The sequence below is a fragment of the Orcinus orca genome, chromosome 13, assembly GCF_937001465.1.
Source record: "Orcinus orca chromosome 13, mOrcOrc1.1, whole genome shotgun sequence".
In the NCBI taxonomy this organism is placed as follows: Eukaryota; Metazoa; Chordata; class Mammalia; order Artiodactyla; family Delphinidae; genus Orcinus; species Orcinus orca.
Window position 1 is genome coordinate 66,404,535 of NC_064571.1, and position 288,358 is coordinate 66,692,892.

A 288,358-nucleotide genomic window follows, 5' to 3' on the forward strand; every position below is an offset into this window, starting at 1 on the left:
AAACTTGAATTTACCACATGGCCTGCAACTATTTACATAGCATTTACATTGTATTAGGTGTTGTAAGTAATCTAGAGATTATTTCAAGTGTATGGTAGGATGTGAGTAGGTTATATGCAAAAACTATGTCATTTTATGTAACAGGCTTGAGCATCCTGGCTTTTGGTATTGGGCGGGGGGGGGGTGGTTCCTGGAACCTACCCCGCACCCCCAGGAAACTAAGGAACAACTGTATAACATATATATAATTTAAAGAAAAATAATAAAATAAACAGCATCTATTTTAAGAAAAACTAATGTAACCAGTTCCTTGAAGCACTCTGTGAGCCCCTCCCTAATCTCAAACCCTTTTCTCCCCCTCTAGAGGAAGCCACTATCCTAAATTTTGGGGGTTTTTTTTTTGGCCACCCCCCCCCGCCCCGCCCCCGCGGCCTGCGGGATCTTAGTTCCCCGACCAGGGATCGAACCTGTAACCCTTTCAGTGGAAGTGCAGAGTCTTAACCACTGGACCTCCAGAAAATTTATCCTGAATTTTGTACTCATCATTTTTTTCTTTTCATTTTAGTTTTGTTTATACATTAACATATGTAAATATGCTGTATAGTTGCCTGGTTTTTACCTTACACAAATATAATCATACTGCATATATTCTTCTTCTTTTTTTAATTAATTAATTAATTTATTTATTTTGGCTGTGTTGGGTCTTCGCTGCTACGCACGAGCTTCTCATTGTGGTGGCTTCTCTTGTTGCAGAGCATGGGCTCTAGGCACGCAGGCTTCAGTAGTTGCAGCACATGGGCTCAGTAGTTGTGGCTCGTGGGCTCTAGGGCACAGGCTCAGTAGTTGTGGCACATGGGCTTAGTTGCCCCACAGCATGTGGGATCTTCCCGGACCAGGGCTCGAACCCGTGTCCCCTGCATTGCAAGGCAGATTCTTAACCACCGCGCCACCAGAGAAGTCCCTGCATTTATTCTTCTTAATTTGATTTTTCTGCTCAATATTAAGTGTTTGAATTTCTTCCTTGTTGATTTGTTTTCACTGCAACTGTTAAATGGGTATTTAGTTTGGTGCCAGCCTTTTTTTTGTGGTTTTTCCTTAAGTAACTAACTTTTTAACTTAGCCAAGACACTGCCCAGTAGTAGAGTGGCTCTAGAGTCCGACTAGTTGCATTCAAACCCCTGCTCCCCCACTTGCTGTGAACTTGGACTAGTGACTTGGCCTTCACATCTGTAGTTCAGCTTCCACATCTATCATCAATACATAATAACGTAGTAGTAGGCAGTGCCTGGAATGAAGTTGTGACTTGATATTTGTTGAAGAATTGTTCTCCCACATCTACATATATACTATAATCCAACAAAAAGTATTGGCAAGTTTCTGAGCACTCTTTGCTCTTTACCAAGACCACAGTTATCCTCAGGTCATTTTTCTTTCCCTTAGAATTTCTTTTCCTCCTACTCCACTGTCAAAATCCTTCAAGGCTTAACTCTAATATTATCTTCATGATAAATCCTTCCCTTATCACCTCCAGCAGAAATGACCCTATTTTTTAATTCTTACAACAATATAGTTGTGTTACTCTATGGCTCTTCTAATATATTGTCTTGTGTTATTGTTATTTAAATACTTTATCACCTCCTGATATAAATTATAAATTCATTTCAAGACAGTGGCCAAACTTTACATATTTTGACTCACTTTCTGTACCTAGCCTGATGCCTTGCTTATGGTACTCATTTAATAAATATTAATAATTTGAAAAATGATTCAAACATGGTAATTGTTGTAGATTTCTGTTGCTGTGTAATAAACCACTCAAAAACTTACTGACTTAAGATAACAGCCATTTATTTACTCACAGTTCTGTGAGTCAGCAATTTGGGTTGAGTTTGGCTGGGTGGTCCTTCTGCTGGCCTTGTCTGGGTTCATTTATGTGAATGCAGTAATCTGCTGCAGGCTTGACCAGGGCTGAGTGGCCTAGTTATCTTCATTCACATGTCCAGATGCTGGTGGTGGCTATTGGCTGGGGCATGTATCTCCAGCAGAGTATTCCAGACTTCTTTATATAGCATCTGGCTTTCAAGAGAGAATGAGTCGAAGATGCAAGGGCTCTTGAAGCCTAAACTTCAAAGTTGTACAATGTAATTTCTGCTGCATTCTTTTGTCAAAGCAAGTCACATGGCCAGCTCCAACATAAGAGATGGGAAAATAAATTCTACATCCTTATGGAGGAGTAGCAAAGTCACATTGCAAAGAGGTGTATATGTAGGGATGGAAGAAATTATTGTGGCCGTCTTTGCAAGTAATCTACCACAGTGATTATGTGCAGAATTTCCTTTTACCTCAATTTCGGATTAGAGCTTAAGATGGATTGCTCATCTAAAAAAGCATTTCCCAGTCACTTTGGTGAGTCATAAAAACATTCCTAGTTTCATTCATGAGGTAAATTAACGAAGTTTAAGGAGACAACAGCAACAATGATGATGATGATGACTACTACTACTACTAGCTAACATTTATTGAACCCATACTCCAGGCTAAGCAGGTTAACTTTTACTGTTGTAGTCAATCATCACTATTTGAGTTAAGCTTTATGGTCTCCATTTTTTTAAATAAGGAATTTGAGGCTCTAACAGTCTGTTACTTGCCCAACATCACATATTAGTTAATGACACACACTACTTTAGGGTTTTAAGGTTAAAATCTAGGCTTCCAAAGAAAAACATTTTTACATAGACTTTATATTTTATTAGTCATGAAATAAATATATCATTAGACCCTGGAACAAGAGTGGTCTTTCATTCCTGAGCATCCAGGTATTGAGTTTCTGGCCCCTGGCCTCTCACTTGCTAAGTCCCTGCTATCCAGTTGTTCTTAATATTGACTGCTTTTCTGTACCTTTGCCATTTTTTCTTTGGTAAAAATATGGGCTTAAGAGTCAGAAAGACTGGGGTTGGTATTTTGGTTCTGCCACTTATTAGTTGTGTGTTATGGAGCAAGTTCTTTAATTAACTCATCTGTAAAATGGGTGGGATAAGAATTAAATTACAAAATGAAAGAATACACCTAAAACCTCCTGCATAATACCTGCAATGTAAGAGGGCTCAATAATTTTATTTGTTTTTATCTCTTACATGTACAATGTCATTCCAGAATTCAGACTCCACTAGGATCTCAATTTTTAATAATCTCAGTCCACATCTTCTGCCTTTTGGAATTATATCCCAGTCAAATACATTTTCTAAATTAACATCTTTTGAAATTTGTCTCAAGAAAAATAGTGCCTGGATATTACACTGGCTTTATAATCTCCCTGGACTGAAGATCCTAACCTTCTCAGCCATTTAACCTACAGTGTGACAGCCTCCCAGTTTTCAGATGGCAAGAACTTGCAGAACACTTAATCTTGAAGGGAATCTGGGCCAGTTTCACCAGGACAAAAAGGAGGAGCTGAGTACTGAGCTAACTAATCCAGGACATTTGGTCACTTTATCACTTTAACCCATTAATTTATTTAGAAAGTGACTACCACTAAATAGTGTTTTTGGATATTTTAGCTCTCCTTCTTTTCTAAGGAGCTCCTCAAACCTTCAGTTGGAGAGATGCTGAATTATTTGAAGTAGCGACCAATGACACTTATTAAGGACTTCTTTTCAATTAAAAAAAAAAAGGAAAATAAAGTGGAGCACCTAGAACCAAGAGAAGAGATGACTGATTTTGAAAAAGGCAGAAAACTTAAAAGAGAGAAACAGAAGGCATGGTTGGAGGTAGGGAATGGGAAGAGTAGAGTAACAATTAGGGGATTATTATCCTATATCTATGTTAATAAGCAAAAACATCGTTGCGGACAATTAATCATTTCCCCATATTGAGTTCACATTGTGACATATATTAATCATTCATTTGTTCAACAAATAGATAGTAAGCACAGACAATGTGCCAGCTGACGAGTAAGTTGCCAGGATATAGTAGGGAATAAGAGCAAGTTTACAGTCTAATACAATGGCTAAAAAACTCAAATAACAACGAGACACAGTGGTCAGACATATAACATATATGAGTTCCATGTGTGGGTGTGGAATTCAAAAATGTATATATGATGTGAATATAAAGATTTTGAGAAATTGGAGAGTAGCCTTCCCTTATTAAATGGGACAGCTGTTACTCAGCTCCCGCTGATTTTTGCCTTTCAGAAACGTGTGGCCTCTGTTGCCAAAGTTTAAAACATATCAAGAGAAACCAGAATTCTGAACTTTTATGTGAAATTTATTGCTGAGGAGATTCTGGCTCAAAATTTTAAAACAAACAAACCAAAACAAAACTGAGGCACGAGTTTGAGATTCTCTAGTTTACAGAGGATCTGTTACTAGTGAAAGTGTAAATGAACTCATGTTTTTGAAATAGTATAACAGTATAAATTGTTACCTAATTTGCTCAGCTCAATTTTTAAAGCTGTGAGGCTATGGAAGCGTAAGCGGAGTCAGTTAATACTGGATATTAAATGAATTCCTCCATTTAATTTCTTTGTTAGTGTTTCAGTCTGTATTATGTCCCCTCCACCCCATTCCTCCCTGCTTTGCTTAAATAATTATTCTTTGTTCCAAACTGCTCCAAGGATACCTGCTTACATTTATCTCAACCCCATCTGAACTCCTTCAGAATTTGTGCTCTATATCATTCATCTTAACCTTTAGTCAGTTATCTTTTTTGTAATTTAAATGTATGACATATGTATGTCTGATCGAGCTGAACTAGGATACAAATTTATGAGGGCGGGCACTGTAATTTATATTTATCTCAAGCTCTCCAAGAGTTTCTGATCCCCAAGTTAACCCCCAGATTTTGTGATTTGCTAGGACTCACAGGACTCAGCATATAGTCATACTCACAGCTATGATTTATGACAGCAAAAGGATACAAAGCAAAATCAGCAAAGGGAAAAGGCACATGGAGCAAAGTCTGAATGAAACCCGGCATCAACTTCCATGAGTCTTCTCTCAGTGGAGTCACACAGGACACAATTCTTCCAGCATTGAGATCTGACAACATGTGTGAAATGTTGTCTACCAGGGACACTCATAAGAAATTCAGTCCTGCTGATCATGTAGGCACCCTATGCCTAATACATACTAAAAGTCCAGACTCCTAGAAGGAAAGCACGTGCTTAACATAAACCATATTTTTTGCACAAACATTTTAGGCCCAGTGAGTCACTCTCATCATTTAGGGAAAGTTTTATATCAGTGTAGGGAACTGTTTATCACTCAAATTCCTAGATACCAGCCAATCTTGCAAGCAGGACTTCCTAAGGCCAGCAGTCTCAGGCCTGCTATGTTACCTCTTTTCTGCATATGCCTCATAAATACATGGGTAAAGGGAAGAATAAACTGGAAGATTTTTCTTTTAATGCTGTCATACAACCAGTTAGACTCATTACTCATATAAATATTCTTCCCCATTATTGCCTGTGTTACAAATAATAAGGTGACATATTTTCCAATTTAAAAAATTTATCCAGGACTTCTCTGGTGGCGCAGTGGTTGAGAGTCCGCCTGCCAATGCAGGGGACCCGGGTTCGTGCCCCGGTCAGGGAAGATCCCACATGCCGTGGAGCGGCTGGGCCCGTGAGCCATGGCCACTGAGCCTGCGCGTCCGGAGCCTGTGCTCCGCAACGGGAGAGGCCACAACAGTGAGAGGCCCGCATACCGCAAAAAAAAAAAAAAAAAAAAAAAAAAAAAATTATCCAAATATTTTTGGTCTTTTTTGGGGAGGGCCATGCTGCTCGGGATCTTAGTTCCCTAACCAGGGATCGAACCCATGCCCCCAGCAGTGGAAGCACAGAGTCTTAACCACTGGACCACCAGGGAAGTCCCTGACCTTTTAATTTTAAAATAAATTCATGCTTTCGGTAAAAAAAAAAAAGTTCAAACAATGTAAAAGTTTGCAAAAAGCAAAGACTTCCCTTCCCCATTTTCCCGCTCCACAGGTAACCATATTTATAGTTTGTTGTATATCTCTCCAGGCTTTTTCCTATGCATATACTAGTATATACATGCAAGAAAAAAGAATCTCACTACACAGATTTTCCTACATGAATTTTCAGATGAAATTATGTTGTGAATGTTTTTACATGCCAGTACCTATAAATCTACCTCATTCTTTTCAATGGCTACACAGTAGTCCATTGTATTGAGATATCATAATTTAATCTATTCCCAATCTCTTTCTACTAAAAACTGTGGTACAGTAAGTATCTTTGTACCCTTGTACATTTTTGTATTTTTATGGGATTAAAAACACAGAAATAGAATTAGTGTGTCAAAGTGAACATTCCATTTTATTTTATCTCTTTTGTGGTAAGCTCATACTGAGTATGAACTCTTTACATAATACGTGATAGTGAACATTTGTTGACTCACTACTCAGAATCCATTACCTTTCTTCCCTCTTCCTAGCCATTCTAAGGTTTTCCCTTGTGAAACCCATCCTGTCCCATTGCATAGCAGTCATGCAATTCAGGTGGTATTAACTACCACCAGGTCATATCTTCATTATTGCTCAGGGAAGGCAGTAATTTAGGTCTGTGGCAATCAGCACATGGCATCTGCCTTATCGAAATAACTGGTTCAAGTTGGATAGATGAAAGAAAACTTCAGACTTTTTTCTCATGGGTAGACCCATGAGAAGTGATGCTTTCCCTCCTGAAATGTGGAAAAGAAATATAAATATAGGCTCTTATGAGAAACGGCTGAAGTAATTGACAATTTTGGGATGGGAAGTGATATTAAGGTTAGCCTTTTCCTTCATTTTTATTATTCTCATTGCTGAGATATGTCTGTATCATAAAAATCAATAATACACTTTATTCATGTCTTTTTTTTGGCCATGCCACACAGCATGTGGGATCTTAATTCCAGGACCAGGGATCAAACCCGTGTCCCCTGCAGTGGAAGCGCAGAGTCTTAACCACTGGACCATCAGGGAAGTCCCTATATTCATGTCTTGGAAAGCCCATTTGATATGTTCCTTGGGGATGGTGGTAAGTGTGCCTGGACATGGAGTTTGGTAGTGAAGACAAGGGAACTACAGATGGAGTAGTTGTCTTCCTATATTAGACAACAAAAAATACTTCCTTGGAAAGTGATTTACCAAATCTGGAATATATACTTTCATGTCTTTTTTTTCCCGTTGTGCAGCACAGGCTCCGGACGCGCAGGCCCAGCGGCCATGGCTCATGGGCCCAGCCGCTCCACGGCATGCAGGATCCTCCCAGACAGGGGCAAGAACCCATATCCCCTGCATCGGCAGGCGGACTCTCAACCACTGCGCCACCAGGGAAGCCCTTTAGGTCTTCTTGAAAGGTGGTTGGTGTCCCTCCACACGAACCGCATGCAGAGGTTCCATTTACACTCAATAACTTCTGTGTATTTCTCTGCAAACACATTTGTGTGTGTGTGTGTGTGTGTGTGTGTGTGTGTGTGTGTGTGTGTGTGTGTGCTGGATCATGTTCTTTACTTCTCTGAGCACTTTCTCTCCCACTAATTATTTAAAAGAAAAAAAAACAGATTAGAAACAACAACAATAACAGGTAGAACAATATCACAATAATGAAGTACTTAGGTTTCACTTAGATTTATATAACTTTTGTTTACAAAGCAGTTTCATCTATCTAATCTCATTTGATTCTCTCTGTGAAGAATTTTTATGCTAATTATATATGTGAAAAAAACATGAAGCTCAGAAGTGTTAAACTATTTGCTTAATTCCACATGGCAAACAAATGAAGGAACCAGGTTTTAATACTTAACTAATCCCAAATCAATTCTTTCTCTACTACACATATTGTATTATTCCTAAATAGGTATTGCCTGTCTAAATAGGTTAATATTTTATTAACAGAATTTGCATCATGTCTGTAAAAAGGGGGTCAAGAACAGTAGCAAAATTATTCTAGATTCTAGAATTCTAGTTCTAGAATCTATAACTACTATCTCCCCAAAACCCCAAGAAGGGAAGGCTAGAGACTAGTACTTTGGTGCAACTGCTTGCTTTCCTTATAAATTCACTTTTGAAAAAAATATTTATCAAATATAAGAAACAAAAAATGAAAAGATGAATATAATAAGATCTTTGCCTTTGAAGAACTAAAATATCTAATTGTATTTAACTGTAAACAAAATATAAGGCAGGATGAGGTAAGTACCATAATAAATAGACATAGTGGAAGTGGATGAGGGGAGTACTGAACAAAGTTTTGTACTACAAGTCCAGATAAGAGCTAAATGTTATTCTCATTCTTTTAATTTATCCCACTCTAGACAGTACACAAGATATAAAGCAGAAACTAACAACAAAAAAATAGTACACAATATTGCAAATTTCTGTCATAATGATGGTTTTCAGGGCCATCTTTTTATTTTAATTTTTTTATTGAAGTATAGTTGATTTACAACGTTGCATTAGTTTCAGGTGTACAGCAAAGTGATTCAGATATATGTATATACCTATGTATATATATATATATTTTTTTTCAGGTTCTTTTCTGTTACAGGTTATTACAAAATATTGAGTATAGTTCCCTGTGCTATACAATAGGTCCTTTTTGGTTATCTATTTTATATATAGTAGTGTGTATATGTTAATCTCAAACTCCTAACTTATCTCCCCCATTTTTCTTTTGGTAACCATAAGTTTGTTTTCTATGCCATACTCTTTAGAATTTTTGATTTCATATCAAAACAACATTCTGCAGTATTTTGAATTAATTTTATACTTCCTATAACTTTCTTGCTACTTTGTTTCTATCATTTCTAGCTGTTATTTATTTATTTATTTATTTTTGCTCAGCTCTCTGCTGCTATGGCTTTTTCCCTGAATCTTTCAATTAATGTTATAAATGTAAAAACTTTAGCGAAGCTTTTTTGTAAACCACACTGATAACTTTTTTTTTTGATTGAGAGAAACCTGGCCTATAGTTAATTATTCTGTGCTGTTTCCTTTAGTAATCATTTTTACATTCTGTCCTTTTTCTTCAGTAGTGTCAGTGTCTTAATTAAAATCCAGTTTTAACTGTGAATCAATTCAATATATGTTGTGTACCTATGATGTACCAGGCACCATGTGAAGCATAAAGATATATAAAACAAGTTCTCTGTCCTGAAGGAGCTCACAGTCTAGCTTCCTACTTTACTAATACTGTCAGTACTTAGAAAATGTAAATTAGCAGCTCTCAGTTACTTTCTGGAAGACTTTTTTGTTTTGTTTTTTTATTTTTTTTAATTTGGAAGTTTTTATGGCGTGCCTACTATGTATTGGGAAATGTATGGATATCTAATAACGATCCACATAACTCTCCTCTAGTTTTCCCAATCATTCTCTAGTTTTACTTTCTGTTATTTTCCATTCCTAAAAAGCATTTAATCTTAATTTGAATCAATATATGTACTAGTCAGTTTCTATATCCTGTACATAAGCATCCACAACTTTGCATCAATTCTGCATGAAAAATTCTATATCCGGTACATACGCATCCACATCTTTGCAACAGTTCTACATGAAAAAGCTGTCACCAATCACAATGCTAATCAAGCATACATTATATAAGCTGATTTTTTTTTTTTTTAAGTTTTGTCTGTGTTGGGTCCTCACTGCTGCGTGCGGGCTTTCTCTAGTTGTGGTGAGTGGGGGCTACTCTTTGTTGTGGTGCGCGGGCTTCTTATTGCGGTGGCTTCTCTTGTTTTGGAACATGGGCTCTAGGTGCGCAGGCTCCAGTAGTTGCAGCATGCAGGCTCAGTAGTTGTGGCTTTCGGACTTAGTTGTTCTGTGGCACGTGGGATCTTTCCGGACTAGGGATGGAACCTGTGTCCCCTGCATTGGCAGGCGGATTCTTAACCACTGTGCCACGCCCACAGGGAAGTCCCAATCAAATATACATTATAAAATAAAACTTTAAAAATGTATCCACAAGCCTGGCTCCTAAACAAATTTTATTTACTTTAGATTTTTAGCCATGCAGTTTTAACGGAGTAGTAAAATGACGTTGTATTCTACCTCTTCCCTGGCGGTCCAGTGGTTAAGACTCCACACTCCCAACACAGGGGGCACGGGTTTGATCCCTGGTTGGGGAACTAAGATTCCGCATGCTGCACAGCGCGGCCTTAAAAAACAAACACGTTAGTGTTATGATCACAAACATTTCTGCATTTGTAGAGTTATGGCTTTATTATAGTATATTGATATGCCATAATTAAGTCTCCAAATATTTTATATGAAGTTAAAATATTTTAATATTACAAAGTGCAACTATAAATGGGATTACTGAATCAAAGGCAGGCACTTTAATGAGTGTATCATTTATATTTACATTAAAATAAAAGGAATTTATTGGAATTACAACAACAATCCGATTTACTAGATCCTGTTTGGTATTTACAAATGTGTGTAGGAGGCAAATTGTCTTTTGTATTTTTACAAATGCAATAGTATCAATAGCATCACGGTTTGGAAAGCCAGTTGCATATTGCTAATCTTGATACAAATGTAAGGTAGCACCAACGTGGCATGTTCACATATTTAAGGGCTTGAATAAAAGCTTACTACGAAACCCTAAAACATTTCTTCTTCCCCACTTTGGCTTTAGAGTAAAACACTGACATTCTTTCGTAGACAGTTGAGTTTGGGTCTGTGATTTTCTAGTAAGAACTATCCAGCAAGTGGTTTCGGTTCCGCGAAGAGCTTCGGCAGATTTCAGGTAGCACGGAGGGCTGGCCAGGCCGAACCTCTGCCGGCTGGCCTAGTCACTGGGTCTGCAGCTGGGGTGGCGCCTGCTCTGGGTAGGCAGGTCGAGGAACGAGTCTTTGGCAGACCCCGAGGCCACAACTTCCCCAGGTCACTTCTTACCGCAAAGAGTGTCGTAGTAGAATCAGGGCCGGTCTGGATCCCTCCCAGCCCGGCCCCCGCTGGCAGTTCTGCGCAGGCGCGGCAGTCGTGCGACATCCGTCACTTACGGCGGAAGTGGTTTGTGCTGGGAGTTGGTGGCGCGGTGCAGGGCTCTTAGGAACGAACGGCTTGGGCGCGGGTAATCAGCTCCCTTTCCCCTTTTCTCTACCTCTTCTAGGTTCTTGGGAGTACGGCGGAGCTTCCGGACCTGATGCGGGCGCCCGGTCGTGGACTGTCCCACCCTGTTCCTCTACTGCTCGGGGTGCTCCGCGCCCAGGTGGGGGTGAGGGGCGGGGTCGCGGCTGGGCTGGACTCCATCCTGGTGTCTTCGTCTTGAAATCTCCCGGGTAACTCACGGTTTTTCTTGTTTTCCAAGACTGGTATCCAGGGACTGTGACTTGCAGGGTCCACCATGGAACCAGAGCAGATGCTGGAGGGACAGACGCAGGTACCAGAAAGCCCTGGATTCAGGGTGGTGGTGTGAAGCAAGGAAGAGTGGCTGATGTTTCTGTGACCGGTGTTTTGTTTTCTAGGTTGCAGAAAATCCCCACTCTGAGTACGGTCTCACAGACAACGTCGAGGTAACTTGCCCAGTTCCTATGCCGTATCTTTGCGTCTCTTATGAACTGGAGAAAACTTGGGTTTCATTTTTACTAGGTTGCTTTGCACAAGGGAAAACTTTATCGTCACGAACGAAATAGTATCAAATTATGGGAAACTTGTTTTATTAGCGGTACTAATACTTCGTGGTATGCAGACGTACACATCAGCTGAGTCGAGAGGTTGAATTTTGAAAATTATATAGAGAAACAAACATACATTACTGATGGAGACTCAGAATACTTTTGCTTGGTGGCTACTAATGCTCTGTTGGGATACTGCATTGGAAAAACTGCACATCACAATTAAGAAGCCCATTGTATTTGTAGCAGAATAGTGTGCTGGTGAAGTCAACATTTAGTAAATGTTGATATCTTTGCAGAGTTCAGTAGTAGGTGCCATTGGAAGCTATAACAGGTAGTAGACACTGTTTTTGCCTTACATGGTTGAGTCTGAATTCAGAGAGTACGTGTGAAAAAATGTGCAAAAGAAGGTATACTTTTATAGAGCTTTTTCATACAGGTACTAAGTAGTTGCTGTCTAAAAGAAGAATTTACTTTGTAAATGAATGAATAAATGCTGGAACAGTTGAATTAACCAGAGCTAGGTGGGATTGGTTAGGAAAACAGAGAGTTCCTGGAAGAGATGTGGGTGTTTTATGAGGTGGGTGGGGAGACATCATCAATAATTAAGTTTGGATAAATGAGGGCAGGAGCATTTCCAAGCAGAGTAATAATAGTAATAGCTGCTAATATTAGTCCTTTTACTATGTGCCAGGCACACTCCTAAGTAACTTCCATGTATTTTCAGTCTTGCAAGGCTCAGAGAATTTGAGTAACTTGTCTTAAGATCACTAGGAAGTAAGTGGAGAGCTGTGTGTTAAACCTAAGCAGGCTGACATTTTTGAGGTGGAATTAAATTGTATTGCTGATCTTGACCAACTACTAGAGTTCCCTGGCATGTGGAGTGACTACTCTCTGCCTATAAAATTGCTAGGAATGTTTGTTGGTTGGATTATCAGGGTTAAGAAAATCTGAGTCTTTTCATAATGCAGTTTTTAATTGAACTGCTGTGCTGAATCAGGTGAAGATACTTTATGCCACTTATCATTTAAGAGATTTCTTTTTAGGCATCAGCAGTCTTCTTGATGGTGCTTGTGTATGGAGGCAGAGCCATAATACAGTAGAGCAGTGATACCAAATGCTTTGTTTTTCAAACCCTCAGACCAATTTCCATGGTAAAGTGAGAAAAAAAATAAGGAGAGTGGAGTGAGTACTGATGATACATTATTTGGTGATTGGTTTTCTTGCTTCCATAATTTTAAAATGCCTGTTCTTTTATGAGTTATGGTGATAGTAAAATAATAATTATGCTTGTTTGTTTGTAAGTTTTTACTTGGTAAAATAGAGTTAACAACCCTATGTTAGTCCCTTCATTCACTGTATTATTTTATTTTTAATTTACTTGTTTGTGATATCTCAGAGTCTGGAAACCACTACTCTACAGCTGCTGCTGCTGCTTTTTGTCTTAGAATTCCATTTTATGTCCATTATTGACTTACAGTTTTTTTAGGTTGTTGCTTTAGGACTTATCGGACGGAAGTTTAACTTCCCACAATTTACCTTCAAGTGGTATCATATCTTTTCATGTATGGTATAAGGACCTTATAACAGTATCCTTCCATTTTCTCTCTCCTTGCCTTTATACTATTGTTATCATATATTATATTTATACATATGTTATAAACCCTGCAATTGATTATTTTTATTTAAAAAGTCAATTATCCTTTTATTTTATTAAAATTTTTTTATTGTTTACTTAACATTATAGTTACTTTATTGCTCTAGAAAATTTAGTTTTTAAAACTATCAGATTACATACATAGTGATAATGAGACTACCCCCCCCAACAATCAACTGTATATTATGAGGCTTCTCTAACTTGGTAGATAACCATTACAAAATTACAAAAATAGCTGGTTACAGTTGAGCTATCAAGTAGGTATCACATTTCTGTAGATTGAAAAGTTGAATAAAAAGAAAACTGATGTTACTGATAAGTCGCTGAGTGTATCTGAGAAATCCAAGCTACATGCACACAGAAAAAAACTGGTTACAAAAACCATTACGTTACTCTGTATTAACATTTTGCAATGTTTTAAACATTTCCAATCATGCAACAATAATAAAGATCAGAATGAATTTTATAAAGGAGTTGATGGAAGCTCAACAAACGTATTTAACATATTATACAACTAAAATCACATCATAACACATCCAGTTCTCCCAAATTTATCTATGCATTACAGCATTGAAATGCACACTATTTCCTCCACAACTCCTCCTCTGGCCCCATTTCTATTCAATAACGTTATCTATATAAACCTTTCTGTTTAATCTTTTAAATCAGATTTGATGGGTAAGTATGTATAGTCTTCAGTATTTCAGAACAGATACCAAGTTTAGTCACATGCTCAGTCTTCAGTTACATTCCTTTCAGAAAGCATCTGAACTGCTGCAATTGTCTATGAAAATTCAAGCCTAAGAAACCGAGAAAACTGGCAGTCAAGAATCTGATCTAAGTAATTGTGTAAACTACAATAATACTAAAACCTATGTGTGCACATTTCTAGAAGAAGGATTTCCTATTTGAGAAATGTTACTCAATGGGTCTCTGAAAGAAAAACTGTCTGACTACTGCTCTTTGATGTAAAATGCTTAGGTGACCACAAATATTTAACCCAATTGGCTAACAGTCTTACAGTTGGGCCTTTTAAAATATTCAAAGCCACAGAAGTAATTATGAAAATAAAATTTTGGAAGATCATAGCATAAGATACATATAGAATTCCTATTATAATGGTACATCCAAAATAAATCTGTCCTAACAAAGCAGCACAAAATCAATTTAAAAACAATTTGAAATTAAATAGTGGGAAGTGTTTTTGTTAAAATCATCAACCAAAATTACTGAATGGCAAAAGAATACTGTCTCAAAATATACTGAATTTACATGTTAATATTACCATAATGAACTCATGCCAGATATAAATTCAAGTTACTAATTAGATGAAAACGAATTTTAGAGCTATTTTTACAAGAGAAATAAACGTACTTCATGATAAAGGCACAGCAGCGTCTAAAGAATTTTTGGTACATTTATCACAAGATTTAAATTTCCTTAACTATTAACAACACATTACAATAAAGTTTCTCAGAAAGTGTTTAAAAGGCTTGATTTAACATGCCAGGAAAATGATTATTTTTCTTTTGAGATGCATTTATGTAAATTATGTAAATTGCAGTGAGGTCAGTTTTACACCTGGAATTAACCATTCCTAGCAGAAGTACCAGCAGCTAACAGTGCTTATTTATATTACACATAACTTAGCTGGATGTTAAACTATGCAACTGTTGGTGCCAGTCTGCTTATAAAGACAATGCTCTGGAGACGAAGTCTTCTCACAAACAGTGGGCAAGCAGGTTTCATTGTTAGATGTTCAACAACAATCCTCTGTTCATTAAACAAGGTCCAATAATATGGATTTCTTCTAGAGGAGTATCGAACAGTAAGCAATCTATGGTATATAAAAGGCTGGAGCAAACTTCCTTGACCCCTAAAAAGCATTAAAACTGTAGCAGGCATCAAGAATATTTCATGACAAGCAATGAATTTCAGAATATTCTGTTGATTAGCGCTGAATTTATCCGAGAGGTCTCAGCAGAGGTAAACTATTTGCACCCTTTGCATCAAGGCACCTTTTTCGTGTATGTGGCAGTATGAAGTGAAGAAAATAACAAGACTGGGAAATACTCATTGTAACGGGGTAGGAATTGAGAAAGATGAGTGAACAGTACAGGTAGTGACAGCTGTCCTCTAACAAAGCCTGGGCCAGGAATGCTCTGCTTAACTGGAAGTGTAGTAAGCTTTGGTGCAGCCTCAGAGCACTAGCCAGAGCATTTGCCAGCAAAGCACGTTGGTAAAAGCTTGCTACTTCATGCAACCCAAGAAGAGGCAGAACAAAGAGCAGTAAACTATGAACAAGCGAGAAAGCAACATTGCCGTGGCCAGTTTATTGGCCGTGATGAATTGCATTGCGCCCGCTTCTTGGGGGCCGTTCGGGGCTGTGTCCACCATGGGGGGCTTATTACACACGCGTCTGGGAGGCTGTCCGGCACACCCGAGAGCACAGCTGGGTTTCTAGAAAGACCAGAGTGAAGGCGGAGCTGCGGAGCAAGGCCCAAGACGGCCGACCTAACGCCGCCGGCTCCAGGTTATTGCTGAACCCGGAAGTGCTCCCTTGACTTCCGTCCAATTATCTTTTTAAAAGAGATTTGAACAGTACGAGAAAGGAGTGTTTCACGTTTATCCGTGTAATGGTCGTTTCTGGGTTCTCCATTCTTTTGTGTAGATCCAGCTGGTATCATTTCCCATCCTCCTGAGGGCTTTCTTTAACATTTCTTGTAGTGGAGGTTGGCTGGGAAGGAATTCTTTAAGGTTCTGAATGTCTGAAAAGGTAATTATTTTGCCTTTGCTTTTGAGGTATTTTTGCTGAGTATTTGCTCCACTGTCTTCTGGCTGACATTGTTTCTGCTGAAAAGTCTGCTATCATTCCTATCTTTGCTCCTCTGTAGTTAACGTCTTCTCTTTGTGCTTTTAAGATTTTTTACTGGTTTTAAATAATTTGATTATAATGTGTCTTGGCGTAATTTTTTTTTAATGTTTCTTGTGCTTAGGATTCATTGAGTTTCTTGGATCTTTGGGTTTAGAGTTTTCATTAAATTTGAAAAAATTTCAGCCATTATTTCTTCAAATATTTTCAAGTATTTTGTTAGCTTAATTTACTAATTCTTTCCTTAGTCTTCTTGAACATATGGAATATATTATAATAACTGGTTTAATGGCATTGCCTATGCTATCTGTAACATTTCTGTGTCTGTTTCTGTGAATTGGTTTTTCTCTTCATTATGGGTAATTTTTTCTGCTTCTTTGCCTCTCTGGTAATTTTTATTGGAGGCTGGGCATCATGAATGTTACCTTGTTGGGTACTGGTTATTTTTGTATTTCTTCATATACTCTAGGGCTTTGTTCTAGGACTCGGTTAGGTTACTTGGAAACAATTTGATCTTTTGAGGTTTGCCTTTAAGCTTTTTTAGGTGGGACCAGACCAACCTTTAGTTTAGACTTAATTTCTTCCTCTTGTGTATTCTACCCAGTGCTTCATGTGTTATGAGGTTTTCCCATCCTGGGTCACAGGAACATGAACTACTCCTGGCCTGTGTGAGCTCCAGGGTTTGTGCCTCCTGCTTCCTCCAAGTGGTTTTTTCTTCTGGCCTTGAGTAGTTCCCTCACACATTTTGTAAAACATTTTGTAAAACATTGCAAAATGTTAATACAGAGTAACGTAATGGTTTTTGTAACCATTTTTTTTTCTGTGTGCATGTAGCTTGGATTTCTCAGATACACTCAGCGACTTATCAGTAACATCAGTTTTCTTTTTATTCAACTTTTCAATCTACAGAAATGTGATACCTACTTGATAGCTCAACTGTAACCAGCTATTTTTGTAATTTTGTAATAGTTATCTACCAAGTTAGAGAAGCCTCATAATATACAGTTGATTGTTGGGGGGGGGGTAGTCTCATTATCACTATGTATGTAATCTGATAGTTTTAAAAACTAAATTTTCTAGAGCAATAAAATAACTATAATGTTAAGTAAACAATAAAAAATTTTTAATAAAATAAAAAAGATAATTGACTTTTTAAAGAAAAATAAAAATCAATTGCAGGGTTTGTAACATATGTAGAAATATAAGATAACAATAGTATAAAGGCAAGGAGAGAGGAAATGGAAGGATACTGTTATAAGGTTCTTATACCATACATGAAAAGAGGGAACTACTCAAGGCCAGAAGAAAAAACCACTTGGAAGAAGAGTTCCCTCACACTCATGCTCTGATAAATGCTCACTTGAAAACTGGAAGGCAATCTCTTAGTCTCTTTCTATGCAACTCTCTCCTCTCTGTGAAAGTTTCCTTTTCAGTACTCTTCTCTGCAAGTTCTAGTTCTCTTGGTATCCCTGAATTTTCAACTCTGTCTTCTCAACTTAGGGAGACTTCAGGGCTCTGCTTGGGGTCCTTCTCCCTGGGTTTTGTTGTATAAGTTCTCTAGGCAGGATGCAGTAAGCTGGGGCAATCATAGGATTCACCTAATTTTTTCCCATTTTTGTGATCATTGTTCTACACTCTTTTTTTTTAATTTTTTTTTTATTTTTATTTTTTGTTCTACACTCTTAAAAGCTTAATCTGTGTGTGTGTGTGTGTGTGTGTGTGTGTGTGTGTGTGTGTTGTGGTTGGATATACATTTGACCCTAGAACAACCCAGGTTTGAACTGCATGGGTCCACTTAAAAGTGGATTTTTTTTCAGTAGTAAGTACTGTAGTACTACACGATTTCCAGTTGCTTGAATCCACGGATATGGAACTGTAGATACAGAACCACAGATATGGAGGAACAGCCTGTATAAAGGGCCAACTGTAAGTTATAAGTGGATTTTTGGCTGGGCAGAGGGTCATGTTGTTCAGGCATCAACTGTATATTTTTTAGATTAATTCAGGATTTTGACTTTACTGAAAGTAAGCATAGCAATTGGCACATAGTGGATAATCAGTAAATGTTTAAATGAAATAAATGAGAGGATTTGGTCAAGGAGCTTATTATAGGATCTATCAGAGTTGCTTAGGCATTGCTGTTTCTTTTTCTTTCTTTCTTTTAAAAATTAATTTATTTGGCTGTGTTGGGTCTTCATTTCTGTGAGAGGGCTTTCTCTAGTTGTGGCGAGCGGGGGCCACTCTTCATCGCGGTGTGCGGGCCTCTCACTATCGTGGCCTCTCTTGTTGTGGAGCACAAGCTCCAGACGTGCAGGCTCAGTAGTTGTGGCTCATGGGCCTAGTTGCTCCGTGGCATGTGGGATCTTCCCAGACCAGGGCTCGAACCTGTGTCCCCTGCATTGGCAGGCAGATTCTCAACCACTGCGCCACCAGGGAAGGCCCATTGCTGTTTCTTAATGAAGGTATTGGGATGTCATGTAATTGACTAGTTTTTATCATATATGGGTATTTGTTGAAATTCACTGGTGAACTATAAGTTTCTTAATTCATGGGCAAATGAAATAACTGTTTCATACATTAAATAAGTATAGGTAATTATTTTTATTAAGTCCAAAAATTAGATTGAAAAATCACAAGCAAAACTAGACAAGTTACCTGGCATAGTTCTGGCAAGTGTTTTTGGAAAGCAAGGTATGTATGTTGTAGTTATATGCTTAAAGTTTTTTCTCAGTTTTTACAAAATAAAATTTTCTTTAAAAAAATTAAGTGTAGAATTTTTTTGTTTGTAATCGTTGACTATCCAGTTCTAGTATGATTGGAACAAATTTCATTTAAATGAAAGTGCTCTTAATAGTGTTTTGTCTTTGAGATAGCCACTTATTTCTAAATTTCTGAAATGACAGATTTTCAGAAGAAGGCAAAGTTTTCCAGTAAAGTAGTTTTTGATGCTCTGGATGTCAGGTGAATTTATATGAAAGGCCCAGATTTTGGGGGGTTCTTAGACGGAGGAAGTGTAAGTCATCATTTCCGAAACATCATTTAAATATCACATTAATGATCTTTCCCATATTAGTCATTTCTTCTATTTTTTGGCTAATTTTACTTTATATTTTTTCTTAAATTTACTCATTTTTAAAAAATCATAGATGCATTTGTTTAGAAAAGAAACAAATGGAAAAGCATTCTCATTGCTGTAGAGGGTAACCGTAAAAATGAAAACAATGAATACAAAACAGTGGTAATAAATTTTAGCTAGATTCTGTTGCCAGTTGAAGTCTCTAAGCTGAAGCCTGCTCTCTGTTAAGAAGGGAGTTTAGCAAGTGTTACAGAAGTGTTAAAGACATGTTAGTGCCAAACTGAGACATTGTCCTTGATATTATCTGTGATAAAAGAATTGAAACAGGACTAGTTTTCTCACTGTGATTCAGTGTTACTTAGTGTCATGTCCAGATTTTTTGAAGCACATTGTAAGAAGGTGTATTCTCATGAAGAAAAGAAAAGGGACTTGTATTTATTCCTAAAAAGGCAGAAAGAAAGAGAGAAAGTAAGTGTAGGATCTGGAGATACGACATTAAAAGAATGAGATATTATGGTGCCTTCAGAAAATGCTTGAATGAAATTTAGAAATGGGTCTGATTTTATTTTGGCAGAAAGATTTGCAGTTCAATCAGCTTTCTAGTCATTGATTTACATTTTCTATTAGTTTTATATTTCCATTAATTTTGGTTTAGCACTCAAAATAATCTAGTTATTTTTAAATATTCATGCATGTTTTTTGAATTCACTAGAGGATAGTAGAAAATGAGAAAATTAATGCAGAAAAGTCATCAAAACAGAAAGTGGATCTCCAGTCTTTGCCAACTCGTGCCTATCTGGATCAGACAGTTGTGCCTATCTTATTACAAGGACTTGCTGTGCTTGCAAAGGAAAGGTAAGATAATAGTGTCTGCAAATGGAGTTACCAGAAAAAGCAAAATAAAAACTTCCCTAGTTGAAATATCATGAGTTATGTATAGTTATTTTTTTACTATATAAGGAATTTATAGATACTGAAGTTTTTTAAAAACAAGTCAGCCATAATCTCAATTAAGACACTTATTTTTCTACTAGTCTTAGATCATATGCATATTTGTAATCATGGTATACATGTAATTTTATATCTCCTTTTTACTTAAAATTATAAGATAAAACTTCTTCCATATCTTTACAGAGCCTTCATGATTATAAATGAAATTATAGTATCACAGTTAACTTAGCCATTTTCTTGTTGTTGACCATTTAGGACCAATTTCCTTTGTTATTATTGATCACCAGGTAGTTTATCTGTTTTTATACCCTTTTACTTTTGTTTAATTACTTTATGATAAATACCCAAGAATTGGTTTGCTATTTCAAATGACATGACTATTTTTATAGTGTTTGACACATATCATATTTCTGTCCAAAAGTTTATCCTTAAAATTCTTCAGGTGTCATCATAGCCTCAAGTGCATGTGTGTTATAAACTTTTTTTGCCAAGTTTTTTAAATTTACATTTCTTTGTTAGCACAATTACAGTTTTTCTCTTTTCTGTACATGTTTTCTGTACAAAAGTTCTTTTTGTATAAGTAAATCCAATAAGAAAATTTTGTTGTAAGTTACATTAGTCAACATTTATTGGGTGTAAATTATCTTTTTCTCAAAGACTAATAATGAACACTGTAGTAAACTGACATAACTTGATAAGGAACTTGATGGAACATATCTGAGTTATTTAGAATAGGTGTATTACTTAGTTTTATTTTTTAATTAATTTATTTTTATTACTTAGTGTTAAGTTAAAAAATTAAATGAATAAACAATAAGTATTTGTTTTGGATTGTTATATTTATAAAATAGGATTTATTTTTGACTGCAAGATATGTCTTGGCTCTACTACTGACAATTAAAATATGGGCATCTTTTATGCATTTTTGTTCTTTCTCTAAAGAAGGCCAATATATCAGAAATTCTAAATATTACTTTAAATGCTAGAAGAAAAGAATTTGAAGAAGTTTTACGGTAACATTCTATTAGTAAATACAGTTTTTAAGTAAGCATTCTAGCAAAATAATTCATCAAATTAACTGTAAATATTATGTAACAAGTATTGTCTCTGTCTAGTTAGTTCAAAAGGTTGTTTAAAGTGCTAGGAGAATGTTTTGAGATCATTGTAAATCAATTCTAAATATGCCTTTTTTTTTTTTTAAAATATGCCTTTTTATAGTAGGGTTTAAGGTAGATGTTTCCCCCAACTTTTCATCTTTGGACCTGTTTTATCAGCAAAAGCAACATATGTAAAAGTGATAAATATGAAATAACACCTCTTTATTTTATTAAAATTTTTTTTCCAGTTTTGAGAAAAAATTTATATACGTCACTATATAAGTTTAAGGTATACAGCATAATGGTTTGATTTACATATGTTGTGAAATGATTACCACACAGGTTTAGTTAACATCCATGATCTCATATATACATATATACAATATATACATATACAATAAAAAGGAAAAAAAGAAAAAAATTTTCTTCTTGTGATGAGAACTCTTAGGATCTCCTCTTTTGACAACTTTCCTGTATATCATACAGCAGTGTCAGCTATAGTCGTCATGTCGTACTTTATACCCCTAGTACTTAGAACTGGAATTTTGTACCACCTTCCTCCAACAACCCCTCTCTCTCACCTCTTAATTTTAAAATATGTTTAAGGGACTTCCCTGGCGGTCCAGTGGTTAAGACTCCGTGCTTCCACTGCAGGGGACACAGGTTTGATCCCTGGTGGGGGAACTAAGATGCCACATGCTGCACGGTGTGGCCAAAAAAACAGAAAAAAAAAGATGTTTTCATTATGGGACAATACATTTAAATTAACACGTCTCGAATATAAATTTCTAAATTTTGGATTTCTTTTCCCTTACAGACCACCAAATCCCATTGAATTTCTAGCATCCTATCTTTTAAAAAACAAGGCACAGTTTGAAGATCGAAACTGACTTATTGGGAAGAACAGAAAAATTTGGTTTCCACTGTAGATTTACATGATTAAGAGGCAACTTTAATTGCCATGATTCCCCCCCCCCCCCCCCATTTTGGAAGTATAAGAATCATCAGGACAGCAGAACTTATTTTGGAGTTGCAGAAGAAGACATATCTCCCTTATTGATTTAATCACATACTTATTTAATGAGTGTATTCTGTGCAGTTTTTTCTCAGATTGTCTTTAACTTTGTTTTTAAAATGACCTTCAAAATAAACTGTTAAAACATCATTATCTTACAGTAGTGTTTGTTCTATATGACAAATATTTTATGTGGTTCAGTTGTTTTCATGTATTACTTATTCCTTGTGTCTTAGAATGCTGCAGAGTTTTACAACAGTGTGAAAATACACCAGAGTCAAGTAGAATATAAAAAAATCTCAGCCAGTTTTTCTAGCGTTGTTCCTGGACCTCTTGGAGGGTAGGATTTGGACATCTTCAATTTTTAACAAACATCACCAGTGATTCTAATGCACAATAAATTGGTTTTTTTCACAATAAATTTTGGAGTGCTGTTAAGCATTGCAGAGGGTGTACAATATCCTTCAATGCTATCAACCTTTATGGTATTAATATAATAATAGCTATCATTTATTGCAGTTCTACTATGTGTCAGGCACAGAACTATTTTATTTGTTATCTCTGATGTAGCAATTCTGCAAAGTAGATGTTGTTATTCCCATTTTGCAGATGAGGAAACAGATTTGGAGAGGTTAAGCGACTTGCTCAAGACCACACTGCTGGTAAGTGCTTGAACGGGCATTCAAACCCAGTTCTACCAATGTGCTGCTGATAGCTAAGTGAGAAGTACTTGTACTAGTTAACATATTGCTTCTTTTCGCAATAAAACACACCAGCTAGTCCTTTTTTTTGGGTCTGCTCACTTTGTCCTGTATGAAGAAATTGAGATAATGCACTAGCTCAGAAAAGAGAAAATTGAAGAGAGCCAGGAAGGATAAACATTCGGTGGAGCAGTGGTTTCTCAGCTGGGAGTGATTTTGTCCCCCCTTTCCCCAAGGGACATTTGGCGATGTCCAGAAGCATTTTGGTTGTCACAACTGGAGTAAGGTGGGATTCTACTGGCATCTAGTGGGTAATGGCCAGTGATGCTGCTAAATATCTTAACTATGCGCAGGACAGCCTGGGTGCCCCACCCATGTCCAAGAATCATCCAGCTCAAAATGTTAGTAGAGCTAAGGTTGAGAAACCCTGCTTTGGAAGCATATATTAAAGACATGTCCCCAAGCTAAACATGTGAAGGCAAAGTTAGAAATTTAATGCTGATGAGGTGTGTCTTATAGTTCTCTTTAATATAGGAAAAACATTTCAGTAGGAGTGACACTTTTGGGGAGGTGATATGATGGTTTTGATATACATCTGCAGATCTATAGGTTTGAATAGGAAAAACCTGGAAATATTGAGCTCTCAATATTTATGCTTATGTAGTAGTTTTCGTAACTATTAATTTCATTAAATTTATTTTGGTGATTTGACTAACTCATAAGTTAATCTGTCTATGTCTTTTAATGATATTTTAATATTCGAGTAAGTACTAACTGGGTAGTCTTTTTTTTTTTTTTTTGCGGTACGTGGGCCTCTCCCGTTGCGGTGCACAGGCTCCGGACGCTCAGGATCAGTGGCCATGGCTCACGGGCCTAGCCGCTCCGCGGCACGTGAGATCTTCCCGAACCGGGGCACGAACCCGTGTCCCCTGCATCGGCAGGCGAACTCTCAACCACTGCGCCACCAGGGAAGCCCTAACTGGGTAGTCTTTTATTAAAGCATCAATAATTTTATCTTCTTAACAGTTCTTCATCAGCGATTCACATCAGAGCCACTTGTGGAACTTTTCATATATAAATATATATAAAAATATATTAAAAATATATAAATTATATCTCTGTGTTATATATCTCTTTTATACATCTATATATCGATGCGTACCTGGATCCTGGAGAGCCTGATTCAACTGGGATAGAGCCTGGACTTCTGAATTTGACAAAAACTCTAAGGCATTCTGATACCACCTTTGGTTAATGACCACTTAGAAGTAATTCAGTACTCTGCCTAACGCTGCATGGCTTCCAGTGTTCTAATGAATTATCTTCAAGATAGGGCTTAAATTAATCGTAAAATCGATACTTTTTTCTGTAAGGGCTGAGAATAGGCATGTCTTGCTGGCAGTGCACATCCTACTTAGCACTTAACCATATGCCAGGCACCATGCTAAATACTTTACATGAATTGTCATTTAACCTCAAAACCCTGTGAGGTAGGTTTAATTTTAATACCTCACTTTTAGAGGAGGAAAGTGAGATTTGGTTAACTTGCTTAAGGCTGCAGGGGAAGTAAGTTTGAGGCAGGGATTCATACCCAGTTTAATGCTATATTACCTCCCTGCCCTGAATGCTGTAGTACTCTCTGCTCTAATGCTCTCAGATGTGCTTAAAATTTTTCTTTGGGGGAAAAATCAGTCTGCCCTTATGTGTATACAATAGAAGCCCTCTTATCTAGCTGGTAGATGAAAAATAGAAAAATAGGAGTCATAGTAAGGAAACGTAAATGACACTGTGAACAGTTTTTTTAAAAACTTAGAAAATATTAATCTATATTAACTTGGTAATATTTTGATGTCAGCCTTTGCTCTGAGTATGGGTTCTTTGATTGGAATTCTGTATCTTCCTTCCACAAACCACTCCTATAATGTATAGTTTACAAATTTCAGTTTCAGATTTTTTGACAGTAGCGTAAGATCTTAGACATTTAAGATCTTAATTCTTAAGGCATTAAGTGTATAATGATACACTTTTTCATGATTTTTTTTCTCCAGCCATCTTATCTGCCTCTAATTTGACAGTTGTTTTTATTGAGTCCAAAGCATTCCACCTAATTTTTGTACTAACACCTTTTGCATTATGTGTTTGTGTTTCATTGGTTTATGTAATATTTTATTAAATTATGTAATGGCAGTACTTTGTACATCTCGTATAAATAGGTTGGAGAACATGATTGACCCTTGTTAGTTATGCACACAAACCTGGGAGAAGAGTGCAACAGTGTGAGTTTCCTAAAAAGTGTAGTCTACCATCTCCAAGAATTCAGCTTGTGGTGGGCATGGTTCAGTGTATTTTACTATGGGGATGGACAGCATCACTTAGTCCAGTAAGTTGCTTAAATAGAAATCAGTTAAGAAAGCTTCTACTATACTTTGATGAGGTATTTCATGTGTAGCTGACAATTATACTATAGAAACAATTCCTACCCTTTGACTGCTTAGTCAGGAAGATAATGTTTAATAAACGTATACAGTAATAGAGTAAAAGGTACTGTATCCTGTAGAGTGAATTCTTGAAAAATGTGGACAAGTGGGAGGACCAATAGAGTAAATCAGGAATAGATTCCTAGAGGATATAGAGACCTTGAATTGAAAAAAACAGAAAAATAGGGAATTCCCTGGAGGTCCAGTGGTTAGGACTTAATGCTTTCACTGCCGAGGGCACGGGTTCAATCCCTGGTCGGGGAACTAAGATCCAACAAGCCGTGGCCAAAAAAGAAAGAAAAAGAAAGAACAGGGCTTCCCTGGTGGCACAGTGGTTGAGAGTCCGCCTGCCGATGCAGGGAGCGCGGGTTCGTGACCCGGTCCGGGAAGATCCCACATGCCACGGAGCGGCTGGGCCCGTGAGCCATGGCCGCTGAGCCTGCGCATCCGGAGCCTGTGCTCCGCAACGGGAGAGGCCACAACAGTGAGAGGCCCGCGTACCACCAAAAAAAAAAAAAAAAGAAAGAAAAAGAACAGAAAAATAGTTTGGATAGAAGGAAACTGTTTACCTAATTCTGATGAACCTATGGGGAGAATATTGAACCTTTGTTTAAATCTCTTTGTTTAGGAGAAGGTAAAGGAGATTTTAAGACTGGTAACTTCCCATTAGCAACATGATAGGATGGCTGTAGGGACAGCATAAAATATTGTAGCCAGGTATTTTCCTGGACTGGATTCCAGAAAGGCAGTAACAAATTGGAGGCCTGATACATATTGTCTAACTGTAGCAACAAGGGACAAAAGATGGAAGGTGTAAATGACTATCACTGAGAATCCACTTGTTTAAAATCTCTGGATTTAAAGAAGGAAAGTAATATAATAGTGGAAAATAGGTCACCAGAGCTAAAGGGGGCAATCAGTAATGAATAAGAATTTTCTTTTTAAGAAAACTCTTGTCAGCCTTTAAAAAATCTTCAAATCTTTTGACTCAGTTGTTTAATTTCTGGGAATCCTAAATAATATTAACAATAGGGAGACACAAGAGGGAAGACATATGGGAACCTATGTTTATGTATGACTGATTCACTTTGTTATAAAGCAGAAACTAACACACCATTGTAAAGCAATTATACCCCAATAAAGATGTTAAAAAAAATATTAACAATAAATTTGGAAAAAGCTCTGTGTACAAAATTTACTCCAAAAATTTGGAAATGAACAAGTTTTCATCTTGTAAGAATCATTAACTATGTAAAGTACTTAGCCTAGTGTCAGGTGCATAGTAAGTGTTTAATAAATGTTACTTATTAAGTTTGGTTTCTAAAGAAGAAAAGAGCAAAGTCAACTGATACTAGGTTAGAGTACCAGTGTTAATTGAAATTAAAAGAGCATCTTTATACTAAACTACCTTCTCTCAACCTTGACTTTTTCAAAACCTGGTGGTATCATTCTAGAATATTTTTCTGACAAAGGGCTTTTAGTAATTAGGGGGCTCCTCGAGGTGTCAGTTGTGGATAAGTAAAATCTAAAAATGGGCAATTTAATATTGCCATATAGGCTCCCAAAATCAAGCCTAATAAATTATTTAATAAATAATTATTGTTGGGTATAGGTAGTATATGTATATGGCACAAAATTCAAAAGATATACAAAGATGTACATTGGCCGTTACCAGTTTGTTTCCTTCTAGAAGTATGCCATGTATATGCAAGTGTGTGAGAATATAAGTACTTGTTTTTACACAAATGGTAGCATACTTTACACATTGTTCTGCAATTTGCCTTTTGCATTTTTTTGGGGTGGGCAGCTCTTTCCATGACAGTGATATAGCATCACCTTATTCTTTTTAATGGGTGCATATGTATGGGTATACCCTAATTTAACAAGTCTTATTGACAGACACTGTGGTTGTTTCTAGTCGTTTGCTAGTACAGACTGATGCAGTGACTATCCAACATGCTATTTCAGAAGATGTGTTATTAATGTTGGGCTCTGGGTGCCTTATTTGTTGAAGTCTGTGCTTCATAAGGACTCTCTGTTAATGAAGATTTCCTCCTTGCCTTTAACTTGGATGATGTTTATGGAGCGTCAAACCCAAATCCCTGGTGGATATAATGGAAATTTTTTTTTTTTTTTTTTTGGCCGCACCACGCGGCACGTGGGATCTTAGTTCCCTCACTAGGGATCGAACCCACGCCCCCTTCAGTGGAAGCACGGAGTCTTAACCATTGGACCACCGGGGAAGTCCCTGGAAATTGTTAATAATAACATGGGAATTGTACAGTATTGCCAAACAGGCTTCTTCTAGGATATGAAGTATTTTGCATTATATGGATCTTCCTTAATTTAGGGGATGTGGGTGAGTAGTTTCAACATTTCTTTCAAAAGCACATCCTTGAATAAGGTAGCCAGAATAAAATGGACAGGAGGAGTAATGATGGGATATGTTAAGAGCATTCTAGAAATAGAAGATCCTCTAACCTTTCACTTTGCTTGGCATTGTGGTTTTACTGAGTTTGATCAGTAAGAAAAATCCTTTGGGGAAAGAAGCCTCCAACTGAGCATTTTAATAGGGAGGAAGCTTAATTTTAGATTACATTACTAGTTTGGAATGAGACCTCGGATTGTTGCTAGGAGCAGAGGATAATGATAAAACATTTATAAAGAACAGCTTATAAATTGTTTTCATGATACTTAATGATTCTCACAGCAAGCCTGTGAGTTACACATGACTGCTGTTTGCATTTGACAGATGAGAAAACAGCATTGAAAAGGTTAAATTGCTAGATATCCATAATCACACAGCTGATGAGTGACATAGCAATCAACATTCTTACACCGTATCAACCATATCAACTATTTCCTTTTCTTGAAATTTACAATGAAAAGTTTACCATTTCATCAGGTATCACTGAGTTTTGCTTCTTCAGGAAGAGTACCAGGGAATCAGCTCCAGCCCTCCTTTTTCTGTTATCCCTAAATTGACTACTTGGCATGTCCTTTTTTTTTTTCCTGTGTAATAGCTTAATATTTGGGCAGGTTAGTGGTGAAGTGAGAGGGTCAAAAATTGAGTAAAGAACTATACAGAGTGGAGATTTTTTTTTTCCAGCTTAAAACCAGTGTATAAAAAGGTGTGAAAGTCAGAAGTGTTCCAGTAATTGACCAGGACTGGGATCTCATGCAAGATCCTTGAGCCTTAAAATTGAAAAGGTGAGAGGAGGGGTAGAAACTATATAGTACCTGAAAAAAAAAATCTATTATATGACACTAGGAAAACTTGAAAATTAAGCAGTCAGTCGTTTGTTTTGGACTCTACCGGGGATCTGTTTAGTGTGAAATTCAGATATAACAATTTTTATGATTTTAACTCCAAGTCTTTCATTGAAGGTATGCAACTTTCTCTTACTCTCTTCCCAGTTTTGGAATGGTCTACTCCATGACATTTCCTTGGAGGTCCAAGATATTCTACTTTGCTGTGATTCTTGTATAATTTTAACGTAATTCTTTGTTCCTGACACGTGGGATTTAAAAGATAATGGAGGGTTGGAAATAATGTTTGTTGTATGACTACTCTATCAGGCTCTTTACATTTATTAACTCATAATCCTAGGGACACACCTTGAGTATTGTTATACCCATTTTATAGATGAGAATAACTGAGGCTAGCTATATCACACTGTAGTCTAGTTACGGAGTTAAGACATGCAATTACATAAATATAACTTGAAACAAGATAACTGTTTACAGTGTAAGAGCCATGATTAGACGGTAAGAGTGGCCCGGTGAAGCAAAAAGTAGCATTTGCAGGACCACAGGCACACTACCACATGCCTGTTTCTACAAATGAACTTCCCATCGTGGCCACAGACTTGCGTGCCTAGTAGTGAAACCTTGGGGGCGAGCATCCACTAAGGATTCCTGTGTGTGGCGGGGAAGACAGGGGACTTTCCACGTGGAAAGCCGCACCGTCTTGCCCTGGGTGCTCTGCGTTTAAGGAAGTTGGTTGGGGGAGGGGGCTTGCCCTGCGGCTGCGTCCTACTCCCCGCGCCCTCCCCCTCCCAGCCTCTGCTGCCGCTAAACCCCGGAGAGCGGACCGCGCACGTCGAGATTCCTCGGCGGGCCTGGCAGAGGCTGCTGGGCATGCTCAGTGGGCAGGACCCGTTAGAGTGGCGAGTAAGGAAGCGTTGGCTCTTCTCCGGGTCTGCCTTCCCCGGTTCAGGCCCCGGCCCTGGGCTTTTGTGTGCGCGGAGCAGCAGCCGCCGCTGGCTCCCCGCGGGGCCGCCCGACCCCAGATGCCGTGTGGCCTGTTCGGTGTCCGCCGTTAACCTCGCCGCGCGGCCGGAGGAGGAGCGGGGCGGGGCGGGGCCGGCGGGCCGGCAGCCGGGCGGGCAGGAGGGCCCCGCCGGGGGTGGGGGTGGGTGCGGGGAGTCCCGCGGGGGGTGGGGGGAGGGGGCGGGCGCGGAGTCACGGGGGTGGGGTCACCGGCGGTGGCTCCGGGAGGCCGACCGGTAGGGGAGGGGGCCGTGGGGGTGGCTCGGCGGAACCAGCCCCGGCTGGGGAGCAGCGGCGACTTTGGGGGCCGGGGCCAGGCTTTCCGGGCTTCGGTGAGGCCGCCGCGGGCCCCGTCTTCCGGCGGCCGCCCGAGTTTGAGGTGATTGTTGCCGCCGCCGCCGCCGCCACCGCCCCGGCTGCCATCTCCTCCTCCTCCCGGGCCGCCGCCTCCTCCTCTTCCTCCTCCTCCTGGGCCGGGCTGATCCCCTCCCCGCTGCCGCCTCCTCCTGGGCTGGGCCCGCGGTGTCTCGTCCCCTCGCGGAGCCGCTCCTGCCGCCGCCGCCGCCGCCTCCTCATTCATCCTCGTGCACCATAGGCGGCACAGGCACCAAGATGTCCAACCGAGTGGTCTGCCGGGAAGCCAGTCACGCCGGGAGCTGGTACACAGCCTCAGGTAGGGCCCCAGGCCGGCCGGCCCTTCCGCCGCCGCTGCCTGGCCCCGCGCCCGGCCGGCCGAGGTCGGCGGCCCGGCCCCGCGCGGCGGCGGGAGAGACGAGGGCGCTGACGGCCGCCGGCCGCGGACCGCGTGGGGAGGGAGCGGGCCGGAGGCTGGCCTCGCCGCCTTCCCACCCGGGCGGCATCCCGCCGGTCAGCCCGGGGTCGGCCTCCCTCACGCTCTGCCGGGAGTTGGGCGAGAGGGAGAGTTGCCGCCTCGGCAGCCTGCGCCCTCCCTCAGGACCAGGCTCGAGGAAAGAATGTGCTCCCCGACCGAGCCTACTTGTCGCCTCCTCCGGCTCCCGGGAAGCGGGCGGCCGGCCGCAGCCACCCCCCGGGGGGACGGTTAGCCCTGCGCCCTAGCCCTGCTTCCTCCGTGCGGAGCCGAGCGACCCTCCGCCCTCCAGCCGCGGGAGGGAAGCGCCTTCCTCCTTTCCCCTCCCCTCCCCTCCCGTCCCCTCCCCTCCCCTCCCGTTCCTTCCCCTCCCATCTCCCCTCTTCGCCTCTCCTCCCCACGACGCTCCGAGCGGCGCCCGCGACCCGGGGACTTCTTAGTCTCCCGGGGTGCACACGGGCTCTGCTCGCCCGCCTCCTGCCAGGCAGTCTTCTCCCGCTCCCCTTGGCAGTTCAGAACGAGAGGCCGCATTTCCCCCTCACCTTTCAGGTGCTCAGCCGTCTTGAGAGGAGTGAAGGGTAGTACTTTTTGACATTGCCAGACCAGAGGCAGGGTCTGGGCATGTTAGGTCTGTGAGGGGACGCCCCTTTCTGGGGTTTGCTGCTCTGTCTGTTGGGGGTAGGGTAGAAGTATTGCTAAGCAGAGGCTTGGGGTGGCCTCCTAGCTCTTTTGTCAGTGTTTTCATTGTTACTGTCATTCACGAAAGGGGCAGCTGGAGATGGCATCAGCACTTTTTCCTGAGCAGCCTCCCCAGTCTCCAGTCGCTTAACACCAAGCAGGTGCTGGAACTACTTAACGCGTTGGGTCAGGTTTTGAGCGAGTTTAGTCTTCTATCGACACTGTCCAAAAATACTTTACAGCTCTTTAGGTGAGAGAGTGTAGGGACTTTCGCTTTAATAAAGCTCTTGTTAGAACGACTGTTTTCTGGGATTATTTTCAGGAGTCACATTTCTGATAAGTTGACAAAATTCCACTGTGATTCCTGAATTTTCAGTCATTTGGTATTGGCTTATCAATACCTAGACCCAAATCTTTAGTGTGGGTCGGATCATGTTTCCCTTTGCAAATAGTTGGGTTGGATAGAGACATGGTTTGTGAGAAAACAAAGATTTGGAAGAAAATTCATTTCTCTGAGGTTGCTAAGCTCGCTCATTAAATACATGCTCTTTACTGACTCACTGAAGATTTGCTGTGTTAAGAAGACATAAAGGATTTGCAAGCCTAACAGGTAGCTATAGTTTTGCATTAAGCAGATGACTTTTAATGGTTATAGTGGCTTCCCTCATGGTTCCAAAGTGCTTCATAAACATTTCATCAGTTCTCACAACCTTAGCATGTCAGTTAAGCCTTTCTTGTTCACCTTATGGGGATATGCCCAAGATTCTGTACAAACCAGTGGCAAAACAGGAATGGGAGTCCCTGGCTCCTGGTTTTGTCTTCCAATCAATGCATTATTACTATTCAAGTTATCAATGAATAATAGTCTTTTCAGGGTTGTGAGTCACTAAACTTTTTCTTCAATGTGTTTTGAAGAGATAAAAAGTCACAGTTTTCATTTTCATGGCCACTTTTTGGTTAATTTATTTTGTTTTCTATACCTTTCAAAAGTGTTTTAAACTTTTGCACTGAAAATGTGGCCAGATGATTCTGCAGGAATTTTTATAGATTCTTGAACATTCTTTGCATAGTAAAATTAGGCATAGTTCACACTTCAGACTTGAAAAGACTTCTTCAGTAATCTCAAATATAAGAATCCTTTAATCCAGCTGAAAACATTCTGTGATTAAAACTATTTATCAGTAGTGAACTAAAATGGACAACTTTCTTAAAATTTTAAAATATATTCTTATTTCCCTAAATTCTGAATGAAATCAGTAATGCAATTTTGGAATGTGAATTGTCATGGAGAACCTTATTGTTAAAAAAAAAAATTCAGACCATGTGTGGGGGGTGTGTGTGTGTGTGTGTGTGTGTGTGTGTGTGAGAGAGAGAGAGAGAGAGAGAGAGACTTTTAAACTTGAGTAATAATTAGGGTGAATTTAAAGCAATTTAGGGGAATTCTCTGGTGGTCCAGTGGTTAGGACTCTGTGCTTTCACTGCTGAGGGCGTGGGTTCAAATCCCTGCTCAGGGAAATGAGATCTCGCAAGCCATGCATCGCTGCCAAATTTAAAAGAAAAAAAAAGGCAATTTAGTTATAAAAGCTGATTTCATATTTTAAAAATGAATAAAAATATACGTAAGTAAATTTTGACTTGATCTAGTGACTTCTAGACCCCATTGTATCTAGATTGATAACATTGACCATTGGAAAAATTTTACTTGTATTATTATTGTTCCCTTAAACTAGGCCTAAAAACATGTAGTAGGAGAGAGACAGATGTGCTTTTGGATTGTCATTCTGTAATTCTGCAGCATTCAGATTGTGTCCATAGAATTAAAGTGCTCAATTACTGATAAAATGGTGAGATAACATTTGCTTCAGTTATATAGCTAGTTCAGAAAAAAAAAAGTGTGTATACATATATGTGTTATATATCTACATACACACCTTTGTTTTTATTTACCCCTTGTTATATGCTAGATCCTTTGATAAAAGTATCAAGTATTCCCTGCCCTCCAAGAAGATATTGGAGGATAAATTCACCCTAATTATTACTCAAGTTTAAAAGTCTCTCTCTGAAGTGTAGTAACTCAAGACAAAAAATAAATATCAGATAAATTGAGGCAGTGCTTTTAGGAGTTTGGACGAGGGTGGAATCACTTCAAAGGATTTGAATTATACTTTGAAGGAAGGGTATTTGAGTAGATTTGAAAAGGGAGAAAGTACATTGGGGAACACCACAAAGATACAGAGGCAGGTAAGCGTAAGTAGGCCAATTTAATAAGAATGGAAGGTTCTCACGGGGTGTAGTTCACGAGCCTGGTTGGAGCTAGAGTGTAGATGCCTGTGAATGCTATGCGTCATAGGGATTTAACTTATGCAGTAGGTAATCAGAACCAGTGCAGAAGTTTCTGAGTAGGGGACTGATATGCAAGTAGCATTTTAGGAAAATTAATCTCATAGGAAGGTTAATCCTTGCTTCTTTATGGGTATACAGCAGGGATCAGCAAACCCACTATGTCTGCAGTCCAAATCCAGCCTGTGGCCTTTTTTTTTTTTTTGTGGTAAAGTCCACTAACAGAATGGTTTTTAATTTTTTAAAAAATTTATTTATTTAATTTATTTTATTTTTGGCTGTGTTGGGTCTTCGCTGCTGCGAGTGGGCTTTCCCTAGTTGCGGCGAGTGGGCCTCTCATTGCAGTGGCTTCTCTTGTTGCGGAGCACAGCCTCTAGGCGTGTGGGCTTCAGTAGTTTTGGCACATGGACTTAGTTGCTCCATGGCACATGAGATCTTCCCAGACCAGGGCTTGAACCCGTGTCCCCTGCATTGGCAGGCAGATTCTTAACCACCACACCACCAGGGAAGCCCGGTTTTTAATTGTTGAAGGGTTTAAAAAACAAACAAGAACCAAGAAGTGAAATAGAGTCTGTATGTGGCCTGTAAAGTCTAAAATGTTTACTATTTATTTGGGCCTTTACAGAAAAAAATTGTCAACCCATAGTATATATTTGTGGTTCTCAAAATGTGGTCTCTAGATCAGCGGCATAATGTGTCTGTACTTTTTCCGGATTTGCTATATCTTTCATTTCATTATTTCAGCCCTTATAATCTTCTGTCTGGACAGTTATAACTGCCTCCTAACTGTCCTTCTTTCTGCCAACTTTATTCCCTTTAAGTCCATCCTCTGCATTGCTCCCTGAATAATCTATCTGACCACATAATTTCTTTGCATAAATCTCACTGACCCATCTTTCCTGTTGGATAAGGTCTAAGTCTCTTCATGACTTGGCATCTTCCTATCTCTTTGGCCACTTCCCCCAACCCCATCCCAGTTCTCCCTTTTACTACGCTTCAGCAACTGTCTAGCAGCTGTTCATTGTTTCTTTAAATACACTGTGCTGTTTCTTATCACTGTGTTTTTATTCAAGCTGTTTCCTGTGTTGGAATGCACTTTGCCAGGATAACTCCTTCTCATCTTTTAAGGACTCAGGTGTTAACACCTCCTAGAAGCCTACCCTGATGCCTTACCTACCCCTGGCTGTTCCTTTGTGTTCCCATAATATCCTGTGTGTATCTCTATATATTTACCTTGTTATCTGTGTATGTGGTCTTTTATAAGATTATGAACTCCGAGAAGACAGGGACTATGTCTTACTAATTTTTTTGTACCCCAGGTTCTCAGCAAGCACAGGTTTTGTACATAAATTTAATAAGTATCTGAACGAGTGAACATTAAAGGGCTTAGCATATAGTACTTATGGACAGAGATACTGACATTTAAATCCCTAAGAACATGGCGGGTGATATAAGACCATTGCTAGTTAAGTCTCTGAGCGTAGTATAGGTGAAGAATCTTGGTGGTAGGAAAAGATTAGAAATCATGATTCACTAGTTGGGGACCTTATTTAATGTAAGATTTTTAAAGAAGTACGACATGCATATAGAAAAGTGTACAGCTAGATGAAGTTTCACAAAATAGGCGTGTCATTGTAACTAGCACCCAGCTCAATAAACATCAGTAGTGGAATTCCCAACTCACACTGTATTCCTTGTATTCTAACACCATAGAAAAGTTTTGTCTGTTTTTGAACTCTGTATAGTGAAATCATATAGAATAACTTGTTTGAGCTTCTTTTGCTCAACATTACATTTATGAGATTAATCCATGTTATACTGTGGTTTGTTTATTCTTGTTGTTGTGTTCTGTTCTGTGAATAAACCACAGTTTTTCCATTCTACTATTAATGGACATTTTTGTTATTTACAGTTTTGCTGCTTTGAACATTTTTGTACTCTTTTTCCTGATGAATGTATATATGCATTTTTGTTCGGTATGTACCTTAAGTGGAATTATTAGGTCATGGTTATGGCTATGGTATGTTCATTTTTAGTAGATTTTGCTTAAGTTTTGCCAAGTGGTTTTACAAGCTTATACTCCCACCAGAAGTATATGAGAGAATTCCAGTTGTTCCACATGTTTGTCAACACTTGGTATTGTCAGTCTTTTTATTTTTAGTTTTTCTTGAAGGGTGTGTAGTGGTATTGCATTGTAGTTTGATTTTATTTTCCGATGACTAATGAAGTTGAGCACCTTTTCATATTAGGGGCCCCATGTTTATTAGTCATTTGGACCTCTGCTTTTGTGAAGTGTCTGTCAAGTCTTTAGCCCTTTTTATACTAGAGTATTTACTTTTTTCATATTGATTTGTAGTTCTTTATATATTCTGGATATAGTCTTTTTAGGTATATGTATTGCAGATACCTTCTACTCTGTAGCTTTTTCAGGATCTTGGTATCTTGGTGAGTCAAAGTTCTTAATTTTAAAGAAGTCCAGTTTATCAGCTGGTTAGTATTCTTCTGTTTCCGTTTATGAAATCTCTACCTACCTCAGTGTCATGAAGCTAACTTTCCTATGTTTTCTTTTAAAAGCTTTATTTTTTCACCTTTCATATTAAGATCAATAATTCATCTGGTTGATAGCTGTATCTGTATGGTTGTGGTACATTACATAAATTTATTTTGAAATAAATGTACATATAGAAAAAGTATAAATGGGTGTACAAAATGGGTGTACACTTTGATGAATATCCACAAATATACTCTGTGTAACTATCCCCTAGCTCAAGAAATAGAACGTTTTCACCATCTCAGAGGGATATATCACATTTTAATGTTTTCTGAAATTGGTATGTTTTATATCTTAAGTGTATATTTAATGTGGGAGGTTTCCCCCCCACTCCCACCCCCCCGGAAAGTGGTTGTTATACCTTATAATTACTAGTGTCATAGAAGTGAGGAAATATATCAGAGTCTAATGATTTCATAAAGCATTCTTGAACTGTTTGTATGGTATATATCTTAGTAGCAGTTTTATTTTTTAAGTTGTTTTAATTCTTTCTGTCATATTTCTAAATATATTTAATAAAATTATATCAGGGTTCTATAATTGGAAAACCACAACTTTTTTTTTTTGGCATGTACCTTGAGTTCTAGAGTGTCAAAATATATCTTGGTGTGTGAGAAATTAAAAAACTGATACAAATATTCTCCTTTGAAGAGAAAATACTATATAATATTTAGTTTTGAAATGAACTTTTTTAGGTTACTAAATATGGTTTTCTGTATGATGATGTTTGCGTCTCATCCTATTATTTAACCTTGGAGAAAGGCAAGAAGGAAAGAACAAATTTAGGTAAACTTGAGATTATTGCTTGATTACCTCTTTCTCACTTTCCTTCTTATCCTTTCACATGCAATTTCCAAGTCAAAAATCATCTTGCCTACCTCCATAGTGTAGTTTATATTATCTACTTTTGGGTTTTTGTCCATTTTAAAGAAGGTCAAGACAACAAGTAAAAATGTCATTTGTTAAGTGTATTCTGTAGTTACATTACATTTATGTCTGTATACCCTCTAATTTTCAAAAGGTTGCTACAAGGTTGGTATATTCTCCATTTATGGATGTGGAAACAATGACTCAGAGAGGTTGAGTAACTTGCTTAAGGTATAGTAAGTAAGTGGAAGAGCCAGTCTGACTCCAAAACTAGAGTTAAATGTTAGGGGCAGGGAGGTATGATGAGATATGCTGCCCCAAACACTGAACTTTTCTGTTCCATTCAGGTTTTTCCCAAACTACAATATAGACATTTATGTATCATTTATGGTTTATAAAGCATTTTCTCATACATTTTTGACTTTCACAATAATCTTATGATTAGGTACAGGATAGGTAAGGCAGGCAGGTCTTTAATCCATCCCCACCTTTCTATTTTATTGATGAGAATCTAAGACTTGAAGGAGGCTAAATTGCCTGAGTCATACTACTAGTAAATGGTAGAGCTAGAATTTGAACCTAGGACTTGTAGCTGAAGCCTAGTGTTCTATTTATAGTGATGCCAGAGTAAGTAAGAAGTTGAACTATTTGGAATCAGTAAGCACCTCTATAAGTGTCAGGTTAAATATATTATAAAATAATAAAAGCATAACTAAAAGCACTTAAGAATATTGAATATTATTCTTATGGTATAAATAGACAAAGGAATTGGTATATTTTAATTACTCTAGTCCTAGGATTTGAATTGGGCCTATCAAAACTTGACACTTCTGCAGAGGCTTTATTTAACTTTCCATCATTCAGTATTGGACAAACTCAGTTCTGTGTGAAAGGTACTGCTCTAGGGACTAGGTGCATAGCAGGAGATGAAAACAGACAAAAATCTCTAGAGTTTATATTCTAGTTGGGGGAGACAGACTATAAATACGGTAAGTAAGTAGAACACATAGTATGTTAGATAGAGGAAAATGCTATGGAGAATTATAAAGCAAATAAAGTGGAGCTGGTGCATAAGGAATGTTAAAGAATGGGAGAAATTTTATTTATTTTTATTAAAAAATATTTATTTGTTTAATTATTTATTTGGCTGCGCTGGGTCTTAGTTGTGGCATGTGGGACCTGCGTTGCGGCATGTGGGACCTTCGTTGCAGCATGCAGGATCTTCAGTTGCAGCATACGGGATCTTCATTTGCAGCATGCGAACTCTTAGTTGCGGCATGTGGGATCTAGTTCCCTGACCAGGGATCGAATCTGGGCCCCCTGCATTGGGAGCGCAGAGTCTTAGCCACTGGACCACCAGGGAAGTCCCCAAGAATGGGAGAAATTTTAAATGGCAAGGACAGGATAGATGTCACTGAACTGACATTTGAGTGAAGACTTGAAGTAGGTGAAAGAACAAGCCTTGCATTCTAGGTAATTTTAGGGGTTAGGGGCTAGATAGTTTTAGGTCGAGGGTACAGCAAGTTTAAAGGTCCTGTGGCTAGAGCAGGCCTGGAGTATTTGAGGAATGCAAGAAGGTTATTGCAACTGGAATGAAGTGACATGGGGCAGAGTAGTTCGACATGAGGTTAAGAGGAAAATAAATAGCTGGAGCAGAGGCACAAAAGTGTTGTGGTCAGATGACATTAGGTCTGGAAGACCATTGTAAGGACCTTTACTTGAGTGAGATAGCCATTGGAAAGTTTTGAGCAGTTGGTGACATGATCTATTATAGTTTAGACTTACTAGAACCACTTGACTGCCATGTTCAGAGTAGACTACAGTTGGGGAGTGGTGAAGGCAGTGGCAAGGGCTGAACCAACAGTTAAGAGGAAAGTAGCAATCCAAGTTACAGATAATGGCTTGGATTGAGTAATAGCTGTGGAAGTGGGTAAGAAGTGGTTCATTACTGGGTATATTTTGAAGGTAGAGTCCAAAGGATTTGCTGATATACTTGGAGTGGAGTGTGAGAGAAAGAGAGGAGTCATGGATATTTCTTAAGGTTTATCCCTGAGATTGCAATAATGGAGTTGCTATTATCTGAGAAAGGGAAGACTTAAGAGAAACAGGTTTGGAGGGGGAAGGTTAGGAGCTCAATTTTGGTTTGTTAAGTTTGAGATGTTTACTATATAGTTAAGTGGATACATGAGTCTGGAGTTTAGGGGAGAGGCCTAGGGTGGAGCTTTAAAATTGGGAATTATCATTATGTAGATAACATTTAAAGCCAAGTGTCTGGATGAAATCACCATAGGAATCAGAGTAGCCAGAAAAAAGGGGCTTGTGAGTGAGCCTTGGAACATTTCCAACTTGAAGAGGTTGAAGAGGTGAGGGATATCATGTAAGGAAGATAGATTAAGCTTCTCATGAGGAAAAGAACGAGATGTCCTGGGAGCCAAGTAGGGAAAATGCTTTAAGGCATCTCAACACAATTTATGTAGATTTTTCTGGGCTTTTTTTCTTTGACAAACACATTTAATCTGGTCTAAGCCACTCTGGTCTTAGCCATCTCTTATGCTGCTGCCAGAGCTTCCTAACTGGTTGCCTAGTTTCCATTCTGTTCTTTACACAGCAGCCTCAGAGCTCTTTTAAAAATGTAAATAAGATAATATTCTTTTCTCAAAATCCTATCATACTTAAAATCACACTTAAAAATCCTTGCCAAGGCTTAGAAGGTTTTATATGCTTTGACCTCTGCCTAACTTTCTGATTTCATCTTCTACCACTTGTCCTTTACCTTATGTTGTTCCAGCCATTCTGGCCCCCTTGCTGTTCCCCAAATATGTCAAGCTTATTCCTGCCTTAGGACTTTTGTGTGCACTTAATAACATTGATTAATCCTGGATTGGTAGTCAAGGAAAAGGTATATTTATTGACCCTCTTATTTCCTTAGTCACAACCAGGAGCACAATTAGGGAGAGATGTTGAGAATGAATGGGATAGGTTTTCCCAAAGTGTTCTGAGAAACAGTCCCTGGAGATGCCTTTGCAGAAAGGGTTTATGGTCAAATAAGTTTAGGAAATGTTGCATCTGTTTTTCTCCATTGGGCCCAGACAACTAACAAGAGACTTGTTTTATGGCTTATTACATGGTCTGTCTTGGTGAGTGTTCTGTGTCTGTTTGAAAATAATGTATGTTTTCTGTCATTGTGGGGTAGATTGCTCTCTAAATGTTAATTAGGTTAAATTGGGTTATTTAAATCTCTACATTCCTATTGATTTTCCTTTTTTTCCTGTCAGTTCCTGAGAGCAGTTTTGAAATTTCCAACTGTAATTCTGGATTTGTCTGTTTTTTCTTTTAGTTTTGTTGATTTGTTGTTTCAAGTTTTGTGAATTTCTGTTATTTGATATACCTGTTAGGGATTATATTTTGTTGATGAATTGACTATCACAGTGTATGTTCTTCTTTATATCTGGTAATATTTTTTGCTCTGAAGTGTTCCTTGTTTTGTATTAATGAAGCCAATCCAGCTTTCTCATGGTTAATATTTATATGGTATATTCTTTTCCATATGTGTCAGCATCACCAAGACCACCTTCAGGTTTGATGATTTGTTAGAAGGATCAGAGCTGTTATACTTACAGATGGGGTTTATTACAGAGAAAGAATACAGGTTAAAATGAGGAAAAGGTGCATACAGTACAGTGGAGTGCAGGAGAGACCAAGAGTGAGAGTCCAGTTGTTCCCTTAGTGACGCGTGACAACAAGTGTGCAGTATTGCCAACCAGGGAAGCTCAGCTAGGCCTTGGTACCCCGGGTTTTTACTGGGAGCTGGTCATGTAGGCATGGAGCAAGCTTGTGACTGACCTTAGCTACTCAGTCTCCAGCCCTCCTCTCTCCTGCAGAGGTCACAGTGTGGCCCAGGGTGGCAGGAGAACAAAAAGAGGAGTTCACCATAAATCACATTGTAGCATAAACTATTTGGCAAGGCCCCAGCTATACAAAGACACTTAAAAAAATTGTGGTAGAATATATATAACAAAATTTACTGTTTTACCAATTTCTGAATGTACACTTCTCTGGCATGAGTACATTTGTATTATTTATTGGGGTGGCCAAAAAGTTCATTTGGGTTTTTTCCGTAAGATGTTACAGAATGAACTTTTTGGCCAATCCAATACAACCGTCTCCAGCATCCATCTCTAGAGTGTTTTCATCTGTTCCAACTGAAACTTTGCACCCATTAAACACTTAACTCCCTACTGACTCCTTCCTCCAGCTTTGGCAACCACTCTTCTCCTTTCTTTATGATTTCACCTATCTTAGGTACCGCATTTAGGTGGATTCATACAATATTTGTCCTTTTATGTCTGGCTTATTTCACTTAGCATGTTTTCAGAGTTCATTTATGTTGTAGCATGTATCAGAATTCCTTTTTAAAGCTGAATAATATCCATTGTATGATATACCATAGTTTGTTTATTCGTTTATCTGTTGATAGACATTTGGGTTGTTGCTACCTTTTGACTTTTGTGAATAATAGTGCTATGAATGTTGGTGTACAAGTATCCGCTGGAGTCTTGCTTTCCGTACTTTTGGATATCTATCTAAGAGTATAATTGCTGGGTCATATAGTAATTCTGTGTTTCACTTTTTGAGAAACCACCAAACTGATTGCCACAGTAGTTGCACCATTTTACATTCCTACCAGCAATGCTTGGGGGTTCCATTTTTTTTGCAGCCTTGACAACACTTGTTATTTTCCTTTTTTTGGATAATCATCCTAATGAGTGTGAATTTGTATCGTTACGGTTTTGATTTGTATTTCTCTAATGACTAATTATGTTGAACACCTTTTCATGTGTTTATTGGCCATTTGTATATCATCTTTGGAGAAGTGTGTTTTCAGGTCCTTTGCCTATTTTTGAAAGCACAGGTTCCTAACCACTGGACCGCCAGGGAATTCCCACTACCATACTCTTGATTTCTGTAGCTTTTTTACTCCATTTTTGAAAGGTAGTTTGGTAGGTATTGAATTCAGTGGGTATGTTGACATTACTTCTTTTAGCATTTTATAAATGTTCTGTTGTATTTTGGCTTGCACAGATTCTGAGAATTATGTGATTTTTAAATATTTGTTCCTCTGAATATAGAGTGTCTTTTTTCCTCTAGTTGCTTTAAGATTTTAAAAAATTATTAACATTTTCCTGTTAGTCTATTATCATGTGCCTTTGAATAATTTTCTTTGAATTTAATCCTGTTTGGAATTTGTCAAGTTTCTCAGATGTGTGGGTTGTAGTTTGCAGCAAATTTGGAAAAGCAGTCATCATTATCATCTCAGATATTTTTCTTTTTCACTTCCTTTGTTTTCTAGACCAAATAAAAAAAAGTATGTTAGATATCTTAATATTGTCCCACAGTTCACTGAGAATTATTTTTTTCCTTTTTTTCCTCTCTGCTTCCTTTTGGATAATTTCTTTTGCTTTATATTCAGGTTCACTGATTTTTTTCTTGTGCAGTATCTAATTTTGCTTTTAATTCTGTCAATGACATCTTTTAAGTATAAAAGAATTAAAATAACTGCTGATTTCATGGTTTTACCTGAATCTTTTCTTTTTTTTTTGCCGCATTGTGTGGCTTGCGGGATCTCAGTTCCCCGACCAGGGGTTGAAACCAGACCACGGCAGTGAAAGTGCCAAATCCTAACCACTATACCACCAGGAAACTCCTAATATTTTCTTTATAATTACTTTATTCATTACTATTTTTTTTCAGATGATGGATTTATTTATAGGTTTAAAAAAACATTTCCCTCTTGTGTTTTAGAAATGAGATACTTATTCTTCTGGCATGAGTATTTAGTTGCTAGTGATACTGTTTTGCCTCGGAGCTGAAAAAAAGAGTAAAATTTTTTGTTTTTCTGAGATCAGAGCAACATAAAAATTGAAAATACATTTGAATTATGGCTTAATATTGGTTTAGGATTATGTTGTTTAAATTAAATTATAAATTAAAAAATTTTGAATACATTTCTATGTTTTAAAAATTAAAGATATTCATTGAGAAGTCTCATTCCTGTACCCTTCTGTGTATTCCATATTCCCCTTCCCTTATAGGTATTGCCTTTACTGGTTTCTTGAGTGCCTGGTGTTTCTTTATGCATATACAAGCACGTATGGACACGTCATCATTTTCTCCCTCTTTTCAGCAAATGGAAGCTGAAGTGTAATAAATGCCAATATCTCATATTTTGTCATATCCTTTGCCTTTTTGTACTTAACAAATTTAGCAATTGAAGATCTTTTCATGTTACAACAGAGAGTTATTATTCTACCTATCATACCTCCTTTTTTTCTCAGTGTTTATTCTGGTTCTTCAAAGGAGGATAGTTATGATGCATTCAGTAAGGTTATCCAGAGGTGAATAGCTAAATAAAGTATCATCAGATCTCCAGCAGTTGTTTTCAAATTTTTCAGTCTCAGAATTCTTTTATACTTTTCAAAATTACTGATAACCTCAAAGAACTTTTATGTGGATTATGTCTATTAATACCTATCAAATTAGAAACTAAAACTGAGAAACGTTAGAAGTATTTACTTTTAATTCATTTAAAATAACAGTAATAAACCCATTCCATATTAATAACATAAGCAGCATTTAAAAAATTTTTTATTGGAGTATAGTTGATTTACAGTGTTGTGTTAGCTTCTGCTGTACAGCAAAGTGAATCAGTTATACATATACATATATCAGCTCTTTTTTTTAGATTCTTTCCCCAGATAGGTCATTACAGAGTATTGAGAAGAGTTCCCTGTGCTATACAGTAGGTCCTTATTAGTTATCTATTTTATATATAGTAGTGTGTATATGTCAATCCCAATCTCCCAATTTATCCCTCCCCCCCAGTAGCATTTTTAATGAAAATAACTTTATTTTCCAAAACAGGGAATATATAAGAGATTCGCTTTTACAAAAATTATTTATTTATTTAGGCTGCATTGTGCGGCATGTGGGATCCTAGTTCCCTGACCAGGGATCGAACCCGTGCCCCCTGCAATGGAAGCGTGGAGTCTTAACCACTGGACCGCCAGGAAAGTCCAGCTTTTTTTTTTTTAATTGAATTATAGTTGATTTACAATATTATGCTAGTTTCAGGTGTAAGGAGATTGGCATTTATTAACATTTTTGCAAATATATTTAATGTCTAGCTTAATAGAAAACAGCTGAATTCTCATATCTGTAGCTGTATTCACTGTCTTGTGATATGTTATTTTACTTGAAGCATATGAGGAAATTCTGGTCTCATACAGATATGTAATTAGAAAAGGGCAGAGTATTTTAATAGACCTTTCAGATAATTGTGAATATTCTTCTTTGATGCCATACGAAAACTCAAGTGGTAGTTTCTTACTTTTTAAACTTTTACTGACATATAGTTGACATACAGTAAGTTACACATTTTTAATATACCTGTGAAGCTATCAATGAAATCAAGATGGTGTACTCCTAAAGGCAGTTTCGGAAAGATTTAATTGCAATGTGGAATTTGAAATCATAGCAATGAAATGAAGTTTTCATACTCTGTTTTCATTAAGATCAGTTGGTCTGTCCTCCACTTTGAATGTGTCTTTTATCCATGCAGGATTTCTTAACCCCATGCATTGATCATCTGGAAAATATTTGTTCCTTGGGTTATGCAGATCTTCCGAATGTTTACACATTTCATTATTCGTTGTCAAAGAATCACATTTGTTAATTTCACATTCTCATCAGAAAAGTCTTTCTGATGTAGGAAGCTTTTAAGTCCGCACTGGTAGAAATGAGTTTGCAAAATTCTGTTTTTCTCAAAGCTTGAATTTTGTAGTTAGCAATAGATGTTGACAGTTGTTTTCCTTGATGTTATAGGCTCACAGTTGATTTTCTTTTTTTTAAAAATATTTGTTTATTTTCTTTATTTTTTTGGCTGCATCGGGTCTTACTTGCAGCACACAAGATCTTCGTTGAGGCACGTGGGATCTTTTTGTTGCGCTGCACGGGTTCTTTGTTGCTGCGCGTGGGTTTCTCTAGTTGTGGTGTGTGCACTACAGGGTGCCTGGGCTTTGTGGTTTTTGTGGCATGTGGCCTCAGTAGTTGTGGTGCGCAGGCTTAGTTGCCCTGTGGCATGTGGGATCTTAGTTCCCTGACCAGGGATAGAACCTGCATCCCCTGCATTGGAAGGCGGATTCTTTATCACTGGACCTCTAGGGAAGTCCCTAGGCTCTCTGTTGATTTTCAAGGAAATATTTGCTAAATACCCAAGATTAAGTAACCATCATTTGTCTGTCAGTGATTCTTTCAAGAAAAATGATGTTCTATAGAAAAGTGGCTAGTTCAGCTTGCAGTGCAGTCGTGTAAGTGCCTGAGACAACCATTATACTTCCCATTTCAACACACAGAATATTAAAAGGTGTGTACTCAAGGGTTGAGATTTTATAAAATGTGTTAAATTTATAGCTACAGCTACATCAAAGACATTCTTGAATGAAACTGGGTTTTTTTTTTCTTTTTTAAATAGAGTGTGGTGAGTGTAGTGGCAAAGAATGTAATGACTACTAGTACAGTGTGCTGCTACTGCTAAGATACCAGCGTTTTTACCTACTGTTACTTTTGAGCCATCAATAAATGCTAATGAGTGAAATGCAATGAGTGCCAATACAGTGAAAGAAGCCAATCATGTTTTTAGTATTTTGAAAATGATTTTGATCTGATGGACCTTCTGAAAGGGTCTTGGGGATCCCAGGGATCTGTACATGCTACTTTGAGAACCTCTGGTTTGTAGAAATTCTTACTTCTTCCTTGGCAATTATAATCAACAACACCCTGCCCCCCCCCCCCCCCCCCGCCAAGAACTCTTTATTGTAGTGGTTATCAATCTTAATGTCTGTCTTCACACTCACACACACACACACACACACACAGCCCAGTACACCCTATGCCATATTACATACTCCTTCTACTAATTACAGTGGCTCGAGGAAAATGGGGACATGTAATTTATAAGTCATAAGTGGTTTTGATAAGCTTCCTCCCTCACCTCTGTTTCTCAGAAGCATGGTGAGGGACTATCATAAACTTTTGAATTAGATTTGCTGATAAGTGGGACCCAGGTGTCTTCATTTTTACCACACTGTTTTGAGTCTTTAGGAAGAAAACTGGGTTGCCCAAAGTAGAAGATGACATCACATTATCAGTTTTGTTTTTACTGTTCAGAGTGGAAGGTGACATCACCACTATCATCTTTGTATTTCTAGCACTGAGAGAAGTGTCTGACACAGAGCAGGAGCTCACTAAATGCTTTATGAGTGATTGAATGACCAATCTGACTAGGTTATTATGGTATTTGTCTGACACCAACTTGCCAAATATAAGTTAGCCTTAAATTATGTATTTCATTATATTTTGTATTGTGCTTACTTTACAAGTATATTTTTTAATTAATTTATTTTTAAAAAAATTTTATTTACTCATTTTTGGCTGCGTTGGGTCTTCGTTGCTGTGCACGGGCTTTCTCTAGTTGTCGCGAGCAGGGGCTGCTCTTCGTTGCGGTGCGCGGGCTTCTCATTGCAGTGCGCGGGCTTCTCATTGCAGTGCGCGGGCTTCTCATTGTGGTGGCTTCTCTTGTTGTGGAGCATGGGCTCTAGGCGCTCGGGCTTCAGTAGTTGCAGCACGCAGGCTCAGTAGTTGTGGCTTGCAGCCTCTAGAGCACAGGCTCAGTAGTTGTGGTGCACGGGCTTAGTTGCTCTGTGGCATGTGGGATCTTCCTGGACCAGGGCTCGAACCCGTATCCCCTGCATTGGCAGGCGAATTCTTAACCACCGCGCCACCAGAGAAGCCCTACAAGTATATTTTAGAACTTAAAAATATTTAAGTCAGATAATGTGGCTGTACTGCTTAATGATTGCTGCTTCAGTGGTTTCCTCTTGTGTGTTATGCTTCTGATTTTAGATAACCTAACATGATTTGGCTTATGCCTGCCTATCCTACCTCATCTTTTGTCAGTCTCTCCCTTTTCACTATATTTTAGGATTCATGAAACTGGTCATTCCTTTTTCCTCCTGGTTCCTTTAATATGTTAAGCTCCTTACCTTAGGACCATTGTACTTGCTGTTCTTTCTTCCCAGAAGTCTTTTCCCCCAGCTCTTTTCTTGCCTCTTTCTTCTTATTCTTCAGGTCTCAATTCAGGTGTCACATGCTTTTGAGGTGCTTTTCCTGTCTTTGTTTTTACTCCCTTTACTGCACATAAAATGTCAATGAAATAGTCTGTTTATTTCTTTCATAGCATTTATCACAATTTGAAGTTACTTTATTTGTTTACTTATTTACTGTCTGCCTCCCTCCTCTAGAATATATGCTCCATGAGAACATAGATCTGCCTGTCTTGTTTATTGTTGTCTCCACAGTACCAGAAACAGTCTTGGCATGTAATAGGCATTTTATAAGATTTATTGAATAAACAGATGAATGAATGAATGAAAAGAATGTATGGAAGAAAATTATTTGATCACTCAACAAATAACTTTAACTTAATGAATAAAGGTAATGGTTATATTTATTAATAATTAAGGACTTAACATGAATAACTTTGTTCTACTAGTTATTAAGTGTCACAGATTATGGTTTCTGGTTTATAAAATTGCCTGTGGAATAGACATTTCTCATTATAAATAAGTGTGATTTAAACAGATTTTAAAACTAATATAAGAGGGAGCAACAGTAATTTCTGATGTAAAATAAGTATGTAAATAAAATAAAGCCATTGCTATTTATAACCAAGAAGTCATTTTGGATTAAGTATATTAGGTAAATTACTGCTTTCAGCATTATAGCTTTTATTTTAGGGAGTTGGAAATAGAAAAGTACATGGCATATCTTTTTCCCCCCAGCTTTATTGAGATATAATATTTAAAAAATTTTTTTTACTTATGCTGCACCGAGTCTTAGTTGTGGCACTTGGGATCTTCGTTGTGGCATGTGGGATCTTTTAGTTGTGACATGAGGGCTTAGTTGCAGCATGTGAACTCTTAGTCGTGGCATGCATGTGAGATCTAGTTCCCCGACCAGGGATCGAACCCAGGCCCCCTGCATTGGGAGCGCAGAGTCTTACCCACTGGACCACCAGGGAAGTCCCTTGAGGTATAATTGACATATAACATCGTGTAAGGTTAAAGTGTACAGCGTGATGATTTGATGCCCTTATATATTGCGAAACGATTACCACAGAAGGGTAACACTTCCATCATCTCACATAATTACCATGTCGTTTTTTTGGTGAGAACATTTACGATCTACTCTTTCAGCAGTTTTCAAATATACGATATAGTATTGTTAACTATAGCTGTGCATTAGATCTCTGGAACTTATTTATCTTATAACTGGAAGTTTTTATCCTTTCACTGACCTCTTCCAAATTTCCCCCACCCGCTAGCCCCTGTCAACCACTATTATACTTTCTGTTTCTATGAGTTTGATTCTTTTAGATTCCACATGTAAGTGAGATCATACAGTGTCTGTTTCATTGTCTGACTTATTCACTTAGCACAGTGATCTCAAGGCCCATTCACATTGTTGGAAATGGCAGGATTTTTTCTTTCTCATGGCTGAATAATATTGCATTGTATATATACATACTACATTTTCTTTATTTGTTCATCCATCAGTGGACACTTAGGTTGTTTCCATGTCTTGCCTGTTGTGAATAATGGTACACGGGGACATGGGCCTCTCTGGTAGAATCCTGCACAGCTAGGGAAGCTGGGTGCTCACTTACATCCTTTCATTTTCCCTCATGGGAGAAATCACAGGCTGAGAAGGTTTCTTTTGGCACTGAGCTAAGTTGCCTTAGGGTATAAGTGACATGGATGAAGTCAAACTGTTTCTCTTACTGTCTCTAGTATGTCCAAACTCATATTTTTTTGCTCCAGTGGTATGCTGGAACTTCTCCACTGAACTCCTAGACTGCTACAAAATCTCTCTCATTGTGGATGATTGTCTAAGACGGTGTTCTCCAGGGGCTCGTGTGCCACACTGGAGAGAGGCTGGAGCCACTTAATGGGTCACTGATGGGTCCACAGCCAGGACTGAGGTCTGTATGCCTATTACTTGACCCATGGATGGGTAGACTCCTCCTGGGTCCCTTGGCATATTGTGCAGGATCCCACAGCTCCTACAAAGGAACTTCTGTTGATGCATGCATGCCAAATCGTTGCTGAGTGGGGATACAGGCAAGGGACTTCTTATTCGGCCATCTTACTGATGTCACTCCTCTGCTTTTTTTTTTTTTTTTAATTAATTAATTAATTTTTGGCTGCGTTGGGTCTTTGTTGCTGCATGCAGGCTTTCTCTAGTTGCAGTGAGCGGGGGCTACTCTTCGTTGCGGTGCGTGGGCTTCTCATTGTGGCGGCTTCTTTGTGGTGGAGCACGGGCTCTAGGTGCGTGGGCTTCAGTAGTTGTGGCATGCAGGCTCAGTAGTTGTGGCTCATGGGCTCCAGAGTGCAAGCTCAGTAGTTGTGGCACACGGGCTTAGTTGCTCCGTGGCATATGACAGCTTCCCGGACCAGGGCTCGAACCCATGTCCCCTGCATTGGCAGGCAGATTCTTAACCACTGCACCAACAGGGAAGTCCCATCTCCTGTTTTCTTAAACAACCAGTGACACTCAGGATTTAGTCAGGAGCCTGGTGATATTTGTCTCTACTCTCAATGTGTTTACTGCTGTCCCCAGTTTCTGTGCTATTTGTGTTGGTTTGTTATTATTATTAATAACCTTTTAACTTTGGAATAAGTTTAGATTTTCTGCAAAATTGTAAAGGTAATACAGAGTTTCTGTGTATCTCTCGCCCAGCTTCCCCTAATAGTAACATCTTAAATTACCATGTTAGGACTTCCCTGGTGGCGCAGTGGTTGAGAGTCCGCCTTCCAATGCATGTGGAAATGGGTTCAATCCCTGGTCGGGGAACTAGATCTCACATGCATGCTGCAACTAAGAGTTCACATGCCACAACTAAGGAGCCCGCCGGCCGCAACTAAGGAGCACACATGCCACAACTAAGGAGCCAGTGAGCCACAACTAAGAAGCACACATGCAGCAACTAAGGAGCACATGTGCCGCAACTAAGGAGCCTGCCTGCCACAACAAAGACCCGGTACGACCAGAAAAAAAAAAATTAAAAAAAAAGAAAAAAGATTACCATGATACATTTGTTAAAACTAAGAACAGAAATTGGTCGATACTATTAACTGAACTCTAGACTTCAATTTCACCAGTTTTTACCCAAATATCCTTTTTTTTTTTTTTTTTTTGCGGTACGCGGGCCTCTCACTGTTGTGTCCTCTCCCATTGCGGAGCACAGGCTCCGGACGTGCAGGCTCAGCGGCCATGGCTCACGGGCCCAGCCGCTCCGCGGCATGTGGGATCTTCACGGACTGGGGCACGAACCCGTGTCCCCTGCATCGGCAGGCGGACTCTCAACCACTGCGCCACCAGGGAAGCCTTCTCATTGTAGTTTTGATTTCCATTTCTCTAATGATTAGTGATGTTGAGCATCCTTTCATGTGTTTGTTGGCAATCTGTATATTTTCTTTGGAGAAATGTCTGTTTAGGTCTTCTGCCCATTTTTGGATTTGTTTGTTTGTTTTTTTGATATTGAACTGCATGAGCTGCTTGTAAATTTTGGAGATTCATCCTTTGTCTGTTGTTTCATTTGCAAATATTTTCTCCCATTCTGAGGGTTGTCTTTTTGTCTTGTTTATGGTTTCCTTTGCTGTGCAAAAGCTTTGAAGTTTCATTAGGTCCCATTTGTTTATTTTTGTTTTTAATCTCCATTTCTCTAGGAGGTGGTCAAAAAGGATCTTGCTGTGATTTATGTCATAGAGTGTTCTGCCTGTTTTCCTCTAAGGGTTTTATAGTGTCTGGCCTTACATTGAGGTCTTTCATCCATTTTGAATTTTTTTTTGTGTATGGTGTTAGGGAGTGTTCCAATTTCATTCTTTTACATGTAGCTGTCCAGTGTTCCCAGCACCACTTATTGAAGAGGCTATCTTTTCTCCATTGTATATTCTTGCCTCCTATGTCAAAAATAAGGTGACCATGTGTGCGTGGGCGTATCTCTGGGTTTTCTATCCTGTTCCATTGATCTATATATTTTATTCGTGCCAGTACCATGCTGTCTTGATTACTGTAACTTTGTAGTATAATCTGAAGTCCAGTAGCCTGATTCCTCCAGCTCCATTTTTCGTTCTCAAGATTGCTTTGACTATTTGGGGTCTTTTGTGTTTCCATACAAATTGTGAAATTTTTTGTCCTAGTTCTGTGAAAAATGCCATTGATAGTTTGATAGGGATTGCATTGAATCTGTGGATTGCTTTGAGTAGTATAGTCATTTTCACAATGTTGATTCTTCCAATCCAAGATCGTGGTATATCTCTCCATCTGTTTGTATTATCTTTAATTTCTTTCATCAGTGTCTTATAGTTTTCTGCATACAGGTCTTTTGTCCCCTTAGGTAGGTTTATTCCTAGGTATTTTATTCTTTTTGTTGCAGTAGTAAATGGGAGTGTTTCCTTAATTTCTCTTGCAGATTTTTCATCATTATCTCCACTGTAAATTTACTATCTTCCCCTTTTCATGTTTTGTTCTTTGGATGTGAGTCACTGAAGTCTAGCCCACACTTTTGGAGGGGTATGTATCTACATATAATACTTTGGGCTCTTCTCTAAGGAAGATTTGTTCCATTTTCCCATTTATTTATTCAGTCATTTGTATTAGTATGGACACATGTATATTTACTTCATACTTTGGAGGGTAATCCTGCCCCACACTAGTTTTTTGGTTGCTCACATATTTCCACCTTTGGTCATTGGGAGCACATTCAAGTTGGCTCCTGCATTCCCTTTACATGCCCCATGCTTTTGCTTTTTGAGCACTTCCTTTCTTTCTACAAGATACTCCTCGCTTATGTTGTATTTTCACTGCCCTAGTCATAGAATGTGACATTTCTGCAAGGATTCTTGCTTTCTTTTTTTATGGTAATTGTATTTAGGAGGTAAGACCTGGGCACTGGGATGTATTTACTGATACTGGGTGTTATTGCTTCTAGGTTTTGTTTTTGGATAAACTAGGAAATACATTTATTTTTACTCACTCATATACCTATATCTCTATTTTTATATCTATCCATCTCTTTCTTTATTAAGCGAAGCATGAGTTCACACTCATTTCTCCAACTCTAATTCATCATTTTTACTCTTTTCCCCTTGCTTATCTGTAACTTCCCTCTTCAATAGTGAGAAACCTGGCTCGTAACCACCATCCACCATCCGTGTACTCATTTGCTCAACCCCAGTTTATATATATATAAAGCAGGCTTAGAATTGTTAACCCATATCTCTATGTGAAACACATTTACCAACTAAAGTGTGTATGTACAGTTCCTTTTGTCTTTAGCCTTACAATTTCTAATGAAAACATCATTTTCCAAAGTTAAGTGGTTTTGGAAAGTTACTACATTTTACAGCTGCTTTTCCCCTTACCCCCTTGGGTGAGGTGGTGTCATAAATTATAAATAAATACAGTTAGATTTATTTGTCACCATTTCTGTTCCATCTTGGAATATCCTGGCATGCTGGTACATTTCTTTGTTTGTTTAATTTGCATACATTTAAGTTCATTCTTTATGATTCCAGTTCTCTGGGTTTGGCAAATGCATAAAATCTGTTTATTTAGAAAAATGTGTTTGTGTGTATGTCTCATTTCCTGTAGATGTTGTCAGGCCAATTTGTAGCAGTCAGTCTCTTTTTCCCTCTAAGTTGTTGCTTCTCATCTATCAGGTGTTTGGTATTAGCATACATTTATTAGAATTGAGTGAAATAAGTCTTGAATTCTAGGGAACTTTTCTGGGGATAAAGTGTATGAATTTCATATGTAGACTTAGATACTGGTTTTGTCAATGAAATGCTTTTGTCTTTGGTTCTCCTTTGTGTTATCAGTTGGTAAAAATATTTGAAGTTTGAGTACAAGATTCATAGATATCACAGTGATTTGGAAAATTAGACCAAATGTGGTAAGGAAGAACATCTATCTATCTGATGATTATTCTTAACATCTGGATTATTTGGTCTTCACAGGAAAAGTGGGATACTGTGTTGTTTAGGTTATAAGCCAGAGATATTGTTTTCAATTACCTTAAATGATGGAGATTTATTATGGGAAAGTAAAGGACACAGAAATCTCAGCTGTTGCATGGCAAGGTATAAGTAAGACTGAGAGTGGCTGAGGGAATGAGCAGTCATTTAGGAAACCAGGGAGCTCTCGGTTATTTTGTTGCCCTCTTAGCAACAAGTGTCCTTGGCTCAGTCCCTGCTACAGAGGTTCTCAACCAGAGGTTGTATATAAGAATTGTCCGTGCTGCCCTATACCAGATCTGTTGAGTCAGTTAGACTCTTCTAGGAATGAGGATTCTGGCTTTGTTTATTATTATTATTATTTTTTAAAAAAGCTTTACAGGTGATTCTGATGAATACTTTTGCTCTAGTGCTTTGCTGTTAGGTAAGTCAGGGTCTGTTTCTTCTGAATTAATGCTATTTGACTTATTTGTTTTATTTATTTATATTTTTTGGCTGTGCCACACGGCTTGCGGGATCTCAGTTCCCTGACCAGGGATTGAACCTGGACCATGGCAGTGAAAGCCTGGAATTCCACTAGGCCACCAGGGAGCTCCCTCTGATTAATTTAAACCGTGAGAACATTGGGGTGCATGTATCTTTTCAAATTAGAGTTTTTGTCTTTTCCAGGTATGTGTGCAGGAGTGGGATTGCTGTATTGTATGGTAGATCAATTTTTAATTTTAAGTAACTTCCATACTGTTTTCCGTAGTGGCTGCACCAATTTACACTCCCACCAACAGTGTAGGAGGGTTCCCTTTTCTCCACACCCTCTCTAGCATTTATTATTTGTAGACTTCTGTGGCCTCTCCCGTTGCGCAGCACAGGCTCCGGATGCGCAGGCTCAGCGGCCATGGCTCACAGGCCCAGCCGCTCCGCGGCATGTGGGATCCTCGCAGACAGGGGCATGAGCCCGTGTCCCCTGCATCGGCAGGCGGACTCTCAACCACTACGCCACCAGGGAAGCCCTATTTGTAGACTTTTTGATGGTAGCCATTCTGACTATCTGATAGCTATTCTGACCTGGTGTGAGGTGATACCTTATTGTAGTTTTGATTTGCATTTCTCTAAATAATTAGCGGTATGAGCATCTTTTCATGTGCCTGTTGGCCATCTGTATGTCTGCTTTGGAGAAATGTCTGTTTAGGTCTTCTGCCCATTTCTTGATTGGGTTGTTTGTTTTTTTGATATTGAGTTGTATGAGCTCTTTGTATATTTTGGAAATTAAGCCCTTGTTGGGCCCTTCGTTTGCAAATACTTTTTCTCATTTCATAGGTTGTCTTGATGTTTTGTTGATGGTTTCCTTTGCAGTGCAAAAGCTTTTAAGTTTGATTAGGTCCCATTTGTTTAGTTTTGCTTTTATTTCTTTTGCCTTGAGAGACTGATCTAATAAAATATTGCTGCGATTTATGTCCAAGAATGTTTTGCTTACGAGTTTTATGGTGTTAACTATAATTCGAAAAGATACATGCACCCCAATGTTTATAGCAGCACTAGTTACAGTAGCTAAGACATGTAAACAACTCAAATGCCCGTGTGTCTGTGTGTGTGTGTGTGTGTGTGTGTGTGTGTGTGTGTAAGATGGAATATATTACTCAGCCATAAAAAAGAATGAAGTATTGCAGTTTGCAGCAACATGGATGGACCTAGAGAATGTTATTCTAAGTGAAGTCAGACATAGAAAGACAAATTTATATGATGTCATTTATATGTGGAACCTAAAAAGTAATACAAATGAATCTATATACAAAGCAGGCAGACTCACAGACGTAAAAAACAAACTTATTACCAAAGGAGAAGTGGGGGAAGGGATAAATTAGGAGTATGGGATTAACAGATACAAACTACTATACATAAAGTAGACAAGCGACAAGGATTTACTGTAAAATACAGGGAACAATATTCAATATCTTATAGTAACCTATAATGGAAAATAATCTGAAAAAAAGTATAACTGAATCACTTTGCTGCATACCTGAAACTAACACAATATTTTAAATCATCTATACTTCAATGCTAAATAAATAAACAAACAAACAAACTATAAGAAGTAGAAGCCAAGGAACTGACTGTTTAGTTACCTGGTCTCCATGTCTGCTTTGTGTAGAATTCTTTGACCCCTGAGGCTACTTTCTCAGCTGTTGGCCAGCCTATAAATGGGCTCTTCTTGGGTTTAGACCCCCATTCCTGTTCTAGTCAGCTGTGACCAGATTGGAAGGGTTATTTAATATTATGCCTTATATAACCGTACTTGGTACTACTTGTCTCTGCATTTGACTGTGGTGAAGCGGTAATACAGAAGTAAGTAGGGGAGGGGGCTTCCCTGGTGGCGCAGTGGTTGGGAGTCCGCCTGCCGATGCAGGGGACACGGGTTCGTGCCTCGGTCAGGGAGGATCCCACGTGCTGCGGAACGGCTGGGCCCGTGAGCCATGGCTGTTGAGCCTGCGCGTCCGGAGCCTGTGCTCCGCAATGGGAGAGGCCATGACAGTGAGAGGCCCACATACTGCAAAAAAAAAAAAAAAAAAAAGAAGTGAGTAGGGGAGAAATAACTATGGATGGGGATTAGAAGAGACCTTTCTGTAGAGGTAGAAGTAAGCTGAAGTGCAGAATGCTGTGAAGTTCTTGGGGAGAGAGATTTCTAGTTAGAGAGAATACATGGCTGAAAATATAGTAGAGAACGTTGGAGAAGGAGGCTAGGGTTACATCATATAGACTCTTGGAGGGCTGGTAAAATGGTTTGGGTTTTATTTTAATTATAGTGGGAATACATGTGAAATGGCAGAGAGAACTCAAAAAATATTGACCAAAAATTAAAATGTTTGTAATAAACATTGAATGAAGAGCCATGATTTAAATTTATTTATTTGTTTTTGGCTGCATTGGGTCTTTGTTGCTGCATGCGGGCTTTCTCTAGTTGTGGGGAGCGGGGTTCAGTAGTTGTGGCTTGCAGGCTTTTGAGCGCAGGCTCAGTAGTTGTGGCGCACGGGCTTAGTTGCTCAGCGGCATGTGGGATCTTCCCGGACCAGGGCTCGAACCCGTGTCCCTTGCATTGGCAGGTGGATTCTTAACCACTGCGCCACCAGGGAAGTCCCTCCCAGCATTTTTCCTTCTTCAGAACTCTTTAATCCCTCATTAGGCATTGTGTATATCCTCCTTGTTTTGTTTAGCTGTTTTCCCAACTAGATAAGCCTCTAGATGCAAGTGGCTGTCACCGATACCTTTTTGTAGTGTCTTATACACACAGGGAGCTCAATAATTGCTTGCTAGTGAAAAACAGGATAAAAAGCTATATATGGCAATATCAGTAATGTTTTTTTAATAAATGTTTACATTTTATCCTTTCTCATTATAAATCTTAAGTTTACAATCTGAAAATTTATATTCTTGTGGAATATTTTGGTGTTTAATTTCATCAGGAAATGAAAGGTTGGAACTCTGAAAGGAAAAAAAGATTATTTTGTGTTGGTTTGTATAAATAGCAAGAATATGATCATAGGAATTAATATTGTGAATATTTAGAAATGGGTATTTGATATATTTAATTATTTATACTTCAAAACGGTTTCTCGAATACCTTATATTAATTTTAAATATATAGCCTTTATAGGTTTGAGTTATACTTTCTAAATCTGGAATGTACTTGAGGAAAGCTTTGACTTCAGCTTGTTTGCACTGTTCATTAATGTTTTTTCTACTTTGAACCCTTATATAAAATTTTTAAAGCAAATTGAGAATTTGTTTCCTCAGTTGCCACTTTATCATTCTCCTATTTAGTGTTTAGTTGAGGGAGCACTAATCTTAGGAGAAATATTTATTAAAAGTAATTGAAATTATCTATATTAAGAGTCTACATGGAGGGAGTTACCTGGTAGTCCAGTGGTTATTGGTTGGGACTCAGTGCTTTCACTGCTGTGGCCCCGGGTTCAATCCCTGGTTGGGGAACTAAGATGCTGTGTGGTGTGGCCAAAAAAAAAGAACAAAAGAGAAAGGAAAAAAAAAGAGTCCAGATGGTAGTTAAACTTAACCTTGTTCTCAATTTATGGGCCACTTAAAGAGAATGTGGTTTGCATGCACAATTCAACTTTTTGGACGCTGTGGGTTCTTTTTTTAAATTGTCTCTTCATAATTTTAGTATGTGAGTATATATGTTTAGTAATTTTTAGAAATGTGACCACTAATGCTAGGTCATTATAATGTATTTGTTTGACATTATTTTCAGCATCTTTAATTTCTGTTACATTTAAATGTGTTTTGGAGTATAGACTCGTTTCTCAGCTCATCATTGCATTGTACTTGCTTCCTTTCCTTTTCTTTCAGTCTCTCTAGAGACAGTTTGTTTCTAGAGACAGTTTGTTTATAGGCAAAACCACTCTGTTTTTTAGTACTCAGCCCACATAGGGGGTGGGGAAGAAATGGAACTAGGGCACTATTGCCTTTTTCTAGATAACCAATAAAGGATGTGTAAGCTAAGTGTTCTTTAAATCTAGGTGGCATCTCCTGTGTGTCTACGTGGTAGGGCATGGGTTTAGGTGTTTCGGCTTTCCCTGAACTGACCCGATAAAACCCTATTGTATATGCATTAACTGCTGACTCCTCTCTCTGTCACACAGATCTGGACACGAGAATTTTCCTCAAACACCAGCTTTGTCTGGTTAAAGGAGCGTTGTCCCAGGGGAATGCATAATTTAGGAGTCATTATACTTGCCAAATGTGTTGGTGTTTATTTTTTTACATTAGTTTTACTTTCCTACTGCAGACTGTTTAAATGGGAGAAACCTTATGTTTTTATGGTGTTCCTATTCTGGCTTAAGAAAAATCAATGTACCCCTTGGTACTTTTATGATTTCACTACCTACTTCTATTACTCATGACCATTGTTTTATTTTTCTCTGTGGCATGTGGTTATAAACACAAGATTGAGTTGATTTAGATTTTGGTATTCTGTATCTGTCCATAGATTTTTTTTATAAGTTTGCTGGTGTTTTGTAGTTTGAAATGCTGGATTTCTAGAGATGTTGAAGCCATGAGAAAACAAACGTGTATGCATGTGCATGTGTTTTAACTTTTACTTAGAAGCCAATTTGAGTCATTAGAAAGGTACATAACACTTTTAATATCCATTACACAAATTATCTTGTTAGGTACATGTCATTTTTTTTTAACAATCATGTTTTGAATATGAAAACTGAAAGTATGGTTTTCTAACCAATATTATGTTAATTGAAATTAATTTTCACATAGTTAAATTGTTAACTGCAGATGATGTGGTACACTGACCTTGCTTCTTTGTTGAGTGTCAGGTAAAAACTTGGTGAGTAGGGGCTTTCCTGGCAGTCCAGTGGTTAAGACTTCACGCTTCCACTCTTGGGGGGCATGGGTTCAATCCCTGGTCAGGGAACGAAGATCCTGCATGACGTGCGGTACGGCAGACAAACAAAAACCAACGAAGTGAGTAAATAAATTGCCCTTATTTAGTGTTACGGAGCAAGGTAGTATATTTTATGGCTCTCCATGATATTAAGCAGGTACAAAAGATTGGAGGTAGAGGTAGAGAATAATTGGCACTTTCTGATTTACTGACTTTTCATTTTTATCATACTATGAATGAAGATTTGTCTAAATTGTCTTTGTTTTATTGAGGTAAAGTTCAGATAATATAAAATTAACCATTTTAAAATGTATATTTCATTGGCATTTAATGCATTCATGATGTTGTGCAACTATCACCTATATCGAGTTCCAGAACATCCTCGTAATCCCAAAAGAAAATGCCATACCTATTAAGCAATTACTCCCATTCCTGCCTACCTTCAATCACTGTCAGCCACCAATCTGCTCTCTGTCTCTATCTCTTTGGGGTATTTCATATAAATTGAACCATACAATTTGTGACCTTTTGTGTCTGGTGTTTTCATGGTTCATCCACTCTATAGCATGTATTGGTACATGATTCTTTTTTATGGTGAAATAATATTCTATTGTACGTATATCACACCTTGCTTATCCATTCATTCATTGATAGACATTTGAATTGTTTCCATCTTTTGGCATTTGTGAATAGTGCTGCTATGACCATTTATGCACAGCTATTTGTTTGAATACCTGTTTACAGTGCTTTTGCGTTTTTACCTAGGAGTGGAATTGCTGGGTCATATGGTAGATCTATGTTTAATTTCTTTAGGAAATGGCAAAATGCTTTCCACAGTGGCTGCACCATTTTACAGCCCCAACAACATATGAAGATTCTAGTTTCTCCACATCTTCTTTGATCACTTGTTATTTTCTTCTTTTTATTTTATTCATTTTTAAAAATAAATTTATTTATTTTTGGCAGCCTTGGGTCTTCGTTGCTGCGCGCGGGCTTTCTCTAGTTGCAGCGATGGGGAGCTACTCTTCATTGTGGCCTGCGGGCTTCTCATTGCAGTGGCTTCTCTTGTTGCGGAGCACGGGCTCTAGGTGCACGGGCTTCAGTAGTTGTGGCTCGCGGGCTCTAGAGCGCAGGCTCAGTAGTTGTGGCACACGAGCTTAGTTGCTCTGTGGCATGTGAGATCTTCCCGGACTAGGACTCCAACCCGTGTCCCCTGCATTGGCAGGCAGATTCTTAACCACTGTGCCACCAGGGAAGTCCCCTTCTAATTTTTTTAAATAGCCATTTTAATGAGTGTGAAGTGGTATCTCACTGTGGTTTGACTTATGTTTCCAGATCACAAATGATGTTGAGCATCTTTTTATGTGCTTATTGGCCATTTGTATATCGTCTTTGGAGAAATGTTTTTTCAGGTCTTGCATGTTTTCAAAATTGGGTTGTTTGTCTTTTTATTGTTGAATTCTTTATGTATTTTAGCTATTAATTCTTTGTCAGATACACGAGTTGCAAATATTTTCTCCCATTCTGTAGGTTGTATTTTCACATTCTTGACAATATCTTTTCATGTACATAAGTTTTTAAAAATTTATTTATTTATTTATTTGGTTGTGTTGGGTCTTAGTTGCAGTATGCGAACTTCTAGTTGTGGTATGTGGGATCTAGTTCCCTGACCAGGGATCGAACCCAGTCCTCCTGCATTGGGAGCGTGGAGTCTTAGCCACTGGACCACCAGGGAAGTCCCCCCCCAAAGTTTTTAATTTTGATAAATTCATGATAAAGAATCCACATTAAAACCATCAGGGCTAATAAAGGATACAAGAGCAAGAAGCAAAAAGCAACCTGCAACTAACACAACATTGTTAATGAACTATACTGCAATATAAAATAAAAATTAAAAAAAAGAAACAGCAAACAGTTGTATTTCTATTTATTAACAATGAACAATCCAAAAAGGAAATTAAGAAAACAATTTCATTCATGATAGAATCAAAATGAATACTTAGCAGTAATTTTTTAAATTGAAGTATAGTTGATTTACAATGTTGTGTTAATTTCTGATGTACAGCAGAGTGATTCAGTTATGCATATATATATTCTTTTTCATATTCTTTTCCATTGTGGTTTATCACAGGATATTGAATATAGTTCCCTGTGCTACACAGTAGGACCTTGTTGTTTATCTGTTCTATATATAATAGTTTGCATCTGCTAATGCAAACTCCCAATCCATCCTTTTCCCACCCCGTCTGTTCTCTGTGTCTGTGAGTCTGTTTCTGTTTCATAGATAAGTTTGTGTCATATTTTAGATTCCACATATAAGTGATATATGTGCTATTTGTCTTTCTCTGTCTGATTTACTTCACTTAGTATGCTAATCTTCAGGTCCATTCATGTTGCTGCAAATGGCATTATTTCATTCTTTTTTATGGCTGAGTAGTATTCCATTGTATATATGTACCACATCTTCTTTATCCATTCATCTGTTGATGGACATTTAGGTTGTTTCCATGTTTTGGTTATTGTGAATAGTGCTGCAGTGAACATTGGGGTGCATGTAATTAAGAAGCGTTTGGTTGTGCGTCTACAGTGTTTTTTTTACTTGATCCTGATAAGCATGATAGCACATTCTGAGTGTGACTGAGGATTATACTATTTGGTCAAGAAGGGTGTTAACAGACAGATTCCCTAAGACTCATTAGGAAACCAGGCTATATAACAGTGTCTGGCATTGAGTGGGTATTTAATAAATGTTTGGTTAAATGGATGAATCAGTAAAAACAAACTTAACTATAAAACTGCTTGAGCAGTGGTCTAAAATATGAAAGAGGCTGGGATCAGCTAAAGTAATGTTAACTCTTTAAAACAAACTACATTTTCAAGTACAGTAATAGGACTAATATACTGAATGTAAAAATGTTGTGAGGGCCCAGGAAGAGAATTGTTCCTTCTGTTGAAAATTATGAAAAAGAAAAACAAACTTGTATTATTTTTATTACAAAGGGAATTCAGGTATGTTAAAGAAAATTAAGAAAATATAAATATGAAGCAGAAGTAAATAACCTGTCATCCTAAAAGAACCTTTCTTAGCTTTTTTATGCCTGTATATAAAAATGGGATCATTTAAGTTTTTATATATATATAAATTTTATATATATTTCATATATATATATATATATATATATGGCTTTGTATCCTGCTGTATTCCCTTAACCATAAGTCTAACATGTACAAAACTTTCTGTTGAAATATTGGGTATTAGGAATCCTGCCAGAAAGTTTCCTGTGTAATTAGTACAGTTTTAAATGGCTAACTGGATGTAATAACTAGCTTTTCCATATATAAAAGATAGATGGTATTGAATTGTTTATAACATTTATGTAAAGTAAACATTATTAGTAAATATTAATAAAAGTATGTCATGTATGTAAGAGCAAATCAAATTGTTCAGTATTTTACATTTTTTAGTACTTTATGAACCCGTATTTTTCCATTTTTTTTAGTTTAAAATTTAAAATTTTGTTATTATGAATATACTGTACTAAACTGAACCAGGACTCTAGTATATTCTAGATTATGAGAAAGGGTTAAAAACTTGGAATGGAAATGTCCTGTTTAGGGAGAAAATGTATTTACTATCTAAAATTCTATCTATTATGGACAGTGACAATAAAATTAGGATGAAAACAAAAAGCACAAATAGAGATTAAATTATGAAACAAAACAGTTTATATGTCAGTAATTTGGGGGGAAGCATGGAGTTTGGAATGTAAGAATATGAAGTTGAGGGTAGTTTTGTAATCAAGAAGATAAAAAGTGAAAGAGGAGGAGGCCTCCTTTGTAATTAATCTGAGGCACTTGGAGGATTTATCATGCTACGATTGGTCCCTAACAGAGCAGAAACAAATAACTGGAAGGTTTGCTACCAGAAGATGGAAATCTGCTGATACCGATAGGGTAGCAGGCAGTGCAAGATTCAGAGACTTCCAGGTCAGGAGATCAGCATGAGAGTTCCTGAGCAGAGTTGGTGATCCCAGGGTAGAAGCTGTATGCAGTCAGCCCTGCTTGGGTGTAGGCAGCCCTGGGACCCTTGGTGTTAACTGAAGTCAGGCAGAGCTCAGGTCTGCAGATGCATCCTATTGCCAAGTGAGGCAGAATCAGGTACTTCACAAGATGAGATACCTGGAACTGTTTAAATGAGGTGAGATGGTTTCATGGGTTGGCTGGGGGGGGGAAGATATTTAAGGATTATAGGAAGAAATAGAATAATCTTCAATGAAGTGCTTTTATTTGCCAGATTTAGGCTTGTTACTTTCCTGTATACTCTGATTCAGTCTTTTTGAGTTAGGCTTTGTTGTGCGGGGTGTCTGAATTTTTATTAAGTACATCAGCAGTTCTCTTGAATGTGGCTCTTGGACCAGAGATTGAGACACAGAGGCAGGAGTCTTGACTGTTGACTGGCACTTGTGAGTTTGATTCCTATTACCTTATCATCCTGGTCAATCCCTCATTGTTCTGAGGCCTCAGATGGCTCTCCAAGATAATACTTGAGAACAGAGGTCAGAACAGTAATTTCATAATAACTGTTTTCAGAACATACATAAACAGCAAATCAAAAATTTAAAACCCTCTGCTAAACATTAACAGATTAAAAACCCATTAAGTTTTATTAAGAAATTATATTTTTATTAGAAATAATTACTATTGATTGCCAAATGATTGGGACCTGTTATATTAACATTTTAAAAAATATTTATTTCTTTTTGTTTTTGACTGCATTGGGTCTTCATTGCTGCACGTGGGCTTTCTGTAGTTGCTGTGAGCAGGGGCTACTCTTTGTTGCGGTGTGCGGGCTTCTCATTGTGGTGGCTTCTCTTGTTGTGGAGCATGGGCTCTAGGCATGAGGACTTCAGTAGCTGTGGCATGCGGGCTCAGTAGTTGTGGCTCGTGAGCTCTAGAGTGCAGACTCAGTGTGGCTCATGGCTTAGTTGCTCCGCGGCATGTGGAATCTTCCCGGACCAGGGCTCGAACCTGTGTCCCCTACATTGGCAGGTGGATTCTTAACCACTGCGCCACCAGGGAAACCCATATTAATATTTTTTACGTAGCAGTTTCATTTAATGAAATCATGCTGATAACTATAAAACAATTTAGTATTCATTATTTTTCTTCTTCCTTTATAGAATGAAGTCCTGCATTATCCTATATTTATACAAAGCTTTTTTCCAATTATAAAAATACTTAGTTACTGAAGAAAAAGGTACTTCCCTGGTGGCGTAGTGGTTAGGAATCTGCCTGCCAATGAAGCGTACACGGGTTTGATCCCTGTCTGGGAAGATCCCACATGCTGTGGAGCAACTAAGCCCATGTGCCCCAACTACTGAGCCTGTGCTCTAGAGCCCGCGAGCCACAGTTACAGAGCCCGTGTGCCACAACTACTGAAGTCCACGCACCTAGAGCCAGTGCTTTGCAACAAGAGAAGCCACCACAGTGAGAAGCCCGCAAATCGCAACGAAGAGTAGCCCCCACTGGCTGCAACTAGAGAAAGCCCATGCCCAGCAACGAAGACCCAACGCAGCCAAAAAATAAATAAATTCCTCACTTAAAAGAAAATAAAGTTTAAAAAAAGAACCAAACCTTTAAAAAAGAAAAAGTTAGAATGTATAGAGATGACCAAAGTAAGTAACCATAATTTGACACCCAGAAATAACTGCTGACAGAATATTGGTTTTATAGCATTTACATGTGGCAGCATTTACTAAGTTAGGTTGTTTTGCATAAATGTAATATTCTTTCCAAAGATTTTTAACTTAAATCTTTAATAAATTTTAGCTAAAACAATATAAGTGAGATTCTTGAAATGCATGTAGAGCTAGCAACAAGTGGTTTAGCTTTCTTTGGGACATGAATATTAGGCCTAGTTGTTGCTGCTGCTGCTGTTGTTGGATTTTTTAAAAGTTGAAGTGTAGTTGATTTACAATATTGTGTTAGTTTTAATGGCAAACAGTTATGAGAGAAGAAGGTTGTAAATATCATCCATTATTCAAAAGAAGGGTGTTTGTTTTGAACTCTAAAGATAATCACCAAATAACCAGTAGCAGTAACTATCACTGTCTGGTGACCAGCAAGTTTGTATTAAAATAAGTCTGCATTTAAGCAAGAAGGTACACAGAGCATAGATACTCTGTATAAACTGGGAATGAAGGGATGGTATTAGGAAAGAGGAGTTAACTGCATGTGGAGTTTGGAGATTTTCTTTATTTTCTCACTTTTTAAATAAGATTGGGCCAGTTGAGCTAGTGTTTGTTTAGTACTTTAGGAAAGGGTTAAAAGAGTTGGTTTTAAGGAAACATATGTTTTTATATGTGTTATTCCAGTTAATTTTAAACCACCCCATGTAAGGCAAGTGTTTTATCCTCATTTTTATGGAAGAGGAAACAAGGGAAATCCCTGGCGGTACAGTGGTTAGGACTCCGCACTTCCACTGCAGGGGGCACGGGTTCCATCCCTGGTTGGGGAACTAAGATCTCGCATGTGTGCAGCGTGGCTGATTAAAGAAAAAAAAAAAAGTGGAAACAAAGTCAGAAAGTTTTTTGTTCAAGTCACACACTCAGGTATTTCTGGCTTTGTCTCCATTTCTTTCCCTCATGTTTATGGTGTTCTGATTTCTAAAGTTCTTTCCAACTCTAAAAATCTGTGACTTTAATGAAGTGGAGAGAACAGTATAATGAATTTCCATTTACCTAACATGGAACTACAAAATTATTAGCCCATTACCTGTGTGTTTCGTCTATACCATTTATGGTTGCCCCCACATCGTATTCCCCCCACATTACTTTAACACACGTCCCAGCATAACATTTCATATGCACACATTTCAGTATATACCTCTAAAAGAGAGAAACTATTTTTAAAAAATTTAAAACATCACCATAGTAATATTATCACTGTTAAAAAACCATTAATTCCCTCATTTCCAGTTAATGCTCACATTTTCCTGATTGTCATAATTTCTTTTAAAACTGTTTTTAAGGTGGGATTTAAGTAAGGGCTATGTACATTGCAATTGGTTGATATGTCTCATTAAAAATTATTATTTTATTGTTATTTTAAAAATAGATTTTGTTTTGAACAGTTTTATCTTCGTAGCAGAATTGAGCAGAAGGCACAGAGCTTTACGATATAACTCCTGGATGTCCACTTGTTCCACCACCATTTGTTGAAAAGATTATCTTTTCTTCACTGTATTGCCTCTGTTCTTTTGTTGAAGATCAGGTGACTGTACTTATGTGGATTCTTTCCTGGGTTCTCCATTCTATTCCATTACTTGATTTGTCTGTTCTTTCACCAATACCACACTTGATTATTGCAACTTTATATTAACTCTTGAAGTTGGGTAGTGTCAGTTCTTAGTCCTCCAACTTTGTTCTTTTCCTTCAGTATTGTACTGGCTCTTCTGTGTCTTTTGCCTCTTCATATAATCTTCAGAATCAGTTTGTTGATATCCACAAAATAACTTGCTGGAATTTTGATTGGGATTGCATTGAATCTATAGGTCAAGTTGGGAAAAACTGACATCTTGACAATATTGAGTCTTCTTATCAGTTTTGTAGTTTTTCTCATATAGATCTTATACATATTTTGCTGGATATATACCTAAGTATTTCTTTTTGTGGGGTGGTACTGTAAATAGTATTGTGTTTTAATTTCAGATTCCACTTGTTCATTGCTGGTATGTAGAAAAGCAATTGACTTTTTAATTTTAGCCTGTCCTGCAGCCTTGCTATAATCGTTTTTTATTTTTATTTATTTATTTATTACTTTTTAAAATTAATTAATTTATTGGCTGTGTTGGGTCTTCGTTGCTTCACGCGGACTTTCTCTAGTTTTGGTGAGTGGGGTCTACTCTTCGTTGTGGTGCGCAGGCTTCTCATTGCAGTGGCTTCTCTTGTTGTGGAGCACGGGTTCTAGGTGCGTGGGCTTCAGTAGTTGTGGCGTGTGCGCTCAGTAGTTGTAGCTCACAGACTCTAGAGTGCAGGCTCAGTAGTTGTGGCGCACAGGCTTAGTTGCCCTGTGGCATGTGGGATATTCCTGGCCCAGGGCTTGAACCTATGTTCCCTGTGTTGGCAGGTGGATTCTTCACCACTGAGCCACCAGGGAAGTCCCCCGCTTTTTAATTTCAGGAATTTTTTGGTTGACTCTTGGATTTTCTCCATAGGTGATCATGTCATTTGCTTAGAAGAACAATTTTTATTCTTTCTTCCCAATCTGTATACTTTTATTTCCTTTTCTTGTCTTAATGTATTAGGTAAAATTTCTTGTACTGTGTTGAAAAGCAGTGATGAGAGAGGGGCATCCTTGTCATGTTCCTGACATTGTCTTTTTAAATCTACATATTCCTCCTCTATCTTACTCATTCTTTCTTTCCCCCTCCTTGCAGTTTTGCTACTGTGTTGTTGAAGAAACTGGATATTGTGATTTTTAGTAATTCCCATAGACTGGATTTTGGTAATTGCATCTCCGTGGTGGTGTTCAACATATATTTCTCTCCCAGTATTATATAAATTTTGGTAATTAGATCTAGAGCAACACTGTCCAATATAAATATAATGAAAGCCATAAATTTTAGCCACATATCGGTTATTTGAAATTTTTATGGTATACACTTCAAAAAAAAGTAAAAAAAAGAAACAGGTGAAATTGGTTTTAACATATTTTTTTAATCCATTATATCCAAAATGTTATCATTTCAATGCATAGCCTATTTAATTATTGAGATATTTCACATTGTTTTGGTATTAAATCTTAGAAATCTGGTTTGTATTTTACACTTATATCACATCTCAATCAGGATTAGCCACCTTGCAAGTACGCGATAGCCACATGTGGCTAGTGACTCCTGTATTGAGTAGCACAGATCTAGAGACTTCATCAGGTTTAGACTTTTTTTTTTTGGTCAGGAAATAAGGCATGTCTGGTTGTCTGTTTTGGTGATGTTGGTAGTCATTCATGATCATTGTTTAGATCTATTAATTCGTTAAGGCTTATAAAGTGGTGATATTTTTATTATTCTACCTTCATTTATTATCTGTAATACTTCTTTAAAGGGATATTTTCTATCCTCAGTTGTTTTGGCTACCCAAAGGAAAAATTAGTATAGAAAAAGTGAGATGAGTAATGCTTGATTCTTTTTCTTTATTTACCAGTTATCAAAATAATGAGTTGGATCCCTAGCAGTATCCAAAGGTAACCAGCAAATTTCTTTCTTCAAGTGTCATTGTAAACTCATAGAATTAAAAGATTCTCGGGACTTCCCTGATGGCCCAGTGGTTGAGAATTTGCCTGCCAATGCAGGGGACACAGGTTCAATCCCTGGTCCGGGAAGATTCCACATGCTGTGGAGCAACTGAGCCCTTGAGCCACAACTACTGAATCCCACGTGCCACAACTGCTGAAGCCAGCGCACCTAGAGCCTGTGTTCCACAACAAGAGAAACCACCACAGTGAAAAGCCTGCACACCGCAAGGAAGACCCAACACAGCCAAAAAAATAAAAAAATAAATAAATAAAAAAATAGAAGATACTCAGATTGTCTCACCTTTAGCCAGTGGGAGCCTCATTAAGCTGGCTCTTATGTCCTTTTGACATGGCCCTAATAGTCTTTGACGGCTTTCTTGCTTTCTGGTGTATTAGTCTGTATTCTCCAGAGAAACGCAACCAGTAGGACATAGGATATATGTATCTGTATCTATATATATTTATATACATATGTAAATATATATAAAGAGACTTATTATAATGAATTTGTTTATGCAGTTTTGGAGGCTGACAAGTCCCAAGATCTGCAGTTGGCAAGCTGGAGGCCCAGGAAGGATGATGATGTAGTTCCAGTCAAGAATCCAGTAAGCTTGAGACCCAAGGGGAGCAATTGTTTTAGTTTGAGTCTGAAGGGAGGGGAAAAACCAGGGTGCAGCTTGAAGGCTTTATGCAGAATTCCCTCTTACTTGTGGGAGGGTCAGCCTTTATCTTTTATTCAGGCCTTCAACTGTTTGAGGAAGGCAATCTGCTTTACTTGTTTCTTTCTTTTTTTTTTTTAATGAATTTATTTATTTATTTATGGCTGTGTTGGGTCTTCGTTGCTGCCGCGGGCTTTCTCTAGTTGGGGCGAGCAGGGGCTACTCTTCGTTGCAGTGCTTCTCATCGTGGTGGCTTCTCTCGTTGCGGAGCACGGCCTCTAGGCGTGCGGGCTCAGTAGTTGAGGCTTGCGGGCTCCAGAGCACAGGCTTAGTAGTTGTGGTATGGGGCCTTAGTTGCTCCGTGACATGTGGGATCTTCCTGGACCAGGGCTCGAACCTGTGTCCCCTGCATTGGCAGGCGGATTCTTAACCACTGCGCCACCAGTAAAGTCCTGCTTTACTTGTTTACAGATTCAAATGTTAATCTCATCTAGAAAAACCCTCTGGGTGCACCCAGAATAATGTTTGACCAAACGTCTGGCACCCCATGATTCAGTCAAGTTGACATATTAAATTAACCACTGCAACTGGTATAACATGTTCCAGGCTTAATTTTACATTTCCTTCCCCAGATGTGGAATCCACCATTTTCCTGAGGAGCCCAGATCTTTACTCTCTTAAACAAAATCAGAGTAGCAAAATCTTCTAAATAATGTTGGCAGTTAGTAAGTGCCATCTAATGGTTCTTTTTTTCTTTTATTGGAGTATAATTGCTTTGCAATGTTGTGTTAGTTTCTGCTGTACAATGAAGTGAATCAGCTCTATGTATGTATAATCCCCTCCCTCTTGGACCTCCCTCCCCACCACATCCCACCCATCTAGGTCATCACAGAGCACCGAGCTGAGCTCCCTGTGCTATACAGCAGGTTCCCACTAGCTACCTATTTTACACATGCTAGTATAGTTATGTCAAACCTAATCTCCCCATTCATCCCACCCTCCCCTTCCCCCACTGTGCCCACACATCCATTCTCTACGTCTGTGTCTCTATTCCTGCCCTGCAGATAGGTTCATCTGTACCATTTTTCTAGATTACACATATATTTGTTTTTCTCTTTCTGACTTACTTCAACCTGTATGACAGACTCTGGGTCCATCCACATCACTACAGATGACCCAATTTTGTTCCTTTTTATGGCTGAGTAATATTCCGTGATATATATGTACCATATCTTCTTTATCCATTTATCTGTTGATGGACATTTAGATTGTTTCCGTGTCCTGGCTATTGTAAATAGTGCTGCAGTGAACATTGGGGTACATGTGACTTTTTGAATTATTGTTTTCTCAGGGTATATGCTCAGTAGTGGGATTGCTGGGTCATATGATAGTTCTATCTTTAGATTTTTAGGGAATCTCCATACTGTTGTCTACGGTGGCTGTATCAATTTACATTCCCACCAGCAGTACAAGAGTGTCCCTTTTCTCCATACCCTCTCCAGCATTTATTGTTTGTAGATTTTTTGATGATGGCCATTCTGACTGGTGTGAGATGATATCTCATTGTAGTTTTGATTTGCATTTCTGTAATAATTAGTGATGTTGAGTATCTTTTCATGTGTTTTTTGGCCATCTGTATGTCTTCTTTGGAGAAATGTCTATTTAGGTCTTCTGCCCATTTTTTGATTGGGTTGTTTGTTTTTTTGATATTGAGCTGCATGAGCTATTTGTATATTTTGGAAATTAATCCTTTGTCCATTGCTTTGCTTGCAAATATTTTCTCCCATTCTGAGGGTTGTTTTTTCATCTTGTTTATGGTTTCCTTTCCAGTGCAAAATCTTTTAAGTTTAATTAGGTCCCATTTGCTTATTTTTCTTTTCATTACTCTAGGAGGTGGGTTAAAAAAGATCTTGCTGTGATTTATGTTAAAGAGTGTTTTTCCCATGTTTTTCTCTAAGAGCTTTATAGTTTTCTCTAAGAGCTTTATAAAAAAAATACATTTAGGTCTTTAATCCATTTTGAGTTTATTTTTGTGTATGGTGTTAGTGTTCTAACTTCATTCTTTTACATGTAGCTGTCCAGTTTTCCCAGCACCACTTATTGAAGAGGCTGTCTTTTCTCCATTGTATATTCTTGCCTCCTTTGTCATAGATTAGGTGATCATAGGTACGTGGGTTTATATCTGGGCTTTCTGTTCTGTACCATTGATCTATATTTGTTTTTGTGCCAGTACCATACTGTCTCGATTACTGTAGCTTTGTAGTGTAGTCTGAAGTTGGGGAGCCTGATTCCTCCGGCTCCATTTTTCTTTCTCAAGATTGCTTTGGCTATTTGGGGTCTTTTGTATTTCCATACAAATTGTAAAGTTTTTTGTTTTAATTCTTTGAAGAATGCCATTGGTAATTTGATAGGGATTGCATTGAATCTGTAGATTGCTTTGGGAAGTATAGTCATTCTCACAATATTGATTCTTCCAATCCAAAAACATGGTGTATCTCTCCATCTGTTTGTGTCATCCTTGATTTCTTTTATCAGTGTTTTATAGTTTTCTGAGTACAGATCTTTTGCCTCCTTAGGTAGGTTTATTCCTAAGTATTTTATTCTTTTTATTGCAATGGTAAATGGGATTGTTTCCTTAATTTCTCTTTCTGATCTTTCGTTGTTAGTGTATAGGAAGTCCTAGCCATGGCAATCAGAGAAGAAAAAGAAAAGGAATACAAATTGGAAAAGAAGAAGTTAAACTGTCACTGTTTGCAGATGACATGATGCTATACAGAGAAAATCCTAAAGATGCCGCCAGAAAACTACTAGAACTAATCAATGAGTTTGTTAAAGTTGATGATTCTTTTAATGATGAAAGTACATTGAGATTCATACTTCGCAAAGCTTTACTTTAAAAGGCTTTGTTGGGAATTCCCTGGTGTTCCAGTGGTTAGGACTCGGCGCTTTCACTGTGGTGGCCTGGGTTCAGTCCCTTGTCAGGGAACTAAGATCCCACAATCTGCGCAGCCAAAAAAAAAAAAAAAAAGTCTCTGTTTCAGGATTTTTATCAAGAAAGGTGTACTTTCTTAAGAGTAATTAAATTCTCTTATATGTTACTTAATTTTGTTCTTTTCTCACTTTTGGGAAAGAGGTTCTTGATGTCTGCTCAGTCATTCCTACCTTGATCTTTCTTAGTTTCTGATATAACATTTGAGGAAAGTGTAGAATGAAACTGATGGCATGGAGTCATACCTAGTAAAATGCATATAAAATGATTGATAATTATCTTCTTTAAGCATCAACCTAAACAATTCTACCTCTTAGTATGTTACAGTAACCTGGAATTACAGACATAATTGAGTTTACCCTCTTCATTTTACAGGAAAGGAAGTTGAGGCCTGGATCTGTAGGAAAGCTAGTATTGTCACCTGGATCACTTGCATCTCAGAGTTGGCATTGTGCTGTGAAGTAGCACAACCTCACAGTTCAGAGACAGACCGATATGGCTCAGAGATCTTGACATTGCCGTTTATTAGCTGTATGAACTTGAGGAAAGTTTGTTTTTTTTTTTTTGGCTGCGCCACGTGGTGTGCAGGTTTTTCGTTCCCCAACCAGGAATCGAACCCGTGCCCCCTGCGGTGGAAGTGTGGAGTCTTAATCCCTGGACCACCAGGGAATTCCCAAGGAAACTTTGTTTTTTAAATGTATTTGTAAGCTAGAGATAATAACTATGTCATATGATTACTATGACAGTTAATCAAGAGTAACATTTTAAGGAACCCGGTACTATGCCTGTCACATTGCAGGTACACTATAAATTCTGTTTTTTTCCTGTCCCTCTTGTTTGCAGTTTCTTTTCTTGCCTCCTGTTTGAACTGAACATCAGATATACCTAAAGTAGCTGAAAACAGCATGCTTTTGTTGCATGTATTACCTTGTTCATGGTATTTACTTAACAAATTTTTTCTTTATTGGAATAAAAAATTTGGTCTGCTCCTTTTCTGAACTTTCTGGATGACAGTTACTGAAGTTCAAATTGAGAAGATTTACTTTTATTCTGAAGTACTTTAAAATAATTTTGGTTGTTATATCCCCATTTATTGTAATTATTGACTATTAATCAAAAATATTTTAACTTATATTTTATGTGTCATCAGGGTAAACTGTAATCATGTTCATGCTTGTATTCTGCTCCAGGAAACAGGATTGTTAGAAAGGCCATTATTAATAGATACTGAAAGGTTGCTTTTATGTCCTTAGTTGAAATCTATACTACCAATACCAAATGCTAATATTTTTAATTATCACTCTCCTTTTTAACACGAAATGTTGGCTTACATTTCTGTAGAACTAGCTACAGCATTGTTAACCTATAATACCTGTTTATTTTTATTTATTTATTTTTAAAATAAATTTATTTATTTATTAATTTTAAAATATTTGGCTGCATTGGGTCTTCATTTTTGCACACGGGCTTTCTCTACTTTTGGTAAGCGGGGGCTACTCTTTGTTGCGGTGTACAGGCTTCTCATTGCTGTGGCTTCTCTTGTTGCGGAACATGGGCTCTAGGCGCATGGGCTTCAGTAGTTGTGACGCACGGGCTCAGTAGTTGTGGCTTGCGGGCTCTAGAGCACAGGCTCAGTTGTCGTGGTGCATAGGCTTAGTTGCTCCGCGGCATGTGGGATCTTCCTGGACCAGGGCTCGAACCCGCGTTCCCTGCATTGGCAGGCGGATTCTTAACCTCTGCGCCACCAGGGAAGCCCAGCAGGCAGATTCTTAACCACTGCACCACCAGGGAAGTCCCTGTAATACATGTTTAAATGTGAATGTGTAGAGAAAATCTTAGAAGGTGTTTATCTTCCAATAAATACACTCTCAGATTCAGGTTGTTTGCTACCTATTTGGATAAAATTCCAAAAGCATACCCGAATGTTGATTTTCCCATGGCATTAATAGATGGCTTTCTTTATTGAGAGGTATAAAAATATGATTACTAATGCCTAAGGTTATATTTCATAAAGTGAGTAAATTGATGTATTTGAAGTGTTGGAGACCTCAGATTGGGAGGCCTAGAGGTGATGAAAAAGAAGGCAATGATAATTGCTTTCAATTCTTCTTGGATTGGTTTTCATTTGATGACTCCATTTTCTTGTAACTCATCTTGTCTGTAACTACTTGTAAATGCAAGTTTTACCCCCAGCCACTGAACACTAATTGCTCCAAGGTTACTGATTTCTCATAATCAGCAAATACTACATTGATTGGCATTTTTTCTGTTCTCATCATGCTCATTCATTAGAGACCATTGGATTCTGCTAATCTTCCTGAAGATCTTACCTCTTTGCTTTCCTTGTACTGTATTTTCCCTCTATTTCTTGTGCTGCACCTCTTTCCCCTCCTTCACTGGCTCAACTTCTTACTCATATCTGTATCCTAAGCCTCAGATTTTTAACATTTGTGTTGTCAACATCAATCTGTACACATTTAGGCAGTTCCTATCCATTCTTGTCTTTCACCTCCTTAATTAAATGACTCTGAATTCTTTGTTTCTGTCCTTGATCCTTTATTTTTCTGTACTTAAGACTCTTATTCTTTACCAATTGCATATCTTTACCTGGTTGCCTTATTGTCTGCTAAAACTTTCAGTGTGTCTAAGTCAAAGTCTTCATCTTGGAACAAACTTCCTGGTCTTCAGTCTGTCACTGATAGTGGTACTGTCACTTATCCAGCTCCCAAGTTTAGTCATCATTGATTCTTTCACTCACCCCTTTCCAATTTATTCAGGCACAAAATTCTATATTCTCATTTTGCTAACACAATTTGGGAAATGTTGGCTTATAGAATTAAGATTGGTTGTGTAGTTATCTATATTTCTTTTGAATTGGCATAAGTGTAGAGGAGTTTGGGAGGGAGTTTTTATTTCTTTAATAGAATTTTTGTGGTGGCTCTGGTTTAAAAGAAAGTGCCAGTGGTATTGTCTAAGGCCTCTTAAAGGTGCTAGTGCCTGAGTATGGCTGAGCCTGTCAAAACTTTTCTGGTATGATCTGGGAATGGGAGAGGTGCCACTTGGGTTTAAACCCAGGTATTCTTCAATCTGGGCAGCTTTTACATTAACACATTTGTTTCAGTGTTAGACAGTTTGATGAAAACAGTACAAAGGGGCTTCCCTGGTGGCGCAGCGGTTGAGAGTCTGCCTGCTGATGCAGGGGACATGGGTTCGTGCCCTGGTCTGGGAAGATCCCACATGCCGCGGAGTGGCTGGGCCCGTGAGCCATGGCCGCTGAGCCTGCGCGTCCGGAGCCCGTGCTCCGCAACAGGAGAGGCCACAACAGTGAGAGGCCCACGTACCGCAAAAAAAAAAAAACAACAAAAAACAGTACAAAGGATATGGAAAGGGTTTGGCAGAGTGGATGCACATGCACATACCTCAACTTCCGTGTTGAACCATATCCTTTTGTTTCCAAACTTAATTTTCTCCCTAAATCATCAATCTCAGAACTTGGAAATCCTTTTATCTTGATGGCTGTTATGACCGACTATCTTTTTCTTTTCTGCATATCTGATACCTGGTATGCCCATCTCTCAGTCCACATTAGGCATGTTTTCTTGGCTAGTTATCAAGTAAAAACTTGCTGAGATTCTTTTTGTTTGCATCTTATGGTTGCAAAATCAGAAACATAATTCTTTAGATGGATGAGCTGGCATATGCAGTACCAACGCTTAGTGAAAGAAGGAAACAGGCCTCAAACATGCCACAAGAGTACAAAAACAAAACTTGCATTAGATTATAGTTAATTACTTCAAAAAGTAATTTGACTTTTCTAGATTATCTGGTACATGATTGCTGAGGAACTCAGAGTGGAGAATAACTCTAGTCCTTGATAGACAAATTAAAAAAAAAAAAAACTGTTGAAAGCATTGCGTTTTCAATGGAGAAGAATTATAAAGAAAGATATTAATAATCAACTATACTTCAATAAAAATAAATAAACTAAAATAATATTAATAATGTGTTTAATGTTATCTTTTCTGGACCATTCTTTTCTAGAATGTTTCTGTATTCACTGATTCTATCTACCAGAAATTTGGTGATGAATGTCAAACCTAGGGAAGTGAAGTAAAAGGGGAAATCCCTTCTTGGTAACAGGGAAGTCTTGTCAGATTGGTCCATATGTATTCCAGTACTCTGATACATATTTTATTGATCAAATAGCAATTCTCAACCGTTTGGCTTTATTTATTTTAACCTAGATTATTAAGTAGGTATTGTCTTAGGTCTAACAATGATTTGTTGTTAGTTGGGTTTAGTTTTGTTTTTTTTTTTAATGTTTATTTATTTATTTGGCTACGCCAGGTCTTTAGTTGCAGCACTTGGGATTGTCGTTGCTGTGTGCAGGATCTTCGTTGTGGTGTGCGGGCTTTGTAGTGGCAGTATGTGAACTCTTAGTTGTGGCACGTGGGATCTAGTTCCCTGACCAGGGATCGAACCTGGGCCCCCTGCATTGGGAGCATGAAGTCTTAGCCACTGGACCACCAGGGAAGTCCCTGGGTTTAGTGTTTATAAGTTTTTTTCCATGTCAGTAAACATGTGTCTGCAGCATCATTATTTAATGTTATATGACTGCACTGTCTTTTTTTTATACTTAATTTTTGGGTAGGTAGTATATGTGTATAGTGCAAAATACAAGAGATAGAAAAAGGTATACAGTGAAAAGTAAAGTTTCCCTGTACTCTTGGTCCTCTTCTCAGGATTCAGTCATTGTTATCCATTTCTTTTGTATTTGCCTAGAGGAATTCCACATGAATAAAAACCAGTACATAATCATGTATGGTATATATGCACACACAAAAATGGCAGCATAGGGCTTCCCTGGTGGCACCGTGGTTGAGAGTCCGCCTGCCGATGCAGGGGACGCGGGTTCGTGCCCCGGTCCGGGAAGATCCCACGTGCCGCGGAGCGGCTGGGCCCGTGAGCCATGGCCACTGAGCCTGCGCGTCCGGAGCCTGGCTCTGCAACGGGAGAGGCCACAACAGTGAGAGGCCCGTGTACCGCAAAAAAAAAAAAAGGCAGCATATTGTATCCTTCTGTACCATGCTTCTTTTTACCCTCAATTAAAAGATCTTTCATAGAGGTTCATAAAATTTGCCTCTTTGTTTTCCAGTTGCTGAATATTCTATTTTATGGATCTACCATGATTAGTTTAACTAATTTCTTTTTTGGTAGGTGCTTAGATTGTTTCAGATCTTTTGTTATAGCAGTTTACACATGTGCAGTCTTATTATAAGTTAGATTTGGTCTAGTCCACTGGGCCTGATACACTTTTTCTGATCAAACTCTGTAAGTGAAAACTCTTAGAGAAGAAAATCTGTATTACACTGAATAGGGTGAGAATGTGATAATATCTACAGATCTGTTTTGTGGTAGAAATATATGAAAAGTGAAAATTCTAATTTTTCCTTTTACCTTAAGAAACTTTTATTTTTTAGCAATTGCCTGAGAATTGTTTCCTTGTGTGGGAAGTGTTATCCTATTCCTGATTCTTTCCGCTAAAGCAGACTTGTTTTATTTTTCCATAAATTATGTTTTTGCATTTGGGACCGAATTATCCGGATTCACTAGTATCAACTGGCTGGTTGTAACCTAAAGAAACATTTAAAAAAAAAAGTTGCAATTGGAAGAAAATAATGATTCCTGGTTAGATATGCATTGAGGAAGTATTGTGGACCCAACTTTAAGCATTTGTACCACTTCAGCTCATTTAGCTTGTTGCTTTTTATGATCCAGTTTCGTGTTTCCTAACTAGAGTACTTGACCCTGTGTTAGAGGATAAATGTGGTGTATCTTCTTGAAGCCTCCATTTAAATTGCAGATAGGAGCATGGGAATTTTGAAATTACTATGGATATTGTCATTTAGTTTATTACATTCACATGAATTTTTTAAAAAATTTATTTATTTTATTTTTGGCTGCATTGCGTCTTCGTTGCTGTGCGCGGGCTTTCTCTAGTTGCGGAGAGCAGGGGCTACTCTGTTGGGGTGCGCGGGCTTCTCATTGCGGGGGCTTCTCGTTGCAGAGCATGGGCTCTAGAGTGCAGGCTCAGTAGTTGTGGCACATGGGCTTAGTTGATCCGTGGCATGTGGGATCTTCCTGGACCAGTGCTCGAACCCACGTCCCTTGCATTGGCAGGCGGATTCTTAACCACTACGCCACCAGAGAAGCCCCTCACATGAATTTTTGAACTAAAACAAGATTTAAAAGAATTTGTTTGCATATCACCCAGTTTCTGTGAATCTGAGTTTATTTTCCTTTCTCATTTGTTATTTGAGTGGAAAAGCTGGAGAGGCATTGATTGAAGTGAGAGGCTAGAAACACTATTAAAAATAAACTTATGTAAATTTTAAGAAACAGTGGATCACTTATGGATTCAAAGTAGTTTAGAGGTAAAACTTCATGCATTTATATATTGCTAACTTAAAGATTATGTGATTTATTTATGTAATGAAAACCGTTTATAACTAATATAAACTGTCCAAGAGTCTGTTAGCTGCATTCATTCATGTATTCATTCATATAGCATGTGTACATGAATGCCCTTATGGTAGGGCCCCCACATTTTAGTGTGTTTCACAGCCACCTGAGAGCTTGTTAAAAGCTTGTTAAAAACTCCAGATAACCATCCCCAGAGATTGTGATGACATAGTGATCTCTTTTTCAAATAAACACATTATTGGATGATTCTCGTCTGTAGACCACTTTTTGACTATTATAAGAGAAAGAATTATCGTAACTAAAAGGTTAAAAAAATACCCCATTACTTAAAAAGATTTAATGGCAGGAGAATATAAAAGTCTTAAGGATTGTGAGCGATTTAAAACAGTAGCATAATGCAGCATAATAGGCTTGGTTTTGAATTTGACCTGCCTACTGTAAAGGCCAATAGATAGTAGTTGTTTGCTAAACATTAGTAATGGATAACTTGTGACTGGCAGCAACAGTTATGTTGCTATTTCATGGTCCAAGTAGAAAATACATATCTTAAGAGTCAAAATGTATTTTTTCTAGGCATTTAAATTACTTTGAAGAAATAAATTAATTTATTCTGAAATGTCAAATATAATTGAGGTCAGGCATTAAATTTTTATCAGATAAGGGATGAGTTAAATTAATCTTTTAAAATGCTGTTTTGAGGAGAATGGTGAGGGTATGGTGAAACAGGTATTGTTCATGCATGTTGCATGATTATGAATGGATGCAATTTTGGATAACATTTTGAATATATGTATTGAAATCTTAAGACTCATTGATTTACATAGTAATTCCATTCTGAGAATCTCAAAAGGAGATAATTTAAAATATGGAAATAGAGATACATATAACAGAATTGTTTATAATAGCACAAAAAATTGGAAAGGAAGAACCTAAACATCTTATATTAATGTTTAAGGAAACAGTGATCCATTTACACAAAGAAATCTTATTTAGCCATAAAATGTCTATAAAGAGTTCATAATACAGGGAAATACCTATGTATAATGTTATGTAAATAAAATCAGGTTACAGAATTGTATATCATTTTAAAGACTAGAAGGAAATTTGGAAAATATTAATTTTGGTGGGTTTTTTAAAATAATTATGGGATTTTTGTTTTTCCCCCTTCTTAATATGTATTCCCCACAATTTCCATACTGAACATATATATATATATGTATATATATTTTATAATGAAGAAATAGCAGACAAAAATCAATATCCTGATCTTAAAAAGGAGTTTAGGTAAGATACTATAACCAGGCACTCTCAAGGAGCTTAGTGGCATCATTTGATAGGGATAGGAAATTTGTTTATAAACAGAATAAGAGTAAGAATAGGGAGTCCAAATTAATAGACTGTTAAAGGGATCAGTGCTGAACCTATTTTCAGATTATGGTTTTGTAAATTACCTCAAGGGAGAAATGCACTGTGATCCTTCAAATCTGAAGCCCTTTTACATATGAAATGCCAGTGGAATTGGTATTAACTATATGAAAATTTTGAGAGACTGTATATGAGTGGGCAGAAAAGTGGTAAGTGATGTCCACTTGGCCAGATATGGGTTAGTTGGTATGCACTAAAGATTGTTCATTTGGATAGTTATTTGCCGCTATGGATTCTATTCTGAACTACAGAGTTTAGCAAAAAATATAAACAGATTCTTAAAATGTTTATAATTTTAGTGGGGAATAAGGAATCCAACATATGTGGTTAGATTTGGTCTAACCCTTTGAGGTTTGTATCAAGGAGAACAATAGTGTTCTTCATAGCAAGGTTTTTTTTATTTTTGTGTTTTTGGTTTGATACAGTACTGCTCTGGATGGGTTTTGGGTCAGATTCAGTGAGACAATTCTTGTGTTGTACTCCTAAGGGCATATTCTTTTCTATATGAGAAGTCCTGTCATACGATACATAAAAACAAACAGCATCCCTTGCAATGTATCTAAAAATAGGATACTTAGTTTTGTAAATAGCATAGCAATAAATTATAAGTATATGGTCACAGTAAGACATCAATAATGAGGGAAAGGATTTAGGGAGAACTGCTGAAATGTTATTTTTTTAATTAAATGAGGTCATTATAGTCAGTAAGCCTTCTGAGAAATACTTTTCATTGTAGTGAGAAGTGGTTCCCAAATGCTGTTTTTCGATGAATTTTTTCACTGTTTTGCATTGAAATAAAAAAAATGGGAGAACATTGTGGAGAGTGTGGTTTTCATAGTGCTACTATATTTCATTGATTTTAAGATGTACGTTTTCCCACATTTTAACGTTTCTGAAATTGAGATGTGTTTTACAATCAATGGCATCTTTACATCATTGTCAGTTGTGAAATAGTTGTCACTGCCTACATATACTCGAACTCAATAATTAATCCTGTTGGTATGACTAGACAACTGCAACCCATTGGTGTTTCTGGTAACAAGGACCATTTATGAAAGAGATGAACATGCCTGGGTTGTCTTCTGAAACCTGTTGGTTGCACCTTCTGGTGATACATTTTGGTAAGATCGGAAAAGATATAGCATCAAGACTTGGACAATGTATGTCAGTTTCTTGGACTAGAGTCCCGAGGCAGTAGAGGAACATTTTTAAAAGGAATATCACATCACTAATTCCTTTGGTACAGAGGATGATATTATGGACAAACAGGGTCACTGATGACTGAGTTAAAAAGCAATTTAGGTATTAGATTTTGAATGTGAAGAAAATTTTAAGAGTATCTGGAATTCATTTTGCTTTTCTTTTTTACATAAACTTGTGTTATGAGAATTCATATCTAAATAAGTTTAAGAACTTTTCCAATAAATATAAAAATTCAAAGTGATAAGAAACCGTCTTATTTTAATTGGAAGGTTTTTTATTTTCTTTCTTAGTGATACATAAAACACAGGTGCACCTTCTTGGAATCAATGAACTGTGGTTATTCAGTTTAAAGGACTGAGGTTATCTTAAAATTGTGCATTTATTACTTTTTGGTGTTACAGTATTTATTTTAAGAAATCATGGTGATCATAGATAAATGGTTGATGTGTTTTAAATGTCCTTTCTTGAGAAAATAAAAAATTTGCACAGCCACTATGGAAAACAGTATGGAGGCTTCTTAAAAAACTAAAAATAGAGTTACAGTAGCAGTCCCACTCCTGGCCATGTATCTGGAAAAGATGAAAACTCTTAATTTGAAAAGACACATGCACCACAGTGTTCGCAGCAGCACTATTTACAATAGCCAAGACATGGAAGCAACCAAAGTGTCCATCGACAGATGAATGGATAAAGAAGATATGGTATATGTACAATATATAGTGGGATATTACTCAACCACAAAAAAGAATTAAATGATGCCATTTGCAGCAACATGGATGAACCTAGAGATTATCATACTAAATAAAGTCAGACAGAGAAAGACAAATATCATATGGTATCACTTATATGTGGAATCTAAAAAAATGATACAAATGAACTTATTTAGAAAACAGAAATAGACTCACAGACATCGAAAACAAACTTATGGTTACCAAAAGGAAAAGGCAGGAGCTAGGGATAAATTAGGAATTTGAGATTAACAGATAGACACTACTATATATAAAATAGAGAAAAAACAAGGACTTACTGTATAGCACGGGAAATTATATTCACTATCTTGTTATAACCGATAATGGAAAAGAATCTCAAAAAGAATATATATATATATATATATATCTGAATCACTTTGCTGTACACCTGAAACTAACACAACATTGTGAATCAACTGTATTTCAATTAAAAAATTTTAATTGATAGGGCTTCCCTGGTGGCTCAGTGGTTGAGAGTCCGCCTGCCAACACAGGGGGCACAGGTTCATGCCCCGGTCCGGGAAGATCCCACATGGCCCGTGAGCCATGGCCGCTGAGCCTGCGTGTCCGGAGCCTATCCTCCGCAACGGGAGAGGCCACAACAGTGAGAGGCCCGCGTACTGCAAAAAAAAAAAAAAAAAAAAAATTTAATTGATAATGTATCATCTCATTTTACCTGCATAATATATTGATAGTGAAGTAACATGACATTATTATTGGGATGGAAATTAGACCATCTATAATGACAAAATCTGTTTTGAGATGAGAGCTCATGTTTTTGACATTTTGGACTTCTCATTACTTTAATCTTCTTTTTAATATAAAATATATAATTAGAATAGCACTAAATATGGAAAACCAGGATCCATCTTGCTACAAATTTTATAATCATGATAATTATCATTGTACAACCAGTACTGTGATGGAAAATGTTCACATTCATCTTTCTCATATACAAAATACGTCAAGGCAACATTACATTGTTTTGAATAAGTTTACTGTCAGTACTTCAAATAAAGTTGACATGTGCAAAAAAAAAAAAAAATTGCAACCCTATGTTGGTCCCTTAAATTTCTACTGAAATTTTATTGGCCTGTAACATTCATTGATCCAGGAGCCACTGTCATTAAAAGTCTAGCATGTTAATCTTTATTTATCTTCGTGTTTTGGCCACGCTGCGCGGCATGCGGGATGGTTCCCCAACCAGGGATTGAACCTGGGCCTCCGTAGTGAGAGCGCCAAATCCTAACCACTAGGCCACCTAGGAACTCCCTAACATATTAATCTTATTATTTGTAGACTTTCCATCACAGGTTAGAGTTTATTTCTTAGCTTGGTTTTAACAGATTTAACAGATTTAGAGTGATTAAGAAGAAAATACTAGGTGGTGACAACCTACTTTTTTGGCTTTGTATTTTTTACTTCTGCTTTGTCTCTTGTTACTTTGGTTTTTTGGGGGTTTTTTACATTTAAAAAATTTTTCATTTTATTTATTTATTTTTGGCTGTGTTGGTTTTTCGTTGCTGCACGTGGGCTTTCTCTAGTTGCGGCGAGCGGGCGCTGCTCTTCATTGCGGTGCGCAGGCTTCTCATTGCAGTGGCTTCTCTTGTTGCGGAGCACGGTCTCTAGGCACGTGAGCTTCAGTAGTTGTGGCTCATGGGCTCTAGAGTGCAGGCTTAGTAGTTGTGGCGCACGGGCTTAGTTGCTCCGTGGCATGTGGGATCTTCCCGGACCAGGGCTCGAACCCGTGTCCCCTGCATTGGCAAGACGATTCTTAACCACTGCACCACCAGGGAAGCCTGGTTACTTTGTTTTAACCAGTCCTGTAGAATTATATTTACTATGCTGGTACCAATTAAAAGAGAATGTTAAAAAAATTGTGATAGTTGATCATTCTTTACCTTATGTATGTGGAATACTTTGATTAGTACTGGAAGGCTTCTCTCCTAACCAAAATTGTCTTTCCTATTAGCTTGTCCTGGTGTCTGAATTTATCATCTTTCTGCCATTCTTTGGATGTAAGACATTGACACTTATAAAGTGTCACGAAGGCAGGTATCTTTCCTGTCTTTTTTTTTTTTTAAGTTAAAAAAATATTTATTATTTATCTTTGGCTGCATCGGGTCTTAGTTGCAGCACGCGGGATCTTCGTTGAGGCATGTGGGATCTTGCCATTGCGGTGCACGGGCTTCTCTCTAAGTTGTGGCGTGCGGGTTTTCTCTTCTCTATTTGTGGTGCACAGACTCCAGGGCTGGTGGGCTCTGTAGCTCTGGCATGGGTTCCAGAGTGCATGGGCTCTGTAGTTTGCGGCACGCAGGCTCTCTAGTTGAGGCGGGCAAGCTCAATAGTTGTGGTGCATGGGCTTAGTTGCCCCACAGCATGTGGGATCTTAGTTCCCTGACCAGGGATTGAACCCACATCCCCTGCATTGCAAGGAGGATTCTTTACCACTGGACCACGAGGGAAGTCCCATCTCCTGTCTTGTTTTTATTGCTATAACTCCAGCATTCATCCCACTTCCTGGCACATAAATAGATGCTCCATAAATATTTATTCAGTTAACAAATGAAAGCAAATTATAACATGATTGATCATAGTTAACCTTATGATGTAATAGTTTATTAAATAACTAGTGGAACATAAAGCTGTGTGGTGACTGAAACATAATACAGAAAAAATTCTAGGAAAGGTAAGTGATAGGACTAGAATGGTCCTCAGGCTTTATTTATTTATTTAAAAAAAGTTTAATTTTATTTTGGTACTCGGGGTTTTTGAGGTGTATTCTACCTTCCTCTTTTTTTTTTCCTGAATTTAATTTAATTTATTCTTTTACCCAGCAGGTTCTTATTACTCATCCATTTTATACATATTAGTATATATATATGTCAATCCCAATCTCCCAGTTCATCCCACCGCCTCCCGCCCCCGCCACTTTCCCTGATTGGTGTCCATACATTTGTCCTCTACATCTGTGTCTCTGTTTCTGCCCTGCACAAAAGTTCATCTGTACCATTTTTCTAGGTTCCACATATATGCGTTAATATACGATATTTGTTTTTCTCTTTCTGACTTACTTCACTCTGTATGACAGTCTCTAGATCCATCCACATCTCTGCAAATGACCCAGTTTTTCCTTTTTATGGCTGAGTAATATTCCATTGTATATATGTACCACATCTTCTTTATCCATTCGGCTGTCGATGGCCACTTAGGTTGCTTCCATGACCTGGCTATTGTAAATAGTACTGCAGTGAACACTGGGGTGCATGTGTCTTTTTGAATTATGGTTTCCTCTGGGTATATGCCCAGTAGTGGGATTGCTGGGTGATATGGTAATTCTATTTTTAGTTTTTTTTTTTTTTTTTGCGGTATGCAGACCCCTCACTGTTGTGGCCTCTCCCATTGTGGAGCACAGACTCTGGACGCGCAGGCTCAGTGGCCATGGCTCATGGGCCCAGCTGCTCCGCGGCATGTGGTATCTTCCAGGACTGGGGCACGAACCCGTGTCCCCTGCATCAGCAGGTGGACTCTCAACCACTGCGCCACCAGGGAAGCCCTATTTTTAGTTTTTTAAGGAACCTCCATACTGTTCTCCGTAGTGGCTGTACCAATTTACATACCCAGCAGCAGTGCAAGAGGGTTCCCTTTTCTCCACACCCTCTCCAGCATTTGTTGTTTGTAGATTTTCTGATGAAGTCTATTCTAACTGGTGTGGGTGATACCTCACTGTAGTTTTGATTTGCATTTCTCTAATAATTAGTGATGTTGAACAGCTTTTCATGTACTTCTTGGACATCTGTATGCCTTCTTTGGAGAAATGTCTATTTAGGTCTTCTGCCCATTTTGGGATTGGGTTGTTTGTTTTCTTAATATTGAGCTGCGTGAGCTGTTAATATATTTTGGAAATTAATCCTTTGTCTGTTGATTTGTTTGCAAATATTTTCTCCCATTCTGAGGGTTTTCTTTTCGTCTTGTTTGTAGTTTCCTCAGCTTTGCTAAAGCTTTTAAGTTTGACTAGGTCCCATTTGTTTACTTTTGTTTTTATTTCCATTACTCAAGGAGGTGGATCGAAAAAGTTCTTGCTGTGATATATGTCAAAGAGTGTTCTTCCTATGTTTTCCTCTAAGAGTTTTATACTGTCTGGTCTTAACATTTAGGTCTCTAATCCATTTTGAGTTTTTTTTGTGTATGGTGTTAGGGAGTATTCTAATTTCATTCTTTTATAGGTAGCTGTCCAGTTTTGTTAGCACCAGTTATTGAAGCGACTGTCTTTTCTCCATTGTATATTCTTGCCTCCTTTGTCATAGATTAGTTGACCATAGGTGCGTGGGTTTATCTCTTGGCTTTCTGTCTTGTTCCATTGATCTATATTTCTGTTGTTGTGCCAGTACCATATTGTCTTGATTACTGTAGCTTTGTAGTATCGTCTGAAGTCAGGGAGTCTCATTCTTCCAGCTCCGTTTTTTTCCCTCAAGACTGCTTTGGCTATTTGGGATCTTTGGTGTCTCCATAGAAACTTGAAGATTTTTTGTTCTAGTTCTGTAAAAAATGCCATTGGTAATTTGATAGGGATTGCGTTGAATCTGTAGATTGCTTTGGGTAGTATAGTCATTTTCATAATATTCATCCTTCCAATCCAAGAACATGGCATATCTCTCCTTCTGTTTGTGTCATCTTTGATTTCTTTCACCAGTGCCTTACAGTTTTCTAAGTACAGGTCTTTTACCTCCTTAGGTAGGTTTATTCCTTTGTATTTTATTATTTTTGTTGCAATTGTGAATAAGATTGTTTCTCCTTAATTTCTTTCTGATATTTTGTTGTTAGTGCATAGGAATGCAAGAGATTTCTGTGCATTAATTTTGTATCCTGCAACTTTACCAAATTCATTAATTAGCTCTGGTAGTTTTCTGGTGGCATCTTTTGGATTATCTATGTATAGTATCAAGGCATCTGCAAACAGTGACAGTTTTACTTCTTCTTTTCTGATTTGGATTCCTTTTATTTCTTTTTCTTCTCTGACCGCCGTGGCCAGGATTTCCAAAACTTCGTTGAATAATAGTGGCGAGAGCGGACATCCTTGTCTTCTTCCTGATCTTAGAGGAAATGCTTTCAGTTTTTCACCATTGAGAATTATGTTTGCTGTGGGTTTGTTGTATATGGCCTTTATTATGTTGAGGTAGGTTCCCTCTGTGCCCACTTTCTGGAGAGTTTTTATCATAAGTGGGTGTGGAATTTTGTCAAAAGCTTTTTCTGCATCTATTCAGATGATCGTTTGGTTTTTATTCTTCGATTTGTTAATATGGTGTATCACATTGATTGATTTGCATATATTGAAGAATCGTTGCATCCCTGGGATAAATCCCACTTGATCATGGTGTATGATCCTTTTAATCATACACCATGTTGTTGTTGGATTCTGTTTGCTAGTACTTCGTTCAGGATTTTTGCATCTATCTTCATCGGTGATATTGGTCTGTAATTTTCTGTCTTTGTATCATCTTTGTCCGGTTTGGGTATCAGGGTGATGGTGGCCTCGTAGAATGAGATTGGGAGTGTTCCATCCTCTGTGATATTTTGGAAGAGTTTGAGAAGGATGGGCATTAGCTCTTCTCTAAACGTTTGATAGAATTCACCTGTGAAGCCATCTGGTCCTGGACTTTTGTTTCTTGGAAGATTTTTTTTTTTTCATAATCACAATGATGCCTTTATTACTGCTTGGAAGATTTTTAATCACAGTTTCAATTTCATTACTTGTGATTGGTCTGTTCATATTTTCTGTTTCTTCCTGCTTCAGTCTTGGAAGCTTATACCTTTCCAAGAATTTGTCCATTTCTTCCAAGTTGTCCATTTTATTGGCATACATTTGCTTGTAGTAGTCTCTTCGTATGCTTTGTACTTCTGCAGTGTCTGTTTTAACTTCTCGTTTTTCATTTCTAATTTTATTGATTTGAGTCTTCTCTCTCTTTTTCTTGGTAAGTCTGGCTAAAGGTTTATCAATTTTGTTTATCTTCTCAAAGAACCAGGCTTTAGTTTTATTATCTTTGCTACTGCTTTGTTTCTATTTCATTTATTTTTGCTCTGATCTTTATGTTTTCTTTCCTTCTACTAACTTTGGGTTTTGTTTGTTCTTCTTTTTCTGGTTCCTTTAGGTGTAAGTTTAGATTGTTTATTTGAGATTTTTCTTGTTTCTTGAGGTAGGATTTTATTGCTATAAACTTCCCTCTTCGAACTGCTTTTGCTGCATTGCATAGGTTTTGGATTGTCATGTTTTCGTTGTCATTTGTCTCTAGGTATTTTTTTATTTTCTCCTTGATTTCTTCAGTGATCTCTTGGTTATTTAGTAACATTTTGTTTAGCCTCCATGTGTTTGTCTTTTTTACGTTTTTTCCCCTGTAGTTTATTTCTAATCTCATAGCATTGTGGTCGGAAAAGATGCTTGATATGATTTCAGTTTTCTAAAATTTTCCAAGGCTTTATTTGTGACCCAAGGTGTGATCTATCCTGTAGAATGTTTTGTGCGCACTTGAGAAGAAAGTGTCATCTGCTGTTTTTGGATGGAATGTCCTATAAATATCAATTAAATCTATCTGGTCTGTTGTGTCATTTAAAGCTTGTGTTTCCTTATTAATTTTCTGTCTGGATGATCTGTTCACTGGTGTAAGTGAGGTGTTAAAAGTCCCCCACTATTATTGTGTTACTGTCTATTTCCTCTTTTATAGCTGTTAGCAGTTGCCCTATGTATTGAGGTGGTCCTGTGTTGGGTGAATATACGTTTATAACTTATATCTTTTTCTTGGATTGATCCCTTGATCATTATGTCATGTCCTTCCTTGTCTCTTGTTACATTCTTTAATTTAAAGTTTATTTTATCTGATATGAGTATTGCTACTCCAGCTTTCTTTTGATTTCCATTTGCATGGAATATCTTTCGCCATCCCCTCACTTTCAGTGTGTATGTGTCCGTAGGTCTGAAGTGGGTCTCTTGTAGACAGCATATATGTGGGTCTTGTTTTTGTATCCATTCAGCCAGCCTGTGTCTTTTGGTTGGAGCATTTAATCCATTCACAGTTAAGGTGATTATCGATATGTATGTTCCTATGACCATTTTCTTAATTGTTTTGGCTTTGTTTTTGTGGGTCCTTTTCTTCTCTTGTGTTTTATACTTAGAGAAGTTCCTTTAGCATTTGTTGTAGCTTTAGAGCTGGTTTGGTGCTGCTGAATTCTCTTAGCTTTTGCTTGTCTGTAAAGCTTTTGATTTCTCTGTTGAAACTGAATGAGATCCTTGCTGGGTAGGGTAATCTTGGTCGTAGGTTCTTCCCTATCATCACTTTAAATATATTATGCCACTCCCTTCTGGCTTGTAGAGTTTCTGCTGAGAAATGAGCTCTTAACGTTATGGGAGTTCCCTTTTATGTTATTGATCATTTTTCCCTTGTTGCTTTCAATAATTTTTCTTTGTCTTTAATTTTCGTCAGTTTGATTACTATGTTTCTTGGCGTTTCTCCTTGGGTTTATCCTGCCTGGAACTCTCTGTGCTTCCTGGACATGGATGGCTATTTTCTTTCCCATGTTAGGGAAGTTTTCGACTATAATCTCTTCAAATATTTTCTTGGGTCATTTCTTTCTCTTCTCCTTCTGGGACCCCTATAATGTGAATATTGTTGAGTTTCATGTTGTTCCAGAGGTCTCTTAGGCTGTCTTCATTTCTTTTCATACTTTTTTCTTTATTCTGTTCCTTGGCAGTAATTTCCACCCTTTTGTTTTCCAGGTCACTTATCCTTTCTTCTGCCTCAGTTATTCTGCTATTGATTCCTTCTAGTGTATTTTCCATCTCAGTTATTGTATTGTTCTTCTCTGTTTGTTTGTTCTTTAATTCTTCTAGGTGTTTGTTCTTGAATTCTTCTAGGTCTTTCTTAAACATTTCTTGCATCTTCTCGATCTTTCCCTCCATTCTTTTTCAAGGTCCTGGATCATGTTCACTATCAGTATTCTGAATTCTGTTTCTGGAAGGTTGCCTGTCTCCACTTCAATTAGTTGTTTTTCTGGGGTTTTATCTTGTTCTTCATCTGGTACATAGCCCTCTGCCTTTCATCTTGTCTGTCTTTCTGTGAATGTGGCTTTCGTTCCACAGGCTGCAGGATTGTAGTTCTTCTCTACTTTCCTCTTTTTAAGGAACCTACTTCATGTTAGAAAGTATGGAATTTCCTAGAGGACAGTAATTATTCTTTACTATCTCTTGATTGACAAAATAGATGATTTTAAAAAGGTAAAAGAAGTTTCATTACCACTGTTAAATGAATATGTATTTCTTAATCTGTAAGTGATAGATCTTACATTTATCTAGAGATTTATTTTATCTTTAGGTAAAACTTGTTATGCATATAGTTTTGTGGAGTCTTTGTGGTCCAAGTCCCTTTTTTGGTTGGCCACCGTTGATCTAGACTTGCTATTGGAGTGTGGCCTATAGGCCAGCAAACGTTGCTGTTACTTGCAGAGTATATTAGAAATGAAGGATCTCAGGCCCCACTCCAGACCTACAGAATCATAATTCGTATTTTTTTTTTTTTTTTTTTTGGCGGTATGCAAGCCTCTCACTGTTGTGGCCTCTGCCACTGCGGCATGTGGGATCTTCCTGGACTGGGGCACGAACCCATGTTCCCTGCATCAGCAGGCAGACTCTCAACCACTGCGCCACCAGAGAAGCCCCCCATAGTTAGTATTTTAATGAGATCCTCAGGTGGTTCCATTGGCACATTTTTTGAGAACAGTTTATAGAACACATGATTTTTTTCAGAGTCAGGAGGCTGTTGAATTTTTTTTCTCTCCGAAGAGGAATAGGAGGAGCAGACTAAAGAGAGTTAAAAATCAATTTGGCTTGGTTAATTACCGTATTTTAGAATGGTTCTGTTAATTGGTTGCATAGGAATTCCTGAAAATGTGTGTGTGTGTTTAGTATCTTTGTGGTTTTGTCACTATGCAAATAAACTTTTTTGTGAAATATTGTTTGATTTAATTGGGACTCAAACAGAAGTGTACTGACTTGCCGACAGCACATTATTTATTGTCTGTTTCTTAAGGAAATACCTTAGCATTGATCCTTTGGGAACCTACTTTTACTGTTTATCCAAAGGTGTACATGCCCATTTATTCCTCTCAGGGCAAGGTCACACAGCCATGAAGTAGTTTTGCTAGGATTTTTCCTTTTGATTGATTTTTTCCATTCATCAGTGTGCCTTCAAATTCAGTGATATTTGAGAAAGAAAGCACGCATTCTGCATCACCTTCATGTATTAAGGATGCCATATTGCCAAGTATCAGCTTCTGTGGAAGAATGCAAATTTATTTTTTATTTGACACTTTACAGATCAACAGTTAAGCAGCCATTTGTAATAAATAGATACACTCAGTTATCTTACTTAAAAATAATTGAGAAACTTGGAGTTTGACTTTTACCTTAGGATCCTTATGAAGAAACTGGTTATTTTACAGAAGGACTGTTAAGAAAGCTTGGTTTAGTGCTTAAAACCAGTGAAGTTGGTGGCAGTAGGGTTGCTGAATTGGGAGATATTGTTTTCTTTGTTTTATTTCGTTTGAAATTTGTTTTGTAAACTTCCTGTGACATGGAAATACTTATTTTAAGTTAACATGAAATTTATTAGGAAGCGAAAATTTTAATTTACTTTGAAATTAGGAACCATTTTTCCTTGAATTAGTAATGAAATTATTTAATATAAGTTTTTTGGTAACTGTTCTTAAATCTAAGTTTTGAAAATAAAGTACATCATTTGATTGCTGAATCGGACCTTTTTTGTACTTTGGCAGTTTATAGATGGGCTAGCCATTTATAAACTTGACTTGTTTTTGTATATAGTCCTAAACACAGAATTTCCAAATCTGTAAATGCTTCATCTCAATGGATATTTGGCAAGTACAAATTAGAAGAAACAAAGGGGTACGATTTCATACCCATATCAAATTGGCAAAAATGAAAAATTCTGACAGTATCAGACGTTGGTAAGGATGTAGGGAAATGGGAATTTTGAGACATTGCTGATGTTGGAGAAATATAATTTAAACCAAAACCTCCTGCCATCTCAGAAAACTTCTCTTCAAAGGTAGAAGAGAAAGAAAATTTTATTTTTGACTAAGCATTAAGCTACCATATGATGCACGTCACCGGCTATCTGCTAACAGATTGCAAAGATGTGAAGAGTGCTCATCCTTTTATTTAGCTAAGCAGATAAAATCCATTATATGCATATTCTCAAGATAAATTATGAGTAGTGTTCAAGTAAGAGGACTTGATAGAAACATTTGTCACACGTAGTTCATCCTAAATTCACTTGGTAATTGAGGTGACCGTATGTATTAGCTAATTGCTTTATCCAAAGGAAAACTAAACTTACATATTTTTATGACAGGAGGTAATTTTGCACCTTGGGGCTAGGTGGCCCTCTGAAGTTAGTTCCTATCCCACAGAAACTGGCAGAAAGGGGCACTATCTCCCTTGATTATCACATTTCAAAGAGATGGCTTTTGGGTCCTTGAGAAAGATGGTCCTGAGTTGCTGATTAGAGGCTTATTTAGCTTTTTTTTAAATTTACATTTTTAGAAAGTTTTTATTTTTAATAAATGTATTTATTTATTTATGGCTGCATTGGGTCCTTGTTGCATCATGTGGGCTTTCTCCAGTTGCAGTGAGCGGGGGCCACTCATCATTGTGGTGCACGGACTTCTCACTGCGGTGGCTTCTCTTGTTGTGGAGCACCGGCTGTAGGCACGTGGGCGTCAGCAGTTGTGGCACGTGGACTCAGTAGTTGTGGCTCACGGGCTCAGTAGTTGTGACTCGTGGGCTCTAGAGCACAGGTTCAATAGTTGTGGCGCACGGGCTTAGTTGCTCCGTGGCATGTGGGATCTTCCAGGACCAGGGCTTGAACCTGTGTCCCCTGCATTGGCAGGCAGATTCTTAACCACTGTGCCACCAGGAAAGTCCCTTTAATTTTTTATTTATTTATTTTTTTGCTGTATGCGGACCTCTCACTGTTGTGGCCTCTCCCGTTGCAACGGAGCACAGGCTCCGGACGCGCAGGCTCAGCGGCCGTGGCTCACGGGCCCAGCCGCTCCGCGGCACGTGGGATCTTCCCGGACCGGGGCATGAACCCATGTCCCCTGCATCGGCAGGCAGACTCTCAACCTCTGCACCACCAGGGAAGCCCTCCTTTAATTTTTATTTTAGTTTTTATTTTATTTTTAAAACAATTTTTGGGACTTCCCTGGCGCATGGGCTTCTCATTGCGGTGGCTTCTCTTGTTGCAGAGCATGGGCTCTAGGCATGTGGGCTCAGTAGTTGTGACTCGCGGGCTCTAGAGCGTGGGCTTAGTAGTTGTGGCGCACAGGCTTAGTTGCTCCGTGGAATACGGGATCTTCCCGGACCAGGGATTGAACCTGTGTCCCCTGCACTGGCAGGCAGATTCTTAACCACTGGACCACTAGGGAAGTCCAGTATTTTATTTCTTAATAAAAGAAGATCTTAAGTAAATAAGATAGAATGTTAAGGTTTAATTTATTTGGGCTGTCAATCCATGAGTGTTTGTTATATTATTATCTAGGTTCTTTTGTAATGTTTGAATATTTTTTTATTAAAAGTTTAAAAAGAGAGAGCCAGAGAAAAAGGGGGCAGTAGTTGGGGGAAATCAATTTGCTAGTATTGCATATTTGCATGGTAATGATAATGATCTAGTAAAAAGGGAAAAGTTAGTGCGGGAGACAAGGACAGTTGTAAGAGCAGAGTCCTTGAGTATGAAAAACAAAGTGAGATCCAGTGCAGAAGTAATTTGTTTGGCTTTTGATAGGAGCAAGGACAATTTGTTGAAACAGTAGGGAAAGCAGAATAAATGGTGGGAAGAGGAAGTAGTTCTCTTCTGAATTTAGGGCGAATAACATTCAGGTTTGCCTGAGACTGGGAGGTTTCCCAGGATGCAGGACTTCCAGTGCTAAAACTGGCAAAGTCCTGAGCAACCAGGATGGTTGGTTATTCTGCTTGTTTTTCCTTAACGAAATGAAAAGTTTGATCATCTGTTGGGAATGGGAATGGGAAGGGGATGATGGTTTAAGGTAAAAAGAGAAGCTATATGAAGTAACTCTCTATCTTAAAGATAGGTGAGCAAATTCACTAGGTTGTCGTGGTATGATTTCTGAGCTTTGTTTGCTAAGGATCTGCTGTAATTTATGAGTATAATTTCAAAGTTCATATGGTTGTGTTTCTTTACAGTCTCATTCAGCTGTTCAGATGGAGGTGCTTTGTTAAGTGGAAGGTTGGTTTTAACTATGATTTGACTACACTGGAGAAAGAGAGGAGCAAAGGAGGGAGGCCACAGGCAAGGGAGTGGTTACAGTGATGGATCATCAAATCTCAGGATGGGTATAAAAAGTGAAGAAGAGAGGATGAAGGACAGTTGGAAAAGTGACTCCAAAAGATTTCTAGACGTGAACTGGAATGATAGGAAGTGAAGAGAGTGGGATGCTTGAAATTGAGATTTTTGAGGTGGTGTAGTTACACTGGTTATTGATATGGTGATGGGAATAGGGAGCTGGAGTGGATGGCAGGAAAGATCATTGAGTGTGGTAATGATCACTCCATGGATGTGATTTTAGTGATTAAGGCAGGTTTTGGTACTCTAAAATATATTCAGTTATTTTCTTTTCATATACTATATTTTTCTCTTTCTTGTTTCATTTTGTTTGATCATTGCCTCAAATTGTAGATTGTATTGTTCTTGAATGAAGATGGTTGTAAATAAATAAGTGGATGGATAAAAGCAAATTTTGTTGAATCAGTGCTTGTCTTTATCACATGGCTTGCTACTAGAAACTTTGTAGTTGGTTAAGTTTCAAACATTAACATCCAAAATGATGATCCACTGCCCATTAAGCTATTTTAGTTCCAAATAGGTTCAGTGAGGACTTTGTGTCATGTATGGTTATTAGTACTGTATTGCTTTGCTCACTCCTGTTTCTCTCTTTCTCTTTTTATAGGACCGCAACTGAATGCACAGCTAGAAGGTTGGCTTTCACAAGTACAGTCCACGAAAAGACCTGCTAGAGCCATTATTGCACCGTAAGTTTTAAGGGTCTTTACCCAGAATCTTTCATATGTTAATTATTAATAAAGAATGGGTATCTACGGATTGAATTAAAAATTAAAAATCAAATGCTGTGTTGAACTGAAGAAGTTATATTCACTAACTTTCATGATTTCTGTGGCTTTCACTTTAACTCAAGGATAAAGGAATTGGCTACTTTATTTTCTCAGATGCAGAAATATCAAAATTTACTTTTGGTAATAAAACTGACTTTTAAAACAGAGAGTTGTTTACATTAGATAAACTTGGTGATTTCAGTAGTATTTGGTACAAATGAATAAGTTCTGTTTTAAACATTGAAAAGATCTACTTTAATCACATAATTTTAAACTTATAATAAAAAATGGATTAAACATGGTGCAGTATGGAGTAGCAGCCACATTTTTAGGGGAGGGGTAGATTTTTTTTTTTTTTTAATGAAGAAAATCTGTGACTATTTTGTCTGTGTTAGAGGGCTTTTTGAGAACTACAGGCTAGCAAACATACAGTTAACTATGTGTCTGTGTATGATGTGAATTCAGTTAATTTTGATTTGGTAAATGTTGGAGTTTGTACTATTTCTGTCACAGCAGCATCTTTTATGTGACTTCTGTTGAGTTCAGGTTGGTACCTTGATAAATAGTAAATAGTAAAAATAATAGCAACCACTTATTAAAGAATATGAGAATTAAATGAGTAAATACACATAAAAAGCTTACATTAATGTTTGGCACATAATAAGTATTCCATAAATGTTATGTATTTTTTGTGCCACACTTTTTGTTAAATAGTCCATTTGTATGATCTAACTTCATCTCGTTTAAAAGATTCAGGAAGCTGACTATACTACTTACCAACTGTGACATATAAGTTATTTAATCTCTTGTGCCTTTGTCTCCTTGGTAAAATTGGAATAATAATATTACTTTCATATAGTTTTTCCGAAGATTAAGTGAGCCAATCTTTATAAAACTTTTAGCATAATGACTTGCTATTACTTATTTTGTTATTCAGCAAATATCTACCAGACTAAATGCCAGATACTCTTCTTTGTGCTGCTCTTTGAATAAAACAAAATCACTACTCTCGTAGTGCTTGCCTTTTAGTATTTGGGGAAGACAGACAGTAAATAAATAATTATATTCTGTGTCAGGTGCTGATGGGTGCTAAGAAAAATAAAGCAGATAAGAAGATTGAGAGTGACAGTATGGGTAGGGAGTTGCTAGTTTAGATAGGATAGTAAGAAAAGGTCTTCCTCATAAGGTAACAGTTGAGTCTAAATGATGTGAGAGAGAAGTTATGCAGATGCCCAGGGAAAAAGGGTTTCAGGTTGAGGACAAAGCAAGGACAAAGGCTCTGGGGCAGGATACGCTTAAGGTGTTTGAGGAAAAGCAAGGCCAGTGTAGCTGGAGTGGCGTGTGTGTGGAGAAGAGTAGTGGATGAGGTAGGCTGCGGGGGCTAGATTGTAGGGAGGCTTTGTAGGAGAACATAAAAACTTTGGTTTTTGCTTCTTTTTTTTTTTTTTTTTTTGCGGTACGCGGGCCTCTACTGTTGTGGCCTCTCCTGTTGCGGGGCCCGCTCCGTGGCATGTGGGATCTTCCCGGACCGGGGCATGATCCCGTGTCCCCTGCATCGGCAGGCGGACTCTCAACCACTGCGCCACCAGGGAAGCCCCAAACTTTGGTTTTTATTCCAAGTGATATGGCAAGTAATGAGAAGTTTTGAGCAGCAAAGTGACATGATCTGACTTAGGTTTGAAAAGGATTATTCTTGCTGCTGTATGAACTTTCTGTTTTGTGGGGGCAAGGAGTCCAATTTCAGAGGCTTATTACTATAGTACAGAAAAGAGATGACATAATGCCTTTGGCTGGGAGCTAGAGGTGGAGGTGATGAGAAACTGTATATTCTGGGTATTTGGAAGGCAGGACCAATAAAATAGAAGAAGTCAAGGATGACTCTTAAGTTTGGGCTTGTGAAATTGGAAGGATGGAATTGGGGTTTGTACTAATTAAAGGAGAAAACAAGGGTGGAGGTGGGGAGTGGAATTTGAAGTGTTTATATAAAATCTAAATTTTATTCTGCCTGTGTTAATGTTGAGATACCTATTAGGTATCCAAGTGAGGCAGCTAGGTATATGAATCTGGAGTACAGGGAAGAAGGCCAAGGCTGTGTTGGCATATCACACTTAACACAGCTAAGTGTGTAACTTTAATCAGACATGGTTGCCTCGGGAGTAAAATAGAGAAGAGGTTCAAAGACTAAGGCCTTAGGCAAGCCAGCTTAATTTAGAGGTCACGATGAAGATGAGTATTTGCAAAGGAGATTTTGAAGGAGGACCAGTGGGGAAGGAGGAAAACCAAGAGTGAGTGAAGTCTCTGGGAGGCAAAAGGATGAAAATGTGTCAGGGAGGAAAAGATGATCAGGTGTGTCAAATTCTGCCAAGAGGTCAAATAAGATGAGGATTGATAATTGGATACTATGGAGATTGCTGGTTATTTTAGTAAGAACAGTTTCTGTGGGGCGGTGGGGATGAAAGCACAGTTGGAGTGGGTTCAAGAAAGAATCAAGGAGGGAAATGAAGACAGTGAGTATAGATAGTTTTTTTGAGAAATTTTGCTATAAATCAAGGAAGTAGGGCAATGGGAATATGGTGTTGGGGAGAATTTTTATTGAAGGTGGGAGATATTAAAGTGTTTATAATGTTGATGACATGATCTAGTAGAGAAAGAAAAATTGATGCAAGGATAAGTTGGGAAGTTTGTATAAGTGAGATCCTTGGTTGGGTGAGAAACAGTGGATTAGTAATCATCTCTTTATAACATCTCATGAGGTATGTTCTATTGTCATTCCCATTACTTTGCTGGTATTTGACTATTATGGTATACTACCTTCCTAGTTAAAACTTACTCTAAATGTGGGAGCTGAACTGAATCAACATAAAATTAAAATGAGGTTAGTTATTCATGAAAAAGTAACTAGACTTGTTTGCTTCTTGTAGTTAGTTTTAAATTGAAATGTTTGGAAATGCCCTTGGAAATGAAATGTTTGAGTCTACGTTACAAATATATTAATTTGTAAAAGATTTCCAAGTTACCTTAGGTTTTAAAATGAATATTTGAAAATAGTTTTGGCTTTGGTGTGCATGTTTCTGCTATATAGTGACTTTGTAGTTATGTTTATGTATATATAGGCAATTTCTACTTTGTTAATATATGAAAACTTTAAATATAGTCAAGTTCATCTTATTATATTTTCCTTTCCAGAGTTGCTGTTTTTTTTTTGCGGTAAGCGGGCCTCTCACTGTTGTGGCCTCTCCCGCCGTGGAGCACAGGCTCCGGATGCTCAGCGGCCATGGCTCACGGGCCCAGCCGCTCCGCGGCATGTGGGATCTTCCCAGACGGGGCATGAACCCGTGTCCCCTGCATTGGCAGGCGGACTCTCAACCACTGCGCCACCAGGGAAGCCCTCCTTTTTTTTTTTTTTTTTTTTTTTAAGGTAGAAAAGCAACAACAAATATTTTCTTGTTATATAGGCACAAAAGTGTCTTTGTAAGAACGAGCTTATATAGTAATTAGACAACTTAAAATTTTAAGATTTCTACTTTTATTTCAAATCAAAAACATACTTTTAAAATTTTATAAATTCTAGCTCTCTGGGACCACCTTTTCTTAGATTTTGCCTTCATAGGAATAAATCATATGAGGGCAACCTTAAAAAAACAAACTCAGAACCTAGATAGCACACTTTTGAAAATGTTTAAACAGTTTGCTTATTTTTATATGGATGTAGATTAAATAGAATAATGTCATTTATTGTTGATGTTATTAAAAGATTAAATATTGACCCATAAACCAACTGTTGATCAATTTTAATGAATTCTAATCTATATAACATAACCAGGCACATTTGGGAGAGGGATTCAAAAGAATTTAATTTGACTAAAAAATATCCTTTGGTTGCATTTGGAACTATCTTACTTATATTGAGGCACAGGAGACAGTATGTGGCCCTGGGATATATATTGAAATGATCTCATGAACTAGGAGTTCCAGAAGCCTTCTTACCATGACTGCCAGTTACCTTGATGCCAAAATTGTTGTTTATCTTGCAGTATTCAGCAATAACTCAGCAACCCTTAGAATGGAGCTGTACAGGTATACATCACTTAAGAAACATCTTATTGAATATAAAAATATAAGCAGATAATTGTGGAAGGGGCTTAATTTACATGATGAAATTATTTTTTACTGTCAAGCACAGACAATGAATATTGAAGGCCATACATTTAAAGCAGAATTTGATTTCTTAGTAGTTAACCAAGTAGGAATAGTATGGAATAAAGGATACTTTCACTTTTCGTTGCGTACCTTTTATTACGGTTTGACTTTTTTTTACTGTGTACATTATACCTTTAGTATAAAAACCTGTTTGAAAAATTTAAAAACTAAGAAACATTTATATAGAAGACCAGGTTGTATATAGTGAAGCATACCTGTAGAGCTCTACCAGTACATGTCATGAGACAATCTTCATAAATTATCTAGTTAACTTAAGTTACTGGAGATTTGCAGTCCTTGTTAATGTTAACAAACAATCTTCTAAACAGTCTCATAGTGCGTTCTGTGTTGTGTTGTGTGCTTGTCTGGCTTGGTTTTGGTTTTGTCTCACTTCCTTTCACATAGTGAAAGCAGATGTGCCCTGTGTGAATGATAGGCCAGAAGACAGGCTCCCTGCATTAGCATAGAGTTCGAGCTAAATCTGGTAGAAACCATCAAGACTTTCCCAGTCTTGTTAATAGTAAGAAGAACTGGTAGGTTATTCATGGCAATATCTCAAATCATATATACTCTAGCAGTAAAAAAAAACCCCTCAATATGTAACATTGTGGTTAGTTTATTCTTACTTGACTTTTTAGCTCATAATATTGTTTGTTTAATGTTTGTGAGATTCCATTTGTAAAAATAAAATATTCTAAATAATGACTGTTTTACCTGAATATTTCTTGGATATAATCATTTGCTGATTTTTTTATCGAAGCAGGAATCTTTAGGGCCGTTGAGCATTGCCTGTGAAGGAAAAGAATAAAAGGCTACGTGCAGCAAAATAAAACCGAGGTGGAGGTTGCTGCTTCTGGAAACTGTTTGGGGCCAGTTGTCATTCAGGTTGATCCTGTACGTTTACAGGTGTTTTTAAATTTAGTTTCTAGGTTTGTAGATCATATCTTAACTTAAGGTTGCAAACTTTGCTTATTGTTGGAGGAGATCTCATTTCATCTGGTCCAATCTTCTCATTTCATCTAGGGCAGTCTTTTATTTTGCATTTTTCCTGCTATTCAGTAGAATTAGGACTACGGAAATCTGACTTTGTTGAATTCAAGTAAGTGTTTATTATTCCCTATATCCACTTTGATGAAAAGCCTCTCATAGAATGTTTAGTAGACTCTTGGCATTCATAGTTGATATAAGTGAAAGTCCATGTGATGTAGTGATTAGTAATTTTCCTGAGGTAGGAATTTAAATTATACCACACTGCAAGGTTGCTGTATGGGAAACTGTCACTTAACTAGTGAATGATTGTGGACAGTGTGACCTTGCATCCTCATTTAATTGCAGCTCTCTGAGGGGCAGAGAAATTCTGGTAGGTTAGGAGCTGAAGCTGCTGATGCAAAGGATCTGCTGTGTAGGTGTAAAGGGAGAAGCAAAAGTACTCTATGTTAAAAGAAAGATCAGTTTTTAGAGGTATGGTTTTAGCCTAATGACAAATTATAGATATAATAATATATATATAATATATAATAATAGTATAATTTTGTATTTATTTTCATGAGAAGTTACATTGAGAATCAGAGTTACCTGTAACACCTAGCAGGGATGACTTTGTATTAAAGGTTTTAAGAACTCTGGAAAGACTGACTTAGACACACTTTTATGATGCATATTCAAATATCTGTAGAGCTCAAATTTTCATTGCTTTTCTGGCTGTTATGCTGAACGACTAAAGAAAAAAACGTAGCCGTTCCCTTAGCGAAGGCTCCTTTATTGTGAGTGATTCCTTACTGGAACCTGTTGCCACATACATGTAGAGTTATAGATTCTGTTAGCAAGAGAAGGGTGTAGGAACAGGATTAATGGTGAGAGTTGATGATTATTACTCTGGCTTTATTCATTACCATATATCTGGGCCAGGGTAAAGGAAAGTATTACAAATTCTCTTCTTTGAATGTGACCTTGATCCTTTCATGAAGTAGAGTGAGTTCCTCACTATGGGATAAGTGAGTATGGGGTATATATACTTAATGATCAAAAAATAGATACACTGCAGTGTATTCTCTATCTAAGTTAAGAATCTCCCTGTCCTTGGGAGATGGGTTCAAGATGGCGGGGTAGAAGGATGTGTGCTCACTCCCTCTTGCAAGAGCACAGGAATCACAACTAACTGCTGAACAGTCATCGACAGGAAGACGCTGGAACTCACCAAAAAAGATACCCCACATCCAAAGACAAAGGAGAAGCCACAATGAGACAGGAGGGGCGCAATCACAATAAAATCAAATCCCATAACTGCTGAGTGGATGACTCACAAACTGGAGAACACTTATACCACAGAAGTCCACCCACTGGAGTGAAGGTTCTGACTCCCAGGTCAGGCTTCCTAACCTGGGGGTCTGGCAACGGGAGGAGGAATTCCTAGAGACTCAGACTTTGAAGGCTAGTGGGATTTGATTGCAGGACTTTGACAGGACTGGGGGAAGCAGAGACTCCACTCTTGGAGGGCACACACAAAGTAGTGTGCGTATCAGGACCCGGGGGAAGGAGCAGTGACCCCATAGGAGACTGAACCAGACCTACCTGCTAGTGTTGGAGGGTTTCCTGAAGAGGCAGGGGGCAGCTGTGGCTCACCGTGGGGACAAGGACACTGGCAGCAGAAGTTCTGGGAAGTATTCCTTGGCATGAGGCCTCCCAGAGTTCACCATTAGCCCCACCAAGAGCCTGTTGGCTCCAGTGCTGGGTCGCCTCAGGCCAAACAACCAACAGGGAGGAAACTCAGCCCCACCCATCAGCAGACAAGCAGACAAGCATTAAAGTTTTACTGAGCTCTGCCCACCAGAGCAACACCCAGCTCTACCCACCACCAGTCCCTCCCATCAGGAAGCTTGCACAACTGCTTACATAGCCTTATCCAAGGGCAGACAGCAGAAGCAAGAACTGTAATCCTGCAGCCTGTGGAATGAAAACCACATTCACAGAAAGATAGACAAAATGAAAAGGCAGAGGACTATGTACCAGATGAAGAAACAAGATAAAACTCCAGAAGAACAACGAACTGAAGTGGAGATAGGCAACCTTACAGAAAAAGAATTCAGAATAATGATAGTGAAGATGATCCAGGACTTTGGAAAAAGAATGGAGGCAAAGATGGAGAAGATGCAAGAAATGTTTAACAAAGACCTAGAAGATTTAAACAGAGGTGAACAATGTAATAACTGAAGTGAAAAATACACTAGAAGGAATCAATAGCAGAATAACTGAGGCAGAAGAACGGATAAGTGACCTGGAAGACAGAATGGTGGAAATCACTGCCACAGGACAGAATAAAGAAAAAAGAATGAAAAGCAATGAAGAAAGCCTAAGGGACCTCTGGGACAACATTAAACATACCAACATTTGCATTATAGGGGTCCCAGAAGGAGAAGAGAGAGAGAAAGGACCCGAGAAAATATTTGAAGAGATTATAGTTGAAAACTTTCCTAACATGGGAAAGGAAATAGCCACCCATGTCCAGGAAGCACACAGAGTTCCAGTTGGGATAAACCCAAGGGGAAGCACGCTGAGACACATAGTAATCAAATTGTAAAAATTAAAGACAAAGAAAAATTATTGAAAGCAACAAGGGAAGAACAACACATAACATAAAAGGGAATTCCCATAAGGGTAACAACTGATTTCTCAGCAGAAACTGTGCAAGCCAGAAGGGAGTAGCATGATATATTTAAAGTGATGAAAGGGAAGAACCTAAAACCAAGATTACTCTACCGAGCAAGGATCTCATTCTTTTTTTTTTTTGTGGTACGCGGGCCTCTCACTGCTGCAGCCTCTCCCGTTGTGGAGCACAGGCTCCAGACGCGCAGGCCCAGCAGCCATGGCTCACGGGCCCAGCTGCTCCACGGCACATTGGGATACTCCCGGATTGGGGCACGAACGCGTGTCCCCTGCATTGGCAGGTGGACTCTCAACCACTGCGCCACTAGGGAAGCCCTCTCATTCAGTTTTGACACAGAAATCAAAAGCTTTACAGACAAGCAAAAGCTAAGAGAATTCAGCACCACCAAACCAGCTCTACAACAAACGCTAAAGGAACTTCTCTAAGTGGGAAACACAAGAGAAGAAATGGACCTACAAAAACAAAACCAAAACAATTAAGATAATGGTCATAGGAACATACATATCAATAATTACCTTAAATGTGAATGGATTAAATGCTCCAACCAAAAGACACAGTCTGGCTGAATGGATACAAAAACAAGACCCATATATATGCTGTCTATAAGAGACCCACTTCAGACATAGGGACACATACACACTGAAAGTGAGGGGATGGTGAAAGATATTCCATGCAAATGGAAATCAAAAGAAAGCTGGAGTAGCAATACTCATATCAGATAAAATAAACTTTAAAGAATGTTACAAGAGACAAGGAAGGACACAACATAATGATCAAGGGATCAATCCAAGAAGAAGGTATAACTGTTATAAATATATATTCACCCAACATAGGACCACCTCAATACATAAGGCAACTGCTAACAGCTATAAATGAGGAAATAGACAGTAACACAATAACAGTGGGGGACTTTAACACCTCACTTACACCAGTGAACAGATCATCCAGACAGAAAACTAATAAGGAAACACAAGCTTTAAATGACACAACAGACCAGATAGATTTAATTGATATTTATAGGACATTCCATCCAAAAACAGCAGATGACACTTTCTTCTCAAGTGCATACAGAACATTCTCCAGGATAGATCACATCTTGGATCACAAATAAAGCCTTGGAAAATTTAAGAAAATTGAAATCATATCGAGATCTTTTCTGACCACACGCTATGAGATTAGAAATAAATTACAGGGAAAAAAACGTAAAAAAGACAAACACATGGAGGCTAAACAAAATGTTACTAAATACCCAAGAGATCACTGACGAAATCAAGGAGAAAATAAAAAAATTCCTAGAGACAAATGATAACGAAAACATGACAATCCAAAACCTATGGGATGCAGCAAAACAGTTCGAAGAGGGAAGTTTATAGCAATACAATCCTACCTCAAGACACAACAAAATCTCAGATAAACAATTAACCTTACACCTAAAGGAACTAGAGAAAGAAGAACAAACAAAACCCAAAGTTAGTAGAAGGAAAGAAAACATAAAGATCAGAGCAAAAATAAATGAAATGGAAACAAAGCAGTAGCAAAGATAATAAAACTAAAGCCTGGTTCTTTGAGAAGATAAACAAAATTAATAAACCTTTAGCCAGACTCATCAAGAAAAAGAGGGAGAGGACTCAAATCAATAAAATTAGAAATGAAAAACGAGACGTTACAACAGACACTGCAGAAATACAAAGCATCCTAAGAGATTACTACAAGCAAATGTAAGCCAATAAAATGGAGAACTTGGAAGAAATGGACAAATTCTTAGAAAGGTATAACCTTCCAAGACTGAACCAGGAAGAAACAGAAAATATGAACAGACCAATCACAAGTAATGAAATTGAAACTGTGATTAAAAATCTTCCAAGAAACAAAAGTCCAGGACCAGATGGCTTCACAGGTGAATTCTATCAAACGTTTAGAGAAGAGCTAATGCCCATCCTTCTCAAACTCTTCCAAAATATCACAGAGGATGGAACACTCCCAATCTCATTCTACGAGGCCACCATCACCCTGATACCCAAACCGGACAAAGATGATACAAAGACAGAAAATTACAGACCAATATCACAGATGAAGATAGATGCAAAAATCCTGAACGAAGCACTAGCAAACAGAATCCAACAACACCATGGTGTATGATTAAAAGGATCATACACCATGATCAAGTGGGATTTACCCCAGGGATGCAACGATTCTTCAATATACGCAAATCAATCAGTGTGATACACCATATTAACAAATTGAAGAATAAAAACCAAACGATCATCTGAATAGATGTAGAAAAAGCTTTTGACAAAATTCCACACCCATTTATGATAAAAACTCCAGAAAGTGGGCATAGTGGGAACCTACCTCAACATAATAAAGGCCATATACAACAAACCCACAGCAAACATCATTCTCAATGGTGAAAAACTGAAAGCATTTCCTCTAAGATCAGGAAGAAGACAAGGATGTCCACTCTCGCCACTATTATTCAACGTAGTTTTGGAAATCCTAGCCGCGGCAGAGAAGAAAAAGAAATAAAAGGAATCCAAATCAGGAAAGAAGAAGTAGAACTGTCATTTTTTGCAGATGACATGATACTATACATAGATAATCCAAAAGATGCCACCAGAAAACTTCTAGAGTTAATCAATGAATTTGGTAAAGTTGCAGGATACAAAATTAATGCACAGAAATCTCTTGCATTTCTATGCACTAACAACAAAATATCAGAAAGAAATTAAGGAGAAACAATCTCATTCACCATTGCAACAAAAATAATAAAATACAAGGGAATAAACCTACCTAAGGAGGTAAAAGAACTGTACTCAGAAAACTATAAGACACTGGTGAAAGAAATCAAAGATGACACAAACAGGAGGAGATATGTGCCATGTTCTTGGATTGGAAGGATGAATATTATGAAAATGACTGTACTACCCAAAGCAATCTACAGATTCAATGCAATCCCTATCAAATTACCAATGGCATTTTTTACAGAACTAGAACAAAAAATCTTAAAGTTTCTATGGAGACACCAAAGACCCCAAATAGCCAAAGCAGTCTTGACGGGAAAAAAGGGAGCTGGAAGAATGAGACTCCCTGACTTCAGACTATACTACAAAGCTACAGTAATCAAGACAGTATGGTACTGGCACAACAACAGAAATATAGATCAATGGAACAGGATAGAAAGCCCAGAGATAAACCCACGCACCTATGGTCAAATAATGTATGACAAAGGAGGCAAGAGTATACAATGGAGAAAAGATAGCTTGTTTAGTAAGTGATGCTAGGAAAACTGGACAGCTACCTATAAAGGAGTGAAATTAGAACACTGTCTAACACCATACACAAAAATAAAGTCAAAATAGATTAGAGACCTAAGACCGGACACTGTAAAACTCTTAGAAGAAAACATAGGAAGAACACTCTTTGACATAAATCACAGCAAGATATTTTTTGATCCACCTCCTAGAATAATGGAAATAAAAACAAAAATAAACATATGAGACCTAATGAAACTTAAAATCTTTTGCAAAGCAAAGGAAAGTATAAACAAGACGAAAAGACAACCCTCAGAATGGGAGAAAATATTTGCAAACAAATCAACGGACAAAGGATTAATCTCAAAAATATATAAACAGCTCATGCAGCTCAATATTAAAAAAATGAACAACCCAATCCCAAAATGGGCAGAAGACCTAAATAGACATATTTCCATAGAAGACATACAGATGACCAAGAGGCACATGAAAAGCTGCTCAACATCACTAATTATTAGAGAAATGGAAATCAAAACTACAGTGAGGTATCACCTCACACTGGTTAGAATGGGCATCCCTCAGAAAATCTACAAACAACAAATGCCGGAGAGGCTGTGGAGAAGAGGGAACCCTCTTGCACTGTTGGTGGGTATGTAAGTTGATACAGCCACTATGGAGAACAGTATGGAGGTTCCTTAAAAAAGTAAAAATAGAATTACCATATGACCCAGCAATCCCACTACTGGGCATATACCCAGAGAAAACCATAATTCTAAAAGACACATGCACCCCAATGTTCATTGCAGCACTATTTACAATAACCAAGTCATTGGGAGCAACCTAAATGCGTATCGACAGCCGAATTGATAAAGAAGAAGTGGTACATATATAAAATGGAATATTACTCAGCCATATAAAGGAACAAAATTGGGTCATTTGTAGAAACGTGGATGGACCTAGATACTGTCATACAGAGTGAAGTCAGAAAGAGAAAAAGAAATATAGTATATTAATGCATATTTGTGGAATATAGAAAAATGGTATAGATGAACTGGTTTGCAAGGCAGAAATAGAGACAGAGATGTAGAGAACAGATGTATGGAAACCATGGGTGGAAAGCGGGGGTGGGGTGGTGGTGGTGGTGGGATGAATTGGGAGATTGGGGTTGACATATATACACTGAGATGTATAAAATAGATAGCTAATAAGAACCTGCTGTATAAAATAAATAAATAAAATTTTAAAAAAGATAAAAGAATCTTCCTTTCTTTTTGCCACTATGTTGTCTTTAGGTCAAGGAAACTTAACCCTTCAGCTTCAAAAAGGACTGAAACCATGAAATCTCAGTTCTTATTAAACAAGTTTACCTTAGTTAATCGTGTTTTCGAAACTATCATCCTTCCTTGTAGTCTTACAGGATCTATGATTCTTTAAGTGTTCTTCCAGTTGTTAGGCTTGTTGCTTTTCCTACTCCATGGACTCCTTCCCTTCTTCCTTGAACTATGTAAAGGTCTCTTAACGGTGCGTAAGAATGGGTTCTGGAACTCTACTGCCTGGCTTTATATCCTGGAGTGCCATTTACTATCTGTATGACCTTGAGCAAGTTTCTTAACCTTTCTGCTTCAGTTTTTTTCATCTATCAAATGAGAAGAATAATAATTCCTATTTCATAGAGTTGTTAGGATTAAAAGTAATGCTTTGAGTTACGTAGAAGAGTGCCTGAGATGCAGTAAGCACTCAATTATCACCATCATCATAACTGTCCTCTTCTTCTTCCTCCTACTTGGTCACTAAGATATGTCACTGTTTCTTTCTAGACCCTAGAGCATTGATTTTTCATTTCTCACTGACACTGACACCATTCTAGACCTAGACCGTGATATTACTACCTCATGCCACAGTTTCCAAGAGAGCTTCATGTAACTCATCTTGCCTCTAACACGTCCTTTGTGCTTGTGTTTTTCAGTACATGATAACAGTTTCATATTATCACTCCCTGTTCCAAGAGCACACAGCAGTTTTTCAGTAACTTGTTTTATCAAGCCCAGACTCTTCTGTCTGACTCTGGCTTAACATTACTGTCTTGTTCCATTCAGGCCAATTTCATATTTTCTCATTTACATCATACACTTGGACATTTGCTCATGTTTTTCCTTCAGGCTTTATTCCCTTCATGCCCTCACCCTTCTACCTACTATTTCTTTCCTGCCTATACTTCAAGAATCTAACGTTTCTAAGAAGCCTTTCTGGCATTTAAGAACTGAGCTTGGGTAGGAACAGCATTGGTAAAACTGGGAGAGACTTAGAGTACAAAGACAGGTTGATTTAGAGATCGGAGTATAGATTGGGGTTCAGGGCCTTTAAATTCAAGAAGAGTAAGGATTGAGAAGTGGAGGGATGTGAAGTGAGGGACAACTGAGAGCAAAGCAGTGTTGAAAATCTGAATGTCATTCAGGTTTGTGACAGACCAGGGAGGATCCAGATGGATCAGATGGTTTTTAAGGTCTGCATGGCCAGGCAAGATAGTGCATATCTGAACTGACAGGAGCCAGTGATGTTCAGATGAGGAACAGGTATTAAGTATCTGAAGTAGTTGGTATTGGTGTCTTGGGGACTGGAAGATTGGGGACATAACCGGTTAAAATAGAGCCCCTGGTTAGCCTAGAATATCAAGATCAGTGCAGGATGACAGCAAAACTGAATCTGCTGAGCCACAGAACAACTTATATTACCTTCTGGCTAAGATTAGAACTGGGTTGTGAGAATACTGCTATATTCAGGCAACTTGATAGGCTCCCTTGACAGAGGTGTAAGGATGGAGTGACTACCATTAATCTGACCAATAAAGCCTCAGTGATTTCAATGTGCTTAGCATATGTCCCATATTACTTTACTCCTAATTAAGGACGCTACTATCTTGTATGGTTGTGATTGACTTATGTGAATCTCTTTTTCTGTGTCTATATCAGATGAGTATCATTTTTGTGTTTTTTTTTTTTGCGTTACGCGGGCCTCTCACTGTTGTGGCCTCTCCAGTTGCGGAGCACAGGCTCCGGACGCGCAGGCTCAGCGGCCATGGCTCACGGGCCCAGCCGCTCCGCGGCATGTGGGATTTTCCTGGACCGGGGCAAGAACCTGTGTCCCCTACATCGGCAGGCGGACTCTCAACCACTGCGCCACCAGGGAAGCCCTCATTTTTAAAATAGAGCTTTACTGGGGTATGATTAACATTCAACTGCATATAAAGTATGCAGTTTGATAAGTTTGAAATATGTATACACCTGTGAAATCATTACCACGATTAAGATAATGAACATATTCTTCATCTTCAGAAGTTTCCTTGTGCCCTTCTTTCCCTCTCTGCCCTTCTCCCACCCTCCCACATCCACTGATTTACTTTGTCACTATAGATTAGTTCTTATTTTCTAGAATTATTTATTTTTATTTTTAATTGAAGAAGAGTTGATTTACAGTGTTGTGCCAGTCTCTCCTGTACAGCAAGTGACTCAGTTTTATACATACATATTCTTTTAAAAAAATTTTTATTGTAGAAGTATTTAAATGGGATCATATAGCATGAACTCTTTTTTGTCTGGCTTCTCTCACTCAGCATATTTATTTTTTTACTATAATTATTTTGAGTGTGTCAGTAGTTCATTCCTTTCTATTGCTGAAGAGTTATTTCATTGTATGGATATACTTCAATTTGTTTATCCATTCACCTTTTGAGGGACGTTTGGCTGTTTCCGTTTTTGGCTCTTGCAAATAAAAATGGGATGAATATTTGTGTACAAATCTTTGTGTGCACATAATGCTTAAATATATATATATATATTTAGGAGTGGAATCGCTGGCAGGAGTTTTATGGCAGAAGTATGTTTAGCTTTCTTTTTTTTTTTTTAAGAAATTGCCAAACCATTTTCCAAAGTAGTTGTACCGTTTTACGTTTCCTACAGACTGAGTTTCAGTTCTACATCCTTGCCACATTTGGTATGGTCACTCATTTTAATTTTAGCTTATTCTAGTGGGTGTTCAGTGGTAGCTCACTGTAGTTTTAATTTGCCTCTCCTCAAAGACTAACTGATGTAGAGCCTTCTTTTGTGTGCTTTTTGCCATCCTGGTGTTTTTTTTTTTTTTTGCGGTACGCGGGCCTCTCACTACTGTGGCCTCTCCCGTTGCGGAACACAGGCTCCGGACGCGCAGGCCCAGCGGCCATGGCTCACGGGCCCAGCTGCTCCGCTGCATGTGGGATCTTCCCGGACTGAGGCTCGAACCCGTGTCCCCTGCATCGGCAGGCGGACTCTCAACCACTGCGCCACCAGGGAAGCCCCCGGTGTATTTTTTGGTGAAAGTATCTGTTCACATCTTTTCCTATTTAACAATTAAAAAAAAATTGTAGTAACATAAAATCTACTATCTTAACTACTTTTAACCATTTATATAGTAGTGTTAAGTGCATTCACTTTGTTGTGCAACCAATCTTCAGAATTCTTTTTGTCTTGTAAAACAGTTACCTATATTTTTTAAAGTATTAGGTTGTTTTGAAATTTCTTTATATATTCAGATATAAATGCTTTATCAGATATATGCTTTTTCTTTATATATTTAGATATAAATCCTCTGTCAGATATATGCTTTACAAATATTTTCTCCCAGTCTGTGTTTTGTGTTTTCAGTTTACTCTGCATCTTGAAATTGTCCATGATGGGAATGATTTAATCCACATTAATAGACAGATTGCTATAAATCAGGACTTTATTTTTTGTTGATTGTCTGTACTCAAGAAAAGTAATGGGGAAAGGTTAATAAGGCAGATGAAACTTAAAATTATGTTATGTCTGTAACCTTTACACTGTGACAAGCACGAAAAAATGAGGAAAGAAATATGCTTTCCAGTATTTGAAAAACTATTGTCTAATAAGCAAAGAAGTCATTCAAGTCATTGTTGAATGAGTGAAATTCAGACATATGTCTTCATTATTTCACTCTTGTCATTTGCAGCCATTGCTTGGCTGTGGGTCAAAGAGTTCAGCTACCATCAGTGAAAGCATTCTGGGACAATCAGTTGCCTAAGCTGAATTTGCAGTAAAGAGTATTTTATATTTTTTCATTGTTTGTCAGTTGTGTGATACGTCTTTCTTTATTTCAGTAAAATTTATAATAAGCTTATGTACATATGTATACAGTTTTTTCCTACAGAGCCATTTGTTAAACATTTACTGGCTGTACACTAAATAGTAAGCATTAAGGGAAATATTTCTAGACTCACATAGCTTGAGTCAAGAAAGAAAAATGAAGTTATGAAACCAAGTCATTGTATGGGTGATCAGAGAACCAATGTAAAGCTGAGACCAGAGGACGAAAAGGATGGAATGAGTAGTAGGGAGAGAAAATGAAAGGCATAATACACAGAAGGTCAGGTCAATTCTCTTACCACTAAAGACACAGAGGGACGTGAGTTGTTTCTTGTAGATTATTTGTTTTGCTCTGATTTGACTTGGTCTTATCATTTTTATGTATGTAATAGTCTGTTTATGGTATTGAAGAGGAATGTTAAGAGCTCACATATTATTAATGTTACATTAGCAACTTCAAATAAGCCTTGAATATTTCCAAATATAATTTTCCTTCAGACCAAATACTTTTTAACATTTAAAATTGGAACACAGGGGGACTTCCCTGGCGGTCCAGTGGTTAAGACTCCGTGCTTCCACTGCAGGGGGCACGGGTTTGATCTCTGGTTGGTGAACTAAGATCCTGCATGCTGTGCAGCATGGCCCCCCAACAAAATAAATAAATAAATAAATAAAAATAACAGTGGAACACAGAACAATGATGTGTTCCCTGTTATCTTCTATAAGTTGCATCATTATCTATCAATACATTGCTTTTTAATCTGTACACATAATGCTTACCATAATTATTAGATTTCTTTCAAAAGTTTTTTTTTCCCAGAATAACTTGATTTTGAATCTGATGATTAAGTTAAACATTTTTTTGTTTTGTAGCCATGCAGGGTATACGTACTGTGGGTCTTGTGCTGCTCATGCTTACAAACAAGTGGATCCATCTATTACGTAAGTAATATAGTTAGATACCTTTTTGATTAGGTGGTTGGGAATTATAATTGCTTTGTCACTGAAGTAATTTGTTTTACATACTTATATACTTGATTTCATTAAGAATTTGACTTTATGAATTTGATTATACCTTATATAGGTTATGAAAAGCTTTAATACTATTTTTCATTATCTGAACATTTAGCTTCTACCTTCCCTTTGTTTGGTAAAATGTTTAGTTCTGGAAGTGTTAGAAGGTTAATACAGTATTGTGATTTATACGAAATATGTATTTGGTCATTTAGATGACCAAAATATATTTCACATATATATTCAGTCTTTTTCCACAGTTACTGGCTCACAGCTCCCAAAACCCTTGGAATTTCCTAAGTGGTGAGAATGGCAAAGGTTTTTCTTGTATGTTAATAAGGTGACTTTCGGACCCCACCTAAGCATGGGGCTGCCAGGTTGCCAGGATAACCAACCTTGTGTTTAGAGGGTTGGAATTTTCATTCCCAATCCCTGACCTCCCCTGGGGAGGGGAGAGAGCCTGGAGGTTGAATCAGTCGCCATCATGACTATGTAATAAAGCCCCCATAAAAACCCAAAGGGACAGGGTTCGGAGAGCTTCCAGGTTGGTGAACACGTGGAGATTTGGGGAGAGTGGCCTGCCTGGAGAGGGCATGGAAGGTCCTGGCTCTTTCCCCTTGCCTTGTCCTATGCACCTCTTCCATCTGGCTGTTGCTAAGTTATATCTTTTTATAATAAACCGGTGACCTAGTAAGTGAAGTATTTCTCTGAGTTTTGTGAGCTGCTCTAGCAAATTAAACCTCTGATTTATAACCGGTCTGTCAGAAGTATAGGTAACAACCTGGACTTATGATTGGCCTCTGAATTGAAATTCAAGGAGGTGGTTGTTGGAATCGCCAATCTGTAACTGGTTGGTCAGAAGCACAAGTGACAACCTGGGCTTGTGACTGGCATCTGAGATGGGGGATGGGTGTGGGTGTGGGGACGTTTTTGTAGGACTGAACCCGTAACCTGTGGAATCTGATGCTATCTCAAGGTAGATAGTGTCAGAATTGAGTGTGCCCCCTCTTCCACTCACGTGAACGCACACAGTGGAATTGGGTCCAGGAACATTAACAGTTAAATATTTTGGTTTTTAAAATTTTCTTTGAAAACCTGGAGATGAATACTTTTAAGAAAAATTCAAAGCCCTTTGTTCTATTTTAATCACTTTATAATTGAAAATTCTTTATTGCACGTGTTAGGTTGTGTTTAATGAATGAAGAATAATTTCTCATTGACAGGATAAGGTACCTGAGTTATTTTAGAATCTGACAATGAATTTAATATGGTTTTTGAAGTATATTAGCTCTTAATAATTTAATGACAGCTCTGAAATTAGCTTAAAAAAATCTTTCTGTCAAATTGAGACTGAGTCGTATACTACTCTCTAAAATGAGCAATTTGTGAACTTTAAAAGCTTAGTATACCACTCTCTAAAATAAGAAACTTGTGAAATTTCAAAAGTTTCTGCTGGAATTAGCCACCCAAATTACTTAATTTGCTGACCAACATTTTATTTAAATAGTTAATTCACTACATGTGAACCAGTGTCAGGTTCTAGTCTATATTGCCAGTTGTACATACACTGTGTGAATAGGTGAAACTGATCATTTTAATTCTGTCAAATGTTGTTAGGTTAGACCCGTACTAGTAGAGATGAAGTATAATCATTCAGAAGTAACTCACAATAGCCCTGAGTTTAAAAAGAAAATCTCACCCACAGCCTACTCCTTTATGAGCAATTAGTTCAAATTGTCAAAGCAAAAAAGCTGCTCTCTTTTGTTTTTATGTAGTATGCTCTGCACATTTTATCAGGCCTTTATTGAAAATTATTTTTTAGTAAGTTTTTAATAATAAATAAAATGATAATATTGCCAGATTGAGGAGGTTTTGGTTAGCTCCACCTCCTTTATGATGTTTTGATGCATATCTTTAACAAATAATTCATAATACATATTTAATGTATAATTTTAACTTGTTTCATGAATAAGAGTAAAATAGAAATTAGATTGTAAAGCTTTTCAGAAGCTTCCTTTATTTGACCCTGGGCCTATAAACCAACATAATCAAGGCTAGTTTATATAACAGCCTTTTCCAAACCTTTTTCTATTTGGCAGAACTTTTATTGATGATGATATGTGCTAAAAGGGTACCCCTGAATTAAATTTGGCCTAGGAATATATAGAGAGCCTATATTGATATAAGTGGAAATTGTGTGTTAAATAAGTTGATGGACAGTGAGAATGGAAAGGAAAAAAATAATAAGGGAAGAGAGTCAAGGACTAAGAAGGTGACAATAAAGGAGATCAGTAAAAAGAAATGCGAATGATGGATGATGATGTGATCAGTTTATTTTTATAACTAGTATATAGTAATTGAATTCTGAATAAATAAGTGTGAAGGTCTCAGTGTTAAAAATAATCATGGACAGTCTTGTTGTATTCTCTTGGAAGTGGCCCTCCCTGAGATTTACAATATCTTCATAGTTCTTTAAGAAAATAGAGAAAACATCCTTTTGGGAATAATAAGTATAGAGAAAAAATAACAGTCCAAGAGAGAAGGATAAATTTGATACCACTAGCTTCTATTCTTCTTTCCCGTTCCCATTCTCTACGTGTCAACCAGGATCAGCTTTTGTCCTTAAAATTTGAATGGATCTTTTACCTTTGCATGATTTTGTAACATCTTGCATGAACATTTGGAAAATATTTGTTCATTGAGTCATGCAGATCTTTCAAATGTTGACATTTCATCATACGATGTAAAAAAAAATCACATTTGTTAATAGCACCATCAATTTCATGAGAAAAAATTTTAATTATTGGGAAGCTTTTTGCAAAAGTCTAATTTTCACTTAAAAGTTTCAATTTTATCATTGGCAACAAATACGTCAAATATTTTCTTTGAAGTGTCAGGCTCATTTTGTTCATTTTCTAAAAAATTTCTGCTGGATACCTAAATTGGAATAACCACAATTTGTCTACAGTCATTTTTTTGAAGTAAAAATTGTGTTCTGTGGAAAAAAGTCTACTTCAGCTCATAACTCAAAATCACACAGATGCTTTTTCCTTGAGACATACTTCTGTATGCAGTAGAAGTGCTTTATGTGTTTATCACCACAAATTGAATGCATTTTGTCATACAGAATATTTTTATAAAACTGTACTCGAAGTTCAAAATTTAATGAAATTAAATGAAACTGGCTTAAAAAAAAATACAGCATGGGTGAAGGTGAAGAATACATGACTACTAGTACATTTTGATTCCGTTATCTTGGTTGTAGCCAGCAGTATACCCAGTCTTACTTTTGTACTACAAGTGCAAATGTTAACATGTTGAAAAGGCAAATAACTTCTTTGTATTAGTATGAAAATAGTTTTGATTTTGTGGACTCCTTGAAAGGTTCTTGTGAATTCACAGTTCACACTTTGCGAACTGCTGTGATTCAGGGTGATTGGATTTATATTGTGGATAAGGTATTGGAGAAGGCATCTCTGGGGAAATGATTTTTAAGCCAAGCAAAAGAAACAATTACACGTGAAGAAGTTTTGAAATAGGCAAAGATATTCTTGTTATCAAGGAACTGCAAGACCAGTGTGCATAAAGTACTGAGATCCAGCGGGGGAAGAATAATAACACAAGAAGGGGCCAGTTGATATGAGACTTTAGAACCCATTTTAAGGATTTTTGTATTTTATCCTCTGACCAAGAAAAGCCATTGAAAGACTTTTTAAGCAGGGAAGTGATATGATCTGATTCATGTTTTAGAAAGAATACTCAGGCTGTTTAAGGAATTTTAAAAATTATACATTTAATTAAGTTCTTTCCCATATTTAGAGTTGCAGAGTCTTTTCCTATTACTAAAACTTTAATTAAAAACCGGAACTCAGGATGTTACTTAGATAGTAACTTGATTTTGATTCATATCTTTCAGAAAACCTTGCAGGGCAGAAAAAGAATGCCAAAAGGAATCTTCTTTGGGGCCACATGACATTTTATTCTTTAGTTAAAATATCTCCACTTAACCAGGAAACACTTTAAAAAAATTACGTGTGTTCCATTATTTAGTATAAGTAGTTGAATATTTATGAGAACAGACACTCAGGTAACTCATGTGTTAGGTGTACAGACTGCACTCCTCATAGTAAGTAACTCCACAAATGTGGATTCTCTGGAGGTATTATTATATGTGAAATACATTTATTTCTGAAAGAATGCCTACTGATTTTTTTCTATTTTTTTATATTAAAGGTTTCTTTTACGTGTATGGCAACAGTGATTATATGCCAATATTTAAAAGTTACTCTTTTAAGACAAAGAACTTTGTAATTAATTGAAGGGAGAGAAAGTGGCATTACTTTCAATGCCTGTATTACATTTCTCTCCAAAATATTTGTATGGTCTTGGTGTTTATGGATCTAGCAATCTAGGGGGAAAAATGCATTATCTTTTATTTACACTATTAATTGTCTTATAGCATATAGCTAACACAGAGACTCATTCTGAGATTACTACTTGTTCAATATCCAGTTTCTTTTTTCTTCTCTCAATGAAAAGAAGTCTTTTTTGGTTTGTTTTTGGGTATATCACTTTTAAGGGTTTTATATTGATGGGACCTAAATCTCTTTTTTCCTATTATCTCTCTTAACTAAATGTGGAACTTCACTATGTTGCTTTTGGATGAGTTTCAACCTTTGGGTACACAGTTGGATAATTCAGACTGATGGGACCCCTTTTCCCCACCAGACTTTATCTTTTCATCTAGGTTGGGTCTGACAAAAAGGCAAGCAATTGAATAGTCACGTATTAGAGGAGGCAGTTAGGCTTTCGAAGCTGACCTCGGGTCTTTATTTCTGGAGTAACGCTCATCTTTTAGCCACTGTTAGAAGAACCTTGTTATACTTACCTATGAAATATATCTATGCCTAGATTGATTTTTAAAAGTCATTTCATATTTTAATTATATATTCTGAATTTCCCAGGAGTGTTCTGATTTTAAATATTCTATCCCTCTCTCTTTTCATAGAAATACATTCCTCAATCATAAAAATACTTTTTTTCTTACTTGATTCTTGATTCATATAATACCTATCCTTAAGCAAGTTTCCTAAGCACTCAGATTTACCATTTTCTATGTCCCTCATTAAACTTTAATTTTAAAAATGTGGTGATATTTTTGTGCTGTTAAGATACAAGAACATAGTGGTATCTTTTGTTCATTTAGGAATCTATAGATCTGATTTTTTTTTTCTGAAATGGTTATTGAGTTGATCATAGAGATGGTGACAAGAAGTGGGTATTAGCAGGGGAGGCGAGGAAAGGGATTATGTTTCTGACTAGAAATGGCCTGTGAGTGAAGTCTTACATGTGGGCTCTGAGTGACATCTTGAGGATTGCAACATCTTGAGGAGATTTTGGGACTAAACTGAGAATTACCTTTTCCTTATCCACATCTTTCTTATCCACCCCTGCCCCCCAACACCCCATATAGCAAGTAAGATATAGCTGACAGTAGGTTAATTTTCTTAGCTGTAATAGAATTCTGTCAAAATAAATATATTGCTAAAGCACACATTCCTTGGCCTGCAAGTTTTTGATGTGAAAGAGATATAGCTCTGTGATTCAGTCTTTGTGTTTTTGTCCATTAGATGAGCAATGAGTAGCACTTAATTTTCTAGGTATATAGCTTACATATATTCCTTTTTTTCTTATAGTTTTGGTTCTTTTGTGTCTGTAACTTTGTGTGTGTGTGTTGTGGGGAAAATTTTGTTCATATGAATCTGGGAGAAACAACGAAAAATGGAGAGTTTGGAATTTAGATTGTAGAGATATTTGAGATAAAATGGAGAATAAGTTAATTTTACTCTTGATGTTAAGATAAAAGGATTGTAAAGATTTAATCTACAGTTTAGCCTAGTTCTTTTCTTTAGCCTACAGTGCAAATAACACATAATTTTCTTTGTTTTTGAGAATGACTTCTACTTGAATGGGAACTGAGAAAGCTTATTACACAGAGTTCTCAACAAGATGCCTTTTTTCTCTGCCATGGAAGAAATGTAGAAATAGCTTTAACAGAATGCTTCTTTGTAATGATATTTTGGATTTTTAGAATTTATACTTTTATGAATTTTTATTAATGTTGTAGGCAAGTTTAGAATTTGTTATTTTGAGATTTTAATAGATGAAATGTTTAAAATTCAATTAATACAGCTATTGAAAACCTTTTGTAGCCTAGCCATTGTGAATACAGAGGTGATTTTAAGCATAGTCGGTTGGTTTACTGTAGATAATCAGTAACTAGTATTCCCAGGTGTTAAACATGGTTCTTTTAAAGACCTTCCAACAAAAAGATAGAGATAAGTAATTGAACTTAATTAACTGAGGAGCAAGTCATTGGTAGGAACATTAGTTTGCTAGTGCTGCCATAACAAACTACCATCAACTAGGGGACTGAAACAACAGAAATTTATTTTCTCACAGTTCTAGATGCTGGAAAAGTCCAAGATGGTTTGGCAGGGTTGGTTTCTTCTTAGGTTTCTTCCTTGGCTTACAGATGACTGTCTTCCTGATGCCTCTTCACATGGTCAATCACCTCTCTGTGCATGTGCACCCCTGGTGTCTCTTCCTTTTCTTATAAGGACACCAATCATATTGAATTCAGGCCTCACGGTAATGACCTCATTTTAACTTAATCACCTCTTTAAAGACCTTATCTCCAAATAGGTTCCATTTTGAGGTACAGGGGTTGAGACTTCAACGTATGATTTCAAGAGAACACAGTTTAGCATATAGCAGTAGGTAATGAACTCAATCAAGGAAAACAATATTACATGTAATTTTTAAAAATTACTTGTTTTTTCCTTTTTATTTAATAAAGTTTTTGTAGAAGTGCAATTGTTCTGTGTTTTTTATTGTATATCTCCTAGCCGGAGAATTTTCATCCTTGGGCCTTCTCATCATGTGCCCCTTTCTCGATGTGCACTTTCCAGTGTGGATATATATAGGACACCTCTGTATGACCTTCGTATTGACCAAAAGAGTAAGTATATAGAAATTTTATAGTTTGTAAACAGCTGAAGTTTTTACAAATAGGAACTATAAGTTAATTTACAGTTAAAAGTATTAGTATCATAGTAATATTTGAATTGTAAAAATAAAATTTGTTATAACTAATCTGCAAAAAAGAAAAACTAAGAAAGAAAATCTTCCATATGCCTAAAAGACAACTATAGTTTTTCTGCCAGCCGCAAAAATCTGTCAGATCCGCTAGTCTTTGGAGTGTAGTGGTTACATTTATAATCAGGGAAGTACCATGTACTTGTTGTACAGTGAGACAAGAAATTGGTACCCATAACAACTTGTTGAAACATTTTGGGCATGTTTGTCTTCCTCTGTGTATAACAGTTCCCTCACCGTAAATGGATAATGGTGATAATGACTTTATATCCTCATATATAATTTTTATGGGAAAAAAATTGAGACCGTAGTTGTGAAACTCTGCAAGAAGGGTGCCACATAAATCTTAAGTGCATTTTATTTTTAAAACATATCTATTATTTTGATTTTTAAATAGAATTCTAGAAATCACAGTTTTTATTTAATCATGTCTCATTTTGTACATAATTTAAAAAATACCAAACAATACAGAGACTACTATAACAAATACTCATGTACTTATCATCCACACTTGACTCAGAATTTCCCCTCATCTGAACTCAATTTGATTTCCCCAAAGTAACCACATTCATGAACTTGGTGTGTATCCTTCCAGTTCATCAAATTATATTTTAAGTACGTTGAGTGTTTTTATTGTTTCAAGAAATTTTGCAACAAATTCTTCTGTAGAATGAAGAAAGCCATTTGCAGAGGAAATGATCACCTCTTTTTCTTTAATTTTTAGGCCTAAATTTTCATAATTTGGGGTTTTAAGTATTATAGAGTATTAGCAATTTGTTGTTAGGATATAGGTTATTAATGAAACTAGCCTTACTCCCTGGAATGGTTTTAGGGTACACATTTTTCAAATATTTAAAATGCTTTTAAAATTTTTATTTTTTTCTTCCAGTTCTATTGAGATATAGTTGACATACAACACTACATAGGTTTAAGTTATACAATATGGTGATTTGACTTTACATACATCATGAAATGATAAGTTTAGCGAATATCCATCATCTCATATAGATACAAAATTAAAGAAATAGAAAAAAATATTTTTTTCCCTTGTGATATGAACTCTTAGGATTTACTCTCAACAACTTGTATATAACATACAGCAGTGTTTATTATATTTATCATGTTGTACATTACATCCCTAGTACTTATCTTATTACTGGAAGTTTGTACCTTTTTACGACCTTCATTCCAATTCCCCTTTCCTCTGGGACACGCTTTATTTTTAAAACCTTGTTGGGGCATTCAGAAAATTTTGGTTTTGGATAGACTGACAATGAGGAATGGAGGATTTTTAATCAGGTATAATTTTATAGAAAAAAAAGTCATACCGTCATTTGTTCGTTTCTTTGTTATTGGTAAACCCATTTATGGATGTAGTTATAAAAATGCTGGTTTTGTTCAATGATAAAATAAAAATATTCTTATATCTTTTTTTACATATTTCATCATTTTCTTGCTATATATTGATAATATTTAGTTTTAAGTGTAATTCATCAGAAGGATTTGAATTACTAAATCATTTTAAAATTTTAAGATTATTTAAGGCATGGTACTGTGGTAAATTTATATTCCAGTCTATACCACGAGCTTAATTTTTAATGTTGAGGAAAATAGCATTCTCAGAAGGAATTTTCTTTTCTTATCTTAGTATGACAGGAACCTGAGGTGTAAAATAATAAGTCTGTACATTGTATTAAAAAACAAAACAAAACTCAAAAACTATATTATTAACCTCATGAGTAAGTAGACCAGGGGATTTTTCCATATTTCAGTAAGATTTCTAATCAACTGTTCTTGTTAATATCTACAGATTGAATAAGGTCAAGGATAAGCTTAGACTCAGAGGTGATTTTAGATATAATGAAAGGAATTGATGAAAAATTAAAATTACTATTTTTTATGTAACTATGTAACATATGAAAGTGCTGAATAAATCATTACATGTCTTACTGTTTTGTCTGGTATGTAAGAAGCTAGTTGTTTTTTCCTTTTTTTAAACTAAAAATGGAGAATATTATGTGGTGCTTTTTGTCTCTTGCCAAAGCATGTAGTTTTGTGTTACTGGATAGAGTCTCACAGGGTAAGGATATACATTAATATATTTGTTTTACTATATTTTGAAATCTCTAGTTTACGGAGAACTGTGGAAGACAGGAATGTTTGAACGAATGTCTCTGCAGACAGATGAAGATGAACACAGTATTGAAATGCATTTGCCTTATACAGCTAAAGCCATGGAAAGGTATATTAATTAATATAAGAAATCCCAGAGAAATCATGGATATTAATTTCTTTGGAATTATTTTAACTAGGGTGAGATAATCATTAGGGTAAAGAGTTTTAAAATTTTTGTTGAAATGAAATAAAAATTTGGGATTGGATTTTCTGAATATGGATTGAAGTTGGTTTTGAGTAGTTTGCCTATGAAGGCTTAACGTGTAAAGTGACGTGGTTGTCTTATTAGGTAGAAATATTAAAAGAAAAAAACAACAACCCGTGTGTGTGTGTTTGTGTGTATTGATTTGCCTGTTATCTTATTCATTATACATTCATTTATCTCAGAGTAACAATTACATTCTTTCATGTTATAGTGCTATAAGTAAGTAATCATAAAATTTTAGATTTGGAAGTAACTTTGGAGGTAATTTATTTCAGCCTTAATCAAAGTACATGAATCTGAGATTATCTAAATATAATATAGATCTGTTATAAAAGAGATCTCTTTTATAAAAAGTGCTTGACAGATTCTTATTTGGTACCTGCTAAAAGGTCTTCTAGTGATAGGGTGTTCACTAGACTATAAGTAGAGTGAAGACAGGGACAGTATCTATTTTGTTTTCCACTTATACCCCAGTGCCTAGCACAACGCCTGTCACGTAGTAGTCAATTTATTTTGGTAAAATGAAAGAATTGTTTTAAGAGCTTTCTTTCTTCTTTTAGGGCAATATTCAAATTAGGAAGTTTTCCTTTTATAGGTCACATTTCTCTAATTTTTTCAACCATTTCCTTTATATGGACTTAATATTCCATATGTAGTTTGACTAGTTCTAAATATGGTGAGATTATTCCTTCTCTGGTCCTCATTACTGTATTCTCTTAGGAAAATAAGTAGTGCATTATAGGTTTTCAGTAAATATTTGTCAATTAAATGCATTAATGAAGTCTGAGATTATCTAAGCAGTTATTATGCTGATATGGCTTACCTTACTATTGTCTGATATACTTGTGGTCAGCTGAAACCCCAAGGCTTTTTTATACTGTTAAGCTGGATTATTTCTCCTCTTGTACTTTTGTGCTTGATTTCTTTTTAACCCTAAATGTGTTTGTCTCTTCAGTTATTTCTGTTTAATTTTTCCATGTTGCTTTTATTCCATTATTGCAGTTTTGGGGGTTATTTCCACTCTTAATTCTGTTATCAAAGTATTATTTACTTCTCTCAGTCTTATGTTATCCACATCTTTTCACAATGATAACTATGAGGAATTAACATAAACCTGAAGAAGTTTCCAAAAATAGTGTGATATTAAATTATAAGCAGTATAATTTTAGGTTAATTGTTTTAATACATTCTAATTCTTTAGAAGTTATTAAACCAATATAGGCTGTTTAAGTTTTGGAATCCTAGTGTAATCAGAACATCCCATTCTTCAACTACATAGGACAGTAGAAAACTTTTGTTATTTGCTGAAATGTTTGCATATTTTGTCATAAGAAAATATATTTTAGACTTAATAAATTTCAATACAATAGGACCAGTAAACTGCCAACAGTATCCTTAAGGAAGCTTTAATAAAATAACATTTTTGTTGTTATTTCAAAAGTAAAACAGGCATAATGTGGAAATTTAGGAAAATAGAAATTTGAAACCAGTGAACAAAATTTTTGTTCATAATTTCCTATTAAATAGTGTTAAATAACCACTTTTAAGTATATCACTTCTCAAGAAAACCTTCCCTACATCTCAGATTACATTAGGATTCCTAATACTGACTCTTAGAAAGTACCTAGTACTTTTCCTTTGTAGTCTTTGCTGCGCTCACTACCTGTATCAGTCTTTCATTACTGAGTAACAAATTGCCTCAACGCTTAGTGACTTAAAATCATAACTATTTTATTGCTCACAATTTTTGGATCAGGAGTTTGAGTAGGGAATACCTTGCTCTGGTCCACAAGATACTGACTGAGATGGCTGGAGTGGGCCTTGAGGATCCAAGATGGCCTTAGTGCTGGCTTTTACTTGAGACACCTCATCTGTTCTCTAGATGGCCTGTTTGTTTACCAACCAGGGCTTTTCTATATTCTTGGTTTCTCTGTAGAAGGATAGTCTGGATTTCTTTACATGGTGATTCTGGATAACAAGAGAACAAAACCAGAAGTTTCTTGGCCCATTAAGGCCTAGGCCTGAAACTACATAGTATCATTTCAACTGCATTTTGTTTTTCAAAGGAGAAATAGATGCCACCTCTTGACAGGAGGAGTAGCATATGTGTACAGGAGTAGGAGGTATTGTTGGCAGCCATCTTTGCAGATGGCTACCACAATTCTTCCTCTGGTGGACAATTCACATTTCTCCAACATGGAGGGCACCCCCAGCTCTCCTAAGATGCCCAGAAATCTCATCCAGTTATGACCTCAGGTTCGAAGTCCATTATCTTATGATCTGCATTAGGTTGGGATATGGATGAGGCTCCTTGGGTGTAGCTCTTTTTGATTTGGATACCTGTGCACTAAGAAGGCAAGTCTCCCCCTCCCCCTCCCAATACACTCAGTATACAGTTTTGAGACAAGGACAGTAAAGCACAATAGTTACTTCCGTTGCAGAGTGAAAGAATGGGAAGCATGTAGTAGTCTCTGGTCCAAAGCAATTCTGAACTCTAACCAGGAAATAGAAAATATCCTTGATTATGGCTTGGTTCTGTCTTCTGGTAGTGGCTTCATAATTCATTACAGATGGTTCCTGACTTATGATGATTCCACTTAAGATTTTTTGGCTTTTTGATGGTGTGAAAGTGATACATATTAAGTAGAAACTGTACTTCGAATTTTGATCTTTTCCCAGGCTAGCAATGTGTGTGCTTACTCTCTCATGTTTCTGGGCAGTGGCAGTGAGTCGCAGCACCCAGGCAGCCTCATGATCAGAAGGGTGAACAACTTAAAATCCTCTGAACCAAGACAACCATTCTGTTTTTCATTTTCAGTACAGTATTCAATAAATTACATGAGAGATTCAACACTTTATTATGAAAAAGGCTTCGTGTTAGATGATTTGCCCAACTGTAGACTAATGTAAATGTTCTAAGCACATTTAATGTAGGCTAGGCTAAGCTATGATGTTTAGTAGGTTAGGTGTATTAAATGTATTTTCGACTTACAGTGGGTTTATTGAGACTTAACCCCATTTAAGTTGAAGAAGACCTGTATTATTCTTAGCTCTTGACTGGATCCTTTCGGCTTTTGGCTCTCCTCTCTGAGTCATTTTTACTTTTCCATAAGAAATGGGCCTTGTTTGCATCTAAGTAGCAGTTTTAGTCTGCTTCATGTATGTGACAGTTTAAGAGCCTAAAGGCCTCTTTTTATTTGGAACAGTGTTTTGTTTTGTTTTTTAGTACAAACTGATTGAACTCCATTAAACACTTTGTGGGTTTTCTGTACATCAGATTATAAGTGCATTCCATTAGACAAAAGTCACATCCACAGTTCTTTCTGAGACAGGCTTCTTTCTACTTTGGATCTCAAGTTAGGGGCCTGGAGTTTCTTAGAAGCCCTTTTACCTGCCTGAGAGAGTATACAAGCACTGTCTTAAGTCTTCCTGAGGTCCTAATACATTTTACAGATGCGTTTTGATTTGATGCCTCTGAGCCCATGTTCTTGGTAGCACTGTGGATTTGATCTTTGTCCTTATGTTGTTTCTTTGACAGTTTTCTGCTATCTGTAGAGGCTAGCGATGAGAAAGTTATTTTCCAACCAAGCAACTCCTGGTTGGAAATATTTCTTTTAAATTCTGCTTATAATTCTTTAGCTCATGTTTTTCTTCTTGTACCTTCTCATTCTTGGCTGTAAAGAAGCCATTGACACTTTGAATATTTTGTCTGGAAATCTTCTTAGCTATTTTTAATCTTTAAGTGTATTTTTAATCTACTAAGTTACGTTATGCTAATTGTTCTCCCAGTAAATAATATGGATAACCCTATTTCTAGCCTCCTATAGCAGTGTCCTTACTGCTCATCCAGTTTCCAGGCTCCTTGTTGCCCTTTCAACTTCCACCTATCTCTGTGTCCACAAAGCCAATATTATATTTTTTAGGTTTCTCTTACAGTAATACGCTTTCCAGGTACTATTTTTTGGTCTCAGTTATCTATTGCAGCATGGCATATCACCTTAAAGTACGTTTTTTTTTTTGTTTATGATTCTTTGGGCTAGAAATTTGGTCAGGGATGAGTGGCAACCAGTCATCTCTGTTTTATCTGCTGCCAGTTGAGACAGGTTGACTTAGGCTAGATGTTCCAAGGTGCTCTCACTTTCTGTTTGGGGCTATGATGCAGGTTGTCTGCTGGGCACCCTAGTTCTCATCTTGGTGCTATCTCCACTTGTTGTTACTCTTCCTTCAGGGCCTGTCTCTTACACATGGTTTCCCTTTCCTGCTGGACTATCCTGAAGTACATGGCAGTTCAGGGTAACAAGAAAACAAGTAGAAACTTCTAGGCCTCTTAATATTTAGGCTTGGAACTGGCACAGTATCACTTATGTTGCATTCTACTTGGCAAAGTAAGTTGGAAGGCTAGGTTCAAAGGGAAGGAGAAATTGGCTCTATACCTAATGGGAGGGGTGGCATGAGCATTCAGAAGTGGGAGGAATTTTGGTGATTATATTTGTAGACAACCTACCACAGTAGCACTGCAGTTAAATAGCTCTTTATCTCCCTTCTCTGGTACTTCCCTAACCTATTCCCTACTCCAGGGCAGCTAGTCTACCCTGTATCTTCTGTACCCGTCTCAGTACCTGGTACACAAAAGGATCTCAATAATTAATTGTTGAATAAATTAATAACAATCTATTTTTAATACTTTTATTAAATATTTTTTCCAAAAATGAGATCAGTTTTTTTTATTAACTGCTTTTCATATCATGAACCTATTTCCATGTCATTTTTTAAACTCCTTTTTATTGGGTATACATAGGACTTTCTAGTATATGTCTCTGTAATACTTCAATTGATCATTTAATTTTAAAACTTTTCCCTCATTTTTCACTACTATAAAAACAGGTTTAACAATTAAATATCTATTATTTATAATTTTCTTATTTTAAACGGATTTAAAAATGATATTCATTAGAGGTTATAGAGGAGAAAACATAAAATGACCCATAATCCCCTTGCTCAGTTAATTCTGTTGACATTTAAAAAATGGATGTACATGGTTTAAAAGTGTAAACAACATCAAGAAGTACAAAATGAGCAGTGAAAGCCGCTTTGCTTCTCCTCAACCAGTGTTTACTGACAGTAAAAATTATTATAGATATGCTAACATATATGTATGAATATATGTTTGTGTATATACAATATATGTATAAGATTTATACATACACATGTTTTTGTGAAAATTAAAACATGTGAATAGGAGATTATATCTTAAGTATTTTATTCTGATCCTTTTTTTCCATATATTATCTTTACGATTGAAATTCATAGTATTTTTTTGTTTTTGTTTTTGTTTTTGCGGTACGCGGCCTCTCACTGTCGTGGCCTCTCCCGTTCCGGAGCACAGGCTCCGGACGCGCAGGCTCAGCGGCCATGGCTCACGGGCCCAGCCGCTCTGCGGCATGTGAGATCTTCCCAGACCGGGGCACGAACCCATGTCCCCTGCATCGGCAGGCGGACTCTCAACCACTGCGCCACCAGGGAAGTCCAGAAATTCATAGTTTTTAATATTGCATATAATTACATTTGAGAGAGTTAAGTTTGGATATGTAGAAATCGTATATCTTGAAAAAAACTGTTCACTCTTAACAACATGATCCCACCTCTTCTTTTTCTTTGCATTTTACTCTGTTCAGTTATCTTTCGCCCCTTTTATTCCTTTCTCTATATCATTCCCATTTACTCTATTTACAGTTTAAATTTTTAATTGATTTCTGAGGTAATTTACATACTGTAAAATATGCTCTTTATGGCATAGAAGTCTGTGAATATTGATAAATGCAGAGTTGTAAATATTCACCACCGTCAAGATATAGAACAATTCCTTTGCCCTAATTTCAGTGCTTTTCTTTTTTGTTCAGAAAAATGTGCAAAGTAAATAGAGTTCTTTAGTAACTTTCAAAGTGTTTGAGAAATATGACCCTATAAAAATGTTCATGTTGGGGCTTCCCTGGTGGCGCAGTGGTTGGGAGTCCGCCTGCAGATGCAGGGGACGTGGATTCGTGCCCCGGTCCGGGAGGGTCCCACATGCCATGGAGAGGCTGGGCCCGTGAGCCATGGCCGCTGGGCCTGCGCGTCCGGAGCCTGTGCTCCGCAGTGGGAGAGGCCACGGCAGTGGGAGGCCCGCGTACCGCAAAAAAAAAAAAAAAAAAAAAAAAGTTCATGTTCACTGTAAAAATATCATTATTATCTTTTTAGCCATATAATGCTTTTTGTTACTAATATTTTGGAACATGGGCAACTTGAAAACACAGTACCGTGTATTTAAATCTGTTTCATCTTATGTTTCAGGTTCTAGCCAATCTTAGAAATTCACCATGGTTAGGATTTGGTAACTTAGTACTTATACCATTATATATATCTAGAAAATCTTGATTTTGTATAGTTTAATCCAAATTGTTAAACCTAATTCTTGTAATTCTTGTGTTTATTTGTATTAATTATATTTTTGAGTTCCCTAAGTGAGAATGTCAGATGCCTTGTATGGTATTAATTACTATTAACTGAACATTTTTTCTATTTGTAACATCTTATACTAGTATAATACATTTGTGATAATTGATGAACCAATATTGATACATGATTATTAACTGAAGTTCATAGTTTAATTAGGGTTCACTCTTTGTGTTATATAGTTTATGGGTTTTGCGAAGTGCCTCATGTCATGTATCTACCATTATAGTACCCTGTAAAATAGTTTTACTGCCCTAAAAATCCCCTGTGCTTTACCTATTCGTCTTCTCCCCCCTCTCTACCTCCATCCAACCCCTGGTAACTGCTGATCTTTTTACTGTCTTCATAGTCATACAGTTTCTAGAATATCATGTAGTTGGAATCATGCAGTATGTAGCCTTTTCAGGTTGGCTTCTTTAACTTGGTAATATATTTTCAAGATTCCTTCATGTCTTTTTATGGCTTGGTAGCTTATTTTTCTTTATGTTGAATAATAGTCCATTTTATGGGTGTATCACAGTGTATCCATTTACCTATTAAGAGATTATTGATATACTTGGATTAATATCTGTTATATTTGTTACCATTTTCTGTTCATTGCCCTTGTTCTTTATTTCTTTTTTGTCTTCCCCTCTTTTTCTTCTTGCTCAGGTTTTAATTGAGCATTTAATATGAATTCATTTTCTTTCCTCTCTTTGTATATTGATTATACTTCTTTTTACTTTGTTTAGTGGTTGCTTTAAAGTTTGCAACATACATTTGCAACTGATGCAAGTGTACTTTCAAGTAACACGGTACTGATTCATGTAGTGCAAGTATCTTATAACAGAGTATTCCTGATTTCTCCTTCCTGTCCCTTATAACATTGTTATCATTCATAAGCTATAATTACCAAACACATTATTGCTATAATTATTTTGAACAATTGTTATCTGTTGGATCAATTAAGAATAAGAAAAATAAAATGAAATAAACGAAAGATGTTATTTTACATTCTTTTATCCCTCTCTAATGTGCTTCCTTTCTTTTATGTTGATATGAGTTTATGACCTATATCATTTTCCTTGTCTCAGAAGGACTTTTTGGCAGTTTATAGCTCTGATTTTATTTTATTTATTTTAAAATATTTATTTATTTGGCTGTATTGGGTCTTAGTAGTGGCGTGCGGGTTCTTCTCTAGATGTGGCGCACAGGCTCCAGAGCACATGGGCTCAGTAGTGCGGCCCTCAGGTTTAGTTGCCCCGCAGCATGTAGGATCTTAGTTACCCAACCAGGGATCAAACCCGCTTCCCCTGCATTGGAAGGCAGATTCTTAACCACTGGACCACCAGGGAAGTTCCTGATTTTATTATTTAAAACTTGTTATTTTGGGTTGGAGAAAGGATTTCTTTTCCTTTACCTTTGTCACCTTCTCAGGAATACACAAGAGACTCCTTTTCCAATGTTGCTGTTAATCACAGATTAAGAATAATGTATTTTATTCATGGGGAGTAATTAAGTAGGCTAGTAAACAAAACTCATTTTGGCCCATAATCGTAATTCCCCCTGCCTTCAGTTTTACTAGTTATTGATGTAAATATTTAATTTTTTTTTTTTTTTTTTGCGGTACTCGGGCCTCTCACTGTTGTGACCTCTCCCGTTGTGGAGCACAGGCTCCAGACACGCGTAGGCTCAGTGGCCATGGCTCATGGGCCCAGCCGCTCCGTGGCATGTGGGATCTTCCCGAACCGGGGCACGAACCCGTGTCCCCTGCATCAGCAGGCGGACTCTCAACCACTGCGCCACCAGGGAAGCCCTGATTGTTTTTAAGATGACATTTACTCTCAAAATTTAAAAATTTTGGTTAATCTGAATTTTTCCGGTATTAGTAGAGTTGCCTAATTGTGCAAGGAATGACAGGTGATAAAAAATAAGTAAATATTTTGTGTTTCCTCAGCATATAGTCTAGTAGGAGAGATATCTATATAAATAAATGTAATATAATTCAAAATGTAATAAGTACGATTGAAGAGTTTATAGGAACAGAAAAGGGGGGGTGTAGGTGATAACTGAGTTAGGGGAGCACAGAAGGCTTTGTGAGAAGGTGATATTTGAGTGGACTTTGAGGATGGCTATAATTTTCACAGAATGGGGCAGAATTTTTTGAGGGAAAGGGAGTACTGTAAATACAAAGTATAGGAGTAAGAAAGCCCAGGGCTTATTTTAAGAACAGAAAATTAATCGACTTAGCTTGCAGGAGTTACAGAAGGCTGAACTAGTAACTGAGGTCTGTCTGTAGATGTTTTTTGGCCTGCATAGTTAGAAAAAGTTTTTTCACAGATATGAATGTTTTTAGTTGGATATTGGTCCTGCCACTTCCTGTTATCTTATACCTTATCTGACTTTTCACACATATATGATACCAACGTGGGACTGGAGACATTTGAATAGGTAACTTTGTAGAGGTGTAGAGTAAGAGGGCCAAGATTAGAAAGTTGGAAAGTAGGTTGGGACAGGATTATGAAGGGCATTGAAAGTCATTTTAAGATATTTGTATTTCATTCCATGATTGGCATAGAGCTAGTAAAAGTTCCTCAACAAAAGAGGGAGATGATTAGAACTTGACTATAAGAGTATTACTCTTTGATGGCGTGATGGTACTGTGAAGGATGGATTAGAATTGGAAGAGGTTGGTAGAAATAGTTTAGAAATCACGGGGGCTTTGAACTAACGTGGTGGATAGGGTAGCAGACTGAGCAGATTATGGGAGACATTTAAAGGTTAGAATGAGCAAAACTTGGTAAATATTTCTATGTGGTAGAGTAAGATAATTTTAAGATAAGTTTAAGGCCTAAGAGTATACAATTATCAGAGATGGTAAAGCTGTTAAGTTTTAGGTGTAAACCCGGGTGTAATTTTAGGAGAGCATAGGGCATGGAAATAAATGTTGACTTGTTTCTCTCAAAATACTAGAATGTCTCTATAATTCTGACAGCAGACTTGGGCCAATTTATCATAGGACTCTTGCTTCAAATGGTTGTTTCCAAAACACAGTTTAGTACGATTCTCTGGTACCTGAAATATGCCTGCTCTTGTAAAACCTTTCTAATAAGTACTCCTACTGGAATGGAAATTCAGAAAGATAAAACCTTTGAAATTAGTTTTGATAATCTCATTAGATTCACTTACCTGATCCAACAGTAAAGATTTATAATGACTTAATGGTAATTTTAGTTGTCATTGACAGCTAGTTTACCTTCTCCCTTTTCCCTTTTCTTTCCCTTCCCCAGTTTCCCTTTTTCATGAACATAGAAGTTTCCTTTTGAGTATTACCTGTATCCGGAAGAGAGCATTTTTTAGAATTATAGATAGAACATGGAGACTCTCTGGAATAATAAGTACAAATTCTCTGTTGGTCGTAATGGAATAATTTTAGTTTCTATGACCATGAAAAGGATGAGCAAGAGGTAGCATAAGACATTTGAGAAGATTGGGATGTATTTTATTTTTATCAGAGTAAAGATTTTTTTATATTTACATATGTTTTGTCCTCTTTTTTCCCTATGAATATTTTCTGTCTAAAAGAGGAGAGGAGAGTAAATTATATAGTGATATTATTGTGGCAACAGCCTCAGCACCTTAGGGATAAGAATAATTTTTCTTCTGACTGGCTTAGTTATTATTTATTTGGTTGCACTGGGTCTTACTTGCGGCAGGCAGGCTCCTTAGTTGTGGCTTGCCAGCTCCTTAGTTGTGGCATGCAGACTCTTAGTTGCAGCATGCATGTGAGATCTAGTTCCCCAACCAGGGATCGAACCCGGGCCCCCTGTATTGGGAACACGGAGTCTTAACCACTGTGCCACCAGGGAAGTACCTATGATTTTTTTTTTAAATTCTCACCTGAGTAGCTCTGGACTGCTTCTAAAATCTTTGGGAAGTTGGAACTTGTATAGAAAAGAAATTTCTCATGTTCATCAGTTTTGTTCAGGGGAGAAATATTCAGATTAATGCCATAGAAAGAATAAGCAAATAACTATTTGTATACAGTATTTCATCTAGTTTAAAATGTCATCAATTTTAAGATTTCAGTTACTTATATATCACTAATTAAGTAAAAACACTGTCATTTAAATTGTTTTCTTATCACTTAGAATATTCATATTAGAGTTCACATTTTTTCCTTCTGATGAGGACTTTTAAGATCTACTCTTAGCAAGTTTCGAATATTCAATAGTGTTATTAACTGTAGCATTAACTGTAGAATTATGTTAGCTACAAATTCACATTTTTATATTAGAATTTTTACATTAGAATTTAGACTTTTTGTGCTCTGTACCATTAAGAGCATTGGTGATACGGTGATATTGTTTTTTAAAAAATATTTGTTTATTTATTTATTTGGCTGCGCTGGGTCTTAGTTGCGGCATGTAGGATCTTTGTTCTAGCACGTGGGATCTTAGTTGCGGCACGCGGGACCTTTTAGTTGTGGCATGCGGGATCTTTAGTTGCGGCATGTGGGATCTAGTTCCCTGACCAGCGATCAAACCCGGGCACCCTGCGTTGGGTGTGCAGAGTCTTAGCCACTGGACCACCAGGGAAGTCCCAATATTGTTTGTTTGGTTTTTTTAAATTTTTATTTATTTATGGCTGCATTGGGTCTTCGTTGCTGCGCGCGGGCCTTCTCTAGTTCTCTGTTGTTGCAGGGCACAGGCTCTAGGTGCGTGGGTTTCAGTGGTTGAGACGTGTTGGCTTCAGTGGTTGAGGCATGTGGGCTCAGTAGTTGGCAGGCAGATTCTTAACCACTGCACCACAACGGAAGCCTATATTGTTTGTTTTTAAAGAGAGTGCTTCACTATTGGTTCTGGGATTTCAATTATCGTTTGTTACACATCTTGGATATAGTAATTTTCTGCAGCACGGGTTAAAGTATAGGACAGAAAAAGGGATAAAACTTTCATCTACATTACTAAAGTGCTCACAAGAGTTTTGCAAGGTACATTTTATTAACTCTGTTTTTACTGATGACAGTTGAGGCTTAGGGTAGGTTAAGTAACCTGGTGCAAGTAGCACAGTTTGCAAGTGGCAAAGATGGATTTTCTTTCTTTCTTCTTTTTCTTTTTTTAACAGTTTTATTGAAGTTTGAAATATGAGTGATATCTTGTAAAATTCATCCACATAAGATTATAGCTCACTGATTTCTGGTAAATTTATAGATTTGTGCAGACATCTCACAATCTAGTTTTAAAACAACATTTTTATCACCCAAAAAAGAAACCTTGTGTCCATTTGAGGGCAATTCTTGCTCCCATTCTCAACCTCAGGCAACCATTTACCTTCTTTCTTTCTCTATAGATTTGTAGTTTTTGGAAATTTTAAATAAATGGAATCATACAAAATATAGTCTTTTGTGTCTGTCCTTTTTCACTTAGCATACTGTTTTTGAGATTCATCCATGTTGCGGTATGTACCCATGGTTCATTCTTTTTATTGCCAAGTAGTTATTCCGTTGTATGAATATGCCACATTTTGTTTAACCATTCACCAGTTAATGGACATTTGGATCATTTTCATTTTTGGCTATTAGGAATAATGATATAAACATTCTTGTACAAATCTTTATGTGAACACATGTTTTCATTTCTCTTGAATAGTTACTTGGAAATGGAATTGCTGAGTCATATGATAAGTCTGTGTTTTAACTCTTTTAGAAACTGCCAAACTGTTTTTCAAAGTGATGACACTGTTTTATATTCCAGGAACAATGCATGAGGGTTTTGTTTCTCCACATTCTGGCCAGTACCTGTTATTGTCGGTCTTTTTTTTACAACCATTCTGATAGATGTGTAGTGTAACCTCACTGTGGTGTTAATTTGCATCTCTCCAGTGACTTATGAAGTTGAGCACGTTTTCATATGATTATTAGTCATTCGTGTATCTTCTTTTGTCAAATGCCTATTCATATATTTTGCCCTAGTTTTAATTTGATAATTCATCTTTTTACTGAGTTACAAGATTTTATATATTCTGGACACAGGTTTTTTTATTCATATATATGATATCCAAAGATTTCCTCCCATTGTATGGCTTGTCTGTTTGTTTTCTTAATGGTGTCTGTTGAAGAGCAAACATTCTTGATGAATTTTTATCTTTTTTTTTTCTTGTATGGATTCTGCTTTTGAATCCAGGGCCACATAGATTTTCTCTTCTTGAATGTGTTCTGCAGACCATATCTGGCCCACAGCTTGTTATTGTAATGTTTTATCGGAACATAGTCACACCCATTCATTTACCTAATGACTATGGCTGCTTTCTCTTTACAGTGACAGTTGAGTAGTTTCTACAGATATTGTATGGCCCAGAAAACCTACAGTATGGCCCATTTCAAAAGATGTTTGCTGAACCCAGTTCTAGATGTCTTACGGTTTTAGATTATAGTTGTGGCTATTAACCAGTTTGTGTATGGTATGAGGTAAAGGTCTGAGTTCACTTTTTTCCTATGGATACGCAATTATCCCAGTACCATTTGTTGAAAAGTCTATCCTGTAAGTAATGAGTCATTTTCTTTTTGCTGCTTTCAAGATTTTCTCTTTGTCTTTGATTTTCATCAGTTTCATTATGGTGTACCTAGGTTGGGAATCTCTTTATACTTACCTACTTTGGGTTGTTTAGTTTTTTTTGATCTGAAGATTAATGTTTTTCATGAAATTTGGAAAGTTTTCAGCCATTATTTTTTTCTAATACTTTTACTGTAACTTTTCTGGGATTCCCATTGTGTGCATCCTCGTATGTTTGATATTGTATATATCAAGCATAGTTTCCTTTATTTCTTTGAACATATTTTTAATAACTTTTAAAATCTTTGTCTGCTAAATCTAATATCTGGTCCCATTTGAATACAGCTTCTACTTCCACTCCCACCCCCACCCTACGCCCAAGAGTGGGTCACAGGTTCCTTTTTCTTTGGCTCACAATTTTTTTCTTGAAACTGGACTTTTTACATTCTGGGTTGGCCAAAAAGTTTGTTTGTGTTTTTCCATAAGATCTTACAGAAAAACCGGAACGAACCTTTTAGCCAACCCAATAGTATATTATAGCAACTTTATTCTTTTTTTTTAAACTTTTTATTTTATATTATAGTCAGTTAACAATGTTGTGATAGTTTCAGGTGTACAGCAGAGTGATTCAGTTATACATATACATGTATCTATTCTTTTTCAAATACTTTTCCCATTTAGGTTGTTACATAATATTGAGCAGAGTTCCCTGTGCTATACAGTAGGTCCTTGTTGGTTATCCATTTTAAATATAGCAGTGTGTAGTGTCAGTCCCAAACTCCCTAGCTATCCCTCCCCTCTGCCCTTCCCCCCTGGTAATCATAAGTTTGTTCTCTAAGTCTGTGAGTCTGTTTCTGTTTTGTAAATAAGTTCATTTGTACCTTTTTTTTTTTTTTTTTTTGCGGTACGAGGGCCTCTCACTGTTGTGGCCTCTCCCGTTGCGGAGCACAGGCTCCGGACGCACAGGCTCAGCGGCCATGGCTCACGGGCCCAGCCGCTCCGCGGCTTGTAGGATCTTCCCGGACCAGGGCACGAACCCGTGTCCCCTGCATTGGCAGGCGGACTCTCAACCACTGCGCCACCAGGGAAGCCCCCGTTAATTTTTTTAAAAGTAACTTTCGTGGACTCTGTGTGGAATTTGTCTCTCTCACAGTATTTGGCTACTGATGTATCTCCTTAGCTTTTAAAAAATTCTTATTTATATTTTTTACCCTGGCTTTCTAGAGTTCACCCCTGTATCTGCACTGCTTAGTGCTTAGCTACTGTTTGTTTGGAGGTTGTGCTTAAACATGTTGAACCTGTATACCTTTCACCCTCTGCTGCTGGATTGTGTATGTTTTGGGGAGCACATATGAAATTTTCAAGTTTGCCTCCTTTGCTTTCTGTTGGATCTTCTCTGGTCTCCCTGTGCATGTGTGGAGGTTTCCAGTCAGCCAGGGATGTGTAAGAGCTTGGTGTCTCTCAGGTCTCCACTTACCCTTGTGCTTGCTCTCATCCTCCCAATTACCTGGCATTTGGCAAGAGCTTAGGGCCTTATGGACCTCCCCTGTACACATGTGCTGCCTCCTGTTCAGCCAGGTCACCATCAGGGCATCTCTTCAGAATATATGAATTTATTCAGTCCCTATATGGGTCTCTCCTTTCCCAGACCTCCCTGTTAGATTTCTAGGTAGTCCTCAGGTTTGTGGCTTGCCTCAAATGATATGGTAATTTCAGGCAACAAAAGCTGCAGGATTTTCTGTTTCCTGCTGGGTGTGGGTATTCTGCTCTCTACTCCAAATCAAAGTCAGCTTCCTTCAGCGGTGAAGCTGCTGGTTTTCACAGGCAATCTCACCTTGCTTTCCCCATAATGTTGGTGGAGCAGGGAAGGGAGATAGAGTCAGTTCCTGGTAAGATGCCAGACTTCCACTGTTCTTCCCAAGAAATCAGTTTATTTTTCATGAATAAACTCTTCTCATTGTGTTTTTCGCCCTTGGTTGATTTCCAAAGCACAAAATGGTTGGTTTTTTTGACAGCTTTATCCAGTTTTTATAATTGTTATTTGAGGGCGAGATTTTATACTCCTTCACTAGGGAAGTCCAACTTCACAACTTGGATTCTAAAACCTAGGAATATTACATTTCAAAGCCAAATGCTCTTTTCTCTAAGTCATGCTTTGTGGGGATAGAGAACAACAAGCAATTTTTTAAAAAGAGAAATAACAAAGAGGTGGATGGATGAATCTTGATTCAGAGCTTAGATTTCTAAGTAGTATTAGACTTTTACCTCTGTGTAGATAGTTCAGACAGGTTAATTGAATAGTTTGGTGGCTGTTATGGAGAAGGAGACGTGTTTGCTCAGAGTGAAGCAACTATTGTTGACAAAGTACTTTTCTTGTAGTATTCCTTACTTCATAACAGTTTTATGAAAAGGGTATTGTAATTATGATCATTTTACAAATAATATAAATTTTTAGGTTGGTAACTTACCTATGCTCTCAACATTTATTTGTATGTGATAGAGATAGTACTTGAGTCCATTTCTTCTGACTTCTTGTTTTTTATACTCTATATAACTGCTTCCCTACTATGTCATAATTACTTGCAGACTCTTTAATGATCTTAGTGTATTTATTTATGTAGGTAGTACTTGAAGTTAGAACAATTCATAACAATCTTCTTGAATTTTTACTAGCGCTCAAATTCTTTTCTTTCATATGATAATCACTCTTAACTTACTGAAGAGCCCCTATTCGTTCATGCAGTTGTTAAGCAAAGTGGTAAGAATCAGAGAAAGAGATATCCCATGGCAGCTTCCTCTGCCAGCTTCCTCTTTTTTTCTTACTCCATAGATGCAGATTCTGCCCAAGAAGCCCCTGCATTGCAGAGGGATTGGAGATCTGTATGATCTGTTTATTTCGCAATTGACAAGGGTAAGGGGGCCTTTTTGGGGGAGGCGCTTGGGTGCCCTGAATTTAGCTTTATGAAGCTGAGCTAACATTTATTTTGGTAATACTTAAACCTAGTGTTTTTACAGACCCTTTTATGAATTCTGTTTGTCCAACATCAATTAAGTGCCGGATTATATTAAAAAGCATTTATTACAATGATTTTTTTAAAAGTCCTGTTTAGAACAAGTCAGACAAACATGATTCATGCTTCTAAAATTCCAAATCTGGGATCCTTTAGAATATAAATAATATTGAATATATGTAAACAAAATTTCACTACAATGAAAAATTTAAAAGGTCTGTTTCTGTAGCCCGTCACAGTTATTCTTAATTAATCTGCTCTGTTCCTTTTCCATAAATCTTTCAATCTATAGAGTGAAAAAGGGACTTGTGGATATGCCATAAACATTGTGGATGGGCGTGGCGTCTTTTTCTTGTTGCTAGAAATTAATATCTATTTCCTTGAATTCTATGTCCACCCTAGATGCCAGTGAAATTTGAGTTGTATCTTCAGACTGTCCTGTATCTGTTTATTAGTATAGGAGTAAGGTGCATTTGGTGAATCTTACGGGAGCCAAGATAAGTTTTGTAGGTCTCACTTGGCAGGTTTATAGAACAAGTGCCAGAAATGGTGGTATTTATAATCGGATAGAATTAAAATAAGTGAGGAAGAATTTAATACTCTTTTAAAATTACAGAAGCATTGGGCAGAGATGACTGTAGTTTTTATGGATAGTTGAGAAGACTTGACTTGGTGATGGTTTGATGGGCTTCTTTTTACATTCGAAGATATTATTAGTAGTAAAATAGCTTTGTTTACCTAAAGAAGTATTGTACATTTCTGTAATTTAAATAGATATTTTTAGTATTCTGTACCTCATATTTTTAAATGGTTTTCTTTAAACATTAATTTATAGATTTTAAGAATTCAGCAATATTATGTATATTATCCATTCCACTATTAATAAATGTTCCACTTTTTAGTGCCAACACATTGGAAAACTATTTTTATTCTTATATTTCTTAAATGACTTTTTTTTTTTTTTTTTTTTCTGTTTTCTGTTTTCTTTAAGCCATAAGGATGAGTTTACCATTATTCCTGTATTGGTTGGAGCTCTGAGTGAGTCAAAAGAACAGGAATTCGGAAAACTCTTCAGTAAATATCTAGCGGATCCTAGTAATCTCTTTGTGGTTTCTTCTGATTTCTGCCATTGGGGTAAGTTCTAGATTTTAACATTTCATGGTAGATATTATGTACTTGTGGTTAAAGGTATCTTTTCATTCTAAGCTCTGATTTTCAGTTCTTTATCACTTTCCGTGGAAAGTTTTACTTTTAGCAACAGTGTTTAAAGGTGAATAAAAAAGTCTTTTGGTCATTTAAAAAGGATGAGATTGTAATAGGGGATTATGGATACATTTCCAAAGGCGACTGGTATAATTGGATTCACACTGTGAGGGCATCCTTGCTTAGACACTTAGGTTAGTGGGAGTTAAGATTTTTTAACCCCATTTCCAGGTAGAGTTGTGCGATAGATTCTCTGAAGTTAAATTTTTGGTAGATAAAACAAATGTTCTTTAGACCGTAGAAGAGCACTGTGTGCTATGCAAGTCCTTTTCCACATTTCCTTTTTTGTAATTAGTCTTTTCTTCTTTCTTTTTTTTCCTTTGGTGCTTAATTTTTGCCCATAGTTGCCAGTTTAGAACTACCCTCCAATGGTTGTTACATGTTAGCTATTAGCACTGTGGTCTAAATTGGTAATGGTTCATAAGGGTAAGGACTCCTAAGAGATTTTTGTTATTATTGTGAATTAAAAGAATAAGGAAGCTTCACAGTGAATAGATCATAAAGGAAGTGAGACATTTATGGATGCCTTGTTTAGTAAATTTTGTGTTTTGAATTCTTTGGATACAATTTGTTCTCATTTATCCATTACTGTTGTAGAATATTTCTGAATCCTATTCCTTTTAGGACATCTCTTTGACTCATTTATTTCAATGGTTTAAGGATGCCATTATCTGTTCATTCTTTAGTTATTTCTTTGATTATAGTAAAGACATAAGGCACAACACCATAAATTTTCAGATACAGAATGGCCAGAAAAACATCCTTAATGAGATATAGGGAGCCCTGGCTTTTACATGTCTTATCATTGATTGCTGGAGTTTATTCAACATTTATCAGGCCTGGATAGGCTGGTTTCTTCTTCTCTTACCTCATGCTGCACTATGCATGGCCTTGAGATTTCGGTTCAAGAGAACCATCCTCCCTAATGGTCTAGATAAGTATTTCTGTTTAAGGCACTGATTTCTCAGCTGGGGCTGACTGTCCCCCCAGGAGACATTTGGAAATGCCTAGAGACATTTTTGGTCATCACAGCTGGGGTGGGGAAGGAGGTGGGGATGCTATTGGCATCTAAAGAGTAGAGTCCAGGAAAGCTGTTAAATAAACATCCTACAATGCACAGGACAGCCCCCCACATCAAAGCATTATCCTGCCCCAAATGTTGATAGTGCTCAGGTTGGAAGCCCTGGATTAGGGTATGCATGTAGCTCTGCTACCTTGTCAAACTCATTAAGAGGCTCTCAGGGTTCTTTAATAATGAATTCTATTTGCTAGTTGGTTTGCTACCTTTGGCAGAAGTTATTTTTTATGGATATAAGTATATTACTTAGATCTGAGTAGGTAGATGCTTGAAAGAGTTCTTTTCTTGGGAACTTTGAAGTTTAGTAATAAAACTAGGGAGTATCATTATTGAAAAAAAGGCTATTTTACTTAGTGTTATGAATTTGTGTTGATAATAAAGCATGTTTTAGAAATTAAAAGCTCCTGAAGCATGTGTTCCCTCCCTCTTCACTTTTAATTAAGGCTCTTATGAATCATTTAAAATCACTTTTATGATTTGAATAATTCACTCCCCTGATAGTGTTCTTCAGGGCCCTCCCTCAAGTTTGGCAGCACGTACAACCACAGCATAAATCCACATAAAACATGAGTAGATGTTTTAATATTGCTCTTTTATGTGGACTCATCCTTTTTACCTCACTGATGATTATAAAGCAAATCCTAAGCCACTACTATATTTAAGTAGAATGTTGAGAGAGAAAGATGAATTTTGTCTTATATTCTATCTAGGTCCTCAGAAAATTATTTAGGCCATTTGATCTCCTGATTTCTTGAAAATTTTGGAATTTAAATTGCAAGATAGAATTTTTTGGTGATAATCACAAAAAAGAACTCAAAATTTCCAGAGGTTGATAAATGTTAGCTATGGGAATCATCTAGAGACTAGAACATATTTATATTTACATTTGGTGATTAAGTAATGGAACTTTTTCAAGTGTTTATTTTTTCAGTATCACTATCACTAACAATACTCATTAAGTGCTTACTTTGTACTTATGGAAAGCACTGTACTAATTCTTGTTAGGAAATTTGATGGAGGTTTGGGAGTAAGTGGAAAGAGTTACATGGACACTATTCCAAAATTGGTAGACTTCTTTCTACAATAGTAATAGTAACTGTCATTCTTGTAAAATAAGCTTCATTTTCTATTTTATATGCCTGTTGAAATAATATGAATCATTGGCTAGTTATGGGTTAAACTGTGGTTACTTAGAAATTGTTTCATATTTTTCAAATTCATGCTTTAGTGGCATTGGTCATCTTTCCTAAATTAATGAGGGGTATATTTCCATCTCAAAACTCTAGCTTTTTCTCATGACAATAATACTTAGTAGTTTCTTCTTGTTTTAAAGATGCTGTGCAGATTGATCTTACCATACTAAATAATGATGACACTGAATTCTAAGTCATTTCACAGGAAGGATTCATTTCCTCAAGTACTCAGAGATCTTAGAAGTTTCATTGAGTTATGCTCTTAACACACTCCACATTTCTGAATAGCTGGTTTTTGAAGAAAAATCACTTAATTGATTATGGTACAGTTGATCAATTACTCACATATATACAGTGGAATTTTTTTGTTTTTGTTGAACAATAGAGTACTGGCAGTGACGACATCTTTCATCTCCAGTGGTCATTTCTCTTTATATAATATAATGTCCAGCTTCTGTGGAAAATAAAATGAGAAACTTGATGATAGAGACAGTTAGGAGACCTATATGTGTGTAACTGGAAGGATTTTGCCTTTGTCAACCTTATTTGTTAGCCAATGTCCATTATAAGAATGACTTTTTTTTTAAGGGTATTTTACTTTAAAGATGTTCATCTTTCACATACCATTTAGCTCTTATTTAGACTTGAAAGAGATATTAGAGAAAAAATAGAAAGATTAAAATACTCTCAATTTTTCTTTTTGGGTGAGAGAAGCAAAGGGAGAGTTGGGAACCTAGATTCTATTGTGCCCTGTCTTTCTATCCCCTCACTTGAATCACCCTGCCAACTCCCTGCGTTTCAATTCCTGCGTTTTATTTGATCATTAGGGAGTCCAATAGGATGATGTTTCCCTGGTAATGTTTTAATGATCCCACCTCTTTTCACCTTTCCTACTACTACCAGGAAGAGTGGGATACACTTGCTGCTAGTATTTGACTTTTACCATGGTGAAGTAATATTGTCCCCATACTTTGTGTACTTACCAAGTTCCACATCCTAGAGGATGGCTCCGTGTAAGAGGATTTTGTCTGGGCCTATTTTAGTTTTTCTAGTTAGTAGAATTTTTATTCTATTTTCCTGAGTTTCATTTTTGCTCTTTTCTGTATGTACTGTTAATATTTGTGTTTTCCTCATCACCCTGAACTTTATACTTCCAAATTTAGATTACTGACAACTTTCATTAACATAACTTTCAGTTAACTTCTAAGAAGTTTCTGAATGAAACTGGACCTAACAGAAATTGATTCTTTAAAAGTGGGTTCATGCTTCTATTTAATTTTCTTTCTAAATGGTAGTTTTAAGTTCAAATCAGTTTCAGTAAATTTATTTGGTAGATGTTAATGATAAATTATATTATTTTGTTAAAATATGAATAGAGTTTACACTACAGTCACTTCAGCAGTTTTGGATTTTTATCTATAAACTTATATTTGTCTAGGTTTACGTAATTTCTTTTTTATAAATATGTGCCACTTATTAAAATTGGCATTCTCCTTCAATGTTTATGAAATTTATATCTTTATTCAGAATTCTAGTTTAATATATATTAACACGTGATTATTCATGCATACTCTTCTTCCTTTCTGTTGTTAGTCTCTTGGGTCTGAGGGTATTACTATTTTCTAAATATTTAAATTGGTTTGAGTGTAAGCTAGCTAATTCCTGAAATATATCTTATTCAGGCTTTCACATTTGTCTTCTCAAATACTGGTACATACTGATTTCACATATTTAGGGTTTTAATCTTTTACAAGTTTGAGATAAAGCCAATAATTTTACATTATAACTAAGACTTCAGAATGAAAGGACTATAGTATTTTGCTTATGAAAATGATTACCTTATTTGAGATACTTAGATAATATTTTCTTTGTGAAGTACATTTTTTCTTTGGTAGTGACGTCAATTATGAGTGTCCCCAGTTTAGATCCTTAGTGTACTGTGGTTTAATAGTCTATCTCACAGGTTGTTGTGAGGTTTAACTCAAATATTTGAAAACGTTTTAACATATAAACATAAAGTGATTAAGTAAATGTATAACAGTACAGTTTTTACTGGACATAAGTCTGGTAGTCTGTCTTACTGACTGATCTTTTGGGGGCTTTATTGAACAACTTTCCAAGCTCATGTTTGTTTCTGCAATCTAGTGTATAGCTTAATGTTGAGGTATTTAATATTTTTTTTAGTTTTTGTTTTGAGGTAATTCAAACGTAGTGTTGGTTCTTGTACCATTCATTGTTATGTTTGTCCTCATTAGTTGATTGTTGTGTGTTAAACAGACATCCCTGGAGCTTATTCTCCACACTCTGTGAATCCACTCATTAATCACCAGTCACCTTTGGAGATGGGAAAATTACTTACCTGTATTTCTTTTTCTCAGAAAGCGTGCTCTGGAATGGATTCACAAATGAGCTACCCTCCTTCCCTCAAAGAGTAAGGTTTCTGCTTTACAGGATTTTTTTCTTGGGTTATTTTTCCTCTCATCTTTTGAATTTGAAAAGAACTGAGGGAAGGCACCTGAAGAAACTACTGACATACTCACTAGGGGAGTTCCAAAGCTTGTGCTGCCCCTAGGGGCAGTGTCAATGGCTCTTAAAGCTAGAAAGCTCATACTTGGAGTTGAAACAGGGGCTCAAAGAATCCATTTTCCCAGTGTACCTTCTGAAAGGATAAGTTTCAGGTAAGTAATTTTCTCTTACTATGTGATATGCTTTATTCATACTTAATATAAAAGTTCACAAGTCCAGTTCTCCAGGCACATAGGCAACTATATTTGTTCAGTTTAGATGCATAAACTTAACTGAATGTTAGAAATATTGTAAAACAAAACTCATGAGGTACATGAAATCATAATATATTTTAAATGAACAATAAATACTTAAAATTGCATTTATGATCAGTGTATTGCACTAGGATTGTCTTTTTTTATTTCTTGTTAAATAAAATTTTGACAAACTTTTTTTTTAATAATTAGAAACAAAAAAATCTTTTGAACTCAAATTCCAAGTAGTATTTAACTGAACTTGTATGTGTGTGTACTCATGTGCACACACATATATTCATACATATGTATGTATATACATTTAGGCTAGGATGATGGCAACTATTTACTTCAAATTAGATGCTTTCTTTAAGTATATTGACCAGAATGTAGTAATTTTGAAAAGTAATTTTGAAATGTTTGTATAATTAAAAACAATGATCGTAAGACAATTTGAGCTATCATAAGTAGGATACTTTTTTCAGTGTAGTAGCTTAGTGGTGTAAATTTAGCTTCTTAACTGATAAATCCTTTAACACTTATCAAATATTTCTACTCAGTTCTTCAGCTACTAAATGGGAGGTGGCTACTAAAGAGTAGCAAAAAGTAGATAGCAAAATATTAAACATTTGCTCATTGATTTTCTGTGTATATTTTCATTCTTATTAAATCACATGTTGATTTAGTATTTTAACTTATTTTAAACATTCTATGTACTTCTCTCTTACTTCAGAAGTAGTTTTTAAGTGAAAGTTACATTGAAAATGGTCCATATGAACAAGACCGAGTTTTAAAATATAGTTACACTTCTGACTTATGATTAAGGCAGGTTTGACCAACTTCAGCGTTTGAAACAGCGGCTCTGAACTTGGAAATAAATAGAAAGGACTTTCGAATAGTAAATGTCACAAAGTACATGCATTTTTCTTTGCACCTGAGAGTAGCAGTCTTGAGATAAGACAATTATGTCCCAGTCACAGGGATTATTGACAACTAAAACTGACAGCACCAGAAGCAAGAAAAAGAGAATGTGTTAGTATAAACCTGAAGCAGCTCGGGTTCAAAGAATATTCATCTTGATTTCATCCAAGGATATTACTCTTATTACAGTGACAGTGAGTTAGAATTTTCTTGTCTAAGATTATTCTTTTGTTTATTCATTTCACAGAAGATTTGGGGCAGCTTCATCAAAAGAACTTTGAAACAGAAGTAGAAATTTAGTACCAATGAATTGAATCACTAAGTTATTATGACAGACATTATATTTGGCTTTGAATCTTCTGGCAGCCAGCTGACGAATAGGAAAAATAGGGTGAATTATATAGTTCCTGTTGTTAGCTAGGAGGAAGTACATATATTCTTTAAAGAAAAACAAAGCTATACTTAACTCTAAATTTTGTAAGAAATGTCTGATGAATTATTTAATATAGGGGTACTCAGTGATAGAATTGTCACTGTTTAAGAATTTTTTCAGTGCAAGGACTGTAATGAATCTGATAGTTATAGCAACATGCAGTAATCTCCAGTGTTTACCAGAAAAGGTTGTTATATTCAGAATGCAGGTAATTGTCTCAGAACCCTATTGCTTGATTATAGGATATCATGAATTTTAAGATGAAATATTTATTTAATAGTGGCGCTGGGCAGGGGGTGCAGGGAAATAAGAACTGCCACATTGAGTAGCTGTGCATGTTAATGTATGTGAAAAGTTAATATGTGAAAGTTAAGGAAATATGGTATATTGTAGAAAGGTGACCATCAGAGATGATTAGCATCAACAAGTTAATGAAATGTTAAGAACTGTGATGTGTAGTTTCTCTAAAAAAGGACATCAAAAGGGTGTTATAATTTTACATGTCGCATTATTTATAAGGTGATTTTTTTAGTGAGATAAACAGAAAACTTAAAAATCATAATTATCCAGCCAAAGAAACCCGCCTCCTCAGATGGGAGGATAATAATTGGATATGTGAACTTCGCTGTAAAATTGAAGCACAAGATGCATAGTATGTGTGTGTATGATTAGTGTACTCTGATACCTTCAAAACTGCGTTTTGGTGAATCTTTAAAAATAAAGAATATAAAAGTAATGAGTTCTTGGAAATAAAGGCATTGCTGAAAAATAGGTTTAGATATATCTGAAATACAACATAATCAGTTGAATAATAATATGTAATTAATTATGAATATGTTTAACTTTTGGCTTTTCTTTGACTATAGTAGGAAGCAAATTTTATTTCCTGAGCCTTTTGTTTTCTACCTTCTTTTTAAACTTCTTCCATTTTACCCTCTCTGTTCTTTGGAGAATAGCTAAACATTGAATGTCCTGTGCTTGTACCTTTGTTGAGATTTTATTGTCAGAGTAGGACTATTTGTTATATTTATACTTCTGTGTATCCTACTTAAAGGCACTTGTATTGATCCTTTTCCAAGTAGAAAATTTTGCAAAAATGAGATAAATTTTTAAAATCTAGGTTATAAAAATTATACAAGCCACATATATCTCTGACCTACTTTTTTTCTTTCTTTTCTGTAGTAGAGATTAAATCTTTGCATTTGTACAACAAAAGCTAAGCTTTCATTGATTTGTTAAATTGAGATAGTTTCCTTAAGCCAAATTTTCTTGAATCATATTCTTGGCGTTTACTTTCCATTATAGACCGATATAATATGTTTAACAATGCTTCTAACTTTTAAACTGTTTGTTTCCATAGTCTTTTGTATTGCTCGTGACTTTAAGGTTTTACAGTTTGAAATAGTTTTTAACATCATGAAACACTGGTGATATATCATTTCTTTATTACCTTCCCAAATATGCCTTTTATTTTTATGTACAAGGGCTCTTGGGAATGATTCTCTCAGAGGCTTAAGCTGTGCTTTGCCTTCCATGAGAACTGAAATTATTTGGTAAGCGCTTGCTTTCTTTTTAGCTTCTAATTTTTCCCTATTTTATTTTGTACATGATATTTGTTTCAAGGTCAAAGGTTCCGTTACAGTTACTATGATGAATCCCAGGGGGAGATTTATAGATCCATTGAACATCTAGATAAAATGGTAAGTCCTTCAGGTGTGGGGTTTTACTGCTCTAAGATTTTTTCTTTAATTTCAGATTAGTGATTCAAGACTTAATATGTTAAAATATACAATGGGCTAATAATTCTTTCCCTATCTTTAACTAAATGTGCAATATATATTTTGTAGTCATGTGATATTGATTATAAAAATAATCCCTGTTCTATTAGTAGAAATTTCCTTCATCTTAATTTTATTTGATTAATTACACCTTGAATAATTAGATACAGATTTTTAGATACTATTTGGGGAATGTCTTAGTTTTAGGGACAATGGGATACTAATTCCATTACTTACTGTTAAGCAGAAACAACCATAGCAAATTCTAAGTTTATTTTATTATTTAGTTATATTTTTTGGCCATTTGGGTTTTTCTTAAATGGAATTTTAATTTGTTTTAAATTAGAATTTTAAAGCATTATTGTATTCTTAACTAGTCCAGGAGTTGAATCTAGCAGATATATCACTAATTCTCTCTGACCTTCAATAGATCGTTTCAATTTTCTAGTCTTCAATTTGTCATCTCTAAGATGAGAGACTTGGAGAGGCTTGGTCTCTAAATTGTCTTTAAACTCCACCAGCCTTTAAGTCTGTAATCTGTTAAAGTTAAAGTCAACTTTACCAGTGTGTGAAAAGCTTTATGTATATGTTTTAGTATAAAAATATTTAGTCTAAAGTAGATAAAACATTTTACTAAGGAATCTGGATCTGAAACTATAAGTAGATTATATTGAGTAGTATTATTTTATTAAAAGTCAAATGGAATGAATGCAGTTACTTAGGAGATTTTATCATACAAAATAGTTACTTAGGAGATTTTATCATATTTAAATTTATTCTGTTACTTTAAATCCAATTATGGCCTAATGCTTTTACCTTTGGAATTTTGTTTGGATTTTAATTCACTGACTTTTGTTTTTTTTTTTGGCTTTATTATGTTGCCATTTCAGTCAGTTAATTCTTTTCTGGCTATTATTCTAATCTTATTTTTCTGAGGTTTAGTTCTTAGTTGCCTCAGAAAACTTTCTGGTTCTATATCATTTATTTTCTTCATATAGCAAATGGTTAATGAGTATCCACTGTGTGTCTGGTACTATGTGAAGTATTGAAGATACTAATAAGAGAAAACATGATCTCCCACTTAATGGATCTTACAGTCTAATCATCGAACAGATTTAGAAAGAAGCTGTTACAATATAGAGATATAAGATATTTATGAGGCAGTGTGGAAACACTGGTCTCCTTACTATTTCTTGATAATGCCATATGTGTGCCTAGCTTAGGGCTTTTGCCCTCTTTGCACTGGACTGTCTCACTTACTTTATGGCTTTGCTCCGTTTTCACCTTCCCAATGAGGCCTACTGACCACCGTATTTTTTTTTTTTTGCTGTACGCGGGCCTCTCACTGTTGTGGCCTCTCCTGTTGCGGAGCACAGGCTCCGGATGCACAGGCTCAGCGGCCATGGCTCACGGGCCCAGCCGCTCCGCGGCATGTGGGATCTTCCCAGACCGGGGCACGAACCCGTGTCCCCTGAATCGTCAGGCGGACTCTCAACCACTACGCCACCAGGGAAGCCCTGACCACCGTATTTAATTTGACATCTTACACTCCACCCTTTTAGCATTCCCAGTCCACCTTACCGAGTTCCACTTTTTCTTCTAAGAAACCGAATATTTTACTTATTTATTACATAAGGATATTTGTTTTGTTCACTAATGTATCCAAGTGCTTAGAATAGCAATTGGAACATAAGTAGGTGCTCAACAAATACTTTTCAAATGAATGAATTGGTGACTATAATCTTCCTATATACATAATTGAGTTAAATGAATACCCTAAGTGTACTCTGAGAAAGAAATAAAAGGAAAGTAATTTATAATATATTAATATATATTTAATAATGTAAATGCTCAGGCACCAACTGTACTAAAAGAGACAATGAAGTAGTTAGATGCTTACACATAGTATCTTTAATATAACAGCCACATACAAACAGTTGTTTATATTTGTCTTACGTTTACCAAGTTACGTTGGTGGGTGACTTGATTTTCCAAAATGGTGAACATTTCTTAGCAAAACTGTAAACTAAACAAAGTACAGTCTTCCCTCACTTTGTATGATAGTTTGTTCCTGGGAAATCTATTGTATATTAAAATCATGCAAAACTTCTTTGTGTTTGTATGTAAAATGGCGTTAGAGTGTAGATAATTATAAGCAGGTTTTTCGCATACATGGACATGTGAAAGTGTTATAGGATGAGAACAGTTCTTTCTGTGTGGGACTGTCCTGTATTGCAGGACAGTCAGCATCCCTGGATTCCATCTACCAAATCCCCTGACAGTATCTTCTAGTTATTGGCACAACCCAGAAATGTGCCCACAATTTTCCATTATGCCCCTGTGGTGAACAGTTATTCTGTGACCTTACCCTGCTTTATTTTTCTTCTTAGTACTTATTACTGTGTGACTTATTATTTGTTGATGAAAACTTGCCCTATTAGATTATAAGCTTCGTGAGATCAGGATCTTTGTCCATTTTGTATCAGCCTGTTTGTGGTACTCAGTATATGTATTTGTTAAATTAATGGATGAGTGGATGGGAGAGTAGTGAGAAATTAGGCTAGAGAATCTAGAACAGGCTGTTCAAAGGATATCTAATAGGAAAGTGATAAAATCAGATTGTATGTGAATAGATCGTATAGTTGCAGTGCAGCAGATGGGTTGGAGGGATGCCAGAGGAGAAATGAGTAGACTAGTTTGATAATCCAAGTGAGACATGGTAATTTAGACAGTGGATGGGTTGGTGATGGTGGAAGAGAGGGACAGAGTGGATGTATCCAGTATATTTTAGAGACAAATTGATGATAGAACTTGGAGATCAATTGAACTTGGAGGGGAAGGAAGTATCAAGGATAATTCCTTCTAAAAACTACAACAAACTAGTGAATATAACAAAAAAGAAGCAGACTCACAGATTTAGAGAACAAACTAGTGGTTACCAGTGGGGAGGGGGGGAGGGGCAACATGGAGGTGAGGGAGTGGGAGGTACAAACTATTGAGTGTAAGATAGGCTACAAGGATGTGTCATACAACATGGGGAGTAAAGCCAGTATTTTGTAATAATTGTAAATGGAATGTAACCTTTAACAATTTATAAAAATTAAAAAAGTAAAAAGGATGTTTCCTAAATATCTGGCTTATGCTGCTGGTTAAGTCTTGGTTCTGTTCTCTTAAGTCGGAAGCACAAGAAGATAGGACTAGATTTTTTACGAGGTAGGGTGATCATAAATTGTATTAGGATATGTTATATTTGCTATTGCTTTTAAGGCATCCAAGTGGAGATGTCAACCAAGTAGGCATTTGGATTTTCTTTTCACCAGTTTTTTTTTTTTTTTTTTGCGGTACGCGGGCCTCTTTCTGTTGTGGCCTCTCCCGTTGCAGAGCGCAGGCTCCGGACGCGCAGGCTCAGCGGCCATGGCTCACGGGCCCAGCTGCTCCGCGGCACGTGGGATCTTCCCAGACCGGGGCACGAACCCGTGTCCCCTGCATCGGCAGGCGGACTCTCAACCACTGCGCCACCAGGGAAGCCCTCACCAGTTATTTTTGAGTGCATTTACAGTTCTAGGCACTGGTGGAGATATGGCAGTAAACAAGCCAACTTGTTCTCACGGACATTTTATTCTAACGGGAGGAGATACATTTTTTTTTTTTAAGTTAAGGATATTGTATATAAGTTAGTTTCTAATAGTGATGTGTGCTATGCAGAAAATATTAAAAGGGTTTTTAAACAGTATATAATTCTAGGCTGCTTTAGATTGAATGATTGGAGAAGGACTTCCTGAGAAGGAATATTAAATTGAGATATAAATAAGAAGGAGCAAACCAAGTGAAGTAGAGGGAAGAGCATTCTAGACAGAACTGCCATTGCAAAAACTTTATGATGGGAAAGAGGCTAGTGTGTTAGAAGAATGGGAAAAAGGTCAGGGTTGTAGGAATATAGTAGATAGGGGTTAGAGCTCTGGTAAGAGAGGTGGGCAGGGATCAGATAATGTAGGGCTTTATAGTCCAGGGTAAGAAATTTATGTGAATACAGTGGGAAGTGAAATGATGTAGTAATGAAATAATTATTTTAAAAGTCGGTCTGGCGGTTGTGTAGAGAATAGATTCTACAAGAGGGTCAGGGATAGTAACAGTGGGCATTGGCAGGAGTTTAGGGGAGAGAAGATAGTAATTTGGACTGGGGTGGTAGTAGTGGAGATAGAAAGAAGTTCATAGATTTGAGTTCTTGTATTCAACAGGGCTTTGCTAATGGATTGACTATATTGGTTTGGAGCTCAGAGAAGAGGTCTGGAGTAAGTTTGGGCATTCTCAACATGTAGATGGTAATCAAAGCCAGGGCAGAGATAAGGTTGTCTACTATAGTAATCCTCAACCCCATCTTTACAACTGAAATCACTTGTGGAACTTTTTCAAAATAGACCTGCCCATACCCACCCCTGGATATCCACTTTCAGTAATATGGAGAGAGTCCCAACAACTTTATTCCAGAATAGCTTCGTAGGTGAGTTTGAGCTAGCCTATTATGGCCCCTGATCTGTTGAAGTAGAAGAAAATTTCCTATTCATCTTCTTTCCCTTTGTTTTCTACTCAGCTCTTTAAATCATTTGTAAACTTTAATCAGGCAACATTTAATTTTGCAAATTTGTAAATCAGTGAATTATTGAGTATTTGCTTCATATTAATATGCTTGAATTTAGTATTTGATGTAACATTTGACTTGAACTTGATTTTTGTGGTCCGTTTATTGAAACATTTCTATTTATATATAGAATTTTTTTATAATATATAGAATTTTTAAAGGGGTCTAAAATGGTCTGTTCTTTTATTAGCATGCTATTAATTCAAGTTATAAGTCCATTCTGGGAGTTAGAATAAATGGATTAAAATAATAAGCATGGTTAGGTCTGTACATATACTCATGTATATATGGTTTTATACATGTATGAGTATATGTACACTCACTATTAGGCAGACTCTTATACAATGTGTTTTCTTAATTGGTTTATATAACCAAATGGTGAATATCCCACTGTATATTGCTTTTCACAAGTGTCATTTTATGTTGTAAATAATTTCTTTCATTTCAGAATTAATATGTTAGTTGGCTATATACAATCTTTTCAGAGCAAAATATAGTAGGATGCTTCTCTGTACAAGTATTGCAAAAATGTTAGCAATTCTGAATTGTAATTATACGTTTGGAAAGTTTGATAGAGTGAAAAGATTATTTTTAAGTATAAAATTTTAGATTTAATTTTTAAATATTATTATGTTAATTAAGTTTTGGTCCCTTTTTTGTTATCAGAAAAGTCTTATTAAATATAGTTATTAAAATGCTAGAAAATAATTGAAAGTTTTTAGTTTCCAAAAGAAAAACTGCTAATTCTTTTTTTTTTTTTTTGGCAAAAATTTTATGTCCAGCATTTGAATATCTTGGAAGTTAATTATGTGAAGAAAACGCATAAGGAAGGAAGAATGAATTGGAAAACAAACAATCTTCCAAATGTTGTATTTGGGAGAAAATAACTAGTTATAAGAGATATAGATTCTGAAAGTCTTAGAATATTACTGACTACTGACCATGTTTTTTGGAAATTAGTACTTTGCAATTTCAGTAATTATAGTGACCAAAGCAGAACATATTTTAAGATGTTGATTTTTGTGAACCTTTTAGATCACATACTGGAAACATTAGCCACATTTATACATATTTTATATATATTACATGACCACAGGTTATTTTTTCCGTACTACTTTTGATATAGACCAGTGTTTCCTTATGGCTATTGGCATACTATTTATGATTTGGCAGAGAGAATCTGAAAATGTCATTGTAGTCAGCTTTGTAACTTCTTTTCCTTCCAAATTTACTAGTAGTCACTTTGTTTACTTTGAACTTCAACTTCTTTTCTTCCTTTTACTCTTCTGAAAGTGAAATTGTTCATGTTTGTCCACTCGTACTTCTTTCTCTTGAACTTAGGCCAGTAGTTTAGTTTCTTTAGTAGTCTTTAGTCGGTTTTACAGCATCATCTTTAAGGTAGCTATTTATTAGTACACTGGTTCTTAGCGCTGCTATATTTAGGGTGATTTCTTTTTTCCATAGAATTTCTTTCTAATGAAGATTTTATCTTGATACCTCTTAAAGAAACTAGAATATTTCCTTTTCCTACCTCATCTTCCTAAATGTGTACCCATCTCTTCAACATAAATGTGTATCCTTATTTTAAAAAATAAGGCCACAGTCCTAATGATTTGATAATATGGTTTTAATTATCTGTTAATAATTGATAGACATGATTCTAGTTCTTATTTCTCAAAGACTTCTAAAAATGTTTTGCTACTCTTTTGTGTGTGTTACTTTAGATTACATCTAGGTGATAGTATTTAAAATTAAATAAAATTTAAATTAAATAATTCGTTATATATAGATAAACTTTTAAAAAGGGAAGACCTTTGTTATCGAGTCTTGAATTTGCAGCTCTGTTAAATAGGCAGTTAAAACTGCCTATTAGGTTTGGGATTACCATTTAGGATTTGACAATACAAGCTTTCACTCATTACTTGGAGAGAGTCAGCACAATGATAGATTCCCTCCGCCCTTCTTCCCCTCAAGGTAGGGAGTTAGCTTTCAGTCTGAGAATTTCTTGCTGAAACTGTTAAAATTCCTCAGAAACCCGTACTGTGATGGATAGGCTCTTGGTGTTTATAATGTCTGTTTGTATCTTAGAGCTGAATGGGTAGTGACCCACTTCACTGCTTCATATTAGATTAAGTTCATATGAACAAACTCTCAATATACCAGGCCCTAGGCAAGCTTTCTATCACCTGGACTTTAGATTTACTGATCATATCTTCCAGTATGTTAAGAAATCAAAAAGTTCTTTAGGTGTATTTGGGAAGCATTTTTGTTTTTCATCTTTTTGGAATTTGTGCAGTAGTATCAAACTAGCATTTTTATCTTCTTGGAATTTTGGTAATAGTAATTTCAAAATTGTTTGCATCAAAACATAAATATATACAAAAGCGCTTGTCAGTGTTCTGTGTTAGTTAATGGGTGTCCCAGTTTGCAGTTTTACTAATCATTTTTGCTGTTGTTTGCAAACTTCATGAATTTTCCACTTGGAGAGGTTCACTCATGAGAAGTGCCTTAATTTTTCTCTCTATCCCTCCTTTATAAAAAGGCATCTCTTTTTTTTTATATAAATTTTTTTTTTTACTTTTGGCTGCATTGGGTCTTTGTTGCGGTGCGCGGGCTTCTCATTGCAGTGGTTTCTCTTGTTGAGGAGCATGGGCTTTAGGTGCGTGGGCTTCAGTAGTTGTGGCACGTGGGCTCAGTAGTTGTGGCTCGCGGGCTCTAGAGTGCAGGCTCAGTAGTTGTGGCACACGGGCTTAGTTGCTCCGCGGCATGTGGGATCTTCCCGGACCAGGGCTCGAACCTGTGTCCCCTGCATTAGCAGGCGGATTCTTAACCACTGCACCACCAGGGAAGTCCCAAAAAGGCATACCTCTTAACTGTCATATTTGTCAGAGAATTGAGTATAATGGAATTGATTCTTGCCCTGGTAGGTACATAGCACACTTCAGGAAATTAAAATTTTAAATGTAATACCTTAACTTCCATCACCTGAATTTTTTACTTTCTGTGTTGTAATTTAACCATTATATCTTCATTTTTAACACTTTATTTATTTACACTTCTCTACATTTATAATTCTATATTTTCTGTGTGAAATTTCTTGGCCAGTTACTTTTAATTCTTTCTCTTCTACAAATGTGATCATTAGTTCTCTTCTCTTTGAATTACTCATGTTAATATATATAAATGTGATGTTTGTTCACAATGTGCTTTGAGATTTTAGTATTAAAATATACATTTGAACTTCAGTGTTACATGATTTATTAACAAGTGGAATTCTATTTAAGGTAAGCTGTCCTAGACTTCACCCAGGAGCATTGAAAGTTCTTTTATAATATGTATACCAATTGTACCTATGTGAGAGTATTAAAGAATTGTTGGTATGTCTCTTGTTATTCTATATGAAGCAGAGTAAGTCAATGAGAAGCCTAGGATTAGAAATCCAATAGCCTAGGATTAGAAATTTGAGACAAGCTTTTAACCTTTTTTATGCCTTAGTTTCTTCATCTTTAGGGAGTTCTACCTTGATTATGCATATTTATGGAAGAGATTTGTAACCCCATCTCTGCATTACTACTTGGTTTAGAAATATGAGTGATTTTCTACGTACCAGAATTATAATACTAATTGTTTATCTTAGGTTTAACTTTTAAATTAGTTCATATTTCACTCGGTTTGCACCAAATGTCAGTGGAGAATGGTGACCTGTAAGCCTCCTAGTTGACAGGGGAAAACCAACTTAGCCTTAAACACTGGTTGTGGATAAATCTGAGAGTGGCTAATTGATGTGGAAGCAATTGAAAGTTGACTATACACACATACGCTTATCTTTCAGATATATTTGTAGAAAAATATGATAATGTTTATGAAAGACTTGGATATTCTGAAGAAAGATTCTTTATAAAATTAAAATTTGATTTACATACCGCCATTGCAATATTTGTACTGTGTTACCTACTGATGGCTATCATTTTTCAGTTGAGTGTTCATCTGATTACTCTAGGTGATTTTACACTGTGCTTGTTAAAACATGTTGAAATATAATTAAAAAAACACAAAAATGTATCAGTTAATTCCTGAGTTAAACCACCATTTACATTTTTCCCAGAGGATATTAAGCCAGTTTATTAAACACAAATGTAAAGTATTTCACCTGAATAAGAAAACAAGGTAAGGTAGTTGGTGAATGGATGAGTTAGAATCATTGATTTATTTGCTTGATTCAGATGAGTTAAAGTTGCTCTGTATTGATGTATTTTGAGCACATTATTTTGAATGCATTTGCAGAATACAGAATTAAGTATAAACAAGTGTCCAAATGATAGTTATTGTTTCAATAGTAGTCTAAAAATTTTGATTCTCAATTAAAATCTTGAAAGCAAAGCATTCTAGTTTAAGAGATAAAGAACTTTTATTTTTTCCACTTATTTTTAAAGACCCATTTTGCTTAAGCTTTTATCAGTCTTTTATGAGCTTTAAATTGATTAAAATACATTAACTATTTTCTTAGTTCGTGGACTCTTTTTATCACATACCTAAATACTGATAATTCAAAATGCCTTACACACTGTTGATGTTTAAGTATATGTTATGGAAAAAGATAAATTATAATCAGCTCTTGATTATTTATACCAGTGGTATGAGAAGTATAATGGACATTGGAAAAACAGCCATATATCAAATTTAATTTTAGATTTTGTGTGAAAATTTTCACAACATGTTTACTTGTGTAAATATTATATATGAAAAACATAAAATCATGAAATGTTTGAGGATTTGTGAGCTGAGTGACAACTGGGGAAGGTGGTGTAGAAACATACCAGGAGGTCAGAGGAAACTGGAGATTAAACGTTTCAGTATGTTTAATATACATACTTAATAAAGTATGTGTATTATTGAGAGTTGACTATAATGAGATTATCTTGGATGAATGAATTTGATATTTCACAGAGTTTAATGTTTAATGTATTTTCTTTACTTCTCCTTAATTGAAAAATTATGATTGTTAGCTCTAAGTAACAGTTTTAAAATATAATTAGGAAATAATAAATTGTCTTATTTTCTTTTTCTTTCATTCTTTTTTTTCTCTTCTTCTTTTTTTTTAGGGTATGAGTATTATAGAACAATTAGACCCTGTATCTTTTAGCAATTACTTGAAGAAATACCATAATACTATATGTGGAAGACATCCCATTGGGGTGTTATTAAATGTGAGTATCCTTAGGAAGCCTTGATTTTTTAAAATTTGATCCTATTATGTTTCAAAATGTCTTAATTGTTATCATCTGTCATACCTTATTAGCTTTGATTTTAGATATATAGTCAATTTTCTTTCTAGTTCCTTTAAGATAATTTAAATTTCCATTGTTTTGGTTACTTAAATAAAATTATACATCACTGTATGACAGGTCAATACTTTCTTTTAAATACAGAAAGTTATTTAGAAGAGAAACCCATTTTTTTCTCTTGACTCTGAGCCAATTCCGATATGCTCTTTACAAATATAAACCAAAGTAACGTCTCAAGAAATATGGTCTTACTAATTTTTTGGTTTTATTTAGTGTTCTTGACTTTATAAAAAATAAATGGAAGATTCTGCTCTTGAGTTTTAGATATTCATAATTTAATAAAGCAAGGCAGATGACATGTATATGTTTTTCTGCTTATAACAAAAACAATATTTCATTTAAAGACTGGTAAAGAGGCAGAAGTTTTGGTTAGCTGGATTTTCTAAAGAGATAATAACATTAATTTTTTTCCTAATAAAACTGAAATTGAAAGAAAATGAGAGACTCAAAAAGAAGACAGTGTACACTCAGGAATGGTTAGAGGAAGTAATAATGGGCTCATTGTTTGGAGAGGCAGAGAAATACTGGAGTTGGTAATGTAGTCTAGAATAGTCTAGGGTAGGAACCAAAAGGTCTAGTATTACTGTGATTTGAAAAATAGTACATTGTGGATTTTTAGGAAAGGTCTTCTCTTAAGCAGTGTTGATTGACTGGGAGAAAAGCCTGTTAAGGGCTTAAATTGATTTATGAAATTTAAACTAGAATAAGCTATACTAATTTACCAAAGTTTGAATTGGGTCAAATAAAACTTTAGTAAAATAAATGATGAGCCAATTCACAATTAAAGTAAAAACCCTGGTATACCTCTTAGATTTGGTAGTCAATTTATATACATTTAAAATTTCAGACAAAGAAAAGACTCCAACATTTCAAGACGAAAGTGGCCAAGGTTTGGTTTAGAGAATAGAAAGAAAGATACTGTGATTTTTAAAATTTTTTATTTATTTATTTTTTAAAGTGCCTTATTAAATACAAGGAGAGGTAGAGTGGAAGATGACTGATATTTATCAAGAAGCTAGATTAGGAGAAGTTCTTTGAGAGAATGAAATAAGGAGTTCTTTCTTTTTCCTATTTAATATGGGGTGACGAGAAATTCAAGAAACTAAGAGTGAGAGAGAGATCTAGGCTTCAAAGTTAAGCTACCAGCACATTCAAAGAGTGCTCACTTTTTTGTGTGATGTCTGTCATAACCAAATTTTTCTTTTTCTAGGCTATCACAGAGCTGCAGAAGAATGGAATGAATATGAGCTTTTCCTTTTTGAATTATGCCCAGTCAAGCCAGTGTCGAAACTGGCAAGACAGTTCAGTGAGTTATGCAGCTGGAGCACTCACGGTTCACTGAAGCTCTGAATCCTCAGGGATGCCACCTGCACATACTCATACTCTGTCCAGGGTCCCAGCCTAACCCTTACCAAGATACTGGTCCTGGTTTGGGGGGATTCTGAAACCTCAAACTAATGGAACTTTCTTCTCTTCTTTTCTAGTAGGTGTAGTCCTTCCTTAATTTCAACTCATTAAAAAAATGCTTTATAGTTTAGAGCAGTGGAAGGAAGGCTGGCATCAAAATATTTTGATCAAAAAAAAAAAAAGGCAATGTAAAGGCACAGTTGTGGCAGTCAGTTTTTTGAAAGTTAACTTGTAAAGCATTTACCATATCCTAAATTTGCACTCTTTGCAGACTTGTGCACATATACTCCGCTTTCAGAATAGTTTTGCAAATTGTACACAAACAAACGAAAAGGGTGGAAGCTTTTTAATAAAGAAATTGCATTTATAAATGATCTGTATTAGAATATAAAAATCTCCAGTTATAGTCAATTACTACCCGTGTTGTACAACAGATACCTTCTATTTTAGTTGCTAATAAAGGGCTACACAACTCAAAATAGTCTGATTTAAACTTATTGCTCTGTGGTACATATGAAAATTGTTTTTTATTAATTCCATTTCAGAATTTTTATGTTAAAAGTGGTAAACTTTAGCTCTTATGTAAAAATATGTTAGGATGTATTTTTATATTTTACATATTTATGTGATTTTTTTATCACAGATATTAGAATCATATTTTAAAGTTAGCTTTTAAAATTACATACAGTTTGCCTTTTTATGTGTGACATCACTTTGTGTCATTACTGTATTATAACGCAATATAAATTCAAGATTGGTAAAGAACATAGGTGTAGTCCTGTAATTCAGAGATAGTGCTTGATAGGCAGTAGTCTGCAAATGAGGAAATACTGAAGAATGTTCTTAGTGGTTTTCAAATCATTGCAGACCATACACTGCTGCTATGCTTTTTTAGTGCTTCAAGCAATTTGACTCTCTTACTTGAATTTTTAGCAAGAAGTCATTAACAGTAACAAAAAACCACTGGATTTTCTTACAGTTCTACAATTTTTTTTGTCATGATTTTTGGTGCGGCTCTTCCAACTAAAATAATGGTATGGTGTTGTATTTCTTCCTTTAGCATAGACCAATCGTAGTCACTTTGGCAAAAAAAAAAAAAGTTAATTCAATTAGTTAATATGGGCCATCATGTATGTACTAGATTATACCTATTTTAATATAACAGTGGGTATTATTACATTGGAGAGCATTTATATCTTCAGTGTTATGCCAGAATAGCACAATTTTTAGATGCCTTGCACCAATTTTACTTAAAGATTTGCATTTCTTACTAAATACCAACTTTCTATACTCAAGAACTGAGATAAAATACTGTAATCTTTTGGATTCAAAATTACCCACCAATCCATATGTGGAAATTATATTCTTACATATTAGTGATTTATTTCCCATCATTCAGATATACTTTTGAGTACTGTAAATATTTATTCCTTATTTATTATAGAGACTATAAAAATTTCAAAATTGACTACAGAGTACATTTTTAATGTTTTCTGGGTATAAAACTAATTACATGATTATTACAGAAAATTTAGAAAATGCTGATAGCTATAAAGAAGAGAAAAAAAATTACCTGCAATCTCACTATTCAGAGATATACACTGTTAATATTTTTTGTATTTCCTTTCGGTCTTTGTCTATGCTATTTATATGTATGAGTGTGTATATGTGTTTGTGTGTGTGCGTAATAACAAAATTGAGATTATGCTGATCATATAGTTGTATATCCTACTTTTTATAACTGACCATCATAAGTACTTCCCCATGTCTTTGAAAATGTGATTTTTAGAAATGGCTGCCTACTATTCTATTGTATGAATACAACATGATTTAACCAGTTCTCTCTTTGGATATTAGATTGTTTCTAATGTTTGACAACTATAAATAATAGTGGGATGGACATCTTTGTATGTGAAATTTGAATTCTATATTAGACTAGTTCTTTAGGATATATTCATGGGAATGGGATAATTGGTTTAGATGGTGAGAACTTTTTAAGCTCTTTAAAATATGACCAAGTTATCCTTCAGAAAGATTGTACCAAATTAGCAGTTTATGAGTACTCATCATACTGCCGCTTTTCCACTATTATTTTTTCTAATCGTTGACAATTTGTTAAGCAAATAATTGGTTGTTCTTTTGATCATTCTATTAAGAGTGGCTTTATAATGAATTATTTTTTTCCCTTCTGTAATTTTATAGTTAATTGATTAATAAAAAACACAAGAGGGTTGGTAGGTTGAGTGGGCTATAGCCCTCTGAGTATGTTTACTGTACATTTAAATCTCCAAAGTACTTCAACATCACTTTACTTTATCCTGGAATATGAGCTATCTTTCTTAGTCATAAAGTAGAAAGAGTTCCAAACTGATAGTTAAGTGTTGGGTTCTGGATCTGCCTCTGCCACTAATTATTTGTCTCACCATAAATATTTCATGTTGTATCAAAACTTTAACTGTAAAATGTAGAGGTGATCTTTTAAGCACTTTCCGGTTTCAAAGTACTTTGATCTTGTGATTTTGCTCTTTAGAGATTCTAATGTCATTTATGTTTAAAAAACTACATGGTTGAATTGGATTAGAAGTATTATCTTTTGATTTCAACTCTACATACATGAAAACGAAAGTCCTTTTTTTAATACAAAAGGGAAATTAATTTGCATTACTTAATGCAGTTAATAGTACCTAAATTGTTGAACTTAAGCTTTCCTGCTTTAAGTGCCTTTAAAAGTATTTTTATTTGAAATATAAAATGTAAAGGAAATTTTATGTAGTTCTATACAGTTTCTTTTTTTTGATATACTTTTGAGTTATTAGCAGCAACTTTTTTTTAAACCTTAGATTGCACAGAGCAGTATATTCATGGATTCTTCATTATTCGGGTAATGAGTCCTTGAGAAATGTATGTTAAAGATTAGCTCAGTGAGCAGGTAAGTAAATGCTCTCTGTCTTGGGTGGGCAACAAATCTTTTATACAGAGTAGGGATAAAGGATTATTCAGATTCCAGTGTTTAGATATTCCAATGGAGATAGTAGGTGTCCTGAGTTAGTTAATGGTTATTATTGCAGATCTCAAATTTTTCTTTGGTAGCAAATAGTTCATTATCGTAGATTAGAGGTTGGTAAATGTTTTGTGTGAAGGGCCACATAATAAATATTTTAGGTTTTTCAGGCCATCTAGTCGCTCCACCGCTATTCACTTTTGCCATTGTAACACAAATGCAGCCATAGACAATGTGTAAATGAGTCATTGTGGCTGTGCTTCACTCACACTTTATTTACACAAAAAGATGGTGAGCTGGATTTGGTCCATAGGCTGTAGTTTGCTGTCCTAGATGGTATAGTTCACTTGTAGTTCAAATTACTGGCTAGTAATTTAAACTGCAACAAATGGTTGTGAGTTTCTGTCATTCCAGCCCTCTCTTAATTTGATGTAGTCTGGCTGGCTGGGTTTGAATGTTATTTAGGATTATAAAGGTAAGTGGGAAGTGGGTATGGGAAACTAGAAACTATTAGGGAAAAAAGCACTTTGAAGCCCTTTTATTTGCTAGAGCCCATTAGAGTTTTGCTTTGCTGCCATAGTTAATCAAAAGAGTGATGAGTGGAGGTTGTGATTGGTGGTTGCAGATTATATAAATTATTCTTAAGCACTTGGCTACCTAGATGATAGTAGAGGGTGGAACAGATAAGAGAAATTGTGAAATGTGACTTTATTTTGCCATATAAAGAAAGACTGTTGGAAAAATAACTACCATCTTCCATCACCATCACTTTGTTTAAGACCCCCTCAAATTCCTCCCATATTTAGGAAGGACATAAACTTAGGATAAAAGAGAGTTATTTAAGTTGAATGACTTTAAGTTGATGGAAAAATTGCTCCACCTGTTCTTTTCTCATCTACTCTGTATCACTGAAAATTTCATCAAGGAGTAGTATCAGTCCACAGACTGGCAGTTGGAAAGTGCTGTGATACAGTTGCTGAAAGATCTAATGTAGTTATAAAATTATTATTGATAAGGAGATGTAGTAAACCACATGTACTCTGATATTCAGACTAAAACTTTTATATTATTGTGTTAAATTGTAAGTGCCACATATCAAAAGTGACATTGTGAAGTATAGTGTTCATAAGGAGGCAGACTGAAAATTGTAAGCGCCACATACCAAAAATGACATTGTGAAGTATAGTGTTCATAAGGAGGCAGACTGAATGTTGAAAGTCTTGAGTGGGATGCAAAGAAATTGGTGATACTTATTTTGGAGAAAATAAGTTTAAAGAGAGGGAGTTTTCTTCAGATATTTGAGTGACTGCCATGTGTAAGAAGGAATAGAATTGTTCTGTCTTGTTCTAGGTGGAAAAATTAATTATAAGAAATGGAAGTTTCTGGTTCCACATTTAAGGAGAATTATGTGTATGAGAATTTCTACATGAAAATCAGCTCTGTCCTCATAAAATCATTGGAAGTATTCGCACAAAAGCTAGATCAGTGGTTCTCAAAGTAGGAGCCCTATACTATCAGCATCAGCACCACCACTGGGGTATATTACCTGTGTAGACCTGAAATTATGGATCACCAAGCTGAAAAAAAGCTAATGGAATTAGTATAAATAAAATGGAACTTATTTCATTTGTATAAAACTGTTAAGGGAAATCATTTTTAAATAAAAACTGATTTTGATCATTTAACACTAACTTTCAACAGAGATTATAAATTGATGATTGTTACTTAATTGTTAGTGAAAGTGACTTAGCTTTCCTAAATCTAAAACAGAGCTATATCAGTATCAGAAAAGGGTATTGAGGGAGCTTGCTCTTTTTATATTATATTATTTTAATGTCAAAATATTGGGAGGGGAACCAAGAGCAGCTGGCAGATAAGTTTTCTCTGCGCTTTTCCTCTTTTCCTATGCTGTAAATATGACCGAGTGGCATGTCACAGTATTACATTGACCATGCTATATACATTTGGTAAAAGTAATGCTGGTAACTGGAACTTCTGCCTTTGTAACGTAATTGTTGTGTATGGAGTTTGTTTGCCTATCCTAAGTTAATTGACATGTTCTGTTTTTTGGGTCCTCTGTGAAGAACCGTAGAGTTTTACATTTGTCATTTGTTCGAGGGTTCTCCAGTGGTCACAGAGTGGTTTGTACCCAGGGCTTATCACATTTACAGTGTTTGTATTTAATTCTAATGCAAGGTTTTGGCCATCACCCTAGAAAAATAATGGAAAAAATTTAAAGCCAGTTCTCCTAATTTTGAAAGCCATATAATGCAATTGGTTTTTAAATTGTACACTATATTGAAATGTATATTTCATACTGTATAAAGTGAGGTTTGTAATTTTACTAGATACAGTCCTATTTTTTTCCTATCAGCCTAATAAGGAAACCAAAGAGAATGTTATTAACTTATTCAAGGCCAAGTGTATTCAGCTATGAGTAAGACCTTAGTTCTGGTCTTTAAGTCTGCCAATGTAAACTTTGGAAAATATTTTAATTTTTGTGACCACAGTATTCTCTGAATTACTTACTGAATGTGATATTATATACATTTAAGTAAAAAATATTAAAGCAAGATGAAAACTAAGAAAATTAGAATGACATGTGAATGACATCATATAAATGACAAGACTGAGTTTTGTGAGTTTTAAAATTAAATACCTAGACTGTTGAACTAGATTTAATAAAATATTTTTACCTTAACAATTTTATAAATGGAAATTCTTTTCTAAGAAGTTTTTTTTTCCATTTAAAATTTACCCATTTAAATCTAGCACATAAGAGACTTCAGTTGGTATTGGTTCAACTTTGATGAATTGAATTTTAAAGCAAGGAGAACAAAAGGCAATCTTTATATGAAGTGTTTTCTAAAGGACAGGAAAACAAACCTTTTAACTGGAAGCAATTTTTAATTGGCTTTTTCCATGTTCAGTTTTTGATTGTGGAAACCAGCTTCCTTATTAATTTTAAAAGATGGTAGAATTTAATATTCCTAGACTCTATGTAATGCCAAATGAATGATAATATAAGTGATCTGGTAAATTTGAAACCATTGGCCCATGATTCTTAGCTTATATTTTATAATATCCTATGGTGTTTACTGTTATTTAAAAGTGTTACAGAGTTTTTAAAACAGCTAATTAAACTGTGTTTTAGCTGTTTGTCCAATGACATGTCTAGCCAACTCTCAAGTAAAAAGATGTTTTGAGGTGCTAGAAGCTTTGCACTGGAATCCATTTTCAGCTTTGCCAGTGAGTTGCTACTGATTTGCTGGAACAAATCATTGGTCTTTCCTAGAGCAGAGTTTATCTCTTTATTAATGTGTGTTAGAAGTGAATAGTATGACTCCTAAGGGCCTTTCCACCTTTGACTTTTTATGATGATAATAAAAATACCTTATTATTTAATATATTGTACTTTTAACATATTGTAATTTAAAAAAATATGTTTCACACCTTTTTCTTTTCTCTTAGTCTCAACAATAAGTAGGCCAGACGTTACTGTATTTTTACTGATAGAGACTCCGAGGCCCATACAAATAACATGACTTATATAAGTTTGCATGGCTAGTTAGTATGAAGAGCTAGCAAGAATTCAGCTCTTCTAATTTTTAGTCTTGTGTGTTACAAATGCTATACCATATTATTATTCTATGTTTTGTTTTTGGTGCTGGCTCTTTGAGATATCATATTGAATTCAAATAGTAATGGGTTTGTGCAACTTTAGTGAAAATGGGAATGATTCATGTAAACATCTACTTTGATTAATTCAGGCAAAAATAGATTTTTTTTGGTGGATTAAAATACTCCTAATAACTGCAGACTTCTGTTCTCTTTGCTGGGAGGTTTACTTTTAGACCTCAAAATTCTGTGCTATTGCTTGCATCGTTAAAAATGCACTTCTTCTTTGTAATGCGACTGTGACAAAAAATGAATTTAAGTTTTGTGATTTCTGATGGTGAGACTTTGCAGCAGACACTCTCACCATTCCAGTTCATGCATTAACGTGTCCTGCAAGCACCTGCGACTCTGCCTTGGATTTTCTCACCTGCACACAGGGCAGACTGGAAGTGCTAGGAAGATAATCTTCTGGGAGCATCCCTCAGCCAGTGATAGATGGGAATCGGAGAATAATTATTCCAGCTTCCTTGCCCTTCTGGTAATACTTTGAGGCGTGTTTCATGTTGTTTCCTAGAGTTTCCAGTGGGGCTGGACCTCATTGCCCACAACAGGAGACTGTTAAATATGCATTCTTTATTTTCTTCCTCTTCTTCTCTGTCTCACTTCTCATTCCTTTAACAATGTTTTCTGACATTACCTCCCAAATGAGATTCTTGTCTTTGAATCCTGTCTCAGAGTCTGTTTCTGGGGTAAACTAAAACATGTTTGATTTGGGAAATAAGTTATTACTAGTGTTCTTGTTAGATATGAAAGATTTTTTTTTAAGGCAATTATTTTGAACAAGATCTAAAACAAGTATTTTAATATTCTGATTCTTTAATTAGTCTCATAATCACATCCATGTTCAAATTAATTTCCTTAGCTTCATTTCCTAACAAAGGAAAGATTCAAGGTAAAACTCTTAAGTAGAAGTTCAGGGTAAATATCTTATGTGGAAATCTTTCTACCATATCTTTTTGTCCTTCTAAAAAAAGTTATGGCCTGATTTTCCAAATGCTTTATAAGGACACACTGGGTTATCTATTTTGGTAGAAATTGAATTAACATGGAATTTGGTTCAGCCAACATTATAGATTATTTTCTACTTGAATCCAGCCTTCTCATCTCTTACCAGGACCTGCTTATTCACAATCCGTGACCAGGATTAGCCTTGCTGAACGTTGATTGTAAGGATAAATTTAGTTCCTGGCTAATTTCCCCAAAGATTGCTCTGTGGTCCTTGTTAACTCAAAACTTTTTCTGATTTATTAAAGATTAAGAATATGGAGTTTTAAAGTTGAATAAGCGCTATGTTAAATTCAGTGTATTGTAAGTACATCTTTTGTAGTTCTTGGATACCTTTTTTTTGAACTAGAAATAATGATTTTTATATGTTTTTAAAAAAATTGATGTGGGAGATTTGTATTCCTTTTAGGTATATGTTAGTTATCAGTCTTCTTTTTTCCATGTAAAAATTGTGTTTGTATGTCTGAAATGTATTCTCTATTGATTTGGTTTATGCGATGGAACATGCATGAATTTAACCAAGTTTATAGTTCTATTTATAGGGCCATCCTAAGATTAGCACGCACAGATATTTTTCCATAGGAAAAAACAAAACATTTAAAGAATGTATTTTAATTAGTTATCCTTTTTGTAAAGTAACATCTTTAAACATTTGTATTTTTTTTAAGCAAAAATACCAGAGAGTGTATACAGAGTATTTTCCCTCAATGCAGTTGCCTTGTGGTAACTTCACATTCTGCCATGTTCTTTTGAATATATGACAGGGCGTTTATTGACCTTTGAGGTTACATTTGTCTGTTAGAAATGTTCAAAGGTCAGCTGGGTGATTAAATTGGATAATATGGTCTAGGGGGAAAATAGTTACAAAGGAGTAAGTCTGACTTTCTCCTGGGACCCATCAAACTGGTCTAAAGTGGAAACTGTCTCCTCAGAATCTCTGCAGTGGCATATTGGAAAAAGCTTGTAGTCTATTAAAGTAACTATTCATTTGTAAATATAAGTTCTGTTATTTCAAAAACATTAATCTTGTTATTTTTTAGACATGTTACTTCCCAACAACTAACTAATTTATTATCAAATCCAGTCAAGGCTTTTGGCATTTCAAATATCTCAATATGATAGATTGAAAATTTGGAGTAAGAACCGGAGATGATTTTTAAAATGTGTCAAGAAGGCTGTCCCCTTTCCTGAACACTAAATATTTTGTGTAAGGAATGTTAGATCAAAAATGTGAAATATCTTTTTACAGTCTTTACTGGAAGCTGATTCTTTGTGCTAAATGTGAACAATCTCATGATAACTTGATGTAAAACAAGCTTGAAAAATTGTCTCTTTTCAAAAGTTCACATATTTTCCATCACCAGTAGGCCCTTATGCAATACCTCTGTACTAAGTATTCAAGTACAACCTGGACTTTTTAAGGTTTAAAAAGTGCTCCCTGCCTACATTAATGTTAAGTACTTGTATTTAACAATGTTATATTTCTGAGTGTTTGTTAATTTGATGAATCTTACAGTGTTAGTCTGTTCCTGAAAGTTCTACTTGGTACAGTTGTCAGAGAAAATTAACTTGGATGAAACAATGATGCATGTTTTAATAGTTAAAATATTTTAAAATTTCTATTTAAAAAGTAGATCTCCATAATTGACACAGATAATTTTGTAATTTCTGGTTCTTACTGTTTTTGTGTTAGGAAAATATTGTACCTTGCAGTGCTTGATTTACATTTTTTGCTGTTTGAAAAATCTTCACATTTATTGTCTCAACAAATAATTTTTAACTAAATGTTTACATTATTGAATGAGGGAAGTTGAACCAATTGTTATTACTAAAACTGGTCTAAATTTAGGTCTAGTGTTTTGCATTAGGTTTGTGATTGAATATCTGAAGGATATCAGTTTCCACTCAGGTATTTACATTAGAATTGATATTGGATTCAAAATTGCTTGATTGTAATTTACATTTTAAGTGTAATGTAGAGGTTTTGCATTATTAGTGTTGTTTTAAATTTCTACCTTCATTTAGGCTTGTTTATAAAATGCAGATTAAAAAAATTTTTAGCTAATAGAAATTTAGGTAAATGTACAGTATTTAAATCATTAGTAATTTATTACTTGAACTTTTGTTCCTTTCGTTCAGTGTGTGATAACAGCTTTTATGTGGTACAACTACATTTCCTTTTTTTTTCATTGAAATTTTACCTCTTTAACTGAAGTTATATCTGTCTATAATAGCTTCAGGTTTCTGTAACCAACTCGTAGATGATTGAAGTTACTCTTGATATAAAATGAATTATAAAAATTATTTTTAGCAAAATTTTATAGTAATTTCAATACCACATGGTAGCAAAAAGCTATCTGGTTAGAATCTTTAGCTTTTCTTGTTAGTTTCTATCCTATTATTTTCCCCTCCTTAAAAAAAAAAAGTCTACATTGCCAGTACCTTCTCTACAATTTAAGGAAAACTACATATTTGAAAGTGGAGTTATTTTCACTGAATTTTAGTCTTTCTGCCCAAGATGAGCAGCACTGTGATAGGGAGCTATACTTCTCTCTCTTATAACAGAGTTTGCAGCACTTAATATTCTTAAAAAATAAACCTTTACCAAATTTTGTACTTATTTGCAGATCAGCCTAGGAACACCCTCAAGAAAGCAACAGTGGATTGTGTAGCAAAATAGAGATGCTGAGATTACTGAGCTTGGGGATTTTATCATGTTCACTGAAGAATAATAGTCTTTCAAATAAAGATAATGAGGTTTATATAATAAATGGAAAATAATATGAATAGTCAAAATATTGTTTAAAAAATTTAAACCCTTTTTAAGGCAAACTAAATTGGTTATTCCTAGGAGTATCTGTCTTTCATCTGTTATTCCTAGGAGTATTTGGGAACTAAAGCAGTAAATGCCAAGTTTTATCTGTTTCTCTCCCCACTTTTAGTTAATTGATACAAGTAATTCAACAGTAGTATTACTGGTTTAATTCTATAATACTTGTTATCCCCTAACGTTTAAAAAGACATTGCCTCAGTCCCTAAAGTAATCTACAGATTCAACACAATCACTATCACAATCCCAGCTGCCCTTTTTTGTAGATTTTGACAAGTTGATGCTAAAACTTATATGGAAAGGCAAGGGACCTAAAATAGCCAAAACAATCTTGAAAAAGAACAAAACTGGAAGACTCACATTTCCTGATTTCAAAACTTACTACAAAGCTACAGTAGTCAAGACAGGGAGGTACTGGCATGAAGATAGACATATAGATCAATGGAATAGAACTGAGGGTCTAAAAATAAATCCTCATGTATGATCAATTGATTTTCAAGAGTGTAAAGATAATTCAATGGGGAGAGAATAGTCTTTTCAACAAGTGGTGCTGGGACAACTAGATATCCACATGGAACAAACGGAAAAAAAAGACAAACTGGACTTCATCAAAATTTAAAACTTTTTTACATCAAAGGACATCATCAAGAAAATAAAAGAACCCAGAGAATCGGAGAAAATTTTGCAATCACACATCTGGAAAGGGACTTGTATTTTATATATATATAAATAACTCACAACTCAAAATGAAACTCAATTTAAAAACGGGCAAAGGATCTGAATAGACATTTCTCCAAGGAAGTTGTACAAATGGCCAATAAGCAAAGATGCTTACCATCATTAGACATCAGGGAAATAAATGCAAATCAAAACCACAATGAGATACTATTTCACACTGGGCTGGCTATAATAAAAAAGATAGATAACATGTGAGCAAAGATGTGGAGAAATTGGAGGCTTTGTGCATTGCTGGTGGGAATATAAAATGGTGCAGCCCCTTTGGAAGATAGTCTGGCAGTCCCTTAAAAAGCTAAGCAGAGAGGTATCTTATGATTGACCCAGCAGTGCTACTCCTACCTACATACCTAAGAGAAATGAAAACGTGCCTGCACAAAAAGTTTTACATGAATGTCCATAGCAGTATTATTCATATAAAACCCAAAAAGTAGAAATCAACTGCTGAATGGATAAAATGTAGTATATTCATAGCAATGGAAAGGAATGAAAGACTGATACACTCTACAACATGGATGAACCTTGAAGACATCATGCTAAGTGAAAAAAGCCAATTATAAAAGACCAATTACATGACTCCATTTATATTAAATGTCCAGAATAGGCAAATCTTTAGAGACAGAGAGACGAAGGAGATGATAACTAAAGAGCACAGGTGGCACTTCCCTGGTGGCGCAGTGGTTAAGAATCTGCCTGCCAATGCAGGAGACATGGGTTTGAGCCCTGGTCTGGGAAGATCTCACATGCCGTGGAGCAACTGAGCCTGTGCGGTAGAGCCTGTGAGCCACAGCTACTGAGCCCACATGCTGCAACTACTGAAGCCTGTGCACCTAGAGCCTGTGCTCCACAACAAAAGAAGCCACCCCAATGAGAAGCCCACACACCACAATGAAGAGTAGCCCCCACTAGACGAACTAGAGAAAGCCCACATGCAACAATGAAGACCCAATGCAGCACCCCCCCAAAAAATAAAAAGCACAGGTGTTCTTTTATGGGGTGATAAAATTGATTTTGGTGATGGTTGCTTAAGTCTGTGAATATACTAAAAACCATTGAACTGTTTGATTTAAATTGATGATCTGTATGGTATGCGAATGAAGCTGCTAATGTTAATAAAGCTGTTGGAAAAAAAAAAGATTACCTCTAAGATAAAACATGGTGATGTGAAGAAAGATACTGATCTGTATCCGTTCTTCTTTTCTCTTTATTGTATTTTTGTTTTCCTGTATATTGAAAACAACGACGACAGCCTACTTTTGTAGTCCTGAAGAGGCTGCTTTAACCTGGGAGAAACTTTTTCAAGATAGCTCACAACCTGTGGCTTCTGGCAGTAGGTAATCTATTCATTCTCTTGTATCCTTAGGCTTGACTTTTGGTTTTTTTTTCGTTTTTCCCTACAATTCATTTTTTTTAAAACATCTTTATTGGAGTATAATTGCTTTACAGTGGTGTGTTAGTTTCTGCTTTGTAACAGTGCATCAGCTATACATATACATATATCCCCATATCTCTTCCCTCTTGCGTCTCCCACCCTCCCTATCCCACCCCTCTAGGTGGTCACAAAGCACTGAGCTGTTCTCCCTGTGCTATGCAGCTGCTTCCCACTAGCTATCGGTTTTACATTTGGTAGTGTGTATATGTCCATGCCACTATCTCACTTTGTCCCAGCTTACCCTTCCCCCTGCCTGTGTCCTCAAGTCCATTCTCTAGTAGGTTTGCATCTTTATTACTGTCCTGCCCCTAGGTTCTTCATGACCTTTTTTTTTAGATTCCATATATATGTGTTAGCATACGGTATTTGTTTTTCTCTTTCTGACTTACTTCACTCTGGTATGACAGTCTCTAGGTCTATCCACCTCACTACAGATAACTCCCTTTCGTTTCTTTTTATGGCTGAGTAATACTCCATTGTATATATGTGCCACATCTTCTTTATCCATTCATCTGTCGATGGATACTTAGGTTGCTTCCATGTCCTGGTTTTTAATGGAGAGTGGAACTCAGGAGATAATACCCAGCAGCCCCATGTTTGTGTGCAGGAATGGTGTTAGGCATGTTCTCTAACTGTACTTGTGGTCTCAGATGCTTTTTTGTGGTCCCCTCCAAGGACCTTTCCATCCCTCCCACCCCCCAAAAAAGACCCCACCAGCAACGACCCCCTTCTTGCCCCTTTTCCCTCACTCCTTTACTGTTTCTCCCTCTTCCTTCAATGAAACACATCAAGGAAAATAGGACCTTATAAGTATGCGATTGCTGTATTTCATATTCTTAATTAGCACGCATAAATTTAGCATTATCTCCTAACAGGCATTCTTACCATTAGTCATGCTCCTTTAGTTCATTGTCCTTCTAAATATTAGTGTTAGTTTGGGTAGCCTTGAAGTGTATTTAATATAAGGAAAAGGGTGAAGGGAAGAAATAACCATTTATAAAGTTACTGGATTTCATTGCTAGTGGTAAATAATGTTTTAATCTTTTGCCAAATGAACAACACCTTTTAAAAGGAAAGGAAAAAAATTTTATGCAAATGTTTGTAAACATGTATGTAAATATGTTGTTTTCTTACAAAAATCATTAATAAAAATGGATTTTTAGTTTCTTCTTGAATGGGGTTCCTTTGTGTGTAATAGGGCAAATTTTGCAAGCCTAAAACAACACTTAAATCTCAGTTTCTTTCATCATATGACATCAGAAGGGATACAGCTTTCTCTATTTTGTCATTTTTTTATCCTGTGTCTCTTTTTCTCCCTTTATCTAAGAAAGAATGTCATTTTTTTCTTCTTTTTTGGGTTGAGGCATAATTGGCATAAAGTATATTAGTATATATTGGAAAATGGTCTCCACAATAAGTCTAGTTAACATGTCACCATAGAGTTATACAATGTTTTTTCTTGTGATGAGGTCATTTGAGGTCTACTCTCTTAGCAACTTTCAAATATGTAATGCAGTACTATTAACTATGGTCACCATGCTATACATTATATCCCTATAATTTATGTATTTTATAGCTGAAAGTTGGTACCGTTTGACCCATTTCACCCACTCATCATTGCCTGCCTCTAATAAGCACCAATCTGTTTTCTGTATCAGTGAGCTCGGTTTTGTTTTTGTTGTTTTTTTAGATTCCACATGTAAGTGAGATCTTATGGTATTTGTCTTTCTCTGACTTATTTCACTTAGAATAATCTCCTCAAGGTCCATCCATGTTGTTGCAAATGGCAGGATTTTATACTTTTAAAATGACTGAATAATAAATATTGTGTATTGGTATGTGATCACCATGGTTTCTTTATCCATGCATTGATGGACACTTAGATTGATTTCATATCTTGGCTACTGTAAATGCTGCAGTGAACATGGTGGTGCATATATCTTTTTGAGTTAGTGTTTTCATTTTCTTTAGATAAATACCCAGAAGTGAAATTGCTAGCTCATATGGTAGTTCTATTTTTAATTTTTTGAGGAACCTCCATGCAGTTTTCCATAGCGACTGCACCAATTTACATTCCCACCAATAGTGTACATGGGTTCCCTTTTCTCCAAGTCCTTTCCAACACTTGTTATTTATTGTCTATTTGGTAATAACCCTTCTAACAGGTTTGAGGTGATATCACATTGTGGTTTTGATTTGCATCTCCCTGATGATTAGTGATGTTCAGCAGCTTTTCATGTAGCTGTTGGCCATGTGTATGTATTCTTTGGAAAAATATCTATTCACATTCCCTGCCCATTTTTAAATTGGATTTTTTTTTCCTATTGAGGTGTATGAGTTCTTTATATATTTTGGATATTAACCCTTTATCAGATATGTGGTTTGCAAATATTTTCTCCCATTCAGTATGTTATCTTTTCATTTTGTTGTTTTCCTTTGCTGTGCAGAAGCTTTCTAGTTTGATATAGTCCCACTTGTTTATTTTTGCTCTTGTTGCCTTTGCTTTTGGAATCAGATCCAAAAAATCATTGCTAAGACTGATGTCAAGGAACTTACCACCTATGTTTTCTTCTAGGAGTTTTATGGTTTGAGGTCTTACATTCAAGTTTTTAATGCATTTTGAGTTAATTTTTGTGTATGGTGTAAGATAGTGGTCCAGTTTCATCTCTCTGCTCGTTTCTGTGCATTAGATTAAAAACCACCTCTTCCAGTCTTGAAGGGGTAGCCTTGTTTAGGAGATGAAACTTATCATTCAACCTTGCCCTAGCTGTTGGTTGTATCTGAAGGCTTTATGATTGTTCATGTAGCCTGTTTTATCTTTAATAATTTCCAGTAGTTGAGGGTGTGTCAAGACCTGTCATTGTCCAAGTATCTTAGTCAGCGCCTAGATTCAGGCTGATTGGGAGCCAAACCCTTAGGCTGCAGCTTTTGAAGCATGCAAACTTATACAGTGGGACCAGTGGGACCAGTGGGACCGCAAGCATAAGCCCTGTTGGCCACTAGAGCTGGGCGATCTGGAGGTGTTCCCTAGGCAACAGGTGCACAAATCTGTGCTCCAGATGAGTGTATAAGCTCCTTTCTGGAAAATATCCGAGAGCTGTTGTGAGGCAGATGGAGAGTGCAAAGATGGCATCCTGTTCCCTGAGAGCACCTCTGTAGTCTCCAGGTGTGTGCCAAACCAGAAGGCTGCCCCTCAGGCTGAAGTTCCAGGACAAGCAAATAGGCCTCTTTTCCAGAAAGACGGGGGTGTATTTCAGTCTGCTGTCCTCGCAGTGCCGTGGGGGTGGTAGTCTACTAAGAACTGCCTCTCTGTTTCAGTTTCAAGGGACCCAGGAATGCAAGCCTTCCCATTGAGTTTTCAAAAAGAGAAAAAATAACTCTTCTGGAAATACAAACTTTGCTTATTGCCATCCACTTATAATATGGCATCATAGGTACGATGGGAGAAAAATGGCCATCCTAACGGTGTTTTGCAGAGTCCTTACACATCGTTTAAACATTTGTAAGAGTTTTATGCTTGATTTTGGACTCCACACATGAAAAAAGGAGAAAAAAAGTTCAGAGTAAGTGGCACATGTGATTTGAGGAAATAGGATTTGGAGGAAGATTTAAGAAAAATGTGTGGAATAGTAAAGAGGAGAGGTCAGGATTGATTTTATCTTTAGGAACATGTTCTGGGTGATAATGAGCTGTTTTTATTTCAGTCAATAGCTAGTTTTTTGGTTTTTTTTTTTTTTTTTTTTGCTGTACGCGGGCCTCTCACTGTTGTGGCCTCTCCCGTTGCGGAGCACAGGCTCCGGACACACAGGCTCAGTGGCCATGGCTCACGGGCCTAGCCGCTCCGCTGCATGTGGGATCTTCCCGGACCGGGGCACGAACCTGTGTTCCCTGCATCGGCAGGCGGACTCTCAACCTATGCGCCACCAGGGAAGCCCAATAGCTAGTTTTAAATAGTCATAAATCAGACCAGACCCTGGGAAACACTTGTGCAGCTGTAGGAGCATAACAGAGCACACAGTCATAGGACGGTTTGGTGAAGAAGAGGGGACGTAGCTTCATCAAGAATGGTTTAGGTAAGGCTCTGCCCAGGAGGAGTTTCAAAGATTAAGTGAAATTTCTCTTAGTTCAAGGTGAGATTGTAGAATTCATTATGAAGCCTAATGCCACAGCCCTTTTGTGTGTTGTCTGTTGTGGGTGTGTGGGAGGGGAGGGAAGCAAGAAAGAATACACCTCAAAAGTTTTCAAATCATTGCTTTACCTTAAATTCACTTCTGTGAGCAGGATAGTCAAGATTTTAACTTGATGGACAGCCTTTAGGCCATGTAACATAATTGAAATTACTTAAATACTTAGAGGTTATGTATGTGAAACTCCTAGACATTTCAGTGAAAATTGATAACTGGTATAAAAATGCAGTTTTTGAAAATGCAAAAGTTTAAAGTTTTTTTGTTTGTTAACAATTAGAATTCCTTAGAACCACTGTGAAATTTGGGGAAATCTCAGTGATTTTGATATAGAAAAATCTTAACTTTTACTTCGTTAAAATTTAAAAGAGATGTTTGTATTGAAGTCCTTCAGTTTTACTTTTTGGTAACGAATTAATGTTCTTTAATCTGGCACAGGAATTAAGGCATCTACAGCTGTGATTCTCAGGGAAGTAATGTCATTTTAAAACTGTTAGCTGTGCTTTTAAAACAGCAGTGTTCTTAAACAGTTTTTCTTTCTTAGCGATTCTCATAAAATTTCTTTTAAAATGTCACATTTTAAAAAAATATTTTTTTTTGGTAAAAGCATTTGATGAGCATTATGATTATATTATATACCTAGTAATTGAAAATGATATGTAACTTTGTAATATTCAGCCAATTTGAGGCTATATTACAGGTTAAATCTCATTATAGAAAGTACTGTTTAAAATAAAATCTGCATAACAACAAAATTTAAACAATATACAAACAGTAGACTTTCAGGAAAAGAGGATTTGGATACTATGTGATGATCCCCTTGAATAAGATATGCCTATCAACTGAAGAGACCTTTGTCTTCTACCAACTTATCCGAATTCATGTACACAGACAGCTGCTGTCCTTGTGGCAATATCTGTGGGTAGCTGACCACTTATCAGCACTTTGGCACTTTCTATAACTATCTTCACAACTTGCAATATACTCTTTTTGATTCTTCTCAATGATCACCTTAAGCCTTAAGAAGGACAGGAAACAGGTTGGAACATTTAAGAAATTAGTTGAGGTTTTTGTCAGACTACCTGCGCCTATGAAATTTAATTTTAATTTTTTAAAAATAGACTTCTTAAGAGCAGTTTTAGGTTCACAGAAAGACTGAGCAGAAAGTACAGAGTTCACATATATCCCCTTCCCTGACATGTACACAGCCATTCCCACTATCATGGCCTGAACCAGAGTGGTATATTTGTTAAAATTCATGAACCTGCACTGACACATAATCACTCAAAGTCCACAGTTTACAACATCACATATTGTACCGTCTGTGGGTTTTGACAGATGTGTAATGACATGTATCCACCGTTATAGTATCATACAGAATAGTTTCATTGCTCAAAATCTTACATGCTCCTGCCTATTCATTCCACCAACCTCCATACTCCTGGCCATCACTGTTCTTTTTACTGTCTCCATAATTTTATCTTTTCCAGAATGTCATATATTTGGGATCATAGGCTATTGTAACCTTTTTAGATTGGCATCTTTTACTTACTAATGTGCATTTCAGTTTCCTTCAGGTCATTTTATGGCTTTTTAACTCACTTCTTTTTTTGCACTAACTAATATTCCATTGTCTGGATGTACCACAGTTGATTCATCCATTCACCAGCTGAAGGACATCTTGGTTGTTTCCAAGTTTCAGCAGTTATGAATAATGCTACTATAAACATCTTTGTGCAGGTTTTGTGTGGATGTAAATTTTCAGCTCATTTGGGTAAGTACCAAGTAGTGCGCTTGCTGGATTGTATGGTAAGAGTGCGTTTAGTTTTGTAAGAGATTGCCAAACCGTTTTCCAGAGTGACTGTAGTATTGTTATCACATTTTCAGCAGCAGTGAATGAGAGTTCGTGTTGCTTCATATCCTCTCCAGCATTTGGTGTTGTCAGTGTTTTGGATTTTTGCTACTTAACTAGTTTCAGGGTTTGTCACAAAGGGAATTTATCCATGAATTGTTGTTGAATTGATGTGTTTGTTGGGGGAAGGCTTCCTATTTTGTCATCTCGCTGACATCATTCCTATGGCGCGCTTTTATATCAAGACCTTAACCAAAGGGGTAACTGGCCAGAAAAAAAATTTTTTTAAAAACCTTGTAAAGTTATTTTCCTTTGTTCATCTACTTAGAACTCTGAAGAATTAAAGTCTTCTGTGTGAGGCATATCTGGAATGAAACTGTTACCTGGAATCAGACTGTAAAAAACTAAAGAACCCAACTTCACTATAGTTTTTTTTTCCATATTTTCTTTTTCTTTTCTTAAGGCCTCTCCTAAACAGTGAAACAAGTTCTGGTTCTTCAGACTCTGGATGCAGTGGTTTGATTTGAGAAAAGCTGTCTTTTAAAGGTACCTGGGGGATTTAGTGCAGTTACGTGGTTAATGTGGTAATGATCTGTTGGTATCCTAGCACAGTAAAGGGTTGAGTGATGACCATCTATTCACAAGTTTCCTTTCTGGCAGAGTTAACTTGCAGGTGATAAGGAAGATTTTCTTTTGATATTTAAATTTATATTAAATCTATATACAGTATTTGTTGCGTTTTCTAAGATAGTTACAGCTGTCTAGACAACCAAAGATTATAGCAGCAGTAATCAGAGTAGTAGTTAATACTCCTATGGATAGGCATGACTACATTTGCTAACCCATACTCTCTAGACTAGTATCGGGACACATGGCTGTACTTGTTCAGTGCTGCTTCCCATATTTTTGCCAAGTCAGAATATTAAAACTTGTGATGTCATTGTTTTGTGGTGTTTTGAATTGATGTGTAGATTCCAGAAGCACAGAGCTTGACTGGGTTATGGAGAATAACCTGTTCTTTCTTCCTTTCAAATCTCTAGGGGGAAATTTTATAACTTTACCTAACCGTACATATGTATTCATTTATCCCTTATGTACTTGAAATCATTTTCAACTTCTTTACCTATCAACCCAGATTACTCTTCCCTGGCCTAATTCATTCTTGTCCTTGAATCTTTCTTCACTGTCTGCTTTCTTTTAATCATCTTCAGTGTTTTTTTCTGGGTTGTTTATCATCTTTTTTTTTGCGGTACGCGGGCCTCTCACTGTTGTGGCCTCTCCTGCTGCGGAGCACAGGCTCCGGACGCACAGGCTCAGCGGCCGTGGGTCACGGGCCCAGCCGCTCCATGGCATGTGCGATCTTCCCAGACTGGGGCACGAACCTGTGTCCCCTGCATTGGCAGGCAGACTCTCAACCACTGCGCCACCAGGGAAGCCCTATCATCTTTTGATAATAGGAACATGATGTTATAATGAAGTCCTGGGCCAGGCTGTTTACATCTTTTATCTCCTAAAATAAGGCCACTTTATCAGGTTGCCATGACAGTAACAGTTTTCTTCCCAAGAGAATGCTAGAGTATTCTGGCTTATAGTCAGTTGCTTTTTTGGGGGAAAAACATTGGCTCAATTGAATGTTCTACAACCATTGTGTTTGTCCAAGGTAATCCTACTAGTATGTATTGGTTACCTATTGCTGCATAGCAAACTACAACAAAAGTAATAGTTTAAAGCTACACCTATTTATTATCTCACAGTTTCTGTGGGTTAGGAATCTGGGCACAGCTTAGCTGGTTGGTCATCTGCCTCATGGCTGTCTCATATGGATTCAAAGTGTCAACCAGGGCTGGAGTCTCATCTGAAGGCTTGACTGAAGAAAGGTCTGCTTCCAAGCTCACTTACGTGGTTTTTGGCAGGATTGAGTTCTTTTGGGGTTGTTGGACTAAGGCCTCAGATGTGTATCTGGCCGCAGGCCAGAAGTTCCTTGTCATCTAGGCTTCCCAAACATGACAACTTCATCAGAGCAAGGGAGAAAGTCTACTAGCAAGACAGAAGTCAGAATCTTTTGTAGTCTAATTATGGAAGTGACACCCTCTCAAAGTTGGGTAGAAGCAAGTTACTCAAGGGGAAGGGACTATACAACATCATAAGGATGCCTTGCACACAGCATTTAAGGTGCATCCTTTTATAACCTCTAAATTCACAGTGGGCTGAGAGAACTTAGACCATCCCATGTGTTTGGCCCTGAATGTCTTAAAAAGTATAGGGATGATTCTTGGTAGGAATGGGGCTTGAGGTCAATTTTACCAGTCTTAAATTTCTGGAAATGCACCTTTTACTACTTTTGAAAAAGTGAAGAATATTTACCAATTTTTGGTCTTTTGTCATCTTTATTGCTGTCTGATTCTTCAGAAATAGTATGAACACTCAGATCTTATGCACAGTTCACCTTCTGGATATAATAAGCATTTGTTTACTACTTATGTTTTCAAAACACTTTCACATATATTCTCATTTGATCATCTCACAGTACTCTAAGTGATATAGGCAAAGCAGATATCATTGTCCACATTTTATAGATAAGACTCTTGTGGTTAGTCTTCCCACCTCGAGTCTTCTACTGTCCCTAATCTCTCATTTACACCAGCACCAGAGTTCTCTAATAGGAAAATATGATTGTGCTTTTTCTGTGTTTAAATTTTTGAATGCCATTTCATTATCCATGGGATAAAGTCGAAATTCTTTTATAAGGCTCTTAAAGAGCTTTCTTCTTCAACCTCATCTATGACCTCTTCCATCCTCTTCTTTAACCATCCAAAATTACGCTTCAGCACTTCTATGGCTTTACATCTGCTATTTATGATGCCTGGAAAACCCTCTTCACACCTGTCTACATGTTCCTTGCCTTGTCCATCTCGGCTCAGAGGCATTCCAGATGAAGAATGGTGTTGCAAGGACAGGGTCTGATAGCATGTCATTTTTTTTTCTTTTCACCAAAACTACCCACAATAAAGCAGCAAGATGTTTTCTTGTAATTAAAAAAATTTTTCAGTGTCTTTTCTATTGTTATAATGTTTGGTGTACCCTTTAGTTTGAACAGCATTCTTTTGAGAAAAAGAGTCCTGGGCAGTTAGAAAGGATATATGTAGATAGAGAAATAGATAGATAGGTATAGATATATAGATAGGGGTGTGTGTGTGTGTGTGTGTGTGTGTATGCATTTACTTTCTAAATTAAATAGTACATATATAACAGTACATCTAAATATATAAATTATAACTATATAAATATATGACATTACATTATGTATACTATTGGGTTGGCCAAAAGTTCCTTCAGTTTTTAAGTAAAAATAAAAGACATATTTTTCATTTTCAGCAAGAACTTTATTGAACAACGTATTCACCATTCCACGACCTATTGCCATTTTCCAGGCAACTTCATAATTCCATCTTCCCAAAACTTCTTATCTTTTGGAGCAAAGAACTGTTCCAGGTGCCTTTTACAGTCTTCCAGGGAGTTGAATTTTTTTCCATTAAGAGAATTCTATAAAGACCAAAATAAATGGAAATCCGAAGGTGCAATGTCTGGTGAATATGGCAGATGAATCAGAACTTCCCAGTCAAGCTGTAACAGTTCTTACCTGGTCATCAAAGAAACATGTGGTCTTGCATTATCCTGATGGAAGATTATGCGTTTTCTGTTGACTAATTCTGATGCTTTCGTCAAGTGCTGCTTTCAGTTGGTCTAACTGAGAGCAGTACTTGTTGGAATTAATCGTTTGGTTTTCCAGAAGGGGCTCATAATAGAGGACTCCCTTCCAATCCCACCATATACACAATATCACCTTCTTTGGATGAAGGCCAGCCTTTGGTGGCCTTCATTATCATAAGGACTTACTCTGGAATCTTTTAGCCAGATTGAGTGTTGTCTTACACTGGAGACTTTGAAATAATGCTCCACGTGGCCAAGAAGGCAGAAGAAAACAGCATGGGTAGAAGTGGGAGATATAAAAAAGACCAAACTGGAACTTCTAGAAATGAAAAATACAGTAGCTGAAGTGAAAAATACACTAAATGGGATTACCAGATTAGACACTAAACCAAAGACAGGATTATCCATAATGAAAAAAAAAAGAGGGGAAGAGGAAATAAACAATGCACTAGTGATCTATGGGATAGTATTAAGCAGTTTAATATAGGTGTAATTGGCATCCCAGTGGGGGAAAAAAAGGAGGGGGGTGGTTGGGGAAGGGACAGAAAAAGTATTTGAAGAAATAATGTCCAGAATTTCCCCAAATTTCATAAAAACTGGACACATAGATTCAAGAAGCAAATTGAACAAAGAATAAATGCTAAGAAACCACAGCAAGGCGTATTATAAACAAGTTGCTGAAAACCTTTGATGCAGAGAAAATCTGAAACCAGAGGGGAAAAAGACATGGTAAGACACAGAGAAACAAAGATAAAAATGACAACTGACTTACCAGGAACTATGCAGGCTGTAACAATGGATGCCTTTAAAGCACTGAAACAAACAGCAACAACAAAAAACTAAACCTAGGGCTTCCCTGGTGGTGCAGTGGTTGAGAGTCCACCTGCCGATGCATGGGACACGGGTTCGTGGCCCGGTCTGGGAAGATCCCACATGCCATGGAGCAGCTGGACCCATGAGCCATGGCCACTGAGCCTGCGTGTCCGGAGCCTGTGCTCCGCAACAGGAGAGGCCACAACAGTGAGAGGCCCGCGTACCGCAAAAAAAAAAAAAAAACCTAAACCTACAAATTTGACCCAAGAAAACACTTCCTAAAATGGAAGTTGAAATAAACACTTTTTTAGACAAAAGACGAGATAATAAATTGACAGTAGACCAATACTAAAAGACAAGTAAGTTTTCCTAGCAAGAAAAAAACAAAACCAAGAACAACCAGATATTTGGACACATATATGTGAGTAAATAAAAAAGATTAATTTTTCTAATTGTTAAATCTTATGGAATAATCTATTATGTAGAGCAAAAATATTTACAGTGCATTTGGGGTGGATAGCATATGTAGAAGTAAAATGTCTAAAAATAATATCACAGTGTGCAAATGGGGAATGGGAAGCATGCATTAGTAAGGTTCTTATAGTATGTGTGAAGTGGTGTAATGTTATTTGAAGATTGACTGTATATTGTAAACTCTAGCAATTACTAAGACAAAATAACAAAACAAAGAGGTATTTAAAAATATTTGAATTATTTAAGAAACAAAAACCAACCTCAGCAAACACAAAAGAAGTTAGGAAAAGAGGAAAGGAACAAAGACCACATGAGACAAATAGAAAAAACTGTGAAAAGGGTAGATTTAAACCCAACCATATGAATAATTATATTAAATTATATTAAATGAAAATGGTCTAAACACCAGAATTAAAAGATGATATTGTCACACTGGATGAAAAAGCAAGACCCAGTTATATGCAAACAGTAATCCAAAGTTGGAGTGGCTGTGTTAGTCAAATAAAGTATACTTCAGATCGAAAAATATTACTATGGATAATAAAGGATATTGTATTATGACAGCCTGGTTAACTGATCAAGAGGAAATGAGAATATCTTAACTCTGATGCACCTAATAATAAAGTTTCAAAATACACAAATCGCAAGCTGATAGACTGGAAAGGGGAACTAGATAAATCCACAATCATAGTTGACTACTTCAGAACACCTTTCTCATAACTGATAGAATGAGTTGAGAGAAAAATCAGTAAGGATATAGAAGACTTGGACAATACTATTAACTAACTTAACCTAACTGACATCTATAGATCACTCCACCTAACAGTAGCAGGATATATTTTCTTTGAAGCTCACATGGAACATTCACCAAGATGTACCATATACTAGGCCATAAAACAAATCTCAATAAATCACAGTAAGTTCAAAAAAATTTTTTCCGATCACAGTAGAATTAAACTAAAATTAATAACAAACTTGTCTGAACAAACTTCAAATATATGAAGATTAAAAAACATACTTTTAAATAATGAGTCAAAATATTTTGGACTGAATGAAAATTAAAATGTATGGGATTTAGGTAAAGTAGTGCTTAGAGAAAAATTTAATTGCTTTTTTTTAGAAAATAGAAAAGATTTCAAGTTAATAATCTAACCTTCCAGTTTCAGAAACTAGAAAAGGAAGAGCAAAGTAACCGTAAGTATAAAGATGGAAATCAAAGATAAGAGAGGAACTCAGTGATACAGAAAACAAACAAAAATAAATGGAATCAAAACTGATTTTGTGAAAGATCAATATAACTGATAAATTTCTATCCAAGTAGGTCAAAAAAGAGTGAAGACACAACTAATAACAAGAATGAAAGAGGGGACATCACTACAGATCATACAGATATCAAAATAAAGAAATTAGTAGTTTCATGCCAATAAATTTGACAACTTAGGTGAAATGGATAGTTCTTTGAAAGACACAACTTGACCAACCAAAGCTCACTGAAGAAACTAGATAACTGGAAAAATAGGCATACCTTTTAAAGGAGTTAAATACTTCTCACAAATAAAATTTCTGGCTTAGATGACTTCACTGGTAAATTCTACCAAGCATTTAAGAAAGAAACAATACTAATTTTGCACAAACTCATTAAAAATAGGACAGTAGGGAACATTTCCCAAGTTATGCGTCCAACATTATCCTGATACCAAACTAAACCAAAACACAACCAAACAAAAATTCAGAAAAACTCATTAAAAGAAAAATGACAAACCAATATCCCTCATGAACACTGATGGCCTTTTTTGACCCACCTTCTAGAGTGATGAAAATAAAACCAAAAATAAACAAATGGGACCTAATTAAACTTGAAAGCTTTTGCACAGCAAAGGAAGCCATAAACAAGATGGAAAGACAACCCTCAGAATGGGAGAAAATATTTGCAAATGAAGCAACTGACAAAGGATCAATCTCCAAAATTTACAAGTAACACATGCAGCTCAATATCAAAAAAAGAAACAACCCAATCCAAAAATGGGCAGAAGACCTAAATAGACATTTCTCCAGAGAATATATACAGATTGCTGACAAACACATCAAAGAATGCTCAACATCTCTAATCATTAGAGAAATGCAAGTCAAAACTACCATGAGGTATCACCTCCCACCGGTCAGAATGGCCATCTTAAAAAAATCTACAAACAATAAAAGCTGGAGAGGGTGTGGAGAAAAGGGAACCCTCTTGCACTGTTGGTGGGAATGTAAGTTGATACAGCCACTATGGAGAACAGTATGGAGGTTCCTTAAAATACTAAAAATAGAACTACCATATGACCCAGCAAACCCACACCTGGGCATATAGCCAGAGAAAAACATGGTTCGAAAGGATACATGCACCCCAGTTTCATTGCAGCACTGTTTACAGTAGCCAAGACATGGAAGCAACCTAAATGTCCATCAACAGATGAATGGATAAAGAAGATATGTTACTTATATATGACAGAATATTACTCAGCCATTAAAAAGAATGAAATAATGCCATTTGCAGCAACATGGATGGACCTGGAGATTATCATACTAAGTGAAGTAAGTCAGAGAAAGACAAATATGATATCAATTATATGCAGAATGTAAAAAAAATTGATAAAAATGAACTTATAAAACAGAAACATACTCACTGACTTAGAGAATGAACTAATCATTACCGGGGGGAAGGGTGCGGGGTAGGGATAGATTGAGAGTTTGGGATTGACATGTACACACTGCTGTACTTAAAATAGATAACCAACAAGGACCTACTGTATAGCACAGGGAACTCTGCTCAATACTCTGTAATAACCTAAGTGGGAAAAGAATTTGAAAAAGAATGGAAACATGTATATGTATAAGTGAATTACATTGTTGTACACCTGAAACTAACCCACCATTGTTAATCAACAATACTTCAATATAAAATAAAAATTTTTTAAAAGGTGTACTATAAATGTAAAATACATACTATGTTTCAAAGACTTGGTGCAAAAAAACGTAAAATAACCCAATAGTTTTAATATTGATTACATGTTGAAATGATAACACTTTGCATATACTGACATAATAAATATGTCATGAAAATTTTAAAAAAAGGAATTAGCTTAGTTGTTTATTATATAGGCTCCAAACAAGAGCCATTAATTAGAATTCTCTGAGAATAGCCTAGGAACCCCAACTCTTAGCAGTCTTCCCAACAGAATTTACACATTGAAGTTTGAGAACTACTGAAGTGATTGTAAAATGTGTATAATTGGGAGTGTGAGGAAATTAATGTTATTCTATCAGATGTTCAATATCTTTAATACCTACAATTTTGAGACGAATATACTTTCCTGAAACAAACTGTAAGTCAGTGATAGAAATGAATCTGATTTTATGGAAAAGGAGGTAGTATTGCTGAATATGGATTTGTCCAACTTTTGTAGAAATAATATGGTATTAAAACAACTCTAAATTTCTACTTCACCTAAAAGGCCTGTACCTCAAGTGAACAAGTCATTAATCACATACATTTTAATTTTAATGAATTTATTACAGAGTTTCCCAAAAAAGGCGTTGTGGGATGTTCTGCATCCAGAGGCTATTTTTGAGTAGAGTTAAAAGGTCATCACTACTTTTTTCAGACAGACGTTTGGAGAACAGTTTCGAACTGAAGTCCAGGCCTGACAGGAACGTCTTGCCTTTTTCATCCAAAAGGGGCAAAAGAAAGCTCAGTTCTGGACTTGGGATTCATAGCTGTAAAGTGTTGGGTTTTAAGTCAAATATTAATCTGGAACCTGACCTTGGATGAATTACTTAATTTCTTTTATTGTGTTTCCTAATCTGTAAAATTGAAACAATAATAATAGTTTTTTTTCTAGTATTGTGAACTGAGATAATGTGTGTGCTGTGTTAAGCAATGAACTTGCATGTGCCAAGTATTTGATCAATGTTAGCTTTTAATATTTTCTCTATTACTAAACTCTCCTTGAGAATCCATTGTATACTAGACACTGGAAATGAAGAATAAAATCTAGTCTAGAAGAATTAGGCTAGAAGTATTTTGACATGTTCTTTTCAGGTTTAATTACAAAGATTTAAACACAAAGATTTAGTGACAGGCTGATCCAAGGAAGTTGAAAGGGAAGTCCTGGAAGCAGCCAAGTTATGCTTGCTCAAACTAACTGGAAAGCCTGACACTGCGTGTTACTTAGCCTCTCTAACCACTTTATTCCCATTGCATTAGAACAGTTGATGCATCTTAGTATCAGAACTGTCAGGCGAGGAGAAGGCAAAGGGAAATAAAATTCTTGAAAGAGCCTTTGGATGGAGACGCTGTCAAGCCCTAGGGACCCTGTTTTCTCAGAGAGAAGCTAAGCTACTCACTTGGAGATTGTACTCACAGTTACAGTCTTACACCAAGCACCAAGCAACTGAACTCAAAGAACTGCATATTCTAAATAAAACGTGCAAAGAAATAACAGATTCTCAGCCTTCCATTAATGTATTTAGTACATTATTACTGAGTACCCACTATATGCCAAGTTTTCTGCCTTTGAAAATGAGAAAGGCATACATTCTGGCTTCTTGCAGCATTCAGTCTAGAAGAAACAAGTTAACCTAAGGAAAGGTAGGCTCTCCCTACAAGAAACTACACTATAATGTATATTGTTCACGGGATAACTGCTCTTCTTTTTGAAAAGCCAGAGGTAACCAGAACCTGCCTAGAAGACTCTGTGAGTCTTCTTATGCCCTCAGAGGGAGAATGAAAGGGCAAAGAGCCTGGATGAGCCTAGGGCTGACGTCCTGTCATAGAGAGACAATTAAATCAAGAGGAGGGCTGGCTCAAAGTTGCAGACCTAATATTTGTCATATTTTCTGCCTTAACTCTTATGAATAGTCTTATGAATAGTCTCTGTTGTAAACAGGTACTCCACGTGAATAACACGTAAACTGACTTAGCCATCAAATCAAACTATTTTTTAAAAGCCTTTAAAAATAGTGATTGAGTGCATACCTAAGCTCCAGAGTCAGACATCTGCATTTGAATCCTAACTTTTGCAGTCATAAAATTTAAACTTTTAACCTCTCCCACCCCCCCTTTTCTTTTAATGAAATGGGGATGATGATAAAGAATTGTTTGTAGTTGATGAAGATAAATATTTTAAAATGCTTTGCACAATGCTTGATATGCTGTTAAGTTCTTAATAAATGTTTGCTATTATTAAATTGTATCCTAGGGAATTCCCTGGCAGTCCAGCCGTTGGGACTCCTCACTTCCACTGTGGGGGGCCAGGGTTCCATCCCTGGTCAGGGAACTAGGATCCCGCAAGTCGTGTGGTGTGAAAAAAAAAACAAACACAACTATATCCTAGTAGCCATTTTTGGAGGGAGGGACGGAGGAAGGAAGGGAAGGAGGTAGGGAGGGAGGAAGGAAGGAAGGAAGGAAGGAAGGAAGGGATGAAAGAAAAGGAAAGTAGAAAGAATGAAAGAAAAAAAATCAGTCAATACACTAGGTGTCAGCGTTGTGCTTCAAATAGTCATGTACACGAAATGTCTACTCTGATTTTATTTAGAGGGTATCCAAGCTGAACTGGCTTGGAATAGGAAGATACTTAAGCAGATCTGGGAGACTTCCCTGGTGGTCCAGTGGTTAAGAATCCGTCTTCCAATGCAGGTTTGAGCCCTGGTCGAGAAACTAAGATCCCACATGCTGCAAGGCAAATAAGCCCATGTGCTACAAATACAGAGCCTGCCCGCCACAACTAGAGAGAAGCCCACACGCCGCGATGAAAGATTCCGCGTGCCGCAACTAAGATCCGACAACCCGACACAGCCAAAAAAAAAAAAGCAGATCTGGGAAATTCAGATCTAAAACCGGAAAAGGATATAACAATGTACTAGCTTAGGCTACTATGCACCAATAATCTTTCAGATTGGCAAGCTGTTGAAAGTGAGAGAGCTGCCTATCTCATTTGACTCCTCCTCCCTCCATAAACTCAGCATATCAGAAATTTAGAGCCATCTCCTCTTTGTCTAGGATGCTAACATTTTCTTATCTCTAGGCTTTAATACTACTTATTAGCTATGTAGATAATGATAATCTCTGTCTTACCTACTACACAGGGTCATCAGAATGACGTGTGAAATATAAATATTTTAAAAAGAGCTTTACTGAAGTTTAAGAAATTCTTAGTATTCTGTATATTTTGAAAATGTTAAGAGGCAAGTGGAAGTAGACATGGTGGAAGACTTGACCTAAAATTCTTTTTTAAAAAATTGAGATATAATTGACATTGTATAAGTTTAAGGTTGAATTGAACATGTTGAATTGATACAATTATATATTGCAATATGATCATCACCATAGTGTTAGCTTATACTTCCATCACATTACATAATTATCTTTGTGTGTGTGTGTGCATGTGTGATAAGAAGATTTAAGATCTAGTTTCTCAGCAACTTTGAAGTGTATAGTACAGTATTATTATTATTAGTTTTTAAAAATTTATTTATTTATTTTTGGCTGCGTTGGGTCTTCGTTGCTGCGCGCGGGCTTTCTGTAGTTGTGGCGAGCGGGGGCTACTCGTCCTTGTGGTACGCAGGCTTCTCATTGCGGTGGCTTCTCTTATTGCGGAGCGCGGGCTTTAGGCATGGGGGCTTCAGTAGTTGTGGCTCACGGGCTCTAGAGCGCAGGCTCAGTAGCTGTGGCGCCTGGGCTTAGTTGCTCCGTGGCATGTGGGATCTTCCCGGACCAGGGCTTGAACCCCTATCCCCTGCATTGGCAGGCGGATTCTCAACCACTGCATCACCAGGGAAGCCCTAGTACAGTATTGACTATAATCACAGTGCTGTGCATAAGATCTCCAGAACTTTCTCATCTTCGAACTGCAAGTTTGTACCTTTTGACCAATTCCCCCACCCCCCAAGCCACTGTCAACCACTAATTTACTCTGTTTCTATGAGTGTGTGTTTTTTTGTTTTTTTTTTTACAGTCCACATATAGGTGGTATCATACATTATTTGTCTTTCTCTGTCTGGCTTATTTCACTTAGCATAATGTCCTCAAGATATGCCATATCTCCTTTATCCATTCACCCATTGATGGAGACTTAACGTTGTTTCCATGTCTTGGCTATTGTGAATAATGATGCAATAAACACGGGTGTGCAGATATCTTTTCAATATCACTGTTTTCCTTTTGCTATATACCTAGAACTGGAATTGCTGGAATTCATACTCTTTTCCATAATGGCTAACCAATTTATATTCCCAACAGCAGTACACAAAGATTCCTTTTACCCCACATCCTCACCAGCACTTAGTATCTCATCTTTTTGATGATAGCTATTCAAATAGGTGTGAGGTGATATCTCATTGTGGTTTTGATTGTATTTCCCTGATGATTAGTGATGTTGAGTAACTTTTCATGTATCTACTGTTTGTATGTCTTTAGAGAAATGTCTATTCGGTTCCTCTGCCCATTTTTTAATCCGATTGTTTGTTTTTTTCTATTGAGTTGTATGAGTTCTTTGTATATTTTGGATATTAGCCCCTTATCAGATGTGTGATTTGCAAACATTTTCTCCCATTCAATAGGTTGCCTTTCTCCCATTCAGTAGGTTCATTTTGTTGATGATTTCTTCTGCTGTGCAAAAGCTTTTAAGTTTGATATAGTCTCACTTGTTTATTTTTGCTTTTTTTGCCTTTGCTTTTGGAGTCAGATCAAAAAGTCATCACGAAGACTGATGTCAAGGAGCTAACAGACTATGTTTTCTTCTGGGAGTTCATGGTTTCAGGTCTTATTTTAAGTCTTTAATGCATTTTGAGTTAATTTTTGTGAGGGGTGTAAGATATGGGTCCAGTTTCATTTTTCTACATGTGGTCTTCCAGTTTCCCCGTACCATTTATTAAAGAGATGATATTTTCCCCATTGAATACTCTTGGCTCCCTTGTTGGCTCCAAATATTAGTTGACCATATATGCAGGGGTTTGTTTATTTTGGGGTCCTCTATTCTGTTCTGTTGGTCTAATGTGTATTTTTTTTTGCCAGTACCACACTATTTTGATTAGTATAGCTTTGTAGTACAGTTTAGAAGCAGGAAGTGTGATACCTCCAACTTTGTTCTTCCTTCTCAAGATTTTTTTGGTTATTCGGGGTCTTTTATGGTTCCCTATGAATTTTAGGATTTCAATTTCTGTGAAAAATGTCATTGGAATTTTGATAGAGCTTAGATGTAATCTACTGATGGCTTTGGCAGTATGAATATTTAAACAATATTAATTCTTCTGATCCATGAACATGAGATATATATCTTGCCACTCCCTTCTGGCCTATAACATTTCTGCTGAAAAATCTGACAGTCTTATGGAGATTCCCTTGTATATAACAAGTTGTTTTTCTCTTGCTCCTCTAAAAATTCTCTCCTTTAACTGTTGACTTTTAAATTGTAAAGTATCTTGACGTGGGTCTCTTTGGGCTCATCTTATTTGGAACTCTCTGGTCTTCCTGGATCTGGATGTCTGTTTCCTTTCCCAAGTTAGGGACGTTTTCAGTCATTATTTCGTCATGTAAGTTTTCTGCCCCTTTCTCTCTCTCTCTTCTTCTCGAGCCCCTATAATGCAAATGTTTGTTACCTTGGTGTTGTCTCTTTAAGTTCCTTAAGCTATCTTCACTTTATTTATTTATTATTATTATTATTTTTACTTTTGTTGCTCCTCTGATTTGGTGATTTCCACTGCCTTGTCTTTGAGTTTACTGATCATTTCTTCTGCTTCATCTAGCATGCTGTTGAACCTCTCTAGTGTATGTTTCAGTTTGGTTATTGTATCTATCTATCTATATATATATCTGTGACTTCTATTTGGTATTTTCATATATTTTCTGTTTCTTTGTTGAAGTTCTCACTGCAATTATCATTCCTGAGTTTGGTTAGCATTTTTTTTTAACATCTTTATTGGAGTATAATTGCTTTACAATGGTGTGTTAGTTTCTGCTTTATAACAAAGTGAATCAGTTATACATATGTTCCTATATCTCTTCCCTCTTGCATTGGTTAGCATCTTAATGGCTATTATTTTTTAACTCTTTATCAGGTAAATCTCTTATCTTCATTTCATTAAGGACTTTATTTTTTTTCCTGATGTTTTGTCTGTCCTTTATTTGGAACATAATCCCCTGCTGCTTCTTTTTCCTTGACTCTGTTAGTTTCTATTCATTAGATAAAACAGCCACCTCTTCCAGTCTTGATGGAATGGCCTTGTGTAGATGAACCTTATTGTTCAACCCTGCCCTAACTCTTTATTATCTCTCAAACCTTTGTGATTATCCATGCAGCCCATTTTTAGTGGATCCCCGTATCTGAGGGTGTGCCAAGGCCTGTCAGTGTCCTAAAGGGAAGGTTCTCTGTCAGCACCTAGATTCAGTCTGATTGGGAGCCAAGCCCTCAGGCTGCAGCTTTTAAAGTATGCAAATATATACAGTCCTGTGGACCACAAGTATAAGTCCCACTGGCCACCAGAGCCAGGTGATATAGAGGTGTCCCTTGGACTGCAATCACAAAAATCAAGGTTCCAGTTCAGTTTACAAATTTCTTTCCAGGTTATACCAGCAACCTGCTCAATGTGGCTTCTTTCTTGTTTCCCTGATATGTAGGTGTTGCTCAGCTGGCTTTTAGGTTTTTTTCCCCCCCCAGTGGAAATTGCTCCATATATATAATAGTTATAGATTCAGAGTGTCCATGGGAGGAAGTGGGTTCAGGATCTTTCCACATCACCATCTTGGACCAAAACTGCCTATAATCCTGTTTATTGCTGTAGAATTTGTAGTAATGTCGCTACTTTCATTTGTTTTTTAGTAGTTTGAGTCTTTCCTCTTTATCTTAGTCTATGCAGCTAAAGGTTTGTCAGTTTTATTGATCTTTTTGAAGAACCAATTTTTGTTTTTATTGATTTTCTCTGTCGTTTTACTATTCTAAATTTTCTTTATCTCTGCTCTAATCTGTTATTTCCTTCCTTCTGCTAGCTTTGGGTTTTGTTTGTTGTTCTTGTTCTTTAAGTTGTAAAGTTAGTTTGATTAGAGATCTTTCTTATTTTTTAATGTAAGTGGTTAGCGCTTTAAATTTCTCCCTTAGCTCCACTTTTGATGCATCCCATAAGTTTGGTATGTTGTGGGTTTTTTTCACTTGTCTCTAGTTATTTTTAAACAATGTTAATTTGCATGATCTCTTTTTTGGGCTGTCATAATTTCATTGAATTTATGAAAATCTCTTGAGCAAGGACAAGCCCAGACCTCTGTAGACAGCTAAGACTACCTTCACTACTTATCTCCTAGTTTAAAATTTCGCACTTGGAAGACTTTACTAAAGACAGGAATGATGACTTAGAAGCTTTGTATTTCAGGGCTGAAATTGGAAGGCTGTTCCAGCTTTTCTGCAGGATAAGTATGATTCTAGTATTGTTATTCCTGTCTTTTCAATGTACTCTCATTCTTCTTTCAGCTCAGCCATGAATTATGTATATTCCAGCTTTTTAAAAAAATGTTCAGTACAAAGAGGAATTTTTCTGACCTTCATTGGTACCATAGGGCTGGAAACAGAACTCAATTGATAAGTATTTAACATTTCACCGTTAGTTTTATTCAGTTTATTTCTAACTTTTCCAAGTTACTCCTATTCACCTAACTTTACAGTTTGTACAAGAACACATATTTGGATATCTGTCTATCTATCATTTATCTGTCACAAACTCTTGATTGTCCTCTATTAATAAAAATGTGTTAAAAATATTCATAGGCGATCGGAAGATGGCAGAAGAGTAAGACGAGGAGATCACCTTCCTCCCCACAGGTACACCAGAAATACATCTACACGTGGAACAACTCCTACAGAACACCTACTGAACGCTGGCAGAAGACCTCAGACATCCCAAAAGGCAAGAAAGTCCCCACGTACCTGGGTAGGGCAAAAGAAAAAAGAATAAACAGAGACAAAAGAATAGGGACGGGACCTGCACCAGTGGGTGGGAGCTGTGAAGGAAGAAAGGTTTCCACACACTAGGAAGCCCCTTTGCGGGCGGAGACTGCGGGTGGCGGAGGGGGAAGCTTCGGAGCTGTGGAGGAGAGCACAGCAATAGGGGTTGAGGGGCCAAAGCGGAGAGATTCCCGCACAGAGGATCGGTGCCGACCGGCACTCACCAGCCGGAGAAGCTTGTCTAGTCAACCGCTGGGGCGGGCGGGGCTGGGAGCTGAGGCTCCGGCTTCGGTCGGAGTGCAGGGAGAGGACTGGCGGCGTGAACACAACCTGCAGGGGGTTAGTGCGCCACGGCTAGCCGGGAGGGAGTCCGGGGAAAAGTCTGGACCTGCCGAAGAGGCAAGAGACATTTTCTTCCCTCTTGTGTTTCCTGGTGCGCGAGGAGAGGGGATTAAGAGCGCTGCTTAAAGGAGCTCCAGAGACGGGCGCGAGCCGCGGCTATCAGCACGCACCCCAGAGACGGGCATGAGACGCTAAGGCTGCTGCTGCAGCCACCAAGAAGCCTGTGTGCGAGCACAGGTCACTATCCACACCCCCCTTCCGGGAGCCTGTGCAGCCTGCCACTGCCGGGGTTCCGGGATCCACGGACAACTTCCCCAGGAGAACGCACGGCCCGCCTCAGGCTGTTGCAATATCACGCCGGCCTCTGCCGCCCCAGGCCCACCCCGCACTCTGTTCCCCTACCTACCCCCGGCCTGACTGTGCCAGAGTCCCTGAATCAGCTGCTCCTTTAACCCCATTGTATCCGAGCAAAGAACAGATGCCCTCAGGCGACCTACACACAGAGGCAGGGCCAAATCTAAAGCTGAGCCCCAGGAGCTGTGCGAACAAAGAAGAGAATGGGAAATCTCCCAGCAGCCTCAGGAGCAGCGGATTAAATCTCCACAATCAACTTGATGTACCCTGCATCTGTGGAATTCATGAATAGACAACGAATCATCCCAAATTAAGGAGGTGGACTTTGAGAGCAAGATTTATGATTTTTTCCCCTTTTCCTCTTTTTGTGAGTGTGTATGTGTATGCTTCTGTGTGAGACTTGGTCTGTATAGCTTTGCTTCCACCATTTGTCCTAGGGTTCTATCCGTCTGTTTTTTTTTTTTTTCTTAATAATTACTTTTTATTTTAATAACTTTATTTTATTTTACTTTATTTTCATTCTTTCTTTCCTTCCTTCCCTCCTTTAGACAACGAATCATCCCAAATTGAGGAGGTGGACTTTGGGAACAACGGTATATATATATATATATATATATATATATATATATATTTTTTTTTTTTTTTTTTCCCTTTTTCTCTTTTTGGGAGTGTGTATGTGTATGCTTCTGTGGGTGATACTGTCTGTATAGCTTTGCTTTTACCATTTGTCTTAGGGTTGTGTACTTTTTTTTTTTTAGTATAGTTTTTAGCACTTGTTATCATTGGTGGATTTGTGTTTTGGTTTGGTTGCTCCCTTCTTTCTTTCTTTCCTTTTTTTTATTACTTTAAATTTTTTTTTATTAATTTTTACTTTTTATTTTAATAACTTTATTTTATCTTCTTTCTTTCTTTCTCCCTTTTATTCTGAGCTGTGTGGATGACAGGCTCTTGGTGCTCCAGCCAGGCATCAGGGCTGTGCCTCTGAGGTGGGAGAGCCAGGTTCAGGACATTAGTCCACCAGAGACCTCCTAGCTCCATGTAATATCAAACGGCAAAAATCTCCCAGAGATGTCCACCTCAACGCCAAGACCCAGCTCCACTCAATGACCAGCAAGCTACAGTGCTGGACACCCTATGCCAAACAACTAGCAAGGCAGGAACACAACCCCACCCATTAGCAGAGAGGCTGCCTAAAATCCTAATAAGGTCACAGACACTCCAAAACACACCACCAGATGTGGACCTGCCCACCAGAAAGACAAGATCCAGCCTCATCCACCAGAACAGAGGTACTAGTCCCCTCCACCAGGAAGCCTACACAAACCACTGAACCAACTATAGCCACTGGGGGTAGACACCAAAAACAACATGAACTATGAACCTGCAGCCTGCAAAAAGGAGACTGCAAACACAGTAAGTTAAGCAAAATGAGAAGACAGAGAAACACACAGCAGATGAAGGAGCAAGGTAACCCACCAGATCAAACAAATGAAGAGGAAATAGGCAGTCTACCTGAAAAAGAATTCAGAGTAATGGTAGTAAAGATGATCCAAAATCTTGGAAATAGAATGGAGAAAATACAAGAAATGTTTAACAAGGACCTAGAAGAACTAAAGAGAAAACAAACAGTGATGAACAACACAATCAATGAAATTAAAAATTCTCTAGGGCTTCCCTGGTGGCACAGTGGTTGAGAGTCCGCCTGCTGATGCAGGGGACACGGGTTCGTGCCTCAGTCCGGGAAGATCCCACATGCTGTGGAGCGGCTGGGCCCGTGAGCCATGGCCGCTGAGCCTGCGCGTCCGGAGCCTGTGCTCCGCAACGGGAGAGGCCACAACAGTGAGAGGCCCGCGTACCACAAACAAACAAACAAACAAAAAAAACTCGACTTCACAAAGTTATAATTTGTAACTTAATCTATAAATTTAATGCAATTCCAGTGAAAAATTCCAAAATTATTTTTAAAAGCCAGACAAACTAATTCTAATATTTAGAGGGAAAGGGAGACATGTAAAAATAGCCAGAAAAAGTTCTAAAATTTTAATGTTATTTTTCAGTTATACTTCAATTCAAAAAATTTTTAAATTTGAAAACTGTCTTTTTCTACAAGGGTAGGGGAGAAGGTGCTGGGAATCAATAGGTTCTTCACTAGGCATAACTTGCATTACTATGGAAAATATCATCTACATTGCTATTAGTTATTTACAATTTACAGAGTTGTGAAATAGCTCAAAGACATGGAAAGGCTGAGGTAACCTGGTGAGCTAGGCAAAATACCCTCTAATCTTTTTCTGTTCATTTCCAAGTTTTGACAAAATTTTCTGGTAGTTCCCCCACCTTGTGATCATAATAATCTTGAAAAAAAAAAAGAGAAAAAAGTTATCACATAATAAATCTGACTCATTAGATTTGGCTTTATTATTTATCATAGGTGAAGCAAGAATGTTAATTTACTATACAGGCCTCCTTAAATTTGCTTTGCCAAATCAAGAGTCATACAGTATTGAAGAGTTAAAAAATTAATTTTTATTTGGAAATTTTCAAAAGGAATCTTAGATTGGACTTTTAAAGGCATCTATTATTTGGGAACCTTGAAGCTAGGAAACCAAAGCCAATGAACTCCATCAGATTCCACCTGCAGTGTCTATAAGTTTGGGTGAATTCTTCCCTTCTTGAGGTAGCTCAAATAGCCTGAGACTCCTGGCCTTATTTATCTCTTGTGTAATTAATCAGAACAGAGCTCCTTTATGAGATTTCATGATCTAATCTATTAATACCCTTGGAAGTTAGGAAAACATTACACACCCACAAAGAGAGGTAGAAGCATTTCTGAATTATAGACATAGACATACAGATGGAGAGCTTAATGCTTCAGTTCTATAATTTCAGCCACCAGTCAAGAGTTGGCACAGAAATAGCAAAACACTCTGGTCTAGATATCAAAGAACAGTTCTCCTTCCCAGTGAGCACAAATTCTTGACTGGCTTGAGCTCAAAATAAACAAATAGATGAACCAAACAAACAAATTCTCTGTCTTCTCTAACGCAACAACGACATAAAAAGATCTCTACAGTCTATTAATGCAGTTTTGGAGATTGCCAAAATGGTCATAGCATTCAAACCAAATTCCTAATCTTTGCTGACACCGATGGGGAATAATTGATCAGTCATAAATGAAATATACACATACAAAATTAGTGGAAATTTTTAAAAAAACGAACTAGAGAAGTGGAGAGTCAGCAAAGTTCAAGATAAATTGCTGTTTGGCATTCATCTGTGGGAGCAAAGATAATATGTGTCTGGCCTCAAGCTATCCATTGGGTGCACTTTCCTGGCAATGCAGTTTACTCAGTTGTGTCAGGTGAATTCACTGAGCATCTTGGTGGAGGACCTCCAGAAAGATCATTAATTGAAAAAAAAAAAGGTAAAATCATGATTCCAATACAAATGTAAAATAAATGTGTCAAGATTTTATTTAACCCATTTATTAGTGAAAGATCCAGTAAGATATCATTACCAGTTCCTCATCCCCAGTAATTAAGAAAAAACACCCCAAACTCAGAATGGAGTCTCATTGGTCTGGGTAAGTCATTTATGCCCACATGTGAACTGATCACTATGGCCAGGGAAATGGAATTCTCTGATTGTCCATGTTTAGGTCTATACCCACAGATGGACTGAGGATGGGGGTGGGCTGGCTCCTCAACAAAAAATTGGGGTATTGTTATTGACAGTAAGAAAGGAGGGTGAATGCTCGGCAGACAAAAACAACAGCGGTCCACTCTGTCAACCCAGTATTTGGCTGGGTAAGAGCAGGAAGACTATAGACTTGAGAGCCTAGTTTGTTTACTATGTATAGGTCATATAAAAATGGAGTGTCTGATTAAGAAAGATATTGTGGATGTACACTTGACCAAACTTGGCAAAAGGATTCATATGGGAGTGAAATATGTCAGTCTTGAAGCCTGTGGGTCTAGGATGATGATGGAAGTCAGAATAAAAATGGAGAACACAAAGAAAGAGCAGATATGGGGATAAGATGAAGAGCACAGTCTAAACACCTTAAGATGTATTGGGATTTTGGTATATCTCCAGGCTGAGTCAAAGAAACCAGTAGTGCAGGGAAGGGTGAGATAAAAAAGAAGGGATGATGGATTGGGCAAGAGCTCAGCAGAGATGGGATTAAATGGAAGGGTTGTTATTGCAAATAGGTTGGTATGCTTTTCCTCCAGAAACAGAAGGGAATGGTCAGAGGATAGCTAAAGATATGGACACATTTTGAAAAAGAAGGGAGAGGAACTGAGGAAGTTTATGTAGGATGACTTCAAATCCCTTAAGAGACAGAGGTAGATTTACCATGAATCTAATGAAACTTAAAGCTTCAGAACCCCTTACTTTCATGGGCCCCTCCCTTTTCTAGCAATGTGTTCACATGTTTTTATAAGATTTGCAAAAGTACAATATTTAAACTGCGTTTGGTTAAGATTGCTGTCTCTTTCCACTCCAGCTTCCTATTTGTCACACTTTTCCCTCATGTGGATTGACATTGGAGTGTGGAGGACATTCTAAGGATCTGGCTACAGGGAAGTAAGTTGGGGATATATTTAATTAGGTTTAGTGGGGTGTATTTATTTAGTTCTCAGTCACTTCTGTGTATAGTTAAGTCATTCATAGCAATCCCGGTGTAGAAATGACATCCAGGAATACTCTACAGCCCACTGAGCTGACTTAACCTGGCATCATGACATGAAGGTGTGCAGCCAAAGGTCATAACCCCAAACGAACATTTTCTACAGTGCTAGGCATCAGGAGTGTGTGGATAGTGGAGGAGAAACAAAGTTTGAAAAATAAGGAGTCATAAACTAATCTATGGGAATTTCTTCCATATCTTATAGCTTATATATGAAAGAAACTTAATAGAGGTTTTCCTAAATTTGACAATGATCCTAAAAATTTGCTTCACATCACCAGTAACAGAATTGGGAAATTGAAAGAAACTCTCCTAAAATATCAATTTAAAAAACCCATGCTAAGGGAAAGATAATGACCTTTCTGTTCTCTCTATAAAAAATTATATTATAAAGCCATTGTCATATGAAGAGATGATCACAGAGTTTGCAGGCAAAAAATTGTAATAAAAATATAGAGATATGTCAGGCAGTTAATTACTAAAAACATTATGTATTTTTTATATATATTATGATGTGGTATTTTCCACATTTAAAAAAGTTGTGCTTTGCATTATTTCTTTATTGTATTCATCATTTTGCATTCTTTTCCTTAAAGAACCCCTTTCCCCAAATTGTATAAGCTTCAGGCTTCACAAAACCTCCTAGGAGGCTAGGTCATCTGTGCATTTGGACGTGGAGTGTGGGAGTATGGTGTGAGTTTCTATTTGAGGGATTAAAGAGAGTGGAAAAAGTATGGAGTGATGATTGTAAAACTGGGCTTAAGAGTCAGTCAGTGAAGAGAGTGGCCCTGGGGCACCAGCTGAGGCTACATATCATATCTTCATTTTTTGATACAGATAATACTGGACAGGAATCCCTGGTAAGACAGCATAGCACCATTATAGATTTTGAGTGAGCAGTGATCAGTGTCAGATTTAAGATTTTAAAAATGGATTTGTTAGCTGATAGAATAAATATAGCTAACTCCTCTGGTAGAATCCTATCAATCCTTTGATGATTCACTAACATATGATCCTGAGATGATCTCGCTTTTCATTGTGTTTTGCCTCTCCATTACTGATTTATCTCTTGTGTCATACCTGCACTTACAGTATTGGGATTCAGTTTGGGAGTCATTCACCATTGTGGTTCCTCTGACACACCTCCGTGCATAGCCTCCTCCATGGGGACAGGTCTCTTGTCTCTCTTGGTATTATCTGAAGGCAGGCATGTGGTCTGACCTCAATTAGTGAAAGTGAGTGTGTGGTTGTGAATAGGAAACAGTAGTAGATGTGAAAAAGAATAAGTGGTGATCACTGGGATGGAACAACAGGTGTCACTTCTGGTGACAGTTTGAAACTACATTGCAAGTAATTGGTGCTACTAATAACTTGTTCTTACTAATTATGGAATGTTTGTGAATGACTGACATGAAGATAAATTAGAGCTGATTTAATATCGCTCTTACCTGAATTTTGCTATGCTTCTCTTTAAGTGAGAGACAAAGTACTGGAATTACAGATGGGTGATCCTATGCTGATGAGGTGATCCCAGGTGTACATGAACTATCGTGGGAGTGAGATAAAAAGGAGGTAAGAATCATTAGACTGAAGATGCTATACATGGAATGATGCTGCAGCTCTTGTGTATGTTACTCTCAAATTTGCCCTCCTTTGGTTCCCAGGCTCTTTGAGTAGAGGTGGGGGAATGTTTATACTGGGGAGCAATCTTCTGTGTAGAAGGTAGTTTGGCCCATGCACAGGGCAGGAACAAAACTAGACATGGTGGTCAGAAGTGACCAGGTCAAAGCTGTTGCTCACTAAGCCATATGGCCCTGAACAAGTCATTTAGCTTTTCCCAGCTTTAGTTCCCCATCTGGAAAATGGGGTTGCAATGTGTGGAATACCTACTTCACAGGCTTTTTGTGAGAACCAAAGAGATTGTGACTTTAGCTGTGATTAGTATTTTGAGTGATCTGGTAGCAAGAAAGACCTTTAGTTTCTGTGGACTAAAGGTCTTGGAAATAGGCATCCTAACAACTCTTCACTCCTAAGTCTTTTCCTCCATTCCTCCCACAAACAGACACACACACTCTCAGTGAACCCTTCACCCGTCCCCTGCTCAAGTCTCTGCTTCCCAAGTGCTCCAACGCACCACGTTTTAAACAAAAACTATTAGGAAAACTTTTAGATGAGTTGAGACCCCTGACAAGATTGGGCCCCATTTTTGGTAACATGTTGACAGGATGTTTGTGAATTAGTTCTGAAACTCATTACTTTTCCCCTAAATGGAATTTTTCCTGGAAGGCCATAAAAATAGAAGGGATTAAAATTTTTACTAGGTTGATCAGGTTGCACACATCCTCTGGCCTGATACATCACAAATGAGAAAATAATAAAAGGAATTCAAACAGAGACTTTTTGCCAGAGGTCTTCTCAGCACGTCATAAAACATTAGGAGATGATATGTAAGAGACTGGAATCAGCCGTGCCTATAAACTAGCACTCACTCACAGCCTGTGCATTCAGGGTGGGAGAAAACTTGAAGGGCATGAGGGGTTGCATAAACAGGCCTTGTGAGCCAGCGAGAATGTACTCTTGGACTGGCTTCTCCCCTCATCCTGTTTGGCTGTTCCAGTGCCTTCCTACCAAGGAAAATTGGAGCCTAGTTTGCTCGTGGCTGCTCTGACCAGCAGCTTCAGGCTCCATCTTGTCCTGATACTGAGGGCATCCAAAATGCTGGGCATGACATGTTACCCTGTGCCTAAAGCTTTTAAAATTCATTTTTTAAAAAGACAAGGCTAGAAGAATGATTTTATCAATAAAAATGGCGATTTCCTTTGGAGGAAGTTGAGCAGTTCAGACAGTGACAACATCTCAGACATCATTCAGTTTACATTTCTCGACCCATATTCACAGTCCATCCCCTGTAACTGGTTGGGGAGCTAGAATAGAGAGTGATCCTGCCTCACACCCCCACTTAAAACTCTGCTTGGCCCGTGTTTATCACAGCATTTACCACTGACTTGTCTCCCCCATCTAGATTGTAAATCTATTGAGTGCCTGATATATTAGGCTTCAGTAAATGTTTGCCTTTATGTTCTCCTCCTGACTAGGCTTATTAATTCATCTAGATTTAAAAATCATCTTTTCATTGATATAAGTTCATTCCAAATTATATAATCTTTCCTTGGCAACTATCTTCTTACGTATTCATGAATTTCTCACAGAAATCTCAAAGTCAAAATGTAACAAATGTCAGCAGAAGTCTGTTCCCCACCAACCTGCCCTTCCCCACACCTGTTCTCAAGTTTTCTCTGTAAGTGTTACCACACCAACTCAGTTATTCAAACTGGAAACTGAGAAGTCACTTTTTTTGTTTTTGGCTGTTAGGTATTTTTATTATTTTTAAATTTATTTTTTATTCAGGTAACATTAGTTTATAACATTATATGTTTCACGTGTGCAACATTATATTTTTACTTCTGTATACACTACAGTGTGTTCACCACCAAAAATAGTTTCCATCCATCACCACACAGTTGACCCCCTTTACCCATTTCACCCTCCTCCCTACTCCTTTCCCTCTGTTAACCACTATTCTGCTCTCTGTATTGGTGTGTTTGCTTTTGTTTGGTTTGGTTTGTTCATTTTTTTTATTACGCATATAAGTAAAATTATGCAGTACCTGTCTTTCTTCATCTGACTTATTTCACTTAGCATGATATCCTCAAGTTTATCCAGGCTGTTGCAAATGGCAAGATTTCATCTTTTTTATGCCTGAGTAGTATTCCATTGTGTGTGTGTGTGTGTGTGTGTGTGTGTGTGTGTGTATGTGTGTGTGTATATATATCTCACATCTTCTTTATCCATTCATCTGTTGGTGGGCACTTAGGTTGTTTCCATATCTTGGCTATTGTAAGTAATGTTGTGATAAACATAGGGATACATATATCTTTTAGAATTAGTGTTTTCGTATTCTTTGGATAAATACCCAGAAGTGGGATAGCTGGATCATTTGGTAGTTTGGTAGTTATAGTCTTAATTTTTTTGAAGAATCTCCATGCTGTTCTCCATAGTGGCTGCACCAGTTTACATTCCCACCAACAATATATGAGGGTTCCCTTAAGAAGTGACCTTTGGTTCTTCCCTTTCCCTGATCCAGACATTCAATTTACAATCAAGGCCACCTTCAAATAATAAAAAATTTCCACGTTGCTTCATTGACTTAGTCTGGGTCACCATCATCTCTCACCTGGACACAACAGTAGGCTCCCAAATGGTCTCCTTTTCTGCATTCTTGTTGTTACCAACCCATTCTCCTATTCTCCACACAGTCTTCTTTTTTTCCCCTGCTTCCACACCCCCATCCACTTCTTACTTTCCTGTGTTAGTTTTAAACAACTCTCGGACATCTTAATATTTGTGTTACTGAACCAAACTTGGGTCCACTTGCCCATGCACAGTAAAGCCAATCTACTGACACTGGGTTGTGGTGAAGGATCTTGCAGCATTTATTGCAGGTGCCAAGCAAGGAGTCTGGGCAGCTAGTGTTTAAAAGGCCCGAGCTCCTTGCTTGGTGCCTTGCAATAAATGCTGCACTTTCCTTCACCACAAGCCGGTGTCAGTAGATTGGCTTTACTGCATACCAGCAAGTGGACTCAAATTTGGTTCAGTAACATTTGCACTTATAACTTCTATACTATATATGTGTGTATAGTATAATATACACATATTATGTATGTACGTATGTACATATACATTTGTATGTACACACACACATACAAACACACTTCTTTTTGCTAAACATAATCACAATAGTATTAGCATACTTTAAAATGTAATAATATTTAAAGATGTTATCAAATAATTTTGATTCAGTATTCAAATTCTCAGTTGTATCATAAATTTCATAGTTTCAATAGTTTTTAAAATATCAGAATCCAAATAAGATCTGTGCAATGTGACTCTTTCATATGTCTCATAAATCTATTTTAATCTCTAAGTCCCCCAATCCTCTTTTTTTCTCATGCAATTTATTTGTTAAAGAAACCAAGCTATTTTTCATGAGTGTCTCACAATCTGGATTTTGCCTATTACATCTTTATGTTACACTTTAATATGCCCCTTCATCCTTAGTATTTCTTGTAGATAGATTTGTAGATGGATTTAGAGGCTTGATTAAATTTAGGTGTGATTTTTTGTGTGTGTGAGATTACTACTTCATAGTGGCATTGTGTTTTTCTATTAGGAGGCTTGCAATGTCTGATTGTCCCTCTTCTTGTGATCTTAGCAGCTAGTAATTCAATACTTAGATTCATTACTTCACTAGGTTTATAAAACAATGATATTCAAAATTTGTCATTCTTTCTTCAATAATTAGTTGGGCTTCATCTATAAAGAGAAATATCCTCTTCTATTTGGAGAGCAAACTTACTAAGATGAAAAGGAATTTTCTGGATTTGGTAATAACATTTCCTCTGAAGACAACTAAAAATGCTGGACAGAAAAAGAAGTCTTAAAAGTAATAGTGAGGAAGAATGATAGTGAATAATTATGAGGTTGTGATCAGCTTGAGAAAGATAGTTCAGAGAGATAAGCCTCAGCTGCTTCTGCCCTGGAGGTGTTCATTGATTGGGACAAAGCTACACTTTTGGTGGGTTAGTGTAGGAGGGATTTGGAATCAGGAGGTTGAGACTCCCGCACCATTCAAAATGAAAGTTGCACCATTCAAAAATGTTTTTATCCTGGGGGCATATGCTCATTTCAGGGAAAAGAATGAAATGTAGATCTATACTCTATTTTGGCAGAGGTAAGGATTGGAGTCCAGCACAGTCCAAGGGTGGAAAAAGCGTTGAAACACTCACTGCTCAGGACTGAGACCTCAACAAGATGTGCCTTGGGAATAAGGATATGACTATACTTTGGTAGGTCATCTTGGCAACTCAGAAAACCTTGGTTCCCAACAGCAAGGGGGCCCGTAGGTACCTGGCAGAAGGGGAAAAAAAATTTCCTCTGAAGGAAGATAACACCATTTAAGGCCTCAAATTACTTCTGCAAGTAATTAAAAATGAAAATGGCTTCAAAACAATGAGATACACTAAGAGATAAAAGAGTATAAGCCAGAACTAGCAGAAAAAGTAGCTCCACAGAGACATAAGATACTGGAATTATTAGATATGGACTGTAGAACTACTATGCTTACTAACTTCATAGAGATAAATTTGGAGCTTAAAAATTTCATCAGGGAACTAGGTACATAAAGAGTGACACTGGGGACTTCCCTGGTGGTACAGTGGATAAGACTCCGTGCTCCCAATGCAGGGGACCTGGGTTTGATCCCTGTTCAGGGAAGTAGATCCCACATGCAAGCCACAGCTAAGAGTTTGCATGCCACAACTAAGGAGCCCGCATGCTGCAACTAAGACCTGGAACAACCAAATAAATAAATAAATATTAAAAAAAAAAAAAGGAGTGACACTGAATGTTTTCCCCTTAACATCAGGAACAAGAAAAGGTTATTTGCTCTTGTCACTTCTATTTATCATTGTACTGAAGGTTCTAGCAAGGACACCTGGGGAAAATAAATAAATAAATAAATGCCATACAGCTTGGAGAGGAAGAAATAAAACCATCTCTAGTCACAGATGACATGATCTTGTGTAGAGAACATCCTAAAAAATCCACTAAAAAAACTATTAGGACTAGTAAATTCAGCAAAGTTACAGGATATAAGATCAACACACAAAGAAAAGTTGCATTTTTCTACACTTAACAATGAACGTTCTGAAAATGAAATTAAGAAAACAATGCAATTTACAATGGCATAAAAAATAATAAAATACTTAGATATAAATTTAACAAAAGAAATGCAAGACTTGTACACTGAAAACTACAAAACATTGGTGGAAGAAATGAAAGAAAATCTAAATAAATGGAAAAATATGCATGCTCCTGGATTGGAATACTTAGTGTTGTCAAGCTGGCAATATTCCCCCAATTTATCTACAAATTCAACACAGTCCCTATCAGAATCCTGGCTGATTTTCTCCCAGAAAGGGACAGGTTGATATTAAAATTCATATGAGAATGCAAGGCAGAACAATCTTGAAAAACAACAAAACTGTAGGACTCACATTTTCCTATTTCAAAATTTACTACAAAGATATAGTAATAAAGACAGTGTGGTACCGACAGAAGGATAGACATATAGATAAATGGGGTAGAATTGAAAATACAGAAATAATACCTTATATTATGGTAAACTGACTTTTGATAAGAATGCCAAGACAATTCAATGGTAAAAGAACAGTCTTTTCAAAAAGTACTGCTGGCCACATAGCATAGGGAGATCAGCTTGGTGCTTTGTGACCACCTAGAAGGGTGGAATAGGGAGGGTGGGAGGAAGACGCAAGAAGGAGGAGATATGGCGATATATGTATATCTATAGCTGATTCACTTTGTTATAAAGCAGAAACTAACACACCATTGTAAAGCAATTTTACTCCAATAAAGATGTTAAAAAAATTATTGCCAGGACAATTGTATATCCACATGCAAAAGAATAAACTTGAACCCGTAACTCACAGTATACACAAAAATTAGCTCAAAGTAGATCATAAACCTCACTGTGAGAGCTAAAGCTATAAAACTCTTAGAAATAATAGGAGTAAATCTTAGTTGCCTTGATTAAGCAATGGTTTCTTAGATGTGAAACCAAAAGCACAAGCAACAAGAGAAAAAATAGATAAATTTGACCTCATTAAAATTAAAAACTTTTATGCTAAAAACAATCCCATCACAAAAGTGAAAAGATAATCCACAAAGTGGGAGAAAACATATGCAGTTTGTATATCTGATAAGGGATTGGTATCCAGAATATATAAAGAACTCATTCAACTCAATAATAAAAAGATAAATAACCCAATTTAAAAATGGGCTAAGAATTTGAGTAGACATTTCTCTAAAGAAGATATACAGATGAACAATAAACACATGAAAAGATGCTCACTATCATTAGTCATTAGGGAAATGCAAATCAAAAGCATTATGAGATTTCACTTCACACCCACTAGGGTGGTTATAATTAAAAAGATGGATGGTAAGTCTTGGGGAGGACGTGGAGAAATTGGAACCCTCATACACTGCTGATGGAAATATAAAATTCCTGCCAACAGACACACACTAAAGAAAAATTTAACGGATATTGTTCACTAAGAAGGAAAATGATGCCAGATGGAAGCTCTGTGATGTAGAAAGGAAAGGAGAGCAAAGAAAGTGGTAAATATGTAGGTGAATCTAAATGACCATTAACTATATAAAGCAACAATAATAATAATAACATGTGGGGTTTTGAAACTATATGCAATCAAAACACATAATACTACATATGATTTTTTGGAGGCGAAGAAGACATAGTTAAGGTACTCCAAGTTTCTTGCATTTTTTCAGGGGGAGGGTAAAAGTAAAGATTAGCATCAGACTTTGATATTTCAAAGATGCACTGGGATAATCATGAAGAGAGTGCAAAATGTATGTGCAACATCCAAACTCATAGATGGAAAAGGCAGAATGATAAAAAACAGTCAATCTAAAGGAAGGCATGAAAGGAGGGGAAAAGGAACATAGAACAAGTGGCTCAAATAGATGAAAATAATGATAGATTTAAATTCAAATTTATCAGTAATTTCATTAAATATAAATGAACCAAGTACTCTAGTTAAAAGATAAAGATTTTTTTAAGATGGAATTTAAGAAATACACATTATAGACTGTTTATCAGAAAAAGATTTAAAACATAATGTTTCCAAAAGGTTGAAAATAAAGAATGAGAAAAGATACCATGGAAAAAACTAACTAAAAGAAAACTGGTATGGTTATTGTCAGACAAGTAAACTTTAAGGTAGAAAGCATTATTAGAGCGGCTCAGTTCATGATAAAAGGTTCAAACAACTAGAAAGTTTTAATAATTCTAAAATTTTAGTTCCTAAGCTTTTACAAATTTATAATTTGTGTGATATCTTTTCTCATTCTAAATAAACTTAGTTTTGTACCTAATATTGTATTCAAAATTCTGTATTATTTTTCTGAAAGAATTTTCCTCACTGTCTAGTTCCCTGGTTGTATGTCTCCCCCCCTTACTCACTGTGCTTCAGTCTCTCTGGCCTCCTTTCAATTCCTTGAGTGCATAAATTCTCAGGGCCTTTGCACATAGCTGGAATTCTGGCTCCTCCTCATCCTTTAGGTCTCAACTCAAGTGACACCTCCCCAGAGCACCTTCTTTGACTATTCTGATTCCCCACATAGATTGCAAAAACCCTCCATAATTTTACATCCCAGCCCTGTTTTTCTTGCTAGTACTTATCATGATTTTAAATTATTTTGTTTTAATTATTTGTTTACTTGTTTTGAAGCGTTAGTGGGAAGGGCCTGCCTTCAATTCCAGCATGTAAGCCCTATGAGGGCACCAACGATGTCTTGCTTACTATTGTATTTCCAGGACTTATAAAACCTTGAATGAATGAATGTGAAGGAGTGACTGAAGGAGAATGGAGAAAGGGATATTGTGGAGCTAGCATGCATCTGCTCAGGGCAGGTCTAAGCGGAGGGGATGAGTCTGGGGTCAGAATAAAAGGCCTGGGCTTAGGTAAGAGAATACTCCAGGCAAGGGAACAGGGAAGCTACAGAGATCCAGGTGAAGAAGATTTCATCCACGCGCAGGGCAGATCCTGGGCTGCACAGACCAGACAAGAAAGAGAAGCAGGATGAGCCCCACCCAGGGGCCAGATGCAACTCTGCCTAAGGCTGTTGCTGTTCTCCATCAGTGGATGTTTCCATTCTTGGCCTTTAAAGTAATGAGAGACACATTCTAAGAACTCTGACTAAAAGCAGTCTCCCCATTTTCTCCAGCACCAGCATTCACCTGGTCATCATCTGTAAAACACACTACTTGGAGGAGATAATCTGCAAGGAATTTTCCAGGTTTAAGAGTTTATTTTCTCTGCCTCCCCCCTCTCTTTTTTTCCCCTCAGACCCTCACCCTCCCAGTCACATAAGCTGGAAATCTTTAATTCACTCTTGATGTTTACCCCTCTCCCATCGTCTTTCTCAAGTTTTAATGATGAATCAGTCTGCTTCCTCTTTTTGATTTCTTTTATAGTCTCCCCAGCCCAGACATCATCACTTCCTACTTTCTAACTAGTCTGTCTGGTTCCAGTGCATTCCCCTGACATTCCTTGGTGTCTGGTTTATCTTTCAAAATCACCATCTTTTTCAAGTCATCCTAATATTAAAACACTTTTAAGAGCACCCCAATGTTGCAGGATAGTCTGAACTCTGATATTTAAGGGCTTCCAGATTTTGACCCCAACCTACTATTCGAGCCTTATCTTCTACTACTTCCCTGAAAGAAATTTCTGCTCCCTCCAAACTGGTTTGGTTACTGTTTTCCCCAACATATCATGTTCCTTTTGATTGCCATAATTTTGCTGATTCCCTCATTCCTCCTTGGAATGCTCTCTTCATACTCTTCCCTTAGAGATCTGGTTAAGTCCTACCTTCTTAAATAATACTTGTTTTACTCCATACTGATGTGACACTGGTTATTTATATGGTCCTTGATACAGGTTACCTTCTTGCATTTTCACCTCTCTAACCTTGAGTTCCTCTTCTATAAAATAAACCAGTTAGAGTGTCTCCTCATGTCTCCATGACCAGTGGTAAAAGTTAATGGCATACTATAGCGACCCAATACAGGCTAGTGATTCAGACTTTTCAGGAATGAAATTTTGAATTACCCTATTAGATCAAGAGACATTTCTAGATGAGGGGATGACTGAGGGCAATGGAACATGGAATGGGTAGTGGAAGAAGGAAGTTATAGATATCTATGATGGACCAGTTGTAGAAACAAGGATTGTAGAAGCTATGGATATTTTCTTCTGAAGAACCTCCAAAGTAGCTTCCATATTAGTTTCATTTTACAGATTAAAGAAACCAAGGTAAATAGAAGTTAAGTAACTTGCTTAAATTCACACAGCTGTCAAGTGGCAGGGCCAAGCTGAAACCAGTTCTATCAGACTTCAAAGCTCATGTTTCTTCAATTATACTCCAAAGAAGACAAAGCAGGAATGTAATTTAAAATAAGGTAGATAGGGCTTCCCTGGTGGTGGTGGTTGAGAGTCCGCCTGCTGATGTAGAGGACACGGGTTCGTGCCCTGGTCTGGGAGGATCCCACGTGCTGCGGAGCAGCTGGGCCCGTGAGCCATAGGCCGCTGAGCCTGCGCGTCCGGAGCCTGTGCTCTGCAATGGGAGAGGCCACAACAGTAAGAGGCCCGCGTACCAAAAAAAAAAAAAAAGGTAGATAAATGATTGGTATAAGGAAATGATGGTATAAGGAAAATAGTTCATGTAGAGTTTCAGTTACCTAAAAAAACAAACAAACTCAGTAGGATAATTTTGCCATAATTTCAAATCCTGTGGCAGTGAGCACAGAAGGACTGCATGGAAAGGAGACTTTTAGTCAAGGAGCCTTCTGGTGTGAAGGGCAAGTGCACCCCTGCCCCCCCAAGCAAACCATTTTTGTGCTTGTGATGATTAGGGAGATAATGCCGTCATCAAGCCCAGGACTAAATGCACAGAAAAATAAAGCCATGTGTCTTTCATGCACTTTGCAATTCTTAAGTGCCATGCCATTGCTAAGTGAGTGGGAGGCTAAGTGCTTACTTAGGACATTGTGGGGCAAGACTTCAAGAGAATCTGTTAGGCTAAATTTTGAATTCTCTTCAATCTGGGATGGTGCTCGAAAGGATCCAAGACCACAAAGAGCATTTTTGGGTCTCAGCCCGCTATTGTTTGGAATCTGGGGCTACTCCTGGAGTTCTGGAGGATCTGGAGGGCACATCTGGAGGGTTGCCTAGACTGTTCAAAGTGCCCAAGAAAGCTTTTCCATTTCATCTTCTCATTGTGCTGCAGAAGGATTTCCCAAGCTTATGTGTGAATGGAGTGTTAATTCCAACCTTTATCCCTTTGGGACAGCAGAAATCTTGAAACACTCTTTAAAAGCACAGCATTCAGAGTGGAGGAACAGAAAAGTTTAAAAAAGGGGCAGGGGAAGTCCTCGCAAAAAGTTTCTTTTGGAATGGGAGATGCTGCTTAGTAACAGTACTGAGATGACCTCGTCAGACTCCTCTTGCTCTGTGCAAGTGTAAAAGGGAAAGCTCTGAGCTGGAAGAGAGTGGCACCACTGCTGTCTCCAGCTCTTCTGCGGTTTGCCTTACAAATTGCTCCTGGGTTTTCAACTGGGCAGGGGAGATGCCACCACTAAATATAGCAATCATTAGGGCAGGGTTCCTTCAGGGTTTTCTTGGATGACCTGCATTAGGGTCATTTGGAGCGACACTAAAAATGCAGATTCCTCATATCTAACCCAGAATCCCCTGACATCTGTATTTAGAGGAGATTTCGTTAGTGATTCTTACATACTGAAGTTGAGACCCACTTCTGCAGGAGCTTCTTCTTGTTACCCAGTGGTAACATCTACTGAATTCTAGTTATGTACCAGGCATTATTCTAAGAGCTTTATCTCTATTGTTTCATTTAATCTTGACACTATTCCCTGAAGTAAGAACTATTATTATCTCCAGAATTTTTACAGAAGCTGGACCTGAGGCACAGGGGAAAATGTATAACTTGTTCTAGGTCACAGAATAATTAGTAGAGCTAGGATTTGAGCTCAGGTAGTCTAACTACAGAAAGCATGTTCTTAGTCACTATGTTATACCCTGTGAATTTATCCTTCTTTTTCTTACTTTGGCCAAGACAAAAGAATTTATCCTAAGAGATGAAAGGAAATTACGTTTTCAGAGGAGAATTGCTTTAACCCTACATCACAAGATGTCTGGGCATGGTTGGTTCGGTTGGCATAGCTTCCCCGGAACAAAGTCCTCATCCTCTTCCTGTCTCTAACTTGTAAGGAGTCACGTTGCCCTGACTCTGCTCCAACCTGCATTCCAACCCTACTTTCTGCTCCCTGTCAGGAGCCTGGCTCCTTGTTGGCAGATCTATGTACTTCCTCATACCTACATCTTGGCCCAGTGTGGATACTCTGGTCTTCTCCCCTGGTGAAGGACAAATGTAGTCTTATACAGTCTTAAAGACCAGCCAGCTCAAATCCTCCTTTCTCAGAAACTACCAGGAAACCCACCAAGAACCTTCTCCTGCAAGGTCTCAGGCTTACTTTTCAGCCCTGGGTCAGCTTTCTGCGTTCTTTTCTTTCCTGTAGCAGGTGGCAGTACTGAGCTACCTCTCCTCTTGAAGCGTCTCTAACTGGAGGGGTTATGTTCTATTCATGACAAATGGAGTGTGGAACCCACTTACCTCATTGTTCTAAAGGGAGATATACAGCCTTTTTCATCTGAAGGGTTTTGATGCCGTTCATTATGCAAGCATGGCAAATTAAGCAATTTAAGGAACTTTATTTTGTTGTGCCTGGTGCACAGCTCTTTTTTCTTTAATTTAATTTCATTTTTAAAACATTTTTAAACATCTTGATTGGAGTATAACTGCTTTACAATGGTGTGTTAGTTTCAGCTTAATAACAAACTGAATCAGTTATACATATATCCCCATATCTCTTCCCTCTTGCATCTCCCTCCCTGCCACCCTCCCTATCCCACCCCTCTAGGTGGTCACAAAGCACCGAGCTGATCTCCCTGTGCTATGCGGCTGCTTCCCACTAGCTATCTATTTTATATTTGGTAGTGTATATATGTCCATGCCACTCTCTCACTTCATCCCAGCTTACCCTTCCCCCTCCCTGTGTCCTAAAGTCCATTCTCTACGTCTGCATCTTTGTTCCTATCCTGCCCCTAAGTTCATCAGAACCATTTATTTTTTTAGATTCCATATATATGTGTTAGCATATGGTATTTGTTTTTCTCTTTCTGACTTACTTCACTCTGTATGACAGACTCTAGGTCCATCCACCTCACTACAAATAACTCAATTTCGTTCCTTTTTATGGCTGAGTAATATTCCATTGTATATATGTGCCACATCTTTTTTATCCATTCATCTGTCGATGGACGCTTAGGTTGCTTCCATGTCCTGACTATTGTAAATAGTGCTGCAGTGAACATTGTGGTACATCTCTTTTTGAATTATGGTTTTCTCAGGGTATATGTCCAGTAGTGAGATTGCTGGGTCATATGATAGTTCTATTTTTAGTTTTCACAGAACTAGAACAAAAAATTTTACAGTTTGTATGGAAACACAAAAGACCCCAAATAGCCAAAGCAATCTTGAGAAAGAAAAACGGAGCTGGAGAAATCAGGCTCCCTGACTTCAGACTATACTACAAAGCTACAGTAATCAAGACAGTATGGTACTGGCACAAAAACAGAAATATAGATCAATGGAACAGGATAGAAAGCCCAGAGATAAACCCACACACATATGGTCACCTTATCTTTGATAAAGGAGGCAAGAATATACAATGGTGAAAAGACACCCTCTTCAATAAGTGGTGTTGGGGAAACTGGACAGCTACATGTAAAAGAATGAAATTAGACAATTTAAAACTAAAATCTAATAGCTAGATTAAGACTTTTGACTTGAAATGGAAAACTGAAAGTTATGTGTGATATCAGGGAGGTTTTCCCAGTCATCTATAACTGTTTCATTGAATGCTTGAAGAAATTTTCCATTTTACTGAGTATTTATTTAAGAATTTACAAGCTAAATTCACAATATTATGTTTTATGGTTTCAAGTTCAGAAGACAATAGGAAAACTTTAGTGAGGAGAGAAAGTGGCAACAAAAAATTGGAACAAGATACCTGGAAAAATGTGAGTTCTTGAAAAGTGAGAGTTCCAGAAAGAAGAGTGCCATTAGCAAAGGAGACATTAAATGCCTGCCACATGTATTGTGAACTTACTGAAACCTGGGCAAGCTTTAGATTTTAGCTGTGGTCTTTGAAAATCAACATTAAAATTTAAACACCAGAAAAATGACTCTAGGCATGCTTTGCAAATTTGAAAATCTTGATGAATGAGGTAGCCAATTTTATCATTTAGGGACACAGACATGTTTTTCAGAGTGATCCTGAGAACAATAGTAAGGTGAAGTGAGGTTCTACTTCAGAGAATCTCCTCTCCAAGCTCAGTATGGAGAGTTGATCCCATGAGGAAACTCGACTTTGGATCTTCTGAGGATACTTGGTCTAAACTCAATAAAGCTTAGTTGGTGTGTAGTCTCAAACTCAAGGTTTCCAAACGTCATTTTCATCTTCCAGTTTTTTCCTCAATTTTTTTATTGAGTAAAATACATAACAAAATTTACTACCTTAACCATTTTTAAGCATGTAGTTCAGTGGTATTAAGTACATTCATATTGTTGTGCAACAATTACCACCACCCATCACCAGACCTCTTCTCATCTTGCAAAACTGAAACTCTGGACCCATTAAACAACACCTCCTCATTCCCTCCTCCTCCCAGCCCCTGGCAACCACCTTTCAACTTTCTGTCTCTGTGATTTTGACTACTCTAAGTAACTCATATAAGTGGAATCATACAGTACTTTTCTTTGTGTGTCATCTTCCATTTTTAAAGCAGAGAAATTTTCTCTTATACTTTCTCTCTCTTGGGCTTTCCCCCTTATCTCTCCCTATTTCTCTATCTATATAAATATATATCATGCCCTCATGTACCCTTTGTCTTACTACTCTTCTCTTTCCCCACATGCAAAACTTTTCAGAATGTTAATGCAAAAGACAGATTAAACACATTTTTGTTCTCATGAAACTGTCAGGGATTGTAAATCTTAGTGCATATTTCTTAGTGGGGTGTTAATATTTTAACAGAAGCAAATTCTTAGCAAAGAAGTAAATCTCAGACATCAGTGAGTAAATGAAAGATATTTATATTGGGTGGAGAGGTATGAATAGAAGCTTTGCATGTCCTTTTCCCTCTTGTCCCATGTCCTGCCTCTCCCCTCAAAAGTGAAAATGAATCTAGATTTTGATTTATCATGTTAATTAAATCTTTTCTGGTGTGGAAAATAACACTACTACAGAAATATGCATATATATAAGTGTACAACTTAAAAACTTATTGTAAAATAAATGTCTATGTGATCACCACATGGGCCAAGAAATAGAATATTGGAAGAACCTCAGAAACATTCCTCTGCCCCTTCTTGGTCATATTCCTCTCTCTCCCCTAATGATAGCTATTAAATTTTATGGTAATCACCTTTTTTCTTGTTGGTTTTACCACCACAGTATGCATCCTTAAATACCATAATGTAATTTGTCTGTTTATGAAACTTATGAAAAGCAATCATAAAGTATGTACCTTTTGGTCTGGCTTCTTTTTCACCACAGATTGTTTATTTTCATTGCTGTATGGTATAACATTGTATATAATTGTTGATGGACATTTGGTTTGTGTCTCATTTTTGGATATTACATAAAATGTGGCTAGGAAACACATGGCACACATGGGCAACTAATCCTTTATTGTGTGTAATCAAGAGTAGAATTGCTCAGTCATAAGGTGGACATATCTTCAACTTGAATAAATAATGATAAAGATTTCCAAAGCAGTGAAACAAATTTAATCTCCCATTAGGAGTGTTCGAGAGTCCCATCTGCCCACAAACTTGCCAACATTTGATATTGTCACATCTTTTAATTTTATCCACTTTGAAATAATAGAAAATGTATATATCAGTCTCTGCTTCTGGTTCCTGGCACAGAGATGCTAAAACCCTTGTAATTTCCTAAATGATAATAACCCTAGAAGCATCTTTTGTTCTAATATTTGGTCTTTGACCCTGGTTACTGACACAATGCTCCTAAATCTCTTGAAATTTCCTGGGCGATAGGATTGTCTTTTGCTCTAAGCAGGTGACTCTTGGTTGGCTCCCGAATAGCTTCATGATAGGGGCTGTCCACCAGAAAGGAAGCCATGATTAGAAACTTGGAACTTTCAGCCCCATTCCTCATCTTCTGGGAAGCAGGGGAAGGGCTAGAAGTGGAGTTAATGATTGACCCTGACTATATGTTGAAGCCTCCACAGAAATCCCCAAAGTATGTGGTTTGAAGAGCTTCTGGGTTGGTCAGCACATCTACATCCAGGGAGGGTGGAATAACCCAACTTCATGGGGACAAAACCTTTCTATGCATGTGACCTCTTTGGACCTCACCCTACATATGTTTTCATCTGGCTTTTCACTCATATCCTTTAATATATCCTTTATAATAAACTGGTAAATATAAGTAAGTGTTTCCTTGAGTTCTGTAAGTCATTCTAGTAAATTATCAAAGCCAAAGAGGGGGTCATTGATTTGTAACTGGTTGGTCAGAAGTACAGGTGACAATTCAGAACTTGTGATTGATGTCTGAAATCGGGATGGTCTTGTGGGACTGAGCCCTGAACCTGTGGGATATGACACTAACTCTGGATAGGTAGTGTCAGATCTGAACTGAATTATAGGACACTCAGCTGGTGTCAGAGAATTGCTTAATGTATGGAAAATCCAAACATTTGGTCTAAGAAGTATTGTGTGGTAATGGTGTGAGAATGAAGGAGAAACACAGGAGTGCTTTTCTTAGACAACCACTATGTTTTATGTGTACTGGGATCTCACAGTCTTAATTTCCCTGATTACTTAGGACATTTAGCACATTTTCATATGTTGATTGGTCATTTACATTTCCCTTTTTGTGGAGTGCCTGGTCAGGTCCCTTGCACAATTTTGTAATGGATGAGCTGCCTTTTTGTCATTGATTGGTAAAAATATTTTATATGTTCTTGTTAGAAGACCTTTGTTAGTTATATGCTACTGATGTCTAAGTTCATAAATAAGACTGGCTGGGAAATTTTTCTCATACCATCTTTGTTAAATTATGGTATCAATATGATAGCCTCATAAAATAAATTTGTGAACATACCCTCTGTTTTGATTCTCTGGAAGAGTTTGTGTAACACTGAAATTTTTTCTTCCTTAAAAGTATTGAAGAACTTGCCAGTGAAACCATCTGAATCTGAATTTCTTGTGTGTGTGTGTGTGTGTGTGTATGTTTCTTTCTTTTTCTTTTTAACATCTTTATTTGAGTATAATTGCTTTACAATGGTGTGTTAGTTCTGCTTTATAACAAAGTGAATCAGCTATACATACACATATATCCCCATATCTCCTCCTTCTTGCGTCTCCCTCCCACCCTCCCTATCCCACCCCTCTGGGTGGACACAAAGCACTGAGCTGATCTCCCTGTGCTATGCGGCTGCTTCCCACTAGCTATCTATTTTACATTTGGTAGTATGTATAAGTCCATGCCACTCTCTCACTTTGTCCCAGCTTACCCTTCCCCCTCCCCATGTCCTCAAGTCCATTCTCTATGTTTGCGTCTTTATTCCTGTCCTGCCCCTAGTTCTTCAGAACCTTTTTTTTTTCAGATTCCATATGTATGTGTTAGCATACAGTATTTGTTTTTCTCTTTCTGACTTACTTCACTCTGTATGACAGACTCTAGGTCCATCCACCTCACTACAAATAACTCAATTTCATTTCCTTTTATGGCTGAGTAATATTCCATTGTATATATGTGCCACATCTTCTTTATCCATTCATCTGTTGATGGACACTTAGGTTGTTTCCATGTCCTGGCTATTGTAAATAGAGCTGCAATGAACATTGTGGTACATGACTCTTTTTGAATTATGGTTTTCTCAGGGTATATGCCCAGTAGTGGGATTGCTGGGTCATATGGTAGTTCTATTTTTAGTATTTTAAGGAACCTCCATACTGTTCTCCATAGTGGCTGTATCAACTTACATTCCCACCAACAGTGCAAGAGGTTTCCCTTTTCTCCACACCCTCTCCAGCTTTTATTGTTTGTAGATTTTTTTAAGATGGCCATTATGACCGGTGGGAGGTGATACCTCATGGTAGTTTTGACTTGCATTTCTCTAATGATTAGAGATGTTGAGCATTCTTTGATGTGTTTGTCGGCAATCTGTATATATTCTCTGGAGAAATGTCTATTTAGGTCTTCTGCCCATTTTTGGATTGGGTTGGGTTTTTTTGATATTGAGCTGCATGTGTTACTTGTAAATTTTGGAGATTGATCCTTTGTCAGTTGCTTCATTTGCAAATATTTTCTCCCATTCTGAGGGCTGTCTTTTGGTCTTGTTTATGGTTTCCTTTGCTGTGCAAAAGCTTTGAAGTTTCATTATGTCCCATTTGTTTATTTTTGTTTTTATTTCCATTTCTCTAGGAGGTGGGTCAAAAAGGATCTTGCTGTGATTTATGTCATAGAGTGTTCTACCTATATTTTCCTCTAAGAGTTTTATAGTGTCCAGTCTTACATTTAGGTCTTAATGCATTTTGAGTTTATTTTTGTGTATGGTGTTAGGGAGTGTTCTAATTTCATTCTTTTACATGTAGCTGTCCAGTTTTCCCAGCATCACTTATCAAAGAGGCTGTGTTTTCTCCACTGTGTATTCTTGCTTACTTTGTCAAAGATAAGGTGACCATATGTTCGTGGGTTTATCTCTGGGCTTTCTATCCTGTTCCATTGATCTATATTACTGTTTTTGTGCCAGTACCATACTGTCTTGATTACTGTAGCTTTGTAGTATAGTCTGAAGTCTGGGAGCCTGATTCCTTCAGTTCCGTTTTTCTTTCTCAAGATTGCTTTGGTTATTTGTGGTCTTTTGTGTTTCCATACAAATTGTGAAATTGTTTGTTCTATTTTTATTAAAAATGCCATTGGTAGTTTGATAGGGATTGCATTGAATCTGTAGATTGCTTTGGGTAGTATAGTCATTTTCACAATGTTGATTCTTCCAATCCAAGAACATGGTATATCTCTCCATCTGTTTTTATCACCTTTAATTTCTTTCATCAGTGTCTTATAGTTTTCCATATACAGACCTTTTGTCTCCTTGGGTAGGTTTATTCCTAGATATTTTATTCTTTTTGTTGCAATGTAAATGGGAGTGTTTACTTAATTTCTATTTCAGATTTTTCATTGTTAGTGTATGGGAATGCAAGAGATTTCTGTGCATAAATTTTGTATCCTGCTACTTTACCAAATTCATTGATTAGCTCTAGTAGTTTTCTGGTAGCATCTTTAGGATTCTCTATTTATAGTATCATGTCATCTGCAAACAGTGACAGCTTTACTTCTTCTTTTCCAATTTGTATTCCTTTTATTTCATTTTCTTCTCTGATTGCTGTGGTTAACACTTCCAAAACTATGTTGCATAATAGTGGTGAGAGTGGACAACCTTGCCTTGTTCCTGATCCTAGTGGAAATGTTTTCAGTTTTTCACCATTGAGAACGATGTTGGCTGTGAGTTTGTCATATATGGCCTTTATTATGTTGAGGTAAGTTCCTTTTATGCCTACTTTCTGGAGGGTTTTTATCATAAATGGGAGTTGAATTTTGTCAAAAGCTTTTTCTGCATCTTTTGAGATGATCATATGGTTCTTATTCTTCAATTTGTTAATATGATGTATCACATTGATTGATTTGCATATATTGAAGAATCCTTGCATTCCTGGGATAAACTCCAGTTGATCATGGTGTATGATCCTTTTAATGTGCTGTTGGATTGTGTTTGCTAATATTTTGTTGAGGATATTTGCATCTATGTTCATCAGTGTATTGGCCTGTAATTTTTTTTCTTTGTGACATCTTTGTCTGGTTTTCATATGAGGGTGATGGTGGCCTTGTAGAGTGAGTTTGGGAGTGTTCCTCCCTCTGCTATATTTTGGAAGAGTTTGAGAAGGATAAGTGTTAGCTCTTCTCTAAATGTTTGATAGAGTTCGCCTGTGAAGCCATCTGGTCCTAGGCTTTAGTTTGTTGGAAGATTTTTCGTCACAGTCTCAGTTTCAGTGCTTTTTATTGGTCTGTTTATATTTTCTGTTTCTTCCTGGTTCAGTCTCAGAAGATTGTGATTTTCTAAGAATTTGTCCATTTCTTCCAGGTTGTCCATTTTAGTGGCATAGAGTTGCTTGTAGTAATCTCTCATGATTTGTTGTATTTCTGCAGTGTCAGTTGTTACTTCTCCTTTTTCATTTCTAATTCTATTGATTTGAGTCTTCTCCCTTTTTTTCTTGATGAGTCTGGCTAATGTTTATCAATTTTATTTTCTCAAAGAACCAGCTTTTAGTTTTATTGATGTTTGCTATTGTTTCCTTCATTTCTTTTTCATTTATTTCTGATCTGATGTTTATGACTCCTTTCCTTCTGCTAACGTTGGGGTGTTTTTGTTCTTTCGCTAATTGCTTTAGCTGTAAGGTTAGATTGCGTATTTGAGATGTTTCTGGTTTCTTGAGGTAGGAGTGTATTGCTATAAACTTCCCTCTTAGAACTGCTTTTGCTGCATCCCATAGGTTTTGGGTTGTTGTGTTTTCATTATCATTTGTTTCTAGGTATTTTTTGATTTCCTCTTTGATTTCTTCAGTGATCTCTTTGTTATTAAGTAGTGCATTGTTTAGCCTCCATGTGTTTGTATTTTTTACAGTTTTTTTTTTTACTGTCATTGATATCTAGTGTCATAGCATTGTGGTCGGAAAAGATACTTGATATGATTTCAATTTTCTTAAATTTACCAAGGCTTGATTTGTGACCCAAGATATGATCTGTCCTGGAGAATGTTCCATGAGCACTTGGGAAGAAAGTGTATTCTGTTGTTTTTGGTGGAATGTTCCATAAATATCATTTAAGTCCACGTTGTTTAATGTATCATTTAAAGCTTGTGTTTCCTTACTCATTTTCATTTTGGATGATCTGTCCATTGGTCAAAGTGGGGTGTTAAAGTCCCCTACTATGATTGTGTTACTGTCGATTTCCCCTTTTATGGCTGTTAACATTTGCCTTATATATTGAGGTGCTTCTCTGTTGGGTGCATAAATATTTACAATTGTTATATCTTCTTCTTGGATTGATCCCTTGATCATTATGTAGTGTCCTTCTTTGTCCCTTGTAACAGTCTTTATTTTAAAGTCTATTTTGTCTGATATGAGAATTGTTACTCCAGCTTTCTTTTGATTTCCATTTGCATGGAATATCTTTTTCCATCCCCTTACTTTCAGTCTGTATGTATCCCTAGGTCTGAAGTGGGTCTCCTGTAGACAGCATACATATGGGATCTTATTGTTGTATCCATTCGGCTAGTCTATGTCTTTTGGTGGGAGCATTTAATCCATTTGCATTTAAGGTAATTATCAATATGTATATTCCTATTACCATTTTCTTAATTGTTTTGTGTTTTGTTATTATAGGCCTTTCCTTTCTTTTGTGTTTCCTGCCTAGAGAAGTTCCTTTAGCATTTGTTGTAAAGCTGGTTTGGTGGTGCTGAATTCTCTTAGCTTTTGCTTGTCTGTAAAGGTTTTAATTTCTCTGTCGAATCTGAATGAGATCTTTGCTGGGTAAAGTAATCCTGGCTGTAGCTTTTTCCCTTTCATGACTTTAAGTATGTTCTGCCACTCCCTTCTGGCTTGCAGAATTCCTGCTGAAAGATCAGCTGTTAACCTTATGGGGATTCTCTTGTGTGTTATGTTTTGTTTTTCCCTTGCTGCTTTTAATATTTTTCTTTCTATTTAATTTTTGATAGTTTGATTAATATGTGTCCTGGCGTGTTTCTCCTTGGATTTATCCTGTATGGGACTCTCTGCTCTTCCTGGACTTGATTAACTATTTCCTTTCCCATATTAGGGAAGTTTTCAACTATAATCTCTTCAAATATTTTCTCAATCCCTTTCTTTTCCTCTTCTTCTTCTGGGACCGCAATAATTCGAATATTGGTGTGTTTAATGTCATTCCACGGGTCTCTGAGACTGTCCTCAACTCTTTTCATTTTTTTTTCTTTATTCTGCTCTGCAGTAGTTATTTCCACTATTTTGTCCTCCTGGTCACTTATCCGTTCTTCTGCCTCATTTATTTCTGCTATTGATTCCTTCTAGAGAATTTTTAATTTCTTTTATTTTGTTGTTCATCACTGTTTGTTTGGTCTTTAGTTCTTCTAGGTCCTTGCTAAAGGTTTCTTGTATTTTCTCCATTCTATTTCCAAGATTTTGGATATCATACTATCATTACTCTGAATTCTTTTTTGGGTAGACTGCCTATTTCCTCTTCATTTCTTTGCTCTGGTGGGTTTTTACCTTGCTCCTTCATCTGCTGTGTGTTTCTTTGTCTTCTCATTTTGCTTAACTTACTGTGTTTGGGGTTTCCTTTGTGCAGGCTGCAGGTTCGTAGTTCCTGTTGTTTTTGGTGTCTACCCCCAGTGGCTAAGGTTGGTTCAGTGTGTTGTGTAGGCTTCCTGGTGTAGGGGACTAGTGCCTGTGTTCTGGTGGATGAAGCTGAATCTTGTCTTTCTTGTGGGCAGGACCACATCCGCTGGTGTGTTTTGGGGTGTCTGTGACCTTGTTATGAATTTAGGCAGCCTCTCTGCTAATGGGTGGGGTTGTGTTCCTGTCTTGCTAGTTGTTTGGCATAGGGTGTCCAGCACTGTAGCTTGCTGGTTGTTGAGTGGAGCTGGGTCTTAGCGTTGAGATGGAGATCTCTGGGAGAGCTTTCCCCATTTGATATTACATGGAGCTGGGAGGTCTCTGGTAGACCAATGTCCTGAACCTGGCTCTCCCGCCTCAGAGGCACAGGCCTGACACCCGGAGCACCAAAACCCTTTTGGAAAATCTCTGGGCTTCTGCCTACATTCAGTAGGTGTTCTGTAGGGGTTGTCTGCATGTAGATGTATTTCTGATGTAATTGTGGGGAGGAAGGTGATCTCATGTCTTACTCCTCTGCCATCTTGAAGATCTCCCCCTGGACTGTGTGTGTTTATGATTATCAATTTAATTTCTTGTGCAATTATAGGAATATTCAGGTTTTCTATTTCTTCTTGGTTCATTTTATTTAAGCTGTATATTTTTAAAATATTTGTTCCTTTTATTTAAAATTTCAAGCTCTTGGTGGAAAATTGTTCATAATATCTTATCTTTTAATTGTCTACACCATTTCTGACATTTTTATTTGCTCTTTCAATTTTTTTCTATCAGTCTTGTCAGAAGTTATGGCTTTTATTAGTTTTTTCTTTTTAATTAACTTTTATTTTAAATATCTATTTTCTAACTTTCTAATTTATTTGGTGTATTTTGCTGTTTCTGTTTTTGTTTCTTGACATAAATGCGTAGCTCATTATTTTAGGACTTTCTTTTTTAAATATATGTGTTTAAGATTATACATTTTTTCTACTGTTTTAGCTGCACTGTGCAAATTTTAATATGTAGTATTTTTATCATTCAAATGAAAATTATTTTGATTACTTATACTTTTACCTCTTAATTGTTTTTTTCTTTGACCCATGGCTAATTAGAAGTATATTTCTTAGTTTCCAAACATATAGGGATTTTAGTATCTTTTTGTTTTTGATTCAGAACCCAATTTCATGGTCATCAGATAACAGAATTCATATAGTTTCAATATTTAAACTTTTTTTAGATTTTCCTTTTGGCTTAGTGTGCTTGAAATAATGTGTATTCTGAAGTATTCCATATGTGTTTATTAAGAACATATTCATATCTTCTTTACAGAATTTTGTCTGCTTATTCTAACAATGACTGAAATACTGAGAGAAGTGTTAAAGTAGGTCTTTGTGATCTGAATATATTGTTTTCTCCTTGTACTATGGTCAAATATATATATATATATATATATTTGGATTTGTTATATCTTCTTGGTGAATTCAACTTTCACCATTATGAGGTGATTCTTCTGATATCTAATAATCATTGTAATATTAGAGTCTTTTTTCTCAAACAGGAAAACAGCAATGTCAGTTTCATTTTGCTCTGTATTTGCAAGGTATATATTTTCTAATCATTTTGCTTTCAATCATTCTATATCCTTACGTTTAAATGTGGCTCTTTTAAAATCATGTAATTGAGTTTTAAAACCCAGTCTGACAATTTTTGTTTTTGGAACACTTTGTCCAATTACATATTATATGATTCCTGGTATATTTTGCTAAAATTGTCTTCTAAGTTTTTATTTGTACTGATTGTTCTACACCTTTTTTTTTTTTTTTTTTTTTGCGGTACGTGGGTCTCTCACAGTTGTGGCCTCTCCCGTTGCAGAGCACAGGCTCCAGATGCGTAGGCTCAGCGGCCATGGCTCACGGGCCTAGCCGCTCCACGGCATGTGGGATCTTTCCGGACCAGGGCACAAACCCGTGTCCCCTGCATTGGCAGGCGGACTCTCAACCACTGTGCCACCAGGGAAGCCCCAGTCCTCACTCTTTATGTTCTTGGATTCTGATATTTTTCCTCCACTCTTTTTTTTTTCTTGGCCATGTGGCATGTGGGATCTTAGTTCCCTGACCAGGGATCAAACCCATGCCCCTACAGTGGAAGCGCAGAGTCTTAACTACTGGACTGCCAGGGAAGTCCCTGTACTCTACTCTTTAAAGTCTTCTCCAAAGCATGATTACATCTTTCACGTATCACTTCCAGATTGATAAATGTTCCCAGGATGAAAGCAGCGTGAGTTGCAGACCTCACTTTCCTGGGTTTGTTTTCTTCCTAGATCTTGGTCCGGTAATTTTTCTACCATCTTGTTAGCTCTCTGATACCTAAAGAAAAATTAAAAAAATAATTCACCACTTCTTTTTATCTGTCTTCAGTGGGAGGGATGGTCTGAATAACCTAGTCCATAATTCAAAAGCTGAAGTCCCAGTTTGCTTTTCTTTATGTTTTACCACACGGGTTTGTATTTTAAATGATATATTACGTTCCTTTTAAAGTTCCATATAAAAACTTTTCATGTGGTATGTATTGTTCTGAAACTTGCTTTTTCACTCAACATTATGTTTCTTGGTATCATCCATGTTGATGTGCATAGCTCTGGTTTACTCATTTCCACCCAGATATAGAATTTCATTGTATGAATATATAATTCTTTATTAGTTCTCCTGTCAATGAATATTTGGGTCATTTTCAATTTTTGCTATTATGAACAGCATTATAATTAAATTTATCATATTTAATGAAAATATTTGAAAGAAGATATAAGTAAATGAAGAGATATACCATGTTTACGGATGAGTCTCCATATTGCAAACATGTCAGTTTTCCCTGAAATGATTTATAGAATCAGTTTACATCTAAAAAAAAAAAAAACCAAATACCTCAACAGATTGCATTCCAGTGAAATAAATTTTGCATTTAGTCAAAGATTATTGGTGGATAAAAAACCACTACATGAAAGTTGTTTAGTAACAGGATATTTACACAGTGCTAAGGTATCATGCCACAGCTTACTTACTAATTGCAAAGAAAAATATGTACTTTTACAATGGAGAGAACTGGCAGTCACTCTCTTAACCAGGGAGCAAACTCAGATTCATAATGATGGAATGATTTGTCATGATGTGACTTGTGATGTGACACAGTATAAAGTACCCACCATTAACTATGAAGTATTTGTGCCCAAAGTATTTAACCTGAATTTAGCCAAGTTTTCAAGCCAAATTTCCTATTTATAGGAAATACAAGAGATTGAGGATAATGTTAAGTAACGCTATCCAGAAGTAATCAGACAAATCCAGAATTTGTGGGACAGTGTATAGGACACCTAACCTGATAGCTACAAAAAGTCATGTCATGAAAAAAAACTGGTGAGGAGCCTCTTCTAGAATACAAAAGACTTAAGAGTTGTAACAATCAAATAGGATGTGTGCATCTTGATTTGACCCTGGTACAAAAAATACTAATGTATAAACACATTTTTGGATAATTGTGGAAATTTAGGTGTGGACTGAATATGAGATGATTACAGGGAATTGTTAATTTTCTTAGATATGATAATGGCATTATAGTTATGGAGGAGGAGGCTCTTATTTTTAGAAAATTAACACAAATATTTAAGAGTAAAATGCATAATGCCTATTATGTTTAAATGTTTAGAAATCAAGTAGCCTTTACAAATATATCCACATATTTAAGTAAAGCAAATATAGCACATATTAAAAAGTACTTAACCTGGGTTGTGATTGTACAGGTGATCATTATACTATTTTTCCTGTATACTTGAAAATTTCACAAAAATCACAGCAAAATACATCAAATTAGATTATGAAAATTCTAGTGGTATTTCATAGAATTTATCAAAATTTATATGGAAGGAATGGCCAAAAAAAAGTCTTTTTCTTGGAAAAGGGCCACGAATAGTCAAAACTGTGTTGAGGTAGAACTAGGTGGGGGCATTTATTACGAGATATGGTAACTGGAACAGTTTGGTGTCAGCGAGTGACAGAAAAACAAACCAAAGATAAGTTTAGGGAGCACAGAATGTGGTCCTTACATTGATATAAACTTCAGATATGACAAAGATGGCACTGCAGATCAATGCACAAAGGGTAAGCTTCAATAAATGGTCTGGGACAATTGGATACCTATATGGAGGGAAACGAAATTAGATCTCTACATCACATTACTCATACAAATCAATTCCAGATAGATTAAAAGTTTAAATGTGAAGGTCAAGCTTATAACAGGGTACAGGATGATATATGACTTCAGGATAGGAAGGGCTTTCTTTAAAAAGATACAAAATCATTAACAAAAACAAAAGACTGAAATATGACTGTGTTATTTAGTAATCTCTGTACATAAAAAATCATTTAAAAATGAAGAGACAAAACATAAAGTGGGAGAACTTATTTCCATACATATAACAAAATTAAAAGACAACAAAAACAAAAATTTTTAAATTCTAAAAATCAATAAGAAGAAGTTCAACAATGCAACAAAAAGCAGGTGAAAGATGTGACTATTTGATAGAGAGATTGAAAGAGGTTGAATGATCATTTATTTATTCCACAAATTTTTATTGAGTATCTCTGTTTGGAGCCAACTATGAGGTTGTAGTAGTAAACAAAACAGACAAATAGCCTTGCCCTTGAGTGACTAACATTTTAGTGGGTAGCACTGGTAAAGAGAAATAAGAATTCACGACTGCAAAAGAAACTGTGAGTCAGTATAGTCCGGTGGAATGGAGCGCAGGTTCTGTAGTTCAACTCCTGAATACTATACCAGCTTTTCCTCCAACTAACTCTGGCGCCTTGGGCACGTTCTTCAATTCTCTAAGCTTCTATTTCCTCTTCTGGAAAATGGGAATAACAATAGTATCACCCCATATGGTTGCTGAAAAAATCTAATGATGATGATACATGTAAAGCACTTAGCATGATGCCTGATAAAAAGGAAAAAAAAAAAACAACTCAGTTTTTTTCTTTCTATGGAGGGAAAATCGCAGTTCTTCCCTGTGTTTCTCTCCTGTGTGTCTCCTTTATTTTTACATAGAACACTTCATTTCTGGTCACCAAATGTGTGGAAGTTTTTCTCCACATCAAGCAATTCTCTGTGACACCAGCTGGGTGTCCTGCAATTTAGCTCGATTCTGACACTATCTACCTGGAGACAGCATCAGATCCCACAGGTTAAGGCCTCATTCCCACAAGACTGCCCTCCCCCCAAACCCTGCAAGCTCAGGTTATCACCTGAGTTGATTCACTGGCTATAGAACCTTTCCTCAGGTTTGATTAATTCGCTAGAGTGACTCACAGAAGTCAGGGAAACACTTACTTACATTAACCAGTTGATTAAAGGATATGGTAAGGACACAGATGGACAGTCATATAAAGACATACATAGGGTGAAGTCTGGGTGGGTCCTGAGCACAGGAGATTCTGTCCCCATGGAGTTGAAGTGCATCCCTCTCGTGGTGTGGACGTGTTCCCAGCCTGGAAGCTCTCTGAACCCACTACTATTGGGATTTTATAGAGGCTTCCTCACGTGGGCACGATCAATTATTGACTCTCATTCCAGCCCCTCTCCCCTCTTTTGAGAGGTGGGGTGGAACTGAAAATTCCAAGCTTCTAATCATGGCTTGGTCTCTCTGGTGACCAGCCCCCATCCAGGAGCCATCCAAGAGCCTACCCAAGTCACCTCATTAGAGCAAAAGATGCTTCTAGTGCTCTTATCATTTTGAAATTTAGAAGGGTTTCAGGAGCCTTGTGTCAGGGATGGGGTGAAAGACAGATATTCGAGCAATAGATGCTCCTGGTGTTCTTATCACTTAGGAAATTACAAAGATTTTAAGAGCTCTGTGCCAGCAATTCGGGGGTCAGGCAGGGACCAATATATATATTTTATTTCACACCTGGTATATAATAATCCCTCAATACATATTAGATCTCCTTCTTTTTGTTTGTTTGTTTGTTTTTTTTTGTGGTGCGCGGGCCTCTCACTGTTGTGGCCTCTCCCGTTTTGGAGCACAGGCTCTGGACGCGCAGGCTCAGCGGTCATGGCTCATGGGCCCAGCCGCTCCGCGGCATGTGGGATCTTCCCGGACCGGGGCGTGAACCCGTGTCCCCTGCATCGGCAGGCGGACTCTCAGCCACTGCGCCACCAGGGAAGCCCTAGATCTCCTTCTTAATCTTCTATTATTATTAATAATCCACATAATGAGTAAAACTCAGTTTAATTATGAAGCCACCACCGCTTCAGAACATTGGATCACACTTTGTACCACCAGTGCTGGCTACTCTGGACTCTGGATCCTGCCTCTGCTCTGACTGTCCCTGGAAATTCAACTGGTGCAATGTCAATTTCAGTTACTTGGGAAAAAAGCCAAACATCTACTGAAAGAGAAGGAAATTGATGAGCTCACTAGTGAGGACATATAGAATGAGAAGAAAACGTAGAGGAAAACATGTCTCCAAGAACGTCAGGGATGAACAGAGGCAGTGAATCCCACAGAAGACATTGAAAAAGAGCAGCAAAGAGCTGGGGAGACAACTAATAGTGTAATGATTTGGAAAGTAAGGAAGAAAGAGCTTCAAGGAGGGGGTGGTTAACTGTGCCCTGTACTGCTGAGAGTTGAAGTAGGACACACACATGTCTTCTGGGTTTAGCAAGAAGGAGGTTGTTGGTGACGCTGCTGAAAATAGTTTGCAAGGTTGAGATGAGGGAAGAAGGGGAACAGAAGCCAAGATTACCATGGGCTGTGGAATTGGTGGGAGGCAGGATGGAGGCAATGAGTGTAGACAACTCTCTCTACAACGATGGTCTGGAGGGGAAAGAGAACCAGAAGGACGTGGACTCAAGATGCCCAGGAATTTTATTTTCCTTTGCTTAAAGACAGGAGAGATTGGAGGATATTTAAATGCAGATGTGAAAGAACCTGAAGTAATGGAAAAGTTGAGGAATGGGTGCAAGAGAAGTTACTAAGAAAGAGGATGGAATGTTTATGGAGAATCTACTGCACTTTAGGCACCTAGAGACACTCCAAAAAAGAATAGTCCCTGATGTCCACAAAATATCAAGTCAAAGCAATTTGTTTTCTCTCCCTCTCTCTCTTTATCTTCCACTCTCTCCTCTTTGCCCAAAGTAGTAACTTTTTGCAATTGGAAAAAATAGAACTGAATTTAATAAATGTTTTCAACTCAAAGCAGGTGTTATGCTATGAAGTATCAAGTATTAAGAGTGTTCTAAATGTTCTAAATCTTGAACACTTTCATCTGAGAATTACATTCCCAATGGTAGCAAACAGTCATGAACAGAGTTAGGGAGGGGCACACAGGAGACCACAAAGCTTATAAGATTGCTGTTTTTCTGACAGTGGATGATAGGCGCAGAGAAGCTAGTTGTATCATTTTTCATTATAGTTATTCTACTGTATGTGCCCAATATTTAATGAAAGCAGTTTAAAAAACTGCTTTGTAATAGAGCAGAAGATGTGTCCAGCAGATTACATTGCAGTTCTTAGGTTGGGTGGTGGGCTCATGAGTGTCTGTTTTATATGCATACACATTACACACACATCTATACTTTCCTATGTATCAAATCTTACAAAATACATCATTTAAAAAGAACAGAGAAGGGCATGTCTTCTGTAAACTTGGTAAAGATTATCAATCTGGAAATCTTAATCAGGAAATTCCTTGTCCTGTGTGGGGGTGGCTTTAGGGAGATCAGAAAGAACGAGTGGGAGGAGGTATTTGCTTCTGAGTCAGAGTTAAGCAGCCTTTTCACTGGCCTTTGTGCTTCACCCTTGGTTGCCACAGGTGAGGCCATGTAAGCCTTGGGTCAAGTGCTCAGGGCTTCTGTGTCCAGATGACAGGTGGGGTCAAAGGTTGATGTCACTTACATGGTTCTTACCAGGTCTCTCTCCTTGTTGTGCCCATTACCTCCCAGGAAACTTCAAGGCCCTTTTAGGCCCCAGGGCTGCTTTTCAGATGCCACCTACCTGCTCAGAGGCCCCTAGTCTTTCTTCCTGCAGACCTGGGAGACCAGCCTACTTTCTTCTTCTCTTACACAGCTCCCACATTTTCTGTTCCTTGATGTACCCTGCCCTGAAGATGGACTATGAAATGGGATGGGTTTCTCCAACTTCTTCCAAGATAACTTCCAAGTTCCCTTTTATTTTCAGCCTTTTCTTTCCTAATCACTACAGGCAAACAGGCAGGGGAGAGCCCAAATTCCAAGAATGGGAAGCAGAGAATCTCAAAATCCTGCAGCCTTCTTTTAGAGCTGGCTCCTGGTCTGTAGTTCTTGAATTCCCTCCGAAATGCTCTGTTTTCTATCTTAAGTTGAGATATGGTAGGTGGGGTTGATCTCCCACATCTTGATTCTCCATGAAGGCCCAGGTAGCTGCCATAAAAATGGCATGCGCAGATCCCCTCCTGGAGCATAACTGACTGAAGGCCCCGGCTGTTGGCCCTTAGGCCTATCACTGCTGCAGAGCTCATGTTTCCTGCAGCCTCCTCTCTGTCGATGACTGGTTCATGGTGGAGTTACTAAGGCCAGCCCATTCTGGGGAGATGAGGCTCCATTCATGACTCCGGTTCAAGGATTTCCCACTGACTTTGCCAAACCTTTCTTGGAACTGCTCTGTGGTCTGAAACTCTTCCTACCCAGCCCTCCTCCCTTGCCTTTGTCCTTCCATGGGTGTCAGACTTGCATCTCAGCCTGAGGCTCTCCTCACCTCCTTGTGCTCCTTCCTCCCCTTACTCTCTTGCATTTCTAATACCATCTTGATGTCTGATTCTTGGCAAACATGAATGAATGAATTAATGCAACCCTCTTTTGTAGCACAGAGGCCTATAGGATCAAGGTATTTCCTCTAAAATTTTAGGTCTCTGAGATGCTTCAGTGTGGGGCATACCTGTCCCCATGAGCTCAGGTGGTGATACCCTACCCTGGGGACTTTATCATACCTCTCTATGTATCTAGGCCTTAAAACTATCCCTCAACACTACCGCTCAGGGACCTTGAGACTAGAGGCTGGTGCTGGAAGTGGCACCATGGGCAGGTGTGGGAAGAAGCCCAGGCAGGTGTAGCTCCATCTCTGGGGAAGCTGGGGCATGGAGATCTGCCCAGAGAGAGGTTGACAGACAGAGGAATTCAGCAACTAAGCAGTATGCAGAGGTCTGGGCTGGTAGAAGATGGCTGAAGTGAGGGGTGTAACACACTGTGACCTCACCCTAGGGGATGGGGTCAAACCCAAGACTTGAATCTCTAAAGCCAGAGACAGGGTCTGTCCCTGGTCCCAGAGGACCTGGACCATAACTGGAAGAAACAGGACAGGCTGGAGCAGGATGCTGCTTGTGGTGCCTCACTGGCCTTGCTGCACTAAGGCAGGGCTCCTCGCATCTCCTGACTTGGACAGATGAAATCAGAGCCTAGGGTAGAAGGGAACCTGAGAGTGGGGTCAGGTGGGGAAGGGAGGGTGGGCCCCAGGACCAGAGGGTCACTACAGGAGCAGAGAGGGTGGCCGGCTGGTTAGGTACCTGGCTGTGCTGTGAGCCATGTGAGAGGCTATAGCAGGGCCATGTACCGTGTTCATGGGGGCCACAGTGGGAGTCACTGGGCAGGCTTAATCCGGGGTATGTGCTACTTCTTGACAGTCACCCACATAAGGTCTGTGTTTGACAGGTGTGACAGGCATATGAACATTTTCCAAAGTGCAACGATTGGTTCAATCAGCCCTCTAGCAGTATTGTGAGCTGGAGAAGATTGAAGGGCCTCTGACAGTTGTTGAAATTCCCTGGTAATGGTATTAATGGAAAATGAGGAGATTTGATAACTGATTGTGCAACAGAGAAGAACAAACCTGACTCCATATTGGATCTATTCCTTTCGCTCTAACCTTGGTGCTCTGTTGCCTGTGCTCTGTACCTTTGTAAAAGAATGTTGCCTATACCCTGAAATATACATCATAGCCCGTTCTCAAGGCTCTGCCTCCCAGACTTGACCTTTACAGGTATAACATTTTCCCATTCATATAGAAATAAAAAGATGCATAACAGAGAATAACATTTGTCTTGCTGGAGGAGTATAGGAGCATCATGACCAGACCTATGTGGACAGCTGCAAGAACAAAGGATTATCACATCCTCTCTGGAATCTGGCCAGCACCAAGCAGTGTGCAACAACCAGCCACACCCCCTCCCCTTTTAGTATAAAAGAAGCCTGAATTCTAACTTGGGGAAGATGGTTCTTTGGGAAAGTAGCCCACCATCTTCTCAATCTGCTGGCTTTCCAAATAAGGTCACTATTCCTTGCCCCAACACCTTGTCTCTTGATTTATTGGCCTGTCAAGCAGCGAGCAGTGTGAGCTTGAACCTGGTACCAATTGCTTTCCTTAGCCTTTAATTCCAGTCTCCTTTCCAAATCCATCTTCAACCCAAAGTGCTACAAATGGGAAACTGACACGCTGAGCTTCTTCCTGGACTCAGGCTTCACAAAGGCACACACAGTCAGAAGTCTCTAGAGGGGATGAAGGAGTAGCCACATCTTCATAATACAGATGCTGCAATGTCAATCCCCAAGTATACAGAGCTGGCTGAGAAGCAGCAGAATTGATATAGGAACTGAGAAAATTCCAGGCAGCACACAGGTGCCAGGGGCAGGCAGCACAGCCAGCAGCCACATCAGACCAGAGAACGAAGAAATAGGTGGCTGGGAGTTCAAGAGGAACTGTATCAAGTGCTGTTTCTCAGATTTGCCTCTTTGGAATAACCACTCCTCCAGGGTTTGGAGATGTATGTGCTAGTTAAATATTCAGATCCCCGTGTCTCTCTCCAGACTTGCTGCTTTATAATTTCCAGATGATGACTTAGGTGTTTTGAACAAGCATGTTTAGGAAGCGTGCACAGAGGAAGGTGCATCCTAAATCAGGGAATTTGGCCCGTTAACCTAATCCTCTATTGGCCCTCTGCTGAAAATGTTTGCTTTGATTTGTGTCTGGTGATTTCCATCCATGCTATGATTGCAGACTCTTTGGTAACATGTGGAGACCTTGCTTTGGTGGAAACATAGAACATTATAACACAAAAGGACCCTTTCAAGAGTCAGGAAACAGGGCATCAAATACCAACTATTTTCTAGATATTGTGCTGGGCATTTTTACATGCATTATCTCATTGATTTCCTCAGAGCAACCTTAGGTAGGTAATTTTTATTCCTTTTCCATAGGAGAAAAATAAGCTCGCATAGGTCAAGTAATTTGTCCCAAATTATGCATTTAAAAAGGGGCAGAGCTAAGGTTTACTTGAACACTCTTTGGTTGACACAAAAACCCTAAACTTTCCTCGAGAAAAGAAAGGTTATATTGCCTTTGGGATCAGCAAGACACTTCATTTTGAGGAGGAGGAGGCTGAAGCACAGAGGCATAAAGTGACTTGTTGAAAGTCACAAGGAGAGTTATGGATGGGCTCCCAGGCCCCCTAGGTTCTGTTCTGCGGCCCTTTCTATGAAGCCACGCAGGTGCTTGACGGTGGTCAGAAACCCCGATCCTCTGAGACCCACCAAGGTCTCCAGCACAGAGTTCAGGCTGGCAGAAGTGCCCCTTGTGGAGTTTGCACCCTGGACTGTGTTATGCACTTCTGGGCCTGCTTCACTGACCAAACTCAAGCCTGTGTCTCCAGGATCTCAGACCTTTATATTATCTGTCTCTCATTTGCTATTTCCCATATATGAGAATAACTAAGAAAACAACATCAAAGCAAATGTTAAGAGTCAGCTCTTTTAGATGAGCTTTTAAGAAAAGCTTCCCTTGAAATAGAAGGCAGGCTTTTCGTTTTAATGGTTGCCTGGGAAAACTTACCTTGTACTCATTAATAAAGCAAAAGAGGAAGGTTGCCAGATGGGGGCAGAGAATGTGGAGGGGTGACCACAGGTGACAAATGACTCAGTGGGCAGCAGGCTGTGTTCTTTGACCTGGTAAACAAGAGAGACTCCCTCTGGGTCATGGTTTGTGCTCAGCAGCCACAGGACACAGGGGCAGGGGGCCGGGTAGCATGGACCTGCACAGTCCTCCCCCCTCCTCCTCACTCCCATTCCACAGCCTCTCAATGTTCCGGAAATATGCTCTAAGCATTCTTCTTTCCACATCTTCTCTCATGAAGTTCCCTCTATCTGGGACGCTCTTCTTTTTTTTTTTTTTTTTGCGGTACGCGGGCCTCTCACTGTTGTGGCCTCTCCCCCTGCGGAGCACAGGCTCCGGATGCGCAGGCTCAGCGGCCATGGCTCACGTGCCCAGCTGCTCCGCGGCATGTGGGATCCTCCCGGACTGGGGCACGAACCCGTGTCCCCTGCTTCGGCAGGCGGACTCTCAACCACTGCGCCACCAGGGAAGCCCTGGCAGATGGATTCTTAACCACTGTGCCACCAGGGAAGTCCTGGGATGCTCTTCTTGATTTTCTCTCTGATCAATTCCTATTCCTTCTCTAGAGCCAAGTTCAAATTCTGTCTCCTTCATAAAGTTTCTCATTCCTCACATAAAGATAACTGCTCTCCCACTTCAGACCTTTCAGTGCTTGCCGTCTCATACTGTTCCACTAAATGTTGCCCTGTTTTGCACTGACTTCCATTTCTGTCTTAGCTGCAAGATCCTTAAGGGCAGGGAATCCTGTCTTTCTCATCTTGCTCTCCTTCAGTGCCTTGCAAACTGCCTTCCAGGACAACATCAACGATTAAGGAACACCATACAGAACGCTCACAAACTGGATCTCCAAGCATAGGGCCAACAGACACACACCTGGATGGGCTTCCACCACCTAATTTCTGAGAGCCTTCTACCTGAAGAATCTTACAGTTACCTTTCTCACAGCCCTCAGCTTCTTCCCTTCTTTCTGTGGCTCTGCTTGGGGGAGAACCCTTTCAGCTAGTGGTCAGTTTAGAACACATGGCTGCGTGTTGGGGTATAAAGAAATCCCATTTCTTTCTTGGTTAAGATCCGTCTGGAATCCTGAAAGAGTATCTCCTCTCCTCTGTTGACTTCACTACGGACTTGGATTTCACTGGGGTTGAAAAATACTGTGTATTTCTGTGTCTGAAGCTGGGGAACTGGCCAACTTGAAGGGGAAGCAAAGGTACTAGAAGGAAGCCCCAGGGAGAGGGGAAAGGGAGGGTCCCTGGGAGGAAGGCTAGGTGCTTCCGCAGCTCTCCTCCCCTGAGGACATCAGATGCCTTAATGGAGTCTTTGGGGATTAGCAGTCAGAGATTTGATAATTTTTAGAGTGGAAAGTGGTGCAACCACTGAGCTTGCCTTCGAAGAGAGTCACTGAGACCCAGGCAGAAAAAGCTTGACTTTCCGAGAGACAGAGAGGACTAATGAGAACATTTTGGCTTTGGACTGGAGGGTGACCTGGAAATGGGAAGTGCCACATAAGGTTATAACCCTGAACTCTGAATTTACCTAATTCAAGGTAGTTTTTACACCGGTAATTTCCTAACAAAGCTGTAAAGTAACTTGTAGACCGCACAGTTGATTGCTGGAAAGAGCATGATGAAGGTAGAACTGAGGGAGATAAACACCCTGCAACTCTCACTGATGCAGACAGAATGTCACCCACACAGGAGGTGAAGTGACTTCAGGGCTATCTGCATCTCGTCTCTGGGTGGGCAGCGTCAGGGCCAGAGCCAGCTGTGCTGGAATGAGATGAGCTCTTGAGGATCTGAACTGGAACTGTCACCGACCTTCCCCAATAAGGGTCCTTCTGCCCAGTGTCGTTAGAGCCAAAAGAAAGAGACGAGTATTTCGGAAGCAAAGGAGTTTTATTCTTCCATCAAAGAATGGAGACGTGCCAGCAGATGCTCTGGAGTACAGGCTCTTTGGCGGGGTGGGGGTGGGGCGGGGGGCGGGGCGGGGGCGGGGCCGGGGTGGGCGGGGCTGGGGTGGGCGCAGACGCACTGCTCACAGCTCCAGATCCCAGAGCCTGGCGTAGCGTCTCTGTACACGTCCGGCCGCCGCCATCTTGAAAGTAGGTGCCGTTCGGGGCGCTTCTGCCCCGCGGAGCTCAGGTGTCGGTGCTGCAATTTTGCACTAGGAGGACTGGTCTGAAGTGTGGGTGCGAGGCCTCTGCACACGGTTCCCTGTGAGCAAGTGATGCTAGACTAAGCACGAAGGAAAAGGAAAAAAAAAGGTTAGACTTTATTTTATTACCCAGAATCTATTTTTATTTCCCATGAATTGTTAATGGGCTTTGCCGGTGACAGAACCATCTAGTTGTGTTGTGGCCCGCACCATCCTCTTTCCCACCTTTGTCCCTGAAAATCACCTGAAATTGTCAATGGAGTTTGAAGATCAGGATAAAGGTATTTATTAGAGCTTTTTCCATGGTTTTGAGTGGATGGACCCCGCCTGTGCTTTCTTTCCCCAGCAGCGCCTGATTGAGCCCAGCACTTGTCCGGGACCCCACGGGTGCTCTGTGTGGGACCCCTCAGCCCAGGTTACGGTCAGATTAGACCCGTGGCCTTCCACAGCCTTCTGGAAGGAGGAAAGAGGGAAGCACAGTTACCCCTGTGAGTGAGGAGTGAAAACTAGAGGTAATGGTGGAGGTGGGGCGTAGATGAGATTGTCTTTTTCATGTGTTGAAATGCTGATAGGTGTGCTTATGAAAAGTTAGCCCTAAAGCAAACTTTTGGAATTGGAAATATTTTCCTGTTAATTTTCATAATTAAACGGAAATTTTTTTTAAACAGGAAAATTTAATCCTAAAATGGTTCAAATTGCGTTTTCTAAAAATAACCCCTTAAAAAAATCAGACACGAGAAGGGAAAATATGTTTTGTTTTTTTAAATTAATTAATTAATTAATTTTTGTCTGCGTTGGGTCTTTGTTGCTGCGGGCGGACTTTCTCTAGTTGTGGCGAGCGGGGACCACTCCTCGCTGCGGTGCGTGGGCTCCTCACTGCGGTGGCTTCTCCTGCTGCAGAGTAGGCGAGTGGGCCTCAGTAGTTGTGGTGCACGGGCCCAGCCGCTCCGCGACATGTGGGACCTTCCCGGACCAGGGCTTGAACCCGTGTCCCCTGCACTGGCAGGCTGATTCCCAACCACTGCGCCACCAGGGAAGTACCGGGAAAATATGTTTTGATAAGCTATCAATGATAATTGGAAGTCAAAACCTATGCATCTGATGATGAATGGAACTTGTAGTTTTAGACTGGTCGCCAGACTCCCCAGTGATCTCATAGTGCCTTTCTTGGCATCCTGGAGAACGGAGTGAAAAGAAGGACTAATTGGGCCTGTGTGATCTAAGGAAACTTAACTGACCCGGGTGTGCTAGTATAGCATGCCACCCTCTGTGGAGTTTTCTCCTTTCTTCTTTTCAGTACAATTATAATATACAGGCACTTCTCACTGTGCATGGTTCCGGTATGCACGAATTTCCATGAACATCATTTAGTTAAATAACAGCAGCCTCCAAACACGAGTTCAAATTTCAGTTTGTATAGTCATTGAGAGTAATTATATAAAATACAAACTTCAGGCTAAGTCTACAGTCCACAGATCATTTCATAAAAAGCAAATTCACATCAGGAGCACTGACCAATTACATCACTTCTTTCAAGTGGATGATTGGTCACTGAGCACCTGTCACTCAGGTTATGCAAGGACAAGAGAGTATTCTGTAATTGTTCCCAGTAATAAACCCATCTGCCATTATTTTTTTTTAAATGAAAAATATTAACAATTGGAATGAACTTCAGTGAAAATTGAAAGACAGAATTGCCCAACAAAGATGAAAGTGCCAAAAAGAATCACGAAGTGTTAAAACTGGAAGTGAAATTTGAATTGCATATAAATGGGGTTCTAGAAGAAATAGCGGACTGTTGTTGACACTTCCACTGTTCTGGAGCCTCTAGATATGAGTCATGCCTTCACCAAGGCATAGAAAAGAATCTTGCTCTGTATCAAAGTCATACAACAAGAAGGCAAGCACTGTTTGAACTACACTTGATAATGTTTTTTTTAAACAAAGAAAGCACTTCTCAATGTTTCTAATGTGTTAAATTAGAGTGTACTAAATAAATATTAGCGTTACTGCATTTCATTTCCTTATACATTTATAACCAACAGTAAGAGTATTTAATGTTTTGACAACATTTTTAAAGCTCATAGAACAATTGCAATTTTCCCATTGATTATTAGAATCATTTTGCATGGTTTCAGCTTGCATAGTAATTTTTAAGGTCCTATACTACTGGGCAAAGTGAGGACTGCTCATTCACATACACACAGACACACAGACACACACAGACACACACACACACACGGTTGACTTTGATTTGCTAATATTTTGGGGGGGATTTTTTTGCATTTATGTATTTACATGAGAGATTGGCTTATAGGTTTTGTTGTTTTAATGACCTTATTAGGTTTTATAACTCACAAGTTGGAAAATGTCTCCCCTTTTCTATTTTCTGGAAGCGATTGTGTATAAGATTGGTATTGTTTCTGAGATATTTGGAAGAATTTACCAGTGAGGCCATCTTGTCCTAGAGATTTCTTTGTGGGGAGGTTTGGAATTAACAGTTGAATTTCCTTAAGAGATACCAGATTTTCTTTTTCTTCTTGTTTCAATTGTAGTAAGTTTTGCTTTTCTAGGAGTTTTTCATGTCATCTAAAAATGTAAATTTATTGACATAAGCTTATTTATAATATCCTCTTACTATTATTTTGATATTTGTAAGAACTCCAGAGGTATCTCCTTTTATATTCATGATACTGGTAACTGTGCCTTTTTTTTTTTTTTCGTTAAGTGCTGCTAGAGGTCTATCAATTTTATTAAATTTCTCCAAAAAATTTTTGACTTTATTCTTTTCCTTTGTAGGACTGTATTATATTTCATTAATGTCTAATCTTATCTTTGGAAATTTCTTTTTATTCTTTTGGTTTAAATTTGCTCTGTTTTGCTAATTTATTGAGTTTGATACTTTAATAATTTATTTTCAGCTCTTCTCCTTAAGTAACATATACATTTAATGTTATAGAGCCTCATTAAGCACTGCTTTAGCTGTGTTTGCACGTTTTGATGGTACTATGTAGCTCAAAATAATTTCTAATTTCATTTGTGTTTTCTGCTTTCACCCATGGGTCATTAGAAATATTACTGCTTAAATTTCAAGCATGTGGAGGTTTTCTAGCTTAATTTCGCTATAGTTAGTGTGCTGAGTAATTTCTCTCCTTTCAAATTTGTTGAGACTTGCTGTTATGGGTTGAATTGTGCCTCCCAAAAGATTTTGAAGTCCTAATCCTCAGTATCTATGAATGTGACCTTATTTTGGAAATTTTAGCAGATTGCCAAGTTAAGATGAAGTCAGTTGGGGGGGGCCCTAATCCAAAATGACTGTGTCCTTATAAAAAGGGGAAATTTGGATACAGAAACAGAAACATACCAGGACAATGCCATGTGAAGATGAAGGCGGAGATTGGGGTAATGCATCTTTATGCCAAGGGACACCAAAAATTGCCAACAAACCACCAGATGGTAGGAGAGAGGAATGGAACAAATTCTCCCTTACAGACCACATAAGGAATCAATCCTGCCAACACCTTGATCTCAGACTTCTAACCTCCACAACTGTGAGGTAATAAGTTTCTATTGTTTAAGTCATCCAGTTTATGATACTTTGTTATGGCAGCCCTAGAAAACTATATGCTTGCTTCACAATTCAGCAAGTGTTCAACTTTGCCAAATGTTCCACGTATACTTGAAAAGTTGAGTTTAATGCCATTTTTGGCTGTAATATTCTATATACTAATGAGGTTAAATTTGTTAATTGTGTTCTGTGAGTCTTCTATAACCTTACTGATTTCTTGTATGCTTGTTTTGTCAGTTAGCAAGAGACGTATGTTAAAGTATCTCTTTATGATTTTAGATCTGTCTGCTTCTGTTTTTCTGTAAATTTTTGCCTTATATATTTTCAGCTATATTATTGGGTACCTATATACTTAAGATTGTTATATCTTCTCAGTGGATATGTTCTCAGTGAATTGGTCTCCTTGTCATTATGAAATGTTCCTTTTTTCCCTAGTAATGTTTTTTGTCTTCCAGTATATTGCATCTGATGTTAGCACTGTTACACCAACATTTTGGGGGTGTTTGCATAGTATATCTTTTTCCAACCTGCCACTTTCAATCTTTCTGTGACCCTATAGTTAAGAAATATGTCTTACAAGTAGTTATAGGTTTCAAAAAAATCCAGTGTGATTTTTGTCTTTTAATTGGAGATTTAGTCAATTTACAGATAATGGAATTATGGGCAAATTTGGGTTTATGTCTACCATCTCACTATTTGTTTTCTATTTGACCTACTTGTTTTCATGTTCTTTATTTCCTTTCTTGTCTTTTGGATTAATCACAAAAAATTTATTATTTCACCCCCATCCTCTTTATTAATTTGTTAGTTATGTGTTATTTTACTATTCTTTTAGTGGTTACCATAGAGATTACAACATGCATCCTTGACTTATTACACTCTAATAAATGATTACTTTTACCATTTTCTCAAAAAAAAAGTCTTGAAATACTTAATTTGATGTAACCCCTTCCTGCTTTTGCATTGTTGTTGTCATATACCTTATTTCTCTATATATTTTAAACCTCACAAGTTCAAATCTTAGTTAGTAACGACTTTGTTCACTTTAGCTCCAGAAATTCTACTTTGAGAATTAAAATTTAGCAAGGATATAGGTGTCATTTCCTTGATTTGGTACACCTCCATTGTCCTGAAAACTGGCATATAATTTTAAAATAAAGCGCTTATCAGAGACAGCAGTTGCTGGAACAGAAATGTAGTATAAGCAGTCCAATGCTGTGAGTGCTTCTTTATACTTCTCCTTACTGATCATCACAAAAGTTAAGGAGTTGGAGGGCCTGGGCCACTATTTTGTTCTTGAATCACTTTCCTGAGGGATGTCCTAGCTTCTGCCCATATCACAGAAGGGCCCATATCATTGAAGGGTTTTGCTATTCTGAAATATCAAGAATTTCTCTAATCCCCTAAAATTTGGGGGGATTAACCAATTTACAAAAGTAGAGATTTTTCAAGGCCTGTGCTTATCCCATATTATAATACTGTACATCTAATATATTTTATTGAGGGCTGAAGGATTGTCTTTAGTCAAGGAATAATTTCCAGCCTGGTTTTCCAGATGATCCCAAAATTTGAGGAGCTGCTATTTCTGCTTCTTCAGGGTCTCCCCAAATACAGCTCTGTCATCCAGATAAACTAGTACCATTAGGTAATTTGTGAATCTGTCATTTCTTTCATTAGCTGCTCGGATGTTATGAGCTCACAACATGCCTAAGGACATCTGTTCAAATTGGTACAACCACACCAGACAGATAAAATATGTTTCCTGTTTTAGCCAAAGGAATTTGATTGTGTGCTCTCTCAAATCCAGGGTTAAAGACACCTGGTATTCCACTAGGCATCCTGTGCACAGACATGTAGTGTTGGTTTAGTTTAGTTCATCTATTTAGAATCAAGAATTCCATGAATTTCAATTTTTTAGACTTTTTTTTCATTATAAAAAAGAGGAAGCATGTGGGCTATGGGATTCAGAGATCATGCCATTGACAAACAGTTCTTTGATGTCTCCTATTAAATCATTAATCTTGTTCAGGGAATCTTAGACTACTTTCTGAATGACTTGGGACCTATGGATGTTTCTGATGCTGCTCCCCACACTTGGAGGGTGAAGACTTTACTCCATGGTTACATTGCCTGTCCATCCTCCTCTCCCACTCTTTTGGAGAATCTCCAAAATTAAACTTTAAACTCAGATTCTCCCACAGCATTCTCAGGTTGAGGGAATGGGGCTCAGGGTTTTCCCCCTTTCCTCTCTGACTCTGTCTTCTTGAGACATTATGATATATGTAGAGATATTGTGTGATTTATCATCAAAACCAATTTTGAGAGTTAAAAGAAGTCCTCTCACTCATTAATCCAGGACAGTAAGTGTAAACTGGGGATTTATTAGCATTTGGCCTCCCCAGGCACAAGGCATATGTCAGGTGAATAGCTTGAGTAACCATCTCAAGCTTCTGTGCCAAAACCTGAAAGGGGCCAGACTTATTCCTAATAAAAACCAATATTCCTGACATGCCTGTACGGTGAGGAAAGGCCCCATGTGGTATCCACTTCCTCCTAATATCCCTCAGCAACCATAGGGGCCCCAAATCTACCATAACAAACCCAAACTATGGCTAGAGTAAGCTTTGTTATCAAAACCACAGTGATCCAACCCTGTTAAATTTTTCAGGGGATATGTATCAGATTTTAAAAAATTTGAAAATTACAGTAATTTGGTACTTACTGTTCAGAACCACAGAATATGGTCTATTATTTTGATTACACATTTTATTGAGGCTCTATTTATCACCAGATAGGGGATTTTAAGATGATGGTTAATTCTTATCCTCCCAGGAAATGGGTTGATGATTTTATTTTATTTATTTATTTATTTATTTATTTATTTATTTATTTATGGCTGCATTGGGTCTTCATTGCTGCGTGCGGGCCTTCTCCAGTCACAGTGAGCAAGGGCTTCTCTTCGTTGCGGTGCTTGGGCTTCTCATTGCAATGGCGTCTCTCATTGTGGAGCATGGGCTCTAAGCATATGGGCTTCAGCAGTTGTGGCACGTGGGCTCAGTAGTTGTGGCTCGCGGGCTCCAGAGCGCAGGCTCAGTAGTTGTGGTACATGGGCTTAGCCGCTCCGTGGCATGTGGGATCCTCCTGGACCGGGCTTGAACCTGTGTCCCCTGCATTGGCAGGTGGATTCCTAACCACTGCACCACCAGGGAAATCCCGGGTTGAATATTTCATAGTCTCAGAGCTGTTGCTTTTTCCCAGCCTGACTGTAGGGCTAAACCCTGGTCACCAGAGAATGATTTCCCCAGCAGCTACACGTGGCCCCAAGTTCACAAGGTAATTTTTTGTTAGTTTGCAAAAGTAACATTTATACCACTAGCTCCCTGACCAATTATTTCACTCTTGGAAGATTATCTCCTATCCCACAAGAGCCAAAAGGTGTAATCTCTGGAAAAATTGAATCAGAGAGTCTCTCAACTTGAAGATGTGAAGCAAAGTGGAAATTCCAAATAGAAAGAAGGATGAGGAATGAGTATCTGATTCCTAAATGGTGAGACTAACATTCCTTTTTTTTTTTTTTAAGTTGGCTCACAGAAAGCACCCCCCAGCAAGAGTTTTGAAGATACCTCTCTGGAAATACTAATATTTTCAGAGGCAATATCTACCAATACTGACATACTGACACATGAAAATTTGCAGTGAAAAAGTGGGCTAATTACATGATCATTTCACAGGCAGGGAAGAATTCCAACAGTCATGTCTGCTCACGCACACAAGAACTCTTATTTACATTTTCTACTGTGCCTGTCTTATGTGTAAATGGAAATAAAAGAATCACCAGACATTAAAAAAAAGAACTTAATATGAAGGAGAGCAAAACAAGAAAGTAACAACAAAAATAATGAACAGAAAAAGGATCTAGAGGAAAAGCGATAATGCAAGGAGCAAAGTCAAAATTCAAAGAAACTATAATAAATATTATTAAAGAGATACCAGAAGGTGTTGCAATAATAAGCAAGAACAGGATGCTACGTAAAAGCCTAATCAGAGATCAAGAAGAGCTGCTGGAAGATAAAAATTGGATAACTAAAATAAAACATTCAATGAAAAGGTTGGAGGATGAAGTTGAGGAACTATCACAGAGATAGAACAATGAGACAAAGATAAGGAAAACATGACAGAAAAGCTAAGTAAATTAGAGGATTAAATTATGAGGTCCAATATCTGATATAGGAGTTGTAGAAAATGAACCTCTAAGTTGAGGGAGAAGAAATTATTAAAAAATGTGGGAAAGAATTTCATAATTGAAGAATATGTGTCCAGATTTAAATGACTGAATGGCCCTACAAGCAATAAAAAATGTTGGAACACGAGAAACATCATTATGAAATTTCAGAGTATTAGTCTAGGTGATGGTTCTAAAAACTTCCAGAGAAAGTAAAGTCACATGCAGGAGATAATGAATAAGAATAGCATCTTATTCTTAACCTCTTAGTCTGTTTCTTAGCCTCAACATTTGCCAGCTAGATGACAGTGGAAAAGTGCAATTCTGAATGAAAATGTTTTTTTAACCTAGAATTTTCTGTTTGATCAAAGTGTGAAACTAGACTGAAGTTAAATTTTTTTTAATTTAATTTTATATGCAAGTTCTCAAAAATTTCACCTACCATGTACATTTTATCAGTAACTTACCAGAGAATGTGCTCCACCAAAACAAAGGAACTAAACCAAGAAAAAGGGAGATATAGTATCCAGGAACAAGAGGATCCAATTTAGAATGGCACTATTGGGAAGTCCCCAAAAGATAACTGTGCAGCAGTCCTAGAAAAGCAGCCTCTGCAGAGAGAAAAGAGTTTGGGAGGCTCTGGAAGGGCTGGGTGTCCTGGAGAGAGAGTGATATATTTATAAGAAAGGCAAAGAAGAAAAACCAAACTTGAAGCAGAACTAATAAGTAAAAATTATAATTCAAGAAAAATCTTCTGAAATAAAAGAAAACACATTTACATATTGAAAGGAACACCATGACTTTGGGAAAGTTTTCCCACTATAGTTATCTCTAGACATGTCCTAATAAAACTATTGTATTTTAAAAATAAAGAAAAAAAAATCCTCTGAGCCTCCAGGTAAAAAAACCAAGTCACTTATTCAATACAAAGGGAAGAATACTGGAGCTTCATCAGACTTTCCAATAACCACATTTAATGTAGAAAGTTGTTGAGTAACTTCTACAGGATACATAAAGAGAAAGTAAGCCAATGATTTTATATCGATCCATTTTATTCAAGTAGTGAGGGTACATAAAAGCTGTTTCGAATGTGCAAGTATTTGTTAGCTTATCCTTTGCAATCTACTAGAAGATAAGCTTCAGCCAACCAAGAGATGATTGGAGAGACTTAGGCCAAAGAACGAATGGCGAGCATTGGATGCATTCAAATGTAGACCTAAGACTAAATCAAAGCAGAAAGTAAGTGTGGAAGAATAATATCTAAATGTAATGTATATGATAAAGTATAAAAAAATCAAAACTATAGGGACTTCCCTGGTGGTCCAGTGGGTAAGGCTCTGTGCTCCCAATGCAGGGGGCCCAGGTTTGATCCTTGGTCAGGAAAGTAGATCCTGAATGCATGCTGCAACTAAGAGTCTGCATGCTGCAACTAAAGATCCCACATTGCTGCAGCGAAGATCCTGTGTGCCGCAACTAAGACCTGGCGCAGCCAAAATAAATAAATCAAAACAAAAACAAAACTAACAGCCTTTGCTCCTAAAAAAAAAATTAAAACTATAAAAATAAAGGGGAAAGGAGGAAGAAAATACAACAAGTTAAATGATTGCCACATAGGTGGAATTAAAGGATATAATGTAAAGCTGACAAATCCAGTAGTAAAAGCCAAAAAAAAGTTAAACATGCTAAGATATGTACCAAAAATATTATTTAATGACATCCTAGTAGCAGAGTACCCTTAGTGGCCAGATTTTGGTTTATGAATACCATTTCTTACAGAGAGGAACAGGACATCTAAAACTGTGGGTTAAATCTATTTCACCTGCCTTCACTAATCAAGGTCGTTTTAAGACTTGTATGTCCTCCAAGTGTGACATAGCCTAAACAATAAGATGTTTGCCCGTGTTGTTTTCTAGAAAAACATGAGTCAGCTGTGTCTATTCAGCTGAGCTGGTTAAGACTGGATGGGACCACCAACTCGTCAACTGGGCATGTGTGAGTGTCTGTCGGTGACCCTTTGAATGTTCAGAGGTTACACCTGCACAGAATCATGATTAGTGCACCTTTTCCCAGTCACCTTTCCTGACACTCCCCATGCCTCAGACCACTCTGCTTATTTGTAATCCCATAAATACCCCAAGCCCTCTGCCTTTGGAGAGGCGGATTTGAGATTCATTGTCCTGTGTACTCACTTGGCAGCCTTGCAAATGAATCCTTTCCTTGCTGCAAACCTTGGTGTCTCAGTGTCTTGGCTTGCTGTGTATTGGGCAAAATGAACCTGGTTAGGTAACACACGTTGGGGAAATGGCTGGTTTCAAGTCTGGGGAACAGGATGTATAAGATGAGCCTGGAATAACTTGTTTTGTAGAAGGCAAGTAAGCACTCAAAGAGGAGTGGGATCATGTCAGAAGGACACAGGAACCAGCTTGGAGGGCTCACACTGAGCAGAGTTGGGACAACCTGAGGATCAAAAAGAACAATGACTAGAGATGATTAAAACATATTAAACATATGAAAGTTAGTTAATCTCTAATGATATTGAGAAAAATCCTAAACAGAGCCAAACCTTGTTTACTAAATATTGAAGGTGACTACTACAGCAGCTTCTTACTCTTGATATTAGTAATTAAAGGGAAAGAATCAAACACACAGTAGGGACTTACATCAAGACAACTGCATTGTTTCGGTTTTTAGGCAAAAGCTCTTCTTTACTGAAGAATGCCCGCTAAAAACAAAAAAGAGGGGCTTCCCTGGTGGCGCAGTGGTTGAGAATCTGCCTGCTAATGCAGGGGACAGGGGTTCGAGCCCTGGTCTGGGAGGATCCCACATGCCGCGGAGCAACTAGGCCTGTGAGCCACAACTACTAAGCCTGCGCGTCTGGAGCCTGTGCTCCGCAATAAGAGAGGCCACAATAGTGAGAAGCCCGCGCACCGCGATGAAGAGTGGCCCCCGTTTGCCACAACTAGAGAAAGCCCTCGCACAGAAACGAAGATGCAACACAGCAAAAATAAATAAATAAATTAAAAAAAATGAAAAAAATAAAAACAAAAAAGAGTTGGGAACTGGATAGTCACAAAATATCAATGCCCAGACCCAGAGTTGGTCCCAAGGGGAAAGATAAGAATTTACAGTGGAGAGATCTGATAATCACCACCTTACCCCAATAATCAAATCAATATCCCAGTGGTGGGATAACGAGATGCCAAGTGCTGTCTCCAGATTGGATGCAGGGTGACACAAACAGCATCACCTACGAGGTATTCTTGCTTAAAATGTTTAACCAGAATCTAATTAAGCCTTTAGATATAACTTCAGTTTGTAAGAAATACAGAGGACACAGGAAAAAATTAAAACCACAAGGAAACAAATAGACATACCCAGAATGTGGCTGTTCTATAAGACAGTTACTTTGGTCTCTTCAGTAAGAGGGGGAAAAAAAGGAGTGTGTGGCTGTTCTCACTTAAAAGAGACTTCAGAGACACATTCGCCAAATATAGAGTATGGTACTCAATCAGACATTGGTTTGAATAAACCAGTTATAAAAGGTATCTTGGGGAAGGGGATAACTAGGAAATTTGAATATAGACTAGGTAGTAGGTGATATTAGAAGATTCTTATGAATTTTGTTAGGTGTGAAAAATGCTATTGTGATCATGTAGAAACAGGTCCTTACTTTTCAGAAGTGCAAACTAAAATATATAGGGGTGAGATATTGTAAAGTCTGATATTTACTCTAGAATACTTTAGCAGAAGAAAACTAAAAGAAGCAAATATGGCAAAATATTAACAATTTTAAAACCTAGGTGATGGATATGAGTGTTCATGATACCATTTTTCCTGCTCTTCTATAGGTTTGAAAGTTTCAATAGTAAAAAATTTTATTTTTTATTTATTTTTTTACCATATTATTTTTTTTAAACATCTTTATTGGAGTATAATTGCTTTACAATGTTGTGTTAGTTTCTGCTGTATAACAAAGTGAATCAGCTATATGTATACATATATCCTCATATCCCCTCCCTCCTGTGCCTCCTTGAGGACACGGGGAGGGGGAAGGGTAAGCTGGGACAAAATGAGAGAGTAGCATTGATATATATACACTACCAAATGTAAAACAGATATCTAGTGGGAGGCAGCCGCATAGCACAGGGAGATTAGCTTGGTGCTCTGTGACTACCTAGAGGGGTGGGATAGGGAGGGTGGGAGGGAGGCTCAATAATAAAAAATTTTAAAACGTTCTAAAGATGTCTGACAAATGAAACATCTGGCTGCCTGAGTGTGCTGCTGGTTAATCTTTGAGGGAGCTGGAAGTTATTGGCTACAGTGATAGGATTGTTCCATCACTGGTTGTGTGCTTTGAGGCCCTTAGTCACAAGGTTGGAAAGTGGCCAACAGGACAACTGGCCAGGACACAGATCACAGGGTGTGACTGTGTGTCTGGGGCCTTCTTCCTCAGTTCTATCCTGCCCTGAGGCTTTGAGTTCTGTCTTACTTGGGGTCAAACTGTCGTGGATAGTCCTTTAAGCATTGGAGCAGTCATTCAGATGGACTTACTATGACCTTGTGGCCACCCCTATGACCCATTAGGGAGGTTCAGCTGGGCTCAATTATTTGTCTCTTACCTCCATCTCTGAGAATCATTTATCCATACATACTTGTGCCTCTGGCCCAGTAGAAACTTGGGGCTAAGGAGAAAGCATGAAGCTCCTCTCAGACCTAAATCATTCTATCTTTTGCTGAAAACACCAGATTTCAGGGAAATAGAGACTTTGGTATTTAAATAGTTGATATTCTAGTTTTTAACCTCAGTGGATTAAATACAGATTCACTGTAGTATATACCTAAAAATTCTAGGTGATTCTAATGAGGTTCAGGCAAAGTACTGAGTTTGCCTAACACCCTACAGTTTGTTAGTGGTAGAACTGGGACTAGAGCCCAGGTCTCATCATTCCGAGCTCATATTCTTTTCTTTTTACTTTTGTTATTTAATTTAATTTATTTTTTAATTTGATAAATTTGACATGTTATATTTTGTACATTTAAGGTGTACAGTGTGTTACTTTGATATATTTAGATATTATAATATGATTGCCATTGAAGCAATATCACATCATTATAGAATAATGTTATTGTCTATATTCATTATACTGTGCTATGGTTTATTTACTATTTGTTACAAGTTTGTACCCTTAAACACCATCAATCTTATCCCCCACACCCCCATCCCCAGGTAACCACCATTTTACTCTGGTTTTTTTTGACAGGTTTGATAGTGATACCAAACAGTACTTGTCTGTCTCTGTCTGACTTATCTCACTTAGCATAATGTGCTCAAGTCCATGTATGTTGTTGCAAATGGCAGAATATTCTCCTTTGCGATGACTGAATAATATTTCATTATATATATAATCTATAATCTATTTTATCTATTCATCCATTGATGGACATTTGGGTTATTTCCATATCTTGGCTATTGTGAATAATGCTGCTATGAACATGGATGTGTATACATATCTCGTCGAAATCCTGTTTTCATTTCCTTTGGATGTATACCCAGAAGTGGAATTTCTGGATTGTGTGTTACATCTATTTATAATTTTTTGAGGAGTCTCTATTGTTTTCCATAGTGGTTGAACTAATTTATATTCCCATCAACAGTGTATAAGTGTTCCCTTTTCACCATATCCTCACCTTGTTTCTTATTTTCTTGCTGATAGCCATTCTAATAGGTGTGAGGTGATACCTCATTGTGGTTTTGATTTGCATTTTCATGACGATTAGTGATGTTGAGCATCTTTTCATGTGCCTGTTGGCCATTTTGACGTCCTCTTTGGAGAAATGTCTATTTAATTCTTCTGCCCACTTTTTAATTGGATTGTTTGTTTTTTGCTGTTGTGTTCTTTGTATATGTTGGATATTAACCCTTTATCTAATATATGATTTGCAAAAATGGTCTTTCATTCTGTAGGCTGCCATTTCGTTTTGCTGATTGCTTCTTTTGCTATGCAGAGCTTTTGTGTTTGATGTAGTTCCATTTGTTGATTTCTGCTTTTGTTGTTTGTGCTTTTAGCACCATGTCCAAAAAGTCCTTGCCAAGACCGATATCAATGAGCTTCTTCCCTCTGTTTCTTTCTAGGAATTTTATGGTATCTAGTCTTATGTTTAAGTCTTTGATCTATTTCATAAACTCTATTTTAACTTATCATACTTCCTATTCAGTTGCTACAAATTCTTTGCCTCTATCCAGACCCTCCCCTGGTGCAACGATAAATTTTTTAGATGTCCCTACTCTATGCATACTCTATGCACTGTGCAACCTACTTCAATTAAAGGACCAGTTTGTGCTTTACTTGGAAAGTCAGGGTTGTTACAGCACTAAACAGTAACACAGGACAGCATATGCAGAGAGCAAATGGTCATGACTGCTGATATGAGAGGATGCTTCTGGAAAAAGACGAGGCTGGTTGAGCCTTCAGGTAGTGTTTTGGTGGGATCCTCAAATTGTAGTCAGTATTCTGGTGCAAGAAACTGGTTTTGTCTGTGTTTCCAGAGAGCACAAGACTTTCTAGGCCCAATCCACCCAAGTGAAATTCACAAGAGATTTCTATGTAAACCAGAAAGCCAATTTTTTTAGTTTTAGAGGAGGACATGCTTGTCCGGAGGCCTAAATATTTGTGTCTGTATTGAGGGCATGCTCTTCCTGAGGGACAGAGAATCAAAACCATCCCAGCATTTTGCCTGGTGAATTTTGAATCAGAGCAAAGGTTGTTGGGTATGGGAGGGAAGATTACCTTAACGTGACCAAAGCATCAACCCATCCATTTCAGTGTCTTCACTCTATCTCCTTTGGACCAGGTGGGATTAACATTTGCCAAAGCTTGTTCTTTGATTCCTTTTATTCACGTATGTTATTACAATCAATTAGATAACAGGTTTTTTTCCCCCTTAAGTTTATTCATACCTTGATTTGATTCCTAGGTCATTCTTCCTACTTTGATCAAGCAATCATCATGCCCCTTTAGGTAGAGATATCATTCATTTCATGAGACTTTTCCTAGTTCAACTTCTAGATGGTAACTTTGTTTGAAGTCCCAAGGGCATTCCACTGTAGTTACCAGCTGGGAGCCAAACAAATGGGAAGGGCTCTAGGCCAGTGGTTCCTAGACAGGGAACCCAACTGGAGCTATAACTGTAAGAAAGTTTTCCCTGGTCAGAAGTCACATAGGAAGCTCTGCTTAAGGCTATGATAGCTCTGTCAGTCATTTCTCCATAGCATTTCCAGTGCCTCTATCTCTGAAAGACCATTTTGAATAGGATTCCCATGTCACCCATCATCTTGGTGTTGTCTTCTTTCTAGGAGACTATGTGGAGTAAAACATCCATAAAAGGCACATATAATGGCATGCACACTTGGAGCAATCACTACACCACAAGTGGGCTTCTAGGGTTATTACTTCTGTCTCCCAGACAGCAAACTTGAGGCACATGATGTGAGGTGGGGTGAGATGATGGGAGGCGATAATACCCCAATATATCACAAATCAGTGGAAGAGCTTATACTAGAATTTAGAAACATATGCTAGCAGGTTTTCAGCTCCAAATCACATTCCCAGAAGCTGGAAATAGGTTAGAACTTCTTATGATTATGTTATATTCAGGACAACCAAGTTGAGGGCCAAAGGAGACCCATGTGAACTCAACTAAATAAACACCTGGGGAAGAGGTAAAACACCTTGACTGTGGCTCTACAATGGGTCCCCCTTGTCTTTCCCATCCTGGTGCCCAGTACCATGGTCCACCTGGCCTCTCAGAGGTATGCTGAAACCTCTGTTGGCCTGACCGGCTCTCAGGCAGGTACAATGACATGCCTAAGTGTGTTTGAAACCCAGCAACAGCTTGTGGCCTCCATAGATGCTCTCCCTGACTTGTCTCTCCCACCAGTCCACTGGCTACAGTTTGAAATCTTGTTTCCTGAGAGAAATACTCACACTATGAAACAGTAGCTGCCTTTGTGCTTTGTACATACATTTCCCCTGGGTCTAAGCCAGGCTCTTTGGGGATAGGAGGAGAGTGTGAGTTACTTTCTAGGTAAGAACCATCTGATGTCAAGCCCTTCTCTGTCAGGTTCTGCTTGAGGTTTGAACTCACCTTGGCACCACAAGTTCTGATTAACATCAAAGGTAGGAGGGAGGTTTAAGGAAAGGTTTATTAGAGAAACAATGAGGCTCACTGTTGAGGTCCAAAATAGCCACAGGCTTTTGTTGAAAGAGTCATAAAGACCTCATCTGATGAGAAAGCTCATCCAGATTTCCTATGTCTAACATGGCCCTGGGGCAGTGAGCCCAGAGTTGAACTTGGTTCTGGAACAGAGGTTCCAGCTGCTCACTCCCAGGACTGTGCTGCCAGCCATGGCAATGTTTTCACTGGGGTTCATGCGGTGTCAGTGTCAGGTCATCAACTGTTCTTTACAGAATGGAAAAGACTCGCTTTTATTCTGTAATTATATTTTTCTACTATTTTGATATCAAAATATTTTCTTGTATGAAATTAATATAATGGCACATACTGGTTTAAAAAATTGTATTCAATCAGCAAAGTAAAAGGTTGGCAGTTCTTGGGTCCCAGTTTTTAGAAATTAAGTGTAGTCTGTGAAATTTCAAAGTGTAGGAACCACTGTTTTCGGTGTTCCAAGGAAAAATAGGTTTCCCAGAGGCATGGGACTGGGAAGGAGTATTTTTTTAGAATAGGTGTGTTTAAAGCTCCTTGCTTCTAGATTCATTCAGCTCCTACTCCCTACATGCACTGTTCCTTTTTAGACCTCATCTGCCCTTAGATTGACCCAGTTTTCTCCTTATGTGGACCTGCTTCTCCAAGAACACAGTGAACTTGGCCCAGCAGAGCTGTGGTCTGTGTCCATCCTCATAGCTTATGTCCTTTGATATTTGCACTTCCTCCAGACTAATGGCCTGTCCATTCTCCTTCAAGACACAGAAGGGATATCTCCTGTTCTTCCTAATGATATTTTTGGCTGAGTAGTAGGGAAAAGGATCAGATTTATACATGAAGTATCCTGTGGAACAGATTCTAATTTGGTGATGTGATTCAACAACACTGTGCAACACTCAGATATCTTCCAGAAGGACCTACAACTATCCTTTAAAAATCCTCAGTAAGTCATTATTAAGGGGTTTTCCAGAAAAAAATTTAGTCAAGGCTTGGTATCACCTGGGAATGGTAGCACACTGGCATAGTTTAATAGAGCTGAATGGCCCACTATCATAAAAGAATTTATTTGCTCATATCTTTCTTATCTCGTCAAGCATATCACAGGATCCTGAGGGAATGGGACAGGGGCAGGTAGTTTTTGATGTAGGAATGAAATGGAATGTGCATTACAGTGTTCCTTTCTAGCTAGCTTAGGTTTCCATTCTGGGTAGAGGAGGTTGCTGAAAAAAACATGGTGTGTGTGTGTGTGTGTGTGTGTGTGTGTGTCTAAGCACAGGAAGGTAATGATGATTTATGAATAAAAGGACAGGAGCTAACGTAAGATATTATGTGTGCCAAAATGTATGTATTAAAGGCATTAGCTACAAAATCTGCCTGCTTCACAGTTCTGTCCAGGGCCAGCTCTTAGGATGTGGAGCAGGTCTACTCCAAACATTTATGGGGCTGGGTAAGAGTCAAATTGAAGCCCCAATTCCATATGTCTAAATATTTAAAAGTTATAAAATCAAGCCAATGAAGTATTAAATAAAATATGTTTTATCTTTCTAACTTGACTAATATATACTTGATCCTCATTATTTGTGGATTCTGTATTTTCAAATTTGCCTTTTCACTAAAATTTATTTGTAACACCCAAATCCGTACTTGTAGCACTGTCATAGTTATTCACAAATATGTACATAGTGGTGAAAAATTCAAATTGCCCAAAGTGCATGTTCCCAGCTGAGGTTGAATAAGGTAACCCTCTACATTCCTTTTAAAAAAATTGAGATATAATTGTTATGCAACAGTTTATTTATATGAAACAATTTCAGGTGTACAGCATAAGGATTCAGTATATTTGTATGTATTGTGAAATGATCAACGCAATAAGTCTAGTTAATATTCATCACCACATATAGTTACAATTTTTTTCTTGAGATGAGAGATTTTGAGTTCTACTCTCTTAGCAACTTTCATATATATAATACGGTATTAACTATAGTCACCATGCTGAACATTACATTCTCAGGATTTATTTATAACTGGAAGTTTGGGCCTTTTGACCCCTTCACCCATTTTGCCAACCCCACACCCCTAGCTTTTGGCAATCACCAATCTATTCTCTGTATCCATGAATTCTTTTTTTTTTTAATTCCGTATATAGTGAGATTATATGGTATTTGTCTTTCTCTGTTTGACTTATTTCACTTAGCATTATGCTTTCAAGGTTCATCCATGTTATTGCAAGATTTCCTTCTTTTTATGGCTGCATAATATTCCATTGTATATGTATACCACATTTTCTTTACCCATTCATCTATCAGTGGACATTTAGGTTGTTTCCATATCTTGGCTGTTTTAAATAATACTGCAGTGAACATCCAGTGCACATATCTTTTCAAGTTAGTGCTTTAGTTTTCTTCAGATAAATACCCAGAAGGAGAATTGCTGGATCCTATGGTAGTTCTATTTTTGATTTTTTGAGGAACCTTTGTTCTGTTTTCCGTAGTGGCTGCACAGTTTACATTCCTACCAGCAGTGCACAAGCGTTCCCTTTTTTCTACACCTCTCTAGCCCTTGTTACTTCTTGTCTTTCTTTTTTTTAAAATAATTGTTCTAACTGATGTGAGGTGATAATTTCATTGTGGTTTTAATTTGCATTTTCCGGATGATTAGTGATGTTGAGTACATTTTCACGTAACTGCTGATCATCTGTATGTCTTCTTCAGAAATATCTCTGTTCAGATCCTCTGCCCATTTTTTGTTTTGTTTTGTTTTGTTTTTGCCCTTAAGTTGTATGAGTTCTTTATGTATTTTGGATATTAGCCCCTTATCAGTTATATGATTTGCAAATATTTTCTCTCACTTGGTTGGTTACCTTTTCATTTTGTTGATGATTTCCTTTGCTGTGCAGAAGCTTTTTTTTTGATGTAGCCCTACTTGGTTATTTTTGCTTTTGTTGCCTTTGCTTTTGGTGTCAAACCCAAAAAGTCATTACCAGCAAGATTGTCAAGGAGCTTACTGGCTATGTTTTATTCTAGGAGTTTTATGGTTTCAGATCTTACATTCAAGTCTTAAACTCATTTTGAGTTAGTTTTGGGTATGATGTGAGAGAGTGGACCAGTTTCATTCTTTTCCATGTGGCTGTCCAGTTTTCCCAACACCATTTATTGAAGAAACCGTCCTTTCCTCTATTGTATATTCTTTGCTTCTTTGTCATAAATTAACTGACCATATATGCATGGGTTTACTTCTGGGCCTCCTGTTCTGTTCCACTGACCTGTGTGTCTGTTTTTATGCTGATACCATAGCTTTGTAACATAGTTTGAAATCAGGAAGTGTGATGCCTCTAGTTTGTTCCTTTATCTCAAGATTGCTTTGGCTATGTGGCGTCTTTTGTAGGTCCATACAAATTTCAGTTTTTTTTGTATTTCTGTGAAAAATGCTATTCGAATTTTAATGGGGATTACATTGAACTGCACATTGTGTTGACCTAAAACAAATAGACTGCCAGTTATTTTTCCAGCAAAAAAAAAAAAAAAAAAAAAAGGTTTAGTTGGGATCAGCAGAGAATTGAGATTTGGGATCTGCAACCATGGCAAACCGTGTACAAGTTCCTGCAGAACAAAGGAAGGAGAATTCTTTTATAGAGAGGCAAAGGAAGTTGGGGAGGGCTACCATAAATAAAGAATCCATGGAATCCATGGCTTTACATTGGCTGAATTGTTGCCAGGAAAGAAGTGGAGTCTTTTTTCTTCTTGTTGGGCTCTGCTGTCATCTTAGGTATGAGAGCTACCACTTCTGGTCCCCTGACTCTATTTAATTGAGGATTCTGTTTATTAATTTTTACAGTTGCTTTCATAAATATAGACACTTTAACAATATTAATTCTTCCAAACTATGAGCATGGACTATCTTACCATTTATTTGTATCTTCTTCAGTTTCTTTCATCAGTGTCTTATAGTTTTCAGTGTGCAGGTCTTTTACTTCTTTGGTCAAATTTATTCCTAGGTATTTTATTCCTTTGTATGCAACTGTAAATGGGATTGTTTTCTTAAATTTCTCTTCCTGATAGTTTGTTAGTAGTGTATATGATTGCAACATATTTCTGTATATTGATTTTGTATTTTGTAATTTTACTGAATTTATCAGCTCTAACATTTTTTTTTTTTTGGCGGAGTCTCTAAGATTTTCTATGTACAAGATCATGTCATCTGCAAACAGAGGTAATTTAATTTTTTCCTTTCCTGTTTGGATGTTTTTTATTTCTTTTTATTTCCTGATTGCTGTGGCTAGGACATCCAACACTATGTTGAATAAAAGTAGTAAGAGTGGGCATCCTTATCTTGTTCCTGATCTTAGAGGAAAAGCTTTCAGCTTTTCATCATTGAGTATATTAGCTGCTTGCTTGTAATATATGGCCTTTATTATATTGTGGTACATTTCCTCTATATCCACTTTATTGAAAGTTTTTATCATAAATGGATGTTGAATTTTTGTCAAATGCTTTTTCTGTGTCTATTGAGATGCTCATATGATTTTAATCCTTTATTTTATGAATATGGTGTATCACTTGATTTGTGAGTGTTGAATCATCCTTGCATCCCTGGAATAAATCCCCCTGGATCATGGTGTATGATCCTTTTAATGTGTTGTTGAATTCGGTTTGCTGGTATTTTGTTGAGGATTTTTGCATCCATGTTCATCAGGGATATTGATGTGTAATTTTCTTTTCTTGTGGCATTATTGTTGGGTTTTGGTATCAAGGTAACGCTGGCCTTGTAAAATGAATTTGGGAGTGTTTTCTCCTTTTCTGTTTTTTGAGAATTAGAGAAGTATTGGCATTAATTCTTTAAATGTTTGGTAGAATTCACCAGTGAAGCTGCCTGGTCTTGGACTTTTGTTTGTTGGGATTACTAGATTACTGATTCAGTATCCTTGCTAGTAATTGGTCTGTCCAGATTTTCTATTTTTTCATGATTCAGCCTTGGTAGGTTATATGTCTCTAGGAATTTATCCATTTCTTCTAGGTTGTCAAATTTGTTGGCATCTAATTATTCATAGTAGTCTCTTATAATTCTTTGTATTTCTGTGGTATCAGTTCTAGTCTCTCTTCTTTCAATTCTGATTTTATTTATTTGAGTTCTCTTTTTCCTGGTGAGTCTAGCTAAAGGTTTGTCAATCTGTTTATCTTTTCAAAGATCCAACTCTTAGTTTCATTGATCTTTTCTACTGTCTTTTTAGTCTCTATTTGTTTCTGCTTTGATTTTTGCTATTTCCTTCCTTCTACTAACTTTGGGCTTCATTTGTTCTTTTTTTCTAGTTCCTTGAAGTGTAAATACAGGTTCCTTGTTTGAAATATTTCTTGGTTCTTGATGTAGGTACTTATCACTATAAAATTCACTTTTAGAACTGCTTTTGCTGCATCCCATAAATTTTGGTATGTTGTATTTCTGTTTTTATTTGTCTCAAGGTGTTTGTAAATTTCTATTTTGATTTATTCTTTGACCCATTAGTTGTTCAGGAACGTTTTGTTTAGTCTCTATATATTTGTGAATTTTCTAGTTTTATTTTGTAATTTCTAGTTTCATACCATCGTGGTCAGAAAAATTGCTTTATATGATTTCAGTCTTCTTAAATTTATTAAGACTTGTGTTGTGGCCTAAAATGTGATCTATCCTGGAACTGGGTGCTGGAATGTGATTCCCCCGAAGGTTGACAGCAGGCCAGCCTCAGCTGGTGCGAGTACATCAAGAACTAGAATTTCCTTTTGTTGTTGTTGTTGTTGTTTTCCCCTCTTCTTTCCCCTTGCTGCCCCTGCAATGAAGGAACATCTGTCAATGAGACGAATAAAAATATGGTAATGTTAAAAAAAAAAAAAGAAACTAAAAATAGAGCTACCATATGATCCAGCAATCCTACTCCTGGGCATATATCCAGAGAAAAACATGGTTGGAAAGGATACACACACCCCAGTGTTCATTGCAGTGCTGTTAACAGTAACCAAGACATGGAAGCAACCTAAATGTCCATTGACAGAGGAATGGATAAAGAAGATGTGGTACAATGGAATATTACTCAGCCATAAAAAAGAATGAAATAATGCCATTTGCAGCAACATGGATGCAACTAAAGATTATCATACTAAGTGAAGTAAGAAAGAGAAAGACAAATATATGGTATCGCTTATATGAGGAATCTAAAAAAAATGGTGCAAATGTATTTATTTAAAATCAGAAATAGAGTCACAGATGTAGAAAACAAACTATAGTTACTAGGGGGGAAAGGGGGGAAGGGATAAATTGGGAGATGTGGATTGACATATACACACTACTATGTATAAGATAAATAACTAATAAGGACCTACTGTATAGCACAGGGAACTCTAGTCAGTACTCTGTAATGACCTATATGGGAAAAGAATCTAAGAAAGAGTGGATATATGTATATATATAACTGATTCACTTTGCTGTACAGCGGAAACTAACAACATTACAAATCAGCTATACTCTAATAAAAATTTTAAAAAGAAGAAAGGGAAGGGATAGAAAAAATATTTCAAGCATATGGTAACCAAAAGAGAGCAGAGGTGGCTATAAGTATATCAGACAAAGTAGACTTCAAGTCAGTTTGTGACAAAGAAAATCATTATATAATAATAAGTGGATTAATTCATCAAGAAGATATAACAATTGTAAATGTATATGCACCCCACATAGGAGCATAGAAATATATAGAGCAAATATGCAAATATATTTTATTTATAAAAATATAAATTTCCCTATAAAAATTTAGAAAAATGAGGGAGGTAAAGTTGACATCAGAACTTGAAGTGCTAAGAGATTTTAGCATGTGTAGTGGAAGGAAACTAATGAAGTAGGTAACATTGAAATGGATGCAAGATGGGGCCCTCATGCAGGAATATATCCTATGGTAAAGAAGGCCTCCTCTGTGTGTGTGTGTGTGTGTGTGTGTGTGTGTGTGTGTAGTCATATGTGTATGTTCTGTGTGTACATGAATTTTGTATGTTATTCATATACCCATAGACACACAGACACACACCTCCACCCCTTAATGAAGTGTGCATTTGCTCTTTCATTCAGTACCTATTTTATCTCATATACTGGATGAGTGCTGGTAATATAAAGATAAAAAACTAGTGTTTATTGAAAATTTATATTAATGAAACACTATGTTGAGAGATACTCATCTCATTAAATCCTCCCAAGAACACTTATGGGAAGATACTTGTAGGAAATATTTATAACTTTTTAAAGGAGAGCATGAAAATAAATTTTTATTTTTCTTTGTCATCCATGAATAAAAAGATAGTTATGCTTATAGTTTTATCTCTTGACATAATTGAACTAAAACGTCTAATTTAATCTATCAGAAAAATAGCAAAGGGATGACCTTTTAATGTACAGATTTGCCTTCAAAACTTGTGACATAAAGCTCAAAATATTTTTCTATGTGTTAATAGGAAAAAAGTGTAATGACAGAGTTAGGGTGACAGCTGGCACTTAAAAGTTATAGCTGTTTCCTGAATTGGTGATATTTGTAGGCATGCCACTTGTTTCTTTAGAAAAGAGTAAGTTGCTAAAGACTAAATACAGTAACACTTGCAATCTTGAGAAAAATTAACAATCCTGCCTTAAATATAAATGTGAAAATACTATCTATGGATATTATATCTTTCTTAAACCATTTTAGATAAAGATGGAGACATCACAGTCCTTTGTTTTTAATACTTTAGTATGTATTCCTAGTAACAAGCATGTTGGTTTGTGGTTATATATATGGTTATTTTAAGTCAATGATCTCTTAAGTTCGAATGCTTTTTAACAACCCTGTGTTTTCACTACAACCCCACACGTTTATTGTTTTTGACATCATATTTTACATCTTTTTGTTTTGTGTATTCCTTAACTACCTATTGTGGTTATAGATGATTTTGCTACTTTTGTCTTTTAACCTTATTACTAGCTTTATAAGTGGTTGATCTGCTACAAGTAAGATTTTTCCTTTTATAATTTTCATATTTCTAGTTGTGGCCTTTTATTTTCCACTTAGAGGAGTCCCTTTATGATTTCATGTAAAACCAGTTTCATGGTGCTGAACTCTTTTACCTTTTGTTTGTCTGTAAAACTTTTGATCTGTCCTTCAACTCTGAATTATAGACTTGTCAGGTAGAGTATTCTCAGTTGTAGGTTTTTTCCTTTTGTCAATTTAAATATTTTGTGCCACTCTCTTCTGGACTTCAGAGTTTATGCTGAAAAGTCAACTGTTAGTCTCATGGGAGTTCCCTTGGAAGTAACTAGGTGCTTTTCCCTCGCTGTTTTTAATATTTTCTCTTTATCTTTAACTTTTGCCACTTTAATTACAGTGCATCTTTGCGTGGACTTCTTTGGGTTCTTCTTGTTTTGAACTCTTTGTGATTCCTGGAAATGGATGTCTGTTTTCTTTCCTAGGTTAAGGAAGTTTTCAGCTACTTTGTCTTCAAATATGTTCTCCATCCCTTTATCTCTCTTTCCTCCTTCTGGGACTTCTATAATACCAATGTTAGTATGCTTGATGTTGTCTCAGGGGTCTCTTAAACTATCCTCATTTAAAATTTTTTTTTTTTTTCTGTTCAGCTTGATTGATTTTCACTACCCTGTCTTCCAGTTTGCTGATCTGTTCCTCTGCATCATCTTATCTACTCTTGATTTCTTCTAGTATATTTTTTATATCAGTTATTGTATTCTTCAGCTCTGTTTGGTTCTTCTTTATATTTTCTAACTCTTTTTTAGACTTCTCACCGTGTTCATCCATTTTTATCCTGAGTTCATTGAGCATCTTTGTGATCATTACTTGAACTCTTTACTAGGTAGATTGTTTATCTCCATTTCACTTTGTTCTTCTGGGCTTTTGTCTTATTTCTTTATTTGGAACTGTCAGCCCATTTTGCATAATTCTCTGTTTTTATTTCTATGTATTAGGAAGGTCAGTTATATTTCGTCATCTTGGTGACATGGCCTTATGTAGGAGACATCCTCCGGGCCCAGCAGCACACTCCCTTCTGGTCACCAGAGCTATATGCTCTAGGAGTGCCCTCTATGTTGTCTGCCTTTCTGTTGTGGTGAGCTGACTACTGTTGGTGTGCTGGTAGGTGTAACAGGACCCTGGCCTGGTTGGTTGCCAGGCCCTGCCTAGTGCAGAGGCTGCCAGTCACTGGTGGGCAGATCTGGGTTCTGGAGTGGCTGGCTGCATGGCTGGGAGGTCAGTATCTTGGTGCTGCTTGCTGGTGGGTAGGGCCAGGTAGTGGAGGTGGCTGGCTTCACGTGCCAGGGTCCTGGGGCTGGTGCCAACCTGCTGGTGGACAGATTTAGTCCTGAGGTGGCTGTCTGTGGAGCTGTGAGGGTCCCATGGCTGGTTTGGCCTGATAGTGGGGGAGGCTGGGATGGGTGGGGTTTCCAGGCTGGTGCTAGTCTGCTGGTGGGCGGAACTGGGTTTTTGCGTCACTGGCTGTGGGGCTTAGGGGTCCTGGGGCTGGTCCCCTCCCCTGGGAACAGGCCTAGGGTTCCCAGGGCTGGTGCTGGCCAGCTGGTGGATGGTCCAGGTCCAGACAGGGCTAACTGAGGTGCCATGGTAGTCCCAGGGCTGGTATTGGCCTGCTGGTGGACACAACCACAACTGGGATGGCTGGCTGTGAAGCTGGGGGGTCCTGGAGCTGGTGCCTGCTTACTAGTTTGTGAAACCAGGTCCTGTAGCTAATGCTGGTACACTGTTGGGTGGAGCTGAGTCCCTGGGTCTTTAGTTGCAGGCTCAGGGGTCTCCAATTTGATGTCATCTTGCTGGTGGGCTGGGCTGTGTCCTTGGGCCTCTGGTGCGTGGGGCCAGGTCCCAGGGCAACTGGGGGGTTCAGGGGGGTCTATGGCAGCCAGCCTGATGGTGGGTGGGGCTGTGTCCCTTCTTGGGTAGCTCTTGTCCCTGCTTGGGGAGCTCCTGAGTCCTAGGACTGGTGCCAGGCACCTGGTGAATGAGGTCATGTCCTGGCAGTAATAAGCTAGAGGGAGGACTCCAAAATTGTGCTTGCCCACACCAGTGTCCTTCCTTGTGGTAAAATGAGCTCCCCAAAATGGCTGCTTCCAGCATCTGTGTTCCAGTTGCCTTCTGCCTCTCCTGGAGGCTCTCCAAGATCAGCAAGTAGGTCCAACCCAGGCTCCTTCAAATTACTGCTTCTACCCTGGATCTTGGACTGTGTGAGATTTTGTGTACATCCCTTAAGAGCAGAGTCTCTGTTTCCTCAGCCCTTTTGCTCTGCTGGCCTTCAAAGCCAGATGTGCTGGGGGCTCTTATTCCTGGCGCAGGTCCGCCAGGCTGGGGAGCCTGTTGTGGACTTGAACCCCTCACTCCTTGGGGAAGAATCTCTGCAATTGTGATTATCCTCCCATTTTGGGCTTGACTGGGGGTGTGGGTCTTCACAATACTGTTTCCAACCCTCCGACCTATCTCACTGGTATTCCTTATCTATATCTTTAGTTGTAGGTGATCTTTTCTGCTAGTCTTCAGGTCATTTTCATCAATAGTTGTTCTGTAAATAGTTCTAATTTTGGTGTGCCCATGGGAGAAGGTGAGCTCAGCGTCCTCCTTCTCTGCCATCTTGGTCACTCCTCTTGATTCTATGTGTTTTGATTGTTGAATTTAGTCTTTTACATTTACAGTATTTATTGATAGGTATGTACTTATTGGCATTTTGTTAATTTTTCTCTGGCTGTTTTTGTAGTTCTTCTCTGTTCCTTTCTTGTGCTCTTTCTCTCTTCCATTGCGTTATGGTGGTTTTCTTTAGTGTTATGTTTAGACTCCTTTCTCATTTTCTTTTGTGTATTTACTATAAATTTTTCCTTGTGGTTACATGAAGTTCACTTATGACATCCTGTTTAAGTAGTAGTTTGTTTTAAATTGGTAGAAACTTAAATTTGAACACATTCCAAAGCTTTATCTTTTTATGCCACCTCCCTTTTGATGGCAAGTTTATGTCTGTATATTATGTATCCCTTAGTTAATTATTATAATTTTAGTTACTTGTACTAGTGTTCTCTTTTATCTTTATACTTGCTTTATAAGGGACTGATCCACTGCCTTTATCATATCTTTACTTTTTCCAGTGAGATTTTTAGTTTTGTATGTTTTCTTATTATTAGTGCCATTTCTTTTCAGCTTAAAGAAGTCTTTTTACTGGTTCTTGTAGGGCTGGTTTAGTGGTGGTGAACTCCTTAAGCTTTTACTTACCTGGGAAATTCTTTATCTTCCTTCACTTTTGAATGATAACCTTGCTGGGTAGAGAATTCTTGGTTGGAAGTTTATTCCTTTCAGCACTTTGACTATGTCATGCCACTCTCTTCTGTCCTATAACATTTCTTCTAAAAACATCTACTAATAGCCTTATGGCATTTCCCCTGTATGTAACTGGTTTGTTTTTCTCTTGCTGCTTTTAGGATTCTCTCTTTATCCTTAACTTTTACCATTTTAAATATAACATGTCTTGGTGTATGTCTTTTTGGGTTCATCTTTTTCTGAACTCTCTAGGCTTCCTGGACCTGGATGTTTGTTTTCTTCCCTAGATTAGGGAGATTTTTCAGCCACTATTTCTTCAATTTTTCTGGTGCCCTTTCTCTATCACCTCCTTCTGGGACCCCTATAATGTGAATGTTATTCCACTTGATTTTGTCCCCAGAGTCCCATAAAATATCCTCACTTAAATTTTTTTTCATTTTGTTGCTTTGTCTGGGTGAGTTCCTTTGTTTTGTTTTCCACCTCACTGATTCATTCTTCTACATCAACTGGTCTGCTGTTAAACCCTTCTGGGGTATTTTTCAGTTCACTTATAAGCTCTGATTAGTATTTATTATATTTTCTATCTCTTTATTGAAATTATCACAATGTTCATCAATTCTTCTTTAGAGTACAGTGAGTAGTTTTATGACCATTACTTTGAACCCTTTATCAGGTAGATTTCTTATCTCCATTTCATTTACCCCTTTTTCTGAGGTTTTGTCTTATTCTTTTTAATGGAACGTATGTCTCTGTATACTCATTTTGTCAGATTCTCTGTGTTTGTTTCTGTGTATTAGGTATATCAGCTTTTCTCTCGGTCTTAAAGCAGTAGCCTTATTTAGGAGATGTATTGTGGGGCTCAGAGGTGCAATCCCGCCTGGCCACCAGAGCCAGGTGCTCAAGGAGTGTTCCTTACATGTGCTGCATGTGCCCTTATGTTGTGTTGGGGCGTGGCTGCTGCTGTGGTGCATTGGTGGGGCTGTTCCCAGGATGGCTGTTGGGGCTCACAGTCACAGCTGCTGTGGTGTACTGGTGGGTGGAGCTCTCCCCTGGGCCAGGTGCAGGACTTGGTCATGGCTGCTGCACTGTGCTGGTGGGTGGGGCTGGCCCCTGGACTAGCTGTGGGGCCTGTGCTTGAGTGCTGTGTGTGCTGGTGGGCCTATCAATTGGCTTGCTGTGACGTACAAACAAGGCCCAGATGTAGGCAGGGCTCTCAGTGGGGTGCACCCACTCACACTGACAGGTTAGAGGGAGAATGACTGTTCTATTGTTAGCAAAATAGCCTGAGATTGCAAACATGGCTCCTGTCAGTGTCTCAGTCTCCAAGGATCATTTCAACTGATTTCTACCACCCTGGCTGATGTTTCAAGATTACTAAGTGGGTGACCTTTACCTGTGGTCCATGTGCTTTTCAATCAGGTGTTATTGCACTGGTTTTGGGGTTGAGTGAGTTTGCATATGAGCCATTTAAGAGCGGGCTTTTCCATTCCCTGCAATTTTCTAATTTTCCTGGGTGTATTCCCCATTGGTTTTCCAAGCCAGGTGTTTTGGGGGCTTGTCTCTCCTGTGCATGCTATAGAGGTTAGGGTGCATGATGTGGAGCTTGAATCCCTTACTCCTCAGGGAAGAGATCCATACCTTTGTGTTCACTTTGATTGTCAATAACCGCAGCTGGGGTAAGCCTTTTCCTTAGTGAGACCATCCCTTTGCTTCTCCTACCTGTCTCAGTTCTTTCCTTTTACATTTTGTGGTGGAAGCTCTCTGTTCGTCCAGTTTTCACATCTATTTCCAAGGGAATTATTCCATATGTAGTTGTAGATTGGTTGTGTCCATGGAAGGAGGTGAGTTCAGGATCTTCCTACATTGCCATCTTGAGCCCTCCCCTTAGTGATTCTTTTCTTGGAAATATCCAGTCTAATTATAAGCCTGTCAAAACAATTCTTCATTTCTATTTTCATGTGTTTTATTTCTAGCATTTCCATTTAACTTTCTTGTAGTTTTTATCTCTTTTCTGATATTTCCCTATTCATGCATATTGTTCACCTTTTCCACTACAGTTGTTTGTATATTAATTATAGTTGTTAAATTCCTTGCCTGTTCCTTCCAACATCCGAGTCATCTCTGGGTCTGTTTCTGTTGATTGCTCTATCTCTTGTCATGTGTTGTTTATATCTCGCTTTTTTGTGTCTCACATTTTTGAATCAGTGTTTGACATTGTATATAGAATAGTAGAAACTGAGGTAAATAGTATTTATTTCTGGAAATGAGAATATATCTTATTCTGGTTGACTGTTCATGTGTATGGCATTGAGGCATCTAGTCAAAAATTGAGATTCCTTTAGTGCATTACTATTTTCAATTTCCTCTGTGTTATCCTGTTTTGGGTGAAGGCTAGGATGTGAGCAAGTTTATTTCAGTATTTCTGGTCCAGTCTCAGCTTTTGGACTTTCCCATATACTTGTACCACAGAGGGTATTTCTTTATACACTCGTGCCCTTTCTCCATTAGTAGACTGCTATTTCTTATTTTTCAGTGTTTGCTAGATTGGTGTTGGCAGCAATGTTGTTTTCTACTGTCCTGCCCCAGCATCAGTCTAGCTTAAAGTTTCACAGTATGGTTTTTAATTTGATTTTAAACTGGAAGTGGAATATCACACATTTAAGAACTGTATATAATTTAAAATTTGAGACTAATATTATTTAATACTAATAAATCCCTTGTTATGTGTCAAGCCCAGTTCTAAGTGCTTTACATGTGTTAATTCATTTAATTCTTAATGTGATCCTATGAGTCTAAGGTGCTTCTCTCAATGCAAGTAAATTTACTGAAATTATGTACTTTAGATTTTTCAAGTATAGACTTACCTTACATAAGGACTGTTCAGTTAAGGACTTTGGGACATAACTGTTGAAAAACTGTATCACTTTTTGGACATTTTTTGGTATAGCTTTTCACCATGAAAGAAATTAAATAAATGCCACAAAGAAGTAATACTTCAACATTATGATTTTAGGCAAAGACTCATCAATTTACTTGACAGAACAGTTTTTAATCAGAAAATAGCACATGGAACAGATTTGAACTGTACAGTATGTTTGGATGAGCCTCAAATATTTTGCTTTGTGTACATATACTAAGCAAGAGTAGCAAGAAGAAGTAACATGATTCTTTCCTCTGATGTATGTGTGCGTGATTCCATATGTTTCAAAATGTTCTTATACTGAGCTTCTATTTTGTTCCAATTATTTTTTTATTTTCACTGTTGAGTGCATTTTGAATGTAAGATAGCCACAATCCACCAAAATGTTGAAATACTTATGAACATAATGGTGCAGAAAGAAAACCGTGCCTTTCAAACTACACCAACTACCAGCTACACCAACTGCCACGTATTATCATTTTTTCTTTCTCTTCTTTAGTGAGTACAATAAACTTTCTTTAAATTACATTGTAAGTACAAATTTTATTTATTTGTTCTTTTAAAAATTGCTATAGGGCTTCCCTTGTGGCACAGTGGTTAAGAATCCACCTGCCAATGCAGGAGACATAGGTTTGAGCCCTGGTCTGGGAAGGTCCCACATGCTGCGGAGCAACTAAGCCTGTGCGCCATAACTACTGAGCCTGCACTCTAAGCCCATGAGCCACAACTACTGAGCCCACATGCCACAACTACTGAAGCCCGTGCACCTAGAGCCTGTGTTCCGCAACAAAGAGAAACTACCACAATGAGAAGCACGTGCACCGCAATGAAGAGTAGCCCCTACTCGCCACAACTAGAGAAAGCCTGTGCACAGCAATGAAGACCCAATGCAGCCAAAAATAAATAAATAAATAAATTTTTAAAATTGCTATATATTATGTATATGAAATTATTTCAGTGTTAATTGACACTTTTTTGTAAAATTGGGTATTTTGAAATTCATCTTGATTTTTCTTATTGAACTTAATGGAATGTCTACCCATTTAACATTTTTTCACTTAGCAGGTTTTTGAGGAATGAATTAAAGTTATTAGGTCCCCAGTGTTCATTGCAGCACTATTTACAATAACCAGGTCATGGAAGCAACCTAAGTGTCCATCGACAGATGAATGGATAAAGAAGATATGGTACATATAAACAATGGAGTATTAATCAGCCATAAAAAGGAATGAAATTGGATCATTTGTAGAGACGTGGATGGATCTAGAGACTGTCATACAGAGTGAAGTAAGTCAGAAAGAGAAGAACAAATATTGTATATTAACGCACATATGTGGAATCTAGAAAAATGGTACAGATGAACCGGTTTGCAAGGCAGAAATAGAGACACAGATGTAGAGAACAAATGTGTGGACACCAAGGGGGGAAAGTTGGTGGGGGGGGTGGTGGTGGGATGAATTGGGAGACTGGGATTGACATATATACACTAATGTGTATTAAATAGATAACTAACAAGAACCTACTGTATAAAAAATAAAAATAAATAAAGTTGTTAGGTGACAGATAGATACTGTATAACAATAATCATGGGAACTAAGAAGCGAACTCGTCCCTCGACCTGTAAATACTTAAAGAAGTTAGAATGACACGTGGAAAAAATTGGTAGTTATGAATTATATGTCAGTTGGTTCAGTGTAAAACTGCAAAATGTGTATTAAAATAGATATTTAAAACCAGTTGTCTGATTTGTTAGTTTTGGTTGCCAGTGTTCAGTATTGTTTGTTGGTGGTCAACATCCAAATCCCTCCCTGCTATGATCTCCTTGCATTCCCAGGACTAGCCTGAATAAACACTCCCTTGCAGTTAGGGTTCTGGACATGATTTAGGTTCTGCCAGTGAGATGCACTCCCTTGAGGCTTAGAATGTGAAAGGGAGATGGAGGCCAGCCTACTTGGCCTTGTGGTGGCTATGTGAGGGCTCTGCAAAAGTGAGCTTCAGCAACTGCCAGAGCCTACTTTCCACTGTGTGTTTACCAGCTTCATGGGGCATATTAAAATGCTGACAGCAGTTTCTAGACTTCTACATCTCAATTGCAGTGGTATGACTATGAAGTCAATAGTGAGGTGATTTTGAAGCCCAGCAGCAGTGTCTTGACTTTAAGTACTCCAGCCCCTTTGGTAATTCCCTGCGTGACAAACCTTTCTGCTCAAAATAGTTTGAGTAGTTCCTATTTTTTGCACTAAACTGTGACTAACTTCCATCCCTGTGTGTGCATACACATACACACACCCCATGAGAATTTAAAGTTTTATGGGATTATCAATGAAAACTTCCTGGCCACAGGATAGGTACATGAGGTACCCCATGAAGGGTACATGATGTACCTTTGGACAGTGTTTCTTCCAGGAATATGACTTAATCAGGGATAGAGTTCTTTTAGGAGAATGATATTTTCATAGAGGAATCTACTTCTTAGATTGCAAGAACTAAGGCCTGGCTAAACCTGGAGCTGCTGGAATACACTGCCTGAGGATGAAGCAGAAGAAAGCACAGTTATTAGATGATGAGTGGGAGAGTCTAGTGATGATGGTTGAACCCCTGGATCCAGCTTTGCGTTGAAGCCACCTTTTGGGCTTCCCAACATGAATGAATACATACATACATATATATATATATATAATGTATATATATCTTTGCTTAAGCTAGTTTGAGATTGGTTTCTATCCCTTATATCGTAAAAACTACTGCCCATTACAGTATTATCATATCCATTTTACTGATGTAGAAAATCAGGCTCAGAAATGTTATCACATGTTCAAGGTCATACAGCTATTAATAGTAGGGGAGAGAACCAATGTTTAGCTGCAAGCCTATTATTTTTTTTAACATCTTTATTGCAGTATAATTACTTTACAATGGTGTGTTAGTTTCTGCTTTATAACACAGTGAATCAGTTATACATATACATATATCTCCATATCTCCTCCCTCTTGCGTCTCCCAACCACCCTCCCTATCCCACCCCTCTAGGTGGTCACAAAGCACCGAGCTGATCTCCCTGTGCTATGCGGCTGCTTCCCACTAGCTATCTACCTTTCATTTGGTAGTGTGTATAAGTCCATGCCACTCTCTCTCTTCATCCCAGCTTACCCTTCCCCCTCCCCATATCCTCAAGTCCATTCTCTAGTAGGTCTGTGTCCTTATTCCCGTCTTACTCCTAGGTTCTTCATGACCTTTTTTCTTTTTTCCCTTAGATTCCATATATATGTGTTAGCATATGGTATTTGTTTTTCTCTTTCTGACTGACTTCACTTTGTATGACGGACTCTAGGTCCATCCACCTCACTACAAATAACTCAATTTCGTTTCTTTTTATGGCTGAGTGATATTCCATTGTATATATGTGCCACATCTTCTTTATCCACTCATCCAATGATGGACACTAAGTTTGCTTCCATCTCCAGGCTATTGTAAATAGAGCTGCATTGAACATTTTGGTACATGACTCTTTTAATTATGGTTTACTCAGGGTATATACCCAGTAGTGGGATTGCTGGGTCGTATGGTAGTTCTATTTGTAGTTTTTTAAGGAACCTCCATACTGTTTTCCATAGTGGCTGTATCAATTTACATTCCCAACAGCAGTGCAAGAGTGTTCCCTTTTCTCCACACCCTCTCCAGCATTTATTGTTTCTAGATTTTTTGATGATGGCCATTCTGACCGGAGTGAGATGACATCTCATTGTAGTTTTGATTTCCGTTTCTCTAATGATTAATGATGTTGAGCATTCTTTCATGTGTTTTTTGGCAATCTGTATATCTTCTTTGGAGAAATGTCTATTTAGGTCTTCTGCCCATTTTTGGATTGGGTTGTTTGTTTTTTTGATATTGAGCTGCATGAGCTGCTTGTAAATTTTGGAGATTAATCCATTGTCTGTTGCTTCATTTGCAAATATTTTCTCCCATTCTGAGGGTTGTCTTTTGGTCTTGTTTATGGTTTCCTTTGCTGTGCAAAAGCTTTGAAGTTTCATTAGGTCCCATTTGTTTATTTTTGTTTTTATTTCCATTTCTCTAGGAGGTGGGTCAAAAAGGATCTTGCTGTCATTTATGTCATAGAGTGTTCTGCCTATGTTTTCCTCTAAGAGTTTGATAGTTTCTGGCCTTATATTTAGACCTTTAATCCATTTTGAGCTTATTTTTGTGTATGGTGTTAGGGAGTGTTCTAATCTCATACTTTTACATGTAGCTGTCCAGTTTCCCCAACACCACTTATTGAAGAGGCTGTCTTTTCTCCACTGTATATTCTTGCCTCCTTTATCAAAGATAAGGTGAGCATAGGTGCGTGGGTTTATCTCTGGGCTTTCTATCCTGTTCCATTGATCTATATTTCTGTTTTTGTGCCAGTACCATACTGTCTTGATTACTGTAGCTTTGCAGTATAGTCTGAAGTCTGGGAACCTGATTCCTCCAGCTCCACTTTTCGTTCTCAAGATTGCTTTGGCTATTCAGGGTCTTTTGTGTTTCCATACAAATTGTGAAATTTTTTGTTCTAGTTCTGTGAAAAATGCCAGTGGTAGTTCGATAGGGATTGCATTGAATCTGTAGATTGCTTTGGGAAGTGTAGTCATTTTCACAATGTTGATTCTTCCAATCCAAGAACATGGTATCTCTTTCCATCAGTTTGTATCATCTTAAATTCTTTCATCAGTGTCTTATAGTTTTCTGCATACAGTGCTTTTGTCTCCTTAGGTAGATATATTCCTAGGTATTTTATTCTTTTTGTTGCAATGGTAAATGGGATTGTTTTCTTAATTTCATTTTCAGATTTTTCATCACTAGTGTATAGGTATGCCAGAGATTTCTGTGCATTAATTTTGTGTCCTGCTAATTTACCAAATTCATTGATTAGCTCTAGTAGTTTTCTGGTAGCATCTTTAGGATTCTCTATGTATAGTATCATGTCATCTGCAAACAGTGACAGCTTTACTTCTTCTTTTCCGATTTGGATTCCTTTTATTTCTTTTTCTTCTCTGATTGCTGTGGCTAAAACTTCCAAAACTATGTTGAATAAGAGTGGTGAGAGTGGGCAACCTTGTCTTGTTCCTGATCTTAGTGGAAATGCTTTCAGTTTTTCACCATTGAGGACGATGTTGGCTGTGGGTTTGTCCTATATGGCCTTTATTATGTTGAGGAAAGTTCCCTCTATCCCTACTTTCTGCAGGGTTTTTATCATAAATGGGTGTTGAATTTTGTCAAAGCTTTATCTGCATCTATTGAGATGATCATATGGTTTTTCTCCTTCAATTTGTTAATATGGTGTATCACATTGATTGATTTTCGAATATTGAAGAATCCTTGCATTCCTGGAATAAACCCCCCTTGATCATGGTGTATGATCCTTTTAATGTGCTGTTGGATTCTGTTTGCTAGTATTTCGTTGAGGATTTTTGCATCTATGTTCATCAGAGATATTGGCCTGTAGTTTTCTTTCTTTGTGACATCTTTGTCTGGTTTTGGTATCAGGGTGATGGTGGGCTCATAGAGGGAGTTTGGGAGTGTTCCTCCCTCTGCTATATTTTGGAAGAGTTTGAGAAGGATAAGTATTAGCTCTTCTCTAAATGTTTGATAGAATTCGCCTGTGAAGCCATCTGGTCCTGGGCTTTTGTTTGTTGGAAGATTTTTTTTTTGTCGGTATGCGGTCCTCTCACTATAGTGGCCTCTCCTGTTACGGAGCACAGGCTCCAGACGCGCAGGCTCAGCGGTCATGGCTCACGGGCCTAGCCGCTCCACGGCATGTAGGATCTTTTGGACCGGGGCATGAACCTGTGTTCCCTGCATCGGCAGGGGGACACTCAACCACTGCGCCACCAGGGAAGCCCTGTTGAAAGATTTTTTTTTTTTTCTCGGTACGCGGGCCTCTCATTGTTGTGGCTCTCCGGTTGTGGAGCACAGGCTCCGGACACGCAGGCTCAGCAGCCATGGCTCATGGGCCCAGCCGCTCCGCGGCATGTGGGATCTTCCCGGACCGGGGCACGAACCCGTGTCCCCTGCATCGGCAGGCGGACTCTCAACCACTGCGCCACCAGGGAAGCCCTGTTGAAAGATTTTTAATCACAGTCTCAATTTTAGTGCTTGTGATTGGTCTGTTCATATTTTGTATTTCTTCCTGGTTCAGTCTTGGCACGTTTTGCATTTCTAATAATTTGTCCATTTCTTCCGGGTTGTCCATTTTATTGGCATAGAGTTGCTTGTAGTAATCTCTCATGATCTTTTGTATTTCTGCAGTGTCAGTTGTTACTTCTCCTTTTTCATTTCTAATTCTATTGATTTGAGTCCTCTCCCTTTTTTTCTTGATGCGTCTGGCTAATGGTTTATCAATTTTATCTTCTGAAAGAACCAGCTTTTGGTTTTATTGATCTTTGCTATTGTTTCCTTCATTTCTTTTTCATTTATTTCTGATCTGATCATTATGATTTCTTTCCTTCTGCTAACTTTGGGGTTTTTTTGTTCTTCTTTCTCTAATTGCTTTAGGTGCAAGGTTAGGTTGTTTATTTGAGATGTTTCGTATTTCTTAAGGTAGGATTGTATTGCGATAAACTTCCCTCATAGAACTGCTTTTGCTGCATCCCATAGGTTTTGGGTCATCGTGTCTCCATTGTCATTTGTTTCTAGGTATTTTTTGATTTTCTCTTTGATTTCTTCAGTGATCACTTCATTATTAAGTAGTGTATTGTTTAACCTCCATGTGTTTGTATTTTTTGCAGATCTTTTCCTGTAATTGATATCTAGTCTTATAGTGTTGTGTCGGAAAAGATACTTGATACAATTTCAATTTTCTTAAATTTACCAAGGCTTGATTTGTGACCCAAGATATGATCTATCCTGGATAATGTTCCATGAGCACTTGAGAAAAATGTGTATTCTGTTGTTTTTGGATGGAATGTCCTATAAATATCAATTAAGTCCATCTTGTTTAATGTATCATTTAAAGCTTGTGTTTCCTTATTCATTTTCATTTTGGATGATCTGTCCATTGGTGAAAGTGGGGTATTAAAGTCCCCTACTATGAATGTGTTACTGTTGATTTCCCCTTCTATGGCCGTTAGTATTTGCCTTATGTATTGAGGTGCTCCTATGTTGGGTGCATAAATATTTACAATAGTTATATTTTCTTCTTGGATCGATACCTTGATCATTATGTAGTGTCCTTCTTTGTCTCTTGTAATAGTCTTTATTTTAAAGTCTATTTTGTCTGTTATGAGAATTGCTACTCCAGCTTTCTTTTGATTTCCATTTGCATGGAATATCTTTTTCCATCCCCTCGCTTTCAGTCTGTATGTGTCCCTATTTCTGAAGTCGGTCTCTTGTAGACAGCATATATATGGGTCTTGTTTTTGTATCCATTCAGCCAGTCTGTGTCCTTTGGTGGAAGTATTTAATCCATTTACATTTAAGGTAATTATCGATATGTATGTTCCTATGACCATTTTCTTAATAGTTTTGGGTTTGTTATTGTAGGTCTTTTCCTTCTCTTGTGTTTTTTGACTAGAGAAGTTCCTTTAGCATTTGCTTTAAAGCTGGTTTGGTGGTTCTAAACTCTCTCAGCTTTTCCTCGTCTGTAAAGGTTTTAATTTCTCTATCAAATCTGAATGAGATCCTTGCTGGGTAGAGTAATCTTCGTTGTAGGTTTTTCTCCTTCATCACTTTAAATATGTCCTGCCAGTCCCTTCCTGCTTGCAGAGTTTCGGCTCAAAGATCAGCTGTTAACCTTATGGGGATTCCCTTGTGTGTTATTTTTTTCCCTTGCTGCTTTTAATATGTTTTCTTTGTATTTAATTTTTGACAGTTTGATTAATATGTGTCTTGGCATGTTTCTCCTTGGATTTATCCTGTATGGGACTCTCTGTGCTTTCTGGACTTGATTAACTATTTCCTTTCCCATATTAGGGAAGTTTTCAACTATAATCTCTTCAAATATTTTCTCATTTCCTTTCTTTTTCTCTTCTTCTTCTGGGACCCCTGTAATTCGAATGTTGGTGTGTTTAATGTTGTCCCAGAGGTCTCTGAGACTGTCCTCAGTTCTTTTCATTCTTTTTTCTTTATTCTGCTCTGCAGTAGTTATTTCCGCTATTTTATCTTCCAGGTCACTTATTTGTTTTTCTGCCTCAGTGATTCTGCTATTGATCCCATCCAGAGTTTTTTTTTTTTTTTTTTTTTTTTTAGTGGTACGCGGGCCTCTTACTGTTGTGGCCTCTCCTGTTGTGGAGCACAGGCTCCGGACACACAGGCTTAGTGGCCATGGCTCACAGACCCAGCCGCTTCGCAGCATGTGGGATTTTCCCGGACCGGGACGCAAACCTGTGTCCCCTGCATCGGCAGGCGGACTCTCAACCACTGTGCCACCAGGGAAGCCCCCCATCTAGAGTATTTTTAATTTTATTTATTGTGTTGTTCGTCGTTGCTTGTTTCCTCTTTAGTTTTTCTAGGTCCTTGTTAAATGTTTCTTGCATTTTCTCTATTCTATTTCCAAGATTTTGGATCATCTTTACTATCATTATTCTGAATTCTTTTTCAGGTAGACTGCCTATTTCCTCTTCATTTGTTAGGTCTCATGGGTTTTTATCTTGCTCCTTCGTCTGCTGTGTGTTTTTCTGTCTTCTCATTTTGCTTATCTTACTGTGTTTGGGGTCTCCTTTTTGCAGGCTGCAAGTTTGTAGTTCCAGTTGTTTTTTGTGTCTGTCCCCATTGGCTAAAGTTGGCTCAGTGGGTTGTGTAGGCTTCCTGGTGGAGCAGACTAGTGCCTGTGTTCTGGTGTATGAGGCTGGATCTTGTCTTTCTGGTGGGCAGGTCCACGTCTGGTGGTGTGTTTTGGGGGGGGTCTGTGGTCTTATGATTTTAGGCAGCCTCTGTGCTACTGGGTGGGGTTGTGTTCCTGTGTTGCTAGTTGTTTGGCATAGGGTGTCCTGCACTGTAGCTTGCTGGTCGTTGAGTGAAGCTGGGTGTTGGTGTTGAGGTGGAGATCTCTGGGAGATTTTCGCCGTTTGATATTACGTGGAGCTGGGAGGTCTGTTGTGGACCAGTGTCCTGAAGTTGGCTCTCCCACCTCAGAGGCACAGCATAGACTCCTGGCTTCAGCCCCAAGAGCCTTTCATCCACATGGCTCAGAATAAAAGGGAGAAAAAGTAGAAAGAAAGAAACGAAGAGGATAAAATAAAATAAAATAAAGTAAGAAAAAATAAAAGTTATTAAAATAAAAAATAATTAAGAAAAAAAAAATTTTAAGTTAAAAAAAAAAAAACCCACAAACAAAGACAAAAAAAAAAGCGGATGGACAGAACCCAAGGCAAATGGTGAAAGCAAAGCTATACTGACAAAATCTCACACAGATGCATACACACTCACAAAAAGAGAAAAAGGGAAAAAATAATACTTCTTGCTCTCAAAGTCCACCTCCTCAACTTGGGATGATTTGTTGTCTCTTCAGGTGTTTCACCAAGCAGGGTACATCAAGTTGATTGAGGAGATTTAATCCACTGCTTCTGAGGCTGCAGGGAGAAATTTCCCTTTCTCTTCTTTGTTCACACATCTCCTGGGGTTCAGGTTTGGATTTGGCCCTGCCTCTGCATGTAGGTCGCCGGAGGGTGTCTGTTCTTCGCTCAGACAGGATGGGGTTAAAGGAGCATTTGATACGGGGGCTCTGGCTCACTTAGGCCAGGGGAAGGGAGGGGTACGGATGTGGGGCGAGCCTGGGGAGGCATAGGCCGGCGTGATGTTGCACCAGCCTGAGGGCGCCCTGCGTTCTCCCAGGGAAGTTGTCCCTGGATCACAGGACCCTGGCAGTGGCGGGCTGCACAGCCTCCCAGGAGGGGAGGTGGGGATAGTGACCTGTGCTCGCACAGAGGCTTCTTGGTGGCAGCAGCAGCAGCCTTAGCGTCCCATGCCCGTCTCTGGGGTCCGTGCTCATAGCCGCGGCTCGCACCTGTCTCTGGAGCTCCTTTAAGCAGCGCTCTTAATCCCCTCTCCTTTCACACCAGGAAACAAAGAGGGAAGAAAAAGTGGCCTCTTCGGCAGGTCCAGACTTTTTCCCGGACTCCCTCCCGGCCAGCCGTGGCGCACTAACCCCCTGCAGGCTGTGTTCACGCCACCAGTCCTCTCCCTGTGATCTGACCGAAGCCCGAGCCTCAGCTCCCAGCCTCCGCCCTCCCTGGCGGCTGAGCAGACAAGCCTCTCGGGCTGGTGAGTGCCGGTCAGCACCGATCCTCTGTGCGGGAACCTCTCCGCTTTGCCCTCCGCACCCCTGTTGCTGTGCTCTCCTCCGCGGCTCCAAAGCTTCCCCCCTCCGCCACCCACAGTCTACGCCCAGGAAGGGTCTTCCTAGTGTGTGGAAACCTTTCCTCCGTTACAGCTCCCTCCCACTGGTGCAGGTCCCGTCCCTATTCTTTTGTCTCTGTTTATTCTTTTTTCTTTTGCCCTACCCAGGGACATGGGGAGTTTCTTGTCTTTTGGGAGGTCTGAGATCTTTTGCCAGCGTTTAGTGGGTGTTCTGTAGGAGTTGTTCCACGTATAGATGTATTTCTGATGTATCTGTGGGGAGGAAGTTGATCTCCGCGTCTTACTCTTCCGCCATCTTCCCTCTTTCCGCCACCTATTATCTGAATAGTTATTCTATACTGCTTTTAAGGAGCTCACATTCTAACAGAAGAAATGGCTATGTGAACAGAAACTTGTGAGAACTGTGGCAAGTGATATAGTACAGGCATGCAGAAAGTACCATGAACACATGGAACAGAGAGTAATTAATTCTTTCCGGGAAAGAGTCATAGGAGAGGTCAATGTGAGCTAGGTTTTGAAGAATGCTTAGGAGTTTTCCAAGCAGATAAGATGAATTTTGTTGTTATATAAATAAGAATCCCTGAATCTAAAAATTTAGACATTTATGCCATTCATCTGTTGGTGTAATCTGCCTTTTAAAAATCCTTCTCTCATAAATACCCAAATAACAATAATAACAACAAAAAATCCAAACATTAGTTTCATTGGTAAAGTTTCCTTGGAGAACACAACCTTGACCTATTAGACTAATACTTTTCTTTTGAATTGAATTGGCTTTCACAAACTGAGATGGAGGAGCTAAAATACCTCAAGTCTTCCTCTCGTTCAACTACAGTGCCAGAGCCTATTTCTATAAGCAACACTTAGAAGAGAGAAGACAGCTAGCATCACTGTGAGGGCTGCTCTGAAAACAAGAGAGGGGACCTCAGGCTGCATATGCATTTATCCTCCAAATCTCCCCATCAGACATATCACCCCCGCCACACACACACTTTATGCACCTACCCTGTAGGGAGAATGAGTGAAGGGAGAGGAAAGAAGCTCTCTTCTCTCTTCTCTATACTTCCTAAAACTTTCTATTTTATGGACTAAAATAGAAATTTAGGGAGAGAAAGAAAATTGTTCTTCCTATCCTGGGATGTTCAAAAATAGAGATTAGTTAATGAGGGGTATGAGTAATGTTTCTAAAGTTTCACGAGAAATGAAGTAGCAGGGAAGACCCAGAGAGAACAAAATCGAATCTGTGCTATATACATGTCTCTGTCTAGGAAACTTCTATAGAGCATGTCTTATGGGCCGGAAGTTATTCTAAATTTGAGAGTTTGAAAGGTGAATAAGATGTGGTTCTGAGGGGAACTCATGAGTAGTTGTTTTCAATATGATACATTGTCATTTAGGGATCTTTGGATGCAAGCAACAGAAACTGACTAAAAATTTTATTGGTGAAGCTACTAACATGAATAATTCCAGATTAATGTTTCTTTAGAAATTTCTAATTAAGGCTAAAGAAAGAAGGTTGTCATTATTGTAAGGGATTTGGGCACTGAAGAAACAAAACTGATTTCCTGCTAAATTCCGAAGGAAAATTTTAAAAACTCAGATTTTATAATGATTCTCCTTTGAGAGACCTAGAGTTGCTTAAAATATGTTTTGTTTCTTTAACTGATTAATATTCTTTATAGATACTGCCTCTCTACTTCTACTTTAGACACTGCTGCTTTATCACAACTTGCTCTTCTTGTTTGCACAAGAGTTGATAAAATCTATCGATCTACCGACATATCAGTCAATCATCTATCCGTCCATCCATCCATCAGCAAATAAATTGGTATAACTTATCTTTCACCAAAGGGGATCAAATATTCAGATTATAATATCTCCTTAATTAAATGGAGCAAGCTTATAGAGACAATATTAAGTGTTTTTATATATGTTAAGTACAAAAAACTGAAATATGTCTAAACTACTGATTCTCAACTGGGAGCAATTTTGTCTCCCCAGGGGACATCTGGTAATATCTGGACATATTTTTGGTTGTCACAACTGGATGTGTGTATACTACTGATATGTGTTACCTAATATTTTGTGCCTGACTTCTTATCATAATGTTTTTGAGATTCACTCATGTTATTGTGTGTATTTTGTTTGTTTGTATTGATGAGTAGTGGTCCATGGTATAGTTATACCACAGTTTTTTTTACCCATTCACCTCTTGGTGAACATTTGGGTTGCTTCCAGTTTGGGGCTATTATGAATAATGTTGCTTTGAACATTCAATTACCTGTTTTGTGTGGACATACGTTTCCTTTCTTCTTGGGTAAATACTCAGATGAGAAGAATTACTGGATCACATGGTAAATGTGTGTTTAACTTTATAAGGTACTGCATACTGTTTTCCAAATTGGTTGTACTATTTTACATCTCAAGGTACAAAATTTCAAGTTGTTACACATCCTTGTCAATATCTAGGATTTTCACTCTTTTAAATTTTAACCACTCTTTTGGGTATGTAGTAGTATCACATTGTGTTTTAGCTTACATTTTTCTGATGACTAATAATGTGGAACATATTTTTACGTGCTTATTGGCTATTTGTAGATCTTCTTTGTGAAATGTCTATTAAAATATTTTGCCCATTTTGATTTGGTTGTAGGTCATCTAATTATTGAATTGTAAAAGTTATTTACATATTCTGGATACAATTCCTTTGTTGAATATATGTGTGGCAAAAATGTTTTCCAAATGTATGGATTGCCATTTAGTCTTTTTTAAAAAAATTTATTTATTTAATTTATTTATTTTTGTCTGTGTTGGGTCTTCGTTGCTCTGCCTGGGCTTTCTCTAGTTGCGGTGAGCAGGGGCTACTTGTCATTGTGGTGCGCGGGCTTCTCATTGTGATGTCTACTCTTGTTGCAGTTGCAGAGCACAGGCTATAGTCACGTGAGCTTCATTAGTTGTGGTTCATGGGCTCAGTAGTTGTGGCTCATGGGCTCTAGAGTGCAGGCTCAGTCGTTGTGGTGTACAGGCTTAGTTGCTCCATGCATGTGGGATCTTCCTGGACAAGGGCTCGAACCCATGTCCCCTGCATTGGCAGGCAGATTCTTAACCACTGCACCACCAGGGAAGCCCTCCATTTAGTCTTCTTTTTTTTTTTTTTTTTTAGACATGTTTATTGCAGAATCCAAGTTTATCTTCTACTCATCTATGGCAAAGAACTAAGGGCATTTCTTTTTTTTCTTTTTTCTTTTTTTTTTTTTTTTTTTTTGTGGTACACGGGCCTCTCACTGCTGTGGCCTCTCCCGCTGCGGAGCAACAGGCTCCGGACGCGCAGGCTCAGTGGCCGTGGCTCACAGGCGCAGCTGCTCCACGGCATGTGGGATCTTCCCGGACCGGGGCACGAACCCATGTCCCCTGAATCGGCAGGCAGACTCTCAACCACTATGCCCCCAGGGAAGCCCCATTTAGTCTTCTTAAGTGTGTCTTTGGAAAAAGAAAAAAAATTTTTAATCTTGATGAAGTTGATATTTATCATTTTTTCTTTTATACTTTGTTCTTTAGAATGTCTTAAGAAATCTTTATCTAACTCCATGTCACAAAGATTTTATGCTATGTTCTCTTCTATAATTTTAATAGTTTTAACTCATACATATAGATCTATGATCTATTTTTAAAGTTGATTTTATATGTAATGGAAGAGTTGGGGTTTATTTTTTCCATAGAGAGATCTAATTTTTCCAGCACCATTTTTTTCCTCCATTGGATAGCTTTGGCAACTTCTGTTGAAAATCAAACTATACTACAAATCTACAGTAATTCAAAAAGTATGTTACTGGCATTAGAATAGACAAATAGACCAATCAAATGGAACAGAGAGCCCAGAAATAATCCCCTGCATATACAGTCAACTAATATTTGACAAGCGTTCCAGAACACTCAATTGGGAAAGGACAGTCTCTTTAATAAACCTTGCTGGTAAAGCTGGATTTGCAGAAAAATAAAATTGGACCCCTACCTTATACTGCTCACAAAAATTAACTCGCAGTGGATTAAAAACTTTAACATAAGACCTGATACCATAATTCCTAAAAGAAAACAGGGAGGAAACTTCTTGATATCAGTGTTGGCAATTATCTTTTTGGCATGACATCTAAAGCACAAGCAACAAAGGAAAAAAATAGCAAGTGAGACTACATCAAACTAAAAAGCTTCTGCACAGCAAAAGGAACAATCAACAAAATGAATGCAATATATGGAATGGAGAAAATATTTGCAAATCATATGTTGGATAAGAGATTAATATCCAAAATATATAAAGAACTCATACAACTTAATGACAACAACACCAACAAACAAACCAAATAAAGAATGGGCAGAGGGCTTCCCTGGTGGTGCAGTGGTTGAGAGTCCGCCTGCCAATGCAGGGGAGACGGGTTCGTGCCCCGGTCCGGGAAGTTCCCACATGCCGCAAAGCGGCTGAGCCCGTGAGCCATGGCCACTGAGCCTGCGCATCCGGAGCCTGTGCTCCGCAATGGGAGAGGCCACAACAGTGAGAGGCCCGAGTACCGCAAAAAAAAAAAAAAGAAAAAAAAAAAAGGGCAGAGGAACTGGATAGATATTTTTCCAAAGAAGAAATACAAATGGCTAACAGGTACATGAGAAAATGCTCAACATCACTAACCATAAGGGAAATGCAAATCAAAACCATGATGAGATATAACCTCACATCTGCTAGAATGGCTATCATCAAGAAAAGAAGGGGGCTTCCCTGGTGGCGCAGTGGTTGAGAGTCCGCCTGCTGATGCAGGGGACGTGGGTTTGTGCCCTGGTCTCGGAAGATCCCACATGCCGCGGAGCGGCTGGGCCCATGAGCCATGGCCGCTGAGCCTGCGCGTCCGGAGCCTGTGCTCCACAATGGGAGAGGCCACAACAGTGAGAGGCCCCCAAAAAAAAAAAAAAAAGAGAAAAGAAGAACCCTGAGAAAACCATAATTCAAAAAGAGTCATGTACCAAAATGTTTATTGCAGCTCTGTTTACAATAGCCAGGACATGGAAGCAACCTAAATGTCCATCAACAGATGAATGGATAAAGAAGATGTGGCACATATATACAATGGAATATTACTCAGCCATAAAAAGGTACAAAGCTGAGTTATTTGTAGTGAGGTGGATGGACCTAGACTGTCATGCAGAGTGAAGTAAGTCAGAAAGAGAAAAACAAATACCATATATGGAATCTAAAAAAAAAAAAGGTCAGAAGAACCTAGGGGCAAGATGGGAATAAAGATGCAGACCTACTAGAGAATGGACTTGAGGATATGGGGAGGGGGAAGGGTAAGCTGGGACAAAGTGAGAGAGTGGCATGGACATATTTACACTACCAAATGTAAAATAGATAGCTAGTGGGAAGCAGCTGCATAGAAAAGGGAGATCAACTCGGTGACCAACTTAGGTGGCTTTGTGACCACCTAAAGGAGTGGGGTAGGGAGGGTGGGAGGGAGGCAGATGCAAGAGGGAAGAAATATGCGGACATATGTATGTGTATAACTGATTCACTTTGTTATAAAGCAGAAACTAACACACCATTGTAAAGCAATTATACTCTAATAAAGATGTTTAAAAAAAAAGAAAGAAGAGTTAATAAGTGTTGGCAAAGATGTGGAGGAAAGGGAACACTTGTACACTGTTGGTGGGAATTTAAATTAGTTTAGCCACTATGGAAAACTGTATAGAAGTTCCTCAAAAAATTAAAAATAGAACTACCATAAGATCCAGCTTTTGGATATATATCCAAAGAGTATGGAAACAGGATATCAAAAAGATATCTGCACTCCTGTGTTTATTGAGGCATTATTTTACAGTAGCCAAGATATGAAAACAACCTAAGTTTCTATCAGTGGATGAATGGATTAAGAAGATGTAGTATACATATACAATAGAATATTATTCTGCCACTCGTGACAACATGGATGGACCTTGAGGGTATTATGCTGAGTAAGATAACTGAGACAGAGAAAGACAAATGTTGCATGATATCACTTATATGTGAAATGTAAAAAGCTGAACTCATAGGAATGGAGAGTAGAATGGTGGTTACCAGGGTCTGGGGTGTGGGGGAATCGGGGAGAAGGTGTTAAAGGGTGCAAATGTACAACTAGTAAATAAATAAGTTCTGGAGATCTAATACATAACATAGTGACTTATCTTTTCCCTTTCTTGATGGTATTACAGAAAAGGTTTTAGTGTCAATGAAGCCAGTTTATCTATTTTTCTTTTGTCACTTGTACTTTGTGTCATAGCTAAGAAATCATTGTCTAATATAAGGTCATGAAGATTTACACCTCTGTTTTCTTCTAAGAGTTTTATAGTTTTAACTCTCATTTTATGTGTTTGATCAATTTTGAGTTAATTTTTGTATATGGTGTGAGGTAGGGGTCCAGTTTCATTCTTTTGCATGTAGATATCCATTTGCACCAAGACCAGTTGAAAAGTCTACTCCTTTCCCATTGAATGATCTTGGCACTCTTGTTGAAAATCAATTGACCATAGAGGGTATGAACTGATATTTGGACTCCCAGTTCTATAACATTGGTCTATGTTATTATGCTGGTACCACATTGTCTTGATAATTGTTTCTTGGTAGTAAGTTTTGAAGTTGGGAAATACTAGTCCTTCCATTCTTTTCTTCTTTTTAAAGATTGTTTTGTCTATTCTGGGTCTCTTGCATTTCCACGTGGATTTTAGGCTTAACTTTACCATTTCTGAAAAACTCAGTTAAGATTTTGATAGGAATTGAGCCAAATATGTAGATCAGTTTAGAGAGTGTATTAGTCTGCTCAGGTTGCCATAACAAAATATCGTTGACTGGGTGTCTTAAACAGGAATTTGTTTTCACAATTATGAAGATTAGACAGCAAAGATGAAGGTACTAGTAGGGTTGGTGTCTGGCAAGACATCTCTCCCTGGGTTGCAGATGACTGCCTTCTCAATGTGTCCTCACATAGGGTTGTAGTGGGGAGAGAGAGAGAGAGAGAGAGACTGAGAGATCTTCTTCTCAAAAGGTCACAGTCCTATATCTGATGAGAGGTCCATACTTATGACCTCATTTAACCTTATCACCTCCTAAAGACCCTATCTTCAGATACAATCACATTGGGGGTTAGGGTTTCAACATATGAATTTTGTGAAAGCACAATTTACTCTATAGCAGAGAGCATGACATCTAAATAATGTTAAGTCTTTCAATCCATGAACTTGGGATATCTTTCCATTTATTTAAATGTTCTTTAATATCTTTCAGCAATGTTTGTAGTTTTCAGTGTACAAGTCCTTTTGTTAAAATTTTACCTTAGTATTTTTTTTTGGTGCTATTGTAAAAGAATTGTTCTAGTAATTTCATTTCAGGTTTTCATTGCTAGTTTATAGAAGTACAATTGATTTTTGTATACTGATCCTGTATCCGGCAACCTTGCTGAACTTTTGTTCTAATAGTTTTTAGTAGATTGCTTATCATTTTTTGTTTTGCGGTATGCGGGCCTCTCACTGTTGTGGCCTCTCCTGTTGTGGAGCACAGGCTCTGGACGCGCAGGCTCAGCAGCCATGGCTCACAGGCCCAGCCGCTCCGTGGCATGTGGGATCTTCCTGGACTGGCGCATGAACCCATATCCCCTGCATTGGCAGGTGGGCTCTCAACCACTGCGCCACCAGGGAAGCCCTTGCTTATCATTTTTATATATAAGATCATGTCATTTGTGAATATAGTTTTACTTCTTTCTTTCCAAACTGTTCCCACCATCTAACTCTTCTGTGTTTTGTTCTTGTCATTCCTTTTCTGTTCCCTTCCTTTAGAATTATTTGATTTTTTAAAGATTTTATTTTAATTTTCCTGTTGAATTTATAGCTTTTTAAAATTGAGGTATAGTTGACATATAACATTATATCAGTCTCAGGTATACAACATAGTGATTTGATATTTGTATATATTGTGAAATGATCACCACAATAAGTCTGGTTAACATCCATGCCCATATATAGTAGTTAATCTTTATTACATTTTTATAGGGTTGCCCTATGGACTTCAATTACATTCATAATTTTCACAGTATAGTTATAGTTCTATAACTACATATGGTTATATAGAACTATAGTGCAGTTATAGTTATATGCTTCACTTAAAAGATAGAAATATTATAGATAAACAACTTATTGAATATAGTTCCCTGTGCTGCACAGGGAACTATATTTAATATCCTGTAATAAACCATAATGGAAAAGAATATGAAAAAGAATATATATATATATATAAAACTGAATCACTTTGCTATACACCAGAAACTAAAACAACATTGTAAATCAACTGTATACTTCAATAAAAAAAGAAATCTTGCAAACTTATAAACTCATATCTCTTCACCCTTTATGTTATGATTGTTATATGTGGTGTAACAACATACATTAAAACTTCATAAAATAGTGTACTACTTTTAGCTTTTAAACAGTTATATGGATTAAAGAATACTGAGAAGAAAAAGGCAAAAATAGGTTTTTTTTGTTACTTTTATCCAGTTGTCCATTTCTTTCTTTTTTTTCCATCAGTGATGTGTTTATTGCTGTGGAAAAATAAAGCTCGGGTTGGGCAAAGAGAACAGGAATTTATCACCAGGGCAAGTATCAGTTCACATAAGAAAGACACTTTTATTTGTCCAGAATGAATCTCTCTGGAATCCACAGCTAGAAATCAGGTTGTGTTAGTCAAGGAAGCAGTGATAAATGGTTCACTGTTTTCAGTAAAGCTGCTTGGTTCAAACATTGGAGGAAATATGGTTTCCCAAACATGCATTTCAGAAAATTACACTTACCTTCCTGATTAACACACAATCATGTATTCATCACAGATGTCTTTGTTTTCATTCAGTTTCTTTTTTTAAATTAATTTTTATTGGAGTATAGTTGATTTACAATGTTGTGTAGATGTCCATTTCTGATGCTCTACATTGTTTTCTGAAGATCCATATTTTAATCAAGTATGTTTTCCCTTCAGCCAAAAGAACTTTCTTTACCATTTATTGTAGTGAAGTTATGAATCTTCATAGTTTTTGTTTATCTGAAAATATTTTACCCTCATTATTGAATAATATTTTTGCTGGATATAGTATTCCGGGCATATATTATTTTCTTTCAGCATTTTAAAGATGATCTCTGATTTACATGTTTTCTGATGAGAAGTTAGCTGTTAATCAGATTGTTGCTCTCCTCTCTATAATGTTGTTTTTATATTGCTGCTTTTATTATTTGTTCTTTATTTTTGACCTTAATAAGTTAAATATGATTTGCTTCAGCATGGGCTTCTTTGTGTTTTTCTGCTTGTTGCTCATTGAATACCTTGAATCTCTCAATTTCTGTCTTTTGTCAATTTTGGGAATATTTCAGCCATTATTTCTTTGCATACTTTTAATGCCCCAATCTGTGTCTTTTGTCCTTGTCTGTTAAGTTGTATAGATTATGGGTTGTATTATTTTTCTCTCATGAATATTATTTCCTTTGTTTTAGATGGTAATTTCCCTGGCTGGTCTTGAACTTCAAACTTTCTTTTGTTTTGTTCAGAATTTTTGTCTTAAGCTGAATTGCTTTGAATCTGTTCTGCATACGTGCAGATGCGGGTAGACAGAATTTGGGGATTCCCTCTCTGGCTCTCTCCTTTCCAGGAATATGGTAGGTTTTTTCCCATGTGTCTATGTTGCTGCTGTGTAGATGATTCAGACTGCACTTAGACCAGACTAAGAGTCTCAGAAAAGAGGAACTTATGCCTATAGCTGTCCACAACCCCCTTCCATGTGAACATAAACTCCCCATCAGTATCTGTCTGCTGCTGTTTATTCTCCAGTACCTTCAGGTAGGTTTTCTTCCTCTTAGGTTTTTTTTTCTTTTATTTACTTATTTATTTATTTTATTTATTTTTTGGCTGCGTTGGGTCTTCGTTGCTGCATGTGGGCTTTCTCTAGTTGCAGCGAGTGGGGGCTACTCTCTGTTGCCGTGCGCGGGCTTCTCATTGCAGTGGCTTCTCTTGTTGAGGAGCACGGGCTCTAGGTGTGTGGGCTTCAGTAGTTGTGGCGCGCAGGCTCAGTAATTGTGGCACACAGGCTTAGTTGCTCCATGGCATGTGGGAATCTTCCCGCACCAGGGCTCGAACCCGTCCCCTGCACTGGCAGGCAGATTCCCAACCACTGCACCACCAGGGAAATCCTGCTCTTAGGTTTTATCATTGCTTTCTGGCATGTGTGTGTGTGTTTGTGTGTCTGGCAGAATATTAGTCCATCGTGATACCTGGTAGCAAATCTCCTTATCTTCATAAAAATGAAGGATATTTTCAATGGATATGAAATTCTTGGTTGAAAAAACTTTTTCTTTCAGCATTTTAAATATTTCATCATCCTCTGGCTTACATATTTTCTGAGAAATCTGTTGTACTTATTGCCTTTGTTCCTCTATGTCTTTTTTTTCTGGCTACTTAAGGTTTTCCCTTTTATCTCTGGTTCTCAGCAATTTGGTTATGAAATACCTTGGTGTGATTTGAGTGTGTGTGTTTATCTTGCTTGAGGTTTATCAAGGTTCTTGAATTTGTAAGATGGGGTTCTCATCAAATCTGGAAAGTCTTCAAATATTATTTCTTCATTTTTTTTTCTGTCACTCTTCCTTTTTTTTATGGGATTCTATCTATTGTTAGACTTTTTGATATTGTCCAACAGGTCACTGAGTCTCCATTCATTTCCTCCTCCGCCTATAACCCCAATCTCATTTTTCTCTGTTAGAAATCTCATAATTCTTTTAGATTATTTTTATTATGATGTCTTCAAATTTACTAATCTTTTCTTGTGAAATGTCTAGCCTATTATTAATCACATCCAGGGAATTTTTCACTTCAAACTGTTTCATTGTTGTAAGTTCCATTCTTATATTTTCCATTTATCTCATTATGTTAATTTTTAAAAATCCTTAAGCATATTGAGTATATTAAAATACGTATTTTATGGTATTTGTCTGTTAATCCAGCATCTCTGTCATTTCTGGGTCTGTTTCTGTTGACCGATTTTCTTCTTGGTTATGTGACACATTTTTTTGCTTCTTGATGTGTGTAGTGAAGAATTAAATTTATCCAAAGAGAGGTCTGGTCTTTGTGCCAGTTCCTTGGGGATAGCCTCTAAACCCTTGGGATAAAGAATTTGGTTAGCTCTTTCCCCAGTTCTGGAAAGTGGCCCCGAAATCCTTGGAATTTCCTTAGTGATAGGAGTATCTTTGCTGTTCATGGGGGCCCTGATAGTTTATACTAAGTAGATGACTCAGAATGGGGGTTGGCCATGCCAGAATGACCAACTATGTGATTAGAGGGTTGGGATTTGAGCCATGTGATATCAGCCTGACCTCTGAGGAGCAGAGCAGGGCTGGAGATTGAGTTCAGTCACATAGCCAGTGAACAATCAATTGTGAATGAAACCTTAATAAAAAATATGGACACTGAAGCTTGGATGAGCTTTCCTGGTAGGCAAGCCACTGCAATTGTCACACACTGATGTGCTGAGAAGGTAGTGGATCCTGACTCCATGGGGAGAGGACAAGAAAACTTCATGTTTGGGGCCACCCCCCTTGACCTAATCTCTTTTTTTGGCTAGCTCTGATTTATGTCTTTTTGCTATAGTAAAGCTGTAATCATCAATATATTACTTTCCTGAGTTCTGTGAGTTGCTCTAGAGAATTACTGAACCTGAAGGTTTAGTGGGAACCCTCATATTTGTAGTGAGCTGTTCAGAAGTATGTGTGGCCTGGAGACCCCTGAAGTTACTTGTATCTGAAGTGAGGGCAGTCTTGTGGAGGACTGTGTCCTAAACCTCTGAAGTTTGGCTCAACTTGAGTAGTTGGTGTCAGAAGTCAACACAACATGTCTAGTAACTTGGGGGATGTTAGATATTGTGAAGGCTACATTGTTACTTGTCTGTATGTAATTGTCTCCCTTTAAAGAGGGTTGGACATTGTTAAATTGTGAATCATCTTGATCTTTTGGGGGGATTGATTGAACATTTTGTTAGGAAGGTAGTCTTCACTGTAAAAATAAATTATTTCTACCACTAAAGCATGACCTTCTGGGATCACTACTGAATTT

General features: G+C 37.5%; 2 protein-coding genes and 1 pseudogene across 9 annotated transcripts; 2 read left to right on the forward strand and 1 right to left on the reverse strand.

The window, feature by feature from the left end:
- Positions 1 to 10,974: 10,974 nt before the first annotated feature.
- On the forward strand, positions 10,975 to 22,439 carry DPY30 (dpy-30 histone methyltransferase complex regulatory subunit). Of its 2 annotated transcripts, none has more exons than XM_004268192.3 (5): positions 10,975 to 11,077; positions 11,315 to 11,386; positions 11,472 to 11,519; positions 19,939 to 20,081; positions 22,092 to 22,439. In XM_004268192.3, the coding sequence occupies exons 2-5, from the start codon at positions 11,351 to 11,353 to the stop codon at positions 22,162 to 22,164; spliced, it is 300 nt and encodes a 99-aa protein (XP_004268240.1). In that variant the 5' UTR covers positions 10,975 to 11,077; positions 11,315 to 11,350; the 3' UTR covers positions 22,165 to 22,439. The 2 variants fall into 2 exon arrangements, with proteins under 2 accessions (XP_004268240.1, XP_004268241.1); XM_004268193.3 differs by having other exon boundaries at positions 11,004 to 11,215.
- Positions 14,804 to 15,675, reverse strand: LOC101285681 (transmembrane protein 33-like; annotated as a pseudogene).
- A 7,839-nt stretch (positions 22,440 to 30,278) lies between the features above and the next one.
- On the forward strand, positions 30,279 to 172,054 carry MEMO1 (mediator of cell motility 1). 7 transcript variants are annotated; one of them, XM_033425228.2, is made up of 9 exons: positions 30,279 to 30,412; positions 94,382 to 94,463; positions 111,668 to 111,736; positions 118,717 to 118,829; positions 121,097 to 121,208; positions 138,374 to 138,516; positions 146,653 to 146,729; positions 156,549 to 156,653; positions 158,002 to 172,054. In XM_033425228.2, exons 1-9 carry the CDS (start codon positions 30,352 to 30,354, stop codon positions 158,131 to 158,133), a joined length of 894 nt encoding a protein of 297 aa, XP_033281119.1. In that variant the 5' UTR covers positions 30,279 to 30,351; the 3' UTR covers positions 158,134 to 172,054. The 7 variants fall into 7 exon arrangements, 6 of the variants coding, with proteins under 6 accessions (XP_033281119.1, XP_049552303.1, XP_033281122.1 ...); XM_033425230.2 differs by lacking the exon at positions 30,279 to 30,412 and adding an exon at positions 64,186 to 64,219; XR_007471026.1 differs by lacking the exons at positions 156,549 to 156,653; positions 158,002 to 172,054 and adding an exon at positions 143,295 to 143,594.
- The last annotated feature ends 116,304 nt before the right edge of the window (positions 172,055 to 288,358 follow it).

Bases quoted from the DNA above. Each gene is read 5' to 3' on its own strand.
- MEMO1 (XM_033425228.2), top strand. From the start codon at position 30,352: ATGTCCAACCGAGTGGTCTGCCGGGAAGCCAGTCACGCCGGGAGCTGG. The intron at 111,737-118,716 runs GTAAGTAATATA...TATATCTCCTAG, and splicing joins CAAGTGGATCCATCTATTAC to CCGGAGAATTTTCATCCTTG. The intron at 121,209-138,373 runs GTATATTAATTA...GTTTTCTTTAAG, and splicing joins ACAGCTAAAGCCATGGAAAG to CCATAAGGATGAGTTTACCA.
- DPY30 (XM_004268192.3), top strand. From the start codon at position 11,351: ATGGAACCAGAGCAGATGCTGGAGGGACAGACGCAG. The intron at 11,387-11,471 runs GTACCAGAAAGC...TTTGTTTTCTAG, and splicing joins TGCTGGAGGGACAGACGCAG to GTTGCAGAAAATCCCCACTC. The intron at 20,082-22,091 runs GTAAGATAATAG...TTTCCCTTACAG, and splicing joins GCTGTGCTTGCAAAGGAAAG to ACCACCAAATCCCATTGAAT.